Source organism: Adiantum capillus-veneris, chromosome 16 (genome assembly GCF_014529385.1).
Source record: "Adiantum capillus-veneris isolate H3 chromosome 16, ASM1452938v2, whole genome shotgun sequence".
In the NCBI taxonomy this organism is placed as follows: domain Eukaryota; kingdom Viridiplantae; phylum Streptophyta; class Polypodiopsida; order Polypodiales; family Pteridaceae; genus Adiantum; species Adiantum capillus-veneris.
The window spans coordinates 3,185,051-3,473,408 of record NC_140946.1 but is presented as its reverse complement, the minus strand read 5'-3'; the positions used below and the strand labels follow the sequence as shown (position 1 = coordinate 3,473,408).

Sequence of the window (288,358 nt, the reverse complement as noted above, 5' to 3'; positions counted from 1 at the left end):
TAGTACAACGTGACAGTTTACAAACATAATGACATCTCTCAAGAGTAGAGTGACATCACACCAAAATGGGATGGTATTTCACATTAGCTTGAGACCACAATTAATGGGGTGCTTTCTAGATTTCATAAGGAAGAGTTGGAAGAGGGTGACTAAGTCAATGTTGTCACCTATATCTAAGGGCATCACATTAGGTGTCTCCTCCGCACCTTTGCCCTCCCCCACACCTTTGGTCTCCTAGCACCTTTAGCCTCCTCTACACCTTTAGCACCTTTGGCCTCCTTTGTGCCTTCAATCTCCTCCACGTCTTTGGGCTCTTTCGCATCTTCAACCTCCTATGCAATAGTAGGTTTTGTCGTCCTCTTTGTCTTCTTCCTCCTCTTTCTATTTGCCTTCTCCTTTGCAAATTTTGATGTCGCATCCAAAAAATCTACCACCAAGAGCACTTCAAATGCCACCTCCTCATCAGTCGGCATTTCTTCATTGATCTTCTCACCTTGGTCAATCTCAATTTTAGCAAATTCCTCAATCGGATCACTTCCCCATGTTGGTTCTCCAACGGTCCCCTTTCCTCTTTAACCCTCTCCTGCACTTTGGCTTTCAGTTGATCTTCTCCCAAGCTTGAGTCTACAGTAGGCTTAGCCCCTTTCCCTTCCACTGGCATTGTAGTATTTCCTACTGACTTGTAAGGATCTTCCTGGAACATGTGAGTGGCATCTGAGTTGTTGTGACGATGGAGATCCTTCAGATCCACTGGGGTGTTGTCAAACCCAAGCATTACCAATATAATACAAATAGGTAACAATGCAATACCAAAGCAGTTCCAAAACAACATCGTACCAGATATGTAACAAAACAGTACCAAAATTGTTCTAATAGCACTACAAAGAACCAAAAACTCCCAAGACATACCCAAAAATACCCAATGAGACACAATAACTTGTCACAAAAATATATCAAACTGGTACCAAAATAACTCAAAATAGTACCAAATGAAGCATGCAGAAAACATCAAAAAACCAAAGATAGCACCCAAGGCATATTTAGCAGTTCCCTATAGGAGCCAAAAACTTGTAACAAAAAGTACCATTCTAGTACCAAAATACTTCCAAAGAGCACCAAATGAAGCAAAGAATCACCAAAAAAGTCACAACACAGAACCCAAGTCATACCCAACAGTACCCTACAAAACAAAAAAAATTGTAACTAGAAAGTACCAAAGCAATACCAAAACAGGTCTCAAATGAACAATAAAGAACCCAGAGTACATGATTGTTCCAACATAGCACCCAAGACAAAATAAAATGTACCCTATAGAGTACCAAAAAAGTACCAAACAAACACCAAAATAGTCCAAGGGAGTACCAAATGAAATAAAAAAGCACCAACAAGTCCCAAGGGAAGTACTAAAATAGCACCTAATGTTCAAAAAAATATCCAAGTAGTTAAATAAAGTACCAAATCATTTCAAGAAAGTACCAAAGCACTATCAAAATATTTCAAAAAAGTACCAAAGAAGTTTCAAAAAAGAGTACCAAAATAGTTCAAGAAAGTACCTAAGCACTAATCTAGAAAGTATCAAAGTAGTTCCAATATAGGTCTAAAGAGTACCAAATGAACAAAAAAGCACCAAAAGTACCATGGATTGTGCCAACATAGCATCCAAGACAAAACCAAAAATACATTATAAGACTCAAAACTTTTATTAACAAGAAAATACTAGAATAGTTCAAGAGAGTACCAAATGAAATAAAGAAGCACCATAGTACATGGGAAAGTACCAGCATAGCACCTAATGTTAAAAAAGTACCAAAATAATTAAAGAAAGTACCAAAACCCCTTAAAATGTCAGCAGCAAATAAACCAGTCAAGAAGTGAAACATGCCAAATCACCAAACCATGTGCAAAATAAAGACTTTCAACAATCATACACAATGCAATAAGCTAGAAATACAATACCTCTTGTTGTTGAACCTTAGCTTGGAGATTTTGAATATTTTCAAAGACCCTATGTTTTTGTAGCAAGCACCAACTTTCTATCAATTCAACCTCCACATCTATGATCTCTTCATCAGGGATAGAAATTTTCTACCATACTAGAACAATGCGTGCTTCCGGGGTATTAATGTCCTCCATCAAATTTTTGCCACGCCCTCTTTACCTTCATATACTAGTAGTTGGTCCTTGTTTACTTAAATAGAAGCCTTCAGGTCTCTTAGGCTTAACAACCGTGGATGTGACGCCAGTTTTAGTAGTGTTTATAGAAATGCCTCTTATTCAGGTAGGTAGTCAGTCACTAGCCTCTGCTACCTTGCTCTAGTTTTGTGCAAATGTTGCTGCCACTTTGAGTCATCTAGGCCTTCTTATTTGAATGCATGACACTTCCAAGGGAGGAACCAATTTGCCTCCTCAATGCCTCAATTTTATGATCAAGCCCACCATTCCTAGATGTTATCATCTGCAACACTCCTTCCCCAAATGGGGCCCATGCTACTCTATGTCTCTACATGCCTTTTTTTGTTGCATGACATTTCTCAAAAGAGCACCTAGCAAATTTGTTGGTCAATTCACAACTGAAGGGGGGGCTTGATAAATGTTGGAGAATAGAAATCTATAGCCTTCCACAGATGTGGCTGCAAATGGTTTAAATAGAACTTGTTGTTCTTTATATGTCTCCTTTCAAGAATTATATGGACAAAGAATTTCCTACTCCATCAAAATGGATAGCAAAGATATACTGGATAAGATGCAGTTGCAGACGAACCTCATACGTCAAGATATAAAGATTTCTCAAGATAGACAAAAGAGTTATGCTAACCCTAAACAATCTACTCAAATATTTGAGGGGATATGGTCTTTTTGAGTGAAACCCAAATGTAGTTCTTTATCAATGGGTAAGTGCAAGAAGCTTAGTGCAAGATATTGTGGACCTTTTATCCTCACAAAAAGGATCAATGACCAAGCTTACAGACTACTATTACCAACACATATCAAGGTGTATGATGTTTTTCACATCAACTTACTTAAGAGGTATGTACCTAACCCAAATCACATTCTTGATGATTGTCTATTATCTACTTCCACCGATGGAACTTTTTAAGTACATATTGAAGCTATTCTTCAAAATAGGAATAAACCTCTTCTCAACATGACCATTATTGAACACCTTGTCAAATGGTCAACTTATCCTCAAGAGGATGCTACTTGGCAACATCAAGACGTATTAAGGATAAATTATCCAAAATTTATGGTCGAGGTGAGGACACCTTGAATTTTTGCAAACGTGAGAGGATGTGAGATCCCCTATTTTGGGTCTTTTTTAAAAATAAGAAAAAATAGATTTCAATGTCCACTTCTTGATTTTTTGGTCTAGAGTGCTTGTTGAACATTTTCATGTTCCAGTAGGTCAAACGAAATTTTGGTTCAATTTTGGAAATAAATTTAAAACTTTTTCATGCTTTTTAGTGCTTATTTGTGAAAAGTAGGGCCGAATCCTTAACACTAGTTTGGTACCAAAACAGGACACTTTAAGTGTCCTTTTTTAACAAATTTACATTAAATGCTACTTGCATTAGACGGTTTATTTAAGAAAACCCTCTTGATATGCTTAAATATGTTAGCTATAAGATCTTTTTAAAATATAACCTTGCATTTTAGAATCTATCATGATCAAGAACTATACTCATCAAGTTGACCCTTGTAAGCCTGCAATTGACGCTTTGAAGAAATCGCCTTTATAAGCTTAAGAAAAAATGAAGCGACCTTGTAGAAAATTTTATGTGCCTCTTTCACAATTTTTCTATAGATAATTGAAAGTTTCATGTGCAAAAAAATTGACTTTGGAGTATATAAAACAATGGAAAGTTCCATGTGTTTGATATGGTCATTTCAAGCATCTTGTTGTATACAAAGAAAAATATGTTTTTGATGTATTTGTAAGTTTTAGAAAGTGATACTTTGCTTGCCCTTTACATTGAGCACTCAAGGCGGCAAGTAGAAGGGCTTTGGTATGCAACAAGTATTCGATCATTTTCAATATTCAAAAGCGCATAAGAGAAAACTGTCATATTTTCATTCTTGAGACATAAGCATTCAAAACCTCAAATAATATCAAACTTTCCATGTAGATCAACTAAATAGTATCAAAGTACGTGGTACATAACTATTGGAGTGCTTAAAACCTTGGTTTCAATGTTATTATGGAGAACTCAAGATTTTTAAGAGTTTTTGCACGATAAAGAATTCAAGATAGAGTTCAAGCAACGAGATTTACTTGAGTTAGGGAGCCCAAAAAACACGTAGTTTCTTGGTTTAAACATATAAAGTCATTTGTAGTTGTCAAATTGCGTACCAATTTCATGAGGGGACCTTTGGAAGACCAAATTATGCTCTAATTCAGCACATGCTCAAGTATGAAATTATGTCTATAGCTTACATGTGACTTGAAAACTTATTTGAAGTGCATTCCATTGTTTTGTGACACTAAGTGCTAACACTTGGATTTTATAAACATAAAAAAGGCCATCTCTACAAAAAGATATAATAATTTTATGTTTTTTTTGGCAAAATAGCTTGAAATTTTACTAAAATAAATGTCTTAGAACTTACGAGAATTCTCTCCATACAGATTGTATTTTGATATGGAGAAAAATCCAGTGTTTTCTTTCCCTCATAACCAAACTATGGTAGATGCAAGGTGTAAAAAACTTCTTTCTAGCTTGACAAATGAATTGCCAAAACATGGTAGAAAAATAGGACACTTTAGTCTCAAGACACTTAAGTGTCCAATTACAGAACTAGTGTTAATCTACGAGTCCCATGGATGCTAAGGTTTGATTTTGTAAAAATCTACTTTTCAAGCGCTTTCCACGCTATTTTTAGCTTTTTATCATTTTTGATGTTTTCGGTAAAAAATGAGTTTTCTTTCTTGTTTGGGTGGACAAGGGAAACCCATGGTTCAATTTTATAAAATTTTGCTTTTTACGCTATTTTTTTTAATTTTCATGCTTTTTGGTGTTTTCAAACAACAATGTGCTTTTTAGGATGATCTGAACCAAAAATAATATTTTTAGTACGGTCAGGTATAAAAGTTGGCATATGGTGAAGAAACAGTACTAAATGGAATTTTTACAAGAATTTTATAAAAAGAAACATTGTAAATATGTCGGGACAGTATGGGGAAGTCATGATTACATGACATCACAGTGCAACATAGTTTAGTTAAAATCGCATTAGCTGCCAAGATACTGGTTTTATTAATCAGTTTTGCGATAAAATTGAAGGGAAAGGCGGAGAGTTGACCACCAAAAGAAAATCCTTGTTTTCATATAGATTCCCAAAAGCATGTCTCTATTCTTGGCCAGGGAGGGGGCGCCTTGTCTCAGCTTGGGGAGCATCTAGTCTAGTAAGAAACCTATAAAAAGGCCCCTAGGGCTCAATTGTCAGTGCCGACAATTGCATCTACTATCGCACGATTATACGTATGTATTATACGGACTAGTGCAAACTCTCCATCACAATCTCCATAAGAGCTTCTCTCTCATTTGTGGAAAAAAGAAGAAGAAGAACATTCTCTCTCTACTTGCTTACTATGTTCTCTTCTCTTTTCACAATGTACGTGTTCTCCATTGGTGTCGTGGAGAAAAATTCTATGTAGCTCTCATCACCTCTCTCTTGTGGAAAATCAAGAAGCCTTGCCACCACTGGTGGTAATCACTTCTCAATCACGGTAAGATGTTCGAAACTCCATAACCATCATCTCTTTCTCTCTCTACTTTGTTTCTGAGTAACTATCCTCTCGATGGTTTCTTTTTTGTATACAAATGTATGGACTTTTTGGATGTATACAAGGATGATCCGTACTTATTTCATCATGTTTAGCACGCTAAATTATGCACCCGGTGTGTGTATGGTCATGTAGGTGCATAAAAAGCGTTTTTTTTGTCGCACGTCATGTAGACGGTAGGGACATTGTTTTGACCATATCTCCTAAAGCCTTTGAACCAAAGATTAAACACATCATTTAGAACATTTTGTCTCCATGTGTGCCACATGAAAATTCCTCACATATGGAGGAAGTGATGTGTTAAGGTGTTACCCTATGTTGAGGGTGTGAGATCGATGCATTGGTTTGAGGTCAGATAATTTTTTTGCATGTCATGCATGCATCCAAAAATAACAAAAAGTTATTTTTTGCATATATGTCAAGTTATGGAATATGCTTAATCAAAGTGTTGGAGTTGTTTTGCATCATGATTGGGTTGGTTTGATGATGTCATATAATGTGTGGAACCTCATGGATGGATGTGTATATCTCATGTGCACATGTATACTGCTTTCCACTCTTCTAGATCAAAAAGTAGTTATATGTGCTTGGAGGGTTAGGTGTAATCATAGTGTGTCACTTGTATATGGTTAAACATTATCAAAATGGGATTTTAAATTTATGCTTACTTGCTAGTTGGACTTTTTTTATGCATAAAAAAGTTCATTCTTTAAGGGCCATGGGTGTTGGCTCAATTGATTGCAGTGTGTATGGTCAGACTCCAAGTGTGGGAGTTGATTCAATAAGGAATATGGTTTACGGTGAAGGGTTGAGATCCCTCATGGATTATGGTTGTGATTTTGATGGTAGAAGTCGGTGTGGCTCTTGGATCAATTTTTTTGTTGGTTATGGATGTGCTGCCAAATTTTTTCAGCCATGGTATGTACTAAAGTGGTTTTACAGGATGGATGTGCATCACCTTAAAATGGGTGGAGTGCTCACCCATGTGGTGGGATTGGATTATGTTTACTATCTTGGATTGGATTATGAAGTGATTTTGATGGTTTATGGTGGATGTGTAAGGGTAGAGACCTTGTACAGTCTAATTGCTTGGAAAGGATTATTTGTGCATGTACAAGGTGCTATTTTGATTTAGATTCATGTGTTATGTCTCTCATGATAGTGTCGCTACAAGATTAGGATCACGTACATTGCTTAGCCTTATATGAAAGGGTCAATGACTTGGGGCTTTGCTGGATTGAGGTTGTTGCCTAGATCTTCTTCTTTTTGTTAGGCTCGTCTACACGGTTAGTGCATCCGGTGTTGAACAACCTACACGGAAAATGCATTAGGGATCTTGCCATGGCTTTGCCTAAACACCCAATGATGGGCATCAAAGAGGTGTGGTGCCTAAATTGGTTCTGGAAAATAAAAATAAAAATAGAAAAATATAAGCAAATAAATACAAAAATAAAAATGAATCAAAAAAGAAAAAGTTACAACATACAAAAAAGAAAAGAACATATTTCTTTATTTTACAAGATTTTAATTATTATTTAGCTTTTTATGATTTTTCAAATGTTTCTTTATTTTTTATTTTTTATTAAGTTATTGATTTGATTTTTGTCTACTTTTTTAATTTTGAATTTTTTTTCTTCTTTTTAAGATTTTTTCCTTATTGTTTAAGATTCTTGTCATTTTCATTGACTTTTTATTTTTGTATTTTATTTGAATTTTCCACTTTTGATTTTATTTGGATTTTTTCTTATTTTTTTGCTATTTTTATTCTTTTTCTTTGTTTTCTTAATTCTTTTCTTAACTTATTTTCCTTTTAGGTTTCCTTTGAAATTTTTGGAGTGTTTTTTAGATATTAAAAGCAAAATAAAATTCAAAAAATGAAAAGAAAAATGAAAACTAAATTAAATATAATAGAACTAAAATGAAACACAAAATAAATTCAAATCAAAAGAAAATGAAATTAAAAATTAGAAATAAATTTAAACTAGGAAAAGTGAATAAAATAGACAAAACAAGGGATAGGTTGGCTGGGCAAAATGAATGAGAGTGTAGAGAGAGAGAGAGAGAGAGAGAGAGAGAGAGAGAGAGAGAGAGAGAGAGAGAGAGAGAGGAGAGAGAGAGAGAGAGAATCGGCGTGGACAAAGCCTCTGCATGAGAGAGAGAGAGATAGAGAGAGAGGGGGGGATTTTATTTTATAAACATTTTTTATTTTTTTGAATTTTTATTTCTTGATAATTATTATTTTTTCTTTCTGTTTTATTTTTGTTTGTTTTTCATCTATGTAATCTATATATAGAACCAGAAAAATGCAAAAAGTTAGAACAAATTTTATAAAAAAATGAAAAATGAGATATGGGTGTCTGTGGGATGTAGATATTTTTATTTTAAAAAACAAAAATATACAAACAATTGAAAAACTTAAAACTTTTATCTTGGACTCTAGAAAATATCCTGAAAATATCAAAATGATAAAAATATTAATGAAATTTTCTTGCTTGCAATGGTTTCTCTAGAGGCTAGCTATTAGTATTAATATTTTTTCGTTTTTATACTTTTATTCATAATATTAGCAATGTTTAGGCAATAAATTAATAAATGTATGCTAAAAATTGACAAAATATAGCCAAATCATTACCATTTTTTTGAAAATTATGTACTAATTTTAAGTCAAAATGCAGCACTTAGCAATGCAATTAGACCTTTCAATCAATCATTCGTAAAAGTGTTAATCAGAATCAAATCATTTTGCACCGTTTTTAACCATTCTTCAATCAATTTTGATCCAAAAATTAGTTTAATTAGTGTTTTAATTAGAAAAACATCGGCACATTGATAGAAACACTATCAAATCAATGTATCAATCATTCCATTTTGCACATCATTCATACATACAAATTAATTTTTTAAGCACAAACACTTAATAAGCATGTACACAATTTTTATGCAATTTGAATACTCAAGACCATGAACCATAAGCGAATCAACGAGTACGAGTATCCAATTGCTTTACATCAATCCATTATTATTGCTATACATTTGTATCCAAATGTGTGCACATTGCCTACACGTAGATACACTAATGCACCTAAATGGCCCCAAACTTGATGCACTTAATCTTCAACCAAAACCTGCACATAAATTAGCAAACGAGTGGGTTAATGAATTCACATTTACACCAAAAAACCTACTGATTTTCCACTCCAATTGACACTTCCACCTGTGTGTGTGTGTGTGTTGTTTTTAGACTTATACTTATACACAAAAGAATATAACAATTCAAAAGACAGCTGGCTTTAGACAAAGGATAATGATTAGCATTAAAAAAACTCAGTCTTTGATTCATTTTGTACATCATAGTGAGAATGAGGTATCATTCTAGTGTTTTGTACATAAGATAGATGTTCTACTTAAAACCATTTTAACTTATACGTGCCATCCATGTAGTGTTAAATATCAACAAATATCCATTCTCAGAATAGTAAGGCACATATGAAAGTGACTTGTGTGTGTGTGTGCACATGCTCATGCTCCAAGGCCACCAAATCTCATGTGTAGCTTCCATTTCACCAAAATCAAACACATAATATTGAAAAACACACATCTAATCTAAGATTTATCAATGTGTAGCATTAAAATCATATTCAATTAGTGAGTAATTAGAGGGAATAGTTAGTGTAAATCTCTTAAATACACATGTAACTAGTGAGTAACTAGAGAGGATAATTAATAGAAATCCTTTAATTATACACTCAAAATCACTCAATTCTACATGAATTTTTTGTAATTTTCTTTTAAAAGAGTGATATTCAAGCTTTTAATCAGGCATACACACATGTATAGCACACACATTGTCAATCAATTAGTCACAAATTAGTAATTAGTTAGAGAAAAATAAGGATTTCTACACCTAAATCGACTCCTAAACACTCATACTTTCTAAAAAAATCTCATCTAGCTTAAGCTACCATCCCCAACAACGTTGACAAATTTTGGCTCCACTTCTAGCATAGCTCTCATGAATGAACAAAAATGTCAATCTAGAGATGATAGAAACCTAGCTAGGACATGGAATCATCCCACATGAGTGAGTGTGTACGAGCTATGAGTTGGGAAAGAGTGGGGACATTATTGGAGGTCATCTAGAATAGGAAGATAACTCATGAATGAGTTGGGAAAATCATTGGAGGTCATGTAGAATAGGAAGAAGAGAGAACTAATGAATGAGTTGTGAAAGAGTAGGGAAATCATTGGAGGTCATCTATAATAGAAAGAAGAGAGAACTATTGAAGGGGATGAGTGGCCACACACGCTGGTGAAACCAAATTTGGTATGTGCTATGAGGTGTGCTATGCACAACTAAGGCTACAAACATGTGTAACATGGAGAGCCAAAGCAGGTAAGAAGGCCCTGGGCAAGCATGTGTCAATACCTTGTGAACACACGCTATATAGGGGGGTATTGAACGGTGAACCCCCTGAGACAAAAGTGCTCCAAAAAGGGCCAATTGAGATGTTGGGACAAAGTATTTGAAGTTTGGGTAATGTGCCCTAGTATACAGTATGTGCGAGATATGGAGGTTTGAAGCTGGAGGTGGTTGCAGATCCTAGCCGGATAGGGTAGATGATGGCAAGTGGTTAAAGCAGCTTTGAAGTGATGGGTGTGTAGATCTTGAATTATGGAGCCTGGCATCTTTTTGGATCGTTAGTTGAAGCTCTACATGGCAAGTTATGGTCAAAAGAATATTTTTCAAGGTCCGGGTATGTGCCAGCTTAGCTGCATTGGTAGGCATACCATCATGATGTTTTTTTGGTCTCAACAAAGTTCTAGAAGGTAGGGTACATCATGGGGTGATGACAAGAAGTGACGGTTTGTTCATCGGGCTCATGACTGCCAAGATATGATGAAGTTGATGGTAGATGCCCAGCCTAGAGGAAGGTGCTAGGTCAGATTTTGGCGGCCTCGATTTGACGTCTTGGAAACCTCAAACTGCAACAAGGTATTCGTGGTTTAAAGTCAAGGATGCAGGTTTTTGGTGCGACTTTGTATCTTGCTCATTTAATCTGTGAGCAGAGGGAAAGAAAGTTTTTAAAGGGGCAAAGAATCATTTTCTTAGAAGTGGATGAAGGTGATTTTCAACTCAAAGGGGGTGGGTTCACCCAATGATGCCATATGGCGGGCAATGGCCGTGTAGGTAGAATCCAGACCCAAAGGGCAACACTATAAGGCCTGGGGCATGCCCTATTGTGGGATATCAAGGAAAGAGAGAGAGAGAGAGAGAGAGAGAGAGAGAGAGGGAGAGAGGGAGCTCTCTGCTTTGTGGCTATGGCCCCTCCTTACTGGTGCTGAGCGGCATGTTTAGATGGATTCGATGGAGGGTTTGGCCGTGCGTGGCGGTGGCGATGGCCAATGGAGGTGGCCTTGTGGCACACATAGACAATCCCCTTACTGAACTCAAAGTGTTGAGTGGCAGAGCCGACTATGAGCCTGTTCACACGGCCAATGGCCCTCCTACAATAGTTTAGAAGACAAAAGGTGGTGAGGCACTAACGCCCCCCTTGAGAAAGTGAGGTAGTAGGATAAAGGAGTAAAGTAAACCCACAACTCAATTGAATTGCTAAATGAAGGGTCGGCAAGAGCCAATCAAATCAAAGTTGCTAAAAGGGTTCGACAAGGCTCTATAAAACACATTTTTAATTCATTTGAGGGAGGTCTCTTGGAAATTTTCCGAGCAAACCACGGGTCCTTTTGAGAGTCCAAAAGAGGGCCTTTTTGGAGGATGTTCCCATAGAGGAGAGTGCCCGTGGAGTTGAGTTTGCTGGCAAAGCCAATGGGGTAGCGGAGAGCCAACGAGGGCTCGCTCCCATGGTTTTTTGTGAAGCGAAGCTTGGGCTATGTACGATTTGCCGAGCCGGTCGTGTTTTGGCACTCATGCTCATGTAAAGAGTTTTTTGTGATTAAATGGAGCCTACATTGCCCCATATTGGTGTTGGTTATCCCCTCCCCAACTTCTCTTTCTCTTGCTCTCGTCTTTTGCCTACAGTGTTGGCTTGTGCAAGTGTGTGTCCACACGAGCCGGCGGTTCTTGTGGTGGAGAGAGTGAGTCAGTGTGTTGGTGTGTGTGGTGAGAGGGTAGAGATGGACAATGGTGGAGTGTTAGTGCCGTGTGGTGTTCTATCAACATGTGTGTGCGTCATGTTGTGTGCAAACAAAGTTTTTCTTGTGTGAGTGTGCAAAGTTTTGAAGGTGAACTCTAGTGGATTGGAGTGCTATGCTATGTATACCATGGGCTATAGGGAGGCATTTTGTTGTGTTTTGGGCGTGTTCCCCTTTCCCCCTCTCCATCTTTTGGTTCCCCCAGGGAGGAGTGTTGATGCTCCTAGTTGAAGACGAGGCGCTGATTTTAACGATGCTAAAGGTGCAGCCTTTGAAGAGCGTGTCCTGCTAGGGATGGCGTGGTCCGGTTTTTAATTTTCACTAGGATCAAAGATTGGAAGCCTAGATCTAAGACTATGGTTTATTTTTGTTGGAGAGAAGTTTGTCAAAAGAAAAAGGCACAATGCAAGTGTTCCCGCTCCTCGTTCATGGAAAAGCGAGGAGATGGTACGATGGTCTATGTGAAGAAGAAAAGAATGATTGTGAAGCCCTAGAAGTGGCTTTTTGAAGCAAATTTGTTGCGTATGTGCCACTAGATGAGGTGAAGTGTAAGATAAATGGATTGAAGCAAATCTTGGAAGGGGATTTTCAAGAGTTCACATGGGAATTCAAGGCCCTTTGGAGGAAGCTTATGGAGGTAACTACTCCACAAAGTGTTGATTTTCTAAAATTGAGCAAGTTTTTTTTTTTTTGCACGAAAAGGTTAGAGACAAAGTTGAGTGAGCCCTATGGCGCACGTAGGCGATGGACTTGCTGAACTCGTGGTGCTGACATGGTAGAGTTGACTATGCACTTGTTCACACGGCCGATGGCCCTCTTGCCATACTTTTGAAGGAAAAAGGGGGTGAGGCACTAGCGCTAGTGTAATACCCCCCCCCCCCCCCCGGGAAAGTGAGGCAGCAGGATAAAGGAGTAAAGTCGAACCAGAGCTCATTTGAATTGCTAAATGAAGCGACAAGGGCCAATCAAATCAAAGTTGCTAAAAGGGGTTTGACAAGGCTCTATAAAACACATTCTTTATTCATTTGAGGGGGTCTCTTAACAATATTCCGAGTAGCCCATGGGTCCTTTTGAGAGTCCAAAAGAGGGCCTTTTTGGAGGATGTTCCTGCAGAGGAAAGTGCCCACGAAGTCAGTTCACTGGTGAAGTTGATGATACAGCGGGGAGCCAACGAGGGCTCGTCCCCATGGTTCTTTTGTGAAGCAAAGCTTGGGTTGTGTACGGTTTGATGAGCCAGGCGTGTTTTGGTACTCGCGCTCATATAAAGATTTTTTGTGAAGAAATAGTGCCTACATTGCCCCATATTGGTGTCAGTTCTCCCCTCCCCCCTTTTCTTTGTCCTGGTGATTACGTAATGCTTCACATTGAAAAACAAAGGATAAAAAATGTTTAAAATTACCTTCATATTGGCACATTCACAATGCATTCCACATTAGTCTTTTAAGACCTTTTAGAGAACCCCTACCTACACATCACATTTATGAGGATCCACCTTCACTTGTGGACCAAGAAGAAAAACTCATCCCTGCACAAATAGTTGATCATGAGACCACCACCACACACACTGGCATGGTTTATAACCGCTATTGACCTTTAAAGGCCACCCTAGAGAGGATGTCAAATGGATGCCTGAAAAGTTTTTTTGCAACTTTCGAGACCTTCTCCACACTTTCCATCACTCCCGATCCAATTGATTCTCTATTGAGCAACTGAGGATAGTTTCTATCCCCGGTGGGAGGGATGTTACAAGATTGGGCACCCTCGCATGTGGTTAAGTGAAATTGGAATAGCTGGCCTAATGGTTTATTATGAGCTGTCTATTTGATTTTTACTAACAGTGAGTGCATGATGATTTGTAGATTGGAATTCTGGGAGTTGACAAGGAGGCACCGGCAAATAATAATCATCTCGGTCATTTTATTCTTGCATAAAATTTTAGATATTTTATCAATAAGCCACTATGGATGCTTTGTAAAATCCACAGTGTGAGAACTCACCATAAGAGGGCCATGCAATAAGTAATATAGTAATATGTTTCACTCATAACTAAAGTGGGACTAAAATTTAAAAAAGGGGCCTCCAATTTTGTCACCAACAATAATATCAAATATCAAATACCAAACTCCATGGAGTTTGGGGCTAGAATCTTTAGGTCTTTCTTGTGTAGATACCCTAAATTTTCTCTTCCCTCTCTCTTATGCTATGCTATGTTACTATGTGTACTCCATGATTATGTCTACATCTCTTACAACCCCTCTTACACTCTTTCCTTGTCAATCTATCCTTGTGTGTGTGTGTGTGTGTGTGTTGTCATAGTTTAGGTGTGTGTGTGTGTGTGTGCTTGGAAAATTGGAAGAGATGGTGAAAGGTTGACAAGCAGGTGTGCAAGCAAGATTGCAAATTGGAAGAAACCATTCTTCCCATCTCTCCTCAAACAAATCCGTTTAGTACCCACCTCGGCACAACATAGTGTTACCCAATGTATCTCTTCCATGAGCATGATAGGGCCACATTTCACGGCCTTGTCCATAGTCACGTATAAACCTTCGTTCGAGATGATTGAAAATTAGAAGAAGGGAGTAACTATAGCTGGAAAGAAAACTGCAAGATCTTAAGCTGCAAGATGAGAAAAAACATGTGTGTATTATATAAACTGTGTTTTTTTGCTTTCTTATTGGCCTTTTAACATAGTTTTTCTCTTATCAGTCATAATAGTGAGCCATATTGGGAAATTATGATGAATGAGATGCCTAGAGTGAGAGTATGTACGTATGAGTGTGAAGAATAATTTTGGCAAATTTTTGACCAATTAACAATAGTTTTTAGCACTTTTTTTCCTTTTTAACCTAATAATGATAAAATTTTAAAAAACAAAGCTAAGAAACTCAAATTCAAGTTCTAAAATCAAACACAAAATCTACAAAGCAAGAGCTTTGAGCATGTCAAATATGGGAGGATTTGGCACATGTCAAAATTTGGGCCAACTGGCAACGGACCAGAATTGCAAAATCAAGGGCAATTAACGACTAGATGTTCAAATTATGAGTTGTCTAAGCCACACGTGGTATGACATGAAAATTTGGGGCAAGTAAGGCAAGTATGCACATTGCACTCGAGGTAAGCCGAGCACATTTAGTTAAAATGGGGCAAGTTAGTTCTCATTTGCATTAAGTTATTAGTCAGAGAGAGAGCTATACAATTTTTGGTGACCTAGAGCTTTCTACAACGGTTTTGCTTGCTACAATCACCCCAGGCACCCATACTTCACCATATTGGATAGGTATGAACCTCTTCAGCTTTAGAACACCTACAAATTGTCAAAAATACCAAACTAGTGCACAAACATTAAATCTAGGAAGGGATTTTTAAAAATTGTCAGAGCACTTTTCCGAGGGCAAACCAAGTCCCAAAATTCAATTATAAGAACATGAGAATGCTCCATTTTCATTACAAAATATGTCCATGCAAGTCAAGTTGCCAGATGGTTTGGAACATTTATCGCGATCCATGACCCTCCACCTCGTTTTGCAAATATAACTGGTGCCAATTGCTATTGAAAGCACCTAAACATTGCAATAATCATAGAATAAAAATGTTGTTGGACATGGATCACGATCCATGACCCCCAAAATGTCAAAATAGGGAAAATTCAGTGCAAACACTTTGTCCATGCCTTAGGAAATGTGCCCTGTAATTTGGGGTAGATTGGACATTGAAATCATCAAAGCCCAAGAGGAATTGGGATTTCAATAACCAGATGGTTCTTTTCACCCTCAGTTGGAAAATTTGACCCAAATTCAAGTGTGCACCATTAGCTTATTGAACATGCCTGGAAGTTAACCCCAAAGTTTGGTCAAAATTGGTGTCTAAACATGGATCATGATCCATGACCCCCCAAAGCATAAATGTCAGAAACTGGATGCAAATTTTATGTAGTGGTCAATTAATGTGAAATGTGGAAAAATCTCAGTAATTCGTCATGTAAATTGCTTCATTTGTCAAAGTGTCAGTGATTGGAAGTGTGTTCTTTATCAAAGTAAAAAGTCAAGAGAAATTTGTGAACTTGTGCTAACCCAAGGAATGCCAAAAAATGCATGTGAAATGAGTCAAACTTGCTAGAGAGCCTGGAGGATTCATACAGAGTCTAATTGGGATGAAGTTCATCAGACATCTGGGATCTGGGTGCTTCTTTTACTCCAAATCATTAGATGGGCAAAATGTCAAACACATTGATCACCGTCAAAGATCAAAGATGCCAACCAAAACCAGATATGGCAAAGCTAGACCAAACTAAGCCATAACTTGGGAAATGGAGGAAACTTGAGAAAAACTTGTCTAAATTTGAAAATATCTTCACCAGTGTGTTAAGATGTGCTATAGAAATAGATACCCCAAAAAGGATGTCAAACATTAATTGTGATCCATGACCCTCTGTGAGCTTTCCAGAACAAATTCATGCCATTAGGTCCCAAATGCCAAGAATAGCCTAGCACTAAAGTTTCAAGCCATTTGAATGCCAAAACCCGATTCAAAATGCCAAATTTCTCTAAGTCTAAGAAAATTTCCAAAAAGTGGCATAAATTTTGTACCAGTGATCCAAATTTGAAAAAAAGTAAACCATAGCATCCCCAAAGCATGCTTTATCACATGGTATCACCAAAAGTCCCATATGTGTTTCAACATGGATTGCGATTCATGACCTCCACAACCACATGACCTAGTGCCTACAGTTGTCCTAGATGCACTGGTAAAGTTTGATCAGTTTGGTCGTTTTTTAATCACGTTATGCTTTTTTTTCATTTTATGGTCAAGATTGCATTTTTTTAACTTTCTCGACAACTTTTTGGCCACATTCAGGAGCTATTGGGTGATTTTTTGATGCCAGAATGCCTTGCAAAAGACCCACAAAGCAGTGGGAAGCTCCTTCCTACCAAGTGGTGGAGATCTCCTCCAACAAGAAAGCAAACATCTCAGAGGATGAGCTCGTCAAGATACCGGCCAACATCTTGATTGGAAGGTTCCAAGGGGCAGATGGTATCAAAGTCAAGACAACCATAATTCCAAAAGAGCTATGGACGTTGTACCAACAAAGACGAGTGCTTGAGGGATCACGGTGCTTGTAGATGGACACTTTTTTTAGATTACTCCATCGGGCACAGATTTCTAGAGAGCCTACGAGCTAATGAGCTCCATGAGAGATACCCCTCCCCAGGGGTCTATGCACAAAATATACAATTTGCACTTTTATACAATTTTCAATATACATTAGAGTTGCGGAAGCATCTGCATAGGGGAGGAGCTCACAGCTCTCGACCAAGCATGGAGTTTAGGCCATGAGCCGGACTGCATCCACAGGCACCTAGCGACTAGTGCTACCCCTGAATGGGTGTTATGAATGAAAGCGTATTCAAGAAAAATATAACATTGTGGAGGGTGAATATATGTGTACACCGCGTTGCGGGAAGAGAGAGAGAGAGAGAGAGAGAGAGAGAGAGAGAGAGAGAGAGAGAGAGAGAGAGAGAGAATATAGTGGAGGGTGAAATAGAGTGCACAGAGACATGAGAAAATGACAACAAAAAATCTTTAAAAGCCCCATCTAAATGAAACAGGAAACCATGTATTAATGCAATGACAAAAGCTGAATATACCATAACATCAAATTTTATGACAAAATAACTAGCAGAGCATCGGACCCTGTGTAGGGATCGACCGGTCCACACATCCACATCCGCTCTACTACCGATAGAGAGAATTTCACTTTGCCAAGAGTGAGCCAGAAAACCTCCAACCTACCTAAGCCAGACATAAGTTGAGGCCGCTTCGACTCCCTCCATGAACCCAAGCTCTGAAAGGATCCCAAGTACTAGTAGGTGGTAGGCTATCAACACCAACCATACCAGTTTAGGGGCCACGCCTCTTCAATGTCAACACTGGGTGTTTACGCAAAGCCATGGCAAAATCCCCGATGCTTTAGTCGTGTAGGTCATTAAATTCCCGGCGCACTAACCGTGTAGATGAGCCTAACAAAAAGAATAAGACCTAGGCAATACCCTTGATCCAGCAAAGCCCTAGGTCAACAACCCTTTAGTCTAAGGCTATCGATGTAGGTGTTCCTAGTCTTCAAGCGACGCTGCCATGAGAAACATAACACATGAGTCCAATCACAATAGCACTTTCCATATGCACAAACAATCTTTTCCAAGAAATTAGAATGTATAGGGTCTCTACCCTTACATATCCACCATAAACCATCTAGATCACCTCATGATCCAATCCCAAAATCATAAATGATAATCCAATCATATCACACGAGTGAGCACTCCACCCAACTTGGGTGAGGTACAACCAATCCTGCACAACCACTTTAGAACATAACATGGCTGCAAAAAATTTGGTAGCATAACCATATCCAAAAACAATCCATGAGCCACACCGGCTTCCTTCATAAAATCACAACCATAATCCATAAGGGAATCTTAGCCCTTAACTACAAATCATAATCATACTGAACCAACTCCCACACTTGGAGTTTGACATATCCCCTACAGTCAATCGGAGTCCTTACACATATGACCCTTAAGACATGAGTCTTTCATGCATAAAAAGAGTATGACCAGCAACTAATCATGATATAAAAATCCAACTTTGACAACATCCAACCATGCAAAGTTGATGCATCACATCTGCACTTCACCTCCCTAGCACATAGAGCTAGTTTTGACCTAGAAAGATGGAAATCAATCATAACCATGCATATGAGGCATCCACATCAATCCATAAGTTTCTATACATCATATGATAACATTCCATCACCATAAACATGATGCAAAACAACTCCAACCTTTAGGTCAATCATAAACCATAACTTTATACATATGCAAAAAACAACTTTTTGACATTTTTGGGATCATGCATAGCATGCAAATGAAATTATTTGACCTCAAACCAATGTATCAAGCTCAGCTCCATAATATAGACTAGCAGTCTATCACATCACTTTACCCGTATGGTAATTACACAACAAACGGTAACCCAAAAACGAAGCCACTTTAATCATATCTGCCTATGCGGTTCGGGTTGTCTAACCATATACCCCCACATAAGTTTATGGGCATATAATAATTGAAATCAACTCATAAAAAAAAACCATATATCATACATAAACAACTCGGTTAACTCACGATGTCATATGGTACTCCCCCTTGGTAGCACCCCTACACGTGTAGGTAAAACTGGTAATGGAATAACTGGGATTCGTGAGGTGATAATGGAGACCTAAATAAATTTATCATCAAGTTTCATCAATATTTTCAATTTGTTAAATACGTTTTCCCATCGGGTGAATCTATGTAGTGGTTCTCCAAGGAGCCTGGAGTCAAAAAAATTGGTTGTGCAGTGGGTAGCAAGTTGTTTTTTGACCATATCTCTTAACTCGTGCATGATTTTCACAAAAGAGAGAAAATGTTCTAAATGATGTGTTTTATCTATTGTAGAAAGGGCTCGGGATGATTCATAACGGTTTGTGAGTTATGACCAAAATTGTGTTCCTACCACCTCTATGACGTGAAACGAAAAGCGTTTTTTATGCACGCATATGATCATAAACGCACCATGTGCATAAATTAGCGTATTAAACATGATGAAATAATTATGGGACAACGTCATACACGTACTCGGTTAATCCATACAAGCACTTGTATACGAAAAAACAATCACCGAGAGGGTGACTACTCAGAAAAACAACATAGAGAGAGAGAGAGATAATGATGGCTATGGAGTTGAGAGCTTCTCACCGTGCTTTAGCATCAATTAGGGGTTGTTGAAAGGCTTCTTGCTTTGTCACAAGAGAGCATTGATGAGAGCTGCGTAGAGGTATCCGCCACAAGAGCTTCCGGAGAGCACGTACACTATGAAACAAGATAGGAGATAGTAAGCAAGTAGAGAGAGAATATCCACACACACACACACACACACACACACACACACACACACACACACACACACACACACACACACAGAGAGAGAGAGAGAGAGAGAGAGAGAGAGAGAGAGAGAGAGAGAGAGAGAGAAGAGCTTATGGAGATGGTGATGAAGCACTTGCACTACTCCATATAATAGATACGTGTAGCCTTGCGGTAGTAGACGCAACATACGGCACTGAAAACTGAGGTGTCTATGACAATTTATAGATTCTCCAACTGCTCGGAGTGTACCCCAAGCTATAGGTAGTGCTACCTCTTATCCAGGATTATCTTCTTGCTTTTAGGAAAAGACTCCCTTTTCTATAAATATGGCACAATTTTTTGTGGTCAACTCTCCCACTTACCATTCAATTTTTACAGTAAAATTGGCCAATTGAATAGTATCCGGCCAACTAATGGAACCTTAGCTAGACTATGCCGCACTGTAATGTCTCGACATAATTATGACTTTCCCGTACTGCCCTGGCGTATTTACGGTATCGCTTTTTATAAAAATAATTCTTGTAAAAATTTGGTTTGGTACAATTTTTGCTATGGGTGATCATTTTTAAATCCGACGGAGACTAAAATTAATATTTTTATGTTTAGGTCATCCTAAAAAGCACATTGCTTTTCAAAAATGCAGAAAAGCATGAAAAGCTTAAAAAAGCGTAAAAAGCAAAAAGAGTAATTACTTTTTAAAATTTAACCACAGGTTTTCCTTGTCCACTGGAATAAGAAAGCGGACTCACTTTTTACTAAAACTCATGAAAAGCTAAAAATAGCGTAAAAAGCACTCGAAAAGCTGATTTTTACAAAATCAAACCATAGCTTCCCTAGAACGCATAGATCAAGGATCTGAACTTTCCGTTTTGCAAAAAAGCACCTAAAAGCATAAAAAACATGAAAAAGCTAAAAATAGCGGATTCTTCCAAAACTTAACCAAACATCCGTCTAGCCTACTGAAACATGGAAACGGCCTTGCTTTTCACTTTAGAACCTTACAATACTGTCAATCAAGCATCTTAAGTCAAAATTTGACGAAATAGATATTAAAAGCTAATTTTCTTATTTTTAAAAGAGACCCAAAATTTGAGGATCTTACATCCTCCCACACTTGAAAAATTCAAGGTGTCCTCATCTCGACATGAATTCTCAATAATGTAGTCTATTACATCATCACGTTCCTAAGTGACATCTTTTTGAGGATACATTGACCATTTAACAAGGCGTTTAATAATGGTCTGATTACATAAAGGCTTAGTTCTGCTCTGAAGTATCACTTCGGGATATACTTCAAAAGTTCCATCGATAGAGGTAGATAATAGAGAATTGTCAAGATTGTGTTGCGGATCAGATACATACTTCTTGAATAAGCTGACATGAAAAACATCATGTACCTTTATGTGTGGTGGTAACAAGAGTCTGTAAGCTTGATCATTAATCCGTTCTGTGATTACAAAATGTCCACAATATCTGGCACTTAGCTTCTTACACTTACCCATTAATAAAGAACTACGTTTGGTTTTTACTCTCAAAAATATCATATCGCCCTCTTCAAAAAGTCTGACAGATCGTTTTGGATCAGCATAACTCTTTTGTCTATCTTAAGCAGTCTTAATATACTGCCATATAAGATCAGTTAGTAGTTGCATTTCATCCAACATTTCTTTGGATGCTTGAACTCCTATGAGAGGGTCTGTCCATTTGAGTGGAGTAAGACACTCTTGTCCGTAAAATGCTTGAAAAGGAGACATTCCAATTGAGCGTTGGAATGAGGAATTATACGCAAATTCAACTAAATATAAATATCTTGTCCATTTACTCTACTCATGCATACAATGAGCTCTTCACATGTCTTCGATGATTTGATTTGTTCTTTCTGTGTGTCCATTAGTCTGAGGATGATAAGCAGTACTAAAGGCTAGCTTGATTCATGTAGTTGAAAATAAGGCTTTCCAAAAATCAGAGGTGAACTTTGTATCACGACAAAAAATTATCCGTCGAGGTAAACCGTGATATATGAAAACACCTTTCATGAAGACTTGAGCTATATCCTTAGCCGTAAATGTTGTCTTGACTGGAAATAAATAAGTCATTTTTGTAAGCATATCAACAATCACAAAAATACAGTCATATCCCAGAGATATAGGAAATCCTGTCATAAAATCCATGGATATGCATTCTCATTTCATTTGTGGAGCGTCAATAGGTTGAAGCTTACCGGGGTATCGAATTTGTTTAGCTTTAATACGTTGACACGTTAAGCATCTTGTAAGATAGTTCAACACATCACGCTTTAGTCCTGGACAAAAGAAACTCTTTCTTACAATAAAGTAAATCCTAATGTATCCTGGATGTCCTACTATAGGTATATCATGAGCTTCCTATGATATCTGTAGTTTGATTCCACCTTGATTTGGAATACAAAGACGATTACTAAAGTAAAGGTCACCACCTTCGACGTGGAAGCCTTTGATTTTCCTCTCTTTCTTCTTTGTGCTATTATTTAAATTCATCAAGTATTGGATTTTAATGTAATACAGGTCGTGCTTCATACCTTCTCGAATAAGGTCAATTAAAGAAGTAGTAGAGGTTGTGACAGCCACTACAGTACTCTTCATGCTTAAGGCATAGGCCACAATATTTTTCTTCCCAGGTTTATATTAAATTCCAAAATCATATTCACATAACAAGTCCATCCATCTTCGTTGCCACATATGAAGGTCAGGTTGGGTGTAGATCCACTTCAGGCTTTTATGGTTAGTACGTAATTCAAATCTCCTTCCAAGAAGATAATGTCGCCATACTTTAAGAGCATGCACAACGGCCAATAAGTCCAAGTCATGTGTAGAATAATTTAACTCATGTATACATAACTTACGAGATTCATAAGCTATTGGTTTTCCTTCTTGAGATAAAACGCCACTGATTGCTTGTCCACTTGCATCAGTGAGCACAATGAATGTCTTTGAGAAGTCTAGAAGCTATAGTATTAGAACATTCACGAAAGCTTCTTTGATTTTCTCAAAACTATCTTGAGTACGTTCATTCCAAGTAAACACTTTAGCCTTCTTAAGCATATTAGTCAATGGAGATGAAATCTTAGTGTAGCCTTGAATAAATGTACGATACCATCTTGTTAAACCAAGAAAGCCACGTACTTCTTGTACTGATTTTGGTGTAGACCAAGCTATAACAACTTTGATTTTACTTGAGTCAGTAGAAACACCATCCTTGGATACAGTAAATCCCAAATATTCCATCTTGTCAGTGATGAAGAAGGTGCATTTGCTACGTTTGGCATAAAGTTGATTTTGACGAAGAAGTTCAAGTACTCGCCCCACATGTTGTTCATATTCTTCTCTTTTCTTGAGTAAACCAGGATCATCAAAGAAGACAAGAACAAAATCATCAAGATGTTCTCGAAACACATCAATCATGAGAAGATTAAAAGTTATAGAGGAGCACTGGTAATTCCAAAAGACATAACTGTAAATTCATAATGTCCAAAACGAGTATTAAATCCTGTCTTTGGTATGTCCTCCTCCTTGATTCGGATTTGGTAATACCCTGACTTAAGATCAATTTTTGTGAAGACAGAAGCTCCATGTAATCGTTCAAGTAGTGCATCAATCCTTGGTATTGCATACTTATTCTTGACTGTTACCTGGTTCAATCCATGATAATCAATACAAATACATAGAGTACCATCCTTATTTTGATTAAAGAGAACAAGATTAATCCATGGAGAAACGCTGGGTTGAATGAAGCCTTGTTCAAGGATTTGAGTTAATTGCTCTCTATGGCATGATCAACATCACGCTTGGGTGGTAACTATGAAAGTTCTATGGGAATTACATTATCAAATTCTGTTATCCATTGGATTTAGGTGAATCTATCTTCTTCTCCTTAGGGTTAAGCTTTATTACGTAAATCCTTTCATTTACTGCGTAAATCCTTTCATTTTTCCTATGACTCTTCATAAGGTTTCTAAAGTTCACTAGTCTGAGCTTAGGCTTTTCCCGTTTCCCAGTAACTGTAACCCTAGAGTTTTGGTCATTTTCAAAAGTCAATGAAGCATCTTTACAATGTATGTGAGCGTCATTGACTTTAAGCCAATCCATTCCTAGAATTCCATCGTAGATTCCTATGGGTAAGACTCTAAAGCTTGCACAAGTATTATGACCATCCAAAGCAAAATTCAAGTTACCCATTGAAGTAGAAGATTTAACCTTCCTACCCGTAGCTAATTCCACTGTAAGGTCTATATCTGGGTGTTTAGGCAAAATGAGGGTTTTGCTGCACTTAGGAGATATGGAAGAATGTGTACTCCCTAAATCAATCAAGAAGGCAAAATGGTTACCTTGATACTTTGTTGGAGTTTGGATCACTGAAAATTATTCATTCACTCCCTGATGTTCAATTGTAGCATGAACATACGCGTTTTCCTGATTTCCTTCACCTCTAGCCCCTTGAGCTCTGTTAACTTGAGGTCTTTCTTGAGGTCTTTGATTTCCTCCTCCTCTAGGACGAGGTTAACAGTTAACATTTCCATTGTTGCTATTGTTGACAGGCGGTCCACTCTGAACAAAAAATGGGATTGCATGGCCTAAAATTCCCTTGGTTTTGAGATTTTATCTGGTTTTGGTTAGAGTTTTTCTAATTGAAGTTCCTCTGAGTTGCCGATGGTTTGGGTCTAAAATTTTCAGAATTCCAATTTGGATTGAAGTTTCTATGTTCATAATTGTCCACCAATCTTGTGAAGCTTGAATTGTTAAATGGACAATCCCTGGATTGATGACCAGGATCAAGACAAGTGTAGCACAAGTGATGTTGTCTGGCTGTCATATGTAATAAGTTCTCTCTTCTTTGCTATGGATTTCTAGACGAGATGAAGCCTTTTGATTTTATGAAGAGGAACAAGTTTTGGTCTCCTCTTTCCGGTAGTAGACAACTCTATTTCAATGGGTTTGCATGCATCAAGGAAACCTACAAAATTGGTAAGACAAAGACTCTGGAGTCTATTTTTCATAGGATTATGTAACTTTGACATTAATCAAGCTACCTTGACCTCTTGAGTCATCCCTGCTAGAGCATACTTGACAAGGGTTAAGAAATATTGATAGTATGATTCCAAATCTCTGACTCCTTGAGTATAGTCAAGAAACTCATTCATATGGTCTGAATGATAAACCTTGTTTTGAGAGTTCTTCTTGAGCTGGGTTTTAAGGTAATCCCAAGTTGCAGCATTAGGATGATTTTTTTTTTTGTGCAATGGTCTCTCCACCAACACTTGGCTGTTTTCTCTAGTTTGAACTTAGCAACGATAGTTTTGTTTATTGTTGATAAATGAGCCAAATCAAAGTATTCATCCATGCCCTCAATCCAATCTTCAAGAACTTTGCCGACATCTTTGTCTTCCCCACTAAAAGTTCCAAGATGAGACTTACGAAGCATAGCAACGATGTCTCTATCAATGATGATGTTTTGAGGAACAATAGGTGCATTTACGCTAGGAGAAGCAGTCGCATTTCTCCTAGGAGGCATAGTAACTTATTGCATCATATCAACCAAGGTAACACTTAGTAAAATATTCTAATCCGCTTGAAGTCCTTAAACCAAATAGAATAGACAATTGAAGATAAGATGAGAGTGAAATAAGAGAAAGAATAACAAATAATTTAATCTAATCCCTATATCACAAAACTTTGGGTTTCTAAAAAGTCTACAAAGTGTCTTGAAAGTTTCTAATAAATCCTAATGGCTCTGACGTAATACATTCGGTAATATCCATTGTGACATCCTTCCACCAATGGAGCATAGCTATCCTATTCCTTGAGAATATCGAACGGGTGATCCCGATAATCCTTTTTAACTTTGGTTGGAACATTTATTCATTGGCATGTGAGTCATACCATTTTTGAGTAAGGGATATGTTTGTTACAGGTATCTCCATTTCAGTGTGAAAAATGTCCTTCTTGTACCGAAAATAATCATCAAAGTAAGCATATTTATTTGGAAACACATCCGGTGTGTCCCATCCAACGAAGATGTGTATATTTACACAATCTACAAGGCACTAAGATTTGTTGTAGGCATTGTATAAAACTTTTACATGGCGAGGATTGTAGATTAGTGAATTTCAAAGTAAGTGAAAGAACAACTTCCAAGGTACCAAGCTAAAGGAATGTCGGTCATTGTTTTTACGTTGACGGCCCCATACATTAAACATAACAATGTCGAAGCCCATCCATGTTTCCTTTGTCGGTCTTAGGATAAGTTCATAAGCATTTATGTACAATATGTGATTAGTGACAACAATCTCCTTTCCCAACTTGGATTGTATCCACTCGATACTCCCAACACGCAAGGGTTTATGCTCAGGTGGTCTAAACTCATGGTTCCTTGCAACGTAATGATACCAAGCTCGGAATGTATTAGGTACAATACAATCCATAGACATCAACCTTTTCTTCTCCTCCCCATTATGTGTGGTAGTGACAAGCCTTTGCACTTCCACTCCAGTTTGAAAATGCTCCTCCACCATAAGGCGGGAGAGTATATCCACCCATATCTCTGGAGGTAAGATCTCAGTCATCTACAACACACAACACACACACACACACACACACACACACACCATTACTCAAGTTAGCTAGAAAGATTAGAAAAGGATTCAAAGTAAAATATTATATCCTCAAAACAATATGTGTTATATCAAAATCAAATTTTTATAACCTCAGAAGACCAAAAAGGTACCTAGTGTTTTTAGGGAGATACATAAATACAAAACGGTCATATGAACCAATTATTGGTTCCTACAACCAAGGTCCTACCCCTATATTTGTTCACATCTCGAGTATCAAAGTTTAGCACTTCAACTTATGTATTGAAATTCATGTCTTCCTTTTTGTACCATTCCTCTCCTCATGATACATCCGTTAAAGAAATTTACATGAGCATGCCGTTCATTTATATCACCTTTGAAGAAATATCTACTCAAGTACATTGCCATTGGTTGTGCTTGGGTAAAGTCACTAATGCACCTTGCCTTCTCGTAGTCATCAAAGGTAACGCTGACATTGTGAGGGTTGTATTTGAGAATAGGTCCATAAATTCTATTGAACCAATCTTGGGGTACATAATAGAATCGTTTGCCACCGCCATTTGACTTCTTCTATACTCTAATTAAGACCTTTTCACAAAAGCCGTATATTTGGTTTGGCGTGAGGGCCTTCTTAGTAAGTATGAGATCTCGACTTGGTATTGAGTGGCATAAAATGGTAACCATCTTTTTGCAACATTTGTCAGCCTACTCAACGTCCTCTTCCTCATATGTGTATATATTTTTCTACGCTATTAAGTTATCTAGAGTAAATTCCCCCTCTTCGTTTAACCTTTTCCCAAAAATATCACCTTAGTCATATATTTATATTACCACCCTTTTCTTTTTTGCTTTGTAAATAGAATAAGCATACAATAACCAACTATATACCCCCAAACTTTCTTACCTTTTGTGAATTAGTAGTAGAAAAATAATATATCCATCTTCCACCCCATATAGATAAATTCCCATGGAAATCAACTCTCCACTTGTCTTTACCAAAGATTATGGTCCCTCTCTGCAAGTCTTCTATGCCCCCTACATAGGTGGCCCAATATCTCTTAAGAATATACATATAGTTTCTCTCCTTTCAAAAAGACTCCAATTGTATATTCTTTTCACAAGAAAATAATATTTTGTTCCCTCCTCTATTTGTTTAAGCATCATAGCCTTTTGAAAAAGCATGATTCCCCTTGGATGCATACAAGCAAAGGGCCCATACAAGAAGACTTGGAAGCAAAAGGTTCCTTAGCCTAGTGTGGACCTTCCAAACCGAATTCCTTGGTGCATGGGCGTGAAGAATAGTCCAAATTCATATCAAACATGTTGAGAAGGTCAATTTTTCCTTTTGAAGCATGTCATTCCGAGCTACGGGTAAAAAGTTATGGTCAAAATAGTGTAAATTTGTCAGATTCGTAGCAAAAGGGAACTGTAAATCAAGTAAATCAAGAGGGTGAGATCTTATTTTTCCCCTAATCATCTTCTATAAGAGCAATGAGTGTTCAAGGTCACTTGCATGTGATGGGACCAACCTAAAGATGCTTTCTAAATGCCAAGACAGACACGTTGAGATACCCCGCAGGAGCCACCCGTAGGGCCTCATGGTGGGGCCCACCTACATTATGCACCCCTATGGAGCCTTCACGGTCTAAAATGATATTTTTGGTGAATAAATAGTCCCTTTTATGTCCAATATTCAATGAGTGGTCAAAGGACACTTAATTAGGTCTAATCACTTACTCTAAATAAGTGTAGCATAATCCCACTCCTACACAACTATAAATAGCCCCCCTTGGAGAGACTCAAGGACACACACCTATATTTTCAACTTCATGTTGTTTCTTGATCAATAGTAGAGAAAACCCCAACTCTCCCTCTTTCACATCCTCCCTCCTAACCCTCCTCTTTGGAGGAAGTGCAACTCTATTCTCCACTCTTTCCATTCTACAATCTCTTACTCCATCAACCCAATAAATCATTTGTAGCACCTCAATAACTTGTTTATACATCATGATCTCTCTCATGGTTATGTCAATGATCATGAAATCATCTTCAAAACTTTCAAGTGTCGCAATTCGTGATGGGTAGCCAACGTCTGTCCTCCCCTTAAAAGGTGTGCGAGAAATCAAGTAAGTGTTCTATTCTCAATTTACCATTGGTTTGTTTCTCCACACTTATTCAATTGGTCTGAAGAAATTTCTCACTCCAACTCTCTTTTGCTTCATTGCATATGCATGTGGCTACCTCTCATGGTGATTTTATTTGTGTCATGGCATTGCATAGATGGAGATGAGCTCTCTATGCAAAGTGTGTTAGTTTGATGTAAGTGATTCTCTTGTGTGTTTGAGAGGCAAGTCTTGTGCGCATGATTTTTTGATGAGTGCTTGAGAGAGGAAGAGTTTGGATGTATTATGGGTATTCTTATGGGGAGAAGGTGAATGCTATTCCACAAATTGCATATTTCATTTTGATGCACGGCATTGGGTTGCATAATCGTTGATGGTGTTCAAGTGTCCAAAGTGTATATAGAGTAAGAGGGTTTTCAAAGTGTGTTGCTTGAGTGGGTGAGTGCAAGTGTTATTATGATTGGTTTCCTTCTTCACTCCCAAAAGAAGGTGGTGCCCCAAGTAGTGTGCGTACCTCTTTACGAACATTTTGTGAGGGTAGGCCCATTGGTTTGGGTTTAGAGGCCCCATTTCAAAAAGCTCGCCCTCATAAAGTGGTGCCCCCACTGAGGAACATAGTTCCAAGTTACCTTCAAATTTTTTAGTGATGAACAATGGAGTTCCCATCTATCCATTTCATTTTGCATAACACATTAGAGTAAATGTTCACATAGATAGAAAAGTCTTTTTCCAGAAACGCATTGTTTTTATGTTTGGTGCAGAAAGACTTAGAGAAATACTGGCATCACCCAATCCAATTATACTTCCAATCATCAATTATGAAACTTCTTTTGATGTTCACGTTTTCATTTTTTTAAAAGGCAGGAACAAGGAGTGGTGAAGGGGTGCTCAAGGGCCATATGAAGGAACGAGGTCTTCAAACCAACAACGAGGAGTAGCACATGAATCACGATCAAAACAATGAACCTTTTAGGCCTATTGCTCGGCAATCCATTCATATAATCATTGCAACTAAGTTTAGGTTTCAATCTATCATAAGGAGGATATTTGGATCCACTTGCCTCAATGAAATCAATGCTTCAATTAATCCATTTATTCTACCTATGATAAAGTACAAATTAACAATGGATGTGTACATCTTCATTTTAATGTAATTAGATTTATAGTGTCAACAATCTTGTGCGGCCCGTAAGAGAAAAGTTTCTTTAAAAAAAAAAAATTTCAAAAAGTCTAAACAAAATGTCAATTTATTTTCCCACGTTCTATGCAAGAAGTGGGGAAGATGCGCAAGAGTTTCTTGACAACTTGGAGATGGCACATCTCATATCCGGGAGAGATGAAGAGGAAGTAAAGCTACGAGCCTTCCCGTTGGTTCTAAAAGCAGAAGCTAAAGCATGGTATGAGACCTTGCAACCCCAAATCAAGTCCAATTGGGAGAGACTGCGAGCAAGCTTCCTCTCCAAGTTCGGGCAAGGTGATACTTCTGAAGGACTATGGAAATGTCTTATTGGACATAAGCAGGTATCACTTGAAGACTATCCCTCTTATGAAGCAACCTTTGTCAATATATGGGGTAGGTGGGAGGCTACATTAGAAAATCATGGTGGTGCACCTAACTTTCTAAAAAAAGAGAGATTCATGGTTGGCTTGTATCCACTTTTAAAGGCTAAAGTAGAGCTAAAATTCCCATCCACCTTCGAAGAAGCACGTGAGGTAGCCATCATCAAGTTTAGAAAACTACACTTCCAAGCACATAGAGCAAGGGGTTTGAATGAAGTGAGTGAGAGGGGGTCTTCACAAACCATGGAAGCACCAAATAGGGCCCCTCTTGCACAATCTTCACAATTAGGAGATAACTCTCAACAAGAGGTTTTACAAAGGCTAACTCAACAGCTTGAGAACCTCACTCTGAATCTAGTACAGGGCCTACCTCAACAACGACAACCAAGAGAAGGGAATTGCAATCAACAAAGACAAGCTCAAGAGTTGCGATGTTGGAATTGCAATGAAATGGGCCATGGCATGTACAATTGTCCACATCCAAGGCGAATTTCGGGAGACATATATCCCCCCAGACCGCCTCCTCTCACTGTGTAGCAAGAACTAGCTCAAGGCCCACAAATCCTTCGTCGACCACCACCACCAGCAAATATACCTCCCGTCCCACATGAGGAGGAAGAAAGAGGAGTCAACATCATCAAGCTAGAAGAGGTAATAGATGAGCATACTCTAAACTTTGATGTTATGCCGGCAGAAAAACGCACAAGAGCACATGATAAGGATGAAGACATGAGAAGTGAAGGAATAAATTCAGCCAGAAGGGACAAGAAGAAGAAGTCAAAGATGGAAGAAGCTGAAAGCAGCAGGAAGAAAAGATCAAGGCGAAGGGAAATTGGTATCAACGACTTCCCATTGGGAAAGGAGCTAGAGCCCTACAACATCCTGGAGGATTTACAAACCCAAAAGCCAAACATTTCATGGCCTCAACTTCTACACCTATCAGCCAAAGTAAGAAGGCAATGGCCAAAGTTGGTAAGTACAAGAATTCCAAAAAAGAAAGCAAATCTTTCCATTAAGGTTGTGGCCTCAAAGCTACAAAAAGATGTGGAACCCATTGTGGATGCTTACATAAGGGGTAAAAAGGTGTCTAATGTATATGTTGATGGTGGAGCTCAAATGTGTGTGATCACGGAAAAATCAATGAACAAGTTAGGGCTTGAAATTACAAAGTCCTCTAATTGTCAAGCTAGGCTAGCCAACAACTCAAGTGTGAAGTGTTTGGGGATCATTGAAAATGTAAAAGTCTCTGTATGTAACATAGATGCATGAGTGGATATGTATGTCATGCCAGCTAAGGGGGAGGGCTATCCCATCATCCTAGGGAGGCCTTGGCTCATTGCTGTGAATGCATATCAAAAATGGGGAAGTGGTCGTTTGATTCTTAAGAAGGGTCAACCGGTGGTGTATGATTGGCGAGAAGGAAAGCAACTAGATATCAACTATGAAACCACGGCAGATGAAGAGAGCGAGGAGGAGACTCCTTACTCAAGTGATGAGGAAGCATCAACCAGTGCATCAACCAGTGAAGAGGAGTCTTCTTTGGAGGTAATGGGAATTGTATTCAATGCCAACACTCAAGATGTTCCTGTGGAAGAAAAGCCAACAGACAATCACACACGAGGGGATGAAAGATGCCACCACCTTGAAGAAGGATTTGAGAAGATGCTTGCAAAAGATCTTACTTGTGAGGAGAAGAGGTCCTACATCAATATGTTAAGGAGGTATCCCAATTTGTTTATCACTGACTACTCACAAATAAGAGGTGTAGATGTAATAGAGCATCGAATTGAATTGAAACCAGGAACCAAACCCGTGGCTCAAAAGTTAAGGCGACTAGGATCTGTGCAACAAAAGGCTCTCCTACAAGAAGTGAATTGACTCTTGAAGGCTGGCTTCATCTATCCAGTATCCAACTCCGAATGGGTATCACCTATTGTAGTCACTCCCAAGAAGAATGGTAAGTGGAGGGTCTGCGTGGATTACAAACCCCTCAACGCTGCGACAAAGAGGGACCACTTCCCTCTCCCTTTCCAAGATGAAATTTTGAATGAAGTAGCAGGTCACGAATGCTACACTGTGTGTGATGGGTATTCAGGATATTTTCAAATTAGAATAGCAGAAGAGGACCAACCAAAAACCACCTTCATCACACCTTGGGGATGTTTTGCATTCAGAGTAATGCCTTTTGGGCTCACCAATGCTCCTAGCACCTTCATGAGATTCACAATATTTGTATTTCAGCCATTCTTTGGAAAATCTATAAGAGTCTTTATGGATGATTTCTGTATTTATAGTTGTAGATCACTTCACTGCCAAAAGGTTGAAGAGGGGCTTAAGAGGCTCCATCAATTTGGGGGACAACTCAACCCAGAGAAGTGTCATATCGGTGAATCTCAGGTGGTTTTGCTAGGCCATGTGGTTTCTTCACAAGGAATTCAAGTGGATCCCTCTAAAGTAGAGGCCCTTTTGTCATTATCTCCACCAACAACAACTAAGGAGCTAATGACCTTCAACCACAAAATGAGGTACATGTCTCACTTCATCCATCTCCTAGCAAAAGCCATCGCCCCTTTGCATAGGTTGGCAAGCCAATCTACATTTGAATGGGGGAGGGAACATGCAAAATTTTTTGAGGAAGTAAAGGGCATTCTTAGCTCTCTCCCAATCCTAATGCCACCAGATCCAAAGGAGACCTACTATGTCACTCTAAGTGTAGGTTTCGAAGCAATTGGTGTTGTTTTGATGCAAAAAGATCCTAAAACATCATACATGAGGCCGATCTATTTTGCAAGCAAGGTGATGACTCCGGCCGAGAAGGGATACACTGAAATGGAGAAAGTGGTCTTTGCAATCTTGTTTGCGGTAAGGAAGTTTCGATCGTATCTTCTCCCTGTGCCATTTGTTTTTCTCACCTTAGAGCACAATCTACCATATGTAGTACAACACATGAGCCTCTCATCTAGAATAGCAAAGTGGGTGCTTGAACTCCAAGAATTTGAATACACTTTCCTTGTAGAAGATAGCACAAGAGCAGGACTTGCAGACATTCTCACCTACAAAGTGAGAGAAAGGGAAGGATCACGACTACAAAGAGAGGAAGGCTCAAAACAGTTCAAAGTGAAGGAGATTGATAATGCCCATACTTTATGATTTGACGGAGCTTATCAACGCCAACAAGACAAAGCAGCAGGGGGAATCATCATTTTGAACCCACAAAAGGAGGTAATGGTTAGAAAAGGTATCACTCTAACAATGAGGCTGAGTATGCTGCTCTAACCCTTGGGTTAGAAGAATGCAAAGAATTAGGCATACAAAGACTTATTATAAAAGGTGATTCTTTGCTAGTGGTCAGGCAAATCCAAGGGACTTAATGGTGCAAGAATTGTACATTGTTTGAGTGGCTTAGTAGTGTAAGAACTTTGATGATGGGTTTTAAAGCAACACAGGTACAACACATTGTGAGAACTCATAACAAGGAAGCAGACTTACTCGCAAATGAAAAGCTTCAAATGGCGGTAGGAGGTGTGAAACTATATGAACCCAAATATCAAGGTCAAGAGGAGCTAAAAGACATTATCTTCTTTCTACAAGCAGGTGAGTGTCCCAAACACTTAGACAAGGTGCAAAGACATAGACTAGTTAAGAAGGCCACACCTTACGAGTTGATCGGGGATGATTTATATCACAAAGGGAAAGATTTGGTCTTGAGGAGAGTACCAGGTGTGCAAGAGATAGAGAAAATTCTTCTTTCATGTCATGATGATGTCTGTGGTGGTCACTTTTCTCAAGATATTACAAGTAGGAAGATTGTACAAGCAGGGTTTATTTGGCCGAGATTACATAGTGATGTCCAATATTGGTGTAAGGCATGTAAGCCATGCCAAATTGTTGGGGATAGACGACTAACATATGAGCCTCAAGTCCCAATAATATCTTATGGCCCTTTTGAAAAGTGGGGTGTGGATGCAATAGGTCCCCTACCTCGTACTTCTACTGGGAAGGTTTTCATCATCATGGGTGTTGACTACATGACACGATGGGCAGAAGCAACAAGCACAACCCGAATCACAGCTAAAGAGGTATCAAAGTTTATTTTTGATCATATTTGTAGTAGGTTTGGAACACCCCTAGAAATCTTATCAGATCGAGGCCCGGGTTTTAGGGCTGACCTTTTGAATGATCTCTTGAGGAGGTTAAAAGTGAAACACCTGCATTCCACACCCTACTATCCTCAATGCAATGGATTGGTGAAAAAAGTGAATGGAATGATATGTAAGATCATTTCTAAGAAGGTTGTGGACCGGCCTAATGATTGGGATCGCCATTTGACAGCTGCTCTTTGGGCATATAGGACATCTTTCAAGGTATCTACCCAATTCACCCCTTTTCATCTAGTTTATGGACAGGAGGCACTTCTCCCCATTGAGGTAGAGCTCTCAAGCTTGCGCGTTCTTGCAAGAGTGGCAAAAAAACCAAAAGAGGTTCTACATGAAAGGATCTTAGATCTCCAACGACTTGAGCTAGATACAGAAGAGTCCATTGATCACTACATCAACAAAGCGACAAGCCAAAGGGATAAAATCAACAAGATGCTCAAGGGGAAAGGATTGAAGGAAGGTATGTTGGTTCTTCGCTATGATCACCGACTTGATACTCGACTTGACAAAAAGTTTTTGCAAAGATGGGAGGGACCTTTCATGATAAAAACAAAGTTTGGGAATGGTAGTTACAGATTAGCAGATTTATCAGGAAAACTCCACAAGACCAGAGTCAATGGATGGAGATTAAAGCCCTACTTTCAACGTATCAATCCGTTGATAGGCAGTCATCTACCTACATCGTCTAAGCTCCAAATTGACATGGCTCCCTTCGCCTTGGCAAATGCTCCACCTATTTTTAAAGCTTTGATGTGCAAAGAAGAACCACCCTTGGAATCTGAACATACCCAAGGCAACCCTCCCATCTCCGATTTATGGGATTGAGGTAATGAAAAGCAGGTCTAATGGAGTAAAAGAGTGCATGACACTCCTCAGATTGAAAAAAAAAAGTGGAAAAGGAAAAATGACAAAAAAAATAAGAAAAAAGAAGAAGAAACAGAAGCAACGCCCTCCTCCTAAAGATATGAATATCTCTAGGCTTGGGGGAGGGCTAATATGAGTGTCATAAAATGGTAACCATCTTTTTGCAACATTTGTCAGCCTACTCAACGTCCTCTTCCTCATATGTGTATATATTTTTCTACGCTATTAAGTTATTTAGAGTAAATTCCCCCTCTTCGTTTAACCTTTGTGGCGACACATACATTATACTCTTCCCAAAAATGTCACCTTAGTCATATATTTATATTACCACCCTTTTCTTTTTTGCTTTGTAAATAGAATAAGCATACAATAACCAACTATATACCCCCAAAATTTCTTACCTCTTGTGAATTAGTAGTAGAAAAATAATATATCCATCTTCCACCCCATATAGATAAATTCCCATGGAAATCAACTCTCCACTTGTCTTTACCAAAGATTATGGTCCCTCTCTACAAGTCTTCTATGCCCCCTACATAGGTGGCCCAATATCTCTTAAGAATATACATATAGTTTCTCTCCTTTCAAAAAGACTCCAATTGTATATTCTTTTCACAAGCAAACAATATTGGGCCCTCCTCTATTTGTTTAAGCATCATAGCCTTTTGAAAAAGCATGATTCCCCTTGGATGCATACAAGCAAAGGGCCCATACAAGAAGACTTGGAAGCAAAAGGTTCCCTAGCCTAGTGTGGACCTTCCAAAACGAATTCCTTGGTGCATGGGTGTGAAGAATAGTCCAAATTCATATCAAACATGTTGAGAAGGTCAATTTTTCCTTTTGAAGCATGTCATTCCGAGCTACGGGTAAAAAGTTATGGTCAAAATAGTGTAAATCTGTCAGATTCGCAGCAAAAGGGAACTGTAAATCAAGTAAATCAAGAGGGTGAGATCTTATTTTTCCCCTACTCATCTTCTAGAAGAGCAATGAGTGTTCAAGGTCACTTGCATGTGATGGGACCAACCTAAAGATGCTTTCTAAATGCCAAGACAGACACGTTGAGATACCCTGCAGGAGGCACCCGTAGGGCCTCATGGTGGGGCCCACCTACATTATGCACCCCTATGGAGCCTTCACGGTCTAAAATGATATTTTTGGTGAATAAATAGTCCCTTTTATGTCCAATATTCAATGAGTGGTCAAAGGACACTTAATTAGGTCTAATCACTTACTCTAAATAAGTGTAGCATAATCCCACTCCTACACAACTATAAATAGCCCCCCTTGGAGAGACTCAAGGACACACACCTATATTTTCAACTTCATGTTGTTTCTTGATCAATAGTAGAGAAAACCCCAACTCTCCCTCTTTCACATCCTCCCTCCTAACCCTCCTCTTTGGAGGAAGTGCAACTCTATTCTCCACTCTTTCCATTCTACAATCTCTTACTCCATCAACCCAATAAATCATTTGTAGCACCTCAATAACTTGTTTATACATCATGATCTCTCTCATGGTTATGTCAATGATCATGAAATCATCTTCAAAACTTTCAAGTGTCACAATTCGTGATGGTTAGCCAACGTCTGTCCTCCCTTTAAAAGGTGTGCGAGAAATCAAGTAAGTGTTCTATTCTCAATTTACCATTGGTTTGTTTCTCCACACTTATTCAATTGGTCTGAAGAAATTTCTCACTCCAACTCTCTTTTGCTTCATTGCATATGCATGTGGCTACCTCTCATGGTGATTTTATTTGTGTCACGGCATTGCATATATGGAGATGAGCTGCATTGCATGGATGGAGATGAGCTCTCTATGCAAAGTGTGTTAGTTTGATGTAAGTGATTCTCTTGTGTGTTTGAGAGGCAAGTCTTGTGCGCATGATTTTTTGATGAGTGCTTGAGAGAGGAAGAGTTTGGATGTATTATGGGTATTCTTATGGGGAGAAGGTGAATGCTATTCCACAAATTGCATATTTCATTTTGATGCACGGCACTGGGTTGCATAATCGTTGATAGTGTTCAAGTGTCCAAAGTGTATATAGGGTAAGGGGGTTTTCAAAGTGTGTTGCTTGAGTGGGTGAGTGCAAGTGTTATTATGATTGGTTTCCTTCTTCACTCCCAAAAGAAGGTGGTGCCCCAAGTAGTGTGCGTACCTCTTTACGAACATTTTGTGAGGGTAGGCCCATTGGTTTTGGTTTAGAGGCCCCATTTCAAAAAGCTCGCCCTCAGTATGTCCAAAAGCGAGCACAACTTAAGGTAAAGAACATATCCTTGCACGTTAACATCGCCTTCTTGGATCCTTTCCTTTACCCAAAGCTGTGGGTTGTTCATAAACCTATCAGGAACTTGTATTCGATGTTTAGGGTGAGCTTCAACATATAACTCCCATTCTACATAAGTGTTTGGTACAAGGTAGTCTCTAGTCCCCTTTAAAACTCGAACCACCTCAATTCCCCAATGGAGACTGAATCCAATCGTATAACTGAAAAAGACCCTCTGTGCAAAGTCACTCCGGAGTTCATCTAGACAATTTAGAAGATCCATCTAAAACAAGACAAGGATAGAGAAACTTAGTACACATGTGAATTAAAACTGAGTATGCGCTTCACATCCAATGAAAGCACCACAGAGCATCAAAACTGAGTCTGCGCTTATTCATCAAAATTTGATTTTTATGACTTAATTACAGTATTATGGGTGCCTTGGAGTTAATTCTCTAAATATCCTTTTAACTCTTATGACAAGGTATTCTCTCAGACCTCCCACGCGACAATGTGGTCTGTAGTTTTCTTCTAGTTATCTTCTAGTTTTTATTTTCCTATGACAGCCGTAAGAGCTTCAAACATCTTAGCAACTTAGGCAATCCTTAACATTTGGGAGTACATTTCCAAGTAGTACAACATGTCTTCTAGGCCTAACCATATTCTGAGTTGAAGTAGCTTGAGGTTGGAAAACTAATCTCCTGGGCTCTCCTCAATGTAGATAAAGAATTGACGGAAGGGTTCTTGGTGACAGGTAAGGTAACTACGGTCGACACTCTTCCAACAAGTTGTGCTTCCTGGCATGCCAACGACTTTGGTCCCAATTTTTTAGTAAAAGAGTTCCCGTTCATCCCTGGACAACCGTGTCGCCATATTTGTTGAACACTATGGCCAAAACCTCATTCCCCTGGCTAAAGCATTTAGACATTACTCTAGGATCCATTTGCTACAAAACAAACATTCAAAGAAATTTCGATGCCGTTGTTGAGCACTTTAGGCAATTTACCATAACTCAAATAAAGCACTTCCACTCAAGAAGACCAAGTCAAACAAGTATCACCAACTCCCCATAACCTTAAGCATAGACTCTAATACTAGGTGAAAGATACCCCTCCACGGGGGTCTATGCACAAAATAAACAATTTGCACTTTTATACAATTTTCCATATACATCAGAGTTGCGGAAGCATCTACATAGGTGAGAAGCTCTCATCACCTGACCAAGCATGGAGTTTAGGCCATGAGCCAGACTGCATCCAGAGGTACCTAGACACTAGTGATACCTCTGAATGGGTGTTATGAATGAAAGCGTCCTCAAGAAAAATATAACATTGTGGAGGGTGAATATATGTGTACACTGCGTTGCGAGAGAGAGAGAGAGAGAGAGAGAGAGAGAGAGAGAGAGAGAGAGAGAGAGAGAGAGAGAGAGAGAGAGAGAGAGAGAGAGAGAGAGAGAATATAGTGGAGGATGAAATAGAGTGCACAGAGACATGAGAAAATGGCAACTTAGAATCTTTAAATGCCCCATCTAAATGAAACACGCAACCATGTATTAATGCAATGAAAAAATTTGGGTACACCATAATATCAAAAGTTTATGACAAAATAACAAGCAGAGCACCGGACCCTGTGTAAGGATCGATCGGTCCCACCCATCCGCATCCGCTCTACTACGGGCAAAGAGAATTTCACTTCGTCGGGAGCGAGCCAGAACACCTCCAACCTACATGAGCCAGACATAGGCTAAGGCCCCTTTGCCTCCCTCCATGAACCCGAGCTCTGAAAGGATCCCAAGTACTAGTAGGTGGTAGGGTATCAACACCGACCATACTAGTTTACGCACCACACCCCTTCAATGCCCAGCACCAGGTGTTTGGCAAAGTCCCAAGGCAAAATCTTCAAGGCGTTAGCCGTGTAGGTCATTCAACCCCTGACGCACTAATCGTGTAGACGAGCCTAACGAAAAGAAGAAGACGTAAACAACACTCCGAATCCAGCAAAGCCGCAGCTCAACAATCCTTTAGTCTAAGCGATGTAGGTGATCCTAGTCTTGTAGCAACGCTTCCATGAGAAACATAACACATGAGTTTAATCACAATAGCACTTTCCATATGCACAAACAATCTTTTCCAAGCAATTAGACTGTACACTGTCTCTATCCTTACACATCCACCATAAACCATCTAGATCACCTCATGATCCAATCCCAAAACCATAAATCATAATCCAATCATATCACACGAGTGAGCACTCCGCCCAACTTGGGTGAGGTATAACCAATCCTGCACAACCACTTTAGAACATAACATGGCTGCAAAAAATTTAGCAGGATAACCATATCCAGGAAAAAAACCATGAGCCACACCGGCTTCCTCCATAAAATCACAACCATAATCCATGAGGGAATCTCAACCCTTAACCACAAATCATAATCACACTGAACCAACTCCCACACTTGGAGTTTGACATATCCCCTGCAGTCTATCGGAGTCCATACACATATGACTCTTAAGAGACGAGTCTTTCATGCATAAAAAGAGTACATGATATGAAAATCCAATTTTGACAACATCCAACCATGCAAAGTTGATGCATCACATTTGCACTTTGCCTCCCTAGCACATAGAGCTAGTTTTGACCTAGAAAGGTGGAAAGCAATCATAACCATCCATATGAGGCATCCACATCAATCCATAAGTTTCTATACATCATATGATAACATTCCATCACCATACACATGATGCAAAACAGCTCGGACCTTTAGGTCAACCATAAACCATAACTTCGCATATATGCAGAAAACAACTTTTTGGCATTTTTGGGAGCATGCATAGCATGCAAATGAAATTATTTGACCTCAAACCAATGCATCAAGCTGAGATCCATAATATAGACTAGCAGTCTATCATATCACTTTACCCATATGGTACTCACACAACAAACGGTAACCCAAAAAGAAAGCCACTTTAATCATGTCTGCCTATGCGGTTTGGGTTGTCTAACCATATATGCCCACATAAGTTTATGGGCATCTATGCATAAACAACTCGGTTAACTCATGAAGTCATATGGTACTCCCCCTTTGTAGCACCCCTATACGCGTAGGTAAAACCGGTTATGGAACGATTAATAACTCACATTCCCAAGGTGATGACGGGGACCTAAATACATTTATCATCAAGTTTCATCAAGATTTTCAATTGGTTAAATGGGTTTGCATATCCATTGAATCTATATAGTAGTTCTCCAAGGAGCCTGGAGTCAAACAATTTGGTAGTGGAGTGGGCAACAAGCTATTTTTTGACCATATCTCTTAACTCGTGCATGATTTTCACATGACACCAAAGAGAGAAAATGTTCTAAGTGATGTGTTTTATCTCTGGTATAGAGAGTTCAGACTGATTTATGAGGGTTTGTGAGTTATGACCAAAACCGTGCTCCTACCGTCTCTATGATGTGAAACCAAAAGCGCTTTTTATGCACGCACGTGATCATACACGCATCATGTGCATAAATCAACGTGTTAAACATGATGAAATAATCATGGGGAAACTTCATACGTACTCGGTTAATCCATACATTCACTTGTATATGGAAAAAAAATCACCAAGAGGGTGAATACTCAAAAAAACGACAGAGAGAGAGAGAGAGAGAGAGAGAGAGAGAGAGAGAGAGAGAGAGAGAGAGAGAGAGAGAGAGAGAGAGAGAGAGAGAGAGAGAGAGATGATGATGGCTATGGATTTTACAGCTTCTCACTGTGCTTTAGAATCAATTAGGGGATGTCAAAAGGCTTCTTGCTTTGTCGCAAGAGAGGGGTGATGAGATCTACATAGAGGTATCCACCACGAGAGCTTCCGGTGAGCGCATACACCGTGAAACGAGAGAGGAGATAGTAAGCAAGTAGAGAGAGAATACTCTTCTTCTTCTTCTCCTCCTCGAGAAAAGAGCTTATGGAGATGGTGATGAAGATCTTGGACCACTCCATATAATAGATACCTATAGCCTTGCAGTAATAGACGCAACAAACGACACTGAAAACTGAGGTGTCTATGCCAATTTATAGCTTCTCCAACTGCCCAAAGTGTGCCCCAAGCTACAAGTAGCACTACCTCTCAGCCAGGATTAGCTTCCTGCTTTGGAAAAAGACTCCAGTCTTTTCTAAAAACATGGCACAGCTTTTGGTGGTCAACTCTCCCACTTACCATTCAATTTTTACAGCAAAGTTGGCCAATTGCACAATATCCGACCAACTAATAAAACCTTAGCTAGACTATGCCGCACCATAATGTCCCGGCATAATTATGACTTTCCTGTACTCCCCCGACGTATTTACGGTATCGCTTTTTATAAAAATAATTCCCGTAAAAATCTCGTTTTGTCCCGTTTTTGCTTCGTGTGATCATTTTTAAATCCGGCGGAGACTAAAATCAATATTTTTATGTTTAGGTCATCCTAAAAAGCACATTGCTTTTCAAAAACACGGAAAAGCACGAAAAGCTAAAAATAGCGTAAAAAGCAAAAAAAAGTAATTTTTTAAAAAATTGAACCACGGGTTTTCCCTGTCCCACTGGAATAAGAAAGCGAACTCGCTTTTCACTAAAAATCATAAAAAGATAAAAAAATAGCATGAAAAGCCGATTTTTACAAAATTGAACCATAGCTTCCCTAGAACATGTAGATCAAGGATCTGAACTTTGCTTTTTGCAAAACAGCACCTAAATGCATAAAAAACATGAAAAAGCTAAAACTAGCGGATTTTTCTAAAATTGAACCAGACATCCGTCTAACCTGTTGGAACATAGAAACGGCCTTCCTTTTCATTTTAGAAGCTTACAATACTGTCAATCAAGCATCTTAAGTCAAAATTTGGTAAATTAGATATTGAAAACTAATTTTTTTATTTTTAAAAGAGACCAAAAAATTGGGAATCTTACACTCCATACATTATAATGGCAAAGCTATATTGGCCAACAAAGATGGAAGAAACAATTAAGGTTTGGATCATCACCGACCTTATAAACCAATCCCGCCTCCGGGCAATCACAATCTACTGTTGAAGACAAAGGCTATTGACAATGACAAGGCATTCTTCAAGCAGCAAGGACATAAGTTCACATATAAAGATCTTGTGTACTCAGAGACGGAGCTGCCATTGCGGGTAATCTCCCAACACCTAAAAGTGTAGAAGCTACCAAGGTATACATTGCCAAACCTGTATATTGCAATCGTCATGGCAATGTGTCTTGCTAAACAAAGGGTTGTCCATTGCGATTTGGGAAATTATATTCTAGAAAATCTGGTTGAAGTCAATCTCAAGAGTAGTGACAGGAATAAGACCTATATGAATGCAGGGCCGGTGCTTACCAAAATAACATACCAAGCCCTAGGAATGATAGATCAACTACCGTTGGCTGATTCTCAAATCGACCTTCTACACAAATCTAAATATGCAGTTCGGGCGGTAGGAGGTCCTTCATCTGCACCTGGCACAAGAAATGTAAAGAAAGAGGATGCACGAGAGCTACACAAGACAAGCACGCACCACACAGAGATGGAAAGCTTCTTCTTCTTCTCACAGAAAAGAGAGTACAAAATGACTAAGTGCTAAAGCTGAAAAGTAGCACATATGTACATGCGGTCACTAAGTGTGAACACGCTAGAAGCATACTAGGCTGGCACTATAAGTGTAGTCCAGCTGTAGAATCACTGGCAGAGATCCTCCGTGTCGGTCACCTAACGCGCCAGTGAGTAAATGCCGTAAGCGGCCAATACCCGTAGTGGATGCCAGCTCAAGAAGTAGAGCTCGACATCTCAACACTCCCCCTCGAGCTTTGCATGTCGCAGAGTCCAAGCATAGTCTGGAAACGTCGAAGCTTCTCAGCTCCGAGGGCCTTGGTAAAGATATCCACTATTTGCTCATCTGTGCTGACGTAGACCAAGTCGATGTCGCCCGCCAACACTCGCTCTCGAACGTAGTGGTAATGGACCTCTATGTGTTTGGTCCTGGCATGGAACACTGGGTTCTTAGCCAACTGCATGCTGCTGAGGTTGTCACAATGGATGACAATCTGCTGGTCCACCTGCACTCCCAAGTCCTCAAGTAATGTGCGTAGCCAAGCTACCTCGCACGCCGCAACTGCTGCACCTCTGTACTCAGCCTCTGTGCTCGATAAAGCAACCGTAGGCTGCTTTTTGCTGCTCCAAGTAACACCAACACTCCCAAAAGAGAACATGAAGCCACTCGTAGATCTCCTATCAACAATGCTACCTGCCCAATCTGCATCTGTATACCCATACAATGCTAATGGCACATCTGCTGCATAGAACAATGCATAGTCAAGAGTCCCTTGCACATACCGAAGTGTGCGTCGTACTCCATCCAAATGTGGCTTCCTTGGAAGCTGCGTGAACTGAATCTCCAAGCCTACTGTGTAGCTCAAGTCTGGCCTCGTGATAGTCAAGTAGATTAAACTACCCACAATCTTCCTGTACATCTTGACATCCTCAACAACATCACCCTTCTCTGCACTCAGCTTTGCATTCACATCCAAGGGAATAGAAATTGGCTTACAATCAGCCATACCATACTTTGACAACATGTCCAAAGCATACTGTCTCTGTGACAACCATACACCCTCTAAAGTCCTGATCACCTCAATGCCAAGAAAGTAGCGCAACTCGCCCAAATCTTTCATTTCAAACTCCTGTTTGAGAAGACCCTTCACATGGTCAATCTCCATAGCATTGTCACCCACAATAATAAGGTCATCTACATATATGGTAATGAACACAATCCCCACATCACTCTCATGTACATAGAGTGAATGATCAGCATGAGCTCTCCTAAACCCAATACTGACAAGATACTTGGAAATCCTGTCATACCATGCTCTAGAGCCGTGCTTCAAACCATACAAAGCTTTGAGAAGCCTGCATACATAATCTGGGTAACCTGGATCGACATAACCAGGTGGCTGATCCATATACACTTCCTCTTGCAACTCACCATTCAAGAAGGCATTCTTTACATCCATTTGATGCATAATCCATCCTCTAAATGCAGCCACTGCTATGACAACTCTCACAGTCATCATCTTTGCCACTGGAGCAAAGGTCTCCTCATAGTCTATGCCATACTTCTGTGCATAACCCTTTGCGACCAGCCTTGCCTTGTGACACTCAATGTTACCATCAGCCTTATGCTTGGTTTTATACACCCATTTACAGCCAATATCTTTCTTGCCACTTGGCAATGGCACCAACTCCCATGTGTCATTTGCTTCCAATGCAGCCATCTCTTCATTCATTGCATCATCCCAATGCACATTTCCAACTGCATCTTCAAAACATGTGGGCTCCACATCCTGTATCACCTTAGCCATGTAGGCTTGGTGATGCGCTAGATACCCATCATAAGTCAATTTCTGAACTGGATTTCTGACTCTGTTAGATCTGTGCGGTCCTGGGTCACTCCTTTGCCCTCTAGCATCTTCTTGTACTTTCCTTACACCAGGTGTCCTGACAGCCGGAATTCCAAATTCCTCATCAAGACTTTGTTCAGAACCATCTGAATCCATGTCTACATGTGAAAACCTTGATGATGCATCAGCCATAAAGGGAGGTTCATCTACCTTTTCCTTTCCTTTTCATGATACATTCCCAGTACCTGCTGGTGGAGTAACCTGCGTACATAGTCTACCATTCCATGGCTTCTCAACAGAGCCACGAGAAGAGGACTCTTGTGGTCCACTCAAAACCTGTGACTGTGGCCTCACATTTTGTACAACCACATCATCTTTTACATCAACCCCAATAGTGCCATGTGCATTACTGTACTAGCTGCTCATCTCATCAAAGACTACATCTCTGCTCACTCGTAATTCTCGTGTAGTAGGATTGTAGCACCTGTACCCCTTTTGTTCAAGGGAATATCCCACAAGAATACATTTCTCTGCTTTAGGATACAATTTCCTACGCAACTCATCTGGTACATGCACGTCAGCTATGCAGCCAAACACTTTCAAGTGTGCAAAATCAGGCTTTGTACCTATAAACTTTTCCTCAGGTGTTACATTATGCACCACAGCTATAGGTGTCCTGTTCATAATGTACACAGCTGTATTTACAGCTTTAGGCCAGAAATGATGAGGCATGTTCTTCTCATTCATCAATGCACGTGCAACCTCTGCAATGTGCCTGTTTTTCCTTTCTGTGACCCCATTCTGCTGTGGAGTATATCTGCATGTAAACTGCCTGCGTATACCATGCATTCGCAAAAAATCTGAAAAATCGTTGGAGAAGTACTCTCCCCCTCCATCTGACCTCAATGTCTTGATTTGCATATGTGTCTCCTTCTCAATCATGACTTTGAAGTCCTGAAAGTGACCAAACACTTCACTTTTGTTACGCATGAAGTAGACCCATACTTTCCTTGTATGGTCATCAATGAAAGAGACATAATACCTGCAACCATGTATACTTGCAGTATCGGTTGGACCCCAAACATCTGTGTGCACCACCTCAAGTGGCTTTTTACATACATTGCGCTCATGTGGAAATGAGCCCTTTGACTGTTTTCCAAACTGGCATGCTGCACACACTTTATGCATACCATCCACCTTGAATTTGGGCAAACCTTTTACAATCTGTTTTGATTGCATGCTGCGCAATCTCTGCTCATTGACATGGCCAATGCGTTTGTGCCAAATGTCAACATCAGCCACAACACCTGTGCCCTGTGCAAATAATGCAGCTTTTACCTCAGGCATGTCTACATTCAGCGTAAACATTTTGCCCACACATTTGCCCTCTGTGATCATCTTACAGCCATTCTGGAAATCTTCTACATAACAGCCATTTGGATTGAAGCGAACCTGCAAACCCTTCTCAACCATTTGTCCAACAGAAACAAGATTCTTTGTAATGTTTGGGACATGAAGTACATCTGCTAAGTACTTTGATTTTCCACTCTTCGTATTTAGAGGTATGTCCCCTACATGAGCAATGGGGTGAGCTGTGTCATCTCCTGTCTGCACATAGCCTGACACATCTGGTTTGCGCATATCTCTAAACCACTCTCCACGAGACATCATGTGATTAGAGGCACCTGAATCCACATACCAAACATCATCTTGGGTGGAATTCTCTGCAGTCATTGTATTCATTACATGCTGCATAACAAACATGCGCTCGTTTTTGTTGTCATCTGCATCCCTGCTAGTAGATGCATAGTTGCCCTGTTCTCTCTTTCCACTTGCTTTTCCGTTTGGACAGTCACGCGACATGTGACCTCTTTCACCACAAGTCCAACATTCTCTGATATTTGCAGTATGTTGCTGCCTGCTTGATCCTGCACCACGACCTCTTTGACTCCCCCTGCCTTGAGACTGGTTTCCCCTGCCACCTGTATTGTTTTGATTTGATTGAACTTCTTGAAATTGGCCCCTGCAACCTCTTGGGCCTCGACCACGACCTCTACCTCTACCTCTACCTCTACTGGAGTTAGAATAGAAGGCCTGTTCAGAATTATTTCTGCCATGAGAGGAAGATGTGTCAAGGTTCTTCTCCTCAAGAATAAGCATAGAAATCAAATCTTGGAACACGGGGATGTCGTCTCTTGTATTCATGGAAGACCTGAAATGTACATACTCATCTCCTAAACCATCCAAGCATGCACGGACAATGTCGTCGTCTTCCACTGAGACTTTAATAGATCTAAGAGCCTCAATGATACTCTTGATCTTCAAAGCATAATCATTGATGGAGAGGTTGTTCCTCTTAACCTGATTTAGCTCCGACTTTAGTTGAAGCTTCCTGGCCTTGGTGTTCACCTCGAACACTCTGCCTAAGTTTTTCCATGCGATGGCGGGGGTTTCAGCATCCTATAGATAGCCCATCATGCCATCTGTGATGCTCATAGAAAGCCAATACATCACTTTGCTCTGGCCTTGTTGCCAGTCCCTCAAAGCTTTCTTTTGTTCTGTTGTAGCATTTGCCTCGGGAATCTCTGGTTCCTTTTCATTGTCTCCTTCTACATAGTCCCAATAACCTTTTCCTTTTAGGAAATTTGTTATTGTGAACTTCCATGCAGGGTAGTTATTTTTCTCAAGCTTCTCAGTAACAATCTGACTGAAACCGTCAGACATCTTGAAGCACTAAGACAAAATAGCTACAATCTGCAAAAACCTGCAAATATGCTGAACCTGCTATCGTGGTACCTGTAACGCTTTCTACACTCAACGAGTGTCCACAATCAAGCGTATATACAACCACTGTACTTGTACAGTAAATCTCTGTGTAGTGCACTTCGGAGACCTGTTCAAAAACTTGTACGAACGAAGGGATTGTGATGCTCTTGCTCTCTTAGCCTCTCTTGCCTGCACCAGGCTCTGATACCATGTAAAGAAAGAGGATGCAAGAGAGCTACACAAGACAAGCACGCACCACACAGAGATGGAAAGCTTCTTCTTCTTCTCACAGAAAAGAGAGTACAAAATGACTAAGTGTGAACACGCTAGAAGCGTACTAGGCTGGCAATATAAGTGTAGTCCAGCTGTAGAATCACTGGCAGAGATCCTCCGTGTCGGTCACCTAACGCGCCAGTGAGTAAATGCCGTAAGCGGCCAAGACCCGTAGTGGATGCCAACTCAAGATGTAGAGCTCGACATCTCAACAAGAAATACAAGAGGTCAAAGCTCTAAGAAGGAAGCATCAAATAGTGAGAAAATAGAAACAAATATAGTTCATTGAACGATGAAATAAATCCCACAAACAAAGGTACATTGCCCGAGTTTCAAACCACTACTGATGAAGACGACGAGGATGTAGAGGAGGATATCACTATTCCCCTAGTGTGAGTTAACTGCACACTAAAAGAAAAAATCCCGGTTATGCAGACACAGCGGTCTATGGAGGAAGCACAGCGGTTGAGGGAAGAGAGACACAAGAAAATTGTGGAGAAAAAGGAAAAGGTGGATGTTGAGGATGAAGAGGATATAAACAAGCATCTCAAACAATGCAAAGCAGAAAGGATCAAACAGATCAATCAATACAAGAGGAGGACAATTGTAGATGCAATGAAGCTTGATGGCTCCATGTGGCAGCATATCCACAATGTCCTAAAGAAAAGGATAGAATAGAGGGCTCAAGTGGATTCAAAGAAACAAAAGACTTATGATCTGGAATCATCTAAAGACTCCACCAAGGGCAAAGATAAAGACTTTAAAGAACTGCTAAGGGAGGATATGGGTGTGGAACCTCTAGATATCCATACAGAGACTGCACCACCTCTATCTCCCAAGCTGAACACACCACCCATTGCATATACCACAGGTGCTCCTAAAAAGACGACACAGCTCAAGGGCAAGCCCCCATGGACCAACACATTCTTATGGACAAAGATAAGGGCAATCAAGTGGACAAAGAAGATAATAAGATTGAAGAGTTTCCTAAAGAAAAACAAGAACAGGATTCTCTAAAGAAAGAGCAACAACAAATCTCTTAGGAACACAAAGAGTCTAACAAGCTACAAGAAGATCAAGAGGAAAAAGAACCTGCAAAGATGGACCAGACCCCACCTGAAGAGAAAGAGAAAGCGGAAGAAAAGGAGGCGGAAGCTAGTACCTCTCAACGACGAAACACATCCAAAAGGGGACCTATCTTTACGCTCTAGAGTTGTGAATGGTTCATCCAAGAGTTCAATCTGGGCGCACACCTCAAACACATCACGTTGCAGTTTCATTGCTAGAGAGCTATCTCCAACCTACTGGAATTGGATGTGCAATATGCAAAAGTTGAACCTCAATCAATGAAAATAGCAAACAAAAGGCTTTTGTAACAAATTAAAGCTCTTAAAGAGATCCAAGGCAAGTTGAAAGAAGAGTTGGAAAAAGAAAAGAAAGATGTAGCGTACTATATCAAAAGATTTAGGAATACAATGTGGTGAATAGTCAACTGCAGGTAGATCAACAAAGAACAAAGATCGGAAGAGGAGCTCGAAAAGGAGCAGCAAAAGAACTTCAAGATCGGTGAGTCCATCGTGACTTGTTCTACGGCACCTCTCCATGATCGGTTGCCCGTCGCAGATGAGATGGCTGGGGCTCGCTATGGGTAGGTGGGTGAAGGCCACTAGAGACGGTGGGCATCAGGAATGCTCCTCGAGGAGGAGCACCTCAAGGGTTGGGCCAATGCGACGAAGGGGCCCGCACTGCGCCCGCAGCGCACTCGCAACGCTGGGGACGTGACAGTTACAGTAGAAGCTGCGGCCAAAGGTGCGAGCAGAGCGCCATGGAACTACCTTGCAAAGTCGAGTGAGGGAGAAGGAGCTAGGGGCAGGCAAGACGTCCACCACCAAATTGGTTTCCATGGCGTCTAACGGCCGCTGCAGTGACAATCTGTGTGTGTGTGTAGGCGAGAGGCAGCTGTTGCCACTCCCGAAGAACGGCACACACACTGACACGCCGGGGCAGGTAGCGCTCCCACGATGGCTAAGGCTGCTAAGTCGTCTCTCTCTCTCTCTCTCTCTCTCTCTCTCTCTCTCTCTCTCTCTCTAGAGAAAGCATACAACGAGTAAATAAAGCTATTCAAAATGAAGGAGCTCTCCAAGGAGCTCTCCTCTCTCTCTCTCTCTCTCTCTCTCTCTCTCTCTCTTTTGGGATTACAATTAGCTGAATGTAGTGGCCACCCACGCAGTTGACATCGCAGCAGTGTATGTCCGGATTGCAGCTCTCTCTCTCTCTCTCTCTCTCTCTCTCTCTCTCTCTCTCTCTTGGGATTACAATTAGCTGAATGTAGCGGCCACCCATGCAGTTGACATCGCAGCAGTGTATGTCCGGATTGTAGCTCTCTCTCTTCTCGCGACCTTGGTCCCTTGCCTTTTTGTGAGCAGTGAACGGTGAGCTACCCTCGTCACTAATTGACACCTCCCTAGGGAGATGGGATCAATGGCCCACAGTAGGCATCGCGAGGCGGGTGCAATCCGGGCCATCCGATCGTCATTTGAACTAGGTGTGAACTAAGAGTGAACTCGGAGGTATGTGTCCCACACCAAATTTGGTGTGAACTCGGTGTGAACTCAACGTGAACTAGGTGTGAACTGGGGAGGGTCTTCACACCACACCAAATTTGGTGTGAACTCAATGTGAACTCGGTGTGAACTAGGTGTAAACTTTTCCACGACACCGTGATCTATAAACTTACCACACACACACACACACACACACACCTTTCAACGAGCGCACGTTAGCCTAGTGGTTAGAGTCAATTCCGTGGGGGAGAGGGTAGTGGGTTCAAGTCCCGGGTCCGAGAAAGTGGGAATCTTTTGCATTCCATAGGCAATCCAACGGTCTCAATCAACCAGTGATCGTGAGCCATCGATCCCACCTCCCAAAAGGAGGTGTCATTTAGTTACCACCAAAAAAATGGCGGCCCTTCCTGAATATAACGAGGACTATGCAGTGTTCGAGAAAAACGTGTCTTAGCTAATAATCCAGCCATTTTGAAAGTCAAAGACTCGAGAAGAAAAGGGCCTACATTTTGAGAAAAATAGTGTTTAATTGGTTCAAATTAGATTCAATTTTCACAATTCTCTCTTGGAAAATCGATTAAAAGAATTGTGCTTGGTTGCCAAAATTACTTTTTCCGACCACTGGCACATTGGTTGTTTCCCCTGCTCTTCAATCGTGCATTATTAAGCTAGGTTCAGACGGGCTGACGACAATGCAAAGGAAAGGGGCGTCTCTGCTTGCTGGCGCACATAGATTGGGTGAAGCAGACATGGAGGAGACCTTCCGGACCCACCTCGATCTTGGGCGACACCCCCCCGCCCCCCCCGCGGTCACTATATGGCACGGCTCCAGCCAGGGGGGATTTATTGTGGGAAAGGGAAGCGAAAATCACAATGCAATCTCAATGGTCCGTGTGCTGGGTGATTGAACTGGGGGTGAACTCGGGACAAAAATGGCGCCCCGAGTTCACTCCTAGTTCACCCCCTAGTTCACCTGCCTCGTGGGGTGTGGTTTCAACTCGGGACATCTCGGTTGCCACACGGCATGTATGTTCATAGCACTGTTCGCGACAGTCTATTAGCAGAAGAGCAAAAACATTAGTGTATATGTTTTGCAACAAAAAGATATTGCATCACATCGAAAGTGCTGGCTACGAGGAGGAAATTCCAACCTGATTGTGTGATTGTCAATTGGAAGACAAAGAACAGCTCAATGTCGAATGCCAACGTCGCTAGCGCGCGTCATTGCCCATGTTGGCATGGCACATGATCACACCCTAGTTTACCTGCCCCTAGTTCACCCTTAGTTCACCCCCAGTTCTAGAGCGCAGGTAACGAACTGTGCAACTTGGACACCAATCAATGGATACAATTCTTGTTCCTTTTCATGGTTTCCCCCTCTTGTGAACAAGGCAAAAGCGGAGGTAGTAGAAAAGGTATTCTATGTCACCGGGCTCGTCTGAACCCACCCTTAAATGGCCCTTAGCATTGCGCCCTTGCCATATACGTCCTCGTCCGAGATTCCCACGACGTCTTTAGTTGCCGCCCCTTGTCTGGCAACCATCACCATCCACTGTGCTTCCATTGTGGACGTGCCACCCTAGCTTGGAGGTCAACAAAGCGTTTGTGCCCATCGAGTGGGTTACAACATCTTCATCTCCATAAACAACATGAGCAACATGCTCCTTCTTCTCCCTATAGCCACCCTCTCCTCTCGCTGATGAGAATACCATGACTGAGCTTGTCTCCTATAAGAGCCCTTGGATCTCAATCTAAGGGTTGAAATCATCAAATACGACGACCTTGCTGCCCAACTAGCATGGACTTCTTCAAAGAGCTAGGCTAGTGTGGACTAGCTATACGGTCACCAAGTACATCTATGCCTCACCCGATGTTCACATGCTTCCCAAGTGGCTTAAGAATTGCACAGGTAAGCACGGCCAACACGATTCCAATTGGGTCGGATTCATCGTCGTGGCAACGACGATAAAGATATTGTAAGGCTTGGTAGGCGTGACAATGTTTTTGTATGGCATGGCATTGTAACTCGTGTCGAGTGGCTTGAAAACATCAATGGCACAATGATTGAGCCATTCGGCATTTCTTATGCATTCCACACCAAAATTTTGTAGGACCGTCTTGGCTTGGAGCGTGGATTTTACACACTCTATACGCCGATGCACCTGATGTCCATGCCAATGCTTCTACAGACATCATGCCAATGCTTCTACAAACCAAGTTAGAATGGATTTTATAATCACATGATCACGAATTTCTTTTGTTAATAACACTTGTGAACATGCTAATAACATGTTAACATCTTTTCATGTTCATAAAAATGCCGGTTTAGGGTGACTTGTTGGGAGCCGTCTAAAACCCCGTCAGGTTTTAGAGAAGCTCGTCGGGCCTATCGGACATCTTCAATTGCCGACGGCCTCCGTCGAGGTCGTCAGTAAGCCCGATGGGGTACATTATTCAATATATAGACGGACTCAATGGGCTCCTTGGGATCCCGGGGGATTCACTCTATATACAAAACAGGACGCCACCTGCGAGCGGACAACTTTGATAAAACCCCTATATACGACTCATATTAGGGAATATGACCCCCCTTTCTACGCTTATACGACAATCAATGAAGAAAACTATCATACCCCTATCTTACATATAAAATTTAGGTCTCACATGATCTAACTGAGTAAAACTACTTGAAGCGTGTGTAGCATAGTGACTGGCAATGTACTAAGGAACCACTTCTATTCATAGCTAGATGTACCCTCAATGTGTCCAAATTATGTGCTCGATCACCTGCACTCTCGTTATTCATCTAGTTTTGAACCATCCAAAGCTGGTGTAAATCAACCCTTGACATGATCCAAATGAGCCCTTATCTATGACCGACTTGATGCAAAATTTGATGTGTGACCTGATAAATAAATTTTCCAAAATTTATCTAAGTTCTAGTGCACATCGGTGACCAATCATTTACGAGTAATCAACCCAAGTCAATCCCCTCCCCCCCCCCTCCCACAAATATGATACCCCTCCCTTATTTTTAAGCTTGGGAGACAAATTATTGGGGGCCTACCCCTAACTTATACGCTTATGTAACTTGTAAAAAAACCTCCCTCCTCTGCACTTACATGGTGCAATAACTTTTCCATGGTGAATCCCCCGGGGTTGGGATATTGTTCCTATCATCTTCTTACCCACATGTACTGACATCTGTATGTGTGGGTGTGAGTGTACTCGTGAGAGTAGCTGCACACAGTCGCAGTGCGCGGCTAGCTGATGTAGGTAGCATGTTGCACGAGGGGTGCGTGCATGTGTAAGAACATTCTTCAAAATGATGCTTATTATGGGGCACTCGATCGGTAATGTGGCTAAGTTATGTTTGTATACAATTCCTATTCCCTTAGATTCGGGCGGCACCTTGTTGGTAACGCAACAAAATGGTGTTGTTCGCTTATGCATGTTGTTATTTTTGCATATTGCAACATTTCGTCGATAACGCGGCGAGAAACTGTTGTAATTTTTTTTGGTTTGTCGGTTATGCAAGCATGTATTGTTTTTTATATGCGTGAATCATACGATACTTGGTCGGTAACATGACATGAGTATTTCTTGGATCATAGTTTACTTCGTATTATCTTTCTTTTCAATTTAATGAACCTCTAAAATTTATGACATAGCATCTAATCTCTCTCTATCTCTATCTTAAAGAAAATAAAGGTTCACACCATGCATTAATATCTATCCCCCCCTCCTCTATCTCTCTCTCTCTCTCTCTCTCTCTCTCTCTCTCTCTCTCACTCACTCACTCACACACACACACAGTTATTAAGAACATGTAAAACAATAAAAAATGCTACACATAATTCACTATATTTCTCTTTATGACTCTCTCAAAATATAAAGTAATCCTAAAAAATTATTCTTTGTTTCTTCAACATTAAGTAATTAAAAATATGATTCAAAATACTACTTAGATCTCACTCTCTATCTCCATTTCTCTCTCTAAAAATATATGAATTAAAAATCCCCAAAAAGCTACTCTTTGTTACTCAATTATTTTCAAGATTTTAAAATGATATGTAGTGCAAATCTCTATATCTCCCTCTATAAAAATATAAAACAATTTCAAACATTACTTTTGTCTTTCTTAAAAATTTAGGAAATTACTCTAAATGCTTTTTAATATCCTCTCTCTCTCTCTCACACACACACACACACACACACACACACACACACACACACACACACACAAACACACACAACACACACATTTTACTATGCAATGTGATGTTTTGCTTGATGTACAATTAATTATCTGGTTACTATTATCTAACACTTTGTTTTTGTTTTTTCTCGAAATATATGGATATGTATTAAGTGTTTTGTGTTGTAATATTTCTTGAAGTATAATTAATGGTCTAGTTAATTAATGGTCTAGTTACTGTTGTTTGACTCTCATTTTAGTGTGAATAATTAGCAATGTGATGTTTTGCTTGATGTGCAATTAATTATCTGGTTACTACAATCTGACACTCTGTTTTTGTTTTCATTTCGAAAGATATGGATGTGTATTAAGTGTTTTGTGTTGTAATAGTTGTAGCTCTCTCTATCTTTACGACCACCATGCTTTCCACCGACAAGCGACAAAAAGTCATCTTGCGTGCCCTACGCACAAATGCAGTCATTATGGTATCACAAAATGCAGATGAGTCCATAAGGAAAATCAATGAGTCTAATATCCTCATGCGGACCTCGTTTAGCATACCTCGGAAAATACATTGTGTCATCTCCGAAGAAAAGGCAATGCATAATTGTGTGATAGATAGAAGATAGCCGACTTTGAGTATAAAAATAGAACTCGTACCATTTTGGGAAGTATGCAAGTAGCATACGACAATTTAAAATATTTGGCACTAGCTTCTGCTGGTTTACACCGAGTGAAGATGAGCAGAAGATGAAGAGCAAGCGCATGAAGGCATTGGATGTAGAGTCACTTCCAAAAAGAGCATTCATTGCCCAGGACACAGTCGCTGCATCATTTGGGTAGCCAAATATTACTGGGACAAGGGCACTTATGTGCACTGTTTACAACTCCATGTACGCACATCTCATCGACATCCCACATGAGGCATTAATCAAAGGACAAATGATTGGTTTAGGGGCCTTTGGTGAAGTAAAAGAGTACAAAATACGAGGTATTTCTTTTCTTCTTGAGCACATAACATATCATGGGAAGTTGTACAAGGAAAACAGTGGCTTCAAGTTCGAGAGCTTTCAAACACAGCAGAGCATGCAAGTATTGCACCCAACAATCATTGGGTGCATTGCTTTCACAAATGAGTCACCTTGGATTATAATATTTCCTTACTATAATGGCGACTCGCTCGGTGACATGCTCTTGAAGGTGCCCTTCAAATACAATGAATGTACCACAACAATGTATTGCTTGGATCAAGGGTGGAAAAGGCCGTCCCCTCCTGACATGCGACTAAGCCTAGAGCAGCTTGCCAAGGTTAAGGAGGTAGTGATGAATATGCCCCACATTATGCATTCTCTGGTGTATGGCATGGCAGTCGCACATATGCGGGCATTATTCACACTGACCTACACCAATTCAATGTAGTGCTAGACTTCACTAAAGATCTGAATGCAGTGTGCACACATCAACATCATTGATTGGGGACTTCTACTAAGAGTGCCCAAAAAGTAATTTTCACTTAATTTTGTGTATGAGGCAGACAAAAACCCAGAAAAGGTGACAGAGGCCCAATCCATTGTTGAGTGAGAGCGACATAAGCAAGGATGGCTTGCACCTAACTATATGATCGCTTTCTTGAAGATGCTTATACTCCGGCAAGTGATGTTTTTGGTTTGGGATATTTACTACAAGTGCTATAAGACTTTTGGAAGGCAATGCAGGAACTAAGGATGGGCGACACTACCGACAAAAAGCTACCATGGATGCTATACATTATAGAGCCAAAAACTAGATGTCCCTGTCAAATCGAGAAGAGAGAAAATCTATGATGCAAGTGGTAGAGTTTTTTAGATCATTGAAGACTGAGCCAACAAGGGCGTAATGTCTGTTAGTCGAACTCTCTCTGTCGTTTAATCCAATTTTGTAATTGAACATGGTTTTGTTATTTCTTTGAAGAAAGACTGATGTGGTCAAGATAATTTGAAATGTGGTTAAGATAATTTTTTTGGTCTCATGTTTGAGGTGTACTTTTTTTAACTGGATGCTTTCCAGTGATTATTGCATTCCATTTTTCAATCTTTGAGGGAAATTATCAGTTTGTTTTCTGTATGAATCTTTCATTCACTGAGATCCTTATATCATCTATATATTTGTAGATATGGTAGACGGACAAGATAACGAGCACCATGAGTTCGATAGAAAGGCATACAAGCAACTTAAAGCTCTTGCACAAGGTTTGATTGCTCGCCAGGAAACTAGAACGGCATGCAGATTTGTCCAAATAGGCAAATCCCAACCATGCCCAATGGAGTAACATAAACAAACAAGTCACAAAGGATATGATCAAAGAGGTATGGCCATGCCCAAAAGGTGAGATTAAGAAGGGAAGATGGAAGGTGTCAAGGTGCCAAAATAATGACATTAAACTTAAGGCCGAGCGAATCGTCCTGGAGGTGTCCTGCCATCCTCTACATAATGCAGATGCATTGCTCTACTTGATAAAAGGATTTATATGCATTACATCCTAAAAAAGCTAGTGGACTTTGTAGCCAGAGATGTCACCGTTAGCACCCATGATATACGTGAGGAGATAGTAACATTCACAAGACAAGAGCTTGCTCTTATGGTGGAAGGGGCGGTAATGGAGTTGAGCAAGGTCAATGAAAGCTTGGGGGAAAATCTCATAGAGAAAGAGCAAGAAGCAGTGTGACTATGGCAAGTGCAAGCGCAAACCCCCCCCCCCCCCCCCCCCCCCCGTGCCCCCGGACCACCATAAGGATTGAAATGCAACTTAACAAGCTTAGTCAAGATGTGCAGAGCCTATCTCAATGTTTAAATCCTATACGCCAAGGCAATCACACCTCCCACTTTTTAATGCATCATGAGGTTGTAGGAATCTCAAATGTGGCTAGCAGTTCCTCCACCAACCAATGTCCCCTATGCTACAAAGTCTTCGATGGTTGGAGCGGCCATTGTAAGTTGCAATGTGGACACTATTACCACATGCACATTGTGTGATGTAGCAATAAATGAAGGCGTTTATACCATGCTTGGCATGGCCAATGAATACAAAGCACCGAGGTCGCAAGAGGCAACTCCTAGTGTACTTTGAAATCTATTCAAAGACAAAAACTAATTGTAATCCTCTACTAATATGACACTCTTTTACAAATTCAATGAAATTGCTGCTTAATCTTCATTGTCATCATTTTCCAATATTCTTTCATCTATGTCTACTTTGTCGCATGCTTGATTGAGTTTGTCTGAGTCAATATCATGATTTTCTCTAGCTTAAGGTGCACAACACAGGTCCAATGTCAAAGTGTTTGAATTCTACATCATCACAATTGTACATCCATCTAAGCATACCTTCCTCATATTCTTTTCTTTCAATGTGACACATAATTTCTTCATTGCAATACATGTAAGCAAGTTTATCTTCTCGATCTACAAGAAGTTGGTTGCGAGTAGTGCTGTGAATATATTTGTACATGCTCCAATTTCTTTTGAGTTTGAATTCAAAGAACACTATCCTAAAACCTTCATCAAAAGGTTACACAACAAAGCATAGTGTTCTCCACCATTCATCATCCACCATTTCCATGCAGTCTGCTCTTTTGCCATTTGTTGAACGAGGGAGTTTGAAAACAGACCTTCTTTCAATTGAAAGGAGGATATTTCGTTTATACATCCTACACAATCATCATCATTGGAATAGAAAGTGTTTACCACTTTGAAAAATCCATGAACCACTTCAACATTGGACATCAAGTCCATATTTTAGTATTTAGGATCTAGCATGTAAGCAACACCGTGTAATGGTGTATGAGCTCCAATCCATCTCGCATGAAAGTATTTCAAGTGGACTTTCCTTTGTCGACGAGAGAATGGAACATGCCAATACTTTTCCACCATCGAAAATCCTTTGGAGAGTCAACCATTGCATCCATACTTTTTTTAGATTGGGCACATAACAAGCATCATTACATGATACACATCCATCACACTACTCCACCAAATTCTTTTCGTAAGTGCTTCCCTCAAGACTTTGATTTTCTCTTTCACTTTTCCATTCTGAGTACTCTCCAAGTAATGAAATGACATACATGTAAATGTAGTTATGTGTGCATCTTTGTTTCAAAGAAGAGACTCAAAAGTGTAGAAGTGAGTGCAAAATCTTGTCTCTGCAGGTAGTTTTAACATAACTAACATGCGAGGTCAAAAAAAATTTCAATACTCTCTGTCTTTCAAGCATAAATCTCACAAGTTGGCAAGCAGAATCAACAATAGAGGCAAACTTGGTATCATCACTTTTATACCAATCTTTTAATACAAGATTCAAACCATGTGTATTGCAACCAGAAGGAAAACATGTAGGTACCATCGCTTCAAGATTTCGATGCATTCTTGCAGCTCTTTGCATTGTCCATCACAATTTGGACTACATGTTTGGCACCCACACTTTCTATATCACAGAGGAAATTACATCATCAATATAAATCCCAGACTTAATTGAACTATGTGAATCCATAGCATGAACGAATGTTTCACCTCTAGGTGAAACAATCATTAAATTAATCATTGGTTTTTTTTGTACATTGGACCAATAGTTGCTGACTATAAGACATCCAAAAAGCTCTATATTGCTAAGAATTACCCTTTGCATACGTTCTTTTACTTGAGCATAGCATTTTTCCAATAGATCATTTCACATAGCATGATGCGTGGGCGGTGAAAACCCTGGTCCAAACTCACCAACTTTCTTCCATGCTCTCTTCCAATGCTCACTATCCACCATCATCATAGCACTCCTTGAAAAGTAAATTTCTTCAGCAAGAGCGAGTTGTGCAACATCAAGTAAACCATTACATAAGCTTTCTTGCAATGAAGTTTGACACATAGACACCTTTCCCAAGTCAAAATGGCGCTTTGATGAAGATGCATTGGGTAGATTGCTTTCTGGCTATAGATTGGGATTTGGAGTGCAAGCCGGCAATGCTTCTAGAGTTTGTTGATTGGAAGCATGATGTTCTGGTATCCTTGAAACATTAGTAGTAGATGTGTAATGTTTCTTTGATTTTATCTTTTGAATTTCTTCCCTCAAGCGTTTGACCATTGCAGTTGCACTGGGGTGGGTACATGTGCGACCCCGTTTCTTGGGTCCACCTAGAAAATGTTCCCTTAGTCAAGGTGCCCCACCTGATTTTGTTGTATGGCATAGATTATACTCCCAATCTATTAATCAATCATCGATGTTTATTGCATATTTCCACTCTATCCCATGTGCCTTTTTTTCATTTTGCTATTTTGAATTTGGGTTCAATCACTAGGTCCAACATTAGGGAAATACTCTCAAATGGGCCCTATAAGGACTTTGAATTTCTCCCTCTTGTCCAAAATGGGTCCACAGTAAAAATTTTACAATTGAAATAAAAAATTATCGAATCTTTTGGATTTTGATTGTACTCATCGAGCTCTATCCAGTGATATGTAGCATTCCATCCGATTCCTTATATTCTAGAAGATTCTATTTTTTGATGTGACAACTCCGTCTTATAAATGGAGTCTCTCCCCTTTAGTGAGGAGGCCATAACTTCTACAAATCAACTCCAAATTTTGTCAGAGTTTGGGGATTTAGAACCTACTTTCTAAGATCTTTCCAATGATATGTTGGTTGATAGGTTTTGACAAAGCGTTTATGTACTTCACCGGGTTGCCCACTTTCAACAAGAGAAACAAAGTCAAACCTCCTTATAAGACCCCTTTGAACGTCCAAATTTTCCCTAATGCATTTTCTTCCATCTCAAATAACCTATTCAAGAAAGCATGGTGGAACAGTGAATACATTACTAAAGTAACCACAAATATACTCACATATTACAAAAACATACATCTCTACACAAACATACACTAACTTTGATGATAAAATATAGCCACACAACAATTTAAAACTATTTTAAAACTTCAAGTATTGTGTTTATTATGCTTTAACAAGAGATCACCAAATATGTGGTTTGTTCTTTCTACTTTAACAAAGAATGACATACATGACAACGCACTAGGGTATCTTGTCTGTCATTAAATACAAAGCTATTTGGAAATTTTTGCAGACTTGTCTGAATTTTCGTGATTGAGTCCCTTGCTTCAACATTCCCCCCTCCCAGCTTCTTGTTGTCCTTGGAAAAACTTAATTATTTGAGCATGGGCTTTCTTTGTTTTTGTTCATTGACATATTGTTGGAATGCGAGCATCATTTTCTGCACCTGATCCTCCTCCTGTGGTTTGTAGATTCTTGTAAAAGGGTTTTCTTGTTTGTGGAGGATGTAGGCCACTAATCTGAGCCAGAGGTCCTTGCAGATAGGCATAAAAATAGTGGAATCCATTTTGAAATATCCCGTATAAAAAGCCTCCTTGAAGGTATGCATGTAGAGGCTTGGGAGGAACATAATTTTGGAAAACAGGCCATAGATTACCTTCATCTTGGGTGTATCATTCAAGTTGAATATAAGCCCTTTGTATCCTTCCAATAATAAGTTCACTTTACTTTGGTGGCTTTTGTATTTTTGAATGTATTGATACATGCAGAGAGCATGTAGCAAAGCTTTAACATCATTTTAAATGATGTATTTGGATTTCCTTGAGCTAGGCTGACCATTTTCTTGATAGCCTATATAAGCGAGTGAAGGTGCCTCTCTTAGTTTGGGGAAGAGTGGGTAGTTCAGCCATGTAGGGTGAGAAACAAACAGTTGCTTGAAGTCATCCCACCTTCTCCTCCTGATGATTGGGCAGTATGTTGGGTCAATCTGAAGGTGGGCTGGAGCAAACGAGTTCATTGTTATTTCTTGCTTGTTCTCCCTCATGAAATGGACTTTCCATGCTAGCCCACCCACTTTGATTTTCTTTGTGGTCCATTCTGAGAGATCTGAATCCTTGTAACTTCCCTTAACATCTGGTAAAAGTGCTGGTAGTAGATCTTTCGTCTTTTATATTGTTAGCCATTTGAGTAGTGGATAGAGAAGTTTTGGCTCAGGATCCTCCTCTTGTAGCTACTCTGGGGTGATAAATCTGACTTCAATAAATGATGCTCGTAGTAGACGTTCCTAGCCACAACTTCCCTCGTCACTTTCGAGTCTTCCTTCTGTAGATGTGATTACTCTTGAGGTAATTTATGAGGTTTAGTTGAAGTATCCACATCTACCGGGACTTCAAATTGCGTGTTCTCTTGTTCTATTGCTTCTTAAATGTTCTCAAATTCCAGCCTTGTTTCTAAGTGTCCTTTCTCTCTGGGAGGGAGGTTCTAGAATTGTTCAATCTTTGATAGCTGCTTTCTTAGATCCTCCACTTCCTTCATAAGCATCTCAATGCTTTCATCCTTTGATTTTCTCTCGTCTGTCATGGTCTTGCTTTTAGTGTGTAGAGCCTCTTCTAATGTAATCCTTTCCGTTTGAGAGACTTATAGTGCTTATTGCAGATATGAAATTTTCTTCTTAAAGATGTTAGTCTTCTCAGAGCTACTTGTAGGGAAGAGTACAAGGTCCTCTGTAAATACCTCTAACTATCTGTTCTGATCAACTATTTGGCATTTGAGCACATGTAATGATACCCTTGGATTTTGAGCAAATGTTGCAGACTCTTTGAAACTCTGATGTGCTTGTTGATATTTATTTTCTTTTTGGTCCACGACAAGCTTATTGCTTTGCGCTACTCTCTCATACTTGCATGGCCATCACTTCCTTCTCATAAAGCTCTTTGTACTTTGCAAGCTCTCCATTAACATGTTCTAACTATGCATCTCTCCTTTGTAGATCCTCTACCAAAGTTGTGTTTGTCTCAATCAATTCTTTGTTTTTAGTCCTTGTTTTGTCCATCTCTTGCTGTATGCTGACTACTGTTAGACCGAGATCAGCATTGTTCTTTTATTTCTTCTCATAAGTGATTTGCATGGGTTCTTTGTTCAGATCTTTGACGACCTTCGAGATAGGTGCTGCCTTGGCCATATTTGGACATTGATTCTTGAAAGAGTGGTCCTTGAGCAGCTTCTTTTGTTGTTTCTTGGATGGGTTCCTTGATTTCCTTGATATCATGTTTCTTGATTAGCATGACTGTTGGTTGACTGGATATTTTTGTCCCTTGCTCTGATTTGCCTTCATGTGGAGCTTCCTTAGGGGAGTGCTTGGGCAAGGGTATTAACCCTGCCTTCTGGTGCTTTCTCCAAATTTCCTATATTTTTGTGACTGTATTGAGAACTTGTTGTGTTTGAGTTTCTGATGAGATAAGTAAACCAACTATCCTGAAGTTTTCTTATATTTTTAACAAGCCTTCAAGTTGATCTACTTGTTTGTGTATCTGTCTATTCTTAGTTTCTTGTTCTTGCGCAGTCTTCATGGGGTTTTCTTGCATTTTTTGCAAGCCCTTTGACTGAGCATCTTGTCTCGTGGAATGTTCAGGTGTCTTTGGCTCCTGGTTGGGCTCTTTTAGAAATGACATTGGCAAGTCCGCCATAGCATATGCCTCCTCTAGTGTATATCAACGGCCATAAGTCCTTGATTACTTGCATTATAGTTTCTTCAAGTGTGAGAGGCGAGGTTTTAAACTTTTCCTTTCTTGTATCTTCCATGTGCTGGCTTGATTGTTCAAGATGTATCTCTACTCAGAGGCTTGGTACTCCATGTGAATCAAGGGGCTATGTACTGGACTTGGTTCTTTAATTTGATCTATTTGTGCTTCTTATTGTTGTCCTTTTTCTTACCTTGCTTGTTCTTCTTGTTGGTAGATCCTCTCCATCATCTCAATCACATTGTCTTTCTAGCGGTCAAATCTTATTTTTGTCCTTAATTCCATGGAGAAGGTTTTTTATTCTTGTTTATCTTGGACTTTAATTCTCTTGGCTATCTCTAGCTCACCTTTGGACGTCCTCTTCAATTTTAGGCATGTTATTTCTCGTAGCATCAAATATGACAGGTTTTGAGCCTTTTATTTTTTCCTTAATCGTTCTGTGTCTCTTCTCTTATGAGAAGCTCCCCACTATTTTTGCTTCCTTTCCTCCTCGGCCTTTTGCTTTCTTTCTTGATCTTCCTTGTCTTTTTGCTCTTTTTTTCCACTCTCTTGGTGTATATGGATGTGGTCTTTCTTTCTTGTGTTGTGAGATCTAACTGTTGGAGATTTACCTCTTCCTTGTCAGCCTCTAATCCTACTGACTCAAAGCTAGTGGCCCCTTTATCACTGACATATTTTGATTGTGTCATTTTCTATGCCCTGGTGGTTCTTGTTGCTGATGTAGAAGTTCTTGCTACCTTTTTTGCCTTGGGTTGATGCATCTTTTTTGCCCATTCATTGGAATTTAGAGCATCTTCTAGTGAATCTCTTTCCCCAACAAGACAAGTAACTATTTTGGTCAAAAACTCAACTCCCCCTAGTTGTGGGATGCCAGATTGCTTTGCCCATTGCTTCTTCTTGATTGCTGCTACTAGTTGGTTGAATCCCCACTTGGCCAAATCAATAGGTACATGTCGATGTTGGGGCACTAGCTTGTGTAGTGTTGATGCTAGATTTTGTTCTGGCCTTGTGCATTTGGTCTATATGTCCAAATGTAGATGCTGGTGCAAGACCCTCATCAAGTGCTCAGTCCTCCTTTCCTTGATACTGCTAAAAGTTGGCAATTTCATTGTACTAAAGTCCTCATCTGCATAGCCTTGTGTCTTCATAAGCTCTCCCCTTGGCAACTTCATGATTTTTGCTATTCTATCTGGGGTGATTTTTACTGTCACCTTTTCCCCATCCGCTTTTTGTGAGCGTTGCCATCATTTTATCTTCGTCTATCTTCTGAAGAGTTGTAATCAACTCATGAGCTCGCATGTAATTGGCTTGAGCTACTGGCTCTGATGGGAAGTCCTTGACTCCTAGTTTAGAGATTGCCCTATCAGCATTTTGTGGCGTATAAGCAATGGTGTTGAAGTCTTTTGTCATTTGGGGTGCCTCCATCTCTTTCCTTGCTCGTCCTTCCATTTGTAGTTGAATACTCTAAGACCATGCTGCACTTGGATGGACTCGTCAACAAAACAGGCTCTAGATCGTGTAATGTGGTCCATGTCGACTTGATAACTCTCTTTTTCTTCCAATCTGTAAATGCTTCTATGCCTCATCATCTTTGGAGTGTCTGAACCTGTAGCACACAAATGATAAAAATCCAATTTTTAGCTAGATAGTCATCAAATGTCAGTCATTTGTGCTGCTAGTTCTCTCATAGTTAGTTTGGTCAATAACTTGAGTTTAGGGTGTCCAATTTTGGCATATAAGGTGTCATTTGGATCCTCTTGAGATGCACTTCATCATGGTTTCCTCCAAAAATGTGGTAGGTGGCAGCAATTGTGGTCAATGCCAACAGTCTCAAAATTGAAAGTTTTTCACATATTTTGTATATTCATCTCTTCGATCCCACCCATGCTATGTATGATCAATTTGGACACCTAAAACCTCAAATTAGACCCAAAAAGAATCTGTACTCTTTTTGACTTGGTCTCTTGGAGACAAGTTGGAATTTTGACTATTGACCTGTCTTTCTGATTCCATTTTTGTGTTATACTCTTCAAGTGGGTCCTTTGGATTGGAAACATGCTATAACTATACTTTCTCTTAGCTTAGAGTACCCTTTTTATGTCAAGTGGCAACAACTGCGATTGTTGTCCAATGTGTCTATTCTGATTCCTCTTGGTCCAATGTATCCATTCCTCTTGGTGTGTAGAGTCCACATCCACCTTGCATGGTCAATTTGGATTGCTGGTCTGGTCAGTACTTAGATTTTTCTCTTGTCAAAATTCTTTTCTGCTAAGCAGGTCCTAGTTATGGTTTTGCATTTGGTTTCAAGATTTCCCTTTAGCTTCCTATGATCACAAATGAGCTTCTGGAGGGTTGGGTTGTAAACTTTTGACATATGGGCTAGCCAATTTCTCTGTTTTTAAAAAAACGCATTGAAAACACACATTTTATGATAAGCTGAACTCTTACCAACTTTTTGCTCTATTTTCCTATGATAATGGGCTCCTTATGGTTAGGTGGAGCTTATGGTCAAAAAATTCATGGCTTTTGCACAATTTTTACCTAGTTTTGCGAGGTTCATGGCTCTTGGACTCTGAAACTTGTATTTCTATGTGTGGAAAGTTTTTGTTGGTCCATTTTGAGCAAAAGAAGTGCTTATAGACTCCTCTTCACCTGTAAAATCTCCTGACATCATCATTTTTTTGGTAAGATCCATGGGACAGTAACCGCACTTGGTGCCAAGTGTGGCCTTTTTACACAAAAACCATATGGTTGGGTTTCCCATGCCAAGGAGAACTTGTTGGGACCCTTCACTTGTAATTTGGCAACCTGTATTTCATGTGAGAGCAAATTTTGAGTCCTTGGGCACTTTGGCTGTTCATGGAGAATTTAAGGCATCCATTTGAGGTGTTCATAGGCTCATTAGGACCCTCTGGAGGCAAGCTACCTGCTAGTATGACATGTTGACTGATTTGGTGCTTGATGGAAACGACTGCGGTTTGTGACACTGTTAGCTGTTGTAGACTTGGAGCACATCATTGCATTCCCCATATCTTGGAGGTTCTTTTGATGCAGTGCACCACTCATTTGGACTTTCCTACTTTGTGCAGTGCTCAGGTTTCTATGTGAGGTGCCTATGTCTCGTTCTTTCCACGTGGTGCGTGTGTTAGTAGTTAGCTCATTCCTACATGTTCTACCAAGGGTAGGGGACTTGCCACTTATTCTATTCATCACAAAGATGTTTGTAGTGTGCGTAGTAAGTCTCTAAAGGCGGGTGCTCTAAGAAGTCCAAGCTCTCTCTCCACAAGCACAAGTGAGAAATGACTAGCTTTTCCCCTTGAGTTAGTATGAGTGCCTAGTGCTCCTAGAAGCCCATTTTTGTTTTTGATCCCATCATTCCTTGTGCATAAATTAATTTTCAATGAATCTTCAATTTTTGCAGTTGGACTTCATATGTCTCAGATATGCAAGGTTCACCTTTCGGGTCACCGTCGTATCTAGGTCGAAATTTGACATTTTCAATTTTCTTCCAAACTTTTTTTGTGAGTCCCTTATGGTATGGTATTCTGTCATTTGGTTGCAGATTCTCCATTGATTTTTTGGATTTTTTGCTAGATTTTGGGAAAGAAAATCCCAAAAAGGTACTTTAAAAATTGTGATAAATCCCAAACTTTAGCAAAATCAAGCCAAAAATTATTCAAAATTACCCGAAAATTAGGTAAATTATTCTTGACTCAGAAATAATCTTTCCTACTATATACAATTTTTTAAGGCCATCATTGGTCTACTTTTTGTACCTTTTCTCAAATTTTTACCGAAGTTGACCATATAATTAGAAACAAAACACAAAAAGCTTTGATGTTGGAGTATATACAAGAGTATGGGATTACTTTTGGCTTTGAAATGACTTGATCTCCCTTTATGTACTTACGGGCATTACTTAGCATTTGTCAAAAATCAAATCGCAATAAAACACAACAAGGTTTAAACCATTATAAGACAACACCCGATAATAGTTGCCATAGGTTCTGTATGCATGCAAAACCCCCCCGATGTCTGAGTCCTCCTAGTTGAATTGGAAATTATGGGTACAAGGTGGGTGGAGCTATATTTTTGGGTCCATATAGCTTTTGTTGGAGTAGTGCAACACGAGCTTTCATAGGCATTTGGAAAAATTCGACAGGACGTCCCGTGTTGATAACTTGCTTGGGCTGTTTTGGCCCCCATTCGTGGTGTTTTTGCATTTCCTTATCCAACATATGGTTTTGATGTTTGCCTTGTGGTGTTGTTGCCATTGAGATCCAGATCCAAAGATGATTTTTTTGTGCTGCGCGGCATAACTCTTTGGCTACTCGGACTTGCTTTATTGACTTGTTTGGTTGTTGATTCGCTAAGTGATGCTTGGTTTGCTGGTTTGGCATCTTAGAGAGATTCAACACACTATGCTTAGGAGTTCAAATAAGCTCTTGTATTTTTTGAGCTTGAACCAACTTCTTTGGCACCCATATATTTGTGATAGATGCGTGAGTGGTCGGCATGGGTGTGTGAGATGGTACTGGAGTCTATGCCATCTCATGGGTTTGGAGTGATTCTTTTCCATATATCTCATCTTTCCTGACCCAAACTTGCTTGGTGCGGAGTTGATGCTTGGGTATCCATCTTTCTCTTTTGTTTTGCGTTTGTCTTGTTGGATTTTTTATTGTTTTTGATGTGGATGAGGCTGATGTAACCTTTAGTTGGAGTGTTGGTATTTGTGGCGACTGGGAGAAAAAGCATTTGCTAAGTGACGTCTAGATTTTGTGGGACCAATCTCACCACCCGCTTACAAATCCCATGCCCAATATATCAGCATTGCCATGGACTATCTCACAAAATGGTGTGAAGCAAAAGCTGCACAAAAACAAATGTCAAAACCACTGCATAGTTTCCATATGAAGATGTCTTTGTAAGATATAGATTACCCATAGAAACTTTCAGTGATAGTGGCACACATTTCATAAATTAAGTTATGAAAAATATCCTTGAGGAATTTGTGATTATTCATAAGAAGTTTGCCCCATATCATCCACAAGACAATGGACAGACTAAAGCTACTAATAAAACACTTTGCAGAATATTTAAAAAAATTATGAAAGACTCACGAACACATTGGGACCAGGAATTACATTCTTATGTATGGGCATATAGAGTGTCCTATAAGACATCCATTGGCACAACACCTTACAATATGGTGTTTGGTTTGAATTCCATCCTACCCATCAAATTCTTAATCCAAACTTTGAGAGTCAACAAACAATTAGAGTGGACCAGTTATGATTTATCATCAAGATGAGATCATTTAGAAGAGTTAGATGAGCTATTCCTTCAAGATGTAGCACCTATCTATGCTAAAAAAAACACCAAAAAGAGTTCTACGACAAGCATGTGTGGTCAAAAGAAATCAAAACAAGTGACTACGTCTTGGTGTATACCCTAAAACAACATGCTAAAAAACTCAAAAGCAAGAGATGGGACCCTTTGTGATCAAAATATCGTCACCAAGTAGGGCCGTAAAGCTTGTGAAATTAGAAGGAGAAGAAATGCCTAAGTGGATTAGTGGATGCAGGCTCAAGAAGTATCATCTACCACTAACCCAGGAAATGCTACAGTGGATTCATAGTAAAAGACAGCAAACAAAATAAAAGCAATAGATTGTTAAAGAAGCACAAATAAAAGCTAAAGAAAAAATGTCTAAATGAAATCTTCTATGACAACAACAACAACATGGGAGACCATTGCAGATCAACACTATTTTGCAAAATTGCAATACTCTGTCTAGACCTAAATGGTAGAAGCGTCCACCTACAAGCTGAAATTTTTTAGCTTGCATGATTGTTTGTTTCTTATGGGTTTATTCATTCTTATCAAACTCGCCAACGTATGTCAAGTGTGACTATCATTTGAGACCACTTAGGAACTATCACGATGTTGAAGAGGTAGGCATTGGGTATATCATCATCTACTCCTTTGGGTTCTTCTTCATTGGGTAACCTAGAGAGATGATCTTCTCTGAGGTGTGTTTTGCCCTTCTTTACCATAACCGTAAAATCAAACTCAAGCAATATGATGAACCATAAAACAATTATTCTTGTATTGCAAGGTTTGTTTACCAGATACAAGAGAGCTTGGTGGTCTATGAAGAAGAAAAATTTGTTAGTCAAAGATAATGCCTAAATTTCTTTATGGATTATGTCATACCTAACCCTTCTTGTTTTGTGGTTGTGTAATTCTTTTTCGCACTATTCAACTATCAACTATCAACTATCAACTATCAACTATCAACTATCAACTAGCATAGCAAACTGGGAAATCCATTGTTCCTTTTCTTGGTTGAGCCAAGATACAACCTATTGTAAATGCCAAGGTATCAATGTGAACATGGAATATTATTTCCCAATCCGGTGCTTTGAGTTCTGGTGATGATATAAGCGCATCCTTTAGTTTTGTGAATGACTCCTCACACTCTTTTGTCCAATCAAAGATAGTTATCAACCTATACAAGGGTTGTGCAATTACTGCATACATGTATATGAACCGTGAGTAGTATCCACAGTGTCCCATGAAGGATTCTACCTCCTTAGCAGTAGTTGGCCTTGGCATTTCCATAATTACCTTGATCTTGTCAAGATCCATAGGTATACCATTCTCATAGACAATATGCCCCAAGATTTTGCCTTGTCTTAACATGATTTTTAGGATTTTAGAGGGCCGTCAATCCTGTTTGAGGGCACCCAAGTTTACACCTGTCGCTCGATTTTATGAATTTTTCAGAGCCTTGATTTTGGATAGTTTGAAAGGCGAGCAGAGCGGGAACTGATGACATGCGCATGGTACTATAGTGGCGAGGAGGTTGGGCTGTAGCACTGGGCACTACGAGGAGGGTCGACAGCCCGTGGGATGCTGCGAGGAGGGCTGACGAGAAGAGTCATGCGTGGGTGTGTCTTGAAGCCCCGTGTGAAGGGCTACGGCTTTAGGGCTTCAACCTCCGGGTTTATACACTCTCTCTCTCTCTCTCTCTCTCTCTCTCTCACACACACACACACACACACACACACCCGAAGCATTTGCGAGGCCGGTGCGTGTGAAGGTTGAAGGAGGTACGCACACGCATCCCCTCATGCTTGAACGAGGAGGAAGCAAAGAGATACCTTTTTTGGAGAGCTTTTAATCGACGAGCCGTCGTTTTGAGAATTGAAGAGGATCGACAGGCACTTGGAATGCTCTTGGAAGAGGTATGTTGGCCATACTCACCTTTGTTATGTGCATATCTAGCTCTTAATGATGTTTCTAGCTATTTTCGTGCTCTTCTTGTATTGTAAATTAGGGTTTAGTGTTTTATGCAATGGAAAAAAAATCAAAAAATGCGAGTAAGGTGATTGAAATGCGTTGTGCCAAAGGACGTATGAAGCTTCATCTACTAGCAGAGAGGCTCGTGCCCAAAACATGAGTCACTTATTATCAATGGTAAGCTCCACATTTGAGGATATGGAGAGAGAGAGAGAGAGAGAGAGAGAGAGAGAGAGAGAGAGAGAGAGAGAGAGAGAGAGAGAGAGAGAGAGAGAGAGCGCACGTTGTGATGCATACGTTTGTACTTATTACATTGAAGATATTAGAGCTAAAGATGGCGTCCTTGTATGCTATTGCCATGTAGCGGAGGAATGTCTGCAATGGGGTAAAGCATGGGAAAAACGTATCATTGTCATTCGACATATCCAAGAGAAGCATGGCCTCACGATCAACATTCCTCATAGAGATGTAGGAAGACCCAAGGATAGCCAATGCATCCCATTGTCAGCCGAGTCATGGTCACATAGACAAGCAAAAACTCAATTTCAAAGCATCGAAACACGTGTGAAGCTCGCAAGACAAAAGCATCGTAAAGATTTAGAAGATGGGGCAGATAAGAGATGGTTTTCTAGTTCTCTAATGGAAAAATACCTTATGAGGAATGGAGGATGCAATATCTGGAAGAAGAAATGGCGGAGTGGGAGAAAGGCATGCCGAAGCAGATTGCCAAAATGCAGGAAAGGATTGCGAAAGGATACGATGAAATGGTATAACACTATTTTTGTTTTTTTCTTGTTATTTTTTGTCGCATGTCTTGTACTATGCACTTCTAGAATGATGATTTTACTAACTTGTTTTGTCCTCAATACCGAAAATAGTCAAGAAAGTACAAAGGAGGTAAAGAAGAGCAAGACGATTATAAAGAGGGGGGCTCTAGTGATCAAGAAAAAAGCAGCAATGGCTCCATAGATTTGGAACGGGAAAAGGGGGAAGTCAATAATAACAATGCCATTACTCCTGTATGATGCAAAGCTTTTTAAAACACGTGTCAAATCTTTGTGTTTTTTATCAATCGTATTGAGATCATTGCATTGTTTTTGTATAAACTGCTATGTACGAACAACATTTGCTCACCAACAAAGGCTTTACGAAAAGTCATGGGTGATTGTGACAAGCCACCGGAGAGGATGGAAAAGGTAATGCTAAAGGTTGTTATTAACTTTGAAAGCATGCCTTTTTGTCTACTTTAACGTTCACAATGGAGGTAGATTCATAATTGAAAGTTAGAAAGATGGGTGAGAGTAAGATACATATTGATGTTTATTCTCCGTCAGCGTCCATGGGGCTTTCACCCCAAAAAAAAAAGGTATGAAACTAGTATTATTAACAAAAATGATTTTCTATCTTTTTTGAATACGGTTATTGTGAGCATGATACTTGCCGATGACGGGTACGATTATGATTAACAATTATGTATATGGTTATGGTTATGCCAGTGCCGGTTATGTTAAGGGTTTTTGTAAATTCGGGTACGAGACAAGGTGCAATTATGGAAATTTTATAAATTCCGGCTGTAGGAATGGTGCGTTCTGGAATTTTTGGAAATTTGAGTAGAATGGGTTGTAAATTCAAGAAGGTGAACACTAAACCATATGATATCTATTGTAAAGACTCATATAAAATCTAAACCAAATAGTATCTATTGTTCATCATTAGGGTGACCTTAGTGATCATAGAACCACACAAAATCTTGTCACTAAAAAGAAAACTTTACATAAATTCCAATTGGATTGGTGGGTTTTGTGAGTACATCAATAAAAGTCTCATCGAAGAGGCTTGGGCTCTAAGCATGCTTCCTTCTAAGGTCACAAGGGTGAAGGTGTGTTCATCATCAAGAGCATCACCATGTTTGTACGATAAAATAGTCGCGCGGAAGCTCCTTGCATCATCGCATACTTGGACGTACCAACCAACTAGACTTTCCATATTTTGTTTTCCGTTGTGGCATGTTGATAAAGGGAGTAATACATTACATGTATGGCAGGATGAGGTACTCTTAGGGTCCACTAAAAGAGTTTTTGTACAACAATGCAAAAAAAAATGCATGGACGCTCATCAAATTGGATGCAATTATGACCACGTTGAGGCTTTCTTCCAAGTTTCCCAGTTTGGTGGGTGGGCTTGCTTGGTTGGGTAAGATCCAACACTTGAGCTTCCAAATGTCCCAAATTTGGCCTTCCATGTCCAAGGCGTGTTTGTGTTACATGCTCTTTGACCTGGCGAACCTCCTCTTGCAGGCAAGTTCTCCTTTGGACTGGATAATGATCTAATAGATTCTCTTGCAACCCCCACTTGATGCACCATAGTCTCCAATTCTTTGACACTTCTATGTGATAGGTCTTGCTCTATTGATAGAGTTAAGTCCTTGAGCTCTTGGAGACCCTTAGCCCCTTCTTCCCCGATGTTGGACTTATTGAGATCATCATGTTGGGCCCCTGCCATAATTTCATGTGCCTTATCCACAATTGGTAGAATAGAACTCAAGTGTTGGAAGTGGCGTATGACAATCAATCGTACATTGTAAAGATGTTCACATTTTGAGGATCAATCTGGACAATCACAATAGTTTTCTTGCAAGCTAACATTGTACCATTGAGTGGTTATACTGGAGCTTTGCAACTTAAATTGTAAGAGGATTTCACTGACAACTTGAAGGCAAGAGGGGTCAAGTGCATATCTTTGAAAAATCCTCTCCCCTTCCCATAGCTTGTTGGTGTGCTTATGTGAGGAGCCTTGAACTCCAAACTATCCGGAATCAGTTGCATACATGACAAGCATGTTCATTCAACTTGAATACACAAACATCAATAAAAACTAATGTAATTAATGTGTGTAAGCAAAATTAGTATCTATAATGCCTAAATCAATGCAAACTCGGAGCTATACCCAAGCAAGAAGGGGCAAAATCAACCACTTACACATTCAATTAGAGACTATGGAAAACCTAAACATTTAGTATCAATCATGAATCTAATACAAAATTAGAGAGTGATAGATACTTATATACACACCAATTAGAGCTTTGCGAGCTTAGACGCTTGATTCTCCTACAAAGATGCCCAAACGTTTGTGTGATTGTAGCATAATAAACACCACAAGATCAACACAATTCTCATTTTTTTGATTCACCATTTAGGGCCTAGAGGCATCTCACAAGAGTGAGATAGCTCTCTAGTATTGGTGATAAAGAAGGGACCGTAACAGAGGAGTAGAAGCTCAAAGACAGAATCCATGAAAGGGCCAATCTCTTGCATCATTTCCCCTACCTCTCTCAACAAAGCGCACACACATGCATATGCATTCTTCTACCATTCTTACTAAGCACACCTCCCTCAACAACCACTCTCACACATGAAGCTAATGAAGATGCATGCTAATCCATGGCCTCACAATGCACACATTCCTAATTTTTCTCTCTCTCACACACATACATCTAGATAATGAAGATGCATGCAAAGCCATGGTCTCACAATGCACACACTCATAATTGCTCACACACACACATGCATGTGCACGCTTGGAAAGAGTGGCCATGGAATGCATAAAAAGAGAGAGTAGACATGTTCAAACAATAGAGTAATGCAAGGAAAGAGATTAGTGGTGGTGAATAAAAAGAAGAAATACGCCATATCCAAGCTCCAAGTTTACTTATTTTCATAAACGTGAGTCCTCACTTACAAAATGGCCTTTATACCTATGGTTACATAAGCCTTGTCTCAAACAAGAGCCAAATCTTCTTTTGTCAAGATAGAAGAATCTACTACAAATTTGGGAGGATCTCTCTTGTTGGATAAATTTTTTGATCCAAACAATGTTGCCTTGGAGGCATATCAAGCTAAATTACAAGGGGGGTGGAACTTGGAGAATAAACGAAAACATGACCTAGACACTAAGCTTAAAATTGTAAAGCTTGAAGCATTCCAAAAACTAGTAGATACTACTCAAGAACTTTTGGAAATGCAAATACAAGGGCCAAAAAGGCTATTTGAAATGAGAAAATAAAAACCAAACACTAATAAGAAAATGAACAACAAACAAAAAGAAAGAAACCCAGAAGCAATAAAAGAACCAACACTAGTAATCCTAGATTTGAGAGATGGTATTGATGGAATATTGCATGTGGTAGAAGACCGACCTCCTCACCTATGGGGATCTCGTAGAGATGCTAATGATACAAGTCAAACCCTAGAAATTTCTTCATTCAAAGAGATATGTTTAAATCATTTGTCCATGGAGGTGGATATGCAATCATTGTATGGATATTAAGGACCAAAGAAATATTGAGAATAGAAAACAAGTACATTGAAAACCCTATGATTGCCTATGGGTGACCACAAAGAATGAGTTCTAGTCTCCAAGACCACTAAGTTGCATAAGGGCAAAGAATCTTGGAGCTTGGTAACTTGCATTTCATAGTATCCACGTCCATTTTATGTATGCTAATGCTAGGTGAATTGATAAATCTTGGACCTCACCTATGGAAGGATCTTCATAAGAGCCTAGAAAAAATAGGAATCAAAGGTCTTACATAAAATCGCATACAAGAGTTGAAGGGAGATCAACCTCCATAGAAAACTATAAAACCTATTCTAGTGAACAAAGTTGATGACTACTCTCAAGGGGGTCACATAATAATTACGTGACTATCAGGTGGGTGCAACATAAGGGATTATTAAATTTTAGTTTTTCTCACATTTTCACATACAGATGAGTATCAGGAAATGGAATTTGGAAAAAAAATTATAGATTGAAGAGGAAAAGGGTGTTTTTCATTTTTTTAAATTCATAGATAAGGAGTTTTGAAAATAATTCTTGAACGCACATGATATACACAATTTATATAAAGTGACCCCCCTAAGTGACCACAACAAAAGGGAAGAGGGAGATAGAACTTTATGCTAGAGTTAAGTCTTCGGTCATACAAGATAGTTGAGCAAGCACTACCATAGCAACAAGACAAGAATGGGAATCCTAGGAAAAACAAGCAATACACAATATTTGAATCAAACTTCAGCTTGCGGATGGACCTGTTGAGAAACCAATGGGTTACCAGAAGGTGTGGTGGCCAAATTATGTGGTATTGACCATGAACACACATTTGCAATAGTGATATTTGGTAAGAAATCAAAATGTGAGATTATATTGGAGAGACCTTTTACAAGAGACAATTGCAAATAATTCAAAAATGGGGCTCTAATCATATACCAGCTTGTCATAATCATATATCGCAGACAAGTTGGTGCAATCAGAGCCATAAATCAAGAAGCAATTGAATCACTTCAAGCACATTGGATTCTATAATTACAATATAAGAGCACAATTGTTAGCCTAAATCTTCTCCTAATCCTTACCCTTCCCCATCATCCAAGACCCCTACCAAACCCCTCCATCCTAAGTATATCCTCTCCAATTTTTGCAATACCTCAAAAAACTTGCAATGGAGGAGGGAGTAGGGGTGGAGCACCCCTCTTCATGGGTCCACTTGCTCTTTACTACCCCACCTCTTTTCCCTCATAGTTGGACCCCTCCTCCTTGTTCACCCCTTTTCCTCCCCACCACCTTCTCTCATGGCTCAAAAAGAAGGACCAAGTATTGGCTTCGACTCTCCAATCTGCATCTCTTTAAAATTCTTGTTTTAGGTAAGTAAGATGTCTTTTCTTTGGAGCATAAGGTCACAAATCTCTCTTTTCATGACCTCTCTAATCATAGTCTCTCTCTTTCAAAAAAGAAAATTTTAGGTATTGGACTTAACTACATTCCTCCCACTCCCCCTCCTCATCCTTCTTGTATTATAGAGGCCTACTCTAAGTTGGAGAGAAGGTATCAACATGATGTTTTTTTTCCAAAACTCCTCACAACCCTCTCTTTCTCTATTCCATATTCCTAACCCCTCTTGGGCTCCTCCTTTGCCATCCCCAGCCCTTAGCACAGTGTTCAAATGTATTTCCTCTTTTCTAGAGTCCCTTCTCATTTCTCTGCTTAGTCCTTGCTCTTTTCACACTCAACCATCTTTGGCAAGATCTCTCCAATCACTTAAGAATGACAAAAGCATCAACACTAAACCCACGGGAAAGAACTTGGTACTTGTTGTCCTTTCTGAAGCATGGTGATCCAAGAATCTTCTCGTCACCTCTCTCTCAGACCCCCTGACCTATGCTCCTATCTCCTTGACACCTCTCAAATTTGTGCAATCCCTCCTTTCCTCTATTCTTACTAGGTTCCCTTCCCTTCCTATTAATGAGATAATTTGTATTTTAGCACCCCCCAAAAGCATCCTGAAGCCTTGTTCGTTCTTCCTTCTTCCCAAGATCCACAAACCTAATCTTGTGGGTCGCCCTATTTGCTCATATAAAGGCTATATTTTGGAGAATGCCTATAAGTTGCTTAATTCACAACTCTATCCTATTATTATCTCGAAAAGGTAACACCTTAGGGACTCAGAGTCACTTATTGTAGACCTTTCCTCTCTCCCCCTTTCACCACATATTATCCTCTTTACCTTTGATGTGGAGTCTCTCTACCCTAGTATCACTATCACCAAGGGTCTTCTTGCTCTTAAAATATCATCTTGCATCACTTTCCCACTCCCAAATTCAACCTCATTATAGCCTTGGTATCATTGGTCCTCAATCATCACTACATTGCTTTCAATGGTAGCATATGGCACCAAGTTAAAGGCACCGCAATGGGGTCTAATTTTGTGGTAGTATATGCATGTCTATTTTTGTGTCATCTAGAGGATAGCATCCAACGACTTGATGCTCGAGCCCTTCTTTATTAAAAAAGATATGTAGATGATGATTTTTGGTATCTGGCAAGGCTCCCACAACAGCTTCACTAACCTCCTTAGCCATTATGGGTATCCTCTGTAGGAGCATATTGGGATCACCCCTTTCGTTTCCCCTCAAGATCTTTTATCCTTGATATACACTTCTATAAAGGAGAGTCTTTCTCCATTTTTGTAATCATCGAGTCCCATTGCCACCAAAAGCCCTCAATACCTACAATAGCATTCCTTGGTGTTCTTGGCATCCTACACACCAAAAAATTGCCTTCATTATCTCAGAACTCAAGCATTATATCATTAGGGAAATCTCCCTCTCGGGGTTTCTTACCATTCGTGGTAGCTTTTTCTCTAGGTTGAGAACCAAATCTTTCCCCATTCCCCTCCTTTTGGCATGCTTTAAATTTGTTTCCTACAAATGTAGGCACTCTCTTCTTCACAAGTGTACGCCAACCCCCCCCCCGGTTGTAAAATTACCTTATTCACCCCTCACCCGTAAGCTTGAGTTGGCTAAATCCATCAACAAACCTCTTTCAAAACTCCTCTCTTCAAATCCAGAACTTGCCCATCTTCCTAAACCCATCCTCTATTAGCTAAATTCTCCTAATCAACACAATTCTCATTTTGTTGATTCACCGTTTAGGGCTTGGAGGCATCTCCCAAGAGTGAGACAGCTCTCTAGTATTGGTGATAAAGAAGGGACCATAACAGAGGAGTAGAATCTCAAAGACAAAAGCCATGAAAGGGCCAATCTCTTGCATCATTTCCCCTACCTCTCTCAACAAAGCACACACACACACATGCATGTGCATTCTCCTACCATTCTTACTAAACACTCCTCTCTCAACAACCACTCTCACATATGAAGCTAATGAAGATGCATGCTAATCCATGGCCTCACAATGCACACACTCCTAATTTCTCTCTCACACACACATACATGGAGATAATGAAGATGCATGCAAAGCCATGGTCTCACAATGCACACACTCCTAATTGGTCTCTCTCTCTCTCTCTCTCTCTCTCTCTCTCTCTCTCTCTCTCTCTCTCTCTCACACACACACACACACACACACACACACGTGCGCGCGCGCGCTTAGAAAGAGTGTCTATGGAATGCATAAAAAGAGAGAGTAGACATGTTCAAACAATAGAGTAATGCAAGCAACACACATACGCATAGTTAGTATACAGGAAAGAGATTAGTGGTGGTGAATAAATAGGAGAAAGACTTCATATCCAAGCTCCAAGTTTACTTTAAGCCTTGTCTCAAACAAGAGCCAAATCTTCTTTTATCAAGATAGAAGAATCTACTACAAATTTGGGCGGATCTCTCTTGTTGGATAAAATTTTTGAGCCAATCAATGTTGCCTTAGAGTCATATCAAGCTAAATTACAAGCAGAGTAGAGCTTGGAGAATAAATGAAAACATGACCTAGACACTAAGCTTTAAAAAAAAATTATTTTTTATTTTTTTGCAAAACTCACAATGGTGAGTGGATAGTATTAAGAACATCAGAAATACACACCAACCTCAAGCTCACACTGAGCCTTGAGGGTCAAAAGATTACAAGTTTTCTGCTTGACATAGAGACCACAGCTATTCCCTGGCTTTACTTATTACCATGACATGTATGATTCTAGACCAGTTCTCTGAGGCTTGTTTGCCTCCGATCATGTGGATTGTCACTCTGCTCTCTTGTATGATCTCACAAAATCTTGCCACAGCCAGATCCCCCTCAAACACACGTCGGTTCCGTGCTTGCCAAATATGGTGAAAGAAGTAGTATTTGATTATTTGAGTGCAAATAAGAAGAGCAGGACTTTCCATCCTGTTACTATCAAAGAGCAGATCAGTCTTGAAGAACTTAATTTGTCATGTCCTGTGAATCCACTTGCATATTTTCCCAGCCATGCCATTGATAGTCCGCATCCCATGAAAAGGTGGGCTAGGTCTTCACTAGCTATTCGGCACCCCGAGCAGCGATCAGACCCGATTCCTCTTTCTTGTATCTTTACGCCCGTTGATAGTGCACCCCACATCACTTTCCATAGAAATACCTTCATATACAAAGGCCACCATGGCTTCCAGATGTTCTCCATGACTCCCTCCCATCGTTTTTCCGTCCAGTGCCTCTTCCATAATTTGTTGAGGGGGCTACACCAATTAGCCTCGTGCATTAATGCATGGTAAATGCGTTTAGAATGTGGTTTCCAAAAGAGGCTACTCCTAGGCCATCTCCAAGCATCCCATTCAAAATTGGATTCACTAAGCTTAAAATTTTAAAGCTTGAAGCATTCCAAAAAATAGTAGATACTACTCAAGAACTTTTGTGTGATGGAAATGGCCTATGTACTTTGAGAATAAAGGAATTAAGAGAATTAGAGTGAGCATTTTTGTGAGAGTACTTTGAGGACATAGAGGGTGAACTTAATTGATGGTAGCAACATAATCATAGCACTTAATTAACTTGGCATGAACAATACTTTTTCAAGAGAGAGAGTTTAGATAACTTGACAACATTTGAGGACCGGATTTATGTGGAACCGGTCCCCCCTCCAATACGCTTTTGTATTATAGATTCTCCCATCAAGAAAGACTTGGTACAATACAATCTTTGTGTTCCTTGTGACCTAGGTGATGCAATGAAGATGGAAATCTTCATGCATCACGAGCATAACATACACTTTGTAAAAAACATTTACTATCCCCAGCCTTAGTCCCAAGGCCTCAAACACCTTCAAAGGTGGAGAGATCTAGTGGGGAATGAGGGTAGGAAAGAGGAAGAAGAAACATTCATAGGAGAAATAAATAGTTCCTCGCTTATCATCACTCTTCTTGCTAGCATATAATAGCATAGTAATGAAGATGGAGAATATGGCAAGCTTAAGCATTGAAGCATGGCTCTTGGTTGGATTTGCATTCCATAGCCAAGAGTGTTGGTGTAGGCTCTCAACTTCTCTACTAGCTTGAAGAAGGAGATGGAGCTCTTGCACTTTGCACTTCATACAATGAGAGTGTGTGTGAGTGTGTGTGGGAGAGTATACCCCCCTCCTTGCTTTGGTCGACCCTCTCTTCTAGCACTATCTTTCATATGATTGGACCTCCTCAAGCTTGGCCAATCACAGGCTTAGTGCATATCAATCAACTAGGATAGTCTTGGGACAAGTGTCTCCCTTTCTCCTTTGAGAGAGAGGACTTTATAAGTGCAAAAACAATTAATTAAATCAATTAAATTATCCTCAGACCCCATGGGAGGCTATGCAATAGGCTTTAGGCACACTATGAGGGCAACATAAGGAGGTGCTTGACAAGGGTCCTACTTGCCTTCTAGGTACCAAGATTGCCTTGTGTGAAGGTGTGTGTGTGTGTTCTCTCTCTAGCCCCTAGAATGAGGGCTCACCCCCCCTTGTGTAGGGACATGCATTGACTTTGAACACCTTACCCCCTCAAGCACCTTAGTCATGAAGCACCTTAGCACCTTAGTCAGCAAGCACGACAAGTACCTCAAGAAAGCACAACAAGCACCTCAAGCACCTTAGTCAGCAAGCACGAAAAGTACCTCAAGTACCTTAGTCTGCAAGAACGACAAGCACCTTAAGCTTGGGTCGGGTTTCCACCTCAAGCACAACCCTAGCTTACCTAAGTTCAAAAGACTTTTAACACTAACCTTTGGAGATATTCAATGAAGCTAACCCTAAGGTCTTTAAGATCCATTGGCTAGCCTTGCTATTTGACAGATCATCTCTCACTTGGACCCCTTTGCTATTGGCCCCGTGTTGAGATAGACCTGTAAGAACATGTCTATATGCTAACCCTTGTTCCAGTTTATTCTCTCACATTAAATGATCAATTTAATATGAGAAAATCCTTTGGGCTGGTTAGATATTAGATTTTATGACATTTTGGAAATACAAAAACAAGGGCCAAATATCCTATTTGAAATGAGAAAATAAAAACCATATTGTTGGGAATATGGGGAGACCGGTTGCTTAAAACAATTCAACACTTGTTCACAAACATCACCATCAACCTGTCAACCTTTTTCCAATTTCCAAGCATACACACACACCTAAACTATGGCAGTGCACGCATGCACACACACACACACACAAAAGAGAACAAATTGACAAGGGAAGAGTATAAGAGAGTATAAGAGGGGTGTACGAGATGTAGAAATAATCATGGAATACACAGAGAATAACATCATAGCATAAAAGAGAGGAAAGGGGAAAATTATTGTGAGGGCCATACCCAGACTCGACCCTACTCACCTCCCTCAGTCCTCCAAACCGTTCCAGGGGATGACGTAGATCTATGTGCAGATATCCCTCCCACTTGGGACCGAAACTCAGACAGGACTCCGGTCTATCTCGAATGCCAACCTAAGGGGGTACGTCCCATCATTCAATGGCTCTACCCGCTTCTCATAATCAATATATCCTTGACAGCTTTCCACACCCAAAATCGTGGTCCTTAGTCGTGATTCTCTTGATCTTTAACTTGAGGATCTGCTCTTGCTTTCTTCTTCTCCCTTGGTTCATGGCGATAACCCCTTTTTCCTGACAAGCAAGCACGGCAGTTATCACTTTTCCCTAAGAAGAGGGATCTTCCAATCCTGCCTGGTCTCGCTCGTCTCCGATTACCCATTTTTATCCCACGTAGTCCTAGCGTTTAACATAAAATTATTAAATCAACATCCGACCATCTGACCCTCCAGATCCGCCCACCCACCAAACCATTTCATGAAAATCCCTTCCCAAGGTAGTACTTAACTACTACAAAATCAGGAAGACAGCAGTCTATCAGACATCATCAAACAACAAGCAGCATGCAATCCGTTGCATACCCTCGTTCAGGGAAATTCATCCGGTTGTTTCCACCAGATCTTTATTTAGAAACTTTTAATTTATTTCTTTTTCTTTATCTGCTATAATTAGCTTGTAACTAGTTTCCTAACTAATCATGCGACACATTTAGTTTCAAGCAATTCATCTTGCCTCCCCATTTACGCCAAGATAATCGGTTACAAGCCATCAAAATGGCAGCACCTTCACAATATTTCTTAGAATTAAGTGTTTGGGAAAGGTTCATCAAGTAATTTATTCATTCCTTCCTAAGCATTTTATTTTGAGAGGTATAGCACCATCTGGTGAGACACATGCACATGATAGCCCCTATATTCCTAGCCTTTACAATTCCTTTTCAAGCAACCAAGTCGAACAAATTTCCTTAATTAAATTCACATCATCCTTCCTGAGTATGACCTTCTCATCCAACTATTGGCATCAGGCCATACCCGAATTATGGCCGATTTCCAATAAGATACCGTGGGTACTTCACCCGGCCGGGCAAAAATAAAACAAGCCCATTCATCCCTTATCCCTCGGGCATGAATGACCTAGGTATAACAACTTGCCGGTTACGCTATCCTAGCCGAAAAAGACCAATATCTGTCAAGTTCCCCAAGAGAATCCTCTCAATGGGCCGGCCTTTCAATCAAATTGACCCCAAGAAGATCCGTCTTGGTTTCCTGTCATTTCCAGACAATCTTCAAAACTCCTAGTTAAATCTATGTTTTGCAATGGGCTATCCCTATCACCTCTCGAGATTCCTTTTTAACTCCTAGTTGGTAATTTCCAGGTTCATTCAATTTATCAACCTTAATTCCTACTTTCATTAATTATCTACCATCCAAATTTATTAGAAAATACAAGCGAGTTTTTGCCATAGGCAAATATTTGATGGTTAATGTCTCTTCGAAAATGTCAACTTTTTAAGTTCAATCCCCATTTTGGACGATTCCCAGGTTTTTGCAATCCTTTGCCATCCATCGGGCATCTCCAAGGAAGCTTGTAGAGTTTTCGGTTCAAACAACACGGAGATCAATTCCGCGAAGTTATCCCCTATCTCCCCCATCCCGTATTTGCAAACAAACTTGAAATTGAAAACTTTAGAAATACTCTTCAATACCAAAAACTTCTATCGAGCTTAGACAACTACTCTTTTCTTATGGTACTTAGCTTTCCACTTAAGAAGCTAGAAGGTCATCCTATAATTTATGAGTTTTCGAGCTTTCCATTAAAGCTTAAACCTAAAATACAAGGTAGTCACTAAAGCTTACACCTAAGTGCAAAGTTACCATTAATGTTTAGCTTAAGAGTTCAAATCTACCTTTGAAACTTAACTTAATGATGCATAGATACTCTTAGCACTTAACCCTAATTGCGAGGTTTCCAGTAAAGCTTAAACCTAAAATACAAGGTAGTCACTAAAGCTTACACCTAGGTGCAAAGTTACTATAAATGCTTAGCTTAAGAGTGCAAATCTACCTTTGAAACTTAACTTAATGATGCATAGATACTCTTAGCACTTAACCCTAATTGCGAGGTTTTCACTAAAGCTTAAACCTACGTGCAAAGTTACCATTAATGCTTAGCTTAAGAGTGCAAATCTACCTTTGAACTTAACTTAATGATGCATAGATATTCTTAGCACTTAATCCTAATTACGAGGTTTCCATTAAAGCTTAAACCTAAAAATGTAAGGTAGTCACTAAAGATTACATCTAAGTGCAAAGTTACCATTAAAGCTTAGCTTACGAGAGCAAATCTACCTTTGAAGCTTAACTTTATGATGCATAGATACTCTTATCACTTGACCTTAATTGCGAGGTTTCCATTAAAGCTTAAACCTAAAAATGCAGGGTAGTTACTAAAGCTTACGTCTAAGTGCAAAGTTATCATTAAAGCTTAGCTTATGAGTGCAAATCTACCTTTTAAGCTTAACTTAATGATGCATAGATACTCTTATCACTTAACCCTAATTGCGAGGTTTCCATTAAAGCTTAAACCTAAAAATGCAAGGTAGTCACTAAAGCTTACATATAAGTGCAAAGTTACCATTAAAGCTTATCTTATGAGTGCAAATCTACCTTTGAAGTTTAACTTAATGATGCATAACTACCATTAATACTTAACCCTAATTCCAAGGTTACCATTAAAGCTTAAACTTAAAAATGATGCACATAAATCTTCCTAGTATGAAAACACATGGATTAATTAGAAATGAGGATTACCTCCTCTAAACAAGAGGGAAGTGTGGTTGAAGTTCTTCTTGAAGAAATGTGAGGCTCAAGGAAGAAGGAAAGGGATTTAGGATGAAGAGGAAGGAGAGAGGAGCTTCTTCACAAAACCCTCAAGGGTTTGGCCTTCAACAAAGGGAGATAGCAAGAGCAAGGTTTAATGGAAACCTTGATTTACTTCAGCAAAATCTTGAACTTGGCAAGTATGCAAGTAGCTTATCAATATGTGTGTAAAATTACAAAGGAAAGGGGGTGCTTATATAGGAAATGGTGGGTGGAATTATCTTCTCAATTCCTATTGAACCCCAATTCTCTTCTCAATTCTTATTGGACCCCAAATTCTCTTCTCAAATGCTATTGGATCCTATTTCTCTTCTCAAATGCTATTGGACCCCAATTCTCTTCTTAATTCCTATTGGACTCCAACTTTCTTCTTAGTTCTTATCTCTTAACTTTATCTTTCAATCAAGTTAGTCCCTTTTTCTCCCAGTTCTCGATCTAGATTAGTTTCCACGCGGATCGTCACGAAGAAGTATAAAAATAATCTTAATCTTTTTGGAAAAATATAGGGATGATGTAATTTCTTATCCAAAATATCCTTGTCTTTTCATTCTGGAGTAAAGTCTCGTTGTCCGCATGAATTCTTTGTCGGTCTTGCTTTTTCTAACTTATTTTCTAGGCTAAAAAAAGTTTTGAATGGCTCTAGGGTTTAGGGAGGGACCTTACAAACTTCCCAACAAAAAGAAAGAGTTGTACTCAGCTCGGGACATGCTTTAGAGAGTAGAGAGACTCCATCTTTGGTCAACCTATGATTGAATATGGTCAGTAACTTTAGGGTATTTAGATTAAAGGACAGTGAAGTTGGTATGGACCTTGAATAATACACTTCTCTTCCATTTTTTAGCGCTGACTCAAAAGTCTTAATCATAAAGAAGTCTTAATGACTCGGGGTTACTTTAATTACTGAGTGTGATCTTACTCAACTAGGTATTTTTCCTTTGGTGTGACCGGATTGTGTTTCTCTTGTTAGGTATGAAGATCATTTCTTCACTTCTCTCTCTATCTAGCCTTAATACGCTTACCATTCTTACCTAAACTTTAACATTTTTCCGTTTTGAGAGTTGACTCATTTCTCTATTGATATCATCCAACTAATACCATGTTCTTGACAGTTAAAGGATTTCATACTGATCTTCAATTAATCTTGCAATTTCTCCTCCCTTGTGTACCCAATTTATTTTGTCCATCCTTTTTTTCTCTTTTATCTATAGCTTACTGTCTCATCTTTCACTTGGTAATCAGATATTTCACGTATCATAACAACTAGACTTGTAAAACACCATAGACAATTTGAATCTCAAAAGAATTGACTGACTAGAGATGCTTGAATTCCATAAATATGATGATGGATTACATTCGCATAAAAATTAAATCAAAAGTGCCATCGATATCTTGAAGAATAATTATAAGTTGTTCCAAAGAACGAACCAAAAATATGATCAAGGGTTTGGACAAAAAGGGAGATATTGATTTGATTCCAAAAGGTCCACAATATCTGAGTGCAAGCTTAGGGAATTTCCCTAGCTTTAAGGAGCTGCGTTTGGATTTGACTCTGAGAAAAACTTGTTCGCCTTTGCTAAATCTTCTAGCGGATGCGATGAAGATCAGCGTAGCTCTTCTGCCTATCACTAGCTCTCTTCAGGTTGTCTCTAATGACTAGAAGTTGATGATCCATCTCTTCCAGGAAAATTCATCTGGTTGTTCCTACCAAATCATTATTTAGAAACTTCTAATTCATTTCCTTTTCTTTATCTGCTATAATTAGCTTGTAACTAGTTTCCTAACTAATCATGCAACACATTTAGTTTCAACCGTTTCATCTTGCCTCCCCATTCAGGCCAAGATAATCGGTTACAAGCCATCAAAATGGCAGCATCTTCACAATATTTTCCAGAATTAAGTGTTTGGAAAAGGCTCATCAACTAATTTAATCATTCCTCCCTAAGCATTTTATTTCAAGAGGTATAGCACCATCTGGTGAGACACATGCACATGATAGCCCCTATATTCCTAGCCTTTACAATTCCTTTTCAAGCAACCAAGTCGAACAAATTTCCTTAATTAAATTCACATCATCCTTCCTGAGTATGACCTTCTCATCCAACTATTGGCATCAGGCCATACCCGAATTATGGCCGATTTCCAATAAGATACCGTGGGTACTTCACCCGACCGGGCAAAAATAAAACAAACCCATTCATCCCTTATCCCTCGGGCATGAATGACCTAGGTATAACAACTTGCCGGTTACGCTATCCTAGCCGAAAAAGACCAATATCCGTCAAGTTCCCCAAGAGAATCCTCTCAATGGGCCGGCCTTTCAATCAAATTGACCCCAAGAAGATCCATCTTGGTTTCCGGTCATTTCCAGACAATCTTCAAAACTCCTAGTTAAATCTATGTTTTGCAATGGGCTATCCCTATCACCTCTCGAGATTCCTTTTTAACTCCTAGTTGGTAATTTCCAGGTTCATTCAATTTATCAACCTTAATTCCTACTTTCATTAATTATCTACCATCCAAATTTATTAGAAAATACAAGCGAGTTTTTGCCATAGGCATTTGATGGTTAATGTCTCTTTGAAAATGTCAACTTTTTAAGTTCAATCTCCATTTTGTACGATTCCCAGGTTTTTGCAATCCTTTGCCATCCATCGGGCATCTCCAAGGAAGCTTGTAGAGTTTTCGGTTCAAACAACACGGAGATCAATTCCGCGAAGTTATCCCCTATCTCCCCCATCCCGTATTTGCAAACAAACTTGAAATTGAAAACTTTAGAAATACTCTTCAATACCAAAAATTGAACTACTTCTATCGAGCTTAGACAACTACTCTTTTCTTATGGTACTTAGCTTTCCACTTAAGAAGCTAGAAGGTCATCCTATAATTTATGAGTTTTCGAGCTTTCCATTAAAGCTTAAACCTAAAATACAAGGTAGTCACTAAAGCTTACACCTAAGTGCAAAGTTACCATTAATGCTTAGCTTAAGAGTTCAAATCTACCTTTGAAACTTAACTTAATGATGCATAGATACTCTTAGCACTTAACCCTAATTGCGAGGTTTCCATTAAAGCTTAAACCTAAAATACAAGGTAATCACTAAAGCTTACACCTAGGTGAAAAGTTACCATTAATGCTTAGCTTAAGAGTTCAAATCTACCTTTGAAACTTAACTTAATGATGCATAGATACTCTTAGCACTTAACCCTAATTGCGAGGTTTCCATTAAAGTTTACACCTAAGATACAAGGTAGTCACTAAAGCTTACACCTAAGTGCAAAGTTACCATTAATGCTTAGCTTAAGAGTGAAAATCTACCTTTGAACTTAACTTAATGATTCATAGATACTCTTAGCACTTAACCCTAATTACGAGGTTTCTATTAAAGCTTAAACCTAAAAATACAAGGTAGTCACTAAAGCTTACATTTAAGTTCGAAGTTACCATTAAAGCTTAGCTTACAAGAGCAAATCTATCTTTGAAGCTTAACTTTATGATGCATAGATACTCTTATCACTTGACCATAATTGCGAGGTTTCCATTAAAGTTTAAACATAAAAATGGAAGGTAGTCACTAAAGCTTATGTCTAAGTGCAAAGTTACCGTTAAAGCTTAGCTTATGAGTGCAAATATATCTTTTAAGGTTAACTTAATGATGCATAGATACTCTTATCACTTAACCCTAATTGCGAGGTTTCCATTAAAGCTTAAACCTAAAAATGCAAGTAGTTATTAGAGCTTACATCTAAGTGCAAAGTTACCATTAAAGATTAGCTTATGAGTGCAAATCTACCTTTGAAGCTTAACTTAATGATGCATAACTACCATTAACACTTAACCCCAATTCCAAGGTTACCATTGAAGCTTAAACCTAAAATGATGCACATAAACCTTCCTAGTATAAAACACATGAATTAATTAATCCTACTAAAAATGAAGATTACCTCCTCTAAACAAGAGGGAAGTGTGGTTAAAGTCCTTCTTGAAGAGATGTGAGGCTCAAGGAAGAAGGAAAGGGATTTAGGATGAAGAGGAAGGAGAGAGGAGCTTCTTTACAAAACCCTCAAGGGTTTGGCCTTCAAGAGAGGGAGAGAGCAAGAGCAAGGTTTAATGGAAACCTTGATTTACTTAAGCATAATCTTTAGCTTGGCAAGTATCCAAGTGGCTTAACAATATGTGTGTAAAATTACAAAGGAGAGGGGGTGCTTATATAGGAAATGGTGGGTGGAATTCTCTTCTCAATTCCTATTGGGCCCCGAATTCTCTTCTCAAATGCTATTGGACCCCAATTCTCTTCTTAGTTCCTATTGGACCCCAATTTTCTTCTTAGTTCTTATCTCTTAACTTTATTTTTCAATCAAGTTAGTCCCTTTTTCTTCCAGTTCCCGATCTAGATTAGTTCCACGCGGATCTTCACAAAGAAGTATAAAAATAATCTTAATCTTTTTGGGAAAATATAGGGATGACGTAATTTCTTATCCAAAATATCCTTGTCTTTTCATTCTGGAGTAAAGTCTCGTTGTCTGCATGACTTCTTTGTCGGTCTTGCTTTTTCTAACTTATTTTCTAGGCTAAAAAAAGTTTTGAATGGCTCTAGGGTTTAGGGAGGGACCTTACAATTAAGAGAATCTACACAAGAAAGGCCTAAAGGTTGCAGCCCCAAACTCCACTGCACCTCTTATGGAGTTTGATATTTGATTTATTATTGGTGCCAAAAATTGGAGGCCCATATTTTACACTTTAGTCCCACTTTAGTTATGAGTGGTACACACTACTTATTGCATGACCCTCTTAGGGCGAGTTCTCACTGTCCTATTTACAAAGCAGCCATAGTGGCTTATTGATAAGATATCTAAAATATTATGCTATGATAAAATGATTGAGACAAGTGTTATTTGTCGGCGCCTCCTCGTCAACAACTGCCAGAGTTCCAAGCTAAAAACCATCATGCACTCACTGTTAGTAAAATTAAAATAGCCAGCACATAATTAACCATTAAGCCAGCTATCCCAATTGCAGTTAACCACATGCAACAGGAGGGTGTCCGATCTCGTAACATCCCTCCCACAAGGGATAGCAACTGTCCTCAGTTGCTCACTAAGGAATCAGTTGGACCGTGAGTGATGAAAAGTGTGGAGAAGGTCTGGGAAGTTGCAGAAAAAAAATTTCAAGCATCCATTTGGCATCCTCTCGAGGGTGTCCTTTGAAGGGAAAACCATAGCAGTTATAAACCATGCTAGTGCATGTAGTGGTGGTCTTATGATCAACCTTTATGTTAATCAAAAGAAAAGTGAGTTTTTAAGAGATTCAATATTTAGGTCACATTATCTCTCAAGATGGCATCCAAATGGATCCATCGAAACTAGAGGTAATAAAAGGATGGCCTAGTGCAAGGAAACTTCATGAACTAAGAAGCTTTATAGGTATGTGTGTATACTATAGACACTTTATACAAAATTTCTCATAAAATAGCAGGACCATTACATGACCTAACAAAGAAAACGTTAGGTATACATGGTGTGCCAAGGAAAACAATGCACAAAGAGAGAGAGACTATCAAAAAGCCTATCAAATGGCAACCCTCTTCATTTCACAAATCTTCAAGTACCATGGCTTGCCAATGTCCATAGTGTCGGATAGAGATCCTAGAATGACCAGTAATTTTTGAAAGGGTCTCTTTGAGAATTTAGGACAAGGCTAAACTTTTCTTCGGTCTATCATCCCCAAACGGATGGCCAAAGTGAAATACCTAACCTAAAAATTCTCGATCTACTAAAAGCCTATGTAACGGAAGTAGATCAAAGGTCCCAATGGGAGAAGTACTTACCCCTAGTGGAGTATGCCTACAATAACATTGTACATACTTCCATGGGAAAAGCACCTTTCGAGGTAATTGAGGGAAGATAAAAAAGTCCCCTTCTACTTAAGGTACATGGGAAGATGTTCGTTACAGATGAGTATAGCTGATACCTACAAGAATCTATCCAAAAGGTTAAGGATGCTATCTCTATCTCACAACAAAGGCAAAAGGCTGCTACTGATACGCACAAAAGAGCCCAATCCTTTAAAGAAAATGATTGGGTCTTACTTAAATTTCCCAAGGCTCGATTAAGGCACACGACGGGCAAGAATCCTACGGGACACCAAAAGTACTATGCTAAGTTAGCAAAAAGGTACTATGGTCCCTTCAAAATTCTTAGACCAATCAATGAGATGGACTATCAACTCAAGTTTCCTAGCCATTGCCTCATACACAATGCTTTCCTTGTGAGCCTATTAAAGTATTACAAAGGAGAGCCACCTCAAGAACCAACTATTGAAGACCCACCGAAGATCAAGGACCAAGAAGAGGTGTTGCAGCCTGAGTCCATTCTTAGACCTGAAGACAAGGTATTACGAGGCGGTAAGACTATCCGACAGTATCTTATTAAGAATTATCCTTTTGAAGATGCTAGATGGATGCAAGGCATACAATTAAAGGATAGCCTAAACCTTGTCAATGCTTACAATGCTTCCCTAGAGTAAGCAAATGTACAAATGTTTAAAATGAACAAAGTTTTTGTCTTATAAGACTCTCTTTTTCTTTATTGTGCAAAAATGTTAAGTAGTATGCATGCTTAGAATCAAGTTTGTGGAGACGACGTCTTCCAAACACCAAGTAGAGCTTGTCACTCTACTATGGAAGATTGATAGGACTAATGTGCAGACATGCTTGTGACAGCTTAGGCTCTCAAGTGCCAAATGGATTAGTCATCCATTCTAGAACGATGTCGTAGGGTAAGATAAGGGATCCTCTACCTGCTAGAAAAAGGACTAATGAATACGCTTTATCTTCTCTACCCCATACTCAAGGACGACTATGATTTCAAGAGAGAGGTAATGTCATAATAACTAATATCTAATTCTCCTAATTGATTTTCTCATGTTAAACTGATCATTTAATATGGGAAAGTACCAGGGAAGAAAAACCTAGAATATTGGTTAAGCTAGCAGACCGACCACAATAGGGATCCAAAGGAGGGAAAATAGGGATCCAAAGGGGGGGCCATCTGCAAAAGAGCAATGTGCAAAAATAGGCTTCAAAGACCCTAAGTTTCAGCCCATTAAGACTTCCAAAATGCTAAGGTTCCAAAATTCAAAGGTTATGTCCAATGGTCCAACCCTAGGGAAAATTGGATGCTTTGAGTGTACACAAAAGTCTTTGCAAGCTCCTACGTAGGAGGGGGCGAGCCCTTTTTAGTAGGGGATGAGAGAGAAACACACACACACACACACTCACTCATGCAAGCCCCTTTACACAAAGGGCATAGTGGACACATGTCATCTACCTAGGCCAGTTGCCCACAAGGTGCACTCAAATCCTATTGGATGGCCATAGAGGTGGACCAGTGAGAATTAGGCCTGATTAAATCTAGTTTAATTCATTTAAAAACACTTGATAAAAGAACCAATAAGAATTAAGCTCTCTAGAAGACTATTGGACAGTCTCCCAAGGGGTCCAATGAGCATTCAACAGCCCAATGGCTTGCCTGCTTCCTATTGGCCAGAAGACAAACAAGTCCAATGAGAGTTTAGTTGCATTATTTATTTACCTAAAGCTCTCACAAAAGGGGAAAGGGGGACACTTGTCACAAGGATATCACTTATGCTTCTCAATTATGATTGGCTAAGATTTGCATGGTCCAATGAGGTGCCAGCAAGAGTATTTTGCAAGAGGGGTCGACCAAGAGAGAGAGGGGGCTGATTTTGGCAAGGCATGATCACACACACACCCACACAATCTCATGTGTGGATCAAGAAGATTCTCTCTCTCCTAATCAATCTTTAATGGAAAGCTCATCATCTACTCCAAGCTTGTGAGAAGGGAGGTCTACACCAACAACTCTTGGCTTTGTGATGCAAATCCAACCAAGAGCCAAGCTTCAATGCATGCTCATCTCCTCTACAATGCTAATAACTAAGCTATGCTAAGATTTTATGAGTGATTATGTGAGGAGATATACTTCTTTCTCGTAAGACTACTCCTTCTTCCTCTCAATCTACTCTCATACCCTGCTAGCTCTCACCATCTTCGAAGGTGTGTGAGGTCTTGGGTCTGAGACCGTGAGGGAATTGATGTTGTGTTTTATAAGTGTGTGCATGGTGCTTGAAGCTTCTGTCTTCATTGCACCATCAAGTTATTGAAGGAACACAAAGTATTGTATTATAAAATGTCTCCCTTGATGGGGAAAACCTACAATACAAAGCCTTTTGGAGGGGGGACTAGTCCATGTAAATTCGGTCCTCAATTGTTGTCAATAGCTTAATTTCTCTCTCTTTTGAAGTATTGTTCATGCCTATCTAACTAGGTGTTATGATTTTTGTTGCTCTCTCCATCCAAGCGCTCTTGCTATGCTCATTAGGAATCAATTCTAATGAAATGCTCACTATGTTTATGCTATTTTTCGCTACACGCAAGTTACTAGGCCATTAAATGTTACATGGTTTGCCTAAAGTTATAAAATCTGATCGAGATTCCAAATTTTGTAGTGCGTTTTGGACTATTGTTTTTGAATATCTTGGAACCACACTTGATTTTACTTCTACATTCCATCCTCAGTCTAATGGTCAAATGGAATTCACTAATCGCACTATCATTGACTTGTTAAAAGCTTATGTTTCTTCTCAACCCAAGAAATGGGATGATTACCTGCATATTCTATAGTTTGCATATAACAATACCACTCACAGTGCCACATGTAAATCTCCATTTGAAATTGTGTATGGTTATTCTTTGCCTACTCCTGCTTCACGTCTTTCCAATATTGTACCTGCTGCTCGCTGATGATTTTACTGCTAATTTTCATGATATTTTTGCAAGTGTGCATTCTACCATTAAACAATCACAATAACTTTACACTAAGCATGCTAATAAGCATCACAAGGCACACCAATTCAAATAAAGTGATTATATTATGCTTTGCATTGAAAACGAAGGATCAAAAGTGTTGATACTAATATTTTTGGTAAACTTGCTCCTTGTTTTTACAATCCTTTCAAAAAATTGATGTGAGCAATGATGTTTTATTTTGTTTAGACCTACCTTCACGTTGGCACATTCACAATGCTTTCCACATTAGTCTTTTATGACCTTTCAGAGGACCCCTACTTACACATCACATTTATTGTTGGGGTTAAGGCCTATGTGCCTTGACCGGTCGCCCAGGTCATGGGCGCCCGCCCACTGTTACCTTATACTTATAGTGAGTATACTGTATAGGGGGAGCTGCCACTTCACAGTCTCCCCACCCACATCGTGTGTGTCTCTCCTTCTCTCTCTCTCTCTCTCTCTCTCCGTCTGTGGTGCTCCCCGATCCCCTTCAATTGGTATCAGAGCTATGGTGACCGCGGAGAGCACGACAGCTTTGAGAGCTTCGAGACGATAGCTCGCTTGCTCTTGACGGTGGAGTTCGATCGCGGAGTTTCACGGAGAGCGATTTTAGCTTGAGGAGCATTGTCTTTGGAGCTTAGGAGCTTGGTGTGGTCAAGCTTGGTCTAGGAGGCGGTTGCGGCTTCCTTGGTGAGAGGAGCTTTTGAGCTCAGTGGAGCTCGTTAGAGAAGCGCTCGGCGGAGGAGAGCTTGACATTCGAGTGCTTGGATGCTGTTGTGGTAGAGCTCTTGCATTGGAGCTTGCATTGAGAGGACATTGCATCACGCAGAGTGGAGCAGGAGCAGGTTCAAGACTGTGTGCAACTCGTTTTTGCCATTTTCGGGCTCTAAAACGCAGTTTTTTGCGTAGCTCCGTCATACAGAGTCAGATCTACATGATCCAGGAGTCTAGGTCAGGGTTTTGGCATGCTCCGGACGCGATGGTGATGTCTATTTGCTGAAATTATGCTTTGAATTACAGCAGTTACAGTAGCAGGTTTATTTGTGCACTTTCGAGTCCCAAAAACACTGTTTTTGGTATATCTCACACACACGGAGTATTTTCTGTAGCAACCAGCAAATTCATAGGTGTACACAGGTTTTTGGATATGCATTTGTCCAGAGAGCCACTCATGCGAGAGTGAGCTATGTTGCCATGGTCTTGGCGGTTTATGTATGCCATATATGGATTTGTGTATTTGTTTGTGGCTGAGATTATTTGAGATTTGGCTCAATTTATAGAAGAAACTCTGTCTGATTTTATCCAGGTTCTTGCCATAGCTTCTACGTATCCGTAGGTTGCTCTTTGACAGTTTAGTGGTTGAGTTTACTCCCACTTTGACAGGTGATTTTCAGTCATCATTTGGTTGGAGTTTGGAGTCACTTGTGTATGCCCTTGTGTGCCGTATTTCGCATTGCGCATAGCGACAGATGTTGCAAGGTTTTGCGAAATGTTGCTATAGTTATCTGGCAGACATTTGGTCATCGATTGAAAGATATTTTGGCAGCAATCATCACTCACATGTATGTCATTTGAGGTGTCGTTGAGTGGTACTCCGGCAAGAGCACGTATGCTCATATGTATGACTTTGTGAGGTGATTCCGGTCGAGTTTATTCCCGGATTGGCCATTGTGGCATATATTATTGTCTCTTTGAGGTTTAGTGTTGAGATTTTGCTCCAGTTACAAAGGAGACTCTGCCAAAATTTTGTCAGATATTTATGCGCGATTGAGTCATATTGACTTGTGATTTTGTGCAAGGTTTTGCACGGTTATTGGTGCAACTTTGCATCAGGTTTTGAGCCATATTTGCAGACTTTTGTTGATGCGATTCGAGCCAGTTTAGGGCTGATTTGGTTGACATTTGCTACTCATTGTTGGTTGCTCTTTTGCGAGCATTATGGCTGATTTTTCATTTGACTTCCAGCGTTATGGTCTGACACAGTTTGATGGTGCAGATTTTGTTGCTTGGAAGGAGCATATGCTTGTTGCATTGGCAGATTTGGGGTAGGATAAACCCTTGTGTGGTTTATCGGCGAAGCCCAAGTCTATGCGTGATGATGATTGGCAGGATCTTGATGAGTTAGCAATGTCTACGATTCGTTTGCATCTAGTTGAGTCTGTTTACTGGCAGGTCTCAAGGGAGACTACAACTCATGCTTTATGGCAGAGTTTACATGCTATGTACGTGACATCCATGTCTACAGGGGAGTCTAGTCCCACTTCTATGTCCATGGGAGAGATTGGTCCCACACGCAAGTCTCGACGGCATAGAGACTTGACATGTTGGCATTGTGGACATAGAGGGCACATTAGGCGTCGATGTTTCAGGCGTTTGAGACAACGGAGGCGACAGATGCGTGATGTAGATTTGGGCATGACAGATGCTAGTGAGATCTGTACGGTGGTTACTGAGTATGCTTGTGATGGCGATGTCACATTTACATCTAGCTTGTCTTCAGACGATCTTATGTCTACGGATTGCATATCGGATTGCACATTGTCTTCACATTGGTTACTAGATTAAAATGCTACTTTCCATGTCACGTCGCATCGTGAGTGGTTTAGCACGTTTTCTAGTGGGAGACTTGGTTGTGTGCACATGGCTGATGGTGTTGTGTATGACATTGAAGGTGCAGGAGACGTATGTTTGTCCTTGCCCAGTGGTATGAGATTTACCCTGCGTCCTGTGCGTTATGTGCCAGATCTGAGACGGGATTTGATCTCGATTGGTCAGCTTAGAGATTGTGGATGTCAGATTTCGCTACGAGAGCGATATTTTGTGATGCATTTGGGTTTGCTAGTGATTGTGAGAGGTGCCAGGAGTGGTACAGGTTACCCATTGCATGTGGATCACGCGAGAGACGGTGTTGTCTCCGTGATCACGCAGCCAGGTAGAGAGAGAGAGAGCAGGCGAGTCTCTTTTTCTTGTGGGTTGCACGATGCTTTGCATGGAGTGCAGAGCAGTGACCTTGTTGTGCAGGTTGCGTCTACGGATGCACAAGTAGAGCGGGATAGCTCTAGTGAGTCACAACAGGATGAGTCATCAGAGGTGATGACAGAGATGACTCACATGGATGCTGAGATGTCGGCTATTGTGGAGTCATTTCTTGATATGCTTATGCCAGAGCTTGATGCAGATTCAGGACAGATGGATACTCTTGGTACACATGTGATATGTGGTGGGCACGAGGAGTCACTCCAGAGCTCGGAGTCAGAGTGCCATGGTCTCTATGATAGGGGACAAGATTGCCATGAGTTGAGTTCTGAGTTGGAGGTGGTAGAGGTTGCCAAGGTTGCATCAACGTTCGGTGTCCTCATGTACGAGATGCTGATCTCGAGGCCCAACATAGCAGCTGCAGTGGGAGCATTTGCAGCAGGGTTGATTAGTTGTTCGATGACTAATCTCGGCATAGAGCATAGGGGAGGTTTGCAGGTATTGGACCGATACTTGCAGGAGTGCATGAGATCTTGTAGACTCTTTGCAGAGCTTGGAGCTAGCTCTGTGTGGCTTTCGCAGTGGGATGTTTGTCTATCAGTAGAGCCGGATGCACTAGGTCATCGAGAGTCAGTGGGCATAGGTTGAGAGAATATCTCACCTTCTATTAGTTGTACACTAGTAGATCATGCTTAAAGGCACATTGGCCTTTAAGTGGGAGGTTGTTGGGGTTAAGGCCTATGTGCCTTGACCGGTCGCCCAGGTCATGGGCTCCCGCCCACTGTTACCCTATACTTATAGTGAGTATACTGTATAGGGGGAGATGCCACTTCACAGTCTCCCCACCCACATCGTGTGTGTCTCTCCTTCTCTCTCTCTCACTCTCCGTCTGTGGTGCTCCCCGATCCCCTTCATTTATGAGGATCCACCTTTACTTGTGGACTAAGAAGAACAAATCATCCCTGCACAACACCATCACTTTCTTCATAAGAGGGAGAGGATCAAGAAGATGGAGAAGAGGGTGACCTCTTTCTCACCTTTTTATTCTCTTGTTTTTTGTCATCCCTCTTTGAATTATGGTGTGAGGAAGTGTGCGATGGTCTTCTCTATTTAGGAGGTGATGGAGAGTATTTTGCCCGCCATCTTCGTGGAGCCATCTCCATCGTGGTGGCAGGAGACTCACTTCTTTCTTGTTCCTTTGGTGGGGGCTCTTGAGTTCTCCTTTTGGAAGGAGATGTGTCATCAAGAAGTAAATTTTTGAGCCCTTCGTATGGATCCTCTTCTTCTTCCTAAATTAGAGAGGAGTCTCTTTTGGAAGTCTCACAAGGAGGCTTCCTATGTACTCTCTCGTCATGGTGGGGAGTTTGGAGAATCCCATGAGCACAAAGCTGTCGTTGCATTTCACTTTGCAGGGATAGATTGCCCATGGCTTGTTGAAGACTAGCAACAAGGTAGTTAACAAGCATAGGGACATCATTAGTAGCCTGCTCATTAGCAAAATCAAACCTATCAACATTAATTTCACTCTCTTTACTATTGTCAGCCATTCTAACAATTTTGGCACTTCACGCCCTAGTTGTTGCTCCTCTTTACCCCTTTAGAAAAGCACTCAAGCTTGTGTAGTCGTGGCTTGAATGTCATTAATTTCAAGGAATAGAAGAGAGGGTCTTTCAGTACCAAAATAGCACCAGCTCCTGTCAAGCTTCTAATATCTCAATAGTGGTTAAGGCGTAAGCCCCATAGGACTCCACTATTAAGACCATAGCTCTCGACGGTGATGCCCCGTTATCTGCACGAAGGCAGGCCCACTGCAAGGTTGAAAAATCCCTATTCTACTTACTCAATTGCAATTAATAATACCAACCGTTTATAGCTAGCTTGAGGACCTCCCTTCTTGAGCAAAAAAAGAGAAACCTTGTGCTCTGATACCAATGTAACTTTAATGGCCTAGTAACTTGTGTGTAGCGAAAAATAGCATAAACATAGTGAGCATTTCATTAGAATAGACTCCTAATGAGCATAGCAAGAGTGCTTGGATGGAGAGATCAACAAAAAGCATAACACCTAGTTAGATAGGCATGAATAATACTTCAAAAGAGAGAGAAATTAAGCTATTGACAACAATTGAGGACCGAATTTACATGGACTAGTCCCCCCTCCAAAAGGCTTTGTATTATAGGTTTTCCCCATCAAGGGAGACATTTTACAATACAATACTTTGTGTTCCTTCAATAACTTGATGGTACAATGAAGATAGAAGCTTCAAGCACCATGCACACACTTATAAAACACAACATCAATTCCCTCACGATCTCATACCCAAGACCTCACACACCTTTGAAGATGGTGAGAACTAGCGGGGTATGAGAGTAGATTGAGAGGAAGAAGGAGTAGTCTTATGAGAAAGAAGTATATCTCCTCACATAATCACTCATAAAAGTTTAGCATAGCTTAGTGATTAGCATGGTAGAGGAGATGATCATGCATTGAAGCTTGGCTCTTGGTTGGATTTTCATCACAAAGCCAAGAGTTGTTGGTGTAGGCCTCCCTTCTCACAAGCTTGGAGTAGATGATGAGCTTACCATTAAAGCTTGAGAAGGAGAGAGAGAGAGAGAGAGAGAGAGTCTTCTTGCTCACATGAGATTGTGTGAGTGTGTGTGTGATAATGCCTTGAAGCTTGGCTCTTGGTTGGATTTTCATCACAAAGCCAAGAGTTGTTGGTGTAGGCCTCCCTTCTCACAAGCTTGGAGTAGATGATGAGCTTACCATTAAAGCTTGAGAAGGAGAGAGAGAGAGAGAGAGAGAGAGAGAGAGAGAGAGAGTCTTCTTGCTCACATGAGATTGTGTGAGTGTGTGTGTGATAATGCCTTGCTAAAATCAGCCCCGTCGACCCCTCTTGCAAAATACTCTTGTTGGCACCTCATTGGACCCTGCAAAGCTTAGCCAATCATAATTGAGAATCATAAGTGATAGCCTTGTGACAAGTGTCCCCCTTTTCCCTTTTGTGAGAGATTTACGTAAATAAATAATGAAACTAAACTCTCATTGGACCCTTTTGTCTTCTGGCCAATAGGAAGCAGGCAAGCCATTGGGCTGTTGAATGCTCATTGGACCCCTTGGGGGACTATCCAATAGTCTTCTAGAGATCTTAATTCTTATTGGTTCTTTTATCAAGTGTTTTTAAATAAATTAAACTAGATTTACTCTAGCCTAATTCTCATTGGTCCACCTCTATGGCCATCCAATAGGATTTGAGTGCACCTTGTGGGCAACTGGCCTAGGTAGATGACATGTGTCCACTATGCCCTTTGTGTAAAGGGGCTTGCATGAGTGAGTGTGTGTGTGTGTGTGTGTTTCTCTCTCATCCCCTACTAAAAAGGGCTCGCCCCCTCCTACGTAGGAGCTTGCAAAGACTTTTGTGTACACTCAAAGCATCCAATTTTCCCTAGGGTTGGACCATTGGACATAACCTTTAAATTTTGGAACCTTAGCATTTTGGAAGTCTTAATGGGCTCAACCTTAGGGTCTTTGAAGCCCATTGTTGTACATTTCTCTTTTGCAGATGGCTCCCCCTTTGGATCCCTATTTTCCCTCCTTTGGATCCCTATTGTGCCCGCCTCTGCCAGCTTAACCAATATTCTAGCTTTTTCTCCCTTGGTACTTCCCAATATTAAATTATCATTTTAACATGAGAAAATCATTTAGGAGAGTTAGATATTAGTTATTATGACAAACCATGATGTGGAAAGACAGCTTTAAGAAATACAAGTGCAACTTGATGTGTTGTGAGTGTTTTCTTATAGGGAATGAAGTATGCTTGTTTAGAAAAACGGTCAATGACATCCCAAATCATATCATGTTTGTGAACATTGAATAAAAATCCAGTGACAAGATCCTTTGCAATATGTTCCAAGGTTTTTCAACAATAGGGAGAGGGTGTAAAACTTCCAATTTCTTACATGTTGTTTCTGTGATCTTTTGACAAATCAAACAAGTTGAAACATAATGTTTAACATCAGTTTTCATAGTAGGCCAACAGAAATCATGGCATAAGTTTTGAAAAGTAGCAGCAAATCCTCTATGTCTAGCATAGGGTGGTTTGTGCAACTCTTCAATGATCAATGTACGAAAAGATTTAGTTACACACAATTTCTGTTTGAAATAAAGAAAGTTTTCTTGAATAGTGTATTCCACAAATGTGTGCACAGAGTTGTTAATCATATGCAACCATGTGGTTTTGAAATCATCATCTTGTGCATAAGTGTCAGGCATTGAATTAAATGAAGTACCTATAATGGTTGATAGATTATTAAGAGAGGGGCTTTGACTCAAAGCGTCAACTACAACATTCTCCTTATCAGGTTGGTATTGGATGCTGGGTTGAAAACTTTGAATGAAGGCAGTCCACTTAATATATCTATCATCTATTAAGGATTGAGATAGTAAATTCTTGAGCCCATTAAATAATGTTTCCAGATTTTCAAAGCATGTACAATAGCAGTTAACTCTTTGTCGTATGTACTAAATTTTTCTTCAGACGATTTAAACTTACGACTTTCAAATGCAAGTGGATGGTTATCTTGCATAAGGACTACACCAATACCTTTTCCACTAGCATCAATGACTACAACAAAGAATGGTCTATCAAACTCAGGCAATTGTAGTATTGTTGCATTTATCACAGCATTCTTGAGTGCATTAAAGGAACTTTCTTGCAAATCAATCCATACTAAGGAGAATTTTTCTTTAACAGGAGAGTGAGGTAAAAAGCAAACTTCCTGTAATAACTGCATAGACCAATAAAAGAACGAAGTTCATGAAATTTTTTGGGTCTAGGCCATGATTGAATGGCTTCAATTTTCTTAGGGTCTACATGTATTCCCTTGCCCGATACAATGTGTCCGAAATATTCAAATCTAGATTGGAAAAATGAACTCTTTTCAGGATTCAGATACAAATGGTTGTGTGCAAGCAGCTCAAATACACGTTTTAAGTGCTCTTTTTATTCTTGTTCTGATTTATTGAATACAAGAATGTCATCAAAGAATACAATCACAAAATCTTGATGGTCAATGAAAATTCTGTTCATCATGCGTATGAATGTGGCCGTGCATTCGTTAGACCAAATGGAATGATAAGAAATTCATAATGTCTCGTTTGTGTTCTGAAAGCAGTTTTTAGACATCTTGATCAAATATTTTGACTTGGTGATACCCTGATTTGAGGTCAATTTTGCTAAAGATGTCTGTCCTTTTTAGTTTGTCTAATAGATCATCCACTCTAGGAATAGGAAACCTATTCTTGATGGTGATCTTTTTTAAAGCCTTGTAGTCAATACACATATGAAAAGTCCTATTTTTCTTCTTAACAAGAAGTACTAGAGCTCCGTATGGTAAACTACTACGTCTGATAAGTCTTTGATCAAGCAAGTCAGTGATTTGAGTTTGTATCTCCCTATGTGCAGTTGGATTTACACAATAAGGTGCTCCACAAGGAGGTTCACTACCTAGTATAATATCTATTTTGTGGCCTTATGGACGTGAAGGTGGTATTCCAGGTGGTAGATCATGCATGAAACAATTTTGAAATTGTGAGAGAAAATAATCATGTGAAGAGTTATGTGAGATTTCGGTTTCAACAGAAATTTAATTTACCAACACTAGATATGTTTTTCCTTGTTTTCAAATGCCTCTTTTGGCTTGAGTGTGAGAGAGAAGTGGAATTTTTTTATGAGCTAGTGTTGCTTGGATGGAGAAATTTTTATAGTGAGAGACATGGTACGTGTTTTATAATTAATCAACAGATTAAATTTATGATGAAATGGCATTCCCAAGATCATATCAAGACCATACAATGGTGCTACCAGAAATGTACGTGCTTGTGTACATTCACCAATGCAAAATTCAACAGTGACTTGGGTTTTGCAATTAAAATGTTGATACGTTGATTATTAAAAATAGTTTTGACTTTGTGAGGTGAAGAAATTTCAGAGAGAGAGAGATTTGTTGTGCCAATCGTGCAGAAATAAAATCATGGCTAATGTCATCATCTAAAACAATGGTGATATTTTCACCCTTGATTGTGCCTTGCACTTTAAACAAAGTGTGAGGAGATATAGGAGTACTTAAAGATGGATTGTCATCATGATCATACTCAGGATCATATCCCTCAGCATAATTATCTTCCACTTCATTGTCGTCAGGATCAACATCTTCAATGAGGTTAATAGTAGCATCGTTGGGGCGGTTGTTATTGAAGGGTTTTGGCTTGGATTTTGGGTGACTCCATTGGATTGGCCATTGCTCTTAGTAGGACCCTTGGGCACTTATCTGCATAGTGACCATATTGAAAACATTTGAAGCACTTCACCTTTTTATTACCATTAGAGTTTTGAGAAGGAAGTTAGTTGAAAGAACTTTGGTTGCCTCGTTGCTACGTGTTATTTGTTGTTGCCAAAAGATTGAGAAGTTGCAGCAGAATTATCAAATTTGCATCTCTTGAAAAAGGTACGGTGTCATAATAATCAATATCTAATTCTCCTAAATGATTTTCTCATATTAAACTGATCATTTAATGTGGGGAAGTGCCAAAGGAGAAAAAGCTAGAATATTGGTTAAGTTAGCAGACCGGCCACAGTAGGGATCCAAAGGAGGGAAAATAGGGATCCAAAGGGGGGGCCATCTGCAAAAGAGCCATGTGAAACAACGGGCTAAAAAGACCCTAGGGTTCAGCCCATTAAGACTTCCAAAATGCTAAGGTTCCAAAATTCAAAGGTTGTGTCCAAAGGTCAACCTTAGGGAAAATTGGATGCTTGGTGTGTGTGCCCAAAAAGTCTTTCTGCATCCCTACATGGGAGGGGGCGAGCCCCAAAGCTAGGGGATGAGAGAGAAAACCACACACACACACACAGGCTCCCTTTACACAAAGGGAATGAGGGACACATGTCAGCTCCCTAGGCCAGATGCCCACAAGGTGTGCCCAATTCCTATTGGAAGACCCTTGAAGTGGACCAATGAGAATTAAGCTAGAGTAAATCTAGTTTAATTAATTTAAAAACATTTAATAAAAGAAATCAATAAGAATTAAGTGTCCTAGAAGACTATTGGGCAGTCTCCCAAGGGGTCCAATGAGCATTCAGAAGCCCCATGGCTTGCCTGATTCCTATTGGCCAGGAGGCAAAGGGGTCCAATGAGAGTTTAGTTTAATTATTTAATTATCTAAAGCTCTCACAAAAGGGGAAAGAGGGACACATGTCAGAAGGCTATCACTTATGCTGCTTAATTCCTATTGGCTTGACCTGGGGAGGTCCAATGAGGAAAAAGCCAGCCTAACTTAGCAGCTAGGGCTCGCCCAAGAGAGAGGGGGGGCTGATTTTTTCTTGGCATTCACTCTCACACTCTCACACTTGACCATGTGTGAAGGAAAACACTCTATCTCCTCCCAAGCTTTAATGGAGAGCTCATCACCTACTCCAAGCTTGTGAAATAGAAGCCTACATCAACACTCTCTTGGCATGTGGATGCAAATCCAACCAAGAGCCAAGCTTCAATGCATGCTCATCTTCTCTACCAAGCTAATTACTAAGCTAAGCTATGCTAATATGAGTGATTATGTGAGGAGATGTACTTCTTTCTCGTAAGATACTTCTTTTTCCTCTCAATCTACTCTCATACCCTGCTAGCTCTCACCATCTTCGAAGGTGTGTGAGGTCTTGGGTCTGAGAACGGGGATAATTCAAGTTGTGTTTGATTAAGTGTTTTGCTTGGTGTATGAAGCTTCCATCTTCATTGCACTAGCTAGTCTTGAAGGAACACAAAGAATTGTATTGTACCATGTCTCTCTTGATGGGAGAAACCATAATACAAAGCCTTTTGGAGGGGGGACCGGCTCCATGCAAATCCGGTCCTCAACTGTTGTCAATAGTTTAATTGCTCTCTCTTTTGAAAGTATTGTCGATGCTATCTAACTAGGTGTTATGCTTTTTGTTGCTCTCTCCACCCAAGCACTCTTGTAATTATCATTAGGAATCTATTCTAATGAAATGCCCACTATGTTCATGCTAATTTCCGCTACAAATAAGATTCTAGGCCATTAAATGTTACATTGGTATCAGAGCCCAAGGTTTCTCTTTTCTTACTCAAGAAGGGAGGTCCTCAAGCTAGCTACAAATGGTTGGTATTATTAATTGCCTGTGAGTAAGTAGAATAGGGATTTTTCAGCCTTGCAGTGCGCCTGCCTTTGTGCAGTTAACGGGGCATCACCGTCGAGAGCTATGGTCTTAATAGTGGAGTCCTACGGGGCTTGCCTACGGCTTAACCACTATTGAGCTATTAGAAGCTTGACAGGAGCCGGTGCTGTTTTGGTGTCGAAAGACCCTCTCTTCTATTCCTTGCAATTAATGGTATTTGAGCCGCGGGTACAGTAGCTTGAGTGCTTTTTCTAAAGGGGTAAAGAGGAGTAGCAACTAGGGCTTGAAGTGCCAAAGTACACCTAAAAAGTTTACACCTAAAAATTGTTAGAATGGCTGACAATATTAAAGAGAGTGAAATTAATGTTGATAACTTTGATTTTGCTCATGAGCAAGCTACTAATGATGCTTCAATGCTTGTTAATTATCTTGTTTCTAGGCTTCAACAAGCCATGGGCAATCCATCTCTCCAAAGTGAAGTGCAACGGCAGCTCCGTGCTCACGGGATTCTCCAAGCTCATCACCATGACGAGAGAACACCTAGGAAGCCTCCTTGTGAGACTACCAAAAGAGGTCTCTCTCCGATTCGGGAAGAAGAAGAGAATCCATATGAAGGGCTCAAGAACTTACTTCTTGATGATGCATCTCCTTCCCAAAGGAGAACTCAAGAGCCTCCACCGAAGGAACGAGAAAGAAGCGAGTCTCCCGCCACCTCGGCGGAGATGGCTCCACGAAGACGGCGGGCTAAACGCTCTCCATCACCACCAAAGCGGAGAAGACCATCACACTCTTCTCCACGCCATAATTCAAAGAGGGATGATAAAAAGCAAGAGAAGAAAAAGGCGAGAAAGAGGACACCCTCTTCTCCATCTTCTTTATCCTCTTCCTCTTATGAAAGCTATGGTGAAGACGACAAAGATCAAGACAAGAAAAAGGCGAGAAAGAGGTCACCCTCTTCTCCACCTTCTTCAAATTCTTCATCTTCTGAAGAAAGTGATGGTGCAACTTTTGAACCATCAAAAAGAAGAGGCCATAGGAAATCCTATGCCGCATGGAAGAGGTCGTCCAAGCTGAAGAAATTCAAAGAGGGAGGGAAGAGCTTCTCTTTCCTTACCTATGATGGTACCTTCGGTGCTACAGACAAAGTTTTGGCCTTTATCCAGCAATTCGATGCGGCGTTTGGAGATGAGGGCTTCACGGAGTCCTCTAAGCTACGCCATGTAGCTATGCACTTTCAAAAGTCCGCCAGACAATGGTGGTCTAGCCTACGAGCCAACGGTGAAGCTCCACGAACATGGAAGGCTTTAAGAGCTTCCATTATGAAGCAGTTTTTGGCCACCGATGCCAAAGACAAAGTACTCACCGAATGGCGAAGCTTAAAGCTCTCTCCCAATGAATCCATCCACAAATATGTAGACAAGTTTTGGGACCTACAACTCAAAGCCACTGTCTTCAAAAAGTTGGATTTTGGAGAGCAAAAGCAACAATTTTGTGCGGGCTTAACCGAAGAAATGGCGGAGTATGTCAACTCCCAAAGGCCACGTACCATATCGGCGGTAATACACCATACTATGGTGGCCTCGCGAATCAATTTCCAAACGGGGGGTAAAAGAAATAATAAGCCCCCGGAAAACAAAGGTACCAATGAGCCTAAGGGGAAGGACAATGTCCAAAAGTCTCCTAAGGGCAATTCCAACAAAGCTAAAGAGAAGGGAGTTTACAAAGGAAAGAATAAACTCTCTCCTGAAGAGCTTGAGCGTTATCGTAAAGATAACCGGTGTTTCAAGTGCGGCGAACAAGGGCATGCGTACCGCGCTTGTCCCCAAAAGAACAACCGCCAAGATCCTCCTAGAGCTTCTTTGGTTGAAATCCAAGAGGAGGAGATTCACCAAACTCACCACAAAGGATCTCCTCTATGCCATTCTTGGGGAAAGGTAAGAGAACATGATGCTTTTATTCTCTTTGACCCTGGTTCTACTCACAATTTCATATCTATGGAGTTAGCCACCAAGCTAGGCATACAATCCTACGAGATGGGAGATATCCTACCCGCAGACAGTGCCTTCAAGGGGCAAGACGCTTCAGTCACTCCCTTAATCGGGAAATTGAGGCTTCATGTCCAAGGCTATGTGGACAAAGAGGATTTCTTTATCTCTCCTCTCAAGCATGAGGATGTAATCCTAGGGGCACCATGGTTTGACCGTTTGGCTGCCCATGTTAAATTTCCTGAAAGGAGAATCTCCTTTAAGTTCAGGGAAAAGGACATGTATATAGATGCTAGGGAGATGGGTAACACCATCCCCATTGTACATACACCAGCTTTTAACAAGTCAATAAAGAGCTCTATTTGCGTGTACATGATTTTTGTTAAAGATTCTCAAAATGAACCTAATGCTTTAGCAAAAGAAAATAAAAGCAACCAAAAGGAATTAGAGTTATCCAATTTTCTCAAGGGGTTTCAAGATGTCTTTATTGACGACATCCCCTGTGAGCTACCTCCTAAACGAGGTAATGACGACCATGCAATTGAACTTCTTCCAGGAAGTTCACCGCCTAACAAACCTCCTTATAGAGTTTCTCAAGCTCAACAAGAGGAGATTATGCGGCAAGTGCATGAGTTAATTGAGAAGGGCATGGTTAGGCCTAGCTCATCTCCATTTTGCTCACCTGTGCTTTTAGTGCAAAAGAAAGACGGCACATATCGTATGTGTGTTGACTATAGAGCACTAAATAGGATCACTATCAAGAATAGGTTTCCCGTTCCACGGGTAGAAGACCTATTTGATAAGCTACAAGGATCGACCTACTTCAGTAGGATTGACCTAAAAAGTGGCTATCATCAAATAAGGATAGTTGATCAAGACATTGTAAAGACCGCATTTCGTACTACATTTGGTCTTTACGAATACATTGTCATGCCTTTTGGCTTGACTAATGCACTAGCCACATTCAACCGCTTGATGGAGAAGCTATTCAGACCTCATCGAACCTTCACTGGAGTGTTCTTTGATGATATTATCATCTACTCTATTTCATTAGAGGAACATAAGCAACACCTCCAGGTAATATTTCAAGTTTTAAGAGAGAATAAACTTTATGTTAATCGAAAGAAAAGTGAATTTTTCTTGCAAGAGATTCAATATTTAGGTCATATTATCTCTCAAGATGGAATCCAAATGGATCCATCCAAGTTAGAGGTAATAAAAGGATGGCCTAAACCAAGGAATCTTCATGAACTAAGAAGCTTTATAGGTATGTGTGCATACTATAGACGCTTCATAGAAAAGTTCTCACAAATTGCGGGACCATTACATGACCTAACAAAGAAAAATGTTAGGTATACGTGGTCTGCTAAGGAGAACAATGCTTTCGAAAAGCTTAAAGAAAAGCTTATCTCTCAACCTGTGCTTACACTACCGGATCTCTCAAAACCATTTGAGGTCCAATGTGATGCTTGTGGTGATTGCCTTGGGGCTGTTTTGCTCCAAGAAGGGCACGCCATAGGCTATGAGAGTCGAAGACTCGACCCTGTTGAGCAAGCTCTAGGCATATACGAAAAAGAACTCCTTGCAGTTCTACATGCCTTAGACTCATGGAAGCACTATTTATTGGGGACTCCTTTTATTCTGCGAACGGATCACCAAAGTCTTAAGTACTTCATGACGCAGACCAAGCTCTCCGACAAACAAATGAGGTGGGAAAATTTCCTTTCGCAATTTCATTTTCATATTGCTCACATTGCTGGCAAGCATAATCAAGTAGCCGATGCACTCTCAAGACGACCGAGAGTGAATGCGGTTTCCATAGCAACTCACAATGATCTATCTTTAATGATAGATGAGTATGCTATTGATCCCGATTTTAGAGATGTGATTTCAGCCCTTGCCTTAGGGAAGAAAGAAGAACCATTTACTTTACAAGATGGCTATCTTCTCTATGGCAATAGACTATGCGTTACTAACTCACTACGTGAGAAAGTAATGTATGAATCTCATGCTCCCCCATATGCGGGGCATAGAGGGATTCAGTCTACCCTAAAGGGAATTGAAACATATTTCTATTGGCCTACCATGAAAGTGAACATACATGAGTATGTTTCCAAATGTGTGGTATGTCAAAAGACAAAATTTGATAGAGGGAAGCAACTTGGATTGCTTCAACCCTTGCCAATCCCTAATTCACCGTGGGAGAGCATATCCATGGATTTTATCTTTGGATTGCCTAAGTCTATCCATGGGAATACGGGAATATGGACGATAGTAGACATGTTCAGTAAACAAGCTCATTTTATACCTGTCAAAAAGACTATCAAAGCCCATCAAATGGCAACCCTCTTCATTTCACAAATTTTCAAGTACCATGGCTTGCCAATGTCCATAGTGTCGGATAGAGATCCTAGAATGACCAGTAATTTCTGGAAGGGTCTCTTTGAGAATTTAGGAACAAGGCTAAACTTCTCTTCGGCCTATCATCCACAAACTGATGGCCAAAGTGAAATAGCTAACCTAACTATTCTCGATCTACTAAAAGCCTATGTAACGGAAGTAGATCAAAGATCCCAATGGGAGAAGTACTTACCCTTAGTAGAGTATGCTTACAATAACACTGTACATACTTCTACAGGAAAAGCACCTTTCGAGGTAATTGAGGGAAGATCAAAAAGTCCCTTGCTACTTAAGGTACATGGGAAGATCTTCGCTGCAGATGAGTATAGCCGAGACCTACAAGAATCTTTTCAAAAGATTAAGGATGCTATCTCTATCTCACAGCAAAGGCAAAAGGCTGCTGCTGACAAGCACAGAAGAGCCCAAGCCTTTAAAGAAAACGATTGGGTCTTGTTAAAGTTTCCCAAGGCTCGCTTAAGGCACACGACGGGCAAGAATCCTACGGGCCACCAAAAGTACTATGCTAAACTAGCAAAAAGGTACTATGGTCCCTTCCAGATTCTTAGGCCAATCAATGAGATGGCCTATCAACTTAAGTTGCCCAATCATTGGCTCATACACAATGCTTTTCATGTGAGCCTCTTAAAGCCTTACAAAGGAGAGCCACCTCAAGAACCAACTATTGAAGACCCACCGGAGATCGAGGACCACGAGGAGGTGCTGCAGCCCGAGTCCATTCTCCGACATGAAGACAAGGTATTAAGAGGCGGTAAGACTATCCGACGATATCTTATTAAGTTTAAGAATTATCCTTTTGAAGATGCTAGATGGATGCAAGGCATACAATTAAAGGATAACCTAAACCTTGTCAATGCTTACAATGCTTCCCAAGAGTAAGCAAATGTACAAAATGTTTTAAAAAAAATGAACAAAAATTTTTGTCTTATAAGACTCTCTTTTTCTTTATCTGTGCACAAACATAAAGTAGTATGCATGCTTAGATCAAGTTTGTGGAGACGACGTCTCCCAAACACCAAGTAGAGCTTGTCACTCTACTATGGAAGACTGATAGGACTAATGTGCAGACATGCTTGCGGCAGCCTCAGGCTCTCAAGCGCCAAATGGACTAGTCATCCATTATGGAATGATGTCGTAGGGTAACATAGGGATCCTCTACCCGCTAAGAAAAGGACTCATGCATATGCTTTATCTTCTCTACACCATAGTCGAGGACGACTATGATTTCAAGAGAGAGGTAATGTCATAATAATCAATATCTAATTCTCCTAAATGATTTTCTCATATTAAACTGATCATTTAATGTGGGGAAGTGCCAAAGGAGAAAAAGCTAGAATATTGGTTAAGTTAGCAGACCGGCCACAGTAGGGATCCAAAGGAGGGAAAATAGGGATCCAAAGGGGGGGCCATCTGCAAAAGAGCCATGTGAAACAACGGGCTAAAAAGACCCTAGGGTTCAGCCCATTAAGACTTCCAAAATGCTAAGGTTCCAAAATTCAAAGGTTGTGTCCAAAGGTCAACCTTAGGGAAAATTGGATGCTTGGTGTGTGTGCCCAAAAAGTCTTTCTGCATCCCTACATGGGAGGGGGCGAGCCCCAAAGCTAGGGGATGAGAGAGAAAACCACACACACACACACAGGCTCCCTTTACACAAAGGGAATGAGGGACACATGTCAGCTCCCTAGGCCAGATGCCCACAAGGTGTGCCCAATTCCTATTGGAAGACCCTTGAAGTGGACCAATGAGAATTAAGCTAGAGTAAATCTAGTTTAATTAATTTAAAAACATTTAATAAAAGAAATCAATAAGAATTAAGTGTCCTAGAAGACTATTGGGCAGTCTCCCAAGGGGTCCAATGAGCATTCAGAAGCCCCATGGCTTGCCTGATTCCTATTGGCCAGGAGGCAAAGGGGTCCAATGAGAGTTTAGTTTAATTATTTAATTATCTAAAGCTCTCACAAAAGGGGAAAGAGGGACACATGTCAGAAGGCTATCACTTATGCTGCTTAATTCCTATTGGCTTGACCTGGGGAGGTCCAATGAGGAAAAAGCCAGCCTAACTTAGCAGCTAGGGCTCGCCCAAGAGAGAGGGGGGGCTGATTTTTGCTTGGCATTCACTCTCACACTCTCACACTTGACCATGTGTGAAGGAAAACACTCTATCTCCTCCCAAGCTTTAATGGAGAGCTCATCACCTACTCCAAGCTTGTGAAATAGAAGCCTACATCAACACTCTCTTGGCATGTGGATGCAAATCCAACCAAGAGCCAAGCTTCAATGCATGCTCATCTTCTCTACCAAGCTAATTACTAAGCTAAGCTATGCTAATATGAGTGATTATGTGAGGAGATGTACTTCTTTCTCGTAAGATACTTCTTTTTCCTCTCAATCTACTCTCATACCCTGCTAGCTCTCACCATCTTCGAAGGTGTGTGAGGTCTTGGGTCTGAGAACGGGGATAATTCAAGTTGTGTTTGATTAAGTGTTTTGCTTGGTGTATGAAGCTTCCATCTTCATTGCACTAGCTAGTCTTGAAGGAACACAAAGAATTGTATTGTACCATGTCTCTCTTGATGGGAGAAACCATAATACAAAGCCTTTTGGAGGGGGGACCGGCTCCATGCAAATCCGGTCCTCAACTGTTGTCAATAGTTTAATTGCTCTCTCTTTTGAAAGTATTGTCGATGCTATCTAACTAGGTGTTATGCTTTTTGTTGCTCTCTCCACCCAAGCACTCTTGTAATTATCATTAGGAATCTATTCTAATGAAATGCCCACTATGTTCATGCTAATTTCCGCTACAAATAAGATTCTAGGCCATTAAATGTTACATACGGCTTTGATGTTTGTTCATGTCAAAGTTAGGAGAGAAAGAAGCTCTCTTGTTATGGTTAGTGTTAGAAGTTTGTTCACTATGAGAGGGTTGTCCACCTTTCTTCTTCTCCGCATTAAGGTCCAAATTAATAGCCTTTGTGGTTCAAACATATCTACCTCAGCACCAATTTGTAGTGCCAAGTCTGATATATACTTACGCTTCAATTTCCTACAGCTGACATGTTCAATAGCTTGCAGTTGAATTAAACAGTTCCAAAAACGATCATTGTAACCTTGGACATCTTCATTTTGACCCTGATGAATTAAATCCCACTAGTGTCGTGCCTTAGCTTACTGTGTGGGCAAAATTTGAGGTAAATACAACTTTTTGAATCCATGCCAGGTACGTGGTCGTTTACCATGCTGTTTGGTGGCATTCCACCATAGTCCAGTGCTACTGGTGAGATGATTAGATGCACACTTTACCTTTTCATGTTCGGGAAAATATTCCTCATGAAAATAGTCATCCAATTGGCTGACCCATGCAAGTATTGCGCTGGCATCTTTAGTGCCATCAATATCTTTCAAAGTGAAGGCTTTCCTGCTAATTTTATTTCTCTTTGAAGCAAATGTAGATTCCGTGCGGCCAGTGTGTAGCAGCCTATCTTCTAATTCATGTCTTCGCATGCGTTCATAAGTGAGAGGATGTTGTAAATTGGAGAGCTGTTGAGAAACCGTGAGCGGCTGTGGAAGATGTGTCATGATTGCGTGCTTGGTTTTCTATAGATGTATTTATTTTCTCTCTTTTTTTTGTGTTTTTAAATTTAAAATGGCTATATGGAGATATTTACAGATGCAGTATGCAAAATAAGTGAGAGAGAGTGAAAGAAATAGCAGAAATAAAATGTATTTAGCTTAAAGATTGCGTTGGCGTCCAGTCCAGAATGGCGATGTGCGAGGAAATTGCCGAAAAAGTGAGCGGTCAGATGGTTGGTCGAACTCGTGGCGTTCAATCTCTCGTATCTTAAAAACAAGGGCAACACAATCGGCAATTTATGTTACTGTTTATCGTAAAATTCAATTGGCAGGGTCAACAGTAGTTGCAAACGGCGTAGCTTGAGCAAGCTTTGACAAATGAGGTTAAAAGAGCTCCAATTAGAATGATATATATATATATCTTTGATTAATGCTTGCCTTTGAAGTGGTATGGAGGTCGGTGAGAATGTGCTGATGATGGGTGAAGTAAGGGATGAATTTGAGTGGTTTAGATGTTAAAGGGCGGCCAAATGATCAAGGCTAGAGCGGCCAACCAAGGAGCTTAAGGGGATGAAGGGGTAAATAAAGGCTTAGATAAAAGGCTCAAGGGTTCAGTGGACGGCCGACCAAGGCAAGGAGTGTTTGTTTGTTTTTTTAAAGCCACACTTTTTATCAAAAAGGTGTGTGCTTGCCTAAACTAAGGCACAACGTGAGAGGGTGAGAGTGAAGGTTGCGGCCTTTGCACGTGTTCTCGGGCCACAAGGCAGGAGCGAAAAATGCTCACAAGGCCAGCGAGTCCGTGTTGACGCAGAGTTTGCAAGTTTTGGTGACGCTAGACTGAGATCTTTTCCTTCGGCAAAGGCCGGTTCCCACGCCTACTTGCGAACAGAGACACTTCTCGAGGGTTTTGTGTGTTTGTGTGTGTCAGTTATTTTGAGCCTTGAGTCAATTTCCTTTGTATGTAGAACTTCTATAATCTTGAGTCGGATTTGATTGCGTCTTGTCGGCTTCCTCTTCTCTTCCTTCTTTAACTTAAACAATGTCGAATACAACCCTTTTTAAACCTTCTTCAAAACTTCCCGATGTCAAATCTGTCAGTTTTAGCAATTTATCTCAAATTAAGCTTTGTACATACCCGATTATGTTGCCGGTCAGCAAAATTTGTGGAATAAATTTGCCGATTAATCTGCCAATTCAAGGATCCTTTTTAAATTGAAAATTTTGTACCGATAACTCGAACCAAAGCTCTCCCCCTCATACCACTGTTGGGAATTAGGGGAGATCGGTTTTTTAAAACAATTCAACACTTGCTCACAAACATCACCATCAACCTGTCAACCTCTTTTTCCAATTTCCAAGCACGCGTACACACACACACACACACACACACACACACACACACACACACACACACACACACACAAGAGAACAAATTGACAAGGGAAGAGTGTAATAGGGGTGTAAGAGATGTAGATATAATCATGGAGTACACAGAGAATCACATCATAGCATAAAGATAGAGGAAAGGGAAAATTAAGAGAATCAAAGAATAGCATAAGAGAGAGTAAAGGGGAAATTCAGAGAATCTACACAAGAAAGGCCTTAAGACTGCAACCCCAAACTCCACGGCACCTCTTGTGGAGTTTGGTATTTGGTATTTGATTTATTATTGGTGCCAAAAATTGGACGCCCCTCTTTTACAGTTTACTCCCATTTTAGTTATGAATGGTACACACTACTTATTGCATGACCCTCTTAGGGTGAGTTCTCATTGTTCTATTTACAAAGCATCCATAGTGGTTTATTGATAAAAGATCTAAAATACTGTGCTAAGATAAAATGACTGACAGAAGTGTTATTTATCGGTGCCTCCTCGTCAATTCCGAGAATTCCAATCTACAAACCATCATGCACTCACTGTTAGTAAAATTCAAATAGACAACACATAATTAACCATTAAGCCATGTCTCCCAATTGCAGTTAACCACATGCAATAGGAGGGTGCCCAATCTCCTAACACACGAACACTAAGGAGAAAATGCACAACAAACAAAAAGAAAGAAACCCAGAAGCAATAAAAGAACCAACACTATCCTAGATTTGAAAGATGGTATTGATGGAATATTGCATGTAATAGAAGACTAACCTCCTCACCGATGAGGATCTGCTAGAGATGCTAATGATGCAAGTCAAACCCTAGAAAGCTATCCATTCAAAGAGTTATGTTTAAATCATTTTTCCATGGAGGTGGATATGCAATCATTGTATGGAGATTGAGGACCAAAGAGACCACTAAGTTGCATAAAGGCAAAGAATCTTGGAGGTTGGTAACTTACATTTCATAGTATCCACATCCATTTTATGTACGCTAATGCTAGGTGAATTGATAAATCTTGGACCTCACCTATGGAAGGATCTTCATAATAGCCTAGAGAAAATAGGAATCAAAGGTCTTACATAAAATCACATACATGAGTTGAAGCGAGATCAGCCTCCATAGAAAACTGTAAAACCTATTCCAGTGAACAAAGTTAATAACTACTCTCAGGGGGGTCACATAATAACTATGTGACTATCAGGTGAGTGCAGCATAAGGGATTATTAAATTTTAGTTTTTCTCACATTTTCACATACAGATGGGTATTGTGAAATGGAATTTGGAAAAACAATTACAGATCAAATAGGAAAAGGGTGTATTTTAATTTTTTTAAATTCATAGATAAGGATTTTTGAAAATAGTCCTTGAACGCACATGATATACACAGTTTATATAAAGTGACCGCCACAAAGGGAAGAGGGAGATAGAACTTTATGCTAGAGTTAAGTCTTTGGTCATACAAGATAGTTAAGCAAGCACTGCCATAGCAACAAGACAAGCATGGGAATCCTAGGAAAAACAAGCAATACACAAGATTTGAATCAAAATTCAGCTTGCGGATGGACCTATTGAGAAACCAATCGGATTACTCGAAGGTGTGGTGGCCAAATTATGTGGTATTGACCATCAACACACAATTGCAATAGTGATATTTGGTAAGATATCAAAATGTGAGATTATATGGGAGAGACCTTTTACAAGACAATTGCAAATGATTCAAAAATGGGGCTATAATCATATACCAGCTTGTCATAATCATATATCCCATACAAGCTGGTGCAATCAGAGCGATAAATCAAGAAGCAATTGAATCAATTCAAGCACATTGGATTCTATAACTACAACATAAGAACACAATTGTTAGCCTAAATCTTCTCCTAATCCTTGCCCTTCCCCATCACCCAAGACCCCTACCAAACCCCTCCATCCTAAGTATATCCTCTCCAATTTTTGCAATACCTCAAAAAACTTGCAATGGAGGAGGGAGTAGGGGTGGAGCACCCCTCTTCATGTGTCCACTTGCTCTTTACTATCCCACCTCTTTTCCCTCATATTTGGACCCCTCCTCCTTGTTCACCCCTTTCCTCCCCACCACCTTCTCTCATGGCACCAAAAGAAGGACCAAGTATTGGCTTCCACTCTCCAATCCACACCTCTTTAAAATTGTTCCTTTAGGTAAGTAATCGGTCTTTTCTTTGGAGCGTAAGGTCACAAATCTCTCTTTTCATGACCTCTCTAATCATAGTCTCTCTCTTTTGAAAAAGAAAATTTCAGGTCTTGGACTTAACTACATTCCTCCCACTCCCCCTCCTCACCCTTCTTGTATTATAGAGGCCTACTCTCAGTTGGAGAGAATGAGTTCTAGTCTCCAAGACCACTAAGTTGCATAAAGGCAAAGAATCTTGGAGCTTGGTAACTTGCATTTCATAGTATCCACATCCATTTTATGTATGCTAATGCTAGGTGAATTGATAAATTTTGGACCTCACCTATGGAAGGATCTTCATAATAACCTAGAGAAAATAGGAATCAAAGGTCTTACATAAAATCGCATACAAGAGTTGAAGCGAGATCAACCTCCATAGAAAACTATAAAACCTATTCCAGTGAACAAAGTTGATGACTACTCTCAGGGGGGTCACATAATAATTATGTGACTATCAGGTGAGTGTAGCATAAGGGATTATTAAATTTTAGTTTTTCTCACATTTTCACATAGAGATAGGTATCGTGAAATGGAATTTGGAAAAAAAATTATAGATTGAAGAGGAAAAGGGTGTTCTTTAAATTTTTTTTAATTCATAGATAAGGAGTTTTGAAAATAGTCTTTAAACGCACATGATATACGCAATTTATATAAAGTGACCCCCCTAAGTGACCACTACAAAAAGGGAAGAGGGAGATTGAACTTTATGCTAGAGTTAAGTCTTTGGCCATACGAGATAGTTGAGCAAGCATTGCCATAACAACAAGACAAGCATGGGAATCCTAGGAAAAACAAGCAATACACAAGATTTGAATGAAACTTCAGCTTGCAGATGGGCCTATTGAGAAACCAATGGGATTACTAAAAGGTGTGGTAGCCAAATTATGTGGTATTTACCATCAACACACATTTGTAATAGTGATATTTGGTAAGAAATCAAAATGTGAGATTATATGGGAGAGATCTTTTACAAGACAACTGCAAATGATTCAAAAATGGGGTTATAATCGTATATCAGCTTGTCATAATCATACATGGAAGACAAGTTGGTGCAATCAGAGTGATAAATCAAGAAACAATTGAATCACTTCAATCACATTGGATTCTATAACTACAATATAAGAGCACAATTGTTAGCCAAAAAAAGAAGAGGAGAAAGTTTTTGACTTTCCCAACCAACAGTGCCATTGATGAAAACAATACCAATAGGAGGCAAATTGCACATTGATGCATCCTATGCCAACATTAAAAGGGAAAGTGCAATATCTTATGGAAGTTGTGTCAAGGACAAGATAAGTAGATGTTATCTGTCATCACACATGAAAGAGCCTCAACAATGAGAAAAGGCATCAAGAAAGGAGAGGAAACAAACAAGAACCAAAAATAACCAAAACTTAGCAAAAAATGCAGTACCATGAAGATGTTTGGAGACGAAGAATGGAATCAAATATTGGTAGAAAAACTATTTTTTTTAGTATTCTATTTCATTATAAGAAGTATACACTTTAGTAGAAAGATAGTAGTGCAAAAACCTATGCGGGAGTAAAAAAAAATCATAGAAAGTTGTATATTGGGACCAAAATATGTCAAACAAATAGATCTAGCTTAACCGCCTCGAGATTATTTTCTTAGGAGAACCAAATTATGATCAATATCATGAAGGAATATAGAGATCTATTTACTTGGTCATATAGACAATTCCTATGGGAGATGATACAAAGCCTCCACATCATAGGCCATCCACATGTAATGAAAGCTTTGCAAAGAAGATCACAGAGAAGATAGAAAAGCTTAAAGAATTTGAGTTTATCTATAAGAATGAGCATGTTGACTAGGTATTTCCAATTGTACTAGTGCCCAAGAGGAATGGAAATCAAGATTCTATGTCAATCTCAAGAAGGTAAACATGGATACCATTAGGGATACTTATGCTCTTACAATCACATAACATTTATTAGAAAGGTTATCATGCAAAGAATCATATAGCTTCCTACAATCCTTTCCATGATATTCTTACAAAACTTTAATAATAGGTCCAATAAGACTCCAAGTGATGCATTTAGACTCCATGTAGACATATTAGGCCTTGGTATTTTTATGATCCTTGTCTCCTTTCATCATAACTGCCCAAGTTTTGATCGATTCTACCAAAGTTGACTAAGAAATGAATTGACATGTGCGCACTTATGGGGAAGCAAACTCCCCCATATGTAATGATTGACCATCCCTAAACACTCTTTGTATAGGGCACTCAAGATGAAATGGGTGATCATGTGAAAGGGTTGTTGGCATGGATTGCCAAGGTAGATGTTGGTTGCCTGAGAGAGGTTAGAAATGAGAGAAGAAGACACATGAAAGCCAATCACGTATGGATTTACATTTCTTCAATATTCAAATTTCATTGGGCAAAAATTATTATAGCAATTCATTTTTATTGTGAAATGGCCCTTGAAATCAAATAGGTGCCCTTTTGTAGATTCAAAGCCATATGATGGATCGTAAGATGGCAACCTTGACTAAAAATTGCCGATGTATATTTACTTAGATAATTTTTGTTGGAATGTGTGTATGCCTCTTGTGGTTTTCATTCAGTGTAGCTTGATGAACTGATGGACATTGAAGAGGGATGTATCTAGTCATAATCATAGCTCGGAACTATAGTTGCAAGGGACTCCCCCCGTTCTAAGTGGGTCATGCCTTGGCATGTGACACCCCCTTTTCATCATGGCACATCCATGTTTTGGCTGATGGCGAGACTCTTGTTTATTGAACACTCAAAGAAAAAGGTTGAAATGAAGAGGGAAAATCCACTAGGAAAAAATTTCATCCTTCATTTTTTCATTGACTCTGAGTTTTGAGAGTTGTAAGCGTATATAATAAACGCATGTCTGCTACATGTGTCTAATAGTGAGACACTCTAGATTATGCATACTCAAATATTATGCAATAAGAAATAGTATGCAGTGCAAGAAAAGAGTGGGATGCTCCAAGGATTTATGTATCACTTGTGACACATTGAAGCGTCATAAAAAACTGGCACAATTCCAAAGACGACTTTGATGAAGAGGTTCCTCCCCTCTTTCCTCATAATGAATGAGTGCACAATACTTCAATGTCTCTACTAGTCTATTATCTTAGATTTATTCTTGGACTCTTAATCTTATCTAACTTAGCATGGTCAACACAACCTACATAAGATCTATGCTCCAAATTAAGCTAAAAACACACTAAAAGATTAAAAAAATAAAGACAAACTATGTATATGCATTCTATGTACACAAAGTAGATAGGTACTTGTAGCGTTGAATCTAGTATTCAAACACATTTTTGGTTCTAGAATGCCCAAATCTTGACTCTTATGCCATAGGGTTTGCTTTTTCACCCTATTAACCCATGTATGCCCAAATCTTGACTCCTGTAGTAGACAGTTTTCTTTTTCACTCTTACAACTTGACATTATATGAGAGTGCTCTTACCATGGAGTAAAGCTTGAAGAATTTAAGCTTTTTTATTTTTTCTTTGTAGTAGAAGTTTCGCCAGCACCATGCTCCATCTTGACGTCTTTGTCTTTAATTTTGATATTTATGGAGTTGGAGATGTGTTCGCCCTTCTCATTGGTATGGTGAGAGTTCTTGGATAACCATTCTTGATTATGCAGTCTAGTATCATGTGCATGCTAGTTATTTCTCTATCGATCCATTTGTTCCCTTCGAATTGAGATTTCCTTCTCACTCACGAATTATTGCATTTGGATTGGGATAGTAATAGCCAAACTTTTGTGTCACCTACATAGTAGCCTTGCGCAATAAGGAGATCCTTGGGTATGCACCTTTGCAGTAGTTTCTTAAAAGGATGATGGTACTAGGGAGAAAATATAGCAGTCTTACTTGGTAATGTAGGCTTGTGTGATTTCTCCCAGTCTATCTTGGACTTTGTAGAGGTTTAGACCCGTACTGCTTTCTTGCTTGCTTAGTCTATGGTGGCACTTTATAGCCTATCATTTGTAGAATTGGTATCCAAAAACTTTTTTACCTTCATAGAATCCTTGTGAAGTCGATGACTTTTGAGTAGTCACCATCCTTTGGAAATATTAGCTTTTGTTGCTTTGTTGTCCACCCATCTACATTCATCATCATCACTTAGTAGCACACTAATTTTTTGTTTAGATCTTTAGTGTGTTTACTATATTTACATGGCAAGTATGGCCTTCATCATGGCCGAGTATGCCATCACCTTTGGAGTGTGATAGAAACTCAGCTCGTTCGTTTTATAGAGTATTCCTAATTATGAATGAACTCTATACAAACCCATACCTACTCTTGGCATTGATGACATGAGTAGGAATGTTGTTGTTGTCCAATCTATCATGCTAAAGCTAATAATTTTATTCTTTATGTTCGGACAAGTAGCAAAGTTCAGGTTGTATATTGTCAAGTTTTCAACTTTGTACAAGTTTGTTGAAGTACGTAGTAATTTTTTATTTTTAGTTTCTAACCTTATGAAGGTATATTTTTAAGCCATCTAACAAACATACAAATCTTTTCATTTTGTTCCAAGTGGTGATGAGCTATTGAGCTTCATGGAGATGTATGGGGAGTGTGTGAGTACCCCAACAGCTACACATCATATACTCATGTATCCATGTGATTTTGTGTGTGTATGTGTTTGGGTGTTATTTATTTGTTTTAGTTTATCTAAAAGAAAAAGAAATATATTGTCCTTTTGGAAAATTGGCTTTGTTGATTATTAATTGTGTAGATTTTTTTGCCTTGATATCGGGTTTTTTTTTGTTATGTTAGTGCTTTTTGTTTTTTTTTGGTGCTATCTTCTTTTGTTTTGTTTTCAATTGAAAGAATACTTTGCAAAATTGTATAATGTATAATCTTTCCAAACATCTTTTATCGATTGTCCTTTGGATCAACGTTTCTTGTGTGATCTCATGAAATATATCTTGTGAGAGGAGCTGTTAATTGTTGATTCTAGAAAGGATGATGGGCACTCCATTACATGCTATTTTCAATCATCTTTTGAGTGTAGTAAATAGCTTCATTTTAAGGACCTTTGTGTTTGGCAGCAACCCTGCTATACAAATGAGGGGTTGTTATACAAATGAAGGGTGTGATTAGAGGGTCTATAATATTCCAATTTACTTTTATATCTCACAGCTTCAACCAACAATGTTGATGACCCTTATGTATGTTTTTCAATCCTTAGTTCTTTTCAATAAGTCATGGTTTGTATAAGCAAAGGTTTAAGATTTTGGCTAGGTTTGATTTAAATAATTTGCATCATTTTGGTGTTGCTCCGATTTTGTGGGCTAGCGGCACTTATTACAAAGATACTTCCATAAAACCTCTCAATTATTTGGGACATTTCAAGAAAAAGCATCTTATGGTTCATACCTCTCAAGTTATTTATATGATCTATATTCATGATAGTTCTATGATGTATGGCATCTTCACCTTTCAAACTGCTTTTGTCAATTGTCAATGACACCTTAGAGAAGTAAGAAAGTTCAAAGTAAAAGCACTTTAGGTAAGAGTGTGAAACGCTATATGCATCAATGGAAAATTGTGGTATGAGTTTTCTTGTTGTTTTTCTATTGAGCACACACAATGGGGAATTTAGAAACTTGACCTCAAGGTTTACTTTGATGAGGATTTTGCATACCTTTTTTCATGAAGGTCTTAACTGGGACAAAAAGTCTCTTTTACGTAAAAAAAATTACCACAAAAACCTATGCTTTGGCGAGGACATCCCAAACCCAAGTTAATTGTTGTATGCCGTTGGGAGCTAATCTCATGAAGATTTAGAGTTATGAAGTTCCCACAGTACTCAATTTTGAGTACTTTTAGGTTAATTTTGAAGTCTAATTTTTGAGTTGTAAGGTAATGGAGCTTAAATACCTTAGGGTTAGCTTCATTGAAGACCTCCAAAGGTTAATGTTAAAAGTTTTGTGACCTTAGGCAAGTTAGGATTGTGCTTGAGGTGGGAACCCGTCCCAAGCTTGAGGTGCTTGTCGTGCTTGCTGACTAAGGTGCTTGAGGTGCTTAATGACTAAGGTGTTAAGGTGCTCCATGACTAAGGTGCTTCAGGGGTTAAAGTGTTCAAAAAGTCAATGCATATCCCTACATAAGGGGGGGAGGGGGGGGGAGGCTCATTGTAGGAGCTAGAGAGAGAACACACACACCCTCACACAAAGCAAGCTTGGTACAAAGAAAGCATCTAGGACACTTGTCAAGCTCTTCTTCATGTTGCCCTCATGGTATGTATAAAGCCCATTGGTTGGCCTCCCAAGGGGTCCAATGATAATTTAGTTACTTTAATTAGTTGTTTATGCATTTATCAAGTCCTCTCTTTCAAAGGAGAAAGGGGTACACTTGATATGCACTAAGCATGTGATTGGCCAGGCTTGAGGAGGTCCAATCAAGTGCAAGATAGTGCTAGAAGAGGGGGTCGACCAAAGCAAGGAGGGGCTCTAGCTTGGGGGGTATACTCGCCCACACAACACACACACTCTCATTGTGTGAGTTGCAAAGTGCAAGAGCTTCATCTCCTTCTCCAAGATTGTAGATAAATTGAGCACCTACACCAACACTCTTGGCTATGGAATGCAAATCCAACCAAGAGCCATGCTTCAATGCTTAAGCTTGCCATCTTCTCCACCTTCATTACTATGCTATTATATATGCTAAGCAAGAAGAGTGATGATAAGTGAGGAACTATTTCTTTCTCCTATGAATGTTTCTTCTTCCTCTTCCCTTTCCTCATTCCCCGCTAGCTCTCTCCACCTTTGAAGGTATTTGAGGCCTTGGGACTGAGGCCATTTTTGGTTAATGCTTTTACAAAGTCTATGTTATGCTCGTGATGCATGAAGCTTTACATCTTCATTGCATCACCTAGGTCACAAGGAACACAAAGATTGTATTGTACCAAATCTCTCTTGATGGGAGAATCTATAATACAAAATCCTATTGGGGGAGGACCGTAAATCCGGTCCTCAACTGTTGTCAAGTTTTCTAAATTCTCTCTCTTGCAAAAGTATTGTTCATACCAAGTTAATTAAGTATTATGGTTATGTTTCTACCGCTAATTAATTTCACCCTCCATGTTCTCAAAGTAGTCTCACAAAAATGCTCACTGTAATTCTCCTAATTCTGCTATTCTCAAAGTTCATAGGCCATTTCCATTACATGCACCTACTCTTAGGCACTGATGACATGACTAGGGATTCCATAGTTTTTGTCCAAGCTATGTATGATAAAAATGACGATTCTATTCTTCGTGTTTGGAGAAGAGGTAAAGTTAAGGCCGCATATTGTCAAGTTTTCAATTTTGTACTAGTTTGGTTATACTTTGCCATGTAGTAGTTTCTCCTTCTAGCCCTTAGCATACATTATGATTTAGGAATTTGTTCTTTTACAAGTTGTGTAGATTCTGAATTCTAGGATTAAGTTTTTGTGATATCTTTTCCTTGTTTATTTAAGGTGTAGTTTCAAAGTTCCAATCAAGGGAGCTTCTTCAACTTATTTTGTCTATGTCTTTTTGAAAGCATTTTCAAGTGAAAATTGCATTGTTTTTATCTATTTTTGTTTAGAAACAAATAAAATGATGTTCTATTTTTGTCTATTTTTTAATCGGTTTCCTTTGTTCCCTTGATTTTTTGTTTTATGAGTGGTTTAACCTTTCTTATAATTCACAAGGTAAAAAAAAATTAACCTTAAATGAAGGTATATATGTATATATATCTTTTGAGCTTGGACTAGTGCTTTTGGCACTAGGACCTGTTGTGGTTTGCTCTCTTATTGAGAGATGTTTTGGTTGAAATACCCTTCGTTTTGTCTTGCCAAATTCTGCGATTGTTCCTAGTGGATTGATCGATGTAGATGCATAAGATATTTGGAAGTTAGAGGAATGAGTGAGTTGCACCTCTACTTTGCCTCAGGCCTTGGATTGAGTAGGAATCTATGGCCATGCCATCAAACTTTGTTTTATAGTTAACTCCTATTGAGCTAGTAGGGATTACTTGAGCATCAATTTTCAGATTGTTAAATCTTATCTTCTTGTAGAAATAATGTTTAGCTTTCTTTAAACTTGGGGTGGTTGTGATGTCTCCCTAGGACGACTTCTTGACACTATGGTTGCCTTGTCACCTTTTTTATGTATAGGGATAACAAGAATTTTACCTTTTCCTTTAGGGTCATCAGTATCTTGGAGAAATTTTTTCACGATTGCATTGATTAGCTTTGCAAGGTTCTCATTGGATTGTGCTACATTCATATGAGGTGAAAGATTAGATAACATTAAACTTTTCCTTCCTTTGATGTCTTTGATCCGTGATGACTTGAATTGACCTCATTTACACAATGGCATAGCCATCTTCATCATAAAAGTGAGTTTGAGATTGGAGGACACGGGTTCCTATTGTTTTTTAGATGTCAATTCATTCTTGATTGATCGAATTCTCATCACAAAAATATTGGAAGACATATTTATCCTCTAAGGGGATATTCTAGTTTGTTTTAAGATGCATTATGAAACATCCAATCCACCTCAAATACCCAAAGTTTTTTCTCCCCCTCATACTCTCTCTTATTCAATTAGAGACAAGGAATTGCAGACTCAAAGTAGGCCACGTGGATATCTACTATTATGGGTAGTTAGTTTGATGCTCATATGTATCCCATCATGCCAAAGATACAGGCAACCATATCCCTAATCTAAGACAACCATGAGTTGCCTCATGAAAGCTCTACCCACAATCACTTCGTAGTTGGGATCCGGCCTGCCAAAGTGTACGATGGAAAATGCGTGAGTATATTCCACCCCATAGCTAGTGAATTCAATGTTCTCAAAAATTCCCATGGCAAAGCTAAATGAATTACCTAAAATGTGACAAATACACGTGTGGACCCTCTCGCTTAGGCTAGCATTCTCCGACAATCACACCAAAAAAGGTTGTGTGGCCATTGTTGCACATATACTCTACACCATCAATCTAGTTAGCGTGCTCGACTACTGCTTGGTGGCGACCATACTTGTAAATGGAAGTCTTTACTACATATAGTGCAACAAGTGCTCCATCGACTCTACTTGGCTACATTACTTATGGAGTGTATTCTTGGTAAAATTGCCCCTTCTCAATCTGAAACAACAAAGAAAGCATAGGCTCTCATCAATCAAGCATGGAATGCACGAACAAGTGCACGCACACATTCAAGAGATCACACATACAAGCATTGGAGTGATCACTTGTCTCTCCACACACACACACACACACACACACACACACACACACACACAAGCATACACATAGTGTCACAAGCATACTTGCAATGTCAGAAAGAAAGAGCACATACACTCAATACATAGGAAGGAGATAAGATCTTTCATTGCCTAAAAATAGAATATAGACCAAGCTTACAAGCTATGGAATATTGAGCTCATTGCCAAGGAGACTAGCTCTTACTTAGAGACTAGGCCAAAAGGCCATTTCACATTCTAAAAAGTGATATTTATATATAATGCTTCAACTTGGTGTCCAGCCGGGCAATTGTTGAATTAACTACCTTATGCATAACTTAGGAGCTTAGGAGATACAAATTGGCACTCGTATGAGTTCAGTCTCATCATAAGAACATTACATCACTTAAGGAATTGCCATTGCAACCACTCAAGGAATACTGCAATAAATATGTGCATTGTTCATTATCTATGTATCTACAATTGGTAGCTCTAATGAGGGGAGTCTACTCCTTGTTCTCTTTCCAACATACCATAACATGACCAAATTTTGGCATCTTTACGGTTGACCTTTGGCATGTCACCACTTTGACTAAGCCTTTAACATTTCTGCAGCATTCTCACAACACTTTAAACAGAGGTACAATAAGGCTCCAAGTAACGCATTTAATCTTCACATAGCCATATTAGGCCTTAGTGCTCTTCTTTTTCTATCCTTGTCTCCTTTCATCATAGTTCACCAAGCTTTGATTGCTTTGACCAAGGTTGACCAAAAACCTAATTAACATGTGCGCACTTATCAACGCACACTTGCAAATACACAAATCACACCATGGCATATTATCTTCTTTTAATCATTTCACATCTCAGCCCGTGGAACATCAAGCGAGCCTTCACCCATACTTCAACCAGCTTTGAAACTTCATTTGATATTATATAATGCAACATTTTGTGATAGGGTATCTCGTCATCAGCAACCCTTGGCTACTCCACTCAAGGCCCTTTTCTTGCACAACATGCATTTGACTCAAGTTTTGCAGATTTGGTAGTTCATTGTATTTCCCTCAGACCACTTGTCAAAAGTGCGGACACACTACCAAAAACTATGTGTGTAATTTGAGCAACTAAATCTCACACGGTAGCACATGAAGGTCTTACATATTAAAGGCCTGATTGAATGAGCTCTCAAGTGAAGCAAACCTTAGTATGGTCGAGTTAACTTATCCTTAAAACAAAATCCTACATGGTTAAACACAATGCCTCAATACAAGTTTTCATCGAGCCCTACAGACCAATAGATTCCTCCAAAGGCAACACACTCAAAGCTCCTTCCCATATTTGTCTCAAGCCTTAAACACTACGTGCAAGCACGAAAAACTAACTTGCAAGCCTCTTGAAACATCGTACCATCACAAACTAACTTGAAAGCCACGTGAAAACAGTCCATGCTAACACGACAAGTTTTGAGGCGCTTTGAACATTGTATGTCGGTACGCACAAGTATACTAACGACAAAAATTTGTGTGCAAACCTTTTGAAAGCACTTTGTGCAGTAATAGCACTACTATTAGTATGTACCAACGATTTTGGAAAATAAAAAGAAAAGGATAATCAACACAGATTCTCTTAGAGTTTGCATGGGTCAAAGAGATTCCCTTTACTAATACATCCATGTCCTTGGTAGTCTGCATGGCTCAAACAAGCTTTCCTTTTGAGTAGAGCAGGTGGGCGATATCCATTCAGGACTTGCTGTGAAGACACAGAGCTCTCTCTCTCTCTCTCTCTCTCTCTCTCTCTCTCTCTCTCTCTCTCTCTCTCTCTCTCTGTGTGTGTGTGTGTGTGTGTGTGTGCGCATGCACGTGCGCAAGTCAAGAGCTAGCTTGGTCTACGGAGACCTCTGTGTGTGTGTGTGTGTGTGTGTGTGTGTGTGTGTGTGTGTGTGTGTGTGTGTGTGTGCACGCGCGCGCGCGCACGTGCGTGCGCAAGTCAAGAGCTGGCTTGGTCTACGGAGACCTCTCTCTCTCTCTCTCTCTCTCTCTCTCTCTCTCTCTCTCTCTGCGTCTAATTTGCAGGGGCAAGGGATGGCATGCTATGCATCTGTGCTGGCCATGGACTCACGGAGAGAAAGGAAGGAAGTAGGGATTGGTGGAGGTTCGAGGAGATGGGCGTAGAGAAGGTGGATGAGGAGGATTAGGGTGGGGGGACCATGGGAATGTGAAGGAAGATTCCATAGAATCTTCCAACAAATGAATTTCTTTTGGGACTTGCTAGTATGTAACATCATTAGGGGGTTTCAGTATGTAACATCAGTAGGTGGAAACCCCTGGGGACATCTAACACGGGCATTGAGGGGGTGGGATCTACGGTGGGATGAAGAAGAGCCATAGATCGTGGCAAAGTAATCTCGGGCGCCATAAAGTAATCTCGGGTACCCGAGATTACTTCGCGACCGAGCCCCGAACCTTTGACCTCACCTTTGTGACTCCCATGTCCTATCCACGAGCACCCCCGTGTTTATTGTGATGGTATGGGCCCAAGATTACTCTTATACCATATTTACTTTTTGCGGTGCCGATAAGATCTATGATGCTCGATGCTCTCACCATAGATCCCATGCCCCCATGCCCGTGTCATATAGTCCCGAGGGTGGAAACCTTGTCAAACATTTCATATTGGAATAGATTGGTTTGGAAGCTTCTTGAAACATTCCTCATCAGCACAATCTCAACACAAAGTAACACCTAGCATTAAAGAGGGGGGAGTAAGGAGATCAAGGGCCAGGAAGTCCACGCACGAAGGTCGGGGAGCCGTGAATGTCAAATCAAAACTAAACCCGGACACACATTAAACCCCAAAAACCCGGGCAATGCAGGATAACTCACAATATAGCCTCATAAAAACGAATGAAGATACATGATGTACATGTGGGTGAGGTGGTTAGCCCATGTGACGCACAACCTAAGGTGTGAGGTCACGTGTTCAAGTCTGGGTCACAAGGCGGTGTACACAGAAGAGTCAACGAGGGTAGACTAACCTGGCTGAGTCCCTCATTTTTTGCGCTGGCCAGGTTTATTGCGCCTTAAAATCCCGCCCTTGAAACCCCCCCCCCCCCCCCCCCCCCCCCCCCTTCTCATTAATGGTAGGTGTTACTTAGTGTTGTAGCCAGCACAAACTAAATGTGCAGCCTCTTGGAAGCACTGTGCCAAGCACAAACTAAATGTGCAGCCTCTTGGAAGCGCTGTGCCAGCATGAACTAGTTGTAAAACCTTTTCAAACACTCAAGTTCGTTTGGGAGATGCCTCTTGAAAACACTCCATGCTGGCACATACAAGCTCTATGGCGACATGGACTAGTTTGGGAGCCTTTTCAAATACTTGGTGCCGGCCCAAATTAGTCTATGGGCCTCTTGAAAGAGGTTCGTCTAGCACTTATGCAGAAAAGAACTAGTTGTGAAGCCCCTTGAAAACACTCAAAACCAGAAGTACTAACAAACACAGTGCAAAGCGTCTTGAAACAATCTCTACTTCCGGCCGATACACTCAAATTAATTGTTTAGTATTTTCAATTTTTTAAAACATATGCTGGCGATTACTAGTTTTAAACCTCGTGGAAGCACTCTGCACTACAAGCCTCTTCAAGCACTCCATTTCGATATGAATTAGTTGTGGAGTTGCCGCCAGCACACTATATTTTGGAAGCATCATGAATCACTTCCATGTCTGGCAATTTTCTGTATATTGAATCAAGGCTTGTGACTAATCTCTGCATTATCTTTCCTGATCCAGAAACCTTGAGGAACAATAAGACTTCACAAGGCTAATATTAAGCTATGTGTAGTTCATCTTCTCCTCCTCTTCCTCTTTCGTCCAAAGAGTCTACCACCAAACTTGGCCGAAGCCAAAGAGGGAAAGAGTATCGACTATAAAGAACAAACATATGGCCCCAAATTTCTTGTATGACATCTAGCCTCTCTTATGTAATGGACCAACCTAATTGTAATCATATAGCTTTCATAAGTCATAAGAGCTTTTCATTGCACAATACCCAGAGTTAAATGTAACCAAACAATGTACTCAATTGATCGAATAAGTAAAAATTTAGCATATAAAGGACGTCTCTCTCTCTCTCTCTCTCTCTCTCACACACACACACACAAAATGAAGGCATGCAACTTCAAAAATCCAATAATTTCAAATCTCTCTCAACCAGTCTCACAAAATCCAAAAAATCTCTCCCCCTCGGTCCCTCGCATCAAAATGAATGAATGCAACTTGAAAAATCTCCAAAATCAAATCTCTCTGCTCGGTCTTTTCTTCGTTTGGTTAACCTCGCGGTGTCTTTGCTAGAGCTCTTCCAAAACCACTGGCATAGCCATCCAACCACGTTGCTAATCACAAGGAGGCACCTCATGATGCACATATGAACAAGACATGATTTAAGAAGGCCATGTGTTCTTTTGTTGGTGCAAAGCCGCTATGCTAAAACCACTTCACTGCTTCAATGGTTTGTGTCTGATGGATACAAAAGCAAAGCACGCACGTGTAGAGGCTGCTCCAACTTCAACAAAAAAACAGAACCAGTACAAAGAGATAAATGCAATAAACAGACGCCTTAATTGACCAAGCTTCCACTTCAACACAACAAAGAACTGAGTTCAAGACGACATATGCCTACTTCCATAACCAAATGAGATGCCACCACCTTGCAATCCTAAATTCTAGAAGTGAAGTCTAAGGCAGATCGTTTAATAAAATTACCTCATATAAAAATCTGCGCTTCAGGCTTTGAAGCAATCACTCAAATAAGAGGAGAGTATATCAGATGCCTTCATTTTTGGCTAAGGTGCTATCATCTTAAAGTCCTGTAGATCTTCATGCATGGAGATCTCTACATGTAGTAGTAGATATTCTCATATCACAAATATGACAATTTGCCACTCATGCCATGTTTCTAAATTTACATATATTTTACATATCCACTACAAATACATATCACTGATCAAAACTCTCGATCTGGGAAAATCAGTGGAGCAACAAGCGACCACATAAATAGCCCTGCAGTAAGCCATTCTGTACTGATACGCACCCATACGGATGGCCAGCCAACATCAACCAGCTCCTCTGAGTCCTGACCAGCTGTTGTCCAGCCAGTGAGAAGCATCCCTGAGTACATGCTCGCCAATGCAAATATAACATGAAAGAAAGAATACACATAGCTGACAGGCCTGGGCTCGGCCTTCTTGTTGTCTTCCTCTTTGATACCAGATTCCAGTAGGGGCTGGCTTGCTGCAAAACAACTCTCTCTCGCTCTATCTCTCTCTCTCTCTCTCTCTCAATCAATCAATAAAAGTGGGGCTTGACCCTTTGCATTACATGAAATCAACCATCAGTCTATGTCCAAGACATATGGGAAAAACATTGAAATCATGGGGAAAAATCCCATTACAAACCACAGGATCCATATGGGGACAAAGAACTCTAATCAAGTGGTGATGTATAGCTATCTCGGTAGTGATCAAGACCACACAAATCTGCCATAAGTTCTATCCACCTCGGGCGATGTAGCAAAAACCACAGAGTCCAATGCTGGGTATCTAGCTGATATAAAGCATCCTCCCATAGCAGCTCACAAAACCCAAGGGACTGTGAAACACCTGGGCGGCGCCTCCAAAATCATCCGCATCCACTCTTAACATTTCCTGATGATGTACCCCAAAAAAGGATGCATCTCTATGGCACAACCAAACTGTAAGAGAGGCAAAAGGGACTCACTCGCTGCCCACCTCAAAAGCCAAGGGAAGGTACCAAGATGCACACCTTTCTGACCAAACCAACTTTCCTCAGGCCTCTCTATACTCGCTCTCAATTAAATCTGAAAACTGTTTGGAATCTGATATCCATAAAGTAATTGGCCTCAACCATTGTTGTCACGTGACACATCCCAACCCTATGTGTCCGTGGACAAGCTACACCATAGCAAGGTTTCCGTCAAGTCCAGTCAAGTTAGATTAGAAGTGATTTGGCACTTTTGTGAGTCTATTCGTAGACCGTGCATGCCCAGTCACTTAGAGTAGATGCATATCCTCTGGTTGCATAAGCATAAGCATAAGCATTTCCATCAGATTCCATCAGAGACAGTTTGGGGATTTTTCAAGTGACTTTAGCCTATTTTTCCCTATATTTAACATTTTTCACTTATTTATTAAGTGACTTTTGTTGGGTACTCAGTAGGGCAAATTGGGTAAGTTAATTTATAAGCAAACCCAAGTTAGCACAAATTGGCAGATGAGCCAAGGAGCACAGCAGGCTACCAAGCAAACAGGTGTTCCCTCCCTCTCTCAGCAAGAACCTCTCCAAGACGACTTGGTGAGGCCCCTTCCACCCACAGCCATCAGCGTTTTTGCTTCTTGCATACCTGGTGTATCCTCTCCCAGCAACCATCGCCAGCATCCTCATGCTCCTGGCGTTTCCCCCTAGCACCAACATCAGCAACCTCTCCCATTCACTAACGCTAGCAGGACCCCTCATCAGCGTTTTTTATCATCCCTAGAACCCCTTCAAAAATCAGCGATTTCAGCCTTATGAGACTTGCTGGGGCAGCATTTTTCAGCCAGAACTTCACTGCTGTACCAGCGTTTTTTCAGCCAAAGAACTCCCCCAAAAACGCAGCCTAAGTGCAGGAAAATCAGCGTTTTGCCCTCAGCAATTCAGCCATTGAATTGCAGCAGATACTCAGTGTTTCGGCCGGCAGTAGTACCTTCAAAAACGCAGCAGAACCCTAGATCCTTCAGCGTTTTGCATCCTCAATTCAGCCCGACAAAAACAGTCATTTTCAGCCACGTAGAAGGTCACAGATTTCAGCTAAAGTCACCGTCGTCATCACCGTCGTCGTCATCGGCATAGTCCCATTGCATCAGTCCATTGCATTCGCATTGTACGCTTTTGTGCAATCAAGTAGACCACTCTCGCCGACGAGAGTGGGGCCTTCGGAGGAGGGTTTTACAACCTCTCGGTGTCGTATCTCTTCTCTCTCCTTCTCTCAGTCTCATTCACTTGCACGCACAATATCCACTCACTTTGTTCGTGATCATAGCACTCTCCATAAGACGGAAAGCTCTCTCTTTCCCTAAGAACTAAAAGGAACCTTGAGCAGTAAAGATCACTAATCTTGAGAAAATACAACATTTATTCCGCTGCACCTTACATTGGTATCAAAGCTTTGGAAGTGTTCTGCATTACTCAAGGAAAAGAACCACAAGAATTTTTCTGCTTGTTGCGATCGCACGAACCCAAGTTTACTTGGGCGTGGCGATTCCTAATCGTGTTTTGTTGAAGAGTGACAGGAATCCCAAGAAAGAAGGGCTTGTCCAACCTACCCTTGTGTCTCTTTTCACTCATTGAGAGCGGACCGTGCACTTAGCGGCCGGCCAATCGACGTGAGGTGGGAAAAAGCAACCTTGGTGTGAGCGCAAGGCCGCCAAGGGGTGCGCCCGCAGAAAAGGGTAGAACTCGGGTGAAGAGAAGATCCTTCTCAACACGATTTGCAAGCGAAAGAACCCCTCAAGAACCTCAAGAACCTCAAGATCCTCAAGAACCCAAGATTCTCCCGAATCAAGGACATCAAGAACCTCAAGACCCTCAAGAACCAAGTTCCTCGCGAGCTTAAGACCCCAAGATCATAGTGCATGGTCGTCACCCGAAGCGACATGGATACTTCGCATTCAAGTGATGAGCATGAGAGAGGCGATGAAGGATTCTCCCCACCAGGAGATTTTTCCAACCCTCCCCCTTCGCCATCTACGCCAAACCCTATGGAGGCAATGGTCAAGCAGATGATGGCCATGATGGATAGACAAGAAGACAAGCGCCTTGCCTTAGAACGCGAGCGCCTTGCTCAGGACCATGAGCGCGACAACAGAATTGCAAGAATGGCCGTAGATCAAGCAGCCAAGGACCGCGAGCGCGACGAAAGAAACGCAAGATTTGCCGCACAACAAGAAGAAAATCGGCTTGCTCTCGAACGAGAGCGCGCTGAACGAAATGAACGAAAAGCAGGAAAAGAGGCCGAGCGTGAAGCTTAAAGGGATCTTCACAATCAAGAATTTATTGCCCAACTCCTAGCCTCGAAGACCGAACCACTCAAAGATCGTGGGAGTTCGTCAAGTGGCACAAGCCACGATGCGGATTCACACAATCTAGTCACAAAGAAGTTGACTTTCAGTAAGTATGACGGTAAGATGGATGCTACTGTTATTCATTCTTGGTTGCATCAATTTAATGCTTATTTTGCGACAACTAAGAAAACAGGCAATATCAAAGTTTTGACGGCAGCTATGTACCTTGCCGGTGATGCCATAAATTGGTACCAAGCATAGCAAGAGGCACAGTTAGCCGTGCACCTAGAGGCAACCGAGGATCTCACGCCCCTCTCTTTTAGTTGGGCTGATTTCCAAGACAAGCTCAAGGCGCGGTTTATGCCACCTCAGTACCTTGCACGATTGAAGGACAATTGGCGAGCTCTCAAGCAAAATGGTATGCCGGTCATGTCTTTCTCTAATCGTGTTTTGCAGCTTGACACTCAATTACGCAAATCGGAAGCGAAGCGCAAGGAGGCATTTCTTTACGGATTGGACGAGTATATCAAGTATGATGTCGAAGTACTCGATCCCATCGATCTCAACAAAGCAGTAGCAATTGCTCTCGCCCACGAGATGAAGCACAACAAAGGAAAGCCTAAGGAAAACAAGACTTCTCAAGGAACCCCGCAGAATTCTCAAAACACACAGAACGGTAAGAACGGAAAGAATGGTAAGAATGGTAATTCTTCTAGCCCTTCTTCCTCTAATTCCTCGGAAAAGAACTCTAACAATGAATCTAAGGGTAAAGCTAAAGCACCTGCAAAACCTAAGCTAACCCCTGATGAAAAAACTTCACAAGGAATTATAGGAGGATACATCATGGCTGAAGAACAAGTGATTTATGCTAAAGAAGGTAGATGTTTTCAATGTCACATTAAGGGTCACATTAAGAAAAACTGTCCTAAGACACTCCCACCTAAAGAACCAAAGGCACCCGCAACTACCACAAACTCTGTCACAACACAACCTACATCTTCTCATGACTCTGACACACACATTGATGAATCTCTCATGAAGTGTTATGGTCATGTAAAAGGACAGCGTTTTGTCGTATTGTTTGATCCAGGCAGTATGCATGATGTGATTAGTCCCCCTCTTGTTGAGAGAGCCCGCCTAGAGGTTAGTCAGAAATCTCCTCTCGAGGTTTCTGGCTTCGCTCCTGGTATGGACTCTCTTATCACGAAGGAGTGCCTTGATGTGATGTTTACCGTTCAACAAGCTTCTTTTCGTAGGAAATTTCTTGTGTCTCCTCTCTCAGGATGTGATATGATTTTAGGCATTAAATGGTTTCGTGAACTTGATCCTGAAATTAAATTTAGTGCTAACATGATCACTTTACATTTCGATAATGATTCCCCCCTCATCATTCGTGCTGAGGAGGGCTTGCATTCTTTGCCTCTCATCTCGCATGTACAAGTAAAGCGTGAATTACGACGAGAAGCACAAGCGGTATTCATTTATGCTGCTCCAGTTTCCCAGAGCATTCAAGCTCCAGATAAGTATTCGGAGTTGTTTACGAAATTTAAACATCTCCTTTTGCACCATGATCTTCCACCTCGTCTCCCACCGGAGCGGCCGGAGGACCACCGCATCGAGCTTATGAAGGAAGCGCAGCAAGTCAGTAAGGCTCCCTACCGTTTGAACAAGTCACAGGAGGAAGAGTTAGAGCGACAACTCACGGAGTTGGTGGCTAGAGGATTCATACGTCCTAGTGTAAGTCCTTTTGCTGCTCCTATTTTGTTCGTTCGCAAGAAGGATGGTTTGTCTCGTTTGTGTGTTGATTACAGGGCATTAAACAAGATGACCGTCAAGAACAAGTTTTCGATGCCTCGCATTGAGTATATCTTGGATAGGCTCAATGGGGCAAAGGTTTTCAGCAAGGTCGATCTCAAAAGTGGATACCATCAGGTACGGGTATTCAAAGGCGACATTTTCAAGACTGCCTTTCGCACCGAGCGAGGGCAATGGGAGTATATTGTTATGCCTTTTGGATTGACAGAAGCCGTGGGTACGTTCAATCATCTCATGGTAGGTCGTTTCGGCGACATGGTAGGTGTATGTGTGTTCATCTTTTTAGATGATATTCTCATTTTTTCTGCATCGTGGGAACAACATGAAAGAGATGTTGAAAGGGTATTAACTCGTTTGGATGAGTGTCAGTTGTGAATTGCAGCTAAGAAGTCTGAATTTTTTCTTACTGAAGTCACTTATCTAAGTTATATCATTTTTGCAGAAGGCGTCAAGCTAGACCCCGCGAAGGTGGAACAGGTTCGTAATTGGGATTTGCCCAAAACTGCATATGATGTGAGTTCTTTTCTTGGTTTATGTCAAGCATATAGTTCGCACATAGAGAATTTTGCACGCATTGCTGCACCTATGACTGATATTTTGAAAGGGGTAAAGACTCGCCGTCAGCGCGTAGACTTGCCCGAGGCAGCCATTGAGGCTTTCACAGCTCTCAAGGTTGCGGTGATAGAAGCACCGTGTCTTATCCTTGCCTCTTGAGATGATCGCTTTGAGGTATGGACAGATGCGAGCAATGTCGCCATAGGCGCTGTGCTCCAGCAGCATGGTCGCCCAGTAGCTTTCCTTAGCCGGAAGCTCAATAGTGCGGAAAAGAATTATTCAGTTTATGATAAAGAACTTTTGTCTGTCATTCACTCTCTTAAGCATTGGAAGCATTTTTTGTATAGTAGAGAGTTTACAGTACGCACAGATCATCAAGCCCTCAAGTGGCTACAGTCTATGCCTAGTGCACATTGGAGTGATCGCCAAGCGCGGTGGTCACAATTTTTTGAGCAATTTGGCGGTTTGATTGAGTATGTGCCTGGAAAAGCTAACCCTGTTGCAGATGCGTTGAGTCGCAAAGGACAGATTTTGGCTCTTGAGTCAAGAACCACATTTTCTATACAGGGTGAGTCTTTTGACAGCATGAAGAATCAATATGCAGATTCGGAGTTTGGTAAGTATTGGTTGCTGGCTCTTGCTTCCCAAGGACCTAGCAACTATCTCATTCGTGATGGATTGTTATTTTTTCATCAGCGTCTATGTGTGTTGCCCTCTCTCACGCCAGCCATATTGCATGATGCACATGACTCTCTCACGGGTGGGCACAGGGGTATGAACACCACATTGGAAAAGATTGAACGATTTTTCTATTGGCCTAAAATGCGAAAAGATGTGTTTAGTTATGTCACACATTGCACTATATGTCAAAAAGTAAAAGCTCCTCGAGGTAAGCAGCAAGGCCTCTTGCTTCCGCTGCCTATTCCCGAGGGACCTTTTCAGGATATCTCTATGGATTTTGTGACTAACTTACCACCAAGTCAGCATTCAAGGAACACTCAATGTTTAACTATTGTTGATCGTTTCAGCAAATTCTGCATTTTGATTCCTTGTAAGACCACAGTTACTGCACAAGATGTTGCACAATTGTTCATAAAGCATTGGTACCCCCTCTATGGTTTGCCAAAGTCCATTGTTTCAGATAGGGATGTTAAGTTTACGTCACGTGACACATCCCAATCCTATGTGTCCGTGGACAAGCTACACAATAGCAGGGTTTCCGTCAAGTCCAGTCAAGTTAGATTAGAAGTGATCTCGCACTTTTGTGAGTCTATTCGTAGACCGTGCATGCCCAGTCACTTAGAGTAGATGCATATCCTCTGGTTGCATAAGCATAAGCATAAGCATTTCCATCAGATTCCATCAGAGACAGTTTGGGGATTTTTCAAGTGACTTTAGCCTATTTTTCCCTATATTTAACATTTTTCACTTATTTATTAAGTGACTTTTGTTGGGTACTCAGTAGGGCAAATTGGGTAAGTTAATTTATAAGCAAACCCAAGTTAGCACAAATTGGCAGATGAGCCAAGGAGCACAGCAGGCTACCAAGCAAACAGGTGTTCCCTCCCTCTCTCAGCAAGACCCTCTCCAAGCCGACTTGGTGAGGCCCCTTCCACCCACAGCCATCAGCGTTTTTGCTTCTTGCATACCTGGTGTATCCTCTCCCAGCAACCATCGCCAGCATCCTCATGCTCTTGGCGTTTCCCCCTAGCACTAACATCAGCAACCTCTCCCATTCACTAACGCTAGCAAGACCCCTCATCAGCGTTTTTTATCATCCCTAGAACCCCTTCAAAAATCAGTGATTTGAGCCTTATGAGACCTGCTGGGGCAGCATTTTTCAGCCAGAACTTCACTGCTGTACCAGCGTTTTTTCAGCCAAAGAACTCCCCCAAAAACGCAGCCTAAAGTGCAGGAAAATCAGCGTTTTGCCCTCAGCAATTCAGCCATTGAATCGCAGCAGATACTCAGTGTTTCAGCCGGCAGTAGTTCCTTCAAAAACGCAGCAGAATCCTAGATCCTTCAGCGTTTTTCATCCTCAATTCAGCCAACAAAAACAGTCATTTTCAGCCACGTAGAAGGTCACAGATTTCAGCGTAAGTCGCCGTCGTCGTCATCGGCCTAGTCCCATTGCATTCGCATTGTACGCTTTTGTGCAATCAAGTAAACCACTCCCGCCGACGAGAGTGGGGCCTTCGGAGGAGGGTTTTACAACCTCTCGGTGTCGTATCTTCTCTCTCTTCTCTTCTCTCAATCTCATTCACTTGCACACACAATATCCACTCACTTTGTTCGTGATCATAGCACTCTCCATAAGATGGAAATCTCTCTCTTTCCCTAAGAACTAAAAGGAACCTTGAGCAGTAAAGATCACTAATCTTGAGAAAATACAACATTTATTCCGCTACACCTTACAATTGTCTACTCCTGTAAGACAGTCTCCTTCATCCAAAAGGAGTCGTCATGTACAACCTGCACTCTAAATCTAATCACGGAAGCTTTCTTTGGACCGAGGAGAATGTGACATGCACTTGACAACTGCAAGAAAAACACGTCAGCACATAGTGGCCCACTCCTCAAAGAAACATTTGGAAATCTCCATGGACCAACTGGAAATAAGTTAGCAGGCAAGATCTTAGAAACTGGGACACCTATTGGAATCAGGGTCAGATGGCTGAACCATATTCCTAAAACTCCCCCGATTGGAACAGACGGCTGGGAAGGTTGGCGGTTGGAAGCTCTCGTACTTCCTAGTGCCGGAGGAGGTACCACCTGGGGCATCAGAGGGGGTTAACATGTAGTTCAGAATCTGTTGAAAATTTGCAGCATCAAGAGATTCTCTTGAGGATGCCTCGAAAGAATGTCGCGCAACTCGTCGAGGAGAGAAATTGCAACTATTCTGCCGAATCCATGAACGCCGTGTCTTGGGTTTCTTATGGCTTATGCCCTGTAAGACAGAGCGATGAAGACGGGAGCGCGTCTGATGCACGATGGAGTAAGGGTGGGAGTGGCTAATAAGTCCGGGTCGGGACACGAAGATTCTTTCATTATGAGCCCTCTGCACATATTTAAAGGCCCTTGCCTATGAAAAGCAATTACATGAAAAGCATCAAACTCTAAAAGCTTCTGTTCCAAAAGCAGCCAGCGCGTTTTGCAGAAATCCGTATAGTAACCACGTCATCAGCGTAAAATGTGGAAATCTGTACACGTGCCACGTCAACATGTCAGCTCGTTTTGCGGGTTGTCCGTACAACTGTTGCCACGTCATCAGTTCTCCGGGCTAGTCTTTTGGGTGCTTTATTTTAATGCCTTTAGTCACTTGGGCCCCATTGAACGGGGTCTCTTTAAAAATAGACCTCTCCGCAAAACTCTGCAAGTTGGTAAAACTTCTTTTGTTGCTTCTGCTTCTTCTACTACTACTTCTAGGGTTTAGGCCCCTTGGCCCAGATCTGCAAGTTGGCTCCATTCTTAGTGGCTTGACACGTCAGCTGTTTGTGACAGATGCTAACTACCCACAAAAGGAAAACGCGGAAAGAGGTGCCGCGGTGCGTAAAGAATCTTCGGATTTGAGGGATGACTAACTCTATTTGCCAAAGGAAGACATCCTCACATGAGATTAATGCTCTATGATTTGGACATTTCTAATGTGGGAGAATACAATAGGTTTAATATCCTCGAGACCAATAGCGCAACATAACACACAAGCACAGATACCTAGATTGATTTCTAGGAAGATTATTCTTCTCGAGGTTGAGAGGGCGGAATTGAGTTAACAGATTCTTGAATAATAAAACTTCGGATCTATTGGAAAGACGCGAATGACGAGTTGCCTATGTAACTCGTAAGATTGATGATTGGTGAAGGATATCCTCGAGGTACTAGAGGAAGGGCATGAACTGGTAAGGTAAGTAATGAATTATTGAATTTTTGTTTAATGAAATTTTTAAGTTCTCTTTTGAAAAAGGACCATTTGAACTCGCCATTGAGCAAGATTTGGAATTTTTGAAGTTTCCACATGCGGTTCAATTGGTCCTCTACAGTTGAGGACAACTACATACGAGTGAGAGGGATGTTGCTAAATTAGCTTTATCAGACAGAAAAATAATTCTAAAATGAATTATTGGAATTATAAGTGACAAGGTTTTTCTCACTGGAGACATCCGAGTAGAGATATTTCTAGTACGTCATTCAGAGTAATGACGGGTGCACTGATAGGGAATATTAGTAGGGCCACCAAGAAGGGTACTTTTGATGCGTCACATTGAATGGGTGACACAGAGCATCCGGAAGGAGTTCCCCCCCCCCCCCCCCCGAGAAACAGATCCTTCTATTAGTTAATGAAATTGCCCATAGGGCTACAACCACCTCTTCAAGAGAGGGCTACAACAACCATGATGGGGAGACTCTCCCAATGAAAAAACAACATATGTACAATGAGGCTAAATCAAGAAATGGGAGGAGGGAAAAGCCACATAGGTGGACGGTAGTGCCATCTGAGTACACCCTTGACCATGGTGAAAAAAGGCCCAGGACGCCAGAGTCGAAGGAAGGCCTCTCTGTGCTCCCGCATGCGGTCAGAGCTGCCCTGGAGTCTCTCGAACTGTCCTCTGAGAGTGTGGATCAGCTCTAGCCAAAGAGCGCGAACAGTCTATGCTGGTGGTACAAGGGGAGCCTCAAAGATGCGGAAGCAACAGGCCCGCCAGATGAACCAGGGTGTTAGGCCACTGATGAGCTCCCAACACTCCTCTCTCTCATTGCACCACTCCTGTGGAGTAAGCTCTGTGGCACGCTGGAGTGTAGGTCGTCCCCCCTACATCACTATCATCCTGTTGGTGGAAGATGGCTCAAACTAAAGTGCCGGGCCCGTGACAGTGAACCAAGCAGCTACCCCCCAAGTGTACTGCCGAGCCATGGAAAGAGCAGGCATCAACCGAAGAACACGAAGCTACACCTACTATGCCAAAGGACAGTCCCAAAGACGGTGACGCTGACTCTCCACCAGATAGTCAGAAGCTGCACATGCGGCCGAGAGACCACTATGTACAAGCCATCTCCCAACTGATGTAGCTCTGTGTGCGACCAGCAGAGTTACCCCGAACGCGGAACGGGAACGGCGACTGGGACCCTCGCGGAACGGGGGAACGGCCAGGGGTCCGGAACGGGAACGGTGCAGAACGGGAGGCATAAAAAACACCCAAATAATGCTTGAGAAGGAAATGGGTGTGAGGGGGTGCATTTTAATTTTTGAGTCCTTGCACACTAAAAAAACACCTAATGTTCATTGCAAATTTGCAAAAAACTCCCTATTTCTTCCCATTTTTGAGAGTTGGCCGTTCCGGACCGTTCCGGTATCAAGTGGTCACCCGGAACGGCAAAACGTTCCGGGGCGTTCCAGCTTGGCAAAGGGGGAGGGAACGGCGTTCCGGCCTTCTAGGGCCTGCGGAACGCGTTCCCCGGTAACTATGGCGACCAGCCACTAAAACAAAGTGACTCGCCTTGGCTGTCTCGAGTCCCACAACCTCTCCCAAAAAGCTGCCAAGAACTCAATTGTGAGACCCTCCTCCTGCCAATGAGGTGTTGCAGTAGGGTGAGCCTCTCTCTGTGCTGGCAGTATGTGACGTCCCAGTTGAACAGTGTACTGAAAGAAAGGGACACCTGGGTGGTCTGCAGAAGAGAAAGGGTCCCTCCAAAGCCACTCTCCAGGATCCCACTGTACTCGTGCCAGTGGATAGCTCTCCCAAGCCCACGATCTCCAGTGTCCAATCTCAAGAGCTGCTGGGTCAGGATCAATGACACAAGTCCTCCCACAGATGCCCACCACTCGGATCCTCTGAAAACAGCACTCTGCCACCTGCGGGGCCTCTACTGCAACTCGTTGTAAGCGCCCCTCACCCTGTAACTCGAAAAAAAGGGAGGGTACAATCTCTGAGCAAGCCCGAACTTAGATGAGAACCTCCAGACGCGTGAAGGCTCCCATCCATCTGGGTGTTGCTGGCTCGAGAGGTGTGAGCCACTCAGCTGGTACTGCCTCTGAGATGTCCTCGCACATGCTCTGCACCCCTCTCATGCCTTGTAGCTGAAAGCCCTGCAGCTCCTCTGACAAGCCTGAAAACTGTAACCCGTCACCTAAAGAGCGTGTTGGACCCGCTGCCATGGGACCCCAGGAAACATGAGGCCGACTACTAACCAAGTGGCCTCTCTGAGTGCTAACCATGGGGTTCCAAACAAGGGGCTGTCTCACTTGCTCCTCCGTGCAAGTAGGCTGACGCTGCTCCAAGCCTCGCCGCAAATGCTCCCAAGATCGAAGCAAACTCACAGCAAAGCGGTCCTCCAGTCTCCTGCTCAAGCCAACTCTGCGCATATGCCTCTGTGAAGATTCATCTCGTCGAAGGTCGCCAGGGGCCTCCAGCCTGAGACGCTAGCACGAAGCCGCTGTAGCAAGAACTCCTTCCAGGGCTCCTCACTTGGAAGAAGTCTTCTGACGATGAACTTCCCAAGAAGGGCTGTGCTCTGCTGTGCTGGGTCTATGATCCCAAGCCCTCCCTGAGAACAAGGAAGCGTGATGACCTGCCAAGCCACTTTGGCATGGGCTATCTGAGTGTCACGCCTTGACCAAAGGAAGTTCCTGATCAGCCTCTCTACCTGGCTGATACAAGAACTCAAGAAGATCCAACAAGAAGTGATGTACCACATGGTAGCCAACAACACCTTGTTGGCCACTACAACTCTACATGCCAGAGAAAGTTGTGCGGAGATCCAATGCAACAACTTCCTCCTGATAGACAGGAGGAGGGGAGCAATCTGCTGCTCGAGAGACAAGTCAAAACCAACCAGACAGACCAAGTATCGAACTGTAGTCCCTGGGGGAATCCACCTGAAACCCTCACCTGGCATCCAATCGGGTATAGGAGCACTACCAACCGAGAAAGCCACTCTCTTTCTCCAGTTGATCAGTGTGCCAGATGCACAACAGAAGGTCTCTAGAGCCTGCTCACATCTGTGAAGGTTGGCCTCTCGGCCATCCAAGTACAATGCTGAGTCGTCTGCAAACTCAGCATCCAGTAGCTCTCCTCCCCGAATAGGAAGCGCTAAGCCACGTAAACCAACCTGGTGTGACACCAAAAACCTGCTCATCGCCTCAGCATAAAACAAAAAGGAAGGGGGCGAGAGGGCAGCCCTGTCTGACCGAACGTGTGAGTATGAAACGATCGTCTCTATCTCCTGGAAAAAGTACCTGACTGTGTGCCCGTCTGTACAAAGATGACACCCCTCTGATCCAAGCATCTGAGAAACCCATCCTACGTAGAGTGCCCTCCAAAAAGTCCCAATCAACTCTGCCGTAGGCCTTTTCAAAATCGAGAAGAAGAATCACCAGATCCTCACCACGGAGCCGCGCTAAGACAGAAGCCTCCCAAAAAGTAAAGATGTTGTCAAGGATACTACGCTCCTTGACAAAACCTGTCTGAGTCCCATGTATAAGGCTCTCTAGAAGTGGCTAAATCCTCAAACTCAGAGCCTTGGCAAGAATTTTGTAGGCTGAGTTGAGGATGGTGACGGGGCACCATTGTCGAATCCCATCCAAGGAGCCACCCTCCTTGGGAATGAGGTAGATCAGGCCCTCACTCATGCTGTCCGGCATCTCATGTGCAGGATGTACTGAAAAGCACTACAGAGATCTGGGCCAAACAGGTCCTAGTACTTCAAGAAGAAACTGGGAGTCAAGCCATCCTCACCTGGACAACTACCACCGGGGAGTGCACTAAGAGCCGTGTGCAACTTCTCAAGCTGAAGTGGCAGCTCAAGCCGTTGACGCATCTCCTCAGTCACAAGACAAGGCATCTGTGCCCACACCTGCTCTTTGCATGCATCTTGGCGCTCTGACTGGGGCTTTGCAGACAATAACTCAAGGTAAAAGTCAGTAGCAATTGTCTGGCTCAGAAGCAACTGACCCGTCGGGCCTCCTCAACTGACTGACCTTGGCATGCGTATGTCGAGGTCCCACTGCCTTAAAGAAAGCACCAGTCACTCTGTCACCCACCTACGTCCACTAAGATGCTTGTCGATGGAACGCAAACTCATGGCGCCGCTCCTCTGTGCTAACAAGGTACTGGCAAGCCTACTGTAACTGCTCCTCCACCCAAGGACTGTCTGGATGTTGCTCCTGCATCCTCTACAAGGAAGCAACACCCCGTCGGAGACGCTGCTCCTCCTCTCTCTCGCTGCAGCTAGGCGAGCCAAAGACTAGAGAAAGAAACGACTAAGCTAAGCTAGTCCTGAGGCCACTCTGTCAGTAGGAGAATGCTGCATGTCTAGGCTCTCTGTCCAAAGAGCCTCCACACACTCTCAGAATACAGAGTCCAGCAAGACCCTCTCAGGGATGCGAAGCATCGTGCTCCCCCTCCTTTGCCTATCTGCCATTGTGAGGATCACTGGTGCATGGGCCGAGAAGGAAGTCCCTGCCAATGCCAACTATCCCACCCAAGTCACAAAAGTGGTCACTAGTGTAGAAGCGATTTAACCGCGATAGATTCACTCCTCCCACTCTGCGGTCCGAACGAGAGAAGGCCAGGCTGTCTAGGGGCCTCACAAAGCTGCAATGCTGCCACATATCCAAAATCCTCAATCATACAAAACCTCTCCCAAGCTGCCAGCTCAACTCAATGCACAGTTACCAATCCTGTCAGAGGGGTCCTCCAACATGTTGAAGTCACCCCCTATGGACCACTGTTCTGCTTGCGGCAGAGACTCAACAATCTGTGACCAAAACTCTGCTCGTGCACTCGCCACATTGGGTGCATAAATGTTCAGGAAGCCCACAAGGCAACCCTGAACCTGCATAGTAATCCACTGAGCCCTGCCTGGCACAATAATCCCTCTACCCACAATGGCCCGCTGCAAAGAATCCGCAATAGTCATACATACCCCACCCTGGATGCCTCCAGGTCCAAAAACAACCGACCAAAAAGTATCATATCGTCTATGCAGAAGCTGACCACATCGTCTAATGCGGCTCTCACACAGATGATGCTCCTGTAGCATGAGGATGTCAATCTCTCCTCCCACAAGGCATCGCTGAAGCTCTTGACGCAATCGGCCCCTCTGACGCTGCAACTGGGGCCCACCTAATCCCTGCACGTTCCATGAGACGATCCTCATGGGGAGCGAGAGAGAACAGATGCTGCCGCAGCAACTAAACATGCTATCTTCGAGGCTGGCTTGGATGGGGAGTAATCCACATCCCAACGTCCTCTAGATAGGCGTGACTGCAAAGAGTGCCTAGCCCAAGCCCAAGTAGACTGAGCTGTCCGTAAAGCAGCCTCCTCTGTCTAGGAGTCCTCATGAATGTGTACATAGCATGGCGGACGCTCCGTATCAGCAAAGAAATGAACCACAATGTGTCTACATCCTCCTACATCTGGAGGGGTCATAGAAAACTTGGCCAATGGCTAAAGAGTCTGAAGCAAGTCTGACACTCCTAGGTCTCCCATGTGGTGAGAGAACTCTAGGGCATGTGTCTGTAGCCACTCCAACACTGAGTCGAGAGTCCACTCGGTCTGGTCCTTGCCGCAAAGGGGAAAAGAGAAGCCAACCGCCGAGTCCAAGGCCTCTACCCCCTAGCTGCAAGGAACAGAATATGAACTCTGAAGCAAGCTGCCTCAAAGTCTACTGAGGCGCCGCCGAGAAAGCGTGTGAGGTCGTAGGCAAAGAAGTCTTATCGGCGCCAAATGTCGGAACTCGTCAGACCACGAGGGATTGCTGCAAAGGGAGACGTCTGTACCAGAAGAGGGGGTCACAAGAAAGGTTGTCCCTCTCTCGCCAAGCGACTCGTGACAAAGGCGCTGCCAAGAGATCTCCTAGCAACCGGGGATGGCCCTACACCCAGGGTCGACTGTGGGAATGGAGCACGAGGGGGGGGTGTAGGAGCAGGGAGAGGAGGGGGAGAAGAAGGGCGAGGAGGGTCGGCAAACGTAGAGGGGCGGGGAGGAGAGGCAGCGGGAGCGGGAGCAGGAGGCGCGGGGGGGGGAGGGGGAGGAGGGGGGGCTATCAAGGGTGAAGCTGAGGTGAAGGCTGGAGCAGGGACCTCGTCTTGCTCAAGGGGACCGAATCAGTTTCCAGTGGGAACCCACTTCTGCTGGCAGGCGCCTAAGGACCACGCTGAGTGTCAGGCTGTCGTTGTGGCCCCTGCCGTCGTCGACCATGAACCTGCTGCCATCCCTTCTCCGCTAGAGCCCCACGCTCGGAGGGTGGCTCTGCCTGTGTGCTCTGTGTCTCTACCTGTGGCTGCTGGCTAGCCCCTGAAGGCTAGGGCTGGGCCTGGGCCTGTGGTGTTGGTCGGGGCCTCCTCCGTGGACAGGCTTTCGCAAGATGGCCCATCTGCCGACAAATGAAGCACTGATTCCGGAGGCCCGAATACTCCACGTTCTGTCTAAACCAACCCCCACTCACCCTAGGAAGTAGGATGACCTTCGGGAGAGTGTGAGTGTCCCTAACCAGAACAGCGAACTAAGGGAATGCCGGCTGCCTTGGCAGCTACTGAGGCTGCCGTGCGAGGTGTCTCCAGGACAGTCCCAATCGCTGAGCCTATCCTGGACAAAAGTGGTAGGTACTCCCTCCGCAAACCAGGGAAGCAGATGGAGATGGGAATGTCTACCTCCTCTACCAGAACATCTGAAGCAGGGTCAAAACCATGTCTCCACTTTCGAAAGTGGGCTCGAACTGCTCGGATAGTCAAGGGGCTCATGGCGATGACCTTGGACACCATCTCGAAGGTCTCATACTCGATCTGATAGTAGCCTCATCCGAGGATCTGAACGTCCAAGATCTTGCCACCTCTTCGAGAAGGCAGGCCTGGAGAAGATCATGCAGCTCTCCTCTGTTGGGTCTTGGTACCACAACAACAACGCCATGGTTAACTACCGGGCCGAGAAAGGGACTTTGACAAATGAAGGGCTCACAGATTGTACTTATGAATTTCAGTTTCTTTACTCTTTTTTTTTTTGGGAGAGAATTGAACGATGGATAAAGGTCGAAAATGTTTTGACCTGAACAAAAGAACGCCAAGATTTTCTCTATACTCATGCCAATTGCTTTTCAAAGGGCCTGCCAAGCGAGTTACCATCCGCTCGTCCTACTATTAGTCTGATACCTGGAAGCACACCACCAAACCGGCCACCTTATCGTGTGAGCCGAGCCCAGAACGAAGAGATTATGAACCAAGTGAAAGACCTCTTGGAAAAGGGTCTTGTCCAGCCTAGTACTTCACCGTATTGCTCTCCAGTGTTGTAGGTTTTGAAGAAAGACCGATCTCGGAGAATGTGCATCGATTATAGAGCTCTCAACAAAATCACCATCAATAACAGATTTCCGATTCCTAGGATCGATGATATACTCGACAGATTACGGGGATCCTCATGTTTTAGCAGGATTGATTCGAAGAGTGGATATCATTAGATCCGAATCTCACCAGCTGATGGACAGGATTGGCACTTTCTTTGACGATATCATTGTTCTCCAAGAATGAGGCAGAACATAGAGATCATCTGCTTCAAGTCTTTCAAGCATTACGAGATCACAAGTTAGTGATTGATGCGAAGAAAAGTGAATTTTTCCTACCAAAGATACACTTTTTGGGACAGCAACAGGAGTGCAAATGGATCCGGCCAAGATAGAAACCATCCGTGATTGGCCCGATTTAAAGAATGTCCATGAAGTTAGAAGCTTCTTGGGATTGTGTTCGTATTACAGGCGGTTCATTAGAAAGTTTGCAGAGGTTGCTGCCCCTTTGCATATCTTGACACAAAAAGGAGTCCTTTTCTTGTGGGGATCCACAGAGGTGACTGCCTTTCAGACTTTGAAAGAGAAACTGACTACGGGACCAGTTTTGACTTTGCCGGACTTGCAGAAATCGTTTGAAGTATATTGTGATACTTGTGGTCGTAGTTTGGATGCACTCTTAATGCAAGAAGGCCAATGTCATTGCCTATGAGTTCTCAAGGCCAGTATTGACAGCACAGATTTGTGAGAAAGAGCTTTTGGCGGCTATCTATGCTCTTATTCAGTGGCGACATTACCTACTCGGAGCCGATTTTACGATTTTCACAGATGATGGGAATTTACACTACTTCTTGTCACGGAAGCAGCTATCAGAAAAAGCACATGCGATAGGCAAAACTTCTTGTCACGGTTTACTTCCGGATTGTCCATGTGCAGGGACATAAGAAATTGGTGGCAAATACTTTGTTCCGCAAGCCGTTGGTTCTCGCTATTTCCGCGATACATCATAGGAACTTCGAGGATATGGTTGGTCAGTACGCCACACAACAGATTTTGCAGATGTATTCAGTTGAATACAGCAAGAGGAGATAGTAGCGGATTATTCCATTCGGGATGGCTACTTGATGAAGAAAACCATGTTGTGCGTTACACAGCCTTTGAGGGAAACGGTTCTAACCGAATGCCATTGTCCGCCTTTCACGGGTCATCGCAGTATTACTACCACCTTGAAAGGAGTAGAGAAATACTTCTTTTGGCCGAGACTCAAGAAGGATGTGGACGAGTTTGTGCGTGCGCAATTGCTTGGTATGCTAGAAGGTCAAGTTTGACAGGCAGAAAGCACAGGGATTGTTACAGCCTTTTTACCCATACCACCCCGCCCTGGAAAAGTATTGCAATGGATTTCATCTCCAGAGAACACAGCGTGGGCACGATTGTTTATTGCCCAAGTCTTCGAATTACATGGCATGCCTGAGACGATTGTCTCCGACAGGGCCCCAGGTTCACGAGTTTGTTTCGGATGGCTATTTGGGAGAACATAGGCACGCGATTGCAGTTCTCGTTCCACTCACAGACTGACGGGCAATCAGAGATTGCTAATTCAGTGGTTCTGGATTTGTTGAAGTCTTGTTGGTTGGATCAAAAGACCACTTGGGAAAGGTTTTTACCCTTGGTGGAATATACCTACAGAAACACGTTTGACTCTTTAATGGGGAAGATGCCATTTGAGATTTTTGAATTTGCTACGAAGGTTCTATCCTTCCTTAGCGCGAAAGATAAGACTTTTCTTTGAAGGCGATTAGTTCACGGGGGACTTGGTCCGGAAGGCTTTACAGAAATTTTAGGAAAGATAGAAAAAGGCAGCAGATCGCCATTGTCGCGATTTGAAATTGAAGGAGAAGAATTGGGTGCTCTTACATTATGGGAAGGCACGACCGAGAGAGAAAACAAAAGGGAAAAGAGCGGCTTCTCTGTAAGCTTAGCATGACATAGTGTGGACCTTTCCAGGTTTTTAGAAAAGATAAATGATATCTCCTTTGGACTGAAGCTGCCAGAATACTTGGAGGATTCACAATGTTTTTTTTAATGTGAGTCTCTTAAAGCCTTTTGAAGGCGATGTACCCGATGATGGGAAGCCAGAGGTGCAACCCGAATTGGACGAAAGCAAGCAGATACTCATTCCATAACAGAAATTGGCACAGAAAGAAAGAAAGAAGGTAAAGCGAATTGACGATTCTTGGTTAAATTCAAGACCTGCTTCGCATAAGATGCGAAGCGAATGGAGGAGGAAGACCTAGCAGATATTCCTCGAAATGTGAATCTTTACCTTGAAGCTTTTGGTTTAGCATAGTCTATTCCAAATGGAGCCCAGAATTCAGCTTGGCCGGAGATCTGGTGCAGTGGGTTTGCACAAGAGGGGAGTTACTCCGCTCATTTGTCAACAGATGCCTCGAATTTTTAAATACTAGAGTAACTGATGTTTCTTTGAGCTTCAGGGATACTGAGAGCTGACAGTATTCTGTTGGATGACTTTATGAAATGGAATTCCGAAAAAATATGAAACTGGCTTGTTCTTGACTTGTTTTTAAGTGCATGAACTGATAGACGAAATGACTACAGCATTTTGGTCTAATTGATCTCGAATAGACATGGTTGCAATAGGGGTTAGTCAATCGGCCATCTATGAGGTCCCGATTGGATCTAGATGCGATTGCTAGCTACATTGCCGATAAATCATGGTCTAAGATCCGAATGAATGTTGACTGTCATGTGATGTCCTATGATGTCGAGTGATGTCGTGTGATGTGACTGTCGATTGGTACATGTGCTAGATGTGTGTTCCTAGTACGTAGGTACTAACCGTCAGTGTCTGCTAAGACGGTTTATGGTCTCTATCTGTTTTGCAGACATAATCGAGGGCGATTACAATGCTTTCAAGAGGGGGGTATGTCACAAAGTGATGACGTGGCTGCCTGCTGCTAGAAACCCTAATTGTAGAAACCCTAACTAACCCTAATTTACTGAAACCCTAACCCTAATTTGCAAAAACCCGAAACCCTAATTTGTTGGTTGCTGCGTACGGAAAAGCTAACACGTGGCTATACAGAATTTCCGGGATTCGCGGCGCAAATTGCGGGATTTTGGCTGGCAGCTTTTAGGCGATGTTTTTACGCTTTTTGCTGGCTACTTTTCCCTACACTTTGGAGAGAGAGAAAAAGCCCCTCTTTGCTTTATTTTAGTGAGAGAGAGAGAGAGAGAGAGAGAGAGACTCTTTGCTTTATTTTTAGCAAGAGAGAGAGGGAGAGGGAGAGAAAACTCCTGCTTTATTTTTACAAAGCTTTTGAGCTTTTGATTTTCAGCTTTTGGGGCTCTGCTTTTGGCATCCCTTGTAACCTTTAAATATGCGGGTTGGCCTCTCACAACTCAGAGCATTTGGATGCAGAGTCTGAGTGTGAGCGCTTGCCCGCACTCTTGTACTTTGAACTCAGATTAATACAAAAAAGAAATACCGAAAGGGGCGCCAGTCTTTGGGGCCAATATCTCTAGGCACGGAACTCCGTCGGGCCAATGTTGAATCAATTGTGAACTGTGAACTATTTTGAAGTGGTTATTTGGTGTTGTCACGGTAGATTCTTGACTTGGAGTGTCCAAGTTTGTTACACTGAACGTGTCTCGTCTCGAGGAGTTATCGTGGCAACATTCCTCATTCGCATCAATAGAGTCTGCACTTGAGGTATTGCATGTGTGTACATTCCATTTACGCAATCTAAAGCAAATACCACATCGGCAACAGCGTGGGGGGCCCTTGAGAGGTTTGGTTGGGACCCTATCGGGTGTCATTCTCCTCTTCACTCTCTTTCTCTCCCTCTACACATCTCTACCTCTCTCTCTCATTCCCTCTCTTCAGGGAAAGTAAAGGGACCATCATTCAAGCAAAAAGGAATCACTAACACAAGGAAAAGAAGTGAAGGATTTGTGGAAGTGTAAAACCTAGATCTTCACCACTTGAATTCCACTACACCTGACATAGCCGTGTAGTGGAAGTGTTGGAGACTGTACTAGTTCGTAGTTGTGGGGTATCTTGGACAGAGGATCTTGAACTTCGATTTCTCTTCTAGGAAGGAGCAGTAATGTCGGTAAATACTAGTTCTTTCTTCATAACGTGATAACCCACTCTTGCACGACAAGATGATGATGGGCAGGGAGCTAGAAAACGACGAAAGTATGGCAACCATAGAGCGTAAATACGAAGAAAGAATGACAGCCATAGCACGTGAGCGCGAGCAAGCAGAAAGAAAGGCTAGCAGAATTGGATCGCAAGTGCGAAGAAAGACGGTTAGCGTATGAAGAACAGAGAGCCCAACACATGAAAGAGTTGTTGCGACTTTTTTCTATTATACATGCGCAGTTTGAAGGGATCAGGAGAAGGAGACTCTCTCAGTCTTTTCTTCTCCAAAGCATCACACAGATGATTTGCATGATAATGATTTGGATGATAATGATAAGCATGATGAATTGCATGATAATGACAAGCATTTGCATGATCAAGATGTGATTTCTCACAAACATGATGACTTGCAATATAATGATGTGATTGTTCACAAGAATGATGGTTTGGTTGATACTTTTTCTAGTGAAGCTAACCTCATTGCAGATTCGACAATCACGAAGGACCGATCTTGGCTCTCAAGTCGAGGTCCAAAGAACCCCCACAGGAAGATTCGATCGATCACCAAGAACCGATCTTGGCTCTCCTGTCAAGGTCCAAAGAACCCCCACAGGAAGTATTATGTGTACGAATAATTAGTCAGCACGCATTGTTCGAGTGTTTCATTCATGATGCTTTCCTGTATTTTAGTCACCGTCCTTATGTGATCCCTTTTCTTACGCATGACATATTGTACGATGAGCACGATCCACTCATGAATGAGCACGGATGTATGCGGATTATTCGTGAAAAGATGAAATGTTTCCATTCAAGGAATTCACATTCCATGTCTCTTCCTTGGCATGACACAGTTTCCGAAAGAGCACAAGAAGGATTGAGTATCAAGCATCGGCATTTCCATTGTGATTTGCCACAGTTGATTGATATAGATCAGAAAGTCAAGATTCGACCCCATTGTTTGCGTGTGTTTGATGAACGGTTTGGCACTCCGTCACTTTGTTCATCTGCATTGCATGCAGAGTTTTTTCGAAGGAATAGTAATTTTCCAGTCATTTTACATGGAATGGGTATGTTCATGTTTTTGTGTTGGAAGTGGTTTCAAGGATTTCCATCCTCGGAGATTCTTCAAGAAAGTAGACACATGACTCTAGCCGAAGTTGGAGCATTGAAGCAGCCACAGAAGACTTTGTGTCGCTTTCGGCGTGGCCCAAAGAAGCAAGCGTTGCAAACCTTTATGAAGTTCAAGTATCGCATGACCCACGCATCAGAGTGGGCCGGCGAAGAGTCCTTTCTAGCATTCCAGACGCTGTTAGCAATCTCCCTCGACGCCATACAATTCGGTACCAGTACCTCACTTTGAAAAGGAGGGGATGTCACGTGCACATTTAACCCTATGTGTACGTGGACAAGCTACTTCATGACAAGGGTTCAGTCAGTCTAGATTAGGAAGTGATCTGGCACTTTTATGAGTCTCTTCGCAGACCGTGCATGTCCAGACACTTAGATTAGATGCATATCCTCTAGTTGCACACAGCATGATCATGAGATTACAGTCAGAACCCATCAAAAGCATTTTTACAATTCATAGACCTATTTTCCCTATTTTTGACATTTTTCACTTATTATTTCAAAGTGACTTTTGTTGGAAACTAGATAGGGCAAATTCACTAAGCAAGTATATATAGAAACCTAGCGCTAGCACTTTCTGACAGAAGAGCCAGCAGGAACCCTGTGTTCATCAGGCAACTTCTCAGCAAGACCAGCGTTTTTGCTTTGCAAGACCTAGCGTTTTTCACCCAAATCAGCCCTGGCGATTTGGTTTACAGATCAGCCCCGGCCGCAGCAAGACAACATGACTCCCTAGCGTTTTTGGCATCAAGACCATAGATCAGCCATAGCGTTATCAGATTTCTCAGCAGAACAAGGATCAGCCCTAGCGTTTTTGCAATTGCCGAACCTCTCAGCGTTTTGCAGTTCCATCGCGACAAGATCCACAACAGCATCAGCGTTTTCAGTTTTCAGCAGTCAAACATCGCAGTAGAAGTCCCAAACCTCGCAGATCTCACCTTCCCGCAACAGATCCTCGCCGCACGGTCAGATCCAGCAAAGTTTGCAGTTTCAGCCCGGAAAACACAGATTTCAGCATCTGCGTTTTCAGCGCGTCGTCGCATTGTCGCCATCGACATCGTCACCGACATAGAATCAGAATTCAGCAGATAAAGATTTGCAGATTTCAGCCCTTAGCGTTTTCAGATTTCAGCCCGTCTCATCGTCGACATCGCCGGCAAGTCCAAGCATTGTAGAGATTTGTGCAATCAATAGTAGACCGCTCTCACCATAGAGAGTGGGGCCTTCGGAGGAGGGTTTGACAACATTCTGGTGTTGTATTCTTCTCTCTCTCTCTCTCTCTCTCTCTCTCTCTCTCTCTCTCTCTCTCTCTCTCAGCACCTTCATTCACAGTGTTTACCACTTTGTTTGTGATCATTTGCACTCTCTCACTAAAGGAACTGAAGGCTCTACCTTCCGTAATTAAAAGGAACCCTTGAGCACAGTTCGGAGCACTCAGCTTGAGCAAAGTTCGACATTCACTTCCGCTGCACCTTACACCGTTTTACTTACGATTTTGTCTGTGGAGACTTTAGTGCGGTTATGCTATCGAAACTGGGCTAGAGTTGGGGGAATTTCAGCCCGATGAAAGTGGGACAACTTGTAGAAGTTTATGGAGATCTATCTCAAGTGCTATGAGAATAAAGAAATATCGAGAGGGGCGTCAATCTTTGGGGCCAACAAGGTGTCGTTGTCTACTACCAAGCCGCGTTTTGTTTTGAAGTGTTGAATTCCATTCATAGGCTTATTCGTGAAGTTCCTTCGTGTCGTAAAGTTCAAGTAAAATTAAACAGTGTAAAGATCGGGTGAAAGCTAAAGTCTACCGCCCTTTGGCGCGTCGATGGGCTCATTTCACTTTGCTTTTGGGCAACCCTTGTAATATTTATAAGAGCACCTGGGACCTCACTCTGCAGAGCATCCAGACGCGGAGTCAAAGAGCAAATGACCTCGGGAGTTGTACTATTGCAACATAGTAATAAAGAAATACCGGAAGGGCACCAATCTCTAGGGCCAAGGCCCAGTGCATCTGGGGCGGAACTCCGCCATGCTCTCTCTCTCTCTCTCTCTCTCTCTCTCTCTCTCTCTCTCTCTCTCTCTCTCTCTCTCTCTCTCTCTCTCTCTCTCTCTCTCTCTCTCTCTCTCTCTCAAAGTTCAATAATTTTGCTGTTTCTGTTCTTGTGTTGCTATTGATTTCTCGCTTGGATTGTCCAAGCCTGTAACAAAGAGTCCTAGGCATGATGAGATGGCTAGGTTGAAAGATTCAAACACAATGTTCAATGTGAAGTATCTGATTTGTAAATTGCATGTCTGTGAATGTATTGTCTTATCGGGATGGTCATGGACATGGTTTGCTTGATTAAAATGTGAAAAGAAAGGATATGAACTTGATAGTAACAAGATTTAGTAGATCAAGACATCCGTGAAAAGATCATCACGGTCTGGATGTGATTGCTAAATAGGTTACAATAATCATGATTTGTATCTGAGACCCTCGACAAAAATGTGATTGATCAATGACACATGTCTCAGTGAAAGTGCTGGATTTATGAATGTCTAATGCATGCGTACATAGAGTCAATGTCTACTGAAGAAAGTTTCTATCCTTTGACTCTTTTGCAGATGTAATTGAGGTCGATTACAATTCTTTCAAGACACAAAGTGATGACGTGGCGTGCCCAACTAGAAAGAAGAGGAATTGGACCCAGAAGATAGGCTGAGGGGTCTAAAACTTGAATATCAAAAGCTTGAACTCTGGCAAGATTTTCGTAAATTGCCCTTGACTGTGCTGACGTAGCAGCTGTGCGGATTTCCGCGTTTTACACTCACTAAAATTTAACAGTTTTTACGCAACCTTTTGAGTGCAAATGCTTTTGGATCAAGTGCTTTTAGAGCTAATGCTTATGAGGCTCTGTTTTTAGGCATCCTGTAACCCAGAGGTGTATTTTTCCTATTGCCTTCCGTAAATAAGTATTAGATATATTTATTTTATTTTTACTTGTTTGTCCCAAAACCCTTGAAAAGGTGCAAGCGGACATTGCATGGCCAGTGTGAAACGGCTGCAGCCAAATGGGTTTCTCACATCGGGGATTTAGGTCGGTCAGACAGGGACTGCCCGGGCCAGTTAGCATTGAATTCTGATGAGTATGGAAGCTCGTGTGCGCCAAACTGGAATTTGGGCCACTCGTCAAGTCACTGCAACTTTATAAGTTGAAAGGGGCCAGTAAATTAACCCACATTGTAGATGGTGGTCAAATGGTAATCTTCAATGATGGTCAGGAGACCGATAGGGACGCCATGGAAGCATCTCCTAAAATTTAGGGAACTGCTATTTTTGACCAGAAAATGTGTTCGCGTCATTAGCTTTGGAATGACAAGGGGAACATTTTATTGCTCTGCTGCCAAGTCAACTGACGCACCAGTTGAGATATTTTTAGCAGGGAAAGCACAAACTCGGAAACTAGGCGACGTGTCAGCCTGTGAGCGATTTCGCCACTCTGGGAGGCAAAAACGAGCTGCATATCAACAAAGGGGGCGCCATTTTCAGCCTCAGGTGGATTGTAGCAGGTACAGAAGCTATGGAATGCTTACCTTGCCCTCTATGCACAGTATGGTGACGGGAATGATGCCCCGCACGCTACATACTGCTCTCTTTCTCCCCTACGTACAGTATGTTATGCCCCACTAGTGGGCTTCTCATTTGACCTATGTACAGTTCTGGGGGTTTATGCGCGTTTGCCAAGGCAAGAGCCTTCTGAACAGGAACCGGATTAGCTAATTGCTAATCCCCCACAGGTACGCACAGTTCCATCACGAAAGATTGCGAGTTTGGAGAGTTTTCTCGCGTGAAAACTCGTCCAATTCACAGGGGAACTGTCCCATTGCGTGCGGGATCCCTTGGTACATGCGTAGGCGTGTTCGCTCCGCTAAAAACGATCCGAAACAGGGAATTACAGCCTGCTGTGTTTTTCTGCAGGTTTAGGGTTTCGCACCTAAACTGCAAGGGAACATCGGGGGAGCCTCGTGAGAGCCTTGGGATGCGTGTACAAGCTTTTGGGCTCCCAGCAGTGAAAAACAGAGAATTACAGCCCGCTGAATTTTTGTGACAGCTCACCAGAAAGCTTCCAGATATCGAGGGAATCCATCCTAGACAGGTGTTTTTGACCTACAGGGGTTTTTGCGCCGTTATGCTGTCGAAATCCAGTCAAAAACCTGTGTTTTCAGCCCTTGCCAGGTTTGGACAGCTTTGTGAAAGCTTGTGCTAAGTGGTCGGATCGTCTACCTTAATTTGAATAAAGAAATACCGAAAGGGGCGCCAGTCTTTGGGGCCTACAAGGTGTCGGTCTCGTGTGCGCAGTGACATTCTAGTCGCTGGAAGCAACTGTGTTCTCTTCCCTTCTCAGTGCTCTGTGTAAAGTTAACAGGGAATTGAAATAGTACCGCCCTCTACGTTGTACGGGCCGGTTATATGGTTCCATCGATGGGATAGTCACTTTTTCTTCAAAAAGTGCAGCGTGGATTGTTGTGGGTGAAAGCAACACAGAGCTTGTCGATATGGCAGAGAAGAGAGACCAAATACCTGAAGAGGGATCTTCCTCACATGGCACAGAGAAAATTCCTTCAACTCTTCAAGAAGAGGACAGGTTGTTTAGAACTCAACTGCGTTGTTGCATGGACATGTTTCAGCAGTTGGCTAACAACCCAAGGATGCAGGAATTCTTACAGGCTCCGACACAGGGTTTTCAGCCTCCTACACAGGGCATGACTGAGCCGTTGCAGGAAAAGGAGATTTCCAATGCGCAGAGGACTCATGATGCTCGAGGGAAAGCCCATGTGGTTGAGCAACTAGCGGTGTCCAATGATCCAAAGCAACTTGCTTTAGGTGGACAGGAACCATTTGTGAATGGTCAAGGGAGCAATGAACAGGCTATGCGTCAGACCCTTCCATTACCTAATACTTATCCTGGTTATTTTGGAGGTGGTTCAGTGTTTCAAGCTATGGCTGGACCTTCCACAGGTTATATGCCAGGGAATGTGTTCGGGACAATGCAAACAGGCATGGGTAACCCTATGTACGCGAACATGGTGTCCAACCAGGTTTTCAGGGTGCCTATGGTCAGTTTCGAGTGCTTGGAACACAATTTGTATGGCTGGTTTTTCGCAGCCATACTACAAAATGCAGATAGTACAGGGAAAACAGTTGATTGAGTGCTGGAATGAACACTCATGGAGCACCACTGTTACAGGCACCTGTTTATGATAATGTGGCTCCTTTGAGTCAGCCTAAGGATTACAAGGAAGGTGGGCAGGGAGTGAAGTTTGAAACTTTCAGAGGAATTGAGGACCAATTAAAGGCTTTGACCTTCATACAGCAGTTCGATGCAGCTTATGCTGGAGGCAACTTCACGGAATCTTCAAAGATACGCAAGGCTGCCACTTTCTTGAAAGGGAATGCGCTTCAATGGTGGACCGCATTGTTGAACCAAGGTCAAGCCCCAACAACGTGGGTCCAATTCAAACAGCTTTTTGCGCCTGCATGGTTGACAAACACTTTTGAAGTGGATGTGATGACGGAATGGCACGAGTTGAATGCTAAACAGTGTGCGGATTTGGAAGAGTACAATAAACGGTTTTGGGCCGCACTGTTGCCAGTCACCTCTTACAAGTTTGTGCCATTGTCAGAACAGATTGAGAAGTACTGTTGCGGATTGCCCAAGAAAATCAGGGACTACTGCACAAAGACTATTGTCATGAATATGTTTCAGTTGATAGAGAATGCAAGAGTGGCCAGCAATCTGTCGAAGGGAGATTCTGATAGATTTAATAGCCACAAGAAAGGGTCCCAGGGCAAACAGTTTTCAGCCAAGGGCAATGTTGCAGCAAAGCCTTCTGAGCCTCCCACAAAGAAGCCCTCCACTCAAGAAGCTGATACGTCCAAGAAGCAGTCTAAATCTTCTTCGGGACGAGGACAAGGACAAAAAAGGCATTTTTCTGGCAAAACTTTTCAAGAAAGGAAAGCTCTTAGGGAGGCCAAGAAATGCTACATTTGTAAACGGGAAGGACACTTTGCAAATGAGTGCCCACAGAAGAAGTCACAGGATAAGGATGACAAGTCATACCATAAAGGGAAGAAGCCAAAGCCGAGTGCAGGACTTGTTCCAGATTTGGTTGGAGACCAGCCAAACACAGATGCCACGGAGCTGTGCAGAGCTTGGGGCAAAGTTAGAGACCACACAGTGCTGGTTTTCTTTGATCCAGGAGCCCGTGCAAATTTCATATCACCAGAATTGGCATCAAAGTTGGGCATTCGTGCAGAGGAGATGGGTATGACAAGCGAAGCAGGTTTGGCATGCCCAGGACATTCAGAGCCTGTTACTCCCATTCTGGGAAAGCTTCGTCTGCACATTCAGAGCTATGTGGATGCGGAAGAATTTCATATTATGCCGCTTGAGGGCTGTGATGTGTAATTGGGTATCCCATGGTGTTACAGGTTGCATGCTATGGTGGATACTTACAACAAAAAGATTACCCTTGTACATAGAGGAAAGACTCATGTCCTTGATGTAAAGCTTAAAGGCGAGTCTGTTCCAGTTGTTTCTGCTTCTGCTATTTCATCTGTAATAAAGAATCATCTTTCTGCGTACTTGATCTTTGCAAAAGAAGTACCTCAAGTTGTATCTAATTTGTCTACCTTAGATAGAGACAGGTCAACTTTTTTGAGTGGTTTCAGTGATTGTTTTTCGGACTCTTTGCCAGGGGAGTTACCTCCTGAGAGATCTGAGGATCATACTATAGATCTTGTGCCAGGTTCTAGTGCACCGAAAAGACCACCATACAGGGTTAGTGCAGCCCAGCAGAAAGAGATTATGGGTCAGGTCAACGAGCTTTTAGAGAAGGGGCTGATTCAGCCCAGTTCATCCCCTTTTTGTTCGCCTGTACTCTTAGTGCAGAAGAAGGATGGTTCATGGCGCATGTGCATTGACTATCGCGCCTTGAATAAGAATACTATCAAGAACAGGTTCCCCATACCGAGGATAGATGACATTCTTGATCGGCTTGAGGGAGCGTCATTGTTTACAAGAATAGACCTAAAGAGCGGGTATCATCAGATACGCATTAGACCAGAAGATGTCCATAAGACTGCGTTCAAGACAACATTTGTTCTCTATGAGTTTCTTGTCATGCCATTTGGTCTCACAAATGCTCCTGCCACATTTAATAGAATGATGGACAGAATTTTTAGACCACATAGAAACTTCGTGGGTACCTTCTTTGATGACATGATTGTCTACTCAAAGTCTGAAGAGGAGCATAGGGATCACTTGACTGCAGTTTTCAATGAGTTACGTAAGAACAGGCTACTCATTAATGCGAAGAAAAGTGAGTTCTTTTTGCAAGAAATTCACTTCCTTGGGCACATTGTTTCAAAGGATGGGGTACGCATGGATCCCGCTAAAGTGGAAGCAATTAGGTCATGGCCAGACTTGAAGTCCGTACATGACATTCGAAGCTTTCTAGGCTTATGTTCCTATTACAGGAGGTTCATCCGAAATTTTGTTGAGATTGCTTCTCCACTCCATGCACTGCAAGGAAAAGGAGTTACTTTCAAGTGGACAGCCAAGGAAATTTTAGCGTTCAAACACTTGAAAGAGAAGCTGACTTCAGATCCGGTAATTATTTTGCCAGATCTTTCTAAACCTTTTGTGGTTCAATGTGATGCGTGTGGCCATAGTCTTGGTGCAGTTCTAATGCAGAATGGCCGAGTAGTCGCATATGAGAGCAGAATTCTTTTGAAGACTCAAAGGAACTTGCAAGTCTATGAGAAAGAATTGCTGGCAGTAATTCATGCTCTCACTAGTTGGAAACACTATTTGCTAGGGGCTGATTTTGTTGTCCAAACGGATCATCAAACCTTGCGATATTTTCTTACACAGACGAAGTTGTCTGAGAAGCACATGCGATGGGCAAACATCTTGTCAATGTTCCATTTTCAGATTGTGCATGTGCAAGGGAAAAAGAACGTGGTGGCTGATGCGTTGTCACGAAAGCCCCAAATTTCAGCAGTGTCAATTCCGTACCATTGTGAACTAGACAAAATGAAGACATAATATGCTGAAGATTCAGATTTTCCAAGGATCTATGACCAGCTTGTTGATGGGCAACATCATGAGCACTATATGCTTAAGAATGACTTTCTCATGATGCATGGAAAGTTATGCGTTACTAAACAGTTACGGCCAAAGATTTTGATGGAAAGTCATGCTCCACCTTATGCTGGGCATCGTGGAATTGATGCGACAGTGAAAGGGGTTGAGGCATTCTTCTATTGGCCAGCTTTGCGTCAAGATGTTGACACATTTGTAAGATCATGCTTAGTATGCCAAAAAGTCAAATTTGACAGACAAAAGCAACCGGGATTGTTGCAGCCATTGCCGATCCCTGATAGGCCATGGGAAAGTATAGCAATGGACTTTATCTTTGATCTTCCAAGGACGCAAACAGGAAATGATGGGATTTGGACTATCATTTGTAGGTTCAGTAAGCAGGCCCATTTCATTCCTGTTAGGAAGAAGATAAAGCCAGAACACATGGTCAAGATATTCATGAGCAATATCTTTAAATATCATGGGATGCCTCAGTCAATTGTCAGTGACAGGGATCCACGTATGAAGAGTCTTTTTTGGAAGGCATTGTTTGAGAACATGGGCAGTACGCTCAAGTTCTCTTCTTCGTTTCATCCGCAAACTGATGGACAGTCAGAAGAGGCAAATTCTACTGTCTTGGACCTGCTCAAATGTTATGTCTCAGAGCACAAGGCAACTTGGGAACACCATCTCCCATTGGTTGAATATGCTTACAATAACACTCTGCATACATCAACAAGTAAGGCACCATTTGAGATAGTGGAAGGAGGAAAGAAAGTCCCACCCATTTTGCAGACTAAGGACAAGATATTTGAGGCAGACAAGTATGTGCAAGATATGGATGAAACATACAGGAAGATAAAGATTGCTCTTGAGAAGACTCCAGCTAAGCAAAGCTGCTGATCGTCACCGTCGTGAACTTGTATTTTCACTTGGTGATTGGGTACTTTTGCGCTTTGAAAAGGCCAGGTTAAGGAAAAGGAAAGGAAAGGAACGCTTGTTTCCTAAGCTCAGTATGCAATATTATGGTCCTTTTCAGATTTCAGAAAAGATCAGCGATGTAGCTTACAGGTTAAAGCTACCAGATGGCTGGAAAATACATAATGCTTTTCATGTCAGCCTTCTAAGGCCCTTTGTTGGTGATGTGCCAAAGAATATACTTGATGAGGAACAACCCGAAGTGGAAGAATTGGATGAAATCCTTGTTCCTGAACAGATATTGGCACATAAAGAAAAAAGGTTAGAGGAAAAGTTGCAAGACGCTATTTGGTGAAGTTCAAGAACTATCCATCATTAGATGCCAAATGGATGGAAGAGTTTGAATTGCTTGATTCACCTCAGCTATTGCAATTGTATCTTGAAGCCTTTCAAATGGAACCCACAGTGACTTGATGCAACCTTTTTGGAGCAAGGCAAGAGCATGGTTCATGATGCTCAAGAGAGTAGTTAAGCAATTGTATCTACTCTTTCCATACAGAATTTAGCTAGAGAAGTTTGTGCTCAAGAGTACACTAGAAGACTTCTATGCTTGATATATGTATCGTAGCCAGGTTGGTGGGATTGTTTAATCGTCCAACTCTACATTTCCGAAAGCATGTATATCTTGGATTCCCATCATAGAATATATGTGATATCAGGAGATATCTGCATGTATTATTGGCATGCAAGCGAGGTCGCTTGCAGTATTTCAAGGGTGGGGTGTGTCAGTGTCACCAGGAGGTGTATTTTTCCTGTTGCCTTCCGTAAATAAGTATTAGATATATTTATTTTATTTTTACTTGTTTGTCTCAAAACCCTTGAAAAGGTGCAAGTGGACATTGTATGGCCAGTGTGAAACGGCTGCAGCCAAATGGGTTTCTCACATCGGGGATTTAGGTCGGTCAGACAGGGACTGCCCGGGCCAGTTAGCATTGAATTCTGATGAGTATGGAAGCTCGTGTGCGCCAAACTGGAATTTGGGCCACTCGTCAAGTCACTGCAACTTTATAAGTTGAAAGGGGCCAGTAAATTAATCCACATTGTAGATGGTGGTCAAATGGTAGTCTTCAATGATGGTCAGGAGACCGATAGGGACGCCATGGAAGCATCTCCTAAAATTTAGGGAACTGCTATTTTTGACCAGAAAATGTGTTCGCGTCATTAGCTTTGGAATGACAAGGGGAACATTTTATTGCTCTGCTGCCAAGTCAACTGACGCACCAGTTGAGATATTTTTAGCAGGGAAAGCACAAACTCGGAAACTAGGCGACGTGTCAGCCTGTGAGCGATTTCGCCACTCTGGGAGGCAAAAACGAGCTGCATATCAACAAAGGGGGCGCCATTTTCAGCCTCAGGTGGATTGTAGCAGGTACAGAAGCTATGGAATGCTTACCTTGCCCTCTATGCACAGTATGGTGACGGGAATGATGCCCCGCACGCTACATACTGCTCTCTTTCTCCCCTACGTACAGTATGTTATGCCCCACTAGTGGGCTTCTCATTTGACCTATGTACAGTTCTGGGGGTTTATGCGCGTTTGCCAAGGCAAGAGCCTTCTGAACAGGAACCGGATTAGCTAATTGCTAATCCCCCACAGGTACGCACAGTTCCATCACGAAAGATTGCGAGTTTGGAGAGTTTTCTCGCGTGAAAACTCGTCCAATTCACAGGGGAACTGTCCCATTGCGTGCGGGATCCCTTGGTACATGCGTAGGCGTGTTCGCTCCGCTAAAAACGATCCGAAACAGGGAATTACAGCCTGCTGTGTTTTTCTGCAGGTTTAGGGTTTCGCACCTAAACTGCAAGGGAACATCGGGGGAGCCTCGTGAGAGCCTTGGGATGCGTGTACAAGCTTTTGGGCTCCCAGCAGTGAAAAACAGAGAATTACAGCCCGCTGAATTTTTGTGACAGCTCACCAGAAAGCTTCCAGATATCGAGGGAATCCATCCTAGACAGGTGTTTTTGACCTACAGGGGTTTTTGCGCCGTTATGCTGTCGAAATCCAGTCAAAAACCTGTGTTTTCAGCCCTTGCCAGGTTTGGACAGCTTTGTGAAAGCTTGTGCTAAGTGGTCGGATCGTCTACCTTAATTTGAATAAAGAAATACCGAAAGGGGCGCCAGTCTTTGGGGCCTACAAGGTGTCGGTCTCGTGTGCGCAGTGACATTCTAGTCGCTGGAAGCAACTGTGTTCTCTTCCCTTCTCAGTGCTCTGTGTAAAGTTAACAGGTAATTGAAATAGTACCACCCTCTACGTTGTACGGGCCGGTTATACATCCCTTGTACCTTTATAAGTGCCCTAGGGCCACTCCTCAGGGAGCATCTAGATGCAAAGTCTCAGAGAAAGTTGGACCCTCGCGAGTTGTACTTTGCGAAGTGTAATAATAAAGAAATATCGAAAGGGGCGCCAATCTTTGGGGCCAATGCATCAAGCTCAGTGATTTTGTAGCTTCTGTTCATGTGTTGCTATTGATTTCTCGCTTAGAGTGTCCAAGCGTGTAACATGTTCCCCAACCGTAGAGGGCTAGAGAGTGCACCATGCACCACTCATAATATGCATAATCTGTGTGCATAACACCTCAAGGCCTGGCCATATAGTATATACTCGTCGCCTACCTGTCCACACTAGAGCAGCCACCCATGCACACTTCGATCCTATGCGTCCTCACCCATCAACCTCGAACGTACTCAACATCCACTCCCGATGGCCTGCTCTCGATGCTTGATCGAGCTCTACCAGCACTCTAGGGGCAATCCACAAGCGCCTTTACAAGCTATATGACAATTACGAAGCTTGAGCCATTAGCTTGAAGTTTTCAGCCTTTTGTTGAGGATGTAATGTAGAATTGTAACCTATGCATGGAGTATGACTAAGGTCCTTTTTGTGGCACTATAAATCTCGTACACTCCTTGCAAATTAAGATGCACGAATTTTGTTTAGAATATTTGCAATAACTCAACACATTTTTAGTTGTTTAATGATTGAGCCCTTGATAGTTTTGGCCTTTTTGTTTGCAACTAAAATGGAGAATGTAGCACATGCCACTCATTATGTCAAGCTTCATCCACAACTACTTACGGGATACAAAACGGATACTTAAATAACAAGTTATGACCAAAAATAACAAGTTTAGGATTGCTCCTTCCCTCTTGCTCATGAAATGGCCAACGTCCTCGAAATATATTTTGAGCCCTACCACATGAATAGTAAGATGAGAGAGAGAGAGAGAGAGAGAGAGAGAGAGAGAGGTTTCTAACATCCTAGGAACAATCCCAAGAGAACTCAAAGATCTATCCGACAAGTGTTGAACTATTTAGGAGGGAGCTGGGATAAGTTATAACTCATGGCCAATCTACCAAACGGTAGATTTCAATCTTTGAGGTTCTCTTGGGGTTGTTATTATGACATTCTCCTCATGCCCATGAGGAGAAGTTTTTGAAGTCATAATAACAACCCCAAGAGAACCTCAAAGATCTATCCGAGAGAGAGAGAGAGAGAGAGAGAGAGAGAGAGAGAGAGAGAGATTTTTTAACATCTATAAAAAGGCCAAAGTCGGCCATTGACACAAATCAAAGTACATGAGGTGGGTGTCCTCTGTGTATCCATAAAGGATAAAAGCTACAAAAGTAAAAGTAAGCTATCCTGTGTAATGACTGGGGGAGGAGGTAAGCGATACAAGGGTTGGGGGGGGGGAACTCCAAAACTGGGGAAAGATGCAAACCTATATGCTGGGGTAAATACAATCATGAGATGTTATCCTATCTCTAGCTCCATCCAGTCCCATAGTCAGGATGTAATACATAATGCATGGGCGGATAGGGTGTGAACAATCCACGTAAGATGGCGGTTGGATCTACAAAAGCTCGAATACGTCGCTCCTCCAAAGATCTATAGTAGTGCTCCTGGATCTCTTGAATCTCTCTGGTGTAGGCGAGGTGCCCTACGTCCATGGGTACGTGGGGGTCTGCGAGCTCGGACCTCCTCAGCCTACTGTAGAGTCACTCCTCTCTGGATGGTCGGAGGTGTTGGTGCTGTTGTGGGCCTCTGAAAAAAGTCTGTGAGCTATGTCTGGCACTCTCATCTCACACCTAATGCCGCCTAGAGGAGGAAGTCTCAATGTTGCTATGCCTCTATGAGGAAGCGGCCGAACTGCAACTGGTCTCTGGACTCAAAATCGGATGTAGAGTGGGCTGATCTACAAACAAGGTCGGATATCTGCCTCTAATCTCCTCATATGCTCTACATCTGCATACATAATGCTCCTCGCTCTCAACCTCTGCTGTGCAAAGTCTCCATATCCTCTCTGCTCTGGGAACATGTGCAGCTCTCCCTACCTCAATCTCTAGCTGGTGTGATGATGCTCTGAGTTGTCCAATGGCGACCCGTGCTCTATGTGGCATGTAGACATCCATGTATCTCGGTCTGTGGATGAACCCATCTGCTAGAATGGTTAGGAAGTGGTCTCTGTAATACTGTCTCTTCGTGGGAAGAGACTCTCTGGGTGTGATCCATGTCTCCCTAATGCATAGCTGCCAGTGATCCTGTTCGAGAGCTCGATTCCCCTCGCTATGTGAGAGGCGTATGTGAGGGGAGTCAAGATCATACTGAAAAGGAGGCAGATCCGTGATGTCCAAGCCATGGGATGTAAACCACTCTGACCTGTGAGTACCATGTCCTCGTGTTCCCCTCCTGATGCAGCTATATCGATGCCTCAAAAGCTCTGTGGGTGAGTCTGACTGGTGGGAGCTCTCTCATGCGCTGGATAAAACAAACCGTCTTAAAGAGGGCCTCTACTAGCATCGGTGGTGCAGCTAGCTCTGCTCTGATGATGTCATGTGGTACTGAGGGTTTGTTGTGGAGGAACGAGAGATCATGATGATCTGTGGGCGCTCTATCTGTGACCATAGAGATGCTGATAGCCCTGGTGCCCATACTGCGGCTGCATACATCATGGCAGGTGTGACTAGTGTGTCAAAAAGCCACCCCTTGGTGCGGGGCTCCTAGAAGTGGGCCTGATGGCATTTGCGCTCCAAGGTGGCTAGCGCTTCATATCCTCGTGTAAGCCGATCTCGGGCTACCTAGGCCATGGAAAAGCCACATGTAGCGTGCTTCTGGATCGCGTGCTACTATTTGTATCCTGTTGTGAAGTGAGCGGCAGTAGAGGACTGTACTCCGCCAGATCCTCTCGAGGCGTTGTGCCGTGTACACTTCCTGTCACCGAGAGGTGTATTTTTCCTATTGCCTTCAATAAATAAGTACTAGATATTTTTATTTATTTTTATTTTTACTTGTTTCCCCAGGACCCTTGAAAAGGTGCAAGTGGACATTGCATGGCCAGTGTGAAACGGTTGCGGCCGAATAGGTTTCTCACATTGGGAGTCTGGATCGGTCAGTCGGGGACTGGTCGGGAGAGTTAGCATTGAATTCTGATGAGTAGCCAGATGAAATCTGGGCCACTCGGAAAGTCATTACAACTTTATAAGTGAGTGGGAACTAGGGAATTAACTCAAACGGGCAAACTGGACACTTGGCAGTTGTAGAGCCATTTGCAGGACACCTCAACTGGAGGGGGCGCCCATTTGAGGCTGGGGTTGATTTTTGCTCATAAAAAGTGACCTACAGTGTGTGTGTGAGTAGTGGGTGCAGGTCTACAGCTTTAATGGAAAGCTTACCTTCTCCTCTGTCTCATGTAGCCCAATGACTTGATCTCGTGCACCTCTCTCTCCCCTTTGGCACATATGGTAATGCCCCACTAGTTGGGCTACTCAGATGAACATGTACAGTTCTGGGGGTTTATGCGCGTTTGCCAAGGCAAGAGCCTTCTGAACAGGAACCGGATTAGCTAATTGCTACTCCCCCATAGGTACGCACAGTTCCATCGCGAAAGATTGCGAGTTCGGAGAGTTTTCTCGCGTGAAAACTCGTCCAATTCACAAGGGAACTGTCCCATTGCGTGCGGGAGCCCTTGGGACACGCGTAGGCGTGTTCGCTCCGCTAAAAACAGCCTGCTGTGTTTTTCTGCAGGTTTAGGGTTTCGCACCTAAACTGCAAGGGAACCCCGGGGGAGCCTCGTGAGAGCCTTGGGATGCACGTACAGGCTTTTGGGCACCCGGCAGTGAAAAACAGAGAATTACAGCCCGCTGAATTTCTGTGACAGCTCACCAGAAAGCTTCTAGATGGCGAGGGAATCCGTCCTAGACAGGTGCTTTTGACCTACAGGGGTTATGCTGCCAAAATCAGGTCGAAAACCTGCGTTTTCAGCCCTCGCCAGGTTTGGACAGCTTTGTGAAAGCTTGTGCTAAGTGGTCGGATCGTCTACCTTAATTTGAATAAAGAAATACCGAAAGGGGCGCCAGTCTTTGGGGCCTACAGGGTGTCGGTCTCGTGTGCACAGTGGCATTCTAGTCGCTGGACGCAACTGTGTTCTCTTTCCTTCCCAGTGCTCTGTGTAAAGTTAACAGGTAATTGAAATAGTACCGCCCTCTACGTTGTACAGGCCGGTTATACTTCCTGTGTGTAGACTCCCATTGATAGTCCTGTACTTGGGGTAGACTCTCTCTCTCTGAGCTCTCGTGTGTCTCTGTGAGTAGAATGATGTCTCTACCATGCATCACCTCTTCCAGTCCCCCTGGGTGTGTCCATAGAGAGCCATTGCACTTCCAAATTGCCATAAGTATCTCCTCGTAGAGTGTTCCATAGGCCGCGAGTCCCTATGCTACCGCCTTGCCATCAATGATGACTTGGTCATCTCTGTATGAAGCCCTCTTCCCCTCCTTGCAAGCTTGGTGTACTATAGGCATGCATGCGCGTCGGTGTGTCACTTGCATTGGTGTGAGATCGTCGTCTAGGTAGGTGGTCCATCAAGTCCTCTCAAGATCACCCTCTTGCGAAGGAAAGTAGCCCGTGCTTCTTCGGAGGAGAAGTGTAGGATGAGGGCCCTCTTCCTTGTGAGACCTTTACCCGCTCTCCAAGCTTTGAGGAAAGGGGGTGATTCCTCTTCCTTTATCCGAGTTTCTTGCATAAAGCCTTTCCATCAAGCTCGGGGGTGAGGCCTTCTTTTTCTAAAATGCCCGTGACGCGAATGTTGATGCATCGGGCTCGTGTCATCTTCTCTTCCTCAAGGGTAGTGTGCACAATGAGGACTTCCTCCTCTCTTGCCTCCTCCTTGATGTTCTTCTTGACTACTTCGACCCACCCCTTTTTAGTAGCTTCCAATTTGTCCTCGATGCTAGCGGTCAAGCTTTGGTGAGTTCTTCTTTGAGGGCTCCCTTCGGGTCCGTGTGCATCTCGCCTTCTTCGGGGGTGAGGGATGCAATCGAGGCTTTGAGGACCTCAATTTGCTCCCTCATGTCTTCTCTTTCTTTGGCCCATTCCTCTTGTTTCTTCCGCCATTCTTCCTTCTCTTGCTCCTCCTCCATCTCCCATCTCTCCTTCTCTTTCTTCCATGATTCCCTCTCTTTGATATAGGTCTCCCCTTCCTTCTCTAGTTTGGAAATCCGGTGGATAATGGTGTTTAGAGTGGTATCCGATGACTTCTTGTATTCCTTGATCTTGTCGTCGAGTTTGCTCATCTCCTTCCCCATTTCTTCCTTGCTCTCATCATTGTTGAGAATGAGAATAAATGTGGCTGTGATTGTGTGGATATGTATGTGGCTGAATGTGAGTGTGAATGTGTGTGTGTGTGTGTGTGTGTGTGTGTGTGTGTGTGGTTGGAGGGAGCGGGCCTGGTGCAGTTGGCAATGCTGCAACAGTGAGGCAGCGGCAGGTGCTACAGCATTGGCAATGTGCAGTCGCAGCAGGTCAGCCACAGCGGGTGCAGCGGGTGCAGCAGCGGGCGCGCGCAGGGGTTGAAACAGCAGCAGCGGGTGCGACAGCAGCAGCGCAGGCCTCCACAGGGGTGGCGTGTGAGCAGCTACAGGGGGTGCAGGGGCTGCGCGGTGGGGCAGGGCTGGCGAGGCTGGCGGCGGGCAGGCATGGCGAGAGCAGCAGCAGCAGTGGCGTGCGCAGGGGGTGAAACAGCAGCAGCGGGTGAGACAGCAGCAGCGCAGGCCTCCACAGGAGTGGCGCCTGGGCAGCTACAGGGGGTGTAGGGGCTGCACAGTGGGGCAGGGCTGGCGAGGCTGGCAAGGACCGTGGCGGGCAGGCATGGCGAGAGAGAGAGAGAGAGAGAGAGAGAGAGAGAGAAAGAAAGAAAGAAAGAAAGAAAGATTTTTAACGTCTATGTCAGGCCGAAATCGGCCTATGAGACAAATCAAATGTACATGGTGTGTATGTCATCCGTCTATCGGAAAGACAAATGAAACAAAACTGATACAAAACTGAATTGAATGTAGGTAATGGAGTATCTGAGGAGGGATGGAGCTCTATCTCTAGGGGTATATGCATGTCTATATGCTCAAGGTAGTACAATCATGAGAGAGAGAGAGAGAGAGAGAGAGAGAGAGAGAGAGAGAGAGAGAGAGTACTTCCCACCTTAAACCCGGCCTCCTAGCAGCCCATGCCCTACCTTACACTAGGTAGAAAAGTAATTGAATAAAAATCAGTCAGAAAAGTATATCAAATAAGCACCTATAGATAAACATTACCTCCACGAGGAGAAGATGGAGGAGAAAGGAAGGTTGTTGAAGACCCAGCCCTGACGGCAGAGTACACAACTGAAAGAATAGTCGTCGATATCCCTAAAACAAGAGTGCTTGTTGATACTGCAGCTGAGTGGTTATGCAACCCATTGCAATCATAATCACGAGGTTCACTTGAAAGCCCTGTGTAGCACACGTATGCACAGTACAACGAAATGACTGCCGCTGGCAAAAGGCTCCCATTGACCTGTTAAAAAGGAAACAGATATACCGTATGCCAGCCCACGTGAGTCAATTGTAATTGCACCTCCACAGAACATTGTGACTCAAGAAAAAATTTGATGTTTTTCTTAACAAAAATTGCTTGCACAAAATCCTACATTACTCACTGTTGGTGAAATCAAAATAAGATTTGAAGAAAAGCATGCTGTTTAGGATGGTAGTCTAATGCAACAAATGATAGCATCATTTCCACCACAAAGTTTCAACCATATTCCTGAAGGCACAAAAAACACCTTATGTCTTCGCTAATATTCCGATAAAAGCCATGTTAAAGGCATCATTCTGGCTTTCAATGATCCCTGCCCCATGCAAAAAATCTAGGAGAATCTTTGCATGGCCATTTTTTACCATTTGAGATTTTTGAGAAAGCACAGGTCAACCAGATAATAACAAATCAATAATTCATGAAATGCAGCAGCATTACCACAACAAAATCTCAATGATCACTACAATTCAAAGCCTTCAAATCAATCTCTTTAGATGTTTAACAGACAAACCAAGCATGCAGGTGTTGGCAACACAAAGGAAGCATACAATTAGAAATGTGCAAACAGACAAACCATTACGTTGGGAAACTATTATCAGATCAAACACACATTAAAGCAACTCAGATTATTCCCAAGAGACCAAGTCAAAAATGTACTTTGGGATGAAGTGACGCTATACAAAACCCGGCAGCCAGTATAAGAGTCATTGTGATGAAAAACACATTCAACGAGCAGGATTCGCCAGAGGGATTGAACCAATAGTAAAGGAACCCTGACAATGTGAAAGTCCCAAGATAACTTATCACAGAAGCCACAAGCAATGCAACATACCTACATACAAATTAAGGAACAAAAGTGAGTCTCAAAAGAGGAACTCCCCATATTAAATCTATACACTCGCATTGAGTATGAGACTGAACTGAACTTATACCAGAACTGTTCATCTTTGGCAACCCATGCTGCATTCCAGTTATGAGTGAAGTCCAGCAAGATAATCACTTGGATCAGTAAAAAGAAGCCAGAACCAAATATGGAAAGTATTCCTACATATTTCGATGGTGAATTATAAGGTCAGAAAGACACACGAGAAACGGACAAAGAAGAAAAATTAATTCACTAAATACCTTATTTCTTAAAACATTAATTAACTATATTTTTTTAAAGGAGCATTTAATTAAAAATGCTTTCAAAAGATACCCAGGCTAAGTAAGCAAGAAAAGCTTACTTGGCTCAAACCTTGAAACAAGTACTCAACTTTTAGACAGTCACGATGACAATAAGACAGCATAAGACTTGAATCTTACATTTCAGATTCAAAAAAACAACAAAACAAAATACATTAGAAAAAATTATTGAGCCCTTATGTAAGCTAAAGAATAAAATGATAGTACGTACTGACCTAGAAGAGGCAAAAAATAACCAAACTACTAATGTTGAAAACTTGACAACATGCAATCGTGTGTTCACTGCTTGTCCTAACAGGAAGAATGAGAAGCACAACATAACCATAACTAAATTAACGCGATGGTGAAAATTTGACAACATGCAACCTTAGCTTCATTGCATGGCATGTACAGCAGCTACAACATCCCAACGTGATATCATCATAGCCCTAAGTAAGTGCAAGCTTTTATGAAGTTAATTCATGATCAGAAGGTACACTATCAAAACTAATTGAGTTTCAATTACACTCCACAGGTGACAGAAAACCAGAAGAAGAACAAGGGGCAGAAACCTCTTTGCAAAGCTGTTGAGATCACCAGAAACTACCTACAAACCAAAATTTTCGCCTTGCTCTTCCAGATTCTAAGCAAACAAGCAATACCTGAAGCGCTTGTTTTTGTAAGCAAGCAAGAAATTGTTCAGAGACCCCCTGGATAAACTATTTTCTCATGCCCTGTCCTACCATTCAGCCCACCATTTGCCTCACTAAAGATCTCTAGCCATTGAATCCTCTCACATTGGGTGTGCAATCAGTACCAGATCTTCACCCTGGTGCCCACATCGAGTTGGGTCTCATGGCTACATCAAATCAGCCCCGGAGGAACGTCATCCCAAAGAGATGCCGTGGCAGTACATTCCCGTAGAGTCTAGTCAGTCCATGCATTGAGGTATTGTTAGAGTTCAGGCATCTCTCCGGATTCGTCCAGTAGGTCCCAGTTTCTCCCAAGGACAGGTGCTAGGGAGTGAAGGCTGTTTTGTGGTTGTGCCCGTTCAGTGTGAGGTAGGTTCACATGTCGGGTTATGTCTAGCCATGTTTAGCCTTGGGTTTTGGCTCAGTTCCATGGCCATTAGGCTCCTGCTATAACAAACGTGGACATCCCAAGTCGTGAATCTGGCACGACACAAGAGAGAATCGCTTAAAACACTTCATAAACTTTAATAGAGAGAGAGAGAGAGAGTCGACATGGCTCGCCGGAGTTCCGTACCCAGAGGTATTGGCCCCAAAATCTGGCGCCCCTTTCCGTATTTATTTATCATTAATCATTGCAAAGTGTTGGGTTAAAGGCCTAAATAACCCCCTTTATGTACATTTTTATACTTTGTCCTGGACACATTTTTTAAAGTCACTTATAATAAAAGTGGGAAAGCCACAAAACCCAATAAGTGGGTTTTCCCAAATCTCTCTCTCTCTCTCTCTCTCTCTCTCTCTCTCTCTCTCTCTGTGCTTTCGATCTGCAGCACCATCTCCTTCTTGCGGCCCAAACCTACACTCTTTCACCTCGCGCATCTCCTGGTAGCCTCTCCTTCGCGCTTTCAATTGGTATCAGAGCCCTATGGTCCGAAACAGGACCTGCGCAGGCTGCTGGACAGCAAGCTATATTGCTTTCCCGTGACGATTTTCACTTCCATCGCAAAGATCCTTGCTTTCAGGGTCAAGAAGGTCACCGAAACAGCCAAAACATGATGTTTTCAGGTCAAAACAGGTGACTTACTGGTTATTACAGGTTATAACAGCAATACGCAGGTGTACCAAATTTATGGGATCGCATGTATTGATGTTTTGTGCGAGGATTTGAGTGAAAAGCTGAGTACAGGTGATTTAAATCGCATATTCAGCTGAAAATTCAGATTTGGATCGTTTCATGTAAAGAAACTGTGGTCTTTTGTATGCAAAGTCTTGGTTGCTCCTATTTGCTGAAATTTTCAGCCTATTGCATCTATCTTGTATACATACTTGTGGTTGAGTTAAGATGGCCGCTACCTCTTCTGCATCTGGCACTAAAAGTTTTATGAAAATCAAACGGTTTGATGGTCAAGGTTTCGACCTTTGGCAAGAACGCATGCAAGGTATCCTTTTCTTAAAGGGTTGTGAAGAAAGGATTGTGAAGATGCATTGGAAGAGAATAAGGCATAAGGTTTGTCTGACTTAGAGTGGGCCAGGTTAAATAAGAAGGCCATGGGTGCGCACATGGCGAGGCCCCACAGTCTCAAAGAACTCCGTAGTAGCTTTGTCACCCACCTGGGTCCACTGAGATGCCTACCCATGAAATGCAAACTCATGACCTCACTCCTCAATGGTGATCATCTCCTGTCGAGCCTGCTGCATCTGCTCCTCCAACGAAGGACTACCTGGGTGGCGCTCTTGCATCCGCTTATGGAAGCAATGCCCCGTCTGAGACGCTTCTCCTCCTCCTTGGAAGCAGCCAAGCGAGCTACAGCCTCCTGGAGGAAGAAGCAACTAAGCTCAGCAAGTCTAGTGGCCACTCTACTAGTAGAGGTGCCCTGAGTGCCCAAACTCTCGGAGCAGAGTGTCACCACCCGCTCTTTAAGCTCTCTGTCCCAAAGAATCCTCTCAAGGATGCGTAGCATCGCACTCCCACTCCTCAATCTATCTGTCACAGTAAGAATCATTGGCGCATGATATGAAAATGTGGTCCCTACTAAAATGCAAACAAATCCTCCCATGTCATAGATGCGGTCACTGACATAGAAGCGATCAATCTGAGATAGATTCACTCCTCTCACTCTGCGGTCAGAGCGAGAAAAAGATAAGCTGTCAGGGGACCGCACAAAGCCTGCATGTTGCCACATATTTGAAATTCTCAATGGCTATCAATGATTACATTTTGACGAACATTTAAGCGTTTGGACTCTCCTTATGCATGCTATATGGCAAAAGCTAAAGTCCAATTATGAGAACACCACGCCTGTGAACCATGTGCATTTGATGTGAAAGTTGGTGAATATGCAGCTTGATGACTCGAAGTCAACTTCTGAGCATTTGAGTGCTTTTACAGATATGTTGAGTCGATTGCAATACAGTGGGCTTCAGCCATTTGATGATAAGCTGAAAGCTATATTCTTGCTTATGACATTGCCAGATACTTGGGAGACATTGGTTGTCTCCTTGAGTAACAGTCTGAAACAAACAAATAGAATAGATCTCCCGGCCACACGGACCGCCTACAGACACGCGTCGAACAAACCACCCGACCATAGCCACCATCCGGCAGCTCCCCCGTGTTGGGGCCAGCGTCCGAGGACGTAGGCGTGCACCTGTAAGACCGAGCATCCCATACCACCCGGCCTCACCTCCTCGAGGTGACCTTGTGCACTCCTAGCCTCGCGGGCTAATCACTGGCACTCTGCCAATGAGGGTTGATAACTGTAAATGAGGCCTTGGCCCACACTGGCCGGGTTCACACTACGTCCGCCAGGACACTGGACGCCCATCCCGACGATATCTGGACTAGATCCCCTCTCCCGTGAGCGGGACATAACATACTTCCCCCCTTAAGAACCATTGATGTCCTCATCAATGAAGTGGGGATACTGAGCCTTCAAAGCTCTAACAAGTTCCCAATTAGCAAACCTTTCAGATTGACCCTTCCATTTAATTAAGTACTCGTCATAAGCCTTTTGACGTGAATGACGGGTACGATGATCTAAAACTGCTTCTAGTTCTCGAGGAATATACTCAGTTTGCATATCTTGCCATACACTTTCCTTGATAGGCACAACAACATCGGCTTCGCCCAATTTTACTTTAAGGCGGCTTACATGAAACACTGGATGTACACTAACATCCGAAGGAAGAGCCAATTTGTAGGCAACTTGGCCAATTTTCTTTGTGATCAAGAACGGACCACAATATCTAGTTGAAAGCTTATAATGCTTTCCTGTTCGCATAGTCTTGGAATCCTTGGGTATCTTCAGATAGACCCATTGTCCCACATCTAGAGTCCTTGGAGACCTCTTTTGATTAGCATAAGTAGTGACTCGATCACAAGCCGTTCTTATACTATCCTTAGCCAATTCGAGCATTTCTTGCATGTCATACAGGAAATCACGAGCTTGGCGTTCCTTGACTTTCTCTAAGCCAATAGCAATCGGGGATTTAGGCTCGAATCCATACATCAGCATGAATGGGCTAAATCCAGTAGCAGAATGCTTGCTACTATTATAGGCAAACTCTAACTGTGGGAGATACCTTCCCCAATCAGATTGCCTGTGAGAGACATAGGCTCTCAACATGTCCTCTAACGTCTGATTCATCCTCTCAGTTTGTCCGTCGGACTCAGGATGGTCAAAAGACGACATATTCAACTTCGTCTGAAGATGAGCGAACACATCTAGCCAAAATCGGCCAGTGAACTTAGTATCTCGATCACTAACGATATCCTCTGGCAAACCATACAGCTTATAAAGCTGATCGACAAATAAAACCGCCAACTCATGGGTTTTTACTGTCGACTTCATTGGTATAAATTTCGCCATTTTTGTGAGTCTATCGACCACAACCCAAATAGCGTCATTGCCCCGACTAGTATTAGGCAAACCAACGATGAAGTCCATAAAAATACTCTCCCACTCCGCATCTGGGATTTCCAATGGGTGTAGTAGGCCAGCTTTCCTAAGGCGCTCTGCCTTATTGACCTGACATTGAGCGCATCTCTTCACATAGCTCTCTATGTAAGAGCACATTCTTGGCCAATAGAAATATCGCTTGACCAAAGCCAAAGTTCTCTGGATGCCTAGGAGCCCAGCGCTAGGAACATCGTGGCATTCGCACAAAATCCTTTGTCGAATCTCGTCGATTTCTGACACGCAGACTTTACCATTTCTGAACAATAGTCCACCTCTAATGGAATATTGTCGCTGTCTCGTCTCTCCAGCACGACTCACTTGGGTCTCCGGATCACCCAAGCCTGTATGCGAGTCATGCCCCGCTTCGACCTCGTTCCATATCTTGCCAAAATGGCCATCAGAACGACATAGCCCTCGGAGAGAGAGATAGAAATCCGTCGAGATTTCAGCCATAGACAAGGCATTGACCTCAGGAATCCTGCTGAGCGCATCGGCAACTCGATTGCTGGATCCTTTTCTATAATTGATCTCAAAGTCAAACTCTTGCATAAGCTCAACCCATCTAGCCTTCCGGCCTCTGAGATCACCCTGATCACAGATATAGCGCAAGGAGTGATGATCTGTCCATGCAACAAACGTAGAGCCATACAACTAGTTCCACCATTTCCTCAGGGCGTGGGCTACAGCATAAAGCTCCTTCTCTTACGTTGGATAACGCATCTCAGCATCAGAAAGCTTCTTACTACAACACGACGTCCATCCTCGTATAATGCCGCACCAATAGCATAATCACTAGCATCCGTTTCAACCACAAACGGTTTGCTAGGATCCACAATGTGCAATATCGGCGCAGTAGTCACCAAGTGCTTTAGTGTCTGAAAGCTCTCGTCGAGGCGCTCATTCCAGACAACAGGGGGATTACCTTTACGATGAGGACCCGAAGTATTCGGCCCTTTCACCCCTCCTTTTAAAAGTTGCGTAAGCGGAGCAGCAACTTTAGAGTAATCCTTGATAAACTTGCGAAAGAATCTAGTAAAGCCTAAAACGAACTTTGCTTGGCATACCTTCTTCAGATTGGGCCAATTTCGCACTTTATCCAACTTTTCAGGGTCGACGCGAATTCCATCACGAGCAATGATGTGACCCAAGTACAGAAGCTCTTTCTTAAAGAATTCACACTTAGAAGCCTTAGCGTAAAGCTTCTCAGTTCTCAATACTTCGAGAACAGTGCATATATGCACTAGGTGCTCAGACAAACTTCGACTGTAGATCAAGATATCATCGAGAAATACAACAACGAAGTTGCCTAAAAATGATCTCAGCAGATCATTCATCATCTGCTGGAACGTAGCTGGAGCATTGGTCAAACCGAAAGGCAAGACCAAAAACTCGTAGTAGCCATAACCCGTATGGAAGCCTGTCTTAGGAATATCTTCCAGTTTGATCCGTATCTGATGATAACCTGATCGCAGGTCTATCTTCGTAAAATACAACGCTCCATGGAGCCGATCTATTAGATCATCCTTACGCGGGATACTTTTTCTTGACAATGAGCTTATTCAACCCCTTGTAATCCACGCAGAAGCGCATAGTGTTATCCTTCTTTCGAGAAAGTAGCACTGGCGCTCCCCACGGGAATTTCCTAGGCCGAACAAAACCCCCGTCGAGATAATCCTTCAGCTGTCGCCGTTGAATCTGGTCCTCCTCAGTTTTACTAAACCAATAGGGTTGCTTGGAGAAGGGCTGACTACCCGTCACCAACTCAATGCCATGATCTACTCCTCTCGAAGGCGGCAAGCCAGGAGGTAGATCATCAGGAAAAACATCCTTGAAATCGCTCATGATTTCTCGGATAAGGAAGGATTCGTCGAAATCCCCAAGTTCAATAGAAGAACATGAAACATTTGTTGGAATTAGGGTTGCAGAGAAACGCACACAGCTTGGAGAAGACGAAGGAAGCTCAAGGCACACAATAGAGAGTGTGTTTCTTAGTATGCAATGGAAAGATAGATAGCCCTAGAGTGATGGGCGTATATACAATGCACGGGGGGAAAAATCCTCCTAGAGAGGGAAAAAATGCCCCGGCGGTCCTAATGTGTTCACACACATCACTACCATATGTATATGGTAACAAATCTCCCCTGGAGTGATGCGGTGAACGAGAGCTGGCACATGAGTAAAGGGAAGTGCCATGCCCTGAGGACATGATCAGTCCACAAAGGGGAGTAAGCCCAAAGCTTTGCGGAAAGCTTCAAGCTTCTCACGAGACAATGCCTTTGTGAAAAGATCTGCAAGGTTGTCCTGTGTTGGCACATAAGCCAAGTTGATCTCTCCTGCTGAGAGCCTCTCCCTGACATAGTGGTAATGCACCTCAATGTCCTTTGTGCGAGCATGATGGGTTCCTCGCAACTGCCAATGCGCTCTGACTGTCAGTGTAGATAGTGTTGGCAGTGTCCTGTCCAACACCCAAATCAGCCATAAGGCGTCTGAGCCATACACACTCAACCGTAGCTGTGAAGACTGCCCTGTACTCAGTCTCACAACTCGAAGTGGCCACAGTAGGTTGCCTCTTGCTCAACCATGATATACATGAACTGCCAATCATGAAACAAAAACCACTTGTGGACACTCGCGTGTCAAAACAACCAGCCCAATCTGAGACCGAAAAAGCATGTAAGTCTGGCGGCAATGACCCCCCCTTGAGATAAAACAAGCCAAGATGTAAAGTGCCACTAAGGCAGCGGAAAATCCTCTTGACAGCCTACCAATGCTTAGACCCTGGGCTATGCATAAATCTGCTGACCTATGACACTGCAAACTGAATATCTGGCCTCGTATTGCATACATAAATGAGGCAACCAACAGCAGTTTGGTAAAGAGTGACATCAGCAGGATCGCCAGCATCATATAGACTCAACTTCAAACCTGTTTCCATGGGAGTGGCAATAGGTTTGCAATCCTCAAGTCCAAACTTACATAGCAATGTTTCTATGTAACTTTTCTGACACAAAGCAATACCACCATCACACTGCTTAAACTGTATACCCAAGTAATGATGCAACAGCCCCAAATCTTTCATCTTGAAAGTAGCATTCAAATCAAACTTCAATTCAGCAATATATCTCTCATTTGGTCCAGTGATCAGCAAATCATCGACATAAAGAACCACGATGAGAAGTACATCATCCTCACGCTTTACATACAATGTGCTCTCTGTTGGACTGTTACGAAAGCCTCGTTTCACCAAATGAGTGTCAGCTTTCTCATATCAAGCACAAGGAGATTGCTTCAACCCATACGAAGCCTTCTTACATCTGCACACTTTGTCCTCTTGTCCTTTTATGACAAAACCACAAGGCTGCGTTACATAAACTTCCTCAAATATGTCACCATTCAAAAAAGCAGTAACAATGTCTGATTGATGTACATCCCAACCAAAATGAGCTGCCAATGTACATAGAAAACGCACATTAGTCATACGACAAGTGGGAGCAAAAGTCTCTTCATAATCAATGCCTTTTTGCTGTGCATAACCCTTTGCAACAAGTCGAGCCTTATGGCAATCGATCTCACCATCCGGCTTGCGTTTTAACTTGTAAACCCACTTCGTACCAATGGCCTTTTTGCCAGGAGGCAAATCACATCAAGTCCATGTGTCATTTTCTATAAGTGCATCATATTCTGATTGCATGGCAGCCATCCAATTTTCTGAATTCTATGCTTCATCAAAAGACAGAGGCTCCTCAACATCATGTAAGCTAGACACAGCCAAAGCATAACAATCTGATGCATGGCAAGAGCCTGAACGAGTACGACTAGACAAAGGTGCATCCAACTGTCATGCAAAGTGTGCACCAGCCATTTTGGCATACCTCTAGCCTGCTCATTTTCAGCCCTTTCCTCATCAAGTATATCATGTACATCTGCATCAGTAATAGGCTGATCTAAAACATTTTCAGAAACCCCCATAGGCTGTACATTTGCCTCATTCGAACTTACATTCGTATTTCCACCACTGAAAAGAGGCAACAAAGTGTCATAAATGTCCTGTGAGCTTACATTACTATCTCTAGTACATGTCACGTGACACATCCCAACCCTATGTGTCCGTGGACAAGCTACACCATAGCAGGGTTCCCGTCAGTTCAGTCAGTTTAGATTAGCAGTGATCTAGCACTTTTGTGAGTCTATTCGTAGACCATGCATGCCCAGTCACTTAGCTTAGATGCATATCCTCTGGTTGCACACAGCATGATCATCGGAATTCCCATCAGAATCCATTAGCATCAATTACCAGTGCATTTAGCCTATTTTCCTATTTATTGGGATTTTCACTTATTATTTTTAAGTGACTTTCCTACAAAAGTAGGTAGGGCAATTTTGCTAAGTTAATATATAAGCAAACCAAAGTTCACACTTTCTGGAGAAGAGGCAGCAGGAGCTTCCCGCTCAACAGGCAACTTCTCAGCAGTACCCCCCCCTCATGACCCCCCATCGCCATACCTCTCGGTGTTTTCCCGCGACAGAACCCAGCAACATTAGCGTTTTTGCTTTCCTCAGCCATCGCCAGATCAGCCACTGCCTAGCGATTCCCCACTCCACTTCAGCCAACGTTTTCTCATGCAAAAACGCCAGCAGACTTCTGCAGATTTTCAGCGTTTTGTTAAACCAAAGTTTACACTTTCTGGAGAAGAGGCAACAGGAGCTTCCCGCTCAACAGGCAACTTCTCAGCAATACCCCCCCCTCATCACCCCCATCACCATACCTCCCATCACCCTCGGTGTTTTCCCACGACAGAACCCAGCAGCATTAGCGTTTTTGCTTTCCTCAGCCATTGCCAGATCAGCCACTGCCTAGCGATTCCCCACCCCACTTCAGCCAGCGTTTTCTCATGCAAAAACGCCAGCAGACTTCAGCAGATTTTCAGCGTTTTGTTGTCAACAAATCAGCATTTTTAATCTGCAGTTCAGCCCTTGAAGAAACGAAGATTTTCAGCAGTAGAACGGTAGCAGATCAGCCCCCATTCAGTTGCAGATGATCCCCCAAGTTTAGCCCAAGAATACGCAGCCAAAACAGTCATTTTCAGCCACCGAAACGGTCCCCGAATTCAGCGATTAGAAGACCCCAGATTTCAGCCATCAAGTCGTCGTCGTCACCGCCGTCGTCGGCATAGTCCCAGTGCATCAGTCCATTGCATACGCATTGTACACCTTTGTGCAATCAAGTTAGACCACTCTCGCCGACGAGAGTGGGACCTTCGGAGGAGGGTTTTACAACCTCTCGGTGTCGTATCTCTTCTCTCTCCTTCTCTCAGTCTCATTCATTTGCACGCACAACATCCACTCACTTTGTTCGTGACCACAGCACTCTACAAGACTGAAAGCTCTCTCTTTCCCTAAGAACTAAAAGGAACCTTGAGCAATAAAGATCACTAATCTTGAGAAAATACAACATTCATTCCGCTACACCTAACATTGGTATCAGAGCTTTGGAAGTGTTATGCATTACTCAAGGAAAGAACCACAAGAATTTTTTGCTCGTTGCGATCGCACAAACCCAAGTTTACTTGGGCGTGGCGATTCCTAACCGTGTTTTGTTGAAGAGTGACAGGAATCCCAATAAAGAAGGGCTTGTCCAGCCTCCCCTTGTGTCTCTTTTCACTCGTTGAGAGCGGACCGTGCACTTAGCGGCCGGCCAATCAACGTGAGGTGGGAAAAAGCAACCTTGGTGTGAGCGCAAGGCAGCCAGGGGGTGCACCCGCAGAAAAGTGTAGAACTCGGGTGAAGAGAAGATCCTTCTCCAACGCGATTTGCAAGCGAGAGAAAACCTCAAGAACCCCAAGAACCCAAGACCCTCAAGACTCAAGAACCTCAAGAACCCAAGATTCTCACGAATCAAGGACCTCAAGAACCCAAGTTCCTCGCGAGCTTAAGAACCCAAGATTATAGTGCATGGTCGTCACCCGAAGCGGAATGGATACTTCGCATACAGGTGATAAGCATGAGAGAGGCGACGAAGACTCGTCCCCACCCAGAGATGAGTTCTTCAACCCTCCACCTTCGCCATCTACGCCAGACCCTATGAAGGCAATGATGAAGCAGATGATGGCCATGATGGATAAACAGGAAGACAAGAACCTTGCTTTAGAACGCGAGCGCGACGAAAGAAACACAAGATTGGCCGCACAACAAGAAGAAAATCGACTTGCTCTCAAACGCGAGCGCGTTGAACGAAAAGAACGCAAAGCAAAAAGGGATGCCGAGCGTGAAGCTCAAAGGGAGCTTCGCAATCAAGAATTTACTTCCCGTGTCCTAGCCTTGAAGACCGAACCACCCAAAGATCGTGGGAGTTCGTCAAGTGGCGCAAGCCACGATGCAGATTCACACAATCCAGTCACAGAAAAGTTGATTTTCAGTAAGTACGATGGTAAGATGGATGCTACTCTTATTCATTCTTGGTTGCATCAATTTAATGCTTATTTTGCGACAACTAAAAAGACAAGCAATAGCAAAGTTTTGACGGCAGCTATGTACCTTGCCGGTGATGGCATTAATTGGTACCACGCATGGCAAGAGGCACAGCTAGCCGCGCACCTAGAGGCAGCCGACGATTTCACGCCCCCCTCTTTTAGTTGGGCTGATTTCCAAGACAAGCTCAAGGCGCGGTTTATGCTGCCTCAGTACCTCGCACGGTTGAAGGACGATTGGCGCGCTCTCAAGCAAAATGGTATGCCGGTTATGTCTTTTTCTAATCGTGTTTTGCAGCTAGGTACCCAATTACGCATGTCGGATGATGAGCGCAAAGAGGCTTTTCTCTTTGGATTGGACGAGTATATCAAGTACGATGTCGAGGTATTCGATCCAATCGATCTCAACAAGGCGGTAACGATTGCTCTCGCACAGGAGATGAAGCACAACAAGGGAAAGCCTAAGGAGAACAAGACTTCCACAAGTACCTCACAGACTTCGCAGACTCCTCAGAACGGTAAGAACGGTAAGAATGGTAAGAATGATAACTCTTCTAACCAATATACCAACAGTCTCTCATCAAAGAATTCTTCCAATGACTCTAAGGGTAAGACTCTCAATGCCGACAGTGATTCTCCTACTGTCTTTCATGGAGTGGATACTTCTCCTTCTCCATCTCTCATCGCTAATATGCAAGACAAGGTTGAAAGAATTCGAGATAAGGAGACTCTCAGTCTCTTTTTCTCCACAAGCATGACACACAGGATTTGCATGATTATGAGAAGCATGATGATTTGAATGATAATGATTTGAATGATGATTTGGATGATAAAGACAAGCATGATAACTTGCATGAACCAGATGTGATTGTTTACAAGGATGATGTGTTAGTTGATGTTGTTCCTAGCGAAGCTAACATCGTTGTAGATTCAATCACTCACCAAGAATCGATCTTGGCTTTCGAGTCGAGGTCCACAAATCCCCCACAAGGAGATCCGATAGATCCTGAAGAAGCGATCTTGGCTCTCGAGCCTTGGTCCAAAGAGCCATTACAGGAATTATTATGTGTTCGCATGATTGATACGCACGCATTGTTCGAGTGTTTCATTCGTGAAGGTTTCCTGTATTTTAGTCAGCATCGTTATGTGATCCCTTTTACTAGGCATGACATATTGCATGTTGAGCACGTTTCTCTCATGGATGAGCACGAATGTATGCGGATTGTTCATGAAAAGTTGAAAAGTTTATATGTCAGGAAGTCACATTCCATGTTTCTTCCTTGGCATGACACAGTTTCCGAGAGAGCACATGATTGTATGAGCACCAAGCATGGGCATTTCCATTGTGATTTGCCACAGTTGATTGATTTTGATCAAACAGAAAAGATTCGAGCGCATTGTTTCCATGTGTTTGATGAACGGGTTGTCACTCCGTCTATTTGTTCATCTACATTGCATGCACAGTCTTTAGAGAAGACTATTTTTTTCCTTCACTCTACATGGAATGGGTATGTTCATGGTTTTGTGTTGGAGATGGTTTCAGGAATTTTCAGCCGTGGAGATTCTTGAAGATGGAAGAAGCATGACTCTAGACGAAGTTGAAGCATTGAAGGAGCCACAGAAGACTTTGTGTCGCTTTCGGCGCGGCCCAAAGAAGCAAGCATTGCAGACCTTTATGAAGTTCAAGTACCGCACGACCCACACATCAGAGTGGGCCGGCGAAGAGTCCCTTCCAGGATTCCGGATGCTCTTGGCGATAACCCTCGACACCATACAGTTCGGTACCAGTATCTCACTTTGAAAAGGAGGGAATGTCACGTGACACATCCCAACCCTATGTGTCCGTAGACAAGCTACACCATAGCAGGGTTCCCGTCAATTCAGTCAGTTTACATTAGCAGTGATCTGGCACTTTTGTGAGTCTATTCATAGACCGTGCATGCCCAGTCACTTAGCTTAGATGCATATCCTCCGGTTGCACACAGCATGATCATCGGAATTCCCATCAGAATCCATTAGCATCAGTTAGGGGAATTTTCCAGTGCATTTAGCCTATTTTCCTATTTATTGGAATTTTCACTTATTATTTTTAAGTGACTTTCCTACAAAAGTAGGTAGGGCAATTTTGCTAAGTTTTTTGAGGGCACTTTCTGGAGAAGAGGCAGCAGGAGCTTCCGCTCAACAGGCAACTTCTCAGCAATACCCCCCCCTCATGACCCCCCATCGCCATACCTCCCATCACCCTCGGTGTTTTCCCACGACAGAACCCAGCAGCATTAGCGTTTTTGCTTTCCTCAGCCATCGCCAGATCAACCACTGCCTAGCGATTCCCCACCCCACTTCAGCCAGCGTTTTCTCATGCAAAAACGCCAGCAGACTTCAGCAGATTTTCAGCGTTTTGTTTTCAGCAAATCAGCATTTTTAATCTGCAGTTCAGCCCTTGAAGAAACGAAGATTTTCAGCAGTAGAACCGTAGCAGATCAGCCCCCATTCAGTTGCAGATGATCCCCCAAGTTTAGCCCAAGAACACGCAGCCAAAACAGTCATTTTCAGCCACCGAAACGGTCCCCGAATTCAGCGATTAGAAGACCCCAGATTTCAGCCATCAAGTCGTCGTCGTCACCGCCATCGTCGTCATCGGCATAGTCCCAGTGCATCAGTCCATTGCATACGCATTGTACACCTTTGTGCAATCAAGTTAGACCACTCTCGCCGACGAGAGTGGGACCTTCGGAGGAGGGTTTTACAACCTCTCGGTGTCGTATCTCTTCTCTCTCCTTCTCTCAGTCTCATTCATTTGCACGCACAACATCCACTCACTTTGTTCGTGACCACAGCACTCTACAAGACGGAAAGCTCTCTCTTTCCCTAAGAACTAAAAGGAACCTTGAGCAATAAAGATCACTAATCTTGAGAAAATACAACATTCATTCCGCTGCACCTAGCAGTACATGACAGCAAGGGCTGAACAGAATCTTCCACAAACACTACATCCCGAGAAACCAGAATACGTTTTGTTTGCGGATGATACAACCTGTAACCTTTGCTTTCAGCACTATAACCAACAAAAATACATTTGACAGCCTTATCATCCAATTTTCTGCGCTGCACTTGTGGCACCAAAGCATATGCCAAACAGCCAAAAACACAAATGTGCTCAATAGAAGGCTTTCTATCATGCCATGCTTCATATGGAGTAATAGACTGCAAAGCTTTCGTAGGACACCTGTTAAGTACATAAGTGGCACACATGATGGCCTCAAGCCAAAAAGAATGCGGCAAAGCTTGACTTTTGACCATACATCGTGCCATTTCCATCAGTGACCTGTTTTTCCTCTCAGCAACACCATTTTGTTGAGGTGTATAAGGCACTGTACATTGGTGTTTTATCCCACGACTAGCCAGAAATGCATTAAATTCATGAGACATATACTCCCCCCCTCGATCGGAACGGAGGGTGCCCATAGTACATTTCGAGACATTTTCAGCCATAGCCAAAAATTGTTTGAAGCACATTAAAACTTCGGACTTCGCTTTAAGCGGAAATACCCATGCATGCTTGGAGTAATCATCAATGAAAGTCACGAAGTACAGGTAATTGTCCAAGAACGGAGTTTGCATGGGTCCACAAACATCACTATGCACAAGCTGTAACCTGCATGTGGCCCGAACTGAACCATCCTTTGGAAATTTAGAACGCTGCATCTTACCCAAAATACAACCTTCACAAACATGTTTGACAGGTGCTTCAAGAGGCGGCAAAGAAGCAACCACATCAGATTTCTACAAACGCAGCAAACTGGCAAAATTCAGATGACCAAAACGTGCATGCCAAAGTTTTGCATCTGAAATAGCCCTTGAATCTCCAACAGCATTTGCAAAATTTTGTCCACACATGTCATACAAAGTGAGCTTATACAGCCCACGGCACAAAAGCCCAGATGCAACAATTTCATCACCAAAACTGAGATCATGAATTGTACATCTGTCATCCACAAATTTGACTACAAGTCCAAGTCTAGCAAGTGCGGATACAGACAAGAGATTCTTCTTGATCCCAGGTACATAAAGTGCATCAACAAGCGTGAAGGAACTGCCATTAGCAGCAGTGAGCACAATCTTTCCAACTCCCTGAACTGGATAAGAGACGTTGTTGGCACAAGTGACTGGATTCCCATGAGAGACGGACTCGAGAGAGGTAAACAATTCACGATGTGAGGTAATGTGCTTTGAAGCACCACTGTCGAAATACCACACATGTGAATCTACAGCAACTGACAAGCATGCATCATGGACAGCAATATTGTAAGTGCACTATGCGCTAAAAGCCCATACTGCATCAACATCAGCAACACAGTCTCCTTTCACAGAAGACTCAACAATGGCTGCATTTGTAGTGGAACCAGCATTTGCAGTGGGACCACCCTCTTTCTTCTTAGCCTCTTTGGCCTTCAACTTAGGACACGACTTGATCAAGTGATCATTGGCTTTACAATAATGGCAACGCATCTTCTTTTTGCCCTTATCACCAGAATTTCCAAACAAATTGCTGCCAGCAGAAGCATTAGGAACATAATTTTTGCCACTCGCAGTAGAATCATAAGAAGTGGCTACATTGTTACCACCCTTTCTTTGAGAAGCAATAAAAGCCTGTTCAACTGCATGCTGTCTAGTCCTATTTTTTCTGGAAAGTGACTCTTGCAACAACAATGTGCATAATGCATCAAACTTGACAACTTCTGGATTTCCTTGGGTCATAAGTCTCCAAGTACTAGCAAAAGTCTAGAACAGTCTGCACAAGGAAACTGTTTGAAATAACTTCACCTGCAGAAATAAGTTGCTCATTGATATCCTTGACACTAGCAAGAAAAGTGTCCATATCATCTTCCTCATGCATAATCTTCGACTCCAGCTCTTTACGCAGCAAAGCAATTTTAGCCTCATTGCGGCTTGCATAAAGACCTGCTAGAATATCCCAAGCCTGTTTTGCAGATTTTGCTGAACGGATGTGAGGAACAATGGTGCGCTTCATAGACAACGCAATCAATGCATGAGCCTGCGCATCCTTATCATCCCAACGAGCTTGTTCTGCCGTAGGCAAAACAACTCTAACAGCTGCAATCCTTGCAGCAAGACCTGCAACATCCTCAACATCGCCTACATCCTCAGAACCAGGACGTACATCAATGCCCTGCACAATGTTCCAGACACACTTTGACACAAGAACATGTTGCATCATATAAGCCCACATAGGGTAGTTGTCCCCCTCCAACCTGTCCTCAGCAGCAAGCATCTTGAACACATCTGTGTTGTTATTGTCAGCCATGGTAAATGATGCTCCTGATGTGAAAACTGCCCGAAAATAGGAGAAACGGAGCGGGAACAACCTGCCCTATATAGCACAAACCGTAGAAGACTATAAGGCACCTGTTATGCAAAAAACGGCACTGACAGAAATTTTGCACAAAATGACGAAATAGCCTGTGTAGCACTGCCTGTAGTGGAAACGGAGGCCGAAATGAGCCCAAATCAAAATTCTGAGCAGACCAAGCTCTACGAGCTTACCCAAAATATTTGTCGACCTGCGCACGCTCGCCAAAGCTCACTGAAATCGGAGAAAGTGAGCAGGCGTGTGCTGGAGCAGCTAGCGACTAAGCCCGGGAGGACGTGACCTGCTCTGATACCAATTGTTGGAATTAGGGTTGCAGAGAAACGCACACAACTTGGAGAAGACGAAGGAATCTCACGGCACACAATAGAGAGTGTGTTTCTTAGTATGGAATGGAAAGATAGATAGCCCTAGAGTGATGGGCGTATATACAATGCACGAGGGAAAGAAACCTCCTAAAGAGGGAAAAAATACCCCGGCGGTCCTAATGTGTTCACACACATCACTACCAAATGTATATGGTAACAACATTTTTAAGAAATTCAATGATAGAAGTACCAAGCACTAATGAATCAAACCAAGCAGATGGTACACGTTGATAAAAGTCAACATCAGAAGACTTTATTTCTTTATACATTTCCAAAGCAATAACAACTGGTATTGCAAAACCATTATTTACAGACTTCTGATTGCAAAGCGACACAGATACATGAGGCATGTTCTACTTAACAAAAACAAGAGAGTGATGTACATAGTTTATATACAATGAGTCTTGTTTATCATAAAACCATGGAATTTCTAAAATAACATCTGCTCTGTCCAGGCGCATGATATGGAAATCCAGGTTCTCTTTGTAATCAGCCAGCTCAAGCGACAAGTCTGGAACTATCCGATTCCATACATCCATATCCACGCCACGAGCCATCTTCACGCGATACTCATGATCACGGCGCGTCCGCAGGCTCAGTTTCTGCACCAATTTTGCATCCACAAAATTGTGTGAGCTTCCATTATCAAGGAGTACGGTCACGTCGTGACCATTGATCTTCCCGAGGAAACGGAAAAGATCGTGCTTATCAAACACTTTGGTGCTAAAAGTACAGTTAGTGCATGAACTGTGCACTAAATGATGGATTTCAACTTGAACAACATCAGAGTTACCTGAGATCTCGTGAATCTGAACCGAAGGACGACCTTGCGGTTTCTGCGTCTTCTTCCTCTTGGGGCAATCCTTGATTTGGTGACCCGTCTGGCCACATCCGAAGCAAGTCCCCCTTCTTCACTGCATCAACAACTGAAGCATTTCTGGCTTTCTTCTTCTCGTGAGAAGATCTCGGCGGTGATTTGGACTTATGCTGGAATCGGGGTCGCTTCCTCGAAGGACCCTCACCGGATTGATGGTCTGCACTTCTTTTCTTCTCATAATTTGCTCCATTTATTAAATGGAACGTCCTGGCCTTTGCCACTGCATGCTCGACATCAATCGGGGCTTTGTCCTTAATTAAGGCCCAACGGTAGTTCTCATGCAATCCCAACAGATACATGAGCACAACGTGCGTAGAATCCACCTTGCAGAAGGTGAGCGCCTCTTTGAAAGCTGTCGTATATTTATCAAAAGACAGAGTTTTTATCGAAAGACTCTGCAGTTTGGCATAGGCTTTCAAAGGGTCCATTTTGGCGAAATCCCTCTTGAATTTCACACAAAAGTCAACCCACGTCGTAGGCTTCTCTGTCATGTCGCGCCACCAGGTAAGCGCCTTGCTACGCAGGTAGAGAGGAATCGTCTGAATCCTCCGTTCATCATGCTCCCCATGGAGATCAAAGTATGTGGTCCACTGGTGCAGCCAGTTATTTACGGCCAATTCCGTACACTCCTCTTCACCTGAGAAATTTGTAGTTTTGTACGAAGTTGTGGCAATCGGACCACCCTGCGAACGCCCAAAAGCAGCAATCTGCATCCGCAATTGTTGGAGATGGTTTTTCCCTCGAAAATACGCGCAGTCGTCGACTGAGCCATATTTTCGAGAGTAGAAAGTCGGGAACTGAGCCCCTTTACGACCCCTTCGAAGAGGCCAAGCGAAGGTTCGTCTGAACATTCGCGTTTTCCAGAACGGTGACACGCTGGTCGAAACTCTGGAAAGTACTTGTAATCCATGTATAAAGAGCATGTGTGAATGGAATTTGCCGCGTGGAGTGTGGGAGAGAGCACACGCGCGTGAATATGGGGAGCTTGCACTCACATGAGTTTGGCACACGCTAGGCTGCCAATTGGGCACCACGTTGGAAAAAAAACTACGCAATTTCCACTGCAGACTCAAGGCCCGCTCACAGAGAGAGGTAGTTCTCTCTCTCTCTCTCTCTCTCTCTCTCTCTCTCTCTCTCTCTCTCTCTCTCTCTCTCTCTCTCTCTCTCTCTCTCTCTCTCTCTCTCTCTCTCTATGCTTTGCACAGAGAGGCTTACAGAGAGGGATTTACAGAGAGATTTGAAAGTATACCATATGCTGAAATTTAATCTAAAGTAGCAAATTAATGATAAAATACATTGATTTTCATTGAAAACCAGTAAATTCGGTAAGAATCCTCTGATTTTCAGCACTCCCACCTATTAAATTGCTGAATTTTGTCAAAAATCGGTAAAAAACACATTAAGTGTCACCTGCAAACATGCTTATGAGAAGAAAAGTAAGTAATTTCAGCAAATTAATGACTAAAAATTACGCGAACTCGAGGTTCCCCGACTCGAACCGATTCATAGGTGTGCACACAGTTCTTCGTGCAGCCAAGCCAGCTCTGATACCACGAAACGAACAAAGAGAATAGATCTCCCGGCCACACGGACCGCCTACAGACACGCGACGGACAAACCACCCGACCATAGCCACCATCCGGCAACTCCCCCACGCTGGGGTCAACGTCCGAGGACGTAGGCGTGCACCCGTAAGACCAAGCGTCCCATACCGGCCGGCCTCACCTCCTCGAGGTGACCTCGCGCACTCCTAGCCTCGCGGGCTAACCACTGACACTGCCAGTGGGGGTCGATAACTGTAAATGAGGCCTTGGCCTCCCTTTTATAATAATGGCCGGCCACACTGGCCGGGTTCACACTACGTCCGCCCGGACACTAGACGCCCATCCCGACGGTATCTGGACTAGATCCCCTCTCCCGTGAGCAGGACATAACACAGTCCCAACCTCACGTATGACAGTGTGAGAGGGCCTATTCTCAATGAAGAGATTAGACGCAAGTCTAGTGGGGAAGGTGGCAGTTCTGCCTACAATGCAAGAGGTAGAAATCAAAAGCGTGATGCAAGCAACAGGAGTCAAAATAGAAGTAAGAGCAAGACAAAAGATAAGGATGTCACTTGCTATCAATGTGGCAGAAAGGGTCACAAGAAACCCCATTGCAAGTATTTCAAGAAAGAGCAAGATAGAAAGAAGGAAGCGCAAGAAAAGAAGAAGAAAGATGAAAAAAAAGGGGGAAAAATCAGCAAACGATTCCTCCAAGGATGTTGAACATGCAAATGTATCTATCCTCTAGTGTGGTCATTGAGAAGTTGCCAAGCGTTGAGGAAATCTTGGTTGCGGCTTCATGCCCCTCAGATTTGGTGATAGCTAATGCAGAAGACATGCATATCTCAAAGAAAGATGTCATTGATGCATTGTTAAGTGCTAATGATGGCCTATCCCAGTCTTGGATAGTAGATTTTGGTGCTTCTTTCCATGTGACTCCATCTTTGGAGTGTTTTGTTGCATATGCTGCACGCAATTATGGCAAGGTGTACCTTGGTAATACTTTTGCTTGCAATATTGAGGGAATGGGTACCATGCGCTTGGCTCTTAACATTGGTCAAGAGCTTTTATTGAATGATGTCAGGTTTGTACCAAGCATTAAGAAAAGTTTGCTATCAGTTGGCCAATTAGATGCACATGGTTTTACTACCATCTTTGCTTGGGGTTCATGGAAGTTGCTTAAGGACTCTATGCTTGTTCCAAAATAGTTTAAAAGAGATACTTTGTACTATCTTCGATGCAAAGCTTTGCCTGGCAAATTTCTTGTTGCTGCTGAAGTTGCTTCCCATACGGAATTGTGGCATAAGAGACTTGGCCATATGAGCCAAAAGGGTATTGATGTGCTTTCCTCTTTGAAGAGGGTTGATTAAAAAGGCAAAAACTTGGATTTTTATAACGATTATCTTTATACAAAACAAAAGAAATCTTCTTATTACTCTGGTGTCTCTCGAAAAGCTAATCCTCTTGATCTTATGCACTCCGATGTATGTGTCACAAAACGGGAGCGTACACGAGCACTTAGAAAATCTGAAAATTATAATTCTTTGAAAACATGAGAGAAGGGAGAAGATCGACACTGTATTGGGGACCAGAAGATGGGCTGGTCCCCCCCCCCCCCCGTTAAGAGTATTCTTTTATTCAGGGAGAATTCTTATACAAGCACGAGAACCCGAGGAAACCCCTCCGTTCTGTAGTCTTAGACCCGAAGGTCGTGCTTTCCCGTAAAGGGCTTGGACACAAGGCCGTTCCTTCCCGTAAGGGACTTAAGCGCGAAGCCGTACTTTCCCGTAAGGGACTTAGGCATGAAGCCGTACCTTCCCGTGAAGGGCCTTCTCGTAAGACGGGAGATTCCTGCAAAACAAAACACAAAGCAATAATTCTTAAAGCGTATCAACACCTTATACCTGTCGCTTCTTGCTCGGAGAATCGATCTCCGTACTCAGTCGTCACGCGAACACTTACAAATTCTGTCGCCAGGCTCTACTCCAGAATCCAGCGTTGGTGTTTTTCTGCTGCTTCCGGCGTGTCCCCCCCCCCCCCCCCCCCTTGCGTAGCTTTTTAGCGCTGCCTCTTTTTTGAGGGACTTGCTTTATTTTATTAATAAAGGCCTGGTCACTTAAAAGTGACCGGCCACTTTAATAAAATAAAGCGTGAACCTGTTCAAACTTTAAAAACTCACTTAGTTAATGAAAACAATGCTACACGGACATATTCCAAGCGTCCCCGGGTGCAGGACACGACACAGATGCAATGCAGACACAGACTGCTCGCGGGAAAACATCTGCCCTCCCGCAATTGTTCCTGCTTTTCGTAAAAAGCTTCATTGAACCCATCTTTATTCTTGTGCTTGCGTTCTTACGCGTATTTTCTTACTCAGTTCGGATTTCCTCCTTAGCCTACGGAATGCCCCCTTTCTGATGCACCCGTCACCCATCATGTGACACATTAGGGGCACCCGTAACCCGGCCCTTTCCACCGAACTTACGGAAACTCCTTCGCGATGTTTACCGTCACCCATCAAATGACACATCAGAGTTGTCCGTTCCTGATGGCATTTCTTGTAGCTACAATCTTTTAATAGTTCTTAGTGTACACATTAAAATATCCTAATTTCATAAAAAGAAATTAATCATTAAAAATAAGAAATAGTCCAATTAGCAACATTCCTCTGGCTTCTAAACAGTTGACCTCAACTGTAGTGCTTGGACATATACCTCCAATATCTGCTAATTCCTCCTGAGTCATCCACTGAGCATCTAAGTTCGAATAATTCTTGAACTTAACCAAATACTTCCGTGTTATCTTTCCGGACTTAAGGGGCCGCTCCTGATGACTTACAATCTGCTCCGATTGGAGTATTTCTTCTGTTTCCTCAACCTCAGGAGGTTCCTCAGCACTTGGCTGACTCGAAGGCGGTCCCACATACGGCCGGAGTAAACTGACATGGAAAGCATTGTGGATCCTCCAATTAGGCAGTAGCTCTAATCGGAATGTAACATCATTCACTTGCTCAGTGATCTTAAACGGCCCATAATAACGATGAGGGCGAGCTTTTTGAAATGGGGCCTCTAAACACAAACCAATGGGCCTACCCTCACAAAATGTTCGTAAAGAGGTACACACACTACTTGGGGCACCACCTTCTTTTGGGAGTGGAGAAGGAAACCAATCATAATAACACTTGCACTCATCCACTCAAGCAACACACTTTGAAAACCCCCTTACTCTATATACACTTTGGACACTTGAACACCATCAACGATTATGCAACCCAATGACGTGCATCAAAATGAAATATGCAATTTGTGGAATAGCATTCACCTTCTCCCCATAAGAATACCCATAATACATCCAAACTCTTCCTCTCTCAAGCACTCATTAAAAAATCATGCGCACAAGACTTGCCTCTTAAACACGCAAGAGAATCACTTACATCAAACTAACACACTTTGCATAGAGAGCTCATCTCCATCTATGCAATGCCGTGACACAAATAAAATCACCATGAGAGGTAGCCACATGCATATGTAATGAAGCAAAAGAGAGTTGGAGTGAGAAATTTCTTTAGACCAATTGAATAAGTGTGGAGAAACAAACCAATGGTAAATTGAGAATAGAACACTTACTTGATTTCTCGCACACCTTTTAAGGGGAGGACAGACGCTGGCTAACCATCACGAATTGCGACACTTGAAAGTTTTGAAGATGATTTCATGATCATTGACATAACCATGAGAGAGATCATGATGTATTTACAAGTTATTGAGGTGCTACAAATGATTTATTGGGTTGATGGAGTAAGAGATTGCAGAATGGAAAGAGTGGAGAATAGAGTTGCACTTCCTCCAAAGAGGAGGGTTAGGAGGGAGGATGTGAAAGAGGGAGAGTTGGGGTTTTCTCTACTATCGATCAAGAAACAACATGAAGTTGAAAATATAGGTGTGTCCTTGAGTCTCTCCAAGGGGGGCTATTTATAGTTGTGTAGGAGTGGGATTATGCTACACTTAATTAGAGTAAGTGATTAGACCTAATTAAGTGTCCTTTGACCACTCATTGCATATTGGACATAAAAGGGACTATTTATTCACCAAAAATATCATTTTAGACCGTGAAGGCTCCATAGGGGTGCATAATGTAGGTGGGCCCTACCATGAGGCCCTACGGGTGGCTCCTGCGGGGTATCTCAACTTGTCTGTCTTGGCATTTAGAAAGCATCTTTAGGTTGGTCCCATCACATGCAAGTGACCTTGAACACTCATTGCTCTTCTAGAAGATGAGTAGGGGAAAAATAAGATCTCACCCTCTTGATTTACTTGATTTACAGTTCCCTTTTGCTGCGAATCTGACAGATTTACACTATTTTGACCATAACTTTTTACCTGTAGCTCGGAATGACATGCTTCAAAAGGCAAAATTGACCTTCTCAACATGTTTGATATGAATTTGGACTATTCTTCACGCCCATGCACCAAGGAATTCGGTTTGGAAGGTCCACACTAGGCTAGGGAACCTTTTGCTTCCAAATCTTCTTGTATGGGCCCTTTGCTTGTATGCATCCAAGGGGAATCATGCTTTCCCTGTGAAAAGAATATACAATTGGAGTCTTTTTGAAAGGAGAGAAACTATATGTATATTCTTAAGAGATATTGGGCCACCTATGTAGGGGGCATAGAAGACTTGTAGAGAGGGACCATAATCTTTGGTAAAGACAAGTGGAGAGTTGATTTCCATGGGAATTTATCTATATGGGGTGGAAGATGGATATATTATTTTTCTACTACTAATTCACAAGAGGTAAGAAAGTTTGGGGATATATAGTTGGTTATTGTATGCTTATTCTATTTACAAAGCAAAAAAAAAAAGGGTGGTAATATAAATATATGACTAAGGTGACATTTTTGGGAAGAGTATAATGTATGTGTCGCCACAAAGGTTAAACGAACAGGGGGAATTTACTCTAGATAACTTAATAGCGTAGAAAAATATATACACATATGAGGAAGAGGACGTTGAGTAGGTTGACAAATGTTGCAAAAAGATGGTTACCATTTTATGCCACTCAACGGGTAGAAAGTTTTACCACCTTCCCCTTATGAGACGCTTGTTTCTTAAGTCTTGCCTTCTCAAACTTGAGTAAGACTAACTGCCTGACCGTTAAGTCGAGATTCCTCATGTGCTTGTCTGCAGCTTTCTTATGCTTTTCTTGAGAGCGTAGAATAGCTCTCCTCACTTGCCCGTAGGCTGTGTCCAAATCCCGGACAAATTCGTCATCTGCGAAAATCTTATCCTTAGTTAAAAGGATACGTGGAAGCAAAGGCTTACCATAAAGTATCTCAAAAGGTGCTTTCCCCATCAATGAGTGTATGGTATTGTTATACGCATACTCGACAAGAGGCAAATATTTCTCCCAGTCAGATTGCCGGTCTGATACATAAGCTTTTAAAATATCCAATACTATGGAATTGGCTATCTCACTTTGCCCGTCCGTTTGAGGATGGTAGGCAGATGAAAAATTCAGTTTTGTAACAAGATTATCCATCAATGCACGCCACGAATTTCCTGTCATGCGAGGATCTCGATCACTCACAATAGACTTAGGCATTCCATGATGCTTAAAGATCTGTGCCAGAAAGACCCTAGCCATATGATCTGCTTTGATTGTTTTCTTGACTGGTATAAAGTGTGCTTGCTTGCTAAACCTGTCCACAATGGTCCACATCGCGTCATTTCCAGTCTGAGTTCTAGGGAGGTCCATGATGAAGTCCATGTCAATACTTTCCCAAGGTTCATTCGGCACAGGCAAAGGTTGTAGCAACCCAGGCGTCTTATGCCGATCATGCTACACTTTTTGGCAAACCAAGCATTCGCTGACATACTTATCAATGTCTGCTTTAAGGCTAGGCCAAAAGAAATATCTTTCCATTGCTAAGGTCGTAGGGAGAATACCCCGATGACCCGCATAAGGCGAAGCGTGTGCTTCATCCATGATCTTCTTTCTTAATGGTTCCGCCACACATATAGCCTGATGGTGGTAGAGATAACCGTCCCGAATGGAATAGGGAAACTCATTCTCTCCACGATGTAGCTTTCCCCAGATGGTGGAGAAATATGGATCATTCGGATACAAATCCGGTAGTGCTTCTAATTCTTGGTGATACACCGAAGTGATAGCGTTCACCCTTGGCCGCCTAGACAATGCGTCTGCGACTACATTCTTACTCCCAGCCGTGTGAAGGATCTGGAAGTGAAACATAGACAAAAAGTTTGCCCATCTCATCTGCTTCTCAGATAGTTTCCTTTGCGTAAGAAAATACCGCAAACTCTGGTGATCAGTCTTGATCACAAAATCCGCTCCTAGAAGATAGTGCTTCCAGTTGGATAAGGCGTGAATCACAGCCGAGAGTTCCTTTTCGTATATTGATACTCTGCATCCTTAAGCCGTCTGCTTTCTATGCCATTGCATGGCCTTCTTGGTTTAACACTGCTCTTATGCAGTCACCTGAAGCATCGCAGTGAACCTCAAATGGTTTCCTTAAGTCAGGCACTATCAAAATAGGTCCATGGCTTAGCAAGTACTTGAGCCGATCAAAAGCTCCTTGCTGTCTCGATCCCCATCTGAAAGGAATCTTCTTCTTTGTCAAATCATGAAGTGGTCTTGCTACACGAGCAAATCCTCGGACAAACCTTCGATAATATGAGCATAATCCCAGGAAGCTACGTACATCATGTACCGTAGTGGGAATAGGCCAGTCTTCTACCACTTGGATCTTGGCAGGATCCATACTCACTTGATTGTGAGAGACTATATGGCCGAGATAGTGTATCTCTGAGAGAAAGAATTCGCTCTTCTTTGCATTCACATGCAACTCATGCTTTCGCAATTCTTGAAACACTAAGTCCAAGTGCTTCCGATGTTCCTCTTCTAACTTAGAGAAGATGAGTATGTCGTCAAAGAATACTCCCGTAAAAGCTCGATACTGGCTGAAAATGCGGTCCATCATGCGATTGAACGTCGCAGGAGCTTTGGTCAAGCCGAAAGGCATTACCAAGAATTCATATAGTCCAAAGGTTGTGCGGAAAGCAGTCTTATGGACATCCTCAGGGGCGATCCGTACTGATGATACCGACTCTTTAAGTCTATGCGACTAAAGACACTTGCACCTTGCAACTTATCAAGTATATCATTAATCCGAGGGATCGGAAAGCGATTCTTAATTGTGATCTTGTTTAAAGACCTGTAGTCTATGCACATTCGAAACGTGCCATCTTTCTTCTGCACCAGTAAAACTGGAGAGCAGTAGGGTGAAGCACTTGGCCGTACTAACCCTTTCTCCATTTCTGTGTTTCCTTGAACATCTGGGATTGAGTTCGAACTTGGCGGTGCGGGTTCCTTCCTTGCTTTATCTTACCTCGTAGAGGCTTGTTCTTGCCGTTGCTGCTTTAGCGGGCAATCCGGTTTCATATGTCCTCTCGCCACAGTAGAAGCATCTTCCTTCCTCTCTGAAGGTTTGAAGTTGAGTAGGAGAAAGATACTTAGTTCGCTTGCCATTGCCCTCTGGCTTCTTAGAATGATCATGGTCCCTAGATGGAGGACGTTTTCTTCCTTGGCCCTCTTGGTCATCGTAGACCCCTCTTTGTCTCGCACGGTAAGTGCTATGCTCCATTTTTCTGGGCGTCCCAGTTGAGTGCAAATCCTCAGCAATGATTGCTCACTTCGTCATCCTCTGAAGAGTGTCATGCGGATACACTTTCATACTCTTTCGAAGCTGCGGTTGGAGACCCGCTTCGAACTTTCTTTTCTTTTCCTCGTCGGCAATCTTCATGAAGGGAGTGACCTTCAGAAGAACCGACCAATACTTGTCCACATAGGTTGTTACTCTCTCATGTTCCTTCTGGGCGAGCTAGTCCCATTCCTTCCGTATGTCCTGCTCGAAGTCAGGCGGAAGAAACTGTTCATAAAATTCAGATTTGAATCTCTCCCAAGTTCTGGCCTGAGAACCTTCCAGAATCTTGGCTAACCACCAATTACTTGCCGTTTCCTTGAGGTGCATCCCCACATGGGGCAATTTGGATCTTTCTGTGAAGTGCCCATTGGTAAAGGCGACTTCAAACTGTCTGATGAAGGACAGTGCTTTGGAGATATCTCTCCGTCCGTTGTAGGTTTCGAACTTGATGTCCTTGTCGCCCGATTTGAAGACTCTCATGCGGTGTTGAGACTTGCGACCATGCTTGAATCGTGGCTTGTCTTTAGGTTGATGTAGGGTAGTAGTAGTAGCGGCTTCCTTTTTCTGACGAGACGATTAAGAAGTAGAAGTATAATCGAGAGAATAAGATGGAGATGAGATAGAAATGTCCTTGCTCTCGTCTAGCAAAGAGAGCGCTTTTTCCTGGCCTTTCCTTGAAGCAGGCCGTTCATTCCGATCCGAAGATCCTTTGTGCACCTCGGCTCGTTCTTCTTCTCTTGCCTCCTGTGGTCTCACGCCAACAGTGTTGTCTGGATGCTTGGTTCCATCACTTCCATTCGTTTTCTTCATTCCGCCCAAAAGCTTTTGGACGTTTGGCAACAGTAAGATTTGTTGCAACTCCGCAAGCTGAGCTTGCACTTGTTGAAGCTCCTCTTCAACGCTTCTCCCTTGGCTCGACATGGTTCTTCCCGTTCTTCCCGGCATCGTCCTTCTTTGCAGAGAAAGAGAGGAGTCCGAGCTCTGATACCACTGTCACAAAACGGGAGCATACACGAGCACTTAGAAAATCTGAAAATTATAATTCTTTGAAAACATGAGAGAAGGGAGAAGATCGACACAGTATTGGGGACCAGAAGATGGGCTAGTCCCCCCCCCCCCTCCGTTAAGAGTATTCTTTTATTCAGGGAGAATTCTTATACAAGCATGAGAACCGGAGGAAACCCCTCCGTTCTGTAGTCTTAGACCCGAAGGTCGTGCTTTCCCGTAAAGGGCTTGGGCACAAGGCCGTTCCTTCCCGTAAGGGACTTAGGCGCGAAGCCGTACTTTCCCGTAAGGGACTTAGGTGTGAAGCCGTACTTTCCCGTAAGGGACTTAGGCGTGAAGTCGTACCTTCCCGTGAAGGGCCTTCCCCTAAGACGGGAGATTCCTGCAAAACAAACCACACAAAGCAATAATTCTCAAAGCGTATCAACACCTTATACCTGTCGCTTCTTGCTCGGAGAATCGATCTCCGTACTCAGTCGTCACGCGAACACTTGCAAATTCTGTCGCCAGGCTCTACTCCAAAATCCTAGCGCTGGTGTTTTTCTGCTGCTTCCGGCGTGTCCCCTAACTAGAACGTTGGCTACCCTTTTATAGGGTCTGGCACCCGGCGGGAATAGAGTCCAAAAAGCAGAACTGGGCGCTCCCTAGAGAGAGGAGAGAGAGAGATCGCAAAATCAGCCCCCCCCCCCCTGCGTAGCTTTTTAGCGCTGCCTCTTTTTTGAGGGACTTGCTTTATTTTATTAATAAAGGCCTGGTCACTTAAAAGTGACCAGTCACTTTAATAAAATAAAGTGACTTTAATAAAGGCCTGGTCACTTAAAAGTGACCGGCCACTTTAATAAAATAAAGTGTGAACCTGTTCAAACTTTAAAAGCTCACTTAGTTAATGAAAACAATGCTACACGGACATATTCCAAGCGTCTCCGGGTGCAGGACACGACACAGATGCAATGCAGACACAGACTCCTCGCGGGAAAACATCTGCCCTCCCTCAACTGTTCCTGCTTTTCGTAAAAAGCTTCATTGAACCCATCTTTATTCTTGTGCTTGCGTTCTTACGCGTATTTTCTTACTCAGTTCGGATTTCCTCCTTAGCCTACGGAATGCCCCCTTTCTGATGCACCCGTCACCCATCATGTGACACATCAAGGGCACCCGTAACCCGGCCCTTTCCACCGAACTTACAGAAACTCCTTCGCGATGTTTACCGTCACCCATCAAATGACACATCAGAGTTGTCCGTTCCTGATGGCATTTCCTGTAGCTACAATCTTTTAACAGTTCTTAGTGTACACATTAAAATATCCTTATTTCATAAAAAGAAATTAATCATTAAAAATAAGAAATAGTCCAATTAGCAACAGTATGCATTATGCCTATTAAGTCTTTTGGTGGTGTATTGTATTTTGTTACATTTATTGATGACTGCACTAGGAAAGGATGGTTGCATTTGTTGAAAAGTAAGAGTGAGACTTTTAATGCTTTTCAGAAGTTTTATGTTTTTGTCACTAGTCAAAAGAGTGCTAAGCTTAAATGTCTCAGGTCCGATAATGGAGGAGAATATGTATTTGCTAAATTTCAGCATTTTTGTGATGATAATGGGATCAAAAGGGAGTTGACAGCCCCTTATAATCCGTCTTCTAATGGTGTGGCTAAGAGGTACAACCGTACTTTATGTGAGAGAGTGCGTTGCATGTTGTCCACCGCTAATCTTTCCCAAGAGTTTTTGGGGAGAGGCATTAAAAACTGTAGTTCATATTTACAATCGCTCTCCTAAAGGCAAACTTACGTTTTCCGAGGTCGTGGCAACACCCCCAAAGATGGACAGCACTGCCCGTCTCGAAAATGAAGTCGAAAGACTCCGCAAAGAGAACGATGATCTGAAACGGAGAATCATTGACATCGAGGCTCGGCTCGCCGCAATGGAGAACGGTAAGAAGGAAGAGATGGAAGAGATTGAAGTCAAGCTCAACAAGACAAAAGTAGAAGTAGAAACCAATCTCACAAAGGCTGTCAAGAATCAAGTGCAAGAAGCCATCTCTCATAAAGTTAGAAGTCCGTGTGGCGTCCACGCTACGCGAACGACAAAGACAAGGGGATATCGCCCTTAATGTTCGCATTGGCGGGCTTCCAAGCGATTGGAAAGGGAAGGGAGACCTCAAGTTCAAGGAGTCCTTTGCTCACATCCAAACAACAACCCACATGATACAATAGGATCCAGCAACAATTACTTCTCTCTCACACAAGCATCGCACCGACCATGCAATACTCACTTTCAAGACCAAGGCGGACCGAATCAAACTCCTCGAGCAATCGAGGCTTCTCAAGGACACTAAACTTTGGTTTGCAGAAGACCTTACCCTCACTCAACTCAAACAGAAGAAGAAAGAATTACAAAAGATGCGAGAAGCGCGCACTGTAGATAAATGGGTAGTTTATCGAGGAGGTAGAGCCATTATCCAAGAGTTTCGCACTCCCAAACCGGCTCCGCCCTCATCGACCCCTCCTTAGGTTCCCATATTTTCTTCTCTCTTTTTTTTCCACCCCTCATTGGACCCTCAATCCTTAACTGAGATGTATCTAACCTTCAGTCCTCTTTGTAATGTTTTGTTTTCGGTCCCATAAATCATAGCTGACTTCCGTGGACGATAATTCAATCTATCTATCTCTCTCTCATTCTCAGACGTCCTGTTTCTCTCTACTTCAGTGATCTCTCTTCTCCTCCACACGTGTGCCTTATTCAGGTGTTTGGCATTGCAGGTGTTCTAGATCTAGGTCGAGGTACCCACCGGATTATGAGCGAGTTCTTGTCTTCATTGCATCTTCGACTGCCACCTTTGACATGGTCTCAGAGCCCTATGGTGATACGACCACCTGGATGCTTATATGTGGTTGATCCGGTGTGGTTTTGGACATGATTGAGAGAGAAGAAGCTTGCCACCTTTGACATGGTATTAGAGCCCTATGGTGATACGACCACCTTGGACGCTCAGATTTGGTTGATCCGATACCGTTTTGGACATGATTGAGAGAGAAGAACTTGCTGTTTTTTCCTGATTTTCTCCAAGTTTGGAGCAGATTTGGGTATGTGGAGGCCTTGGATCCTCGTCTACGACTTCCCCGTCTTTACCCTTGATTACCCCGACCCCTCTTCACCGAGGGGAACCCAATGGAGGCTTCAGGATGTGTAGCAGAGCTAGATTGCTTTGGATTTCCCAAATGGAGTAATGTTACCATGCCTTCCCGGCGTTCCCGCAAGGGGAGCGAGCATGCAGTTGTCTATTCATTTCTAGCTCTTCTTCAAAGAGAACTGTTTGGACAACAGTAAGATCTTCTTCATCACTTCTAGAGGAGCTTTCTATGGTTGTGTTTTCTTCAAGGAGATTGGCAAATTTGCTTTGTCTGTAACAAACAACTGACGTGTCAAACTACTGAAGAACAGAGATGTCGACCAAGGGGCCTAAACCCTAGAAGAAGCAAAAGCAACAGAAAAGCAGCTTTACATCAGATCTCCGAAAATTGCGATAGCATGATGCCGTGGCAGGCTTTACGGACTTCCGAGTTTTGCGCTGCTGATGTGGCAGGCTGTACAGATTTCCGTAAATTGCGCTGGCAACTTTTTGGCTTTGCTTTTGGACCAGATGCTTTTGAGTTTGAAGGCTTTTCAACGTAATTGCTTTTTAGGCCAAGGGCCTTTAAATATGAGGTTAGGTCATTCTCTGGCATGCTTCCTGGAGAAGGTGCAGAGTCTGGAGTACGGGCTTGTACTGTGTTGATGCAATATAAAGAAATACCAAAAGGGGCACCAAGGTTTGGGGCCAATACTCTCTGGGGTGGAATTCCACCGCTCCGTGTCCCGTGTCGTCTGTCTCTTTCAGTTAGTTGTTATTGAAGTGCTAAAAGTCTATTCAGTCTGTTCTTTTCTATTGGCACGTGGTGTCCACCTTGTGACACTGCCTTTTGCAATTGCACATATTTCTTGGAATTGTCGACAGAGCTACTGATCCAATGGGTAGCAAGTTGATGATTTAGTTTGTCACATGACACATCTAACCCTATGTGTCCGTGGACAAGCTACAGCGTGACCAAAATTCAGTTCAATGAAGTCAGTCTAGAATAGGAAGTGATCAGGCACTTTGGTGAGTCTGTTCGCAGACCGTGTATGTCCAGACACTTAGATTAGATGCATATCCTCTGGTTGCACACAGCATGATCATCACATTACCATCGGCCATCAAGAGCATTTTTACAGTGCATAAACCTAATTTCCCTATTTTTAACATTTTTCACTTATTAATTTTTAAGTGACTTTTGTTGGAAACTGGGTAGGGCAATTTTGCTAAGATAATATATAAGCAAACCAGAGTTAGCACTTTCAGGCAGAAGAGGCAACAGGAGCACCTTGCTCAACAGGCAACTTCTCAGCAGAACCCCACAGAGGCCTAGCGTTTTGCAAGAGACTACAACACCTAGCGTTTTTGGACCAGAGCAGCCAGTGTTTTTGTTTATGCATCATCCTGGCGACAGAACCCCACCAAATCAGCCTAGCGTTTTGCATTGCAAACACCGGCAGTAGCAGAAGACAAAGATCAGCCCTAGCGTTTTTGCATCTGCATCACACTTCAATGTTTTGCAGATTCATCGCGACGGAACCTCATGCACCAGCGTTTTCAGTTTTCAGCAGTCAAACATCGCAGTGGAACCCCCAGACCTCGCAGATCTCACCTTCCCGCAGCAGATCCTCGCCGCACGGTCAGATCCCGAGTAGTTTGCAGATTCAGCCAGGAAAACACAGATTTCAGCATCTGCGTTTTCAGCGCGTCATTGTCGCATCGTCGTCATCAACATTGTCACCGACATAGAGTCAGAATTCAGCAGATAAAGATTTGCAGATTTCAACCATTAGCGATTCCAGTATTCAGTCCGTCTCGTTGTCATCCTCATCGTCGTTGACATCATCGGCAAGTCCAAGCATTGTAGAGATTTGTGCAATCAATAGTAGACCGCTCTCCCCATAGAGAGTGGGGCCCTTGGAGGAGGGTTTGACAACATTATGGTGTCGTATTCTCTTCTCTCTATCTCTCAGTCTCAGCACCTTCACCACAGTGTTCATCCTCTTTGTTTGTGATCACTTGCACTCTCTCACTAAAGGACGAACGGCTCTCCCTTCCCTAAGTAAAAGGAACCTTGAGCACAATTCGGAGCACTCATCTTGAGCAACGTCCCTAAGTAAAAGGAACCTTGAGCACAATTCGGAGCACTCATCTTGAGCAAAGTTCAACATTCACTTCTGCTACACCTAAAATTGGTATCAGAGCTTTGGCAGTGTTCTATATCACTCAAGGAAAGAACCACAAGAACCACAGAATATTTTTTTTTGCTTGTTGAGGTCGCAGGTAACCCAAGTCATCTTGGGCGTGTCGATTCCTAGTCGTGTTTTTGAAGAGTGACAGGAAACCCAAGAAAGAAGGGCTTGTCCAGCCTCCCCTTGTGCCTCTTTTCACTCATTGAGAGCGGACCGTGCACTTCGCGGCCAGCCAATCGACGTGAGGTGGGAAAAAGCAACCTTGATGTGAGCGCAAGGCCATCAAGGGGTGCGCCCGCGGAAAAGAGCAGAACTCGGGTGAAGAGAAGATCCTTCTCTAACATAGATTGCAAGCGAAAGAAGAACCTCAAGACCCCCAAGAACCCAAGTTCCTCGTAAACTTAAGAACCCAAGACCACAAGAACCCAAGACTTCAGTGGATGGTCATCACTCGAAGCGGAATGGATACTTCGCTTGGAGGTGATGAGCATGAGAGAGGCAAAGAAGAATTTTCCCCACCAGGAGTTTTTTTCGATCCTCCCCCTTCCCCATCTACGCCAAGGATTGCACCATATCCTATGGAGGATTGGTGCAAGATGTCACAAGACGGGCAGCACGTGCCAATAGAAAAGAACAGACTGAACAACTTTAAGCACTTCAAATAATAACTGAACTGGGAGAGAGAGAGAGAGAGAGAGAGAGAGAGAGACAACACGCGACACAGTGGCAGAATTCCCACCCCAAAGAGTATTGGCCCCAAACCTTGGCGCATCAACACAGTAGAAGCCGGTACTCCAGACTCTGCACCTTCTCCAGGAAGCATGCCAGAGGATGAGCCCTAACCTCATATTTAAAGGCCCTTCGCCTAAAAAGCAATTACAATGAAAAGCCTTCAAACTCAAAAGCATCTGGTCCAAAAGCAAAGCCAAAAAGCTGCCAGCATAATTTACGGAAATCCATACAGCCTGCCACGTCATCAGCCAGCGCAAAACGCGGAATTCCGTACAGCCTGCCACGTCATCATGTCATTGCAATTTTCGGAATTCTGCCACATCATCAGTTTCTGTGTGTGTGCGCAGGTCCTCCTTTATTTTAATCCTTTGTCACTTGGGCCCCATCGAACGGGGTCCCCATAAGTTGGTAGGACTTCTTCTGTTACTTGTCCTTCTTAGGGTTTAGGCCCCTCGGTCGACATCTGATCAAGGAGATAGCTTCTCCTTTCGTCCAGATCGGAACTCTTGATATTCCGGCATAGTAAAATTAGTCATCACACCGAGACCGTACTGATCTTCCACAGTGTCTTGATGCACTAAAAAAAATTACATACCCAAGCAATCTCATCCAATTATGAATATCAGTAGCTGGCACATCACAATGCAACACAAATGCTTCCATATGCATGTTACAAGACATAGAAACATAAAGCCGCCGATGAACACTCCTCCCTCATAACCTAACAAGGTCCGGGCCGGGAGATATTCAACGACTGCATCACTCCTCCCGCATAACCTAACAAGGATCCGGGCCATGAGTATGAATAAGCATTCTCAAACATCATTTCTCACTACTCCACCCGAGAGTAAAATCACCAATCATTGAAACCAGTATTAAAACCAGAGTCAAACAATTCAAATCGGCACCAAGACAGGTTCAAAACAGATACAATCCATTTCAAACAAATTCCAAACAAGATCACCAAACAAGTTCTCAAACAGATTTCAAACTTAAAAAGCAATCTCGACATGAGTTGAGCTCGAAAAGTCGACCGACTTTCCATCCTGGAACCCTGCACCAAATATTAGGGTTAGGTTCATTTCATAAGGTCATAGCCGAGCACAACATGGTCCGTCAGCTCTTGACGAACAGTGTTTTCGTTGGCGGCGATGGTAGTCCCAAGATAGCAATCGTACTGGATCTCCAAGGCCATCTGCTCATGAAGAGACATCTACTGAGAGATGTTGAGAAACTTCAAGTTATAATCTGCTAGCATTTCCATGGCAAGCATTTCATGATACCCCACTCTGCCAGAAGTTGCACTCCGAAGGAAGATGTCAGAACCCATATAACTTCAGGCAAAACAAATTTCTCGAAAGCTTACCAAGCACTTGGAGTATGCTGCTTGGTAGCTATAGACATCAACATATGCATGGCACTGCTTCTGAGAAAAACAGTGACTTGAAACAAATCTTGATCCTTCTCTTACAAGTGATCTTAATTGGCTTATGCCCTGTAAGACATGAGCAGTGAAGACGGGAGCGGGCCAGATGCGCAATGAAGTAAGGGTGGGAGTGGCTAGTAAGTCCGGGTTGGAGGGCGAAGATACCTCAAAATAAAAATTCCAATAGCTTTGTCTGCTCTTTTGTAGGACCGGTATGCTTTCAAAAAAGCACACGTCTGATGCTTTGATACCACTGTCACAAGACGGGTACCACGTGCCAATAGAAAAGAACAGACTGAACAACTTTAAGCACTTCAAATAACAATTGAACTGAGAGAGAGAGAGAGAGAGAGAGACAACACGCGACACGGAGTGGCGGAATTCCACCCCAGAGAGTATTGGCCCCAAACCTTGGCGCCCCTTTCGATATTTCTTTATATTGCATCAACACAGCACAAGCCGATACTCCAGACTCTGCACCTTCTCCAGGAAGCATGCCACAGAATGAGCCCTAACCTCATATTTAAAGGCCCTTGGCCTAAAAAGCAATTACAATGAAAAGCCTTCAAACTCAAAAGCAACTGGTCCAAAAGCAAAGCCAAAAAGCTGACAGCGTAATTACGAAATCGTACAGTCTGCCACGTCATCAGCCCGCGCAAAACACGGTATTCCGTACAGCCTGCCATGTCATTATGTCAGTGCAATTTTCGGAATTCTGCCACGTCATCAATTTCTGTGTGTGTGCGCAGGTCCTCCTTTATTTTAATCCTTTGTCATTAGGGGCTCCATCGAACGGGGTCCCATAAGTTGGTAGGACTTCTTCTGTTACTTGTTCTTCTTAGGGTTTAGGGCCCTCAGCCGACATCTGTAAGTTGGCTCCATTCTTTAGGCTTTGACACCTCAGCAGTTTGTTACACAAGACGATGATGGACATGATGACAAAGTGGCACGAAGCAAGAATGGCAACCATGGAGCGTAAGCGCGAGCAATTACGCTTGGAGGCAAAGGAATTTGATCGCAAGTACGCAGAAAGAAAAAATGATTTGGATCGCAAGAACGTTGTTCATTCTTCCTCTCTCATTTCTAATGTGCAGGTGAAGATTGAAGAGATTCGGGAAAAGGAGACTCTCTTAGTCTCTTCTTCTCCCAAGCATGACACACAAGATTTGCATGATGATTTGAATGACGAGCATGATGATTTGCACAATGATCAAGATGTGATTTCTCACGAGCATGATGATTTACATGATCATCAAGATGTGATTTCTCACAAGCATGATGATTTGCATGAAGATGATGTGATTGTTCACAAGGATGATGTGTTAGTTGATACTTTCCCTAGTGAAGCTAACCTCATTGCAGATTCCCTCAATCACGAAGAACCGATCTTGGCTCTCGAGTCGAGGTCCAAAGAACCCACACAGGAAAATTCGACCAATCAGGAAGAACCGATCTTGGCTCTCGAGTCTAGGTCCAAAGAACCCTTACAGGAAGTACTATGTGTTCGAATGATTCGTCAACACACATTGTTCGAGTGTTCCATTCGTGATCGTTTCCTGTATTTTAGTCAGCGTCTTTATGCGATCCCTTCCTAGGCATGACATATTGTACGTTGAGCACGTTTCACTCATGAATGAGCACAGATGTATGCGGATTATTCATGAAAAGCTGAAAAGTATGCATTCAAGGAAGTCACATTCCATGTCTCTTCCTTGGCATGGCACAGTCATAGAAAGAGCACAAGAAAGATTGAGCATCAAGCATAGGCATTTCCATTGTGTTTTGCCACATTTGATTGATTTAGATCGGAAAGTCAAGATTCAACCCCATTGTTTGCGTGTGTGTGGTGAACGGGTTGGCACTCCGTTTATTTGTTCATCTACATTGCATGCATAGTCTTTAGAAAAGACGAGATTTTTTCCACTCACTTTACATGGAATGGTATGTTCATGTTTTTGTGTTGGAAGTGGTTTCAGGAATTTTGATCCTCTAAGATTCTTGAAGAAGGTAAACGCATGACTATAGACGAAGTTGAAGCATTAAAGGAGCCACAGATGACTCTGTGTCGCTTTCGGTGCGGCCCAAAGAAGCAGCAGACCTTTATGAAGTTCAACTATCGCACGACCCACACCTTAGAGTGGGCCGGCGAAGCGTCCTTTCGAGGATTCTGGATGTTGTTGGCGATCTCCCTCGACGCCATACAGTTCGGTACCAGTATCTCACTTTGAAAAGAAGGGGATATCACATGACACATCCAACCCTATGTGTCTGTGGACAAGCTACAGCATGACCAGGGTTCAGTTCAATCAAGTCAGTCTAGAATAGGAAGTGATCTGGCACTTTTGTGAGTCTGTTCGCAGACCGTGCATGTCCAGACACTTAGATTAAATGCATATCCTCTGGTTGCACACAGCATGATCATCAGATTCCCATCAGAACCCATCAGGAGCATTTTTACAGTGCATAGACATATTTTCCCTATTTTTGACATTTTTCACTTATTATTTTTAAGTGACTTTTGTTGGAAAGTAGGTAGGGCAATTTTGCTAAGTTTGTATATAAGCAAATGTAGCGCTAGCACTTTCTGGCAGAAGCGGCAGCAGGAGTACCTTGCTCAACAGGCAACTTCTCAGCAAGACCAACCCCCGCGACAACTCCGGCGTTTTCTCTCAACAGAAGGCCTAGCGTTTTTGCACTTGCAGATTCCCGGTGACAGTAGACAGCAGATCAGCCCCAACGTTAGCAGACTCCCACAACAACACAGCAGATTTCCCCGCAAGGTCAGTTTTCAGCCCTAGCTTTTGGTTTGCATAACAACATCAGCGTTTTTGCAGATCATCGTGACAGAATCAGCCATAGGACCAGCGTTTTCAGTTTTCAGCACTTAGACATCGCAGAAGAACCCCCGAACCTCGCAGATCTCACCTTCCCGCAGCAGATCCTCGCCGCACGGTCAGATTCTGCAAGGTTTACAATTTCCGCCCAGAAAACGCAGATTTCAGCATCTGCGTTTTCAGCGCGTCATCGTTGCATCGTCGTCATCGCCATCGTCATCGACATAGAGTCTGAATTTAGCAGATACAAGATTTGCAGATTTCAGCCCTTAGCGTTTTCAGTTTTCAGCCCGTCTCGCCGTCGTTCTCATCATCGTCAACATCGTCGGCAAGTCCAAGCATTGTAGAGATTTGTGCAATCATAAGTAGACCGCTCTCGCCATAGAGAGTGGGGCCTTCGGAGGAGGGTTTTACAACGTCTTTGGTGTCGTATTCTCTTCTCTATCTCTCAGTCTCATGCACTTCCATTCACTCTATCCATTCACTTTGTTTGTGTCCATTGCACTCTCTCATTAAGAACGGAAGGCTCTCCCTTCCATAAGTAAAAGGAACCTTGAGCACAGTCCGGAGCACTCATCTTGAGCAAAGTTTAAACATTCATTCCGCTGCACCTTACAACAGCATGACCAGGGTTCAATTCAGTCAAGTCGGTCTAGAATAGGTAGTGATCTGGCACTTTTGTGACTGTTCGCAGACCGTGCACGTCCAGACACTTAGATTAGATGCATATCCTCTGGTTGCACATAGCATGATCATCAGATTACCATCGAAACCCATGAGGAGCATTTTTACAGTGCATAAACCTATTTTCCCTATTTTTGACATTTTTCACTTATTATTTTTAAGTGACTTTTGTTGGAAACGGGGTAGGGCAATTTTGCTAAGATAATATATAAGCAAACCAGAGTTAGCACTTTCAGGCAGAAGAGGCAGCAGGAGCACCTTGCTCAATAGGCAACTTCTAAGCAGAACCCCACAGAGGCCTAGCGTTTTGCAAGAGACTGCAACACCTAGCGTTTTTGAACCAGAGCAGCCAATGTTTTTGCTTATGCATCATCCTTGCGACAGAACCCCATCAAATCAGCCTAGCGTTTTGCATTGCAAACCACCGGCAGCAGCAGAAGACAAAGATCAATCCTAGCGTTTTTGCATGTGCATCACATTTCAGCGTTTTGCAGATTCATCGCGACGGAACCTCATGCACCAGAGTTTTCAGTTTTCAGCAATCAAAATCGCAGTGGAACCCCCAGACCGCGCAGATCTCACCTTCCCGTAGCAGATCCTCTCCGCACGGTCAAATCTCTTGTAGTTTGCAGATTTAGTCCGCAAAACGCAGATTTCAGCATCTGCGTTTTCAGCGCGTCGTCATTGCATGGTCGTCATCGACATCCTCACCGACATAGAGTCAAAATTCGGTAGATTAAAGATTTGTAGATTTCAACCATTAGCGATTCCAGCTTTCAGCCCGTCTCGTCGTCGTCCTCATCATCGTCGACATCATCGGCAAGTCCGAGCATTGTAGAGATTTGTGCAATCAATAGTAGACCGCTCTCGCCATAGAGAGTGGGGCCCTTGGAGGACGGTTTGACAACATTCTGATGTTGTATTCTCTTCTCTCTATCTCTCAGTCTCAGCACCTTCATTCACAGTGTTCATCCACTTTGTTTGTGATCACTTGCACTCTCTCACTAAAGGACGGAAGGCTCTCCCTTCCCTAAATAAAAGGAACCTTGAGCACAGTTCGGAGCACTCATCTTGAGCAAAGTTCAACATTCACTTCCGTTGCACCTAACATTGGTATCAGAGCTTTGGCAGTGTTCTGTATCACTCAAGGAAAGAACCACAAGAACCACAGAAATGTTTTTTTTGCTTGTTGAGGTCGCAGGTAACCCAAGTCATCTTGGGCGCGTCGATTCCTAATCGTGTTTTTGAAGAGTAACAGGAAACACAAGAAAGAAGGGCTTGTCCAGCCTCCCCTTGTGCCTCTTTTCACTTATTGAGAGGAGACCGTACACTTAGCGCCGGCCAATCGACGTGAGGTGGGAAAAAGCAACCTTGGTGTGAGCCCAAGGCCGCCAAGGGGTGCGCCCGGGGAAAAGAGCAGAACTCGGGTGAAAAGAAGATCCTTCTCTAACACAGATTGCAAGCGAAAGAAGAATCTCAAGAACCTCAAGAACTCAAGACCCCCAAGAACCCAAGTTCCTCGTGAACTTCAGAACCCAAGACCACAAGAACCCACAAGAACCCAAGACTTCAGTGGATGGTCATCACTCGAAGCGGAATGGATACTTCGCTTGGAGGTGATGAGCATGAGTGAGGCGAAGAAGAATTTTGCCCACCAGGAGGTTTTTCCGACCCTCCCCCTTCCCCATCTACGCCAAGGATTGCACCAGATCCTATGGAAGCTTGGTGCAAGACGATGATGGACATGATGACAACGTGGCACGAAGCAAGAATGGCAACCATGGAGCGTAAGCGCGAGCAATTACACTTGGAGGCCAAAGAATTTGATCACAAGTACGCAGAAAGAAAAACTGATTTGAATCGCAAGAACGTTGTTCATTCTTCCTCTCTCATTTCTAGTGTGTAGGCGAAGATTGAAGAGATTCGGGAAAAGGAGACTCTCTTAAGCATGACACACACGATTTACATGATGGTTTGAATGAAGAGCATGATGATGACAAGCATGATGATTTGCATGATGATCAAGATGTGATTTTTCACGAGCATGAAGATTTACATGATCATCAAGATGTGATTTCTCACAAGCATGATGATTTGCATGAAGATGATGTGATTGTTTACAAGGATGATGTGTTAGTTGATACTCTCTGTTAGGTGCAGCAGAATGATTGTTTGCGCTTTGCTCAAGATGAGTGCTCCGAACTGTGCTCAAGGTTCCTTTTGTTCTTATAGCAGGGAGAGCCTTCAGTTCTTAATGAGAGAATCCTATGATCACAAACAAAGTAAATGGACACTGTGCGTACAAGTGTATGAGACTGAGAGATAGAGAGAGAAGAGAGATACGACACCAGAGACGCTGTAAAACCCTCCTCCGAAGGCCCCACCCTCGTCGGCGAGAGTGGTCTACTTATTGATTGCACAAAGTGGTACAATGCGGATGCAATGGACTGATGTAACTTGGGACTATGCCGATGACGACGACGGTGATGACGACGACGACTTTATGGCTGAAATCTGTGGTCTTCTATCTGCTGAATTTCGGGGCTGTTTCGGTGGCTGAAAATGACTGTTTTGGCTGCGTTTTTCGAGGCTGAAAATGGGGTTCTTCTACAAGTCCTTATGGCTGAATCTGCTGCTATTCTTGCATGCTGAAAACGCGCCTATCTGCAGTCAAATGGGCTGAAAATAGAAAACGCTGGGGGCTGATGGTAGAGTTAGTAAAAACGCTAGCAAGCTGGGATCATGGCAATGATGGGAAGGCTGAAAGCGCTGATGCTTGGTGGAGATGCTGATGGATCTGGTAGCGCTATCAAAAACGCTAGGAGTCTAGGGAGGTACTGCTGAGGATGTCCAAAAACGCCAGGGCTTGGAGAGGGAATCTGCAAACGCTAGGGTTGATGGGTTCTTGTTGAGCATGTGCTCCTGCTACCTCTTCTGCCAGAAAGTGCTAACTTGGGTTTGCTTATATATTTTCTTAGCAAAATTTCCCTACCTACTTTTGTTGGGAAGTCACTTAAAAATAATAAGTGAAAAATACCAAAAATAGAAAAAATAGGCTAAATGCACTAGAAAATTCCCCTAACTGAATCTGATGGATTCTGAAGGGAATATTGATGATCATGCTGTGTGCAACCAGAGGATATGCATCTATGCTAAGTGACTGGGCATGCACGGTCTACGAATAGACTCACAAAAGTGCAAGATCACTTCTAATCTAGACTGACTGGACTGACTGAACCCTAAACATGCTGTAGCTTAAGCGTCCACGGACACATAGGGCTGGATGTGTCACGTGACATCCCCTCCTTTTCAAAGTGAGGTACTGGTACCAAACTGTATGGCGTCGAGGGAGATCGCCAATAGCATCCGGAATCCTGGAAGGGACTTTGCGCCAACCCACTCTGATGTGTGGGTCGGCGGTACTTGAACTTCATAAAGGTCTGCAACGCTTGCTTCTTTGGGCTGCGCCAAAAGCGACAAAGAGTCTTCTGTGGCTCCTTCGATGCTTCAACTTCGTCTAGAGTCATGCTTCTTTCGTCTTCAAGAATCTCCATGGCTGAAAATTCCTGAAACCATTTTCAACACAAAACAATGAATATACACATTCCATGTAAAGTGAGTGGAAAAAATATTGTCGTCTCTAAAGACTGCATGCAATGCAGATGAACCAATAGACAGAGTGCTAAACCGTTCACCACATACATGCAAACAATGAGATCGAATCTTTCCCTTATGATCGAGAGCAATCAACTGTGGAAATTCACAACGGAAATGCCCATGCTTGGTGCTCATACTTTCATGTGCTCGTTCGGAAACTGTCATGCCAAGGAAGAGACATGCAATGTGACTTCCTTACCTACATGCTTTTCAGCTTTTCATGAAAAATCCGCATACGTTTCGTGCTCATTCATGAGAGAAACGTGTTCAACATACAATATGTCATGCGTAGGAAAAGGGGTCACATAAAGATGATGACTAAAATACAGGAAATGGTCACGAATGAAACACTCGAACAATGCGTGCGTATCAATCATGCGAACATATAATACTTCCTGTGAGGGTTCTTTGGACCTAGGCTCGAGAGCCAAGATCGCTTCTTCTTGAATGATCAAATTGTCTTGTGGGGGTTCTTTGGACCTCGACTCAAAAGCCAAGATCGGTTCTTCGTGATTGATCAAATCTACAACGAGATTAGAGCATCAACCAACACATCATCCTTGTGAACAATCACATCTTGATCATGCAAATCATCATGCTTGTCATTGGCATCCAAATCATCATGCTTAGCAATATCATTCAAATCATCATGCTTATCTTTCAAATCATCATGCTTGTCATTCAAATCATCATGCTTATCACCATGCAAATTATTGTGCTTATCATTGTCAATCAAAACATCTTACAAGTCATTGTCAACCAAATCATCATCATGCAAATCCTGTGTCATGCTTTGGAGAAGAAGAGACTGAGAGAGTCTCCTTTTCCCGATCCTGTTGAATTTGTGCCTGCATTTGAGAAAAGAGTCGCAACATCTCTTGCATTCTTACTTTGGTCTCGCAGTCATATTCTACTTTCTTGCTTTGTTCTCGCAATGTATGGCTGCCACTCTTTCCGTGTATTGACGCTCTACGGCTGCCATCTTTTCTTCGTGTTCACGCTCCATTTCTACTTTTCGGTCTAACTTCTTGTCCATAAACAACTGCGGCAACTCCTTCATAGGAGTTAGTGCAATCCTTGACGTAGATGGGGAAGGGGGAGGGTCGGCAAAACCTCCTAGTGGGGAAAATTCTTCTTCGCCTCTCTCATGCTCATCACCTCCAAGCGAAGTATCCATTCCGCTTCGAGTGATTATCATTCTGAAGTCGTGGGTTCTTGTAGCTTCTTGTGGTCTTGGGTTCTTAAGTTCACGAAGAACTTGGGTTCTTGGGGGTCTTGGGTCTTGGGTTCTTGAGGGTCTTGAGGTTCTTGAGGTTTTCTTTCGCTTGCAAACCGTGTTTGAGAAGGATCTTCTCTTCACCGAGTTCTACTCCTTTCTGCGGGCGCACCCCTTGGCGGCCTTGCGCTCACACCAAGGTTGCTTTTTCCCACCTCACGTCGATTGGCCGGCCGCTAAGTGCACGGTCCGCTCTCAATGAGTGAAAAGAGACACTAGGGGAGGCTAGACAAGCCCTTCTTTCTTGCGATTCCTGTCACTCTTCAACAAAACACGATTAGGAATCGACACGCCCAAGCGAACTTGGGTTCGTGCGACCTTAACAAGCAAAAAAAATTCTTGTGGTTCTTGTAGTTCTTTCCTTGAGTGATACAGAACACTGCCAAAGCTCTGATACCAATGTTAGGTGCAGCGGAATGATTGTTTGCGCTTTGCTCAAGATGAGTGCTCCGAATTGTGCTCAAGGTTCCTTTTGTTCTTATGGAAGGGAGAGCCTTCCGTTCTTAATGAGAGAATGCTATGATCACAAACAAAGTGAATGGACACTGTGTATGAGACTGAGAGATAGAGAGAGTGTCACCAGCGTGTCACTACTATCTATCCTTTTTGTTGATTTCTTTCTTATTATCTATTTACTTTCACTTTTTGGAAACACCCCTCGGGAAATCTAACTGCCCTGCATTGCATAGCTAGTGTGGAACTGTCCAGAGGGAGTCCAGGCCTGAGGGCAAGAGAGCACTAAGGTTGGACAAGGACTACGGTTAGCTAAGTGGGGTCATTGACTAGCCAAAGCGAATCCTTTGCTACAGAGGCTACATTTCAGTTCTGGATGTGGCCACAATGTACAAAGAGGGTCGGATGACCTAGAAAGATACAATGGCAACATCTCCTAAAATTTAGGGAACTGCTATTTTGGGACCTGAAAATGTGTTTGCGTCATTACCTCCGGAATGACAAGGGGAACATTTTCTTACTCTGCCGTGAAGTCAACTGGGCAACTGGCTGGGAGATTTTTAGGCGGCAACCCCGAAACGGGAAAATGCTTATAAATGTGCCAAGTGGCACCTTCTGGTGCACTTTCCTCATGCAAGAGAAGGGGGCGCTGAATTTTAAGCTGGGAGAGGCTCATTTTCAGATTTTGTCATAGGTTAAGAGCTATGGAGTGCTTGCTTTCCCTCTTATGCACAGTGCGGTGCCAGGAGTGATGCCCTGCACGCTACGCACTGCCCTCTCTCTCCTCTATGGCAGTATATTATGCCCCACTAGTGGGCTTTTCATTTGACCAATGTACAATTGTGTGGGTTCATGCGAGATTGCCGAGGCAAGAGCCTCTTGCATAGGTACTGGATTAGCTAGCGGCTAATCCCCCGCAGGTGCAGGTGAATTCGGAGAGGTTTCACGCCAGAAATCTTGTCCGATTCAAAGGGCAAGTAGCCCTACAGGTGTGGGAGCTCGAGGACTTGCTACGGATGCGACCGGCACGCGAAACGGAGCCCGAAACATTAAATTACAGCCTGCTGTGTATTTTTGCAGGTTTAGGGTTTTGGCCCTAAACGGTCCCTAATACCCCCAAGAGGTTCGGGGACGCGAGGGGACCGCTGTACAAGTGATCTGGCGCATTTTCGGGGCTGAAAACAGAGAATTCAGCATGCTGCAGATTCTCGCCAGGTTTTGCAAAGTGCCCGTATGCGTCGGGGAAGTCAGTCAATGCGTGGGAATACTGACTGTGAAGGGTCCTAGTACAGTTATGCTGCCGAAATCGGGCCGGAACAGTTGAAATTCAGCCAAGTGTGTGCGGGGCAGCTTGTAGGGATCCACAGCGTTTATTCCCTCTTTTGAACAATAAAGAAATACCAAAAGGGGCGCCTAAGTTAGGGGCCAATCTGGTGTCGGTCTACTCATACAGGTGCAATCTAGCAGCCTGTATCCCTCTCCCCTTTGTTGTGTCTTGAAAGTACAGGTAAAGTGGACGATAAATTAAATGGGTGAAAGCGAAATCAAGGTTTAAAGTAAAGTCTACCGCCCTTTTTGAAAGTACAAGCCAGTTACATGGTTCCATCGACGGGATTAAATCACTTTTTCCCATAGAAGTGAGCCTTGGTCAGGTTGGGCTTGAAGACACAGGGGATCATAGACCAGACACAGGAAATAGCAATTATGGCTGACAGACCAAATGATGTGACTGAAGAGGTTTCCTCTTCACAGGGTCAACAGACACATGAAGTGGGTGAGTCCTCAAGACCACAACAAACGGATGATGATATATTCAGGACCCAGTTGGCTACTGCTGTGGCTATGTTCACACAAGTAATGCAGAATCCGAGGTTTTTAGCCTTTCTGCAACCTCCTGTTCCGTCTCAGCAAGTTGGGTCACTGGATCATATTCAAAAGCCTGTTAAGGCTCGAGCACAGGTGATTCATACCGCACAGTCAATGGAAACACCTATACACTTGACAGAGAACATGCAATCTCCACAACCTGTGCCTAAGGTGCAAGAACAGGTGGTTGAGATGCCAGTCTTTCAAGCTGTATCAGTTCAGCCAGCCACTTTTCAGCAGCCTATAGCTGGTTCTAATGGGCAGGGAAGCAACCTACAGGCTATGCAACAAGTCTTCCCGCCACCTTCCGTACACCCTGGCTATTTTGGAGGTGGATCGGTATTCCAGAGCATGGCTGGTCATGCACCTGGAAATCAGTTTTACACGCCAAGAACAGTGTTCGGGGGTGCTCAAGCGATGATGCCTAACCCCATGTATGGTGTCACGGGCATGCTACCAGAGTTTCAGAGCACTCAGGGCCAATTTGGGATGCCACAGGCAAATTTTGGTATGGCTGGAATTACAAATCAGCAGCCAAATATGGCGTTTCCAGGTCAACTTAATTGCGGTCAGGGAACACAAATGAGCCCTAACAGTGTTCCCATGTTTCAGTCACTTCCATATGACAACTTAACGCCGGTGAAGAGGCCAACTCCATACAAAGAAGGTGGCAAAGGTGTGACATTCACGACCTTTACAGGGTTTGATGACAGGAAGAAGGCTCTCTCATTCCTTCGGTAGTTTGACAAGGCCTATGCAGGGGGAAACTTTACAGAGGCTTCAAAGGTCCGCAAGGCAGCCACTTTCTTGACAGGGAATGCGGGACAATGGTGGACAACTTTATTGCTTCAAGGGCAAGCTCCGTCCACATGGATTTACTTCAAGCAGATTTTTGCAGCAGCATGGTTATCTGATGACTTTGAAGCAGATGTCATGACAGAATGGCACCAGCTTACTGCTGCCACTTGCAAGAATCTGGATGATTACAATCGGAAGTTTTGGAAAGCTCTACTTCCAGTAACTTCCTATAGGTTTGTGCCATTGACAGAACAGATTGAAAAATACTGTTGTGGCCTACCCAAAGGATTGAGAAAATACTGCACGAAGACCAAAGTCACTACTTTGACGCGGCTCATCGAGGTAGCAAACACTGGCAATGGTTTGCTCAAGGGAGAAGATTGTGAATTCAATACTGGCGTCAAGGAAGGATCAGCCAAGAAAAATTAAGCGAAGAAGTATGTTTCCAAGGAGGTTCCTAAAGTGACTCAGGAGCTAGCCAACGCAGGGAAAGGCAAAGCTTCGGCTGAATCAGAAAAGGGACCAGCGAAGAAATGGAAAAGACGTTTTCCTCGCAAGTCTGAAGAGAAAAAGAAGGTCCTGAGGACAGAGAACAAATGCTTTATTTGTGAGCAGCCTGGCCACATTGCTTACAATTGTCCTACAAAGAAAAGGCCAGCTGATTCTAAAGACAAGGAGGACAGGAAAGGAAAGAAGCCCATGGCTGGTCTAGTGCCAGATATGGTGGACGACAAGCCAAATTCAGATGCAAGTGAGCTTTGCAGAGCATGGGAAAAGGTCAGGGATCAAGCAGTGCTTATCTTCTTTGATCCAGGTGCCAAAGCCAACTTCATTTCCCCAGAATTGGCTTCAAAGTTGGGAATCAGACCTGAAGAGATGGGGTATACAGCAGAGGCAGGTTTGGCATGTCCTGGCCATACAAAGGCTGTGACACCCATCATTGGAAAGTTGCGTCTACATATCCAATCCTATGTAGATGCTGAAGAATTTTACATCATGCCACTGGACGGATGTGATGTGTTGTTAGGTATTCCTTGGTTGTTTCGTGTACAGGGAATCATGGATGCCTACAACAAAAAGATCACTGTACAGAGCAGGGGAAAGACTCACATTCTGGATGTAAAGCTTAAAGGGGATGTATTCCCACTGTATCAACTTCTGCTATTACTTCTGTAATGAAAAAGCATCTTTCTGCGTACTTGGTTTTTGCATGTGAAGTGTCAGATTGTGATGAATCAAATTTATCTGTGCTAGATAAAGAAAGGTCAATGTTTTTACAACACTATAGTGACTGTTTTTCCGATTCATTACCGTCTCAATTACCGCCAGAGAGACCCGAGGACCTTGCGATAGATTTGGTGCCAGGCAGTAGGCCCACCAAATAAGCCTCCGTACAGGGTTAGTGCGGCTCAGCAGAAAGAGATAATGGGCCAAGTACAGGAGTTGTTAGAAAAGGGGCTGATTCAGCCTAGTTCATCTCCATTCTGTTCTCCAGTGTTGTTGGTGCAGAAAAAGGATGGCTCATGGCGTATGTGCATCGACTACCGTGCACAGAACAAGAATACCATCAAGAATAGGTTCCCTATACCTAGAATTGATGATATTATGGACAAATTATTAGGAGCAGCTATGTTTAGCAGGATAGATCTAAAGAGTGGGTACCATCAAATTCGCATTAGATCAGAGGATGTGCACAAGACTGCTTTTAGAACGACATTTGGCCTTTACGAATTTTTAGTGATGCCCTTTGGTCTCACAAATGCTCCTGCTACGTTCAATAGGATGATGGACAGAATTTTCCGTCCACACCAGCAGTTTGTTGGTACATTCTTTGATGACATGATAGTCTACTCAAAGAATGAAGAGGAGCATAGGCATCACTTGGCCATTGTGTTCGAAGAGCTACGCAGTCATAGGTTGCTCATCAATGCAAAGAAAAGTGAATTTTTTCTGGAAGAGATCCACTTTTTGGGACACATTGTCTCAAAGGATGGTGTCAGAATGGATCCTGCAAAAGTTGAAGCGATCAAGTCATGGCTAGATTCGAAGACGGTGCATGATGCCTGAAGTTTCTTGGGACTATGCTCCTATTACAGAAGGTTTATCCGAAATTTCGTTGAGATTGCTTCACCTTTACATGCTCTTCAAAAGAAGGCGACTTCACCTTTAGATGGACACAGAAAGAGATTTCAGCTTTTAATCTCTTAAAGGAAAAGATGACTTCAGATCCCATCATTGTGTTGCCAGATCTTAGGAAGTCATTTGTCGTCCAGTGTGATGCCTGTGGTAGTAGCATTGGTGCAGTGCTAATGCAAGATGGCAGGGTAGTAGCCTATGAGAGCAGAATTTTGCAAGGGCCAGAGATGACCATGCAGGTCTATGAGAAAGAGTTACTGGCTGTGATTCATGCGCTCTTAAGTTGGAAACACTACCTGCTAGGTGCAGATTACGTTGTCCAAACGGACCATTAGACCTTGCGATACTTCTTGACACAAACAAAGTTATCTGAGAAGCATATGCGATGGGCAAATATCTTGTCCATGTTCCATTTTCAGATTGTGCATGTGGAAGGCAAGAAGAACGTTGTGGCTGATGCCTTGTCAAGGAAGCCACAAATTTCAGCTGTGTCCATTCCTTATCATCATGAACTTGATGATATGAGAGAACAGTATGCAAATGATGAAGATTTTGCAAGGGTCTTCGAGCAGCTAATGGATGGACAACGTCATGAACACCATCTTTTTAAAGACGGGTTCATGATGATGCATGGAAGATTGTGTGTCACAAAGCCATTGCGACGCAAAGTTATGGAAGAGAGTCATGTCCCACTGTATGCAGGGCATCGTGGTATCGATGCTACAGTTAAAGCGGTTGAGACATTCTTCTACTGGCCTACATTGAGAAGAGATGTGGATGCCTTTGTCCGAGAATGCCTAATTTGCCAGAAGGTCAAGTTTGATAGGCAAAAGGCACCAGGGTTATTGCAACCACTACCTATTCCAGATAAACCATGGGAAAGTATTGCTATGGATTTTATCTTTGATCTTCCGAGAACGCAGACAGGAAATGATGGTATTTGGACCATCATTTGCAGATTCAGCAAACAGGCTCGTTTTATTCCTGTCAAGAAGAAGATAAAGCCAGATCAGATGGCACGCTTGTTTATGAGCAATATTTTCAAGTATCATGGCATGCCACAGTCGATTGTTAGCGACCGTGATCCACGCATGACAAGTTTGTTCTGGAGAGGCTTGTTTGAGAATATGGGCACCACGCTCAAATTCTCTTCGTCATTTCATCCTCAAACAGATGGGCAATCAGAAGAGGCAAATTCTACTGTCCTAGATCTGCTGAAGTGCTATGTGTCAGAGCATAAAGGAAAGTGGGAGCAGTATTTGCCATTGGTGGAGTATGCATACAATAATACAGTGCATTCATCAACTGGCAAGGCACCTTTTGAGATAGTTGAAGGTGGCAAGAAAGTTCCTCCCATACTGCATACAAAGGACAAGATATTTGAAGTAGATAAGTATGTTCACGACATGGATGAAATGTACAAGAAGGTCAAAGTGGCCTTAGAAAAGACTCAGGCAAAGCAAAAGAAAGCAGCTGCTTGTCACCGTCGTGAAGTGGTATATTCACTTGGTGATTGGGTGCTGTAACAAACTTGGACACTCCAAGTCACGAATCAACCGCGACAGCACCAAATAACCACTTCAAAACAATTCACAGATCACAATAGATTTGCACTGGCCCGGCGGAGTTCCGTGCCTAGAGATATTGGCCCTAAAGACTGGCGCCCCTTTCGGTATTTCTTTTTGTATTAATCAATCATCAAAGTACAAGAGAGCGGTTAGGGTTTCACTCTCAGACTCTGCGTCCAGATGCTCTGAGAAGTGAGGCCCTCACCACTAATTTAAAGGTTACAAGGGATACCCAAAAGCAGAGCCCCAAAAGCTTTTAAAATCAAAAGCATCAGTTCTCTCTCTCTCTCTTAGAGAGTCTTTTCTCTTTTTTTTATATAAAAAAAAGCAAAAGCAAAATTCGCGTCGCTCATCATTTTCCAAAAAAAAAAAAAAATAATAATAATAATAATCCGTCTCCGCGATTTCCGGAATTTAGGGTTTTTGGCAAAAATTAGGGTTTGCAGGAATTTTAGGGTTTCTGGCAGAAATTAGGGTTTCTGTTGTCCGCCACGTCATCACTTTGTGACATACCCCCCTCTTGAAAGCATTGTAATCGACCGCGATTACGCCTGCAAAACCAACAAAAGCCATAAACCGTCTTAGCAGACACTGACTGTTAGTACCTACGTACTAGGAACACACATCTAGCACATGTACAAAATCGACAGTCACATCACACGACATCACAGGACATCACCAGACATCACAGGACATCACATGACATTCAACATTCATTCGGATCTTAGACCATGATTTATCGGCAATGTAGCTAGCAATCACATCTAGGTCCAATCGGAACCTCATCGATGTCCGATTGACTAACCCCTATTGCAACCATGTCTATTCGAGATCAAGTAGACCAAAATGCTGCAGTCATTTCGTCTATCAGTTCCTGCACTCACAAGAAGTCAAGAACAAATCAGTATCATAATCAGGAATTCCATTTCATAAAGTCATCCAGCAGAATACTGTCAGCTCTCAGTATCCCTGAAGCTCAAAGAGACATCACTGACTTTAGTATCAAAATCGAGGCATCTGTTGACAAAGGAGTGGAGTAACTCCCCTCTTGTGCATCCCACTGCACCAGATCTTCGGCCAAGCTGAATTCTGGGTTCCATTTGGAGTAGACTATGCTAAACCAAAAGCATCGAGGTAAAGTTTCACAATCTGAGGAGTATCTGCTAAGTCCTCCTCCTCCATCCACTTCGCATCAAGTGCAGGATAATTCTTGAACTTAACCAAGAACCGCCTTCGGACTTTACCCTTATTCTTCGTATCCTTATGTGCCAAAATTTGTTCAGGAACAAGGATCTCCTCGTTTTCTTCCACTTCGGGTTGCTCATCAGGCTCCCCATCATCAGGCACGTCACCTTTAAAAGGTTTCAAGAGATTCACATGAAATGCATTGTGAATCCTCCAAGTATCTGGCAGTTTCAGTCGGAAGGAGACTTCATTTATCTTTTCAGTAATCTGGAAAGGGCCGTAGTATCGCATACTAAGCTTTGGAAAAAGCCTCTCCTTTCCCTTGTTCTTTCGTAGGCGTGCCTTCTCAAAACGTAAGAGCACCCAATCATCCTCCTTCAATTTCATGTCGCGACGATGGCGATCCGCTGCCTTTTTCTGTCGTTCTTGAGACTTCTGCAAAGTCTCGCGAACCTTGGTAAAAGCCGTATCCAGATCTCGCGTATATTCATCCGCTTCAAAGATCTTATCTTTCGTGCTCAGGAAGGGTGGAACCTTTTCAGCACCTTCAACAATCTCACATGGCGCCTTCCCTGTCGACGAGTGTATCGTGTTATTGTAGGCAAATTCCACCAAAGGTAAATATCTTTCCCATTGAGTCTTCTGATCTGAGATATAAGACTTCAATAAATCTAGAACCACTGAATTGGCAATCTCGGATTGCCCATCAGTCTGCGGGTGGAACGATGACGAGAACTGCAACCGCGTGCCAATGTTCTCCCAAATTGCCTTCCAAAACAAACTCGTAAATCTGGGGTCTCTGTCGGAGACAATTGTCTCAGGCATGCCATGTAATCTGAAAATCTGGGCCACAAACAGTCTCGCTAAGTGATCCGGCTTGACTGTTTTCTTCACTGGAATGAAATGAGCCTGTTTGCTAAATCTGTCAATAACAGTCCAGATACCATCGTGACCACTCTGTGTTCTCGGGAGATCAAAAATGAAATCCATCGCTATACTTTCCCAGGGGCGGGTGGGTATGGGTAAAGGCTGTAACAATCCCTGTGCTTTATGCCTGTCAAACTTGACCTTCTGGCATACCAAGCAACTGCGCACAAACTCTTCCACATCTTTCTTGAGTCTCGGCCAAAAGAAATATCTCTCTACCCCTTTCATGGTGGTAGCAATGCCGCGGTGACCCGTAAAAGATGGACAGTGGCATTCAGTCATAACCTTTTCCCTCAACGGCTGTGTAACGCACAACATAGTCTTTTTCATCAAGTAGCCTTCCCGAAGGGAGTATCCCACTACTGTCTCCCCATCCCGTATCCGTGTAAAAATATCTGCAAAATCTGTATCTGTGGCATACTGATCGACCATATCCTCGAAGCTCCTATGATGTATCGCGGAAATAGCCAAAACCAACAGTTTCCGAGACAAAGCATCTGCCACCACATTCTTCTGTCCCTGCACATGGACAATCTGGAAGTGAAACTGTGACAAGATGTTCGCCCACCGCATCTGCTTTTCCGAAAGCTGCTTCTGTGACAAGAAGTAGCGCAAACTCTGATGGTCTGTAAAGACAGTAAAATCCGCTCCGAGTAGGTAATGCCGCCACTGAGTAAGAGCATGGATAACCGCCAAAAGCTCTTTCTCATAAATCTGTGCTATCATCTCCGGCCTAGAGAACAAACGGCTCTCGTAAGCTATGACATGGCCTTCTTGCATTAAGACCGCACCCAGACTACGACCACAAGCATCACAATATACTTCGAATGACTTCTGCAAGTCCGGCAAAGTCAAAATAGGTCCCGTAGTCAATTTCTCTTTCAATGTCTGAAAGGCAGTCACCTCTGTGGGTCCCCACGAAAAAGGTACTCCTTTCTGTGTCAAAATATGCAAAGGGGAAGCAACCTCTGCAAACTTTCGTATGAACAGCCTGTAGTACGAACATAGTCCTAAGAAGCTTCTAACTTCATGGACATTCCTCAAGTCGGGCCAATCACGGATAGTCTCTATCTTGGCCGGATCCATTTGCACTCCTGCTGCTGACACAATGTGTCCCAAAAAGTGTATCTCTGGTAGGAAAAATTCACTTTTCTTTGCATTAATCACTAACGTGTGATCTCGTAATGCCTGAAAGACTTGAAGCAGATGATCTCTGTGTTCTGCCTCATTCTTGGAGAAAACAATGATGTTGTCAAAGAAAGTGCCAACAAATAGCCTGTACTCCCGAAAAATCCTGTCCATCATCCGGTTGAATGTCGCAGGAGCATTGGTTAAGCCAAAAGACATCACCAAAAACTCAAATAACCCAAAAGTCGTCCGAAAAGCTAACTTGTAGACATCTCCTGGCGCTATCCTGATCTGATGATATCCACTCTTCAAGTCAATCCTGCTAAAGCACGAGGATCCCTGTAACCTGTCGAGTATATCATCGATCCTAGGAATCGGAAATCTGTTCTTGATGGTGATTTCGTTGAGAGTGCTATAATCGATGCACATTCTCCAAGATCTGTCTTTCTTCAAAACCAACAACACTGGAGAGCAATACGGTGAAGTACTAAGCTGGACAAGACCCTTTTCCAAGAGGTCTTTCACTGAGTTCATAATCTTTTCATTCTGTACTCGACTCACACGATAAGGTGGCCGATTCGGTGGCGTGCTTCCAGATATCAGATCAATGGTATGATCTTCAGGCCCTCTCAAAAGCAATCGGCATGAGCGTGGAGAAAAAAATCTTGGCGTTCTTTTCTTCAGGTCAAAACATATTCAACCTTTATCCATCGTTCAGTTCTCCCAAAAGAATGAGTAAGAAAACTGAAGTTCATCAAGTACAATCTCTAAGCCCTTCATTTATCAAAGTCGCTTTCTCGGCCCGGTAGTCAACTACGGCGTAGTTCTTGTGGTACCAAGGGATCCCGAGTAGAACGTCACTCACGTGCCCTGAACACCCCTGTCATTGCAAACGAAGTTTGCCAATGCTCGGTGTAATGGCAACATCCCATCCGGGTGCCAGTGGAACTACCTCCGCCTGTGGTGTCAGTCTGTCGGGCGTAGTTCCAAATCGAGCCGCCAATTCCAAGTGAAAAGAAGTTGGCCGTGGCTCCTTCAAAAGAGCTTCCTGATCCTTCACTTTGCCCCGAAAGTGGCAAAGTTTGTACTTTCATTCATTAGATTCGGTGCAGGTCCCACGCCATGTGGTACCAGTTCTGCTTTTCTATCTGCCTTTTCTGCCACATTCCTCAGCTGCTCTCGAACTCTCAGACCCGTCGTCGTTTTTATCATTCTGTTCTTTCTGTGCCTTATCAGAGCACTTTGCGGAAATATGTCCATGTTCCCCGCATCCAAAGCACTTCCCCTCTCTGATGAAGCGAGCTCTCTCCTCAGGAGTACGCTTGGGTTGTGCATCCTTTTTCTATGGGTTGCTCTTTTTCTTTCTACGTTCATTCCGAGAAGTCTGTTCGGCTCGTTGTGTCATGGCCTTATCAGTGGGGTAGGTCAAACTGCCAGAGTGAATGGCAAAGCCCCGCTTCGCATGACTCATCAACTCCTGAATAGAAGATGACTTCTATTCCAAGCAGTGATCTCAAATCTCTGTAGGTAGACCCAAGGTAAACCGCCCAATCTGTTCTCTGAACGAGATCTTCTTGAATGAAGAGGCGGGTAGAAAAAAGCTCCAGAATCTTTCACAATAAGCATTGATTGTATCTTTCTTGGTCATCCGAAGATGGTTCCAAGCAGCTCGTATATCTCGCTCAAACTCTTGAGTCAACCAAGAAGAAATAAAAAGCCTCTTGAATTTCAGCCATGTAACTGGCACAATCTTGCTTAATAGAAGCATAGACCACCAAGTACGAGCATTCCCCTTAAAGTAAGAGGCAGCTCTCTGAATCTTGGAGTGCTCTGAATAGCGTCCTCTTGCGAAAGCGATGTCAAACTGCTGTATAAAAGACAAAGCCTTCGAAGCATCTGAGTATCCTGAAAAGTATCAAACTTGATCGAGTGGCCACCTTCCTTAAACTCTCGGACTTTCTTGCTTTTATCTTCGAGAAAGTCATACTGGTTTGCTTTGTAAAAATTCTTCTTGTTCGCATAAAACTTTCCGTCATCGGAATCTGAGCTGTCTGTAGACGAGTCCTCAGTAGAACTGTCAGTCTCTGGGCGAGATGTAGCCTTCTTTGCCTTTTTCTTCCCCGTTCCGAAGCTTTGTGTCTTGCTTCGCTTTTTTGCTTTTTTTTGTCTTCTTCGCTCTAATCCGAGGAGCTAGAAGAACTGTCAGAAGAAGAAGAAGAAGAACTGGGTACTCCTTCAAATCGAACACGCTTCTTCCGTTTCTTTGCTTTGTCGAATGTCGACTGACGACCCAAATATCCCGGGAAGTCAGTACCTTTGTTCTGCTTTTTGCCGTGCTTTTTGCCTTTCTTTTGCACGTCGAAAAGCTGAGCAATCCGTGCATCAACCACGTTCTCCAGTTCCTTCTCTGTATATTTCTTGGAGGCAGAAGGTTTCTTGAGAGCGGGTTTCGGGAGTGGTGTTGTGGTTCTCTGCCACTCCATCTGTACCTCTTTCAAAGAGGTCTGGTTCATATATTTTGCCATCTTCGGGTCCTTGGCAAAATTGAGCATCATCTTTGTTGCATCGCCGATCAATTGAAGACGCGTCATCTCTCTTTGCTCCGCTTGAGTAAGCCGAGGCGGGCCATACTCTCTACCTGAATCTTCGTTGTGATCCCAGCCCGCATCTCCAGATACAGAGGGAGTCGACTGATCATTGCCTGAAGCCATAGGTGCCGCGGAAAAAAATTTGGGGATCGGATTTCCCGTAGAAGAGAAATTGGACCTGGCTCTGATACCACTGTAACAAACTTGGACACTCCAAGTCACGAATCAACCGCGACAGCACCAAATAACCACTTCAAAACAATTCACAGATCACAATAGATTTGCACTGGCCCGGCGGAGTTCCGTGCCTAGAGATATTGGCCCCAAAGACTTGCGCCCCTTTCGGTATTTCTTTTTGTATTAATCAATCATCAAAGTACAAGAGAGCGGTTAGGGTTTCACTCTCAAACTCTGCGTCCAGATGCTCTAAGAAGTGAGGCCCTCACCACTAATTTAAAGGTTACAAGGGATGCCCAAAAGCAGAGCCCCAAAAGCTTTTAAAATCAAAAGCATCAGTTCTCTCTCTCTCTTAGAGAGTCTTTTCTCTTTTTTTTATATAAAAAAAAAAAGCAAAAGCAAAATTCGCGTCACTCATCATTTTCCCAAAAAAAAAAAAAAAAAAAAATTAATAATCCGCCTCCGTGATTTCCGGAATTTAGGGTTTTTGGCAAAAATTAGGGTTTGCAGGAATTTTAGGGTTTCTGGCAGAAATTAGGGTTTCTGTTGTCCGCCACGTCATCACTTTGTGACAGGTGCTTCTACGCTTTGAAAAGGCAAGGTTAAAGAAGATAAAGGGCAAGGAAAGACTGTTTCCAAAGCTCAGCATGCGTTACTATGGGCCTTTTCAAGTGTGCGACATAATCAGTGATGTTGCATATAGGCTGAAATTGCCTGACAATTGGAAGATTCACAATGCGTTTCATGTGAGTTTTCTCAGACCCTATGTGGGTGATGTGCTAGAAGATATGCCAGCTGAAGATCAACCGGAAGTCGAGAAACTTGACGAGATCTTGGTCCCTGAACAGATTTTGGCACACAAAGAAAGGAAAGTGAAAGACAAGGTTGTTAGGCATTACTTGGTAAAGTTCAAAAACTATCCACCAATGGATGCTAAGTGGATGGAAGAAGGTGAACTTGCAGAGTCACCAACTGTGTTATCACTTTACCTTGAAGCCTTCGATTTGCAACCTACCTTGACCCCTTGAGTTTCAAAGCTACATGGATTGTCAGTGTGACAATGGCTTCTGAAACAAATGATGTACATGGTATTTAAAGTGAGCTCAAATGAAATACCTGTTACATGAATGTTAGAGCTGTACAGATTGTCAATTTGGCAATTGCTCTTATGGAATGTCCAAAAGTTTGGTTAGTGCTATAGAAGTGAGTATTTCTTGTCAGTTTGTCAAGGATACAGTAATTGCTTCTATTACAGAGTACATGTGTAACTGCATTCTTAAACTGTCGGTTTGGGTATGCTCGAAAGTGTTACGGGATCCAACGTGTACTATAAGACAGTGGCAAAATGTGCATCTACCATTTTGTCATTGGAAAGTTAGTGACTCAAAGCAATGGCAGAGTGCGAAGCTACCACTATGTCATTGGGACAGGGTTCACACGCAGGCAATACATGTGTCAACGAGGTGTTGAGTACACCAGGGTTGACAATGAGCATGTATGTGTCGTACATGTGTCAACAGGTGTTGAATACATCAGTATTGACTAGGAGCATGTACGACATAAATGCAAACGAGGACGTTTGAGATTTCAAGAGGGGGGTATGTCACCAGCGTGTGACTACTATCTATCCTTTTTGTTGATTTCTTTCTTATTATCTATTTACTTTCACTTTTTGGAAACAACCCTCGGGAAATCTAACTGCCCTGCATTGCATAGCTAGTGTGGAACTGTCCAGAGGGAGTCCAGGCCTGAGGGCAAGAGAGCACTAAGGTTGGACAAGGACTATGGTTAGCTAAGTGGGGTCATTGACTAGCCAAAGCGAATCCTTTGCTACAGAGGCTACATTTCAATTCTGGATGTGGCCATAGTGTACAAAGAGGGTCGGATGACCTAGAAAGATACAATGGCAGCATCTCCTAAAATTTAGGGAACTGCTATTTTGGGACCTGAAAATGTGTTTGCGTCATTACCTCCGGAATGACAAGGGGAACATTTTCTTACTCTGCCGTGAAGTCAACTGGGCAACCAGTTGGGAGATTTTTAGGCGGCAACCCCGAAACGGGAAAATGCTTATAAATGTGCCAAGTGACACCTTCTGGTGCACTTTCCTCATGCAAGAGAAGGGGGCGCTGAATTTTAAGCTGGGAGAGGCTCATTTTCAGATTTTGTCACAGGTTAAGAGCTATGGAGTGCTTGCTTTCCCTCTTATGCACAGTGCGGTGCCAGGAGTGATGCCCTGCACGCTACGCACTGCCCTCTCTCTCCTCTATGGCAGTATGTTATGCCCCACTAGTGGGCTTTTCATTTGACCAATGTACAGTTGTGTGGGTTCATGCGCGATTGCCGAGGCAAGAGCCTCTTGCACAAGTACTGGATTAGCTAGCGGCTAATCCCCTGCAGGTGCAGGTGAATTCGGAGAGGTTTCACGCCAGAAATCTCGTCCGATGCAAAGGGCAAGTAGCCCTACACGTGCAGGAGCTCGAGGACTTGCTATGGGTGCGACCGGCACGCGAAACGGAGCCCGAAACAGTAAATTACAGCCTGCTGTGTATTCTTGCAGGTTTAGGGTTTTGGCCCTAAATGGTCCCTAATACCCCCAAGAGGTTCGGGGACGCAAGGGGACCGCTGTACAGGTGATCTGGCGCATTTTCGGGGCTGAAAACAAAGAATTCAGCGTGCTGCAGATTCTCGCCAGGTTTTGCAAAGTGCCCGTATGCGTCGCGAAAGTCAGTCAATGCGTGGGAATACTGACTGTGAAGGGTCCTAGTACAGTTATGCTACCGAAATCGGGCCGGAACAGTTGAAATTCAGCCAAGTGTGTGCGGGGCAGCTTGTAGGGATCCACAGCGTTTATTCCCTCTTTTGAACAATAAAGAAATACCGAAAGGGGCGCCTAAGTTAGGGGCCAATCTGGTGTCCGTCTACTCATACAATTGCAATCTAGCAGCATGTATCCCTCTCCCCTTTGTTGTGTCTTGAAAGTACAGGTAAAGTGGACAACAAATTAAATGGGTGAAAGCTAAATCAAGGTTTAAAGTAAAGTCTACCGCCCTTTTTGAAAGTAGAGGCCGGTTACAGAGAGAAGAGAGATACGACACCAGAGACGTTGTAAAACCCTCCTCCGAAAGCCCCACTCTCATCGGCGAGAGTGGTCTACTTATTAATTGCACAAAGTGGTGCAATGCGGATGCAATGGACTGATGCAACTTGGGACTATGTCGATGACAACAACGGTGATGACGACGACGACTTTATGGCTGAAATCTGTGGTCTTCTATCTGCTGAATTTCGGGGCTGTGTCGGTGGCTGAAAATGACTGTTTTGGCTGCGTTTTTCGAGGCTGAAAATGGGGTTCTTCTGCAAGTCCTTATGGCTGAATCTGCTGCTATTCTTGCATGCTGAAAACGCTGCCTATCTACGGCCAAATGGGCTGAAAATAGAAAACGTTGGGGGCTGATCGTAGCGTTAGTGAAAACGCTAGCAAGCTGGGATCATGGCGATGATGGGGAGGCTGAAAACGCTGATGCTTGGTGGAGATGCTGATGGATCTGGTAGCGCTATCAAAAATGCTAGGAGTCTAGGGAGGTACTGCTGAGGATGTCCAAAAACGCCAGGGCTTGGAGAGGGAATCTGCAAACGCTAGGATTGATGGGTTCTTGCTGAGAAGGTACCTGTTGAGCCTGTGCTCCTGCTGTCTCTTCTGCCAGAAAGTGCTAACTTGGATTTGCATATATATTTTCTTAGCAAAATTGCCCTACCTACTTTTGTTGGGAAGTCACGTAAAAATAATAAGTGAAAAATACCAAAAATAGGGAAAATAGGCTAAATGCACTGGAAAATTCCCCTAATTGAATCTGATGGATTCTGAAGGGAATACTGATGATCACGCTGTGTGCAACCAGAGGATATGCATCTATGCTAAGTGACCGGGCATGCACGGTCTACGAATAGACTCACAAAAGTGCCAAATCACTTCTAATCTAGACTGACTGGACTGACTGGACCCTGAACATGCTGTAGCTTGACCACGGACACATAGGGCTAGATGTGTCACATGACACTTTCTCTAGTGAAGCTAACCTCATTGCAGATTCGATCAATCACGAAGAACCGATCTTGGCTCTCGAGTCGAGGTCCAAAGAACCCACACAATACAATTCCACCAATCAAGAAGAACCAATCTTGGCTCTCGAGCCTAGGTCCAAAGAACCCTTACAGGAAGTACTATGTGTTCAAATGATTCGTCAACACGCGTTGTTCGAGTGTTTCATTCGTGATCGTTTCCTTCTTTTTAGTCAACGGATTTATGTTATCCCTTTTCCTAGGCATGACATATTGTGTTGAGCACGTTTCACTCACACAGATGTATGTGGATTATTCATGAAAAGCTGAAAAGTATGCATTCAAGGAAGTCACATTCCATGTCTCTTCCTTGGCATGACACAGTCATAGAAAGAGCACAAGAAAGATTGAGTATCAAGCATAGGCATTTCCATTGTGTTTTGCCACAGTTGATTGCTTTAGATCGAAAAGTCAAGATTCAACCCCATTGTTTGCGTGTGTGTGGTGAACGGGTTGGCACTCCGTCTATTTGTTCATCTACATTGCATGCACAGTCTTTAGAGAAGACGAGATTTTTTCCACTCACTTTACATGAAATGAGTATCTTCATGCTTTTGTGTTGGAAGTGGTTTCAGGAATTTTCATCCTCTAAGATTCTTGAAGAAGGTAGACGCATGACTATAGACGAAAGTGACACAGATGACTTTGTGTCACTTTCGGCCCGGCCCAAAGAAAAAAGCGTTGCAAACCTTTATGAAGTTCAAGTATCGCACGACCAACACCTCAGAGTGGGCAGGCGAAGAGTCCTTTCGAGGATTCCGGATGTTGTTGGCGATCTCCCTCGACGCCATACAGTTCGGTACCAGTACCTCACTTTGAAAAGGAGGGGATGTCACGTGACACATCCAACCCTATATGTCCATGGACAAGCTACAGCATGACCAAGGTTCAGTTAAGTCGAGTCAATCTAGAATAGGAAGTGATCTGGCACTTTTGTGAGTCTGTTCGCAGACCGTGCATGTCCAGACACTTAGATTAGATGCATATCCTTTGGTTGCACACAGCATGATCATCAAATTACCATCGGAACCCATTAGGAGCATTTTTACAGTGCATAAACCTATTTTCCCTATTTTTGACATTTTTCACTTATTATTTTTAAGTGACTTTTGTTGAAAACCGGGTAGGGCAATTTTGCTAAGATAATATATAAGCAAACCAGAGTTAGCACTTTCAGGCAGAAGAGGCAGCAAGAGCACCTTGCTCAACAACTTCTCAGCAGAACAGAGGCTTAACGTTTTGCAAGAGACTGCAACACCTAGCGTTTTTGGACCAGAGCAACCGGTGTTTTTGCTTATGCATCATCCTGGCGACAGAACCCCATCAAATCAGCCTAGCGTTTTGCATTGCAAAACCACCGACAGCAGCAGAAAACAAAGATCAGCCCTAGCGTTTTTGCATCTGCATCACACTTCAGCGTTTTGCAGATTCATCGCGACGGAACCTCATGCACCAGCGTTTTCAGTTTTCAGCAGTCAAACATCGCAGTGGAACCCCCAAACCTCGCAAATCTCACCTTCCCGCAACAAATCCTCGCCGCACGGTCAGACCCGCGTAGTTTGCAGATTCAGCCCGGAAAACGCAGATTTCAGCATCTGCGTTTTCAACGCGGCGTCGTCGTCGCATCGTCGTCATTGACATCGTCACCGACATAGAGTCAAAATTCAGCAGATAAAGATTTGCAGATTTCAACCATTAGCCATTCCAGTTTTCAGCCGTCTCATCATCGTCCTCATCTCGGAGAGTTGCATTGTAGAGATTTGTGCAAACAATAGTAGACCGCTCTCGCATTTGGTGTCGTATTTCTCTTTCTCTCAGTCTCAGCACCTTCATTCACAATGTTCATCTTCTTTGTTTGTGATCACTTGCACTCTCTCACTAAAGGATGGAAGGCTCTCCCTTCCCTAAATAAAAGGAACCTTGAGCACAGTTCGGAGCACTCATCTTGAGCAAAGTTCAACATTCACTTCCACTGCACCTGCACCTAACACAGTTGCACTTTTGTACCAGATTGTGGATTGAGGATGACAGAGGGGGATTTCTTCCCTTCTTGAAGCAGAGGATGTTCCATGATTTTTCATTTTCCCTCTAAGGATGAAAGTTTCAATTCCGGCTTCAGTTGACTCTTGTTCGTCAGATATGCAACAATTCAGGTGCATGTTCAAGTGCATGTGTTGGAGTTGGCCTTGATAGGCAAAGGGAGATACTTTTCTCTCCAAAACCACTTCTTGTTTGATCATCCGACTTCCTTGGATGAGGTTTAGAGGTGAAGCACGTTGTGTCAGACCCTTAAGCCAACAATGACAACACTTTGACATGGACCCTTCCTTTCTCCATGTTCTCTCCTTTCCCCGATAATAGTGTGGCCCTACAGATTTAGTCATTTCTCTCCCCTTTTGTGAGCTTGTCAAAACCAATTAAGGGACAATTTACGACTTCTTGTAAGCTTGTCATTACTAGTTGTGGGACAGTTTACGACTTCTTGTGAGCTTGTTAGCACCAATTTCGTGATAGGTTTGCAACCTTCTATGGGCACTTTTCTTGATGATTGACGGCAGATTTGTCTAGATCCTTTGGATGAAAAGTTTGCAGGTAGTGTCGACAGTTGGTGGGTATATCTAGTTCCTACTCCCACTGTCACAAACTGCTGACGTGTCAAGCCACTCGACTACCAGTGCTCCATATAGCGGAGTACCACGCATGGTGTCTTCCAGTCCTTGGTTTCCCTTGCCCATTTCTTGCGGCTTTGGATGGTGTGCTTCAGCCCAAAGCGAAGTTAGTATCTTGGCGGATGTTCTTCCTTAGCCATTTCGGTGCTTGCCTCGTCTTACGGATTTGTGGTGTGACAGTTGCTCTTCCGGGTGCACCTGAGCAGTAGTTCCTATGCCTCGTCTTCCAGATTGATCCCTGGAGATTGTACCATACAGGACACACCTACTTCCCTTATCCTTAGACTGGCATGTTATCTTGTACAAGTGGATAGTAGTCCTTTTGGACTAGGAATCAGTTGCAGCTAGCCACGGCATTCTTCAAAGAGGAAAGGCAATCTTCTTGGTTGTCCCAGTTTTGGTTCCAAGTTCCACAAGTATATTATTTTCCTTTAGGATTCACCTACCGTTGGTGATCCAGTTAAACAGGAAGAGACTGTTGGAGAGTTATGACAGTTATCCATGGTTCAGGTGTTCTCCCTTCAGAGAGGGATGTGGAGCCAGCTTAGGAGTCAATTTCCGCGGACTACTTCCATACAGTTCTTGTGGCTCCATGTGTAGGAAACACGATTGACAATCTATTTGGTGGCTTTCTACAGCAACTTGTTCTTCTCTTGCAGAGCTTGGGTGTAGGGTCTTTTGATCTTGCCATGTTAGTTGCAATCTCAATATTGATGTGTGTACCTTTCTGTTGGATGTTTATTCCCGATTCACCTTGAGAGTGGGGTGTTATTCTCTCGGGTGGTGTTCCAGACAATTGAAGATCAGTTACAATCACACTCTCAATTCCGATGAAGTTCCTTTAGATACAGTTTGCAGTTCATCATTCTATATAATGGTTGGTGCAGTTCTTTGGTTCTTCGTCATCAGGCATGTAGTTCCTTACTAGCCTCGGTTGTCCCTTTCCTTAGACTTCCCTTAGCAGCTTGGAGTTTCAGGCATGTGGTATATGACCGGAGATATAGATTTCCGACTCTTTCCTTAAGGGTGGACCCTTCAAAACTCACAAACTCTCACCCTTGCACACACAAAACCCCGCCTACACTCGACTAGCTTCCCTCTACACTGCCATAACCCCAGCTATGAGCAATTGGCCTCAAGGAAGCAAAAAAAAAAAAACACTAAATCTCTGCACTTTTGATCATAAAACCATATCCTCACACCATCTCAACAACCCTTGCATATGCGAGAGTCGCTCTCAACCATACACATAAACCCATCAAAAACCATGTCGATCATGAGTTATACAAAAACTCACGATGTTTAGCCAAAAAACTCAAAAAAAAACCATAGTGAACATGGGGAAACACTCTCCCATTCACAACCATAACAAAGGACTTTCACTGCCAAACCTGAGTAGCAGGCACATGCATGCAAAAGAGCTCCGCTTCACGCAACTTCCACACCAAAGAGCAAGAAGAGGGGTACCAAAGGTTACCACCCATGTTCATGGCCTTCTTGATGAGAGACACACTCTCCAATCAACGCTCCAGGCCCTCGCACACACACATGGAAACCTCCACTACACAACCCCCCTGCACCATCGAAGGCTTCATTTCCATTGAGGGTTCTAATAAAAGGTTTTCTTTTTGCTTCCTTTTATAGAGATAAATCTGACCCAATGAATTAAAAGTGATTTTTCTAGCACAATAAGCCGACAAAGGGTAAAAATCTTACTTCGTGAGCTCCAAATGGATGGGACTTAACAAAATATGAATATGTATGCACTCTGTATTCTCTATATAAACTTAAAGTCACAATGATAACAACAAAAAAATGCTACTCTTAAGAGTCAATATTCCAAACTTTGTAACAGTTGTCAAACTTAGCGTTGCCACATACAAAAGTGCTCCTCACAGACCCGCCAACATCAACATTTTGAATGTTTTGTGTGACAAACGCATTAACTTTGAAAAGTATGTAGTCCTCAAACAAGAGGACACCTAGCAGTCAATACCATGCTAATTGAAATGCACACTATTTCAGCTTACCGTAAGCAGTTATAACTCCGTTTGGGAGGAAAAACATCAAGACGGTTAATATAAACCAGCCAATCAGCTTTGCTGTCCACCCTCCATGATGCACAGAATCTCGCCAATCCTTTTGATCCTTTACTCCTATCATCAACAAAGAGAGCAGAGCGAAGAACAAGAAGCTCCCCAAGCTTACACGGAGAACAGCTTGCATCTCAAGCCACTCATTTGACCGAACCGTGGATGAAGAAGTGTTTATCCCTGAACGTTTTGTAGGATGAGACTCTCTCTCTCTCTCTCTCTCTCTCTCTCTCTCTCTCTCTCTCTCTCTCTCTCTATGTGCGCGCCCGCGCTTGTACATGCGTTCCCGCGCGCCTGTGCAGGAACAAAAAAACAAGGAGAAGAACTTGAAAGCTTACAGGAAATTTTTCTCATGAGGGGAGCGGAGCACTCTCGTAGGATCCATGCGATGATCAAGGAAAGTGCAAACAAGCCACAGTAGGCGATACGCGCTGAACGTTGAGTGATTTTGCCAGCCGCTGATGTACAAAGCCCGCAACAACTACAACAAGCCCCCATTCCTCCGTTTCCTTGCTCCCACGAGTGGCCTCTTCCAGGCTTTATACTTTCTGCACATTTGACATTTGATGCCCGGGCTGATGAAACGGCTCGACACTCGGTGGGATCTACGAGAACTGCCCCGAGGAAATTGGAGGGCTGAAAAATATTGGCGGGCACAAGACTTGAAGCCGGGTGGGCACCATGCAAGGCTTGTGGCCTATCCAACTCCTGCATGCACGTATGGTGTCCATAGTGGGAAACAAATGCATATTAAATAAACTTGGACAGGGACAAAAGTAAACTAGGATAAAAAAGGTAAACTCGGACACGTCGGGTAAAATTGGACAGCCAAGCAAACCTCACATCGCATGCACCTAGTTCTCCTCCCACCGCTCCCTCTTCATACAATACCCTTTAGTCATGAGGGGGGGGGGGGGCGAGGGTTTCCCAACTCGATCCACAAGGCACTGAAATATGTTGCCCTCGACACTAAAGGGCACGGGTAGGGGAGCGATGGGGGAGAATTGTGTGCACAAATCTCGAGGAAATTGGAGGGCTCAAAAAATTTGGTGGGCACGAAATTTGAACCCACGCGGACACCATGCAAGGCTTGTGGACTATCCAACTCTCTTGTGCGCATATGGTGCCCATAGTGGGAAACAAATGCATGATAAATAAACTTGGACAGGGGACAGAAGTAAACTAGGATTAAAAAAAGTAAACCCAGACACGTCCAGTAAAATCGGATGGCCAAGCAGACCTCGCATCGCGTACACCTAGTTCTTCGTCGTGCCTTGCTGTCACCAAGACATATTGTGTCCCAACCCAGGGACAATCTTTAAGTCGCCAAAGTTTCCCCCAAGAGAGGGGCAGGAGGGACGACCTCTCCCAAAGGCCAAAAAGAACGGGGAGGGACGGGATCTGTTGTTACTCAAAGGCGGGGCTGTCAAGTCCTCCACCCCAAGAATTGCCAACCTGCGCAGGCCCTTTGCCCTTTCCCTTGCAATCTGCAAAGCACAGCCCGAACGCAAAGCAAATCTGCCATTAGGTCCCCACTATTTTGAAAAAATGAATAAACTTGCCAAACCTTTACATGATCAGAAAAAAAAGAAGTAAAAACTATCTGTCATCATGAATATTAATTTCTAACCTTCTAAAAGTATTTTCCATCTTAATTTGTCCTTAAGTCTAGGGACAATAAAAAGAGAACAAGTGAAACTGATTAAGTGCTAATGGACCAACCAGTCAAAGCTTGGGACCAAAAGGGAAAAAGTCCATAAAAGAGTAATTGCTAACTAGTTATTTCAGTCATAGGTATAGGTCAAGGAAGGATAAATGTATCTCGGACAGGCTTGATAAAAGGTATAGAGGACAAAGGAGATGACAGAGAGCAATTACAGGAGTCTAAAAAAAATAGTGACTATGCTAAGCTCAAGTCATTATAATAATTCTTTAGACTCCAAGTATGAAGTTTGGGAAGCCTTAGGGTGAACTTCTAACTTGCCACAAATTGTCTAAATTTAGCAAGTTTTAGGAGCAGCTTGGCGGTACCTCCAAAGCATTGTGCTAAGGTTTTGCATAGGAGGTGAAAGTTTTAAAACTCGAAGGGTGAGTTTTATTTTTTACCAAAGCTTATCTTAATTTAATAGGTCCTAAATTAGCAGGTAGGCTATACCCATGGGTCTGCTTCATAAGCCTTCAAGGTTTGTGCAAAGGTTTTGCATCCGAGTTAATTAATAAAAGGGTAAGTTTATGGTTTTTATTATATGAAAGGGAAAAATTAAAGACTGAGGTTGGATCATCCCTTCTTCATTTAGTACATTGACTCTAGTCTTTATTTACTAAGCTTGACTAAGCCACACGTCCAAAGTAGCGCACACACAGTTTGTGTGAATTTAACAAGTGTGTGTGGTGTCTCCTACTTTCCAAGAAGGGTCGCGGGGGGGGGGGCGCTCTCATACAAGGTAAACTAGGACAAGTGTTGGTCAAGTTGTATGCATTCTATTTGAAGACTATTTGCACACTTGCACAAGCATATAAGGAGGGGCTCGTTGGATTTTTGGCTCTCTTTCTCCTCTCACTCTCTCAAGTGCCCAAGTTGGCAAAGAGAACTCTCTCTCTCTCTCTCTCTCTCTCTCTCATGGGAGTTCTAGAGACGGACTCTATGTTCAAGCTCTTGGTTATGGATGAAAATCCAAGACAATGAGAACTAGGACAAGTGTTGGTCAAGTTGTATGCATTCTATTTGAAGACTATTTGCACACTTGCACAAGCATATAAGGAGGGGCTCGTTGGATTTTTGGCTCTCTTTCTCCTCTCACTCTCTCAAGTGCCCAAGTTGGCAAAGAGAACTCTCTCTCTCTCTCTCTCTCTCTCTCTCTCTCTCTCTCTCTCTCTCTCTCACATGGGAGTTCTAGAGACGGACTCTATGTTCAAGCTCTTGGTTATGGATGAAAATCCAAGACAATGAAAGTTTCTTTTTCTTCATCTCTATAATTCTATTACTAAGTTATGCTAAGAGCTTGCCCATGAACAAGCGTACACAGAGTATCAATTCTTTTGCTTGAAAAATACTTCTTTTCATCCTCATCTTCCTCTTTCTCCGCAATTCCTTTCTCGTCGGTGGGGTTTGGGAAGAAGGGTTATACCATGAAATTTTAAGAATGCCATTTTCTTGATTCAAGAAAGCCTCTGCAAAGCATAAACATATATTGTAACAAATTCCTCATTTGAGAGGATTATAGTACAAGTCCTTTTGGAGGGGGGACCGGCTCCAATCAAATACGTCCTCATTGAGTTGTTAGTCTTAATCGTGTATTCTCTTTAAATTATGTACATAATTCTAGTGTTTTTAATGTGTAATTGTGTAAAGAAATAAGCACGTCACAACCGATAATCTCCTTGCTATCTTTCTCTTAAGGAAAACTCTCTCCTTTCATATGAATTCCATTGAATCTAAACGTAAGTATTAGATTCTCTTACAATATCCCTATGATATAGTAAGGTTACGGTTGTTTGAGTAATTGTATGGGTTATTGGCTCCCTGCAAAAGCCTGAAAATTGTAGAACACATGGTCCCATAGAAAATTTTATTTGCATGGGCTTCATTGTATCTTTCTTCTTTTTCTTTATACAACATCCCACATAATGCGGGAATTGTGCAAATAAAAGAACCTTGCCAAACATTTAAAATGCAAAAATGAAGGGTGATGGAGATGAAAAGGTAATGGAAAGCATTCTTTTTGGTAGCAAATTGCACTTTCCCGTGTGAGGCAATACAAACGTCCATGAGCGCTGCTAGGGTCGCTTGGTTGCATTCAAATCCATGACCCGGTCACACGGAGGTCAAATGCTCAACCAACCAAGCTAGATTCTTTATGTTCTTAATATAAGGAGAGTAGGTGTGCCCGATTTTGAAACTTCTATTTATTGATATGAATCGCCTGAGATTGCTAAGTAGTGTTTCAAAATGATAGGATAAGCTAAATGAAAAAGAAGATGGAGAGGGGGGGGGGGGGGGGGGGGGGGGGGGGGGGGTAGACGTATACACCTGCGAGCACAAGCTACCTGCCAATGTGTGTGTGTGGTCGCATGGCAGGCGAGGTTATGAGCACAGAGATGGCAACAAAGGTAGGTAGCAAGTGACATTCAAGCAGGTGGTGAGGTGGAGGGCCATGAGACGAGGATGGGTGATGGGCTAGACACTACACACAACTGTTTTTTTACATTGAAGGGATCAAATAGAAGGCAATGATGACACCCAGTTGGGATGTCAACGCATTGTTATGGATAAGGGAATTTAGGATTTGTACCCTATGTACCTTGTAGGCTAAGGTTGTGTAGTAGGCATTGATCTATAGGGCTCACAACGAATGCAACTAACATGTGGCAAAAGCTAAGGCTAGGCAAAGATATCACATTTTATGTACATTTATTACTCAAGTGCTCATTATGAGCTATGGCCATTTTTGCCCAATCGGCCAATGTGTATTCATTTTTTAGCATTGAAGAATCTATAAATAAATACATGCAAGAGGGAAATGCTCACGCTTGCACGAGGGGAGATTGCACCCAGTGCTTGTGTCTTTCTTCGCTCCTCTCCTCTCTTCTCTCTTGTCGTGCCAGTGTAGCACTCCGCTCTAGGAGGTGCATATGCATGTGCTCTCTTACTCTCTTTCTCTCTCTATTCGCGTATAACTTCAACTATATGCTCATAGTATTTTCTAGGTATGCAGATATGTCAATTTTATGGATTGTATGATGTTACTCTTGATATTCGTAGGGCTCTCCGTGCTCCCATTTGTAGCAGTGGTATCAGAGAATAGACCATCGCTCTTGGCAAGATACGGATTGTAGGAACGGAGAACGTGACAAATTTGGAGCTAAGTACTTTTTTAATTACTCATTTTTATTAATATGATCTTCATGCATGTATTGAGTAACTATTGCAATATGTATTTTACCTTGAGTGCTTACACGCGTGTTGGAAAAGGTAGGTGTTTGAACATTAGAAATCGTCAAGAGTTGTAATAGGTTTGCATATAATTGCCAAGATATGGAGATGTCAATAGAAGAAAGGGAAGCACAATATCATTGTGTAGGTATTAGATTAGATATAGGAAGTAGATAGAAAATTTCAATGTTCTATGATATCATCGAATCATGAACACTCAGATTAGGAGCTTGATTAACATTAGCAGCATGGGAACAATACAAATAATTGTGGAAAGTGAATTTAGGCGTTCAAAGTGTTACGAGGGATCAAATTAACACAAAATCCAAAAATGGATATAAGTAAGGGAAACAACGGCACTGGTCCATGGAGGTGGTGTCTATGTCAAAGGACAGTAGTGGTGGATCAAGAAAATTATCCAACAGCAGGCTAGTGCCACAGGGTATTACCGTTCACCTATTGGGTGGACCTCTAGTAATTAGAGAGAGAAAAATTGCTATGAGGCAAGGTGTCCATGGGCTCCTCAGTGTGTGTCGGCGTGTTGGTGCCCACCCTCCACCTCACAGAAGGGGAGGTCAGTGGGGGCATCCTCATGCAGTGGAGGCAAGATAGGGTGGACCTCTGGTCTCATCAAATAGTTAATCGAGCACTCTGTAGATGAAATGAGCAGGAAGTCAAGGAGTTGAGTTAATAACGGCAATCGAACAACGTTGGTCAAAAGCAAAAAAAACCAAAAAAATTGTGCTCTACGCAGGGGGGGTTGAGCAGCTCATGAACTCACTATGCTCAAGCTTGAAGCATTGAGTGTGTGTGTGTGTGTGTGTGCACGTGTGTGTGTGTGTGTGTGCACATGTGTGTGTGTAGTTGTGTGTATGCACACACACAAACATACACACACACACAATTGGGCAAGGCAAACCTTTGAAATCAAGCAAGTAGGCCTGGCAGCAGATTTTGGAGTTGTCAGCACCTGAGGGTAGCATGTCTTGCAAGCTACTTGGCTTCGCGTTTGTCTTTGTTGCCCTCTTCCCCGGCCTCACCTCCACCTTGGCTTTGCCAGAGGATGCATGGGTTGCATGGGACGTCAACTGGCGTGTGGCTTGCACCACTCGTGTACGCATGCAAACCAGAGATGAACTCCCACCCATGCAAAACTTTGGCCCCAGTTTTTCAATTGCCAACCCTTAGACACACCATAATCCTCTCTGTCAAACAGTGGCGTGCACCAATTTCTCTCTATCTGTCACTTGCATGCACACCCACGACCACCTCTAGCTTGAGCCCCCTTTTTACATCGTGCACCAAACAACCACACACACATTTTTAAAAAAATTATATTAATCGTCTTCAAAAGGCCAAAATGACCTATTAGATCCAAGTGATACAATCTTGGTGGATTTAATACAATGACTAGGTACAAAAGAAAATGGAGTAAAGTAAAGGCTAAAATGAACATCAATGTCTGAGGATGGCTGGCAGGAGCCTAGTTTGTGGAACCTCAAAATTTTGAGAGAAATTTTGAGCAAAGAAATAGTTTCTTGTTAAATTTAAGAGCAGTTTAATCGCATACTAAATGTATTAACATTTTAAAATTTGCAAAGTTTTGATTGTTTGCCAATAAAAGAGAATGAAAGCAGGCAACTTTGACTATAAACAAGCAGATAATGGAGGTGTTATATAAGTTTGTAGAATGGTTTGCAAGGCAAAGATGATCAGTGGATATCGGTCTCACATCAAAGACTTACTAAGCTTAATCAATAACTATTAGGGTAGGCAAAAAAAAGGTCTCAAATTGACTCTGCAATTCGTACTATAGATATAACTGATGTAAACTGCCACCCACTTTTGGCATTAACATAGGCCATAGGTCAAAAGATGTAGAAATATTGGACTCATTATTGCAAGAATCCTTGAAGATCAATTTGTTGGACATAGTTTCTCTTTAAATTTCAATTTCATCATTAAGGACTTTCAAGTGTTAATACATACTTGCCTGCATCTAACACAAAATCATCTTTACTGCTTTGTCTTTGAGAAGCCCTTTTGCAGATGAAGCTAACTACAATGCTATCATATCAAAGAACCTCCAGATATGAAAATTTTCATTGCATTTCAATAATATACATCTAGTAAGCTCTTTCTTTATGTATCCTTTGGGTAAGATACTCTGAGACAATGAATAATAGTTTATGAGTATTTTTTATACCCAAACATACTCTATCTTTTTCAAATTGATGTTGACCTTTATCATATAATTTTTTCACGATTCCTTCACAAGTTGATGTTATAAAATGTTATTATGGCATTCTCTACAATAATTGCTTCCTCTTTCCCTTTTCTTTAGCACTTGTTCTTGTAAATGGCATCATCACTATTTGCTTCTAATTTTGCTGCGACATTCATCAGTGGTTTAAAACTTACTCTCACATATACAATACACCTCACCAAGCACACCCTCATCTCACGCAAACCCTTGGTCACATTACCCAGCACACTAGTTGAGACATTGTACATTGTTATGGCAAGGATCTCATGGGTTGGCAAAATTTCTATACATGTTAGAGCTCCTACACCAACACAGGGCAGGACTCTCTGCTCCACACCTTGTTATGGAAACTTAGGGTTATTGACACTTGTATTAGAGTGCCTATGCCTCGTGAGGTAGGACTCTCCGCTTTGCAATATTGTTATGGAAATTTATGGATGTTGATACATGTGTACTATAGTGCCTACGCCTGGTAAGGCAGGACTCTTCGTGGTTACATTGTATGTGGAACTAGCCCACCACATTTGGTATGTAATGCTATGAAAGGATATGATGAATTGGCATGGAAAGGTGGAAGGGTGACATATGGTGGTCTATTTGGAACAACGTTTCTGACCAATGTTGCACTCCGCACCTATGCACATTTACTTCATTTTTTGCACTCCCCTCACACCATACACATGTTACACATTTTTTGCACTTTTAAATTGCTTTCTACTAATCATTGCTACTCTTTTTGTCTTTAGCTACTCATTGTGCTATGCAAGCATGTACCCAGTGTCTTGTACCTCGCATTGGACCCTACCCCTTATGTACCTTGCAACTGAGGACAAAGTATGTTATGGATAAGGGAATTCAGGATTTGTACCCTGTGTACCTTGTAGACTAAGGTTGTGTAATTAGGCATTGATCTAGCACTGTAGATGGTAGAACAAGATCCCAGGGCTCACAACGAATGCAGCTGACAGGTGTCAAAAGCTAAGGCTAGGCAAAGATATCAGATTTTATGTACATTTATTACTCAAGTGCTCATTACAAGCTATGGCCATTTATGCCTGACCGGCCAATGTGTATACAGTTTTGAGCATTGAAGAATCTATAATAAAATACGTGCAAGAGGACAATGCTCACTCTTGCACGGAGGAAGATTGCACCAAATGCTTGTGCCTTTCTTCTCTCCTCTCCTCTCTTCTCTCTGCTGTGTTAGTGTAGCACTCCGCTCTAGGAGGTGCATCTGCATGTGCTCTCTTACTCTCTCTCTCTCTCTCTCTCTCTCTCTCTCTCTCTCTCTCTCTCTCTCTCTCGCTCTCTCTCTCTCTTTATTCGCGTACAACTTCAATTACATGCTCATAGGATTCACCATGTATGCAAATCTATCAATTTTATGGATTGTATTGTGTTATTCTTGATATTCGCAGGGCTCTCCACACACGCACATGGCTTATTTCTCACGTGAATGGTTTCCAGCTCTAGATTCGGTGTTTGAGAATATATTTTTAGACCAAGGAAGGAATCAAAGAATCTTCACAAGTTATCTACAAAGATTCTTTGATTCTACCTAAGTGAAAAAGGAGAGTGGAGCAAGTAGGAGTAGGGAGTTTTGTGTCACTCCAGCAGGGGTGATTGTGCATAAAGGATAGGATGGTGTCAAGAAAAATGTATGGTCTTTATATTTGTATTTGTAATGGAAATGGCCTATGAACTTTGAGAATAGCGGAATTAAGAGAATTAAAGTGAGCATTTTTGTGCGACTACTTTGAGAACATAGAGGGTGAACTTAATTAGCGGTAGCAACATAATTATACATTTAATTAACTTGTCATGAACAATACTTTTGCAAGAGAGAGAGAGTTAGAGAACTTGACAACAGCTGAGGACCGGATTTATGTGGAGCCGGTCCCCCCTCCAGTAGGCGTTTGTATTATAGATTCTCCCATCAAGAAAGACTTGGTGCAATACAATCTTTGTGTTCCTTGTGGCCTAGGTGGTGCAATGAACATGGAAAGCTTCATGCATCATGAGCATAACATAATCTTTGTAAAAGCAATAACCATCCCCGGCCTCAGTCCCAAGGCCTCAAAAGGGGGAGAGAGTTAGCGTGGAATGAGGGTAGGGAAGAGGAAGAAGAAACATTTCATAGGAGAAAGAAATAGTTCCTTACTTATCATCACTCTTCTTGCTTAGCATAAAATAATAGCATAGTAAAGAAGATGGCAAGCTTAAGCATTGAAGCATGGATCTTGGTTGGATTTGCATTCCATAGCCAAGAGTGTTGATGTAAGCACTCAACTGCTCAACAAGCTTGGAGAAGGAGATGGAGCTCTTGCACTTTGCACTTCACACAATGAGTGTGTGTGTGTGTGTGTGTGTGTGTGTGTGTGTGTGTGTGTGTGTGTGTGTGTGTGTGTGTGTGTGTGTGTATACCCCCCCAAGCTAGACCCCTCCTTGCTTTGGTAGGACCCCTCTTCTAGCTCATGGTGGTGGAAGCTCATTGGACCCCTTCAAGTCTGACCAATCACATGCAAAGTGCATATCAAGCAAGCATGCTAGCCTTGGGACAAGTGCCCCCGTTTCCCCTTTGAGAGAGAGGACTTGATAAATGCATAATCAATTAAATAAATTAGCTAAATTATCATTGGACCCCTTGAGAGGCCAACCAATAGGCTTTAGGCACACCATGAAGGCAACATGAAGAGGAACTTGACAAGTGTCCTAGTTACTTTGTTAGACAATGCTTGACTTGTGTGAGGGTGTGTGTTTTCTTTCTCTAGCTCCTACAATGAGGGCTTGCCAAACACCTTGAACCCTTCAAGCTTGGGAAGGTTCTCACTTCAAGCTCAACTCTATTAAGCCTGGAGAAGGTTCCCACATCAAGCTCAACCCTAGCACCTCAAGCACGACAAGAACCTCAAGCACCTAAGTCAGTAAGCACGACAAGCACCTCAAGCTTGGACCGGGTTCCCACCTCAAGCACAACCCTAGCTTGCCTAAGGTCCAAGGACTTTTTAACACTAACCTTTGGAGATCTTTAATGAAGCTAATCCTAATGTCTTTAAGCTCCATTAGGTAGCATTGCTCTTTGACAGACCATCTCTCATTTGGACCCCTTTAACCTTGGCGCTGTGTTGAGAAAGATCCGTAAGCACACGTCTATATTCTAACCCATGTTCTCGTTTATTCTCCCACATTAAATGATCAGTTTAATATGAGAAAATCATTTGGGTTGGTTAGATATTAGATTTTATGACATTACCTCTCTCTTTAAATCATAGTTGTCCTCCACTACGAGGTAGAAGAGATAAAGTCATAGTCATTAGTTGATGTTTTTTTAGCGGGTAGAAGATCCCTTTTTACCCTATGACATCATTCCAAGATGGATGACTAAACCATTTGGTGCTTGGGAGATGTAGCTGCTGTAAGAACTTCTGCTCTTTAGTCCATTTCATCCTCCCAAAGTAGAGGGACAAATTCTACTTGGTGATTGAGAGACGTCGTCATCACAAACACGATTCTAAGCATGCATACTATTTAAATTTTTGCACAATAAAGAGAGAATTAGTCTTATAATACAAAAACATTGATCATTCAAAGGAACATGTACATTTGCTTACTCTAATGTAGCATTGTAAGCATTGACAAGGTTCATACTATCCTTAAGTTGCATTCCTTGCATCCATTTAGCATCTTCAAAAGGATAATTTTTGAACTTAATACAATACCGTCAGATAATATTACCATGTCGTAGTACCTTGTCTTCATGCTGAAGGATAGATTCGGGTTGTAGCACCTCTTCTTGGTCTTCAATTTTTGGAGGGAATTCAATAATTGGTTCACTTTGTGGCTCTCCTTTGTAGGGTTTAAGTAGGCTCACATGAAAATCATTGTGTATGAGCCAATGGTAGGGCAACTTGAGTTGATAAGCCATCTTATTGATGACTTCAAGATTTGAAAAGGACCATAGTATCTTTTTGCTAGTTTAGCGTAATACTTTTGATGGCCCGTAGGATTTTTGCCTGTTGTTTGCCTCAATCGAGTCTTGGGAAACTTAAGTAAGACCCAATCATTTTCTTTGAACATTAAGGCTCTTCTGTGCTTGTCAGCAACAACTTTTTGCCTTTGTTGAGAGATGGATATAGCCTCCTCAACCTTTTGAAAAGATTCTTGTAGGTCATGGCTATACTCATCAGCATCAACGAAGATCTTCCCATTTACTTTGAGTAGCAAGGTACTTTTAGGTCTTCCCTCTATGATTTCAAAAGGTGCTTTCCCGTAGAAGTATGGACTCAATATGGACAGTATTATTGTACGCATACTCTACATGGGGTAAGTACTTCTCCCATTGTGAGCGTTGATCAACTTCTGTAACATAAGTCATTAGTAGACCGAGTATCGTAAGATTGGCTATCTCACTTTGGCCATCTGTTTGTGGGTGATGGGCCGAAGAGAAATTCGATTTTGTACCTAGATTTTCAAAGAGACCTTTCTAGGAATAATTGGTCATTCTAGGATATCTATCTGACATGATGGGTGTTGGTAATCCATGGTGTTTGAAAATCTGAGATATGAAGAGAGTTGTTATTTGGTGTGCCTTTATAGTCTTTTTCACAGGGATAAAGTGTGCTTGCTTGCTTAACCTGTTGACAATAGTCCATATTGTCGTATTCCCATGGATAGACTTGGGTAACCCAAAGATAAAATCCATGGATATACTCTCCCATGGTGAATTAGGGATTAGCAATGGCTGGAGTAATCCAGGTTGCTTCCCTCTATCATACTTGGTCTTTTGGCATACCACACATTTTAACACATACTCTTGTATGTCCACTTTCATGGTAGGCCGATAGAAGTACGTCTCTACTCCTCGAATAGTGCATGGGATTCATATATGAGTTTCTCACGAAGGGAGTGGGTAACACATAGCCTATTGCCATGGAGAAGATAACCATCCTGCAAGGTGAATGGTTCTTCTTTCTTCCCCAAAGCAAGGGCTAACATTATGTCCCTAAAGTCAGGGTCAGTAGCATACTCATCTACTAGAGAAGATAGATCATTGTGAGTTGCTATAGACACCACGTTGACTCTTGGTCGTTGTGAAAGTGCATCAGCGACTTGATTTGCTTACCAACAATGTGGTCTTTCATTCACTATCCTTATTTGATAATAGCCACTTTTAAGGTCAATCCTACTAAAGTAGGTCGAACCTTGTAGCTTATCAAACATATCTTCTACCTGCGGTATCGGGAATCTGTTTTTGATAGTGATATGGTTTAGCACTCGATAGTCCACACACATGCGGTATGTATCATCTTTCTTTTGTACTAAAAGGACTCGAGAACAAAGGGAGAGGAGCTAGGACTCACCATCCCTTTTGTCTACCCATTCTTGTACTTGCCTCATGATCTCCTCTTTTTTATCTCCTCGTTTTGGAGGTAAGTCCATAGGGATATCATCAATGAGCACATCTTGGAATCCATTTAGAAAATTAGACAATTCTAACTCTTCATGATTCCTACCATTTACATTTGATGAAACATTAGGACCTTTTAGGGATAGAAAATTAGACAATTCTAACTCTTCATGATTCCTACCATTTACATTTGATGAAACATTAGGACCTTTTAGGGACTCTTTGACAAAAATCATGTACGCAAAAATTGAGCTTTGCATTGATTTGTCAAAATCAAGAGAATTTACAAGTGGTATAGTATGACTGGACTCACTAGCATCTATATACATGCTCTTTTCCTGTAGGTGAAGTAGATTCTCCTTTCAAGGAACTTCATGTTGGCAGCCATGCGGTTAAACCATGGTGCCCCTAGGATAACATCCTCATGTTGGAGAGGAGAGATAAAAAAATATTATTTGTCGACGTAGCTTTAGACATGAAGAATCAACTTCCCAATCAAGGGAGTAACGGAGGCTTGTTGTCCTTTGAAAGCTCCATCGGCAGTTACCGTATCTCCCATCTCAAAAGCTTGAATTTCCAACTTAGTGGCCAACTTCGTTGATATGAAGTTGTGAGTAGATCTAGGGTCAGACAAGATGAAGGCATCATGCTCCCGTAACTTTCCCCAAGCATAGGAGAGAGGTGATCCTTTGCAATGAGCATCCTCTTTTGTAGCTTTAATCGTGGAAGCTCTAGGAGTCTCATTGCGGGTATTTCTCTTAGGAAAACAACGATAGCCATGTCCTTTCTCCCCACACTTAAAAAAATTGTGGTCCTTACGAAAAGCTTCAAGCTCTTCAGGAGAGAGTTTATTTCTACCTTTGTAAACTCCCTTCTCCTTGGACCGATTGTTGTTGTTGTTGGAATTGCCTTGGGAAGAATTTTGGGCATTTTTCCCCCCCTTTGCATCACTTTTGTCTTTGCTTTCCATAGGCTTGACATTCCTTCTAGCCCCTTGTTGGAAATTGATGCACGAAGCAACCATAATGTGGTGGATTACTTTGGTTATAGAACAAGGCCATTGGAAGTTGATGTACTCGGCCATCTCTTCAAGTAATCCCACACAAAATTGTTGCTTTTGCTCGACAAAGTCTATCTTTTGAAATACTGTAGCCTTGAGATGTAAATCCCAAAACATCAAGCTTGAAGTTTTGGGATTTACATCTCAAGGCTTCAAGCTCCGCCATTTGGTAAGCACTTTGTCCTTTGAGTTGCTTGCAAGGAATTGCTTCATGATGGAAATTTGTAGAGTTTTCATGTCTTTGGGGCCCCATCGTGGCCACGAAGGCTAGCCCACCATTCACGACTAGACTTCTGGAAGTGCATAGCTATATGATGTAGCTTAGAGGACTCTGTGAAGTCCTCGTCTCCAAAGTCCGCATCAAACTGATGGATGAAGGCCAATACTTTGTCAGTAGCACCAAAGGTGCCATCATAGTGAGAAAAGAGATACTCTTTCCTCTCTCTTTGCACTTCTTGAGCTTTTGGGACCTTCGCCATGCAAGGTAAGATTTGCGATGTCCTCTCCTCTTGTATTCTCTAGGAGGATAGCTATTGCTTTCATTGAAAGAGGAGGAAGGTGAAGAAGAAGGAGAAGAGGGTGACCTCTTTCTTGCCTTTTTCTTCCTTTGTTTTCTCTCTTCCCTTTTGGAGTGATGAGGAGAAGGAGTATGGGTTGACCGTTTCCTCTTGGGAGGAGTTGGCGACTGTCTAGACCGTCGTCTTCGTGGAGCCACATCTTCAGAGGAATCCAGGGATTCATTTCTTTCTTGTTCTTTGGATTCCTCCTCTCTTATGGGAGAGAGTCTTCTTTTGGGAGTCTCATCAACAGGCCTCCTAAGCTCTCTCTCCTCTTGGAGAGGAAAGGAAATCCCATAAGTACAAAGTTGCTGAGTAACTTCGGCTTGCAAAGCAGGATTGCCCATAGCTTGATGTAACCTAGTAACAAGATAATTAACAAGCATGGGGGCATCTTCATTAGCACCTTCATGTGCAAAATCAAAGTTATCAATGTTCATTCTAGTCTCTTGGTTATTGTTAGCCATGCTAATTATACTTATGTATAGAATTATTTTGTGCCTTGGTACCCTCAAAAAGCTTAGTCACTACTCTTTTTTACCTTTGAAAATTAGTTCTCAAGTAGCCACACCCGTGGTTTATACACTGTTGGTTGCAAAGACTAGTGGAGAGGGTCTAACATTGCTCGATTGATTATGGTTCCTGTTGAGCTTGCTCGTAGCTCAATAATGGTTAAGCCAAAGGCAAGCCTCGAGAGACTCCATTAGTAAGACTATAGTTCCCAACGGTGTACCTCGAACTAAGTCCTTCTCAACCAATATAAAAGATCCCTATCCCACTTACCCTATTGCAATGAACAACTCCAACCTTTCATGGACAACTTAAGGACCTCTCTTAAGTAAGAAAAGATAAACCAATAGCTCTGATACCAATGTAATGGAATTGGCCTATGAACTTTGAGAATAGCGGAATTAAGAGAATTAAAGTGAGCATTTTTGTGAGACTACTTTGAGAATATAGAGGGTGAACATAACCTACATTTAATTAGCGGTAGCAACATAACTATACATTTAATTAACTTGGCATGAACAATACTTTTGCAAGAGAGAGAGAGAGTTAGAGAACTTGAATACAGTCGAGGACCCGATTTATGCACAGCTGGTCCCCCCTCCAATAGGCTTTTGTATTATAGATTCTCCCATCGAGAGAGACTTGGTACAATACAATCTTTGTGTTCCTTGTGACCTAGATGATGCAATGAAGATGGAAAGCTTCATGCATCATGAGCATAACATAATCTTTGTAAAAGCATTAACCATCCCCGGCCTCAGTCCCAAGGCCTCAAACACCTTCAAAGGTGGAGAGAGCTAGCAAGGAATGAGGGTAGGAAAGAGGAAAAAGAAACATTCATAAGAGAAAGAATAGTTCCTCACTTATCATCACTCTTCTTGCTTAGCATAGCATAATAGCATAATAATGAAGATAAAGAAGATGCCAAGCTTAAGCATTGAAGCATAGCTCTTGGTTGGATTTGCATTCCATAGCCAAGAGTGTTAGTGTAGGCACTCAACTTCTCAACAAGCTTGGAGAAGGAGATGGAGCTCTTGCACTTTGCACTTCACACAATGAGTGTGTATGTGTGTGTGTGAGTGGGAGAGTATACCCCCCAAGCTAGTCCCCCTCCTTGCTTTGATCGACCCCTCTTCTAGCTCATGGTGGAAGCTCATTGGACCCCTTCAAGTCTGGTCAATCACGTGCAGAGTGCATATCAAGCAAGCATGCTAGCCTTGGGACAAGTGTCCCCCTTTCCCCTTTGAGAGAGAGGACTTGATAAATGCATAATCAATTAAATAAATTAGCTAAATTATCATTGGGCCCCTTCAGAGGCCAACCAATAGGCTTTAGGTACACCATGAGGGCAATATGAAGAGGAACTTGACAAGTGTCCTAGTTACTTCTTTAGAGAATGCTTGACTTGTGTGAGGGTGTGTGTGTTCTCTATCTAGCTCCTACAATGAGGGCTCGCCCCCCCTTGAGTAGGGATCATGTTGGCTTTTGGGAACACCTTGAACCCGTCAAGCTTGGGGAAGCTTCTCGCTTCAAGCTCAACTCTATCAAGCCTGGAGAAGGTTCCCACATCAAGTGCAACCCTAGCACCTCAAGCACCTTAGTCAGCAAGCACATAAGCTCCTCAAGCTTGGGCCGGGTTCCCACCTCAAGCACATCCTTAGCTTGTTGCCTAAGGTCAAAGGACTTTTAACATTAATCTTTGGAGGTCTTTAATGAAGCTAACTCTAAGGTCTTTAAGCTCCATTAGGGAGCCTTTCTCTTTGACATACCATCTCTCATTTGGACCCCTTTAACCTTGGCTCCATGTTGAGATACATCCATAAGCACATGTCTATATTCTAACCCTTGTTCCCGTTTACTCTCCCACATTATATGATCAGTTTAATATGAGAAAATCATCTGGGTTGGTTAGATATTAGATTTTATGACAGTGTTTTTGGGAGGCTATTTACCTTTTGATGATAGTAATTTGCTAGCATTATATGAAAAGGTAAGCTATTACACATAGATAAATCATGATTACTTTTATTATGGTTGGAATGTATTCAGAGGATAACTATTCTTGAAATCCTTGAAGACTCTTGATTCAAGGCAAACAAAAGGCTGCCCAAGTTTGTTGAGATCATGGACATTGATGTAGAGGATGTCTCTACTATATTTTGTAGATCATTGGTAATTCGAGGTTCTGCATTCAATTTGATAGTTCTGCCAATGCTTGAAATAGTTTTATCATGATTGTCCCTATGCTCCCATATAGGATTTTCTAGTAACAAAAGATGAGCAACGATCAAGGCACCCTGCATTTTCAATGCTTTCAATCTAATTTGTCTGTCAAAGGGACTTAATCTCTCTAGTGTCTTTGAAAAGAAGGAGGTGCATCCCTTAGCTCCTTGTACTATGTGCTTGCTACTACTTCTATTGAAGTGTTTTAGGTTTTGAGCATGTGGGTTGCTAGTGCCTGTGAGTTTGGATATGATGGTGTTCTAGAGAGAGAAAACCTCCAAATAGTTGGGAATTATGACATCGTTTTTCTATGAGTTAAGCAATATGAATTGCACTTCACATCGTCACATCCTACACCAAAGAGTGGTTAAGAGCAGTTTGGATTTGTCTACCTTGCCATTATCCACTTTGTCTACCTTGTGTGATCTACTATGAACACAAGCATCCTTGTAGCTTCTAGGCGTTGGCCAGTGGTTGTGCGAATGCAAATCTCTCTCTTGCCAAAACCCTCACTCGTAGGGGCAATTTGTATGGAGTGGCCAATGGGTGCCATCATCGTTAATTCAAAGCTTCATCTAGCCCATTGTTGTTGTTGTTATTATCCTCATCATGTGAGTCCATCCTCCATGCCACAAGTTTGAGTTTCATATGAAATGATTCATTTTGGCATTGCCACAATATCACATGTCTAACTAGCTACAACTCAAGATGCTGCCATCTTGAAATCTCTTCTCTCAAACCTTTCTTTTGAGAAACTCTACAATAGCTAATCTCACTTGTGCTCTCTATAGGAAAATCCTTCTCCTCCTTGTGGCTAATCTTTTGTGGGACAACCTCCTAGTGTGCTACCTGGTTGTAGCTTTGCATTGTCTCAATACCCCACTAACGCTTTCCTGGATGAACAACAAAACCTTCTGAAGGCCTCATATGCCTAGCCAAGGCCAAAACCCTCAATGGAGGAACTTTCATTATGCATGTGACTGTGCTCAGCTATGGAAAAAAGGTTGAGACAAGCTATGTGCGCACCTATTGCAATAGGCCATGGAACTGTTAGCAATGGAGAAATTGGTGACGGTGGGAAAGTGCATAGAGTAGCATTGTGTTAGAAAAGTTTGCTAAATATATATAAGAGGGTATCTTTGTATGAGCACATTCTCCCTTGGAATGCACATATCTTTTTGCAAATGTTTTCTCTTTGTATGTGGGTTTAAATTGAAAACCCCCTTTGATATTCAAATTGTATAATTAAATTGCACTATATATCATGAGTACACCACTTTTGAAAAATAAGAGACTGTATTCCTTTTCCTTGATTCAAAAGATACATGGACTTTTTAACACTAACTTTTGGAGGTCTTTAATGAAGCTAACCCTAAGGTCTTTTAAGCTCCATTAGATGCATGTTTCTCTTTGATAGACTACCTCCTTTTGGACGCCTATTGATATGTAACCATCTCTCCTCTTGGTTCCTTGTTGAGGCAAATCTAGAAGCACTTATTCCACATTGGTCTTTGGTAGACCGTCTCCTTTTGGACCCCTATTGAAATCCTTTTGGTCCCCTGTTGAGATAGGTCTAGAAGCACATATTTATATCCTAACTCTTGTTCCCCTTTTATCTTCTCATTTTAAATGATCAGTTTAATATAAAAAATCATTTGATAAAGTTAGATATTATATTTTATGACATCCTAGATGTGCGTGACTTGTTTGAATTCTGCCACGTTACGAAGGAATTAGAGTCCAGCTTGACACGTTCTAATGTTAATTTCTCATTGATAGCGGCTAATTTAGTTCGGTCTGTGCATATACGCATCCTAGCTGTGTATTTGTAAGTGCTATCTTTGGTAATAGCTTTGTACTAAAAACCACATCTATTCATAAGAAAATGGCAATGTATGTATAACAATATTAAGTAAAACCTACCATAACCATGTTGAATCTAATATTTTGTTAAAACACACTTTTAAAGTAATCATACAATATGTATACAGATAATAAAAAAATGTTGGTGCAGTATCTTTTTAAAAGTATCGTTTACTGCTCTTATTCCAAAAAAAATCCTTCCTCCTAGTTGTTATGCTATAAAAAACAGACTTTTATGTAATCCTTATAAATATAGTATGCATATACCATCACCTTATTTTGGTTATGTCATAACCAGAGTTTCTCTAATTAGCAGTCATTTGATATCTGTATACATCCATATACTGTGTTTATTTTGCTAGGCCTACTTAATCCCTTGTTAGTTAATTATTTTCAAATGTTAGCAACAACCTGTCTGTGTTTACTAATTAATTCTGTTTGTCAAATTGTATCAAATTCCCACATGCTCATGCATAAGTCAACCATTGATGCTCAAGCGCATCAACTCGGCATTTTCTAGTGTCCAAAGGGAGATTATCTTTTATAGGTCGTGTTTATCAAGTGGTAAGCTAACCAAACCTGGTTTATAACCTTAGACTATAAAAAAGGAGGGGGGTTTTACTTGTTTTTGAAAAGGAGTTCCAAAAAACACCTATTTATCCCTTACATGGTCCGTAAACCTGGTTCAAAACCTGCAATATGTATTCCAATTTCACTAGATTTCACACCATTTAGATAAGACCATCTACCATGGTTTTCAACTTCATGTTTCAATAACCGCAATATGCATTTGAATTCCACTAGATTGCAAACCATCCAAATACTCCCCTCTACCATGGTTTTCAATTTCATATAGAAAAAACCAGTATATGCTTTGACAAGTACTATTTCAAACGCCTTTCTTATTCCTTTACATAGTCAGCAGCCAAAAAAACCCAATAATATGTACTTGAGATCCTCTAACATGCAGAGCCTTATTATGATTATTATCAGTAGGCCGTTATATGCCTACCTGAGTAGCGGAGGTTGATGCCATCTCGGATGTCGCGAGTCAAGTGTGTAACACTTTGATGAGCTCCTTTGCTCACCGCTCACATTGTTGAGGTCGTTCTGGTGTGTGTGTGTGTGTGCGCGCGCGTGTGTGTGTATGTATGATAAATTCCACAGTCGTATTGTATGCAGACGGACTGACTACTCAACTACATGTGTTGTGGGTGCCAATATGTGATGGCATAGTGTGTGTGTGTAGGTGCAGGGTGGTCTCAGCTTGTATGAGCAAAGCGTATGAGATCAGTGAGTGTTTATGCGCATGCTGCAAGAGATAATAATGATGGGGAATTCCTGTACGCGAGCAGGGTTTTATAACAGTTGAGAAATCGGTGTATTAAAATCGGCCAACGAGAATGAGGTGCTAGTGCATGTGGTATCCCTTGTATTATTACTAAATGAGTCATTGCCAAAAAAAGTTGGGGGTTTAATGGTTGTAGTCCGCTGTTAAGATACCCAGATAAAGATGCACATAAACCACATTATTGGCAAAAAAACCATTACAAGGAAAACAAATGGGGAAAAAAGGAAAAAACTCAGGTGTACAAGCTGAAGACTTGAAAATCACACCGTATGGGTGCACTTATTAGAGAAAGAGGAAGGTTATTGTTTCTTTACAGCATGAGCTTATGCTTTCCAACGGAAGCAGTTTTGTCACTTGCTTCCAAGTGATGTAATACTATTGATGGATTTCGTACTTCCTGAGGTCTGGTTTTTTTGCAATATGTGTCAGTCAATCAATAGTTAGTGGTGATTATCTCTGTTACTGTGTCGTATGGTTGTCATATTCATCAGGGTTTTATATAAGTGATGGGTCCACCAAGGTAAGCATAGTGTGTGTGTGTACAGACATACAAAAATCTTGAATGCCAATCTCTAATCTAGAATGTTATGTAGCAAAAAATGAGAGGGCAATGACCTTAAATTTGTATATGTTTCAAACGTGCAAGCTAAGATCTTTTGCTCAGATGTCCTTCTATCGAGTGATTCTTCTTTATTCCAAACAAATTATTGTTCTTGCAATATGTTGGGAAATGTTGTCTCCACTGCTAAGAGAAACATGTGAGCTCAAGGATGTGGCATGCTCGGAATGCGTGTGCAAATGCTCTATGTATGCCATTCATATCTCCATTCTTGGAAATTTTTTGACTGTTGGAAACATGCCAATTCTAGCGTACTTTTGTAATCATGCTCACTCATTGCAAGGTATGCAAATGGACTAGTATTCTTATAACATGAGAAAAATATTGTTTTATTTCATCAATGCAAAATAATTTTTTTTGCCTTAAACGAGGCCACGGTGCACAAGCAAAAAACTGCTCTCGTAAGAGAATTTTTCTTTCCTTAAGTGAGGTCATAGTGCCACGGCACCATTTAAGGAAAAACATAGCTCTCGTAAGGGAAAATTTACTTTTTCCTTGAGTGAAGCCGTGGCGCCCCATGGCCTCACTCAGCACAAAAAGTTGCTCTTTAGAAGGTTTTTTTGCCTTAAGGAAGGCTACGGCATCATGGTCTCATTTAAAGAAGAAAACCTCTCTTATGAGAGAAAATTGGTTTTTCTAACCAGCGAGGCTATGGCTGCATAGCTTCACTCAAAAAAACATTGCTCTCATGGAGGGTTTTATTTTGCCTTAAGGGAGGCTATGGCTCCACGGTCTCATTAGAGAGGTTTTGTGCATCAAATGAGATCGTGGCACCATGGCCTCCCTTAATGACAAAAAAAATTCCCTGAGAGGGTTTGGCACCACGGCCTCGCTCATGAGAAAACCGATTTTCTCTCATTAAGGTTTTCTTCGACTTAAGGGAGGTTGCGGCACCACAATCTCATTTGAGAGAGAAATTTTGTTCTTCAAATTAGATCGTGACATCACCACCTCCCTTAATGACAAAAAAATTTCCTTGAGAGGTGGTGGCGTCATGGACTTCCTCATGAGAAAACCAGTTTTCTCTCATGGGTTTTTTTGCCTTAAGGGAGGTCGTGGCACCACGATCTCATTTGAGAGAGAAATTTTGTGGTGGTTGAAACAAGACTGTGGCACCACGGCCTCCCTTAATGACAAAACAAATCCTTGAGAGAGCAAAGTGCCATGGTCTCATTTGACGCACAAAATTCAAATGAGACCGTGGTGCCACAGCCTCCCTTAAGCCAAAAAAAAGAAGAAAAACCCTCATGGTTTTTTTTGTTATTAAGGGAGGCCGTCGTGCCACGGTCTCATTTAAAGCAAAAAATCTCTTGTGTGATTTTTTTTGTTTTTTTATGAGTGATGTTGCGGTGCCATAATTTTGTTTGAGGCACAAAATTTCTCTCATGTGAGAAAATCTTTGCCTTCAGGAAGGCCGTGGTGCTACAACCTCACTGTTAGCGGGTTGCCGCGACGGACGTCTGCAGCATAGCTCTTTTGCACTAGCATAATGTCAATATGCACGGAAGCGACTCGGGATGGGGCACGGAGACTTAATGAGAGTGTCAATCTCACCAAAGTGAACTCAGGGGCTACTCATTCTACGACAAAAGCAAATCAACCACTTCCTAGTCAGACAATCAGTATGCGTCCAATCTCACCACTCTAAGTCATCACGCCTTTTCGGCATCCAAATGAATCCGGAATGCCACGAAACTTAAGGAGAGGTATCACAACACTTAAGGGCTCAATCCTACCAAGTTCTGTCACCATCTGGGAAGGTACATAAATCACGATCCATCACAAAAAAAGTGCAGAAAACTGAAACAGAAGTACTTGGAAAGGTCTTCCTTAAACATAAAAATACTTATCCATGGTCAAAACATAAAAAAACAACCATTTTAACCTCCAAATCAATGCATTTAGCTTACAAACAATGCATCACGAACCACAACAGAATTGGAAATGATTACACTTAAATTGTGAAGCAAGAGACAAGGAACGCAATGTGCTATTCGGAAACGAATTCTGATTACTAGTTTAGGAGAAAAGAAGATTACAAGTTGTAGTAGTAAGAGGCATCCACAATGCACGTTTTTTGATTCTTCAAGCTAATGATGAATCTCCCCTCAAAACTAAGGGTTTTGACTTTAAAAGTGAAGGGGGCTTTCCCACGACCATCCGGCCTCTTACAAGGGTGTAGACTTCTCTGGTGTAGACTCAGAGAAGTAAAGAGGGTATTGTCTAATTACATCATGGTTACAATTCATCCTAGGTTGAATTACATGGCTTTCTTCGAAACAATAGAGTGTTTACACGGTTTGGTATGCATATGCCTATGTATGCCTGTATCCATGAAACAATCTCTCTCTCTCTCTCTCTCTCTCTCTCTCTCTCTCTCTCTCTCTCTCTCTCTGTGTGTGTGTGTGAATGCAAATGAGCTTATGTTGCCCCATTTGACTATATGTTCCCAGTCTACTTGGAATGCCCCATTTATACTTACCTCCATTGATCATATTTTGTTGTTCATATCACCTGCGGCTTGAACCATTCGTCATTTACACTCGGTTTACAAATGGCGTTCGAGCTGCACTTTTGATCCTTCAGAAGTTGGCTCAAAATTCATCTGGTGTCGAATCTTTCCATATTTGCCATGTTCGAAGTCCTTGCTTTGAAGTTTCGGAGTTTGCTTTCAAAAGTCAATTGTGACTTTCCTGGCTCGACTTATCAATTTTTTGTTAATTATTTGTCGTTTTTTGCTTTTTTGTAAAAGAAATTATTTACAATGATTATTAGTCGGCCAAAGATTAGCTAAAATTAGTGTCATCTTCCTTATATACATACTCTTGTTTTGGTATTAGATGGTGATGGTATGGCTCATGATTATGCCAACTAAGAGTCTCTCATGCTCTGAAAAACTCGTTGTGTGTTTTTTAAAGAAAAAGAAAGGAAAGGAAACAAAAGGAAAAGAAGTAAGATGATAATAATTGTATATACAAATGATAATCCTGTCGCATTTCCCCCCTTCCTAGAGTGAGTCGTCCCCAACGAACATGTGTCAGAGTGCTTGGCAACAAAGCGCGTGTCTATGCATAGACATATAGTGTGGCTCTATGATACTGATGGAGGATATGCATGGAAAAACAAAATGCTGCGCAAGAGAGAGGTACTGAACAATATGTTCAGTGGCTATTGGTGGCAAGGTTCCCTGGAAGCTGCATGGTACAAACAATAGTAATTGGAGAAGACTAGCTCTGTGTTTGACTGTGGCTTGCAAAAGTTTTGATGCTGATGGTTGGGTTGCTTTTTGGCTTTGTTTGGGTTGCCACCGAAATTGCTTGGGTTTGGATTCTCTAGAAGAGGCATCGTGAAAGCGAGGTTGTTTTGATTGCCATACCCACTTGACAGTGTTTGGATGTCGAAGATAGTGGTCCATTGGGTTAGGTCGTGTGACAACAACGGTGGGCAATTTGTGGTGGTTTAATATCTGTGTAGGCAATGTAGGCTCGCGTGTATTGGTTTGTCGTTTAGGTATCCACAATTGCATAGGCTTGGTTTCCATGATTCATTTTTTGACCCATATTTTCTTGACCATGGTGGTGGAGTATCGCTGAGCTGGTGCATGTGGTGATGGTAGAGGTTCCCATACATGGTCCGTTTGTACGAATGGCGTGGCAAAAGATTGGCCCTCATGTTCGAGGAGTAAGGTGTTGTCCTGCCAGTTTGGCGTGGCTTGATAAGTGCGCATCCACGGCACTCCTAGAATAACTGCTTCGTTAAGATGTTGATCTTCGACCACATGAAATTGATGCGAATAAATGGTTCCAGTAATGGTGATTGGTAAATTTATGTGGCCTTGACTATCCATAGTGCCTTTGTTTGCTACTTCGAACCCCATAGTGTTGGGCATTAGAGGTTCCTGAGTGATTTTTCTGAAATTGGAGTAGTTAACCACATTAGCTCTGGCCCTTGTGTCCACTAAGGCTCTTTCGATGGTTCCATCGGCAAGTTGTAAATGAATGCATAGATCCATTCCTCCTAACCATGTAGTTGCCGTTTGTATGGATTCTATTGGATCATTCTCAATAGCAACATCCCGTTGTGCTTTTCTCTGGAAGTTTGCTTGTTCTTTGCGTTTTAATATTCTGAGTTTGGCTTCCTGCTGTGCTTGTTTCCGAATGTCCTGTGCTTGACGTCTCCGCTGAGCTACTGCATGGAGTGTTGCGAGTTCTTCTAGTGTCAGTGGAAGAAGATATTTCTTTAATCTACAGCCACTCATCCAATTAGACATCTCCTCTCCTACTAATGTTGCAAGCTTGATGGTGCCACTTTGTGATATATCATGTATTACAAAAGGCCCCATTCCTCTCTTTTTGAGTTTTTTGGAGTGATGTTTGAGGGTATACATGAGAATGTAATCCCCTTTTTGGAACTCCTTTCCAATCACGTGTTGATCATGAAAAGCTTTCATTTGTTTTTTTTGAGCATATCCCAGCTATCGCTCTAAGTCTGGTTTCACCTAATTGTTCTAGGGTGTCTAGTCTCTTCGATAGCTCATGGCCCGTCCATCCTAATTGCATTGCCACTCTTAGGGATTTGATTAGGAATTCCAATGGTAGGATCGCATTAAGCCCAAATACCAGGTTAAAGGGAGTCGTTCCAATGGAAGTTTAAAAGCTACTCGGTAAGCCCATAAGGCTGTGTGTAGCTTTTGATCCCAATCATTTCTTGAGTCGTTGACTATCTTGGTGAGCACGGTGCATAGGATTTTGTTGGTACTCTGTGCCTGCCCATTATCTTGCGGATGATAGGGTCCCGATTTGTGATGGACCACCATGAATTCGTCAAGGAGGCTTTCAATGACGTCGTTCAAAAAATGTGTTCCCCTATCGCTCACTATTTCGATTGCTAGTCCATATCGCGTAAAGACGTTTTCGAAAAGGAACTGAGCTGTAGTTCTTGCATCATTTTTTTGGGTTGCTTTTGCTTCCGCCCATTTCGTCATGTAGTCTGTTGCTATGATGATGTATTGTGCGTGAGTCCTGTATCCTGGAGGTATGATGGGACCAATGAGGTCAATGCCCTATTTGGCAAAAGCACGTACGCCCATCATTGGACTTAGTGGCATTTCATCTCTCCTTTGGGGTGGTTTTGTGCGTTGAATTTCATCACATCGTTTGACATATGTCTCTGCATCCATAAATAGGGTTGGCCACCATATATCGAGCTGTAACACGAGCCTTGCCGTTTTATTAGCAGAGAAGTGTCCCCCTGGTTGTCATGAGTGTACTTGATCTAGGATAACGTAATATTAGCTTTCTGTAGCACACATCCGTAGTTGTTTGTCCTTTCTCTGCCTATACAGTTGGTTGGCAATGATTAGATAGTGTTTGGCCTCTTCTTCGATAGTTTTCATTCTTGCTTTGCCCCATTCCGCTGGAAAGGTTTTGTTTTTTAAGTACTCAACTATGTGAGCACTCCATCTAGGTACTTGTACTACACGAAACATGGTGGCATGTTCCACTGGGGGTTGCATTATACAACTATCACAGACATATGTATGGACCCTGTGTTCCATGTTTGGCCAGTAGATGCCTAGTCTCTGAAGCCGTTGGCCTGTCTGTGTTTCACCAGTGTGAAATCCGGTATTTTGTATACGAGCTTGTTTGAGGTAGTAGGTGGTATCTTCGGGCTGTACACATAGTCTCAGTATCTCATCCTTACCGTGTTTGTACAGCCGTCCTGCTAAAAGCTGGAGATTTTGTGTTTGATGGATAATTGATGGTTGTCTTTCTATCTGCAATGAGCCAATTGTGAGTAGAGGAATGACCTCTTCGCTCCATCTCGATGTTAAACATATATGAATCAGGATGGTCATCATCGACACCCTCAGGTGCCTCCCTATGAAATAGTCATGAAAGATAATCTGCTCTTTGGTGTGTGGTCCCCTTTTTTACGAACACCGTGAAGTCAAACTCAAGCAACAGTATAAACCAACGAACAACTCTTACAGTGTTGCAAGGTTTGTTTACTAGATATAGCAGTGCTTGATGATCCACAAAGAAGACAAACTTGTTTGCTAGAAGGTAGTGTCTAAATTTCTTGACAGCATATCTCATTCCCAGACCTTCTCTTTCTATGGTGGTATGATTTCTCTCTGCGTTGTTTAGTTGCTGACTATAGTAGCAAATGGGGAAATCCATTTTCTTCTCTCCTAGCTGGGCTAATATGCACCTCATGGCATAGGCTGATGCATCCACATGGACACGAAAGATTTTGCTCTAGTCAGGGGCTTGCAAAATTGGAGCCGAAATTAATTGCTGCTTCAATTTTTGGAAAGCCTGCTCACATTCCTCCGTCCATTCGAACTTAGATATGAGGGTGTACAATGGCTTAACTATTACAACATACATATATATGAAACGCTTGTAGTACCCGCAATGCCCCATAAATGCTTGCACTTCTTTTATCTTTGTTGGTCTCGGTAGTGCAACAATTATTTGTACCTTTTCTTGATCAGTTGAAATTCCGTTTTTGAACACAATGTGGCCCAAAATTCTACCTTGTCTTACCATGAAGATGCATTTTTCTGCGTTTAAGAAAATACCATATGTTCTGCATTTTTCAAAGACTTTTTCCCAGATGAGTGATATGATCACTTCGTCGATGAGAATGAACACAAAGATCATCCATGTAGATCTCCAAAAATTGTCTGAGATATTCTTTGAATGCGTGGCTCACTAGCCTTTGAAATGTAGCCGGGGCATTGGTCAAGCCGAAAGGCATTACCCTGTAGGCAAATACACCCCACTCTGCCACAAAAGCTATCTTATGCTGATCTTCCGCTTTAATCGTTAACTAGTTGTAGCCTGAGAACCCATCCAAGAAACTATAGGCCTCTTTCCGTGCTACCCTCTCAATAACATGATCGGTTATTGGCAGTGGATAGTTATCCCTGATGGTGGCTGATTTTACCTGTTTGAGGTATACACAGACATGCAGTTTGCCATTCTTTTTGGGTACCACCACAATCGGGGATACCCAATCGGTGTGTTCAATCTCGTAGATAAACTCAGCGTCCTTTAGTTTGTCTATCTCCTCCTTAATTTTCTAGGCAAAAGTTTCATTGTACGTGTAAGGACGTTGTCTACATGGTCTGACATCACTCTTAAGGGGAATTGTGTGCTGACAGATCTCAAGATCTATCCCCTTTAGATCTTTGTATGACCATCCAAAGACATCTTTATATCGTCTGAGCGTATCAACTCGAAGTTGCTCTTCTTCTTCAGAAAGGTCCGTGGCAATGTATGCCGGTTTAGGCTCCTCACCTGATTCTGCTAAGTTGATGTATTTGGCTTTTTCAAGCCCATCATATGAAATTCCTGGTTCCTTGGGATCTCCTTTGGGTTTTTGCACCACGATCTTCCATCCCAAATGGTATACTTCTTATAGTGGGAAGGTGCATCGAATTTATCATCATTTGATTCCTCATTAGTTTTCATTTATGTTGTCCAAACTTCCTTCAAGGCTCGCTTGAATTCATTGTATTTAAGTTTGCGCTCTATTTTGGACAACTTAATCGATTTTTTGATATTTTTCTCTTTTTTTAGTTTTTTTGTGTTGGCTTTTTTTGATTTGGTTTTGGTTGAGTCAGGTTTCATGTATTTCTTTGATATCCTGTCCTTGAGGCAATCAGTTGCTTCTACTAATCTGAAGTACTACGTTTTGTCAGTTAATAGAGGTACTGAGTCCTTGTTGTGCTTGTTTTGGTTGTTTCTGCGTTTATCTCGATACCTGCATTGTCTTCGAGGGTTTTGGTTTGGAAAATCATAGTAGATCACCCGTCGATCCTTTCGTTTGATACTCTGACTCAAGCTACTAGATAGCTCATCATCTGTGTTATCCGCTAGCATCTTATCGGTTGAGTCTTGGAAATCTTCTTCATCCATTTGGTCAAGGTCTCTTACAGAGATTTCGTCCACTATGCGTCGGCACTCGGCCACCCTATCCTTGTCAGGGACTCCCCCCTCTGTCTTCGGAGTTAGGCTGACATGCATCCTCTGGAATGGAATGATATCATACCCTTCCATCACAGAATTTGGTGAGGGTCACCTCGTTTACATAAACATCAAGAGTAGCTAGTATTTGTTGCCATCCAAAAGGTTCAAACATCTCTTCTGGAAAAGGCTCTAGTATGTATGCCTCGTCTTGTGCAGTCCTATCAAGAATGCAATTTTCCTTTTTTAGACTTCCACATTCCGAAGCTTCTCTTGTCCACTTGTGGGCTTTGTTATGTAGCCAGGCCGATATTCCTCCTTCCTGGTCAGTTGTGGAATGCAAGTCTTCTCTTGGGGTTCTTTCTACGTCTCTATAGCTATGATCCGTGACACTAATTTTTGTAGTGACATCCTTGTTCCTGAAATAGATATAGTCGTAGCCCCAATCTTGCACCATTTTGAGCTGACACATGAATGGTCTGTCCAATATGATGTTGAAATTGCTGCTCTCATCGAAATTCATAATAGTGAATGTGTGTTCATATGCAATTCCACAAGAGGTTACTACAATCTGCTCCAAGATGCCTATGGGTCTTTCCAGATACCCATCTGCCAATTGAAGTTTCATTCTCGTCTTTCTGAGAGCAGGGTTTTCCCATTTTTTCCACATGGCTTTGGTAGCTATGGCTATTCCAGGCCCGCTATCCAAGATTGCTATAAACTTAATCTCTTTGTACTCCACCAGTAGGGTAGTATTTCCTTCTTCACCTTCACAATAATCCCCTACCTTGTTTACTGGTACTGGCTCATGTTTAGTTTGTTTCGAGGGTTGTGTCTTTAGTGTTGGAGAAGCCTCGGGTGAAAGAATTACCAGCCCTATTTTTTCTAAATTTTTCCCGACCTCGTCCCAAAGTTGCGGTCGGATATGCAGTAACTCTGATAGAGACAGTGTACAACGGATAGGGGATGACATCAGCTCGTGAAGAGTTTTAGTATCCATCATCTTAGGATTGGATTTCCATTGAGATGGGACTTTTCTTACCTCCTATCGAGTTTCATGGTTACCAATAAATGAAGGTAAAGTCTTCAACGACTACGATTTATTGTCTTCCGATATTGCTATGTCTGCGTCGCCATACAATGATCTGATGTCATTTGGGTAGAGCTCATGCTCTAGGTGGATTTCTCGAATAGGAGCTGATGCAAGTGTGGCACTTCCATCTTTTCTATTCCTGATCTGTTCCCATAGCTCTTGAGGCCATTGTTCTTCTACCTCTAGAATTGGCAGTGGTACTTGAGAATATGTTTCATTCGCTGTATTGGCTACCACCCTCGTATCCAATGGTGTTTTGTCTACAGGATTTAATAGGTTATTCTTTTCAATTCCCTGCCCCTCTAACTCCTGAATATTTTCTCGGATTAGTACCGTGATTTTTGAAGCCGTAGGAACTGATGGTTCTATAAGCGCTTGAGCGGCTTGGATGAGCTTCTTACACATCTTTAGCCTCTCTTTCTCATAGCCTGTAATGGAATTTGCCTATTCAATTTGAGAGTAGCGGAATTTAATGAGAGTACCTTTAAGAAGTGATTTTGTGAGCATAGCGGGTAGACATAATTGAAGATAGCAACATAATTATAGCAATTAGTTAACTTGGCATGGACAATACTTTTGCAAGAGAGAGAATTTAGAGAACATGACAACAGTTGAGGACCGGATTTATGTGGAGCCGGTCCCCCCTCCAATAGGCATTTGTATTATGATTTCTCCCATAAAGAGAGACTTGTTACAATACATTCTTTGTGTTCCTTGTGACCTAGGTGAAGCAATGAAGATGGAAAGCTTCATGCATCACCATCATAGCATAACCTAAACTTGAAGAAAGCTTTAACTATACCAAGCCTCAGTCCCAAGACCTCAAACACCTTCGAAGGTGGAGAGAGCTAGCAGGGAATGAGGGTAGGGAAGAGGAAGAAGAAACATTTCATACGAGAAAGAGCTAGTTCCTCACTTATCATAACTCTTGTGCTAGCATACATAATAGCATAGTCATGAAGAATAAATAGATGGCAAGCTCAAGCATTGAAGCATGGCTCTTGGATGGATTTGCACTCCATAGCCAAGAGTGTTGGTGTAGGCTCTCAACCTGTACTTGCTTGGAGAAGGAGAGGGAGCTCTTGCACTTTGCATAGTACACAATGAGAGTGTTTGTGAGTGTGTGTGGGTGAGTATACCCCCTAAGCACCCCCTAGCTTGCTTGGGTCGACCCCCCCTTGTAGCTCATGCTTGAAGCTCATTGGACCCCTCCAGGCCTAGCCAATCACAAGCAGGAGCCATTACAAGCAACATGGGTAGCCTTGGGACAAGTGTCCCCCTTTCCCCTTTGAGAGAGAGGACTTGATAAATGCAAAATCAATTAATTAAATATCCTAAATTATCATTGGACCCCTTGGGTGGCCAACCAATAGGCTTCAGGCACACCATGAGGGCAACATGGGGAGGAACTTGACAAGTGTCCTTGCTGCCTCTTCAAGCTGGGGCTTCCCTTGTGTGTGTGTGTGTGTTCTCTCTCATCCCCCCCCCCCCCCCTTGTAGGCTTGCCCCCCTCCTTGTAGGGATATTTTTGACTTTGGATGAGCAAGCCCCTTAGTCATCAAGCATGACTAAGCACTTGAAGTAGGGGTGTTCCCACAAGCATCTCAGGCAAGCTTCTCAAGGCACCTCAAGCACCTTAATCATGCACCAAGTCAAGCACCTCAAGCATGGAGCCAGTCAAGCACCTCAAGCATGACAAGCACCTCAAGCAGGACAAGCACCTCAAGCACGACAAGCACCTCGAGCTTGGGCCGGGTTCCCACCTCAAGCTCAGCCCTAGCTTACCTAAGGTCAAAGGACTTTTACACACATTATTGGAGGTCTTCAATGAAGCTAACCCTAAGGTCTTATGCTCCATTGGTTAGCCTTGCTCTTGATAGACCATCTCCCATTTGGGCCCCTTTACTATTGTCCCCGTGTTGAGATAGATCTATAAGCACATATCTATATCTTAACACTTGTTCCCATTTATTCTCCCACATTAAGTGATCAATTTAATATGAGAAAATCATTTGGGTTGGTTAGATATTAGATTTTATGACATTACCTCTCTCTTGAAATCATAGTCGTCCTCGACTATGAGGTAGAAGAGATAAAGCCTTAGTCATTAGTCAATCGTACTTAGCGGGTAGAGGATCCCTTTTTTACCCTACGACATCTTTCCAAGATGGATGACTAATCCATTTGGTGCTTGGGAGACATAGCTGCCGCAAGCATGTCTGCTCTTTAGTCCATTTCATTCTCCCAAAGTAGAGTGACAAATTCTACTTGGTGTTTGAGAGATGTCGTCATCACAAACATGATTCTAAGCATGCATACTAGCTAAATTTGTGCACAATTAAAAAGAGGATTAGTCTTATAAGACAAAAACGTGAGTCATTTAAAAGAGAGTTGTACATTTGCTTACTCTAATGTAGCATTGTAAGCATTGACAAGGTTCATACTATCCTTAAGTTGTACTCCTTGCATCCATTTAGCATCTTCAAAAGGATAATTTTTGAACTTAATAAGATACTGTCGGATTATCTTACCATGTCGTAGTACCTTGTCTTCATGCCGAAGGACAGCTTCGGGTTGTAGCACCTCTTCTTGGTCTTCAACTTCGGGAGGGTCTTCAATACTTGGTTCAATTGGTGGCTCTCCTTTGTAGGGCTTAAGTAGGCTTACATGAAAGGCATTGTGTATAAGCCAATGGTTGGGCAACTTGAGTTGATAAGCCGTCTCATTGATAGGCTTCAAGATTTGGAAAGGACCATAGTATCTTTTTGCTAGTTTAACATAATACTTTTGATGGCCCGTAGGATTTTTGCCCGTCGTTTGCCTTAATCGAGCCTTAGGAAACTTGAGTAAGACCCAATCATTTTCGTTGAACATTAAGGCTCTTCTGTGCTTATCAGCAACAGCTTTTTGCCTTTGTTAAGCGATGGCTATAGCCTCCCTAATCTTTTGAAAAGATTCTTGTAGGTCACGGCTATATTCATCGGTGGCGAAGATCTTCCCATGTACTTTGAGTAGCAAGGGACTTTTAGGTCTTCCCTCTATGATCTCGAAAGGTGCTTTCCCGGTAGAAGTATGTACATTAGTATTGTAGGCATACTCTACTAGAGTTAAATACTTTTCCCATTGTGAGCATTGATCTACTTCGGTAACGTAAGTCTTGAGTAGATCGAGTATCGTAAGATTGGCTATCTCACTTTGGCCATCCATTTGTGGGTGATAGGCCGGAGAGAAATTCAATCTTGTTCCTAGATTTTCAAAAAGACCTTTCCAGAAATTACTGGTCATTCTAGGATCTCTATCTGACACGATGGATGTGGGTAATCCATGGTGCTTGAAAATCTGAGATATGAAGAGAGTTGCCATTTGATGTACCTTAATAGTCTTTTTGATAGGAATAAAATGTGCTTGCTTGCTAAACCTGTCGACTATTGTCCATATTCCTGTATTCCCATGGATAGACTTGGGTAATCCAAAGATGAAATCCATGGATATACTCTTCCATGGTGAATTTGGAATAGGCAATGGCTGGAGTAATCTAGGTTGCTTCCCTCTATCATACTTGGTCTTTTGGCATACTACACATTTTGAAACATACTCTTGTATGTCCACTTTCATGGTAGGCCAATAGAAATACGTCTCTACTCCTCGGAGAGTAGGTTGAATACCTCTATGCCCTGCATATGGAGGAGCATGGGATTCATACATAAAATTCTCACGAAGGGAATGGGTAACACATAGACTATTGCCGTGGAGAAGATAACCATCTTGCAAGGTGAATGGTTCCTCTTTCTTCCCCAAAGCAAGGGCTGACATTATGCCTCTAAAGTCAGGGTCAGTAGCATACTCATCTATCATAGAGGATAGATCATTGTGAGTAGCTATAGACACCGCATTAACTGTTGGTCGTCGTGAAAGTGCATCGGCAACTTGATTGTGCTTACCAGCTATGTGAGCAATATGGAAATTAAATTGCGAAAGAAAATTTGCCCACCTCATTTGTTTGTCGGAAAGTTTGGTTTGCGTCATGAAATACTAGAGACTTTGGTGGTCGGTTCGTAGGATAAATGGAGTCCCCAATAGGTAGTGCTTCCATGTATCTAGGGCATGTAGAACAGCTAAAAGCTCTTTCTCATAAATGCCCAAGACTCGTTCATCACTATTGAGCCTTCGGCTCTCATATGCTATGGCATGCCCTTCTTGAAGCAAAACCGCTCCAAGGAAATCACCACAAGCATCACATTGGACCTCAAATGGTTTTGAGAGATCCGGAAGCATGAGGACAGGTTGGGAAGTAAGGTTCTCTTTGAGTTTTTCAAAAGCATTTTGCTCCTTAGCAGTCCATACAAACTTAACGTTCTTCTTTGTTAAGTCGTGTAGTGGTCCTGCTACTTGAGAGAATTTTGCTATGAAGCGTCTATAGTATGCACACATACAAATAAAGCTTCTTAGCTCATGTAGATTCCTTGGGTTAGGCCATGATTTTATTACCTCTAACTTTGATGGATCCATACGAATACCATCGTGAGAGATAATATGACCTAGATATTGAATCTCTTGAAGGAAGAATTCACTTTTCTTTTGGTTGAGAAAAAGTTTGTTCTCCCTCAAGGCTTGAAAAATCACTTGGAGATGTTGCTTATGTTCCTCCAAAGACTTGGAGTAGATGATGATATCATCAAAGAACACTCTAGTGAATTTACGATCTGGTCTAAAAATTTTCTCCATGAGACGATTGAAAGTAGCTGGTGCATTAGTCAAGCCAAAAGGCATGACTAGATATTCATAAAGACCAAATGTTGTGTGAAACGCGGTCTTTAGGATATCTTCATCCACTATCCTTATTTGATGATAGCCACTCTTAAGGTCAATCCTACTGAAGTAGGTAGAACCTTGTAGCTTATCAAACAGATCTTCTACCCGAGGCACGGGAAATCTGTTTTTGATAGTGATATGGTTTAGTGCTCGATAGTCCACACACATACGGTATGTACCATCTTTCTTTTGCACTAAAAGGACTGGAGAACAAATGGGAGAGGAACTAGGCCTCACCATCCCTTTGTCTACCAATTCCTGTACTTGCCTCATAATCTCCTCTTGTTGAGCTTGTGAGACTCGATAAGGAGGTTTGTTAGGCGGTGAGCTTCCTGGAAGGAGCTCAATACGATGGTCATCATCCCCTCGTTTTGGAGGTAGGTCCATAGGGATATCATCGATGAACACATCTTGGAATCCTTTTAGAAAAGTAGACAAGTCTAACTCTTCTTGATTCCTATCATTTTCATTTGATGAAACATTATTAGCTTTTAGAGACTCTTTGACATAAATCATGTACGCAGAAACGGAGCTCTTCATTGATTTATCAAAAGAAAGAGGATTTACAAGTGGAATAGTGCGACCACGCTCACTAGCATCTATATACATGTTCTTTCCCCTGTAGGCGAAGTAAATTCTCCTTTCATGGAACTTCATGTTGGCAGCCATGCGATCAAACCATGGTGCCCCTAGGATAACATCCTGATGTTGGAGAGGAGAGATGAAGAAGTCTTCTTTGTCGACATAGCTTTGGACATGAAGCCTCAACTTCCCAATCAAGGGAGTAACGGAGGCTTTTTGTCCCTTGAAAGCTGCATCAGCTGTTACTATATCTCCCATCTCAAAAGCTTGAATGCCCAACTTGGTGGCCAACTCTATTGATATGAAGTTGAGAGTAGAGCCAGGGTCAAACAAGATGAAGGCATCATGCTCTCTTACCTTCACCCACGCATAGGAAAGTGATGATCCTTTGCAATGACCATCCTCTTTTGGAGCTTCGATGGTGGAAGCCCTAGGAGTCTCATTGCGAGTATTCTTCTTGGGGCAAGAACGATAGCCATGTCCTTGCTCTCCACACTTGAAACACTTACGGTCCTTGTGAAAAGCTTCAAGCTCTTCAGGAGAGAGTTTTTTTTTACCTTTGTAAACTCCCTTCTCCTTGGACCAATTGTTGTTGTTGTTGGAAGTGCCTTGGGAATTATTTTGAGCATTGGATTTCCTCGTTGCATCATTTTTATCTTTGTTTTCCATGGGCTTGACATTACGTCTAGCCCCTTGATGGAAATTGATGCGAGAAGCAACCATGGTGTGATGGATTACTTCGGTAATAGTACCAGGCCGTTGAGAGTTGATGTATTCGGCCATCTCTTCAGGTAATCCCGCACAGAATTGTTGTCTTTGCTCGGCAAAGTCTATCTTTTGAAAGACAATAGCTTTGAGATGTAAATCCCAAAACTTGTCTACATATTTGTTGATAGACTCATGAGAGAGAAGCTTCAAGCCGCGCCATTTGGTAAGAACTTTATCTTTGGTATCGCTTGGAAGAAATTGCTTCATGATGGAAACTCGTAGAGTTTTCCATGTCTTTGGGGCTTCTCCATTGCCACGAAGGCTAGCCCACCATTGACGAGCTGATTTTTGGAAGTGCATAGCTACATGGCGTAGCTTGGAGGACTCTGTGAAGCCCTCGTCCCCAAAGGCCGCATCAAATTGCTGGATGAAGGCCAACACTTTGTCGGTAGCACCAAAGGTGCCATCGTAGGTGAGAAAAGAGATACTCTTTCCTCCATCCTTGAACTTCTTTAGCTTTTGTGACCTTCGCCATGAAGGAAATGATTTGCGATGTCCTCCCCTCTTGTATTCTCTAGGAGAATAGCCATAACTTTCATCGGAAGAGGAGGAAGGTGAAGAAGAAGGAGAAGAGGGTGACCTCTTCCTAGCCCTTTTCTTCCTTTGTTTCCTCTCTTGCCTTTCAGAGTGATGAGGAGAAGGACTATAGGTTGCTCTTTTCCTCTTGGGAGGAGTAGGTGATCGTCTAGACCGCCATCTTCGTGGAGCCACATCTTCAGAAGAACTTAAACTGTCATTGCTTTCTTTCTCTTTGGATTCCTCCTCTCGAATGGGAGAGAGTCTTCTTTTGGGGGTCTCTCAAGAGGCCTCCTAAGCTCTCTCTCCTCTGGGAGAGGAAGGGAAATTCCATAAGCACGAAGTTGTTGAGTAACTTCGGCTTGCAAAATAGGGTTGCCCATAGCTTACTGCTACCTAGTGACAAGATAATTCACAAACATGGGAGCATCATCATTAGTGCCTTCATGTGCAAAATCAAAGCTATCAATGTTCATTCTACTCTCTTGATTATTGTCAGCCATGTTAACAAAATTTATGTTTATACTTAGTGTATGCTTTGGCAATACAAAACCTTAGTTGCCACTCCTCTTAGCCTTTGAAAATCGGCTCTTAAGTATCTACACCCACGGCTCAAAGTGGTTAATTATAGAGAGTAGAGGAGTAGGTCTAACATAGCAGAGTTGCCAAGGGTTAGCTCCTTTCGGACTTCTTATGGCTCAATAATGGTAAAGCCATAGGCAAGTCTAGAAAGACTCCATTATTAAGTCCAAAGCTCCCGAGGTGTGCACCATCCCCCACATAGTGGGCTTAACAAAACCGATATTAGATCCCAGTTCCACTTACTCTATTATAATTAACAACATCAACCATTTATAGGCTACTTAAGGACCTCTCTTCTTAAGAGGGAAAAGAGAAACCAAATGCTCTGATACCAATGTAACGGAATTTTCCTATTCAATTTGAGAGTAGCAGAATTTAATGAGAGTACTTCCAAGAAATGATTTTGTGAGCATAGCGGGTAGACATAATTGAAGATAGCAACATAATTATAGCAATTAGTTAACTTGGCATGGACAATACTTTTGCAAGAGAGAGAATTTAGAGAACATGACAACAGTTGAGGACCGGATTTATGTGGAGCCGGTCCCCCCTCCAATAGGCATTTGTATTATGATTTCTCCCATAAAGAGAGACTTGTTACAATAAATTCTTTGTGTTCCTTGTGACCTAGGTGAAGCAATGAAGATGGAAAGCTTCATGCATCACCATCATAGCATAACCTAAACTTGAAGAAAGCTTTAACTATACCAAGCCTCAGTCCCAAGACCTCAAACACCTTCGAAGGTGGAGAGAGCTAGCAGGGAATGAGGGTAGGGAAGAGGAAGAAGAAACATTTCATACGAGAAAGAGCTAGTTCCTCACTTATCATAACTCTTGTGCTAGCATACATAATAGCATAGTAATGAAGAAGAAATTGATGGCAAGCTCAAGCATTGAAGCATGGCTCTTGGATGGATTTGCACTCCATAGCCAAGAGTGTTGGTGTAGGCTCTCAACCTCTACTTGCTTGGAGAAGGAGAGGGAGCTCTTGCACTTTGCATAGTACACAGTGAGAGTGTTTGTGAGTGTGTGTGGGTGAGTATACCCCCTAAGCACCCCCCTAGCTTGCTTGGGTTGACCCCCCCTTGTAGCTCATGCTTGACGCTCTTTGGACCCCTCCAGGCCTAGCCAATCACAAGCAGGAGCCATTACAAGCAACATGGGTAGCCTTGGGACAAGTGTCCCCCTTTCCCCTTTGAGAGAGAGGACTTGATAAATGCAAAATCAATTAATTAAATACCCTAAATTATCATTGGACCCCTTGTGTGGCCAACCAATAGGCTTCAGGCACACCATGAGAGCAACATGGGGAGGAACTTGACAAGTGTCCTTGCTGCCTCTTCAAGCTGGGGCTTCCCTTGTGTGTGTGTGTGTGTGTTCTCTCTCATCCCCCCCCCCTTGTAGGCTCGCCCCCCTCCTTGTAGGGATATTTTTGACTTTGGATGAGCAAGCCCCTTAGTCATCAAGCATGACTAAGCACTTGAAGTAGGGGTGTTCCCACAAGCATCTTAGGCAAGCTTCTCAAGGCACCTTAATCATGTACCAAGTCAAGCACCTCAAGCATGGAGCCAGTCAAGCACCTCAAGCATCTTAATCAAGCACCTCAAGCATGACAAGCACCTCAAGCAGGACAAGCACCTCAAGCACGACAAGCACCTCGAGCTTGGGCCGGGTTCCCACCTCAAGCTCAACCCTAGCTTACCTAAGGTCAAAGGACTTTTACACACATTATTGGAGGTCTTCAATGAAGCTAACCTTAAGGTCTTATGCTCCATTGGTTAGCCTTGCTCTTGATAGACCATCTCCCATTTGGGCCCCTTTACTATTGTCCCCGTGTTGAGATAGATCTATAAGCACATATCTATATTTTAACACTTGTTCCCATTTATTCTCCCACATTAAGTGATCAATTTAATATGAGAAAATCATTTGGGTTGGTTAGATATTAGATTTTATGACATAGCCTGGATGAAAGTACGTTTACCACCTATCCTCTTGGGTTTGGTTAGGCTTTAGCTTTGCCTTGTAAGCTTTCCGAATTGCATCCAAAGGTTCGAACACCTTGTCTACCAAGATCGACCCTCTTGATGGTAGATCCGATGGTTTTTTTATCTCGTTGTTGCCCTTAAGGTCTGTTTCCCTTTGAAGTTGTTCCTCTATTTTCAGCAATGTGGTTTCCAATGCCGTTTTTTCCTTTTCTCTTGTGGCTTTCATTTTGTTTCATTTTGCCTTCCAAGATTTCCTAGGGGTTCGGACAAACAAGTTTTCTATCTCTGTTTGGCTGGCTGGGACATTCCTTGCTGCCTCATGTGCTTGAGCTCTAGTGACCTTGTTTATCAAAATATTTGGTTCTGTTTCTAATCCACTTGAGCTTGGCACAATCCCCATTTTGTTCATGGTTGCTTTTCATTTGTTTTCGGGGTTTTTTGGACAGTGTGGAATGAAATGGTCGGTCGTGTATCCATTATAGAATCCGAAAAGTTTCACTTGTTATCCTTTGTTTGGACAAACTCTAGCTCAGTGATCACCGCACATTCATAGCATGGTCCTACAGGTGGTGGAGAAGCTTGTGGAGCTCCCATCGGTTGTCCTATTGTAGGAGGGTAGCCCCTAGGTTTGTAGCCCTAATTTTCCATGAACATGAGCATATTCTCATTGACCAAGTAATGCTTTTTAGTTGGTTGTGCTATGTATGAGGGCTCAGACATCTCTTCCAAAATTATCCATGGATTATGTCCCTCTGGAGCATATGCATTCTCAACAAATCCCCTCTCATAAGTATTGTCTAAATCTTCTCGGTATCAGACTACTTGGACCATACTCTGATCAAAAGGTGGTTCTATGGGTTGAGAAATCCTTACCATAGCCCTATTTTCCTGGGGTAAGGGAGATTGATGTCCCAACACAGGTTGAGATTTTTCTTGCCCCAAGATTGCGTTATTTGGCCCCACTTGGTACATTGGAGGGGGCGAAAGTTATTGCCCCCCATGTGGTCCGTATTGTCTCTCTCTAACATTGTTCCGATTATAGAAACATTTGTGAGTTTCATGGTTTGTCCATTTTTGTTATGTAGCACACCATTTCAATATTCGTTGTGCGTTTACTCCTAGACTTTGTTGAAGGTTGCACCACTAGGTTGGATGATTTGCTCCACAAGTATCGCATTTTTGGGTGGGCGATTGTCGTGTGTTTGGGTTCGTCCCGTTTCCTTGGTTTATCCTCCTGATCACTTCCTTGATCATTTGATCAACGTCCAGCACAGTTGGGTTTGGCCCTTCCAATTTTGTCGTGGACTCACTAGTGGATGAAGAGGGGCTACTCGTCCCTTGATCTGTGTTCTCAATCACCTCCCCATATGCCTTGCAGTTATCTACAAGATACAACACCTCTTTTGTGACTTGCTCAAAAGTTACACATGCCTTCAAGTGCAAGTCCTTTTTGAGTGTGTCATTTCGCAATCATTCTGTGAAAAGGACTGATAGTCTTTCATCCTGAGGTAGTTCTTGAGTAGGACATCTTTCTATGTAGTGCTTGAAACAAAACGATGCTTCCTTCACTTTCTTTTTTTCCTTTTGCCTAAATGCATAGATCTGAGAGACAGTGTTATGCTTGATCCCCCTTTTTGAGAATTCCTCAGCGAATTCTCAAAGAAGTTGCTCAATACTTGAAAATTCCAAGCTGTTTAATGGTTGGAACCAAGTCAAGGCAGTACCTTCTAATGTTAACCCAAATCCTTCATATTGAGTGTGGAAATCAGTTACCTGTTCCTCTCTCAACACTTGTTTGAAGATTGAGGCATACGGATCTCTAGATCCATTATACTGTTTGGGTACACATTTTGCCACATGAGATGGTCGCATATGTCTGGCCTCTACAACCATTCTCATAACTCCTAGTCCACCTGGTGTGGCTTCTCCAGTTTCATAATCTCCTCTTGGTACTAACAGTGGTATCCTATCCGCTATATGTTCATCAAGTCGATCTCGTATGATAGTCAGAGGGATTCTAGTGGTGTAAGTGATGTCAGGAACAGTACTGCCCCTATGTGTGTTCATGGAAGCCCTAGACACCGTGGATCTACATAATATTGGTGGAGTGGTCCTCCAAAATATGTATATCTCTCTAACTCCTTTCGATCCATTGGAGAGTACTTTCGGCCATACTTGTCCATTATGACCACCTGTATACTTCTGCCTTCCGTGTACGTGTAAACATACAAGTTTTTTTGGTCTATCAATTCTTTGATGTGGGGCTCGTCACGTCTATAATAGAGTGTTTATTCTCCATTATTGAAGTTATAAAGCACCACATATGTGTTGTCTATGTTAAGGTGCTCGGTCTCATTATTGCGTCTGAGTACCGCGTTTCATTTCTCCAATTTGGGTGGTGCATCGGCCAACTCACTACCTACCTTGTCCTTGGTGCCGGTCATTCCCCATTTATCCACAATAAAAGGGTTATGAACCACCAGGTACATTACTACCTCTCGATCGAAATATCTATCCCTGTCATAATCAACATCTACAAGGTCTCTGAACTTGCTCGGCTTATTTTCCAACTTAGCACAGTAGTGGTCCATTCCATCCTTATAGATTTTGGCCTTAAGCACATTTTCAAATTGAAACTTCAAATACAACAATTTTACATTAGATGCAGGCTGAGAAGGAGCTGCACCCATCGAAGCTGTTCCCTTAGGGTTTGACTTGTTAGAATCTTTAGTCATGAGGCTGTATGATCTCTCAGACGAAGTGTCAGAGAAACTCTCCTCTAAAATGGGTTCCAAAGGTGGCAGTGGTCTCTGATTCACACTTTCTTCCGTCGAGTGATTACTCCCTTATTCAAAGATGCTGGGGTTCCTATTCTGGTACAATCTTCCCGATCACAAATTCATGAAGAATTGGTAATACAAAATCCAAACCGAGTTACCTCGTTAAATAGTTTGAATCTTCCGTTTGACGTTGTTTGTTGGGTAGTATCTTCTAGTACCTGCAACCTGTCAAGAATTAGCTTGATAGCTGTGAGCTTACAGCCGTTCTTGCTAGTTCTTGCTCCTATTCGACCAAACTTAGATGGTTTTTTTAAGTAGCACACTATCCCCTACACATTCCCAACAATTTGGGTCCAATTTCAATTTTGAAAGAAGCACGAGGTTGCTATGGACTAGCTATTTGTATGGTAAGTTTTTGTCTCTGTTCTAACTCAGAGGTACATGGATCACGATCCATGTTGAGAAGCCAATTGAAATTTTGTTGCTATCATCAGATTTAACATGATTAAGAGGTCTTATAGTACCAAATTTTTAAAAAATGAACCTCTGGATTGGAGGCTAAGTTGATTTTGTCACTTTGCCTGAGCTTCTGTCGGTTATGAGTTGTTGGGATGGTTTCTTGCACCCAAATTCAACTTTGGAAGGACCACTAGACTCCCTGTGATGCCTTCTAGCTATGGTATGTGTTTGGTATTAAATTGTGTCAGGGGAACATGGATTGCGATCCATGTTCCTTTGTGTCAAAATACATTGAATTTTGTCCCACAACTAGTCCTTGGTCTAGTGATGCTGGCTATATGGTTTTTGAATGTTTTAAAGCTTTTTAGGACAGACAAAAGTCAGTTTTAGGGTTTATTTTAGTGGTTTCCCCCCTTGATCTAAATTTTGCCCCCTTTTGCTCTCTTTTTGAAATTTTCTGATAAGGGTCCTTTGGGAGAAAGTGTTTCAATTGTTATCACTTCCCTGCTTGCCTATTATCAGCTCAAAATTCCAAAAAGGTACATGGATCGCGATCCATGTTTGGCAAGATTTTGGATTGACACTTTGTGAGCTGATCACACAAGGTACGATGATGCTATTTCCCAAGTCTTTTTTGATTTGATTAGTTTTTTCCAAGTGAAAAGCAAGATTTTGTGTCTGTTTTGCGGTCTTTTGCAAACAACTCCTTTTCTGGTATTTTGATCAGATTTTTTCACTTTTTGTGTGTGGCTCCTTTTGGAAAAGTTGTTCAACTAGTAATCACGAATACCCTGATCATACCTTACTGTTAGATGTCTACCTGGAACATGGATCGCGATCCATGTTGAGAAGCATCTGTACATGAAATTTGGTATTGTTGATTCCTTGCTTCTAGTTGATCCCAATTCTCATCCTTTTTTGAATTTGGACAAGTAAAAGTTCAGTTTTTTCTTGTTTTCCCCTTTTTTCAAGGTTTTGCTTTGCTTACCCCAATCTTTTGATTTTTTGATCTTTTAGCACTCTATGTTTGACCAAACTCAAGGTTCTGATGCCTGAGAACCTGTTCTAAGCAAAGGAAATAGTTTTAGCACATTTTGCTCAAAAGGTACATGGATCGCGATCCATGTTGGACAGGCAATTTGAAAGTTTTTAGCACAGTCTTTTTCAGCAAGTGTTTTTATCCCCTTTTTGAAAGTTTTGCTGGTTTTGGTCCATTTTTGAAGCTCTGACCATCACTTCTTCAACTTTTCAGAGTTATGGACTTCAACACAAAAATAATATTTTTGAGAGTTTTTCCCTCGATCCTTTTGGCCCCAAATGATGGTGTAATTTGTTTCCTAACCTACTCCTATAAATTGAAATGAATCTGCAAACATAACTGAACTTAACAATACAAAAATAACAACAAAGTGTGTGGTGGAACAGCCCTTTCCAAGCATGTGAAAAATCGAAGAATGAAATACTATCTTGTACTTCACTTACAGCTTTCTTTGCTCTTAAGGAATAGCACTGGCTAGTCACGGACTCCAGTCTCTATCATGCACTAAACCTACATCTAGCTGCTTCACTGTCTATGTGTAAGCGGAACGGGTATCAAAAGCTTGAAGGGAGATTTTTGTTTTTGTACACTGAGTCACTCACCACCTAAGGATTGGTTTCCCCGACAACGGGGCCAATGTAAGTGGGTCCCCAACAACGACGCCAATGTTAGCGGGTCACCACGATGGACGTCTGCAACATAGCTCTTTTGCACTAACATAATGTCAATATGCAAGGAAGCGACTCGAGATGGGGCACAAAGACTTAATGAGAGTGTCAATCTCATCAAAGTGAACTCAGGGGCTACTCGTTCTACGACCAAAGCAAATCAACCACCACTTCCTAGTCAGACAATCAGTATGTGTCCAATCTCACCACTCTAGGTCATCACGCCTTTTCGGCATCCAAACGAATCTGGAACTCCACGAAACTTAAGGAGAGGCATCACAACACTTAAGGGCTCAATCCTACCAAGTTCTGTCACCATCTGGGAAGGTACATAAATCACGATCCATCACAAAAAATGTGCAGAAAACTGAAACAGAAGTACTTGGAAAGGTCTTCTTTAAGCATAGAAATACTTATCCATGGTCAAAACATAAAAAGACAACCATTTTAACCTCCAAATCAATGCATTTAGCTCACAAACAATGCATCGCGAACCATAGCAGAATTGGAACTCTCTCTCAATGTCATTAGGTCATGAGTCAAGACTGTGTGTATGTGTGCGCCCACGCGCATGTGCAAAAACCTTTGAATGTAGGCAATTCACCTCTAAAACTTCTCATTTGCAAGCTTTCAAAGTTTGTGGTATAGAGGATTGCGTATCGGTCAGTGCTCCCAAAAACCGAGGTTTAGTGTAATCTCAACTATAATTTTTTAGTTTTATCTTTTAATTCTAAATTTGAAAGCGAGAAAACCTAAAAATTTAGAATAAATATAGCATAAAAATCTTCAAATTGCCTCTAAATTTCTTATATTCAAGAGCATGGTTAACAAAGAAAGGGATTTAGTGTAATCGTGTATGCATGGTTTCCAAGTTTGCGGTAATTGGTATTGTGTCTCCTAAAAGAAACCCATGTTTTTAGTATAATCCTAAGTACAATTTTTTAGGTCTACCGCTAGATTCTAAATTTGAAGGCGAGAAAATCTACAAAGCCTACAGAATTTATTGTAAAAACCTTCAAATTACCTCTAAAATTTTCAATGTCTATGAGCATGGTTAACAAAGAAAAAGATTTACTGTGATCGCAACTGAAATTTTTTAGGTTTACCTGCAACTTGAAGGCAAGTAAGCCAACAAAGCATAGATAAATTTAATGTAAAAACCAAGTCACCTTTAAAATTTCTCATATGTAGGAACGTGGTTAATGTGAGAACATGGTTTATAATGGAAGCGAACAAAGGTACCTTGCAAGGCATATGCTTGTGTGAATTCTCTTGATCCCCCAATGTGAGTCATCCCTACTCGGCTATGGTCGGCCGCCACAAAACGTCGGTTATCGTTGAACACGACTTTGAATCTTTCTCTCTACTAATTATGGGAGCAAGATTTTGACGGGAGATTTTTTGATTCCTCTCTCTCTCTCTCTCGTACTCCCAACAATGCTCAAAAAAACCTAGGTTTAGTGCAATCCCACCTACAAATTTTGAGATTTACAGCTAAATTTTTTTCTATTTGAAGGTAACAAAACCTACCAAATTTAGTGTAAAAACCATTCAATATAGTCAATTTACCTCTAAAAACTCTTCTATAGGTTTTTCAAGTTTTTGGAAAAAGTGTTTTTCAAGCACATACCCCCAATCGTTCTCTCTCCCTCTTTCTGTCTTCCATGCATTTTCTCCTAGCTCGTACCCCCTACTCGCTCATCTTGAATTCTAATACATGAAATCCTCAAAGATTTGCTTGCTACCTCTTCTCCTAGAAAGACACGGAGAAAGCAAAATTACGAGACAAAGGTTTGAACTCTGGCTGCCTACGTACAACTGTTGCCAACTTCGCTAACCACCCTACCCATCTGATTTCCTAGCTAACGGCAAAGAACCTCTAAATTTAAAAAAAAAACCTCCCCCAACCTCTACTCCCCCTAAGGGCCCCTTGTCAATGCCAAAGAACATGAGCACTGCTCCATGTTGGCGCTCGACTCAATAGCTTGTGCTCGTCTCATTGGGTCCTGTCATTTCAATTAGAGGGAGCATCTCAAGAGATTCGCGTAAGCAACCCTTTTTGAAGATGTATATCACATCTCAGGAGATTCACATTGCTCACTGTTGGCACTCGACTTAGTGACTCGTGCTCGTCTCAATGGATCTTGCCACTTCGATTAAAGGGAGAATCTCATCACACTGCTTGTTGTTGGCTCAGCGGCTCATGCTCGTCTCATTGTCTCTTGCCACTTTGATTAGAGGGAGAATATTTGAAGATTCACATAAGAAACCATTTTTCAAGATGCGTGCCACATCTTAGGAGATTCAAGGGCATATTGGCAAGTTTCTAAAATTATTCTTCTAAGATTCCAAGCAATAAAATGCAGGTTGGCACTCACCAAAATCCTTGGTCTTTGCACAACCAGATCGAAATCGTTACTTTTTCCTTCAAACAAAGTTCTTTGACGTGAGCCGACCCATTGCAAAGTCTTGCATGCGAACTTAGCTCTGAGCAATCTTTATTAAAAAAAAGAAGCTTTTGTTTGCTGTATCTTGAACCCGCATCCCTCCCATGCCTCCAACATGTGCCATGCAACCCGTCATCAAGGATCTTGCCAGATTCGTGGTTCATAACAATTGTTTTGAAAATCGTTGGCACATATTGGCATCCAAACAGATGTAGAAGCACTCTCTCTCTCTCTCTCTCTCTCTCTCTCTCTCTCTCTCTCCATGCTAATTGCTCTTCCCTTCGTAGGCTTTACCTTCTCAATTTGCAAATGTGGAAGTCTCCAGTAGGAAGCAGTCATTTCTATGCTTTAGCTAAAGCCTCACCCACAATAATCATGTAGCTCACCTCACCCTACCACAAAAATGATACGTAATTCTCTCTCTCTCTCTCTCTCTCTCTCTCTCTCTCTCTCTCTCTCTCTCCCTACGTGTGTGTGTGTGTGTGTGTGTGTGTGTGTGTGTGTGGCTGTGCGCATGTAGGCGCCTACACCCAATCGTAGGTCTCTCTCTTTCTCTCTCTCTCTCTCTCTCTCTCACACACACACACACACACACACACACAAACACACACACACACACACACACACACATACACACACACACACACACACACAAAAGCAAGTACATCACACTTATCTCCTATATTAGAGATCATCTGCAATTAGTAATGAAGAGATTATACTAAGCACCTCGGACTGCCTTGCTATGGGATTGCACACTCATGCACGTCTCGGGCTATCTGTCGAGCTTGATCAGCCCTCTCATAATCAAGTTGCTGCATATGCTCAATTACTTGATCTGAGCCCCGGCTTGGGTATCATCCCTTGAAGTTATTGCAAACCGATAAGATGATAGCATCACTCGCAGTACCTTCGGTAGAGAGCACCTCGGCCACGCACAAAAATAGCACAACACACACGGGTTAAAGAAACAAACACGGGTGTGAGGAGCACAAGGGTGATGACAATGACGATGACAGTGAGGCCGCAAGAGAGAGATGCCACCGATGATGAGGAGGCCATTCAAGCAAGCCGATGATTTGGATGAATGCAGCAGCATGCTTCTGAACGCACTCAAACATGTTATTGTCTCTCTCCCTCTACCTCTCTCTCACACATATACACACACAATCGTCTCTCTCTCTCTCTCTCTCACACACACACACACACACACACACACACACACACACACACACACACACACTTATCTGGAGAGCAATGCCTTGGCTTACCCTTGGTTGACTAATTCCCTCTCTGAAAAAAGCTACTTTAAGTAGTATTGTACCCACATGCAACCCTATTGGCAGTTTGTGACTCGGAAATTCGGTGAACTAAATAAGTTACTGCGGTGACCTATTTACAATTTTATGCCTACCTCGTAAATACACATAACTTCATACAGGCCAATAAGTAATTTTTGATTTTATTCTCCTTTTGGGTGATCCCTACTTAGCTTGTCGCATGGGTCTGCTGCTTAGCTGTCCATCTTCATATAATAGCAGGTCTCCACCTAATAAAACGATACCTTAGTTACTTCTTACCAAGAATATGAGTGGAGTGTAAGTAGTTGTACATGTATATCGTTCTTATTATATTGCCCCATGCGGATTTCTGCATGTATCTTTTCTTTCGCATAACATGTAGGTCCGTGGTCAAAGTGTTACACACACACACACACACACACACACACACACACACACACACACACACACACACACACACACACACACACACACACACGTATGCTAAAGCGCGTTCTCCTTTGCATAACCTGTATTTCCATGATCAAAGTGTTACACACACTGAGCTATTCATTCACACACACACACACACACACACACACACACACACACACACACACACACACACACACACACACACACACACACATCTACAACTCAAAACAAAATTTTCATTACTCGAAGCTTCTCAGCTCATCCATCCTAGAAAATAATGGCGACCACTTCTGCATGCTGTGACTACTTTAGTTATGGCTAAATACAGAGTAATTGATAAGGCTCTGGCTTTGCTCATTACTTCAAACTTATGGAGGGCACTTCAACTCAGCAGGTAGGTCTCTGTACCTACTAAGATCTTTTGGATCACTGATTGGTATGTTTTGGTATGCCCCTTGAAAGTTGAAAAGCTTCCCGGATTAGGTTAATATCATGATTCAAACATGCCTTTGTATAAATAATTGAAGAGGACATCATGTAATGAATACAGATATACGAGTCTTTCAGCTCATGGCTCATTTTTAGTATAAGCTGGTGATCTAGTAGAAGAACCATCGGTATGACAAAACCTGTTTTTGGATCATGAATGTACCATTCCACTGATTGGGGTTTCTTGCATGATTATTGATTTAGATTTTGATGTTGGGCTCAATTTTCTAGCTTGATGAAGAGCAGTGAATAACCTTAAGTTCTATGATACATGATTATTTAAAGTTTAAAAACCTTAATCCTCCTGTGAGGGTCTTTAAAGAGATGGCAAATACTATGGCTTTTTGACAATGTCTTCAAAAAACAAACAAGATGCTGTCCAATTTTTTCACATAGAAGGATTTTTTTGGGCTTTGTTGATACATTTGACATATGGTAGTCCGTAGTTCAGGCTGTAAGGTAATCTTGTAGGTGTGACATGGATAACAACTGGACCAGTACTGACACCTGTAAAACGCACAAGCATAGCTAATTCTCACTGAATGCTTTTGTATGGATGCAGGTAACAAATGGATCATTCTCCTTGTAGGATTAGTGGAGGTTTGTTTCTAGGGACTGGATATCTTCCAAATGGATCAAAGCAATAGCAATAATTGGAGAATGGATGATCTACATCAACCATTTTTTCATTCAATGGAGTTGCTTATGTAAACTATTAAAATAAACTCTTGACATGGTGTTATATACATGTAACTTACTTTTTGTGTATAGTGTTCATATATGGTCCATGGATCATTACCCTTGTCCTTATATCAAATCTAATATGTTCCATTGTATGGTTCAATAGTTTGTATAATCAAACTATTGTTAGGCTTTTCATTTCTCTCTCTCTCTCTCTCTCTCTCTCTCTCTCTCACACACACACACACACACACACACACACACACACACACACACACACACACACACTACATTGGAGTTAAAAAAGGTCGGAGCGACGAAGGTGCAGTCCATTGGAGTTAAAAAAGGTCACAGCGACGAAGGTGCAGTCCATGGAGTTAAAAAAAAGGGAGGCAAGATGACACCGTAGCGATGAAGGTGTAGTCCATGGAGTTAAAAAAGGAGGCAAGATGACATCAAAGCCATGAAGGTGCAGTGCATGCAACACCTAGAAAACTCAACACGTGGAGGCTCTCTCCTTTTGTAAAAAAATGAAGCTGCATTATATATAGGATAGATTCCTCTCACTAGCATTAGGTAGGCCATAATGAGCTTTCACCTTGCTTGCCTTAAAGGAAATTTGTGGTGTTGTGGCTTTGTTTAAGCCCAAAAATATTTCCCACGAGGGATTATTGATTTTTGGCATGCTAAAGGCCTTAGTATCTATATGGGTGAAGGTCGTTCATTTCTAATTGTTTGACACGTGTCCCTCAAGAAAGCCTTAAAAGTCTTGAAGCAAAATTCAAGAGAAAGACATCATGTCATTTCAAATGCTATTTCCCAAAGTTGCACTATTGAGAGACTATATATAGCCATCCAACTAACACTTACAATATGCATTGGAACTCTTTAAGAATTTAAGAAATTAGGAAGGTCCTTGAAATTGTACAGACATTTGTTGCGGCTTCTGGGTCAAAGTGTAGTATTGAGAAGTCTAGACTGATCTCCCTGACGAAAAACGACTCATTTGACCCTTTAGGCTAGTTCACAGAGATTGTGTCTAAAGGTAGGATTTTTAGGCATCTGCCCCCCCCCCCCCCCCCCCCCCCCCCCCCCCCCCCCCCCCCCCCGCCCCTTAGGGGTGAACGTTACTCACAAGCAAAAAGGGAGAAGATTCAAAGGAAAATGAGAAAGTGGGAGTATGTTTTGCTTCCCTTCCAGAGTCGGGTCAGAGTGATCAACTGATTTATGCTTCCTTATATTGCCTTCACTAGTCTGCTCCTCAAAATAGCCAAATGTAACTGGAACGAGTTCTTGAATCCAGTTAAAAGATTTCTATGGAGGAACAATACTAAAGCCTCTTTGCCGTGTCAATGGGCAAAGTGGGAAAATACCGCTTGACCGCTGGTCAAGGTGGCCTTGAATTTCTCAACCTTGTGGTTCATGGTTAGGCCTCGTGTGCCAAGTTTGTGGTCTCAATTGTTGTGAATCAAGACCAAGCTTGGGCTATCATGAGCAAGGATATGATCGACGAGGCAAAACTCTGCTCCAAAGGTGGTCGATGGAAAGGGATCGAGGTGCATGACAAACTATTAGCCTCGGGGTGGGCAAGCCTAAGACTGAGTAGCATCACAGGAGAGTGGGTGTAAAAGTGCAATAGAGTGACAAGGGTACTGGATGTGGTGAATTAACCATATACTGCCAGAAATCCATATCCCAATGGTCCCCCTGGCTATCTAAAGCTGCTGGGGTCATCCTAAACCCTTATTGGATAGAAACTGCAAGAAAGTTGGACAATAAAGGACTTCAACGGCTGAG

General features: G+C 42.3%; 1 protein-coding gene across 1 annotated transcript; it reads right to left on the bottom strand.

Annotated features, from left to right (window-relative positions):
• Positions 1-130,095: 130,095 nt before the first annotated feature.
• LOC147438461 (uncharacterized) lies at positions 130,096-237,795 on the bottom strand. The gene is made up of 6 exons (XM_086484557.1): positions 237,516-237,795; positions 237,115-237,357; positions 171,300-171,411; positions 171,025-171,199; positions 170,106-170,346; positions 130,096-130,656 (listed from the first exon to the last, which is right to left on the bottom strand). Exons 1-6 carry the CDS (start codon positions 237,673-237,675, stop codon positions 130,370-130,372), a joined length of 1,218 nt encoding a protein of 405 aa, XP_086340683.1. The 5' UTR covers positions 237,676-237,795; the 3' UTR covers positions 130,096-130,369.
• Positions 237,796-288,358: the final 50,563 nt, after the last annotated feature.

Coding starts and splice junctions, on each gene's coding strand:
- LOC147438461 (XM_086484557.1), bottom strand. CDS start 237,675: ATGGGGGCTTGTTGTAGTTGTTGCGGGCTTTGTACATCAGCGGCTGGC. Junction 171,200..171,299: donor GCCAAAGATGAACAGTTCTG/GTATAAGTTCAG, acceptor ATTTGTATGTAG/GTATGTTGCATTGCTTGTGG. Junction 170,347..171,024: donor TAGCGTCACTTCATCCCAAA/GTACATTTTTGA, acceptor CCTTTTTAACAG/GTCAATGGGAGCCTTTTGCC.